We start from the raw sequence: 288,358 nt of genomic DNA on the forward strand, positions 1-288,358 counted from the left end.
TTAAACATTCAACGTTGAAGGCTGCAGACAGATACTCCTACTAGAGTCACAACTTCAGGAACTAGACGGACGTGCACGAGTCCTACTTCCTCGTCTTCTTAGGCGTGTTACGGTGTTGTTTTACCATCAATCCATAACCCCCAAAATATTGAATTATCAATGATATTAAATAGCAAAAAGCAGAAAATCCTAAGATTTGACAAGTTAAAAATGGCACCTGTGTCATACTTGTTAATTACGTAAACAGTTATTAATACTCATAATAATATAATTCATTCATTTTAGCACTAGAGCTTTTGGACAACATACCAAAAATGCTAATTCTACAGCCAACTGCGGATCCTTGGTCAGCAGCATAAACACACGTACTGTGTGTATCTTGATCTCTTTGGACTTCAAAGCTCTGGTAATCAGATGTGTGTTTACTGGCCGTCCCTCATATACATCACAGCAAGTTATTTTCAAAGCTGCTGTCTTCTAATCCAGTGTGTTTGTTTGTGTATGTGTGCGCTATAGTCAGCCAGTCATAACCTCACCAACGCTAATTGAGTGAGTCCAGAAAGTAGAAGCGTGCACAGGTCCTCAGGGGTAAACAGTCAAAGCCTACATCCCACACACACACACACACACACATGCCTGCACACAAACTCAATCTAACGTAATTGATTTTCTAAACACTTCCCAACTTTATGGTCACTGCCAAATGAAAACTCACTCGAATAGGTTGGAGGCGAATGTCAAATGAGGTAAAATGACGTCTGTCTGCATCTGCTGCCGTGCACAACCTTTTAAAGTCCACGTTACAGCTGGAAAAGTTTTCCTCAGTTAGTCTTTTCGAGTGATGGCCCTTAAGATTCTTCTGTCATTGCTTTGTTGTAAATTCTACTTTCAATCTTTGATTTTCTTCATTCTTTTCTTCAGAGATTTGTAGAGTGAAATCTACCTACCGAGCCTGGCAGACGGAGCCATGCTCGCTCCCATAGAAGCTGCTTTATTATTCCACTGCTCTTTTTTTTTTGTGGTGACAGAATCCATCATTCATTGTCATTGCTGTAAATGCGTCCCAGTCATTTCACAGACATTGTATAATGAAAAGTCTGACATTGGTGATGGAAAAAAACAATAATCAAATAATAATCTGGAGCGAATGTTTTCATACATTTTATTTGTATTAAATATTAACAATAAGGAGACAGTGGACAAAAATCCTCTGGAATTGCATGTGAACAACAACTGTGAGCGTGACAAAAAAAAAAATGGAGTTGGTGAAACTGAAGAGGAATACGTTGGGTAAACACACACTGCAAGGTTCTTTTGACCATAGATAAGCCCATCAAACAATTTCAAACCTGTTTAGAAGGACCATGGAAAGTGAGAACGGACTCTCTGAAGAAGGATTTTTCTATTTTCCTCCACGTATGGGCGGATTATCCCGAATGAATATATGGGCACACTGGTCCGGGGCTCACAGTGCGAGTCTACCCAACAGTTTTATATACCTAGACACAGACTTCATCCTAAACAGAAAAAAAAGCAGCTTTAATAGATCAACCGTCCACTTTTCTGAAACAGTTAGGCAAAAGTTTGCAAAGTCATGTCTTTCAAAGTAATCTCTCAAGCAGGAATAGTCTTAGTGCAAAGGCTGGATTTCACCTATGAGTGAGTCAAAACTAGCATCCGGTCTAACTGTAACATGGAGTTCATTAAGTTTGTCAGACCTGTTTTCTGATGCGTTACAATAGCCTGAACAACTTTGGTAATAGCTCAGACCTCTGACTGCATTTATCATTCATCAAATAAACAAACTTTATTGTTGTGTTTTCATCCGTTACGGCTGACAAACAATGTAAGTGAACCCATATTCTTTAAATGTCATTTACATGAGCACGAAACATTTGGGATCATGAACAGTGAACATCAACAGTTAAGTAATCTATGTACAGCTTAATTTCATTATCACATTAATTTGTAAAGAAAAGCAAAACATAATTACAGTAAGCATATTAAAAAGCTAGGACAGTGTAATCTCTGTGATTCATTAAAGTTATAATAAAAACATCATGATTATTACAGTGGTCTTTTCATGACCACTGTAATAATTTGTTAGTGCCAAGAAGCTTTTAGGAAACAGATTTTATGGCAATAAATAAGGCAAAAAAACAATAAATAACTTCACAACAAATGAAAGTCTCTTAAATGCACGGCATGTTGCTCAGTAGAATGAAGAATTGAGGTGTGTGACGTGTGCCCACTTCATGATTGCAGACCGTCGTTTCCCAGCAGCGAAATTCAACATCAGTTCATTCTTCCAATTACACGGGGAAGATGTTTTTCTAAGAGCTCAGTTTCCACATTTGAACTGCCATCTCAGATGTGGCTTTTTCCTTTCTTGATATGTCTCATAATCAGCAACCCACCTTTGTGGTTTCTCAGTTTGAAACACTGCGAGGGGGGAATGGATAGATATCCGAGAGGGCAGTGCAAACACAGCCAAATCCTCCCTCATGACATTTCACTTAGTGCCATTATGATGCATGCGTTGACGAGGGATGCAGATAGCTTCTTCTTAACAGGTCAGCCAGCGACACCGCATTGTGTCAGGGAAGGCTCGGTTCACATTGCAGCTGTGGTTCTCAGTCCCCCGGAGCCAGATTACTGCTGGCCGTCTACACTACCAGGTCGCTTAATTGCATTCAGCAGGTGTAAAATGATTCCCTGATTAGACAGCTGGAATGAAAATCAGGCCCCCAATGCTCAGGACTGAGAGCCACTGCAGTAGCGTCTGTTATAGATACACTGTGTGACAATACATGCTCTGGGTAAGTACGCTAAGCAGGGTAGAGACATGGAGGGAAGGAGAGACCCGGGACATGATAGTGGGGGAAGGAAGATAACCGATTGAAGAGGAGCACAGGAACAAAAGGAGCTACTTAGTTTGCATGCAGTGGAGAGGGATGCTGGGGGATAGAGGGAGGGGCATGTATAGGGAGAGATTAAGGGGGAGTAAAGAGTGGATGGATGGAAAAAAACAGAAAATAGGGTAGAGAAAGAAATAAGGACAGCAAGTGAAAAAGAATGGGGAGAAAAAGAGAGGAAATAATGTGCAGGTGAAGCAGAACAGAGGGAAAACTGTAGTTTCCACCAGTGGGAGCTGAGCTGTATCCCTTCAGGCTTTTCCTCACCTCTACCAGGTCCTTGCCTCATGAGGTGTACATTACAACAAACACAATCTGTACAACCTCCCAACAGCCGGGTGCCGTCTAGAGGCAGACAAGGTCAACAACTTCCCCAAAATCTAACATTCTCTGTAGATGCCGGGAGCGGTGAACTCCTGGCCTGTGCTTAGCAGCAGCGCAGGCTACCACCTCCCGGCCGACATTATAATATTTGTTTACCTGAAATCCTGTTTGACGCTTCAACAGAGCAAATACAAATATATTCAACAGTGGCAGATTGAAGAGGTTGTCATGCAGTCAAGTTGCTCACAGATTTTTAAAAGATGGGTTTTCAAACTTATCAAATCCAGGTCATGGCAGTGATGATATATGTAAATCTCTATCAAAAGCTATGAGTCCTAATGTCCCAACGACAGCATAGCCTCACAGTACCAAATGCCATCACGTTGGATCCCTTTTATAAAAGATGCCCAACACATCTGAGATCAGGAAGATAAAAGAAGGCGATCGTAAAAGGACTGGGTACCATCGAAAAACTCAAATGGAAAAGTTCGGTAAAACATGTTTTCTATTTCTTCCTTTTTCATGATCAGGTAAACAACTCTCTGTGCAGTATTATGTCACTTGGACAAGATCGGACTCAATTGATTGATTTTCCTTTTGAATCCAAAAGATGGATTTTGATTTTGTCATTTAGCAAAGCACCAGTAGGTCTCCCTGATCAATCCCCAGCCCTAAAGACGATGTGCAGAGGTTCATTCCAACACCTGATACTTTCACCCTCATTTAGGAAAAGAAATACAGAATGCAGGTTGTGCCAAATCCTAAAACCTGTTCTGTTGGTCTCATTTTCTGATGTGTTTTGATAAAGTTAGCTAAGGGTTCATTCAGTAACGCTTTAGTGTACAACTTGTCATTTTGCCATTATACATGTTGAATTATTGAAATGGCAGATATCGTATTTTAGAATGAAACTCTTCATGTCTGTACTGTACTAATCTAACATCGCAGGTACACATTGATTCTTGTATTTCTAAGCTAAAAGTTCTTGTAACGTCTTATCCATGTAGACTCAAAAACACTCAACAAGCTCGTGTCTTCGAGGTTTTGGCATGTTTGATTCCCTTCAAAATCAGCTTTATGAAACACTGAGATGAGGGTTGATACTGAAAAGTTATTTAAAGACTTTTAAAGTCACCCAGATCTCTATTCTGTTGCAGTACGAAATGCTCACCTCTAGTCTCCTGAATTTCTAAAAAGCATGCAGTAAAAGGTTCATGGATGTGGACTATCATCTCAACATTTGTCTTTTCATCTGGACGGTGGACATCAAGGAATGAGGAGTTGATCTGATGTAGGATTTGGCAATGTGAGTCAAATGATGGTCATTTCCATCGTTCATCAAGCAGCACATGTTTGAACTTTTAAAGATGATCAAATAAATGGATAAAAACAAAAACACAATGCAAACCTCATCTCTGCGTTAGCGAACTCTTATTTGTGCAGATTGTGAGGCAGCTATATCACAGAAGACGTCTCTGTGAGAGAGTGTGCGTCAAAGTGTGTGTGACTAGATCTGTGAACGTGTGCATGGATATGAGGCTGTGAGTCCTCTGTGCACGTTGTGGGTCTGTGGGCGTAAGCACATCTAAACTGTCAGCATGACACACACCGTGGGAGTTCTGATAGACGGGTGAGTGCAAACTCAAAGCCAGATATGTGTGTGTGTGTGCGTGTGTGTGCGTGTGTGTGTAACCTGGCATATGAGTGTGTTAAAAGGAGCAAAACGAAGAAGGAAATGTCAGCAAAAGGTTGGTCTGGATTGTAAAGAGCGACAAGCATGATTGTAAGCGCGTGTGGTTGGTGATTCAGGTGGAATTGGGACAGCGGAACACAAGCAACTTGTACCGAAGGAGCAGCAGTTATTTCTAGAAAGTCACACATTTTGTCGCTCAAGTCAATATGGATGGCGTAAATGTTTGTGTGCCCTCAACTGTCTCTCTGCGTCAGCGCTTGCAGTTCGGCAGTCTGTAGGGAATGTTGGAGGAAGACATTTTTACGACTGTAGCTATGCAGAGACAGAGGGCCTCGAGGTGGTTGCCCTAAGCGACCCGTAAACGTGGAGGAAGAGGAGGAGGAGGAGGAGGAGGAGGCTGGGGAAGGAGTAGGAGGTGGAGGGGAGGCTCGGATGGGCGATGAGATGCTTGGGGAGGGGCTCCCTCTGCTTGCAAGACTGTGGAGGCTCGACGAGGCGCTGGCCCCGACTGCACGAGGGATATGGCTAGGGGGGTGGTGCTCTCCTCCTCCTCCTCTCCTTGCCCCACCTGACAGACTCACTCCCCCTCCCCCTCCTCCCGGAGTCAAGGACTCAGAAGAGGAGGACACCCCCTCCGGCTGCCTGGAGGACAGAGACGGAATTGCGTGGTGTTTAGCAGCCGCTGAACCGGAGCCGGGGCATTGATTTGGACTATGGCCCAGGTGTGAAACTTGAAGCGGGGCTGGAGTAGTAAGTGAGGCTTGGGCTGACGCTGCAGAAGTGGCACACGACAAGTTGGAGGAGCCTGGAGCTAGATTGGGAGCAGGGTTACGGGCTGTGGAGTGTGCCAAGATGCCCTGGCAGTGGCGCTCCTCCCTGGCAGTGTGTCGCTCAGAGACGGGCGGGCGGCCATGCAGAGGAGGATAGTAGTGGGGGAGGTGCTGGTTACAGAGGTCCCCTCCGAGTGCTGCCCCCACTCCCCGCACTGCCCTTCGTTCCCTTGAAGCCAGGCTGCTGCTGCTGCTGCCTAGTCCTGACCACCGGCCTGGATGACTGGTCTGAGAGAGAAGAAGAGAGACAGAAACAGGGGAAAACACATGTTAGAGAGACTGTACCATTTACTCTGCTTTCTGTCTGTGTGATGTGGACTGAACGAGAGAGAGAGAGAGAGAGAGAGAGAGAGAGAGAGAGAGAGAGAGAGAGAGAGAGAGAGAGAGAGAGAGAGAGAGAGAGAGAGAGAGAGAGAGAGAGAGAGAGAGAGAGAGAGAGAGAGAGAGAGAGAGAGAGTGTGAGAGACAAGAGACAAACAGAGAGACAGACGGCATGAGAGAGAGCCCTGTTGAGTGTTCACTATAGATTGTTAATTTGGTTGACATTTGGAGAACGATCTCTCTGGGCTCCTGCAGCTTGTTCTAATTGTTTCTAAACCAACCGGAACCCTGCTCACTAAAGAACAGACACGCACATGCAGAAACAAACACACAGAAACAGGACAACGTGACATACGCATGTATTGAGATGTGCGCTCAAGGTACGCACAAAGCCCCACGCACAAAGCAGTGGGATCTCACTCTCTCCCTCAAGCACACAAGCACAGACACGCACACACACACACACACACACACACACACACACACACGCACACGCACGTATGCAAGCACACACACATGATGGGGAAGATGCCACATAAAGCTGGATGGCAGAAACAGGAGCCACCTGTTCTCTTTCACACTCCACTGCACCCCCTTATGCAACATATCTCAACACTGTCCCCCTTCTCTCTCTCTCTCTCACCCACACACACACACACACACACACACACACACACACACACACACGCACACACACACACACACACACACATGCACCCAAACCCAATATCACAACGGGACCAAGTGTGCAATGTTCAATAAAGTAGCACAATCTCATCCGACACTGAAGCTCATGGGAGAGTAAGCGGAGTTGACGTTTGCCGTCACGATGGCTGTGTGTGTGTGTGTGTGTGTGTGTTTTGTTTTTTTGTATGTACTGCGCTTATGTATGAGCATGTATCGGTGTAATTGTATGTCTGCACATACTGCATGCAACATGGGTGTCAATATGCATGTCTGTGTACATATATTTAGATGCCCAAGTGCTTTCATGGGTATGAATGTGATCATGTTTCTGTGCATGAAAATGTATATTACGTTCGTTTTTAAATGTAATTACTGTGTCAAGGCTGTCAACAGAAATTTGGTGTGAAAGGTAGAAGTGTAATTAGCCAGACTACAGCTAACTGAATACGTACAGTATAACAGTAGCAATGCTAATTCAATGAAACGTTTTCTATTCATAAGAATTTCAACCAGAAATCACATTAAAGCAGCGAAGGGAGAGAGAAAGTGGAACACCTTTATGTGTTTTGTAGTACACACTGAGCATCATGAATTGTGTCGTACTGATGATTTGGCTCAGTGCTTTCTATGCGCTGGATTTAAAAGGACAAATTAAGGTATCGGCTTTAATTTAAGTACAAGAAATACACACCTTCAATGAGTAATTGGACAGACGGATTATATTGAATAATGTAGTATATCTCACGCAGAGTGTAACACTAATTATATCATGTGGTTAGAGAATTCTGTTGGTGCAACGGCTTGTGAAAGTTTCCAGCCCCTGAACACCGCCAGACTTTTAATATCTATCTGCTATTTCTAGCTTTTTTTTTTTTGCATTTCAAAGTATGAAAGGATTCTATGAGGATTTAGCTGTGACTGTGCTGGGCTCTAATTTAGTCTGAGGCGGTATTGAGTACAGGTTGGGGTAAACAGGGTAAACCTTGCTTTGAACCTTTCTGTACTTGATATCAATAATCATGATTAGGAAATAGAGACAAATATATTTATTGTCTTACTTTAAAGATACAGTAGAGGGAATGTCTTGTAGTTGGTATATTTCTTATATTATTATTTATTTATTTTTATCTCTAATGGCATACACTATGTGTAGGCCAGTTCAAATGATGACTACAAAAGACTGCTACATTTGTTGATTAAAATCTGTCCATGCTGCGTGTCTCTGATGCTTGTGTTCCCCCACATACAGTACACAGAACAAGTTCCTGACATGCTCATTTCATTGTTGGGATGGCTTTCAAAAAACCTGAATTACAGCCAAACAATCTGCACTTTAAAAGCTCGGTCTCTATGTCCTTTCATGTCCACAAAAAAAAAGAGAAAAAAAAAAGAACCACCATAGCGCTCCGCCAAAACATCAAACAGTATGTCGTTGTCTATGCAGCTTACTTAAAGAGCTCGGGGAGTGCGTCTCTGCTTTCTAATGGGCACTAATGGGTGCATAAACACTGCAAGACTTCTTGCAGATTGCTTGATCTAATTAAGAGGAGTGAGAATTTCCATTCCAGCCAAATTTCCAACATAGGGGCGCTGTGAAAAAACATAAGGGTATTGCCACGGTGTTGAATATCCACCGTGGTGGTGTAGGTTCATGTGGGACGGCTTAATTAGGGCTAAAGCTCTTCTGTAGTGTTTTTCCACCCTCAGACATTGGAGAAAACAACAGAAGGTAAGGCGAGAACAGTAAGATACAAATTGGCAGACAACTTTGAAAGAAATAATTACCAGGCACAGTATAAAGAGATGGTTGTAGAAACATATGCTCTGTATCAAAGGGGCACTGCTGATCCAAGTTTGGATGGAGGAAAGAAAAAACGTAAACAATTCATCAAATGAATCAAGCATAGGCGTAGGTTTCGGGGCGGGGGACACACACGGGGGAACCCCCCCCAACCCCCCCTCTACCTAATAAAAACTTGAAAGTAGCAGAGGACTTTTATTTTTGAATAACCGCTTGTACACGACTCGACTCACAGACGCAACAATGCCTCCGGCAAACATGGGGCAGTGTGTAATCTCAAAAGCAACGGTTGCAATCTTCCATAAAAAACGGAAACAAGAAGCACTGTTGAGCCTCCACTTTGACAGATAGTGCAGGCTGCTGCTGCAGGAGTCCTGTGGGAGGACTGGAGTAAACACAAGTTAACCAAAGAGCCGGGATTCTAGTCTGTCAACTATACCGCAATATAATATAATAATCGGTCATAATAGAATAGGTTGCTTTTTACCATCTCTGCGTCCCCCTCGCTCATAGACGCCTTTGCCTTTGTTAGGGACTGTTTCCTTACTGCAGGATGCTTTCCACTTAAAAGCATGGGGAAGTGGCTATAAACTGCACTTTATGGGAAGTGTGGTGAAGTGAACATTCGTGCGCACAATAAGTGGCACAATGGTGAGATTTATGCCTGATCAGAAGTGTTTTCTGTTGGTTTCGGTTTTCTACCTTTGATGAAGAGCAGCCCCAAGACGCTTCCCCGAACATTGTCTCATCCAGAGACCAGGGGCCCCATTACGAACACTTATAGGTCTAATATCCTATGACAGTTTGATAACTGCACTTAGGATCGGAGTTTAGCTATCACGGAACCATCCTAACTAAGGGAAAGTCCAAATTAGGAACCATAAATTAGGATGGCATACACCAAGTCCTAAATTCAAAATAACTGCAACACATGTCTCGCCTAACTGGCGCCTAATCCAAAAATGGGCAAAGAGGAGGATCGTCGGTGGAGCTGAGACGGGCCCGGGTGATGCAGCATAGCAGAAAGCTAGCAGCAAGCGAACTGCGACTGCACACACATGTCACTCAAAGCGGCCACGCCCTTAACTATGCCTGATTTAAAGATTTAATATAATTGAAAGAGTGAATTTTAATATAACTCAGCCCCCGTCCCGGTTGTCATGAACAGGGATATTAGCTATAAAGACCGAAACCATGTTTGCTGGTTTATGGGGATTGACTCGCTTTTGGATGAGCTGCAGTTTTTGGCACTTCTTCACTGCACCGGAGTGGACTGCCAAGACGATAAAAATAATAAATTAATAAACAGGTGACACGATTAGTGCCTCCGGTTTAAATTGAACGCCCATCTTTTTTTTGTCCATGATGACAAGTGAAAGCTGTTGATATAATTGCTCGTAGCCCCCTGGTACATCCTAAATATAGATACAGACATGACGGGACGAGTGCCGACTGAAGAATCTAATTTACAGGGATAGTTAGGATTTCTGAAGTTACGATATGATAGCAGGTCTGAGGTGGGATAGGACACAGCCATGAGTTTAGGAATTGCTTCTGCAATAGGAAGACATAATTGTTCCTAACTTTGAAACTTAAGGATTTTCTGTAATGAGGCTCCAGAGACCAAACGGGGTTCTGTGTCTGTCAGATGGTCTGGATGGGACACTACCTTACCAGCAGAGGAATAACGTAACACACAGCAAACTATAGGACAGGTAGGTTTTTGTCTTGAAATATTATGACTTTATCGTCATCAAATTATGACTTTTAATATAATTAAAAGTCAAAATATCCTGACTTCTTTTCTTCATTATGACTTATTAACCCCCCAGGGCCCCCCCCCCAAACATACACCTTTGAGTCAAATGCAAATAAAAGCTGGGGCGGCGTATGTGTGAGTGCACAAGAGGGGCAGACAGACAGAGAAAGAGAAAAGACAAAACACAATAAAAGAGAGGAGTAAACAAATTCAGAAAAAGGTGAGAAGACTGCGGAAAAAAGAATGAGAAGCTGATTAAAAACAAAGATAAAATAAAAAAACATTAGAACAGACCGCAAGGCGCAGAAAGAAAGAGAGCAGGTCTGATTTACAAACTCGGGTGTCCTTTCTCAAGTACACGCTCTGCGGCAAGCAGGCTGCCTCTTCTCCAGTCACAGAACTGCCTGTGTGTGTGTGTGTGTGTGTGCAAACACTCTCGAGTCTCACACACACAGTCCTAAACACACACACACACACACACACACATATAGACCTGGGTAAATCGGAGAGATTTAAGGGGGCCTCTCCTGCAAACTTAGTTTTTATTGGGCAGTGAAGAACATAGCAATGTGGTAATGGCCAAGTTTGCATAAAAGAGCTCCTTAAAACCCTAAAACATCCCTGTACAACGATTGCTGTTGCCTGTCAATGTCGTTTTTATACTGGCAGAAGATTTATTTCCTGATTTTTCCTCCCCTCAAACAAACTAAACCTAACTAATTATAGAGAATGGAACAAACTGCAGCAAGGTGTAAGACAGGCCCAAAAGTTTCTTCACAGTCAAATTAGGGGTAAAAGTTTGTAAATGTGAATTCTTTATCTTCTTTGACACCCACATACAATGTGAACAAAGTAATGCTGCGGTTCTTTAGAGTGTGAAATGCCGGGGTGTTCAGAGCGGATACAATAACAGTGCAGTACAGCCACACAGATGGTATTTAGACGTTTCCCAACCGTGAGCCCAAACCATCCGGTCTACCTTCATCTTAACAGACAGTCATTCATATGTGTATGCCCAGTGTGACAGAAAGGTATAGTTTGCAAGGTGCAAAAACCCAGGAGCCAGACTAAAACAGATCTTTTTAAGTGAAGAGGCAGCAGACTGTACATCAAGCTCATTTGGAGAAACTATAATTTCCTTAGCTCCTGCCTAGGAAGTATCATTGAATATTCAGAGACAGGTTTTGCATAGCAGAGTCTCCCACATCAGCTGAAGGCACTTTGCAGGAAACACCTGCAACAATCAAACAAGGGGTGAAACTGCAGCTTGAGTCTGGTGTCTCAAGGACAAAGCAAACCTTTACTTTGAACTGGGAGGTTTTCATCAATACACAACCCCCATAGGAAGTGAGTCTTTTGCACAGCCGGGAGCAGCATCCTCCCTCTCTCCATCTTGACTTTGTTGCAGTCTTCCATCTTTATGTCTCTTCTATTCCCTGCCTCTCCCCACTATTGCCCTATACGGCTCTCCCAATTTTCTGACTGCCGTCTCACTTATGAAGTGAAATTCAACTTATACGATATGGTACAGGGGAGCACATTAAAATTCAGGAAATACAGTAGCAGTAAATCTGCTACCGATCAGGATAGTAATTTCCCCAACGTAAGAACAGGAGAGGACAGGACAAAACAAGTAAATACAGTTAGGGGTCAGAATTAATGCTGTGAATTACTGGAGTAGGCAGGAAGTGCAGGAAAGGACACAAAAAGCAATGCTGAGACAAAAGAGCATTGCATATTGTTTGCTTATTGTAGTAATGGTCAACTACTTTGTAAGTAACATTGTCTCTTAGTTACATTTACATACGTGTTTGTGTACATTTGAGAGGTGTTTGACGATGTGTGCCAAGTCCTTGAAATCTAGCTTTTTTTTTTCTTCTTTTCAGTAAATATGAATAGGAAACTGCTTTTAACTGCGTGGGTATTTGAACTTTGGAGGTTGCCTATGTTAACAATAAGCAGGTTGATCTCTTTCAGCCTAATCAGGACCTTTGTCAAAAATAATGCTGAATATGTGGGTTCATGAAGTCCAGAAGGCATAAACATCGTCGGCTCCCCTTCCCCGTCTGTCTCCGTCTTCTGTCCTTTCCCTGTCTCACTCTCACTTTGACCTCCCTTCTACTCTCATCTCTCACCTTGTGCAACACTCTGCCCTCCCTTTGGTCCTTTCTTCCCTCTTTCTTCGTTATGTAACTTGGTGCTTAAGAACGCCAGCAGCAGGAAGGGCTGAATGGACCCTGACAGCTGTTGGATTGATGGTACGCTGCTGTGGTCTGGAGACCATATAGAGAGAAAGAGAACGAGGGGGAGGAAGGGAAGTTTTTTTTCTTATTATTTTTCCGGTGGTGACAGTTGGGGTGGGGTTGGAGCTGTACTGATGAAAAAAAAGACGGCGCGGACCAAAGTTGAGCTTACGTCACTCCAGTTGTCAATCCAGCCCACACTGCAGCAAACTGCCAACCAGCTGGCTGGATGTCACATCCTGGACGTCCCTGCTGGAGGCACACACTGAGAGGCAGGACACTAATGTGATGCACTGCACAACTAATGGGCTCACAAAGCTCCCAATCTTCCTGTCACTGCACGACTGCAAAATTATCGAACATTAGGCTGATGTTATATTGAATAACTGCAGTCAAACACAGTAACCTGCTGCAACCCACGAGTCTCAAACAGGGTTGTGCGCGTCTGTAACTCGATAAATATTTAGACTTACAATACCTCAGACAGGGCATCTAGCAATGTGGCTGAAGGCCTGAATATATAACAATGTCTGGGACTGAGTCATCTCTTGCCTATTTCACTACAAAGAAATTCGGAAAGAAAACAAACTTATTTACAGCAGTCGCCTGTGGGGAATTTTGCAAATATTATAACCATATACGCAGCACATAAACCATCACATGCACTCCCACATGTTTGAACACACACTTGGAAGAGGTGTGAATCTGGTGGAGGTCACTGTAAGATATTTAGGGGCATATTAACCATTGCTGCTAACTTGATGCCTCTGTGATATTTAAGATCTCCCCACAGCTTTGCTATCATAAGAACCGGATGTGTTGATGTTGGTGCGCACAAACTATTTTCTGTACCTGTCTGGTCCAAATAATTTAGATTCAAAGCACTTCATACACACAGCGCCGCCCCGTTCTCTGCTAAAGCACCTGGGGAGAGCAGGACCGGTGTGGCGAATACTGTATAATCATAATGCAAATGAGTCCACCTTGTCCTCTGGTGACTTTTATTGACTTTTGGAGCACCCGGTCATCATTGTCCCCTTTAAAACAACTAAACTCTGAAGTCACGCTTGAATGGACAAGAAGAATTGAACTACCTGGGGTCATGAGATCACTTTTAGCCAATGATGTACAACAATTTATGGAAAACTTAACTGTCAACAACAAAACAAAGGAGAAAAGCCAAGTAGCTCAAACTGGAGGTACTTGATACCATCACAGACAGCTTAATGGTACGCGGCTAATGAGGCGTTTGGAGCTCCAGCTACATTTTATATTTGTTTGTTGTATCTGTTTTCGATTGCCTGCATGTAGATGCCGTCGATAGTTACTGTGTGTATCTTGCAGGCACACAGCTCATTACACGTTGCCTAGCAACAGCGAGACTCGTGTCACTGATAAAACTCGTCAGTGCGACCCGGATCACAGCTGCAGGGGGTCGGGAGCATCGCAGTTCACCTTGGTTTTGAGGCATCCAATGGGATCGCTGCCTAAGACTGGAGTGGCTGAACTTGGGTCTGATCAGTGATTCTTAGTCACTACTTGTGATTGCCGATGTTGAGAAGTGTGTGGCCCCCGGACTTCCAATTGGCTGGCAAGTATCGTACCGTGTGCCATGCTGTGGCCAGGAAGTCTAATGAGGTTTCTTGAGCAGCTCTGATGGGCATAGATGCTGAGAGTCTGGCATTGCTCATCAACCACCATCCCTAACAGGTCTGAGTGTGCACGCACATACGCCTGTGTGTGCGTGTGTGTAATCACGGCGAAATTCATCGACCACCAGCCTGTGCCAATATGCTTGGTGAAACATTGCCCAGAACCACAAGCAGGAAAAGCGGGTGGAAAAAGGAAGGTGAGTGAACGAGTAAAGATGAGGGAAGGAAATCAGAGAGGATGGAGGGAGGGAGAGATGGGAGAGAGAGAGTGAAGTAGAGTAAAGGGGGGGGGGGGGACAAATAACATAACAAGGAGAAAAGAGTGGGTCAAAGAAATAAAAGAGAGGGGGTGACACATGGGTAATAGTGAGGTAAAACTAGAAAAGAAGAGAGGAGAGGACAGCAAAGGCATAGATAGTCGGGTGGGTGAGAGGAACAACGGGGGACAAAGTGAGAGTAAAAGGTGACAGCACAGACCCAACCTTACAGGAGATCAAAGAGAGAGCTAATTAGAAAGCTAGAGTCGGGGGTGAAGAGAAGTGAGAGAGGTAGCATCAATAAAGGGAAAGAAAGAGAAACTGTTGGAGTCCTTTTGATGGAAAGCTGCACGGTGCAGAGGGACATGAACTATTCAGGGTTGTAATAAATGTGTGTCAACAACATACACTTCAAGGGTCCCATTGGTATCCAAAGAAAGACTAGGCCTCATTTCCCGACAATAAAATCCTGTTAAAATAGCAGTCGCAACTAATATTTGATCCTGTCTGCTCTGTAAACATTGACCCTTCTAGAAAGTTCAGCATGTGTACGCCAACTTCTTTGTAGGTATAACACTGAAGGTTTTGTGTACCAACAGCGCGACTTCTATTTATAAGGATTGCTGAGAATTAAATGCCTGTCACGTGCTGCTGCTCATTTCGGCTCAACGGGATTGTCTGCCTGATTTAATGCCTAATTTAAGTAATAAAAACGTAATTATCCACGACTCAATTACCCATTAAGCTTCTAACATCTATGTATCCATGTCACCCTGAACATAAAAAACACCTATTGCAATCCAGTATTCGTCTTTGCTGTTGAATCCCCACGAATAGCATCCCCATATCCATGCTTGGATCTTTTATATATGTCTAGTTATACCATTTTTGCCTTTCTCCCCATTTCCTTGTTACATTAAATTGTATGCGTCATACAATAGTCCAACTGGCTACTATAACTGTCTCTACTGTCTTTTACGATAAAGGAGACGCTGGTTTGCAGGATTGTCACTTCTCTATTACTGTCATGCCAAATCTGTCTAATCTGCTTTCCTATCCAAAGACATGCAGGTCAGGTCAACTGGAAACTCTACGCGGCCTGTAGGTGTGAATGTGTTTGTCTGTCCATGTGCGTGAGTCCTGTGATACCATGTGAAACCTACCTCTAACCCCATGTGTGCAGGGAGACTGTCCCCACTCCTGCATCATTGAGTTTAGTGGTTTAATTGATGATTAGAGGCATGTTTTACCTGTTATACCGCAAACAGAAACTCCTCATGATTTTTAGCTCCACACAAGCACACTTGGCTAACTTCCCCTCCTTGTGCCCTTCAACTGTAACTGGATTGATTGCTGCACCTGGCTGCTCCCCCAGGTGTCGACATGGTCCCCACTGGTGCTGTCTAATTATTGCAGAACCTGTGATCTATGCTCAGCATTACTCTCCGCCTAATATGTTCCTGTAAGCTGTCACTACTGCTCACCATGTGCATACAACCAGTAGGCGATTTGTTCATTTTTAACAGAAGGGGACGGTTCACCCATTTCGCTATACTTCAGCAACACGGACAGCGCAGTAGATTTATAAATTCACAGAAAAGTGAGAGCCGCTTCTGAAATGTGCTGCGTCGCATCTGGTGGAAACACGAGCATCGTCTCGAGTGGCCGCCATCAGCACTGGCGGCCGCCTTGCTGCAACACGGCGCAGCTAGGCCTGGTGGAGGCTCCTGACCTCAGTCAGATAAATAATCAATGAGTGAGGTAGACTAGACTAACTTATTCAACTACACTCTCTCTGATAGTAGGGGATGGCATGTATGACAGGTTAACAAGGGGGCTGCATTTTGGTCATTTTGGCATCCACATTGCCACATTGCATGCAGTAGTCTAGCTTACACAATCTCTTCGCCTCTCACTGTCCGTCTTTCACACAATCACAGCGAGCACCGCGTCGCTCGGTCGCGCCAACTGTTTTTGAGGGGTGGGCAGTGCGGCTTTGCTCTCACAACGAGTCGGGTGGGTGTGGGTAATACACCCTAACCTGCTCCATCAGTGATCCCCCTTAACTCCCCTACCACATTTCCAAAATGTTACCAATGTGTATTAGTTACCTCAATATTAACATTGAGGTATTTGGTCAAAAACATTGTGATATTTGATTTCCTCCAGACCGTGTCCATATCCCTAGTTGACAGTATTGTTTACGAGGGTTGTCCTCATAATACGGAACCCTGGTCACACCCAGATCTGGACTCTTGTCAGTGTACATTCCCTTGGCTTTACATTCATGGTCTAGCTGAGACCTGGCAGTATACCTGGGATTATTCCACCGTAATCAGGCTACCACTGTTGGCTGGCTGCTCCTTCCACCAGCCTCACCCTCCAGGCTGCGGGGGTGGGAAAGCTGTTCTGTCCCACTCCATGCCCAAGGCTTCCACTCGAGCCCTAAGATTGCCTGCATGCATGCCCATTAATCACTGACTTCTGCACACCCAAACACTTTATTGCACTTCTCTGTAATGTCTCTTAACTTTTAAACTTTGGTTATTCCATGTCTCTCCATCTGTTTCAAAACTGTGGTCATAAGTCTTGTTTTTGCTCGCTGTCGAGCCATGACAGAAAAAAAACTAAACATGTTATTATATTTAGACTCACCGTGCAGTCTTTCCAGTTCCACATAAGAAACATCTCAGGGACTGCAAGTTTATACTCTCAAAATGTCTTCTGGCTGGAATACTGTAAGTATGACTTCTCGCAAAACTCACAAAGAAACGTCCAACTCGTCCAAAACTCTGGCTGAATCTTCACTTCTGTCATTTCCCCTGTACACAGCACCCATCCTCTCCCAGTTACACTCCCAAAACTTCTAGGATTCTAGGAGTTCTAGTATTCTGCTCCTCAAATACTCAATACTCAAATACCTCTGATGGATGAACTGCAGCGCTGTACTTCTGCTTTCCATGTCTACAACCCAGTCAGTGCCTCTCTGCCTCCTTTTCCACCCCTTCCACCGAAACCTACAACTCTGTGGTTGTGCCTTCTGCTCTGCAGCACCCAGGCACGCACATCCATCCTGCAACACAATGCGCTTAGCATCCACAACTATACCCATTAAATATGAATTGGATTGGAAGACTGTAATATCCACAATGCAGCTCAATTACATATACTATCAAACTATGAGTGTATAATAGTGTTCTGACTCAGAGGCTGCGAGTTGGTGGAGTCCTCTCAGTGTGTGTGAACATTTGCAAATGTTTACTCGGAGCTATAATATACCTGCCGTTTTTCATGTGATCAACAATGAAATATAGTAAAGGGGCTTGACAGCTAGAGTTTGATCGGATAGATTGACAGCCCGACAGTCAGGAAAACAATGAAGATCGTGGTTACGACAGTTCGGTAAGGAGTGTCAAGAGTGATACATCATGTGGGAGAGCTCAGGAAACATAGCAGTAGTGGTGCTCGAGTGTGACTGTAAACATCTTCACACAGACGCGTACATCTACATATACCGTGTGTGTGTGTGTGTGTGTGTGTGTGTGTGTGTGTGTGTGTGAGAGAGAGCAGTGGGGTTTGTAACACAATGGTGAGCACTGATGGAGCATGAAGCTGATGGGAGCCAAAAGTATTTTTCTCTGTCTGTCTGTATCAAAGCCTCCCCCAGACGCAGCAGCACACACGCATGCACCGGCTGATTACAAATACTCATACACACACCCATGCAATCATGTGCTCATACTGCAGCAAGTACACATACAAGTATGCACACACACACACACAGACAGAGGTATGCACCGAAACCTTAGCACCAATCCATACAGTCTCATTAACACACACGCACACAACTGCCCTCCTGTCAGTTGGCGCAGCTGATAAGCTGCTTTCACATTTTCTCATCTTGTTGTGTGTGACAGCACCAGGAGGGCTGAAACAATACAGGAAATCTGAGGGGCGGGGAGGGTGTGGGAGAAAGACAAAGATTGAAGGATGAAGGATGAAGAGGACAGAAGAAGAGAAGAGAATGAAATAAGTAGATTTCCCATTAGATATCTGGGATGCCTGATATTAATGTTGCAGCTGCCACCTGTGTCATCACACTGAAAACGACTGACTGCCCTGCTGCACCCACACTCCACTCAACAAGTCAGAGAGAAGACGAGAGAGACAGAGTTCTCCCATGATACATTTGATCCACCTGGTGACCAAGAGCACATGATGATATTGCTGAAAATGGGAAAATGGCTTTGCTTGTAGGGGAACCCAATATTTCCCTTTCTTCTCTCCTCTTTGGGCTGAATGGTGAAGGTATTTTGCTTTACATACTATATTCACCAATAAAAAGATTATAGCTATACAGTCACATTGGTCATTTCTTTACATCTTTGTTGCATATAAGTGAACAGGTTGTTTTTGGTGTCCATTTGCAAGCAGCTATACGTGGTGCTGAATGGTTGAATCACTACACAGGAAGGCTGTAAGTTACATTGAGTAGCCACAAAAGTTGTGGCCAAGTTGCACAATATATTAAATTGGAGCTTGATTTCAAACAGCAGCCTTAACGTAACACCAGGAGATACAATTGAACATTTTGAGCACAAGCTCCTGTTTTTTGTTCACACCTTAGTCAATGGCTTAAGAGCGAATGCCCTATTATTTTGCTTGTTCAGATAAAATGCACTCGACCTAGCACCCACTGTAACCTAGCACTAGCAAACTGGTTCTTTCTTTGGTGACCTTCTCAACAAAACATTGACCTGGATTCACCTCTCCATTATGCATCCGTCAGTGTACCGTGACAGGGAACACAGTGCTTTTAAAGACAATGAGATTAGCTGATTTGATTGGCTATGACTGTTGCCAACTCCTGACACACCTATAAGTAATTCTTCCCAATTCAACCCATTTCACATCTATGCCTCTGCTGCATCAGCACCTCGGGTCATGAAATTACCAAGTACCCGTTTGTCACAGCTAAGTGAGCACGTCCTGGGAGCTCACACTGTGGGCTGTGGACAGCATGAGCCCGCACCTTGATTCACAAAAACAAACAAAGCCCCGTTTGGTCCGTCCGCTCCAGACAAGTGACCATTTGCACAGGCAATAAATACAAGAGACAATGTCAACAGCTGTTATAGTGCAGAGACAATTGCTTTAGAAGAAAGTAGTTTCAATGAAAACTGTTCAAGGTGAAGTCTGTGGAGAGCAACACTTACAGGGGACATTCTGGTCAGGGATATGTTAAATATCATGTTTCCGTATAATAATGACAATGTGGCAGCAGAAACAGATGTCATGAAACCTTTCACAAAAAGAAACAAAGCATCTGCATCGATAACACGATAGGAAACGTGGATGGAAAAGTAAAGGTTAATCCAGTTCTGAATCGCTTAACGCATCTGAATCCTTTAGAATCCTTCATCAAATCTTTTTTAGGTAGTTTGTTTGGTGAGGAATTAAGATGTTTCTCAGCTACAAGAACATTTAATAAATCTGCTCTGTGACATTCATTAACCCTGTCCTGACTCATCTTCCTTTTGCTGCAAGGGAAGACAGTGTTGGCTCCTCACTGATGGGCTGCGCTACAGCTGCAGGAGCTAAAGTAAGAACACCACAGTGGAAACTATTTTAACTCTACTTTATCTTCTTTGATTAAGTACAAGAAGAAGGAGGCACTTCATACCTTACAAGAGACGCAAAGAACACGTGGGCTTTATTACTATGAACCTAACACAAACACCCATAGAGCTGTCCGTGGCTCTTCTGTTTAAGACAGATGCTACAGAGTGGCATACTGTGTCAGACTATCCAGAGCAGACAAACACTGGCACGCAACCAAAAATGTATTCACTAAAGGAAGAAGGAATGTTCCTGGTAGAATTCTGTGTCTATTAACACAAACTCTACCATGATAAGCTGGTGCAGAATTGCCCTTGCACAGCTTCTGGAAAGAATCCAGAAAGACATAATTTTTCCAAATGAGACATATTTTCCAAATGAGGTTGGACACGGAAAATGAGTTTGCAAAAGTTATTTTGTTCTAATTATGTTTTAATGAACTATTTTTTGCTCTGAATAATTGAATCTAAAAAGCCACAGAGATCATTAGCCTACATTCTACATTGGTATTGTCATTGTTTCTGCACTGTGTCCCATTTTCAGCCTTGTTATCGGCGGATACATTGTAGGAAATTTGGGTTTAGAACTGTTTTAAGAAATTATAATAGAAGTGTTTAATGATTCATAAATAAGAAATCATAATTAGAAGTGTCTTGGAATACATAATTAGAAGATTCATAATTGTAGAAGTGTTTTAGGATTTGTAGTTTTAGAATTTGTAGTTAGAAGTGTATCTTAGTAGCACCTTTATATTTGCTTGTGAAACTTGTGAAGGTTTTTGCCAAAAGTTGCAAATCTTTATCTTTATATAGAATGTTTACCATAGAAGTGTTAAGCCATAAAAGACAGTCATTGAATGTTTTAAACTGTAAAGAATAGTATGTTGGGAGTAAGGGACAGATAGATTTCTAGACAGGCAATTACAGGTCATACCCGTGCGAGGGTCCTGCGAGGAGGAGGAGCCAACTGGATTTAGCCAATAGGAACTACGGACATTATGGGATGTTTTTTGAACTATGTAAGGCGGGAGAGAAAGAAATTCCGGCCTCTTGCTCCTGTACCACTGGGTGGGTGGTAACGACTATTGGGGTGAGCAGGTCATATTCGGTGTAACTGTAAATAATGTACTCCACTATGCAATTGTTTTAGCATGAGAGGTATTAAATGCTTTGTTTATAATTGAAACCGGTTCTCTTTGTGTAAGAGGCTGGATTACATGCGGTTTCCACACAGTCTAGAGGTTCCATGAACCTAACAACATCAAGGCAGTATTTAAATCACCGCTTATTGCGTAGCAGTTAGGGTGGCCACAGACCACACAAGCTCACTGGGAAAATGATCTGTAAGAGAGCCACAGTCCAGCAGCTGCAAATACCAGTCAGAGCTAAACAAGAGCTGAATAATATCTCAACAGCTGGAAATCACAAATTGTGCTCTATTCATCCAAACGTGAGAAGAGAGAATAACATTTAAACTTGTTATCGGCTGTATCAAATAGAGTCAATCCAACCTGGTTCGGGAAGAGAACGCAACCTTATCCGAGCAGAAGTCAAGAAGTCAGAATATATTGTTTAACAAATCTGTGTGATACTAAAAAATCTGCTATTGGTGGAAAAATCTATTTATGACACATGTACAATAATTATACTGGATAACTCACAAATAAAATAGCGAAATCAAATCCCTGAGAGGGGCACGTAAACGTGCAAAAAAAGAGAATAGAGGAATGGCCCCTTGGGGGGGGGGATCTATCAACTGTCACTCCTGGTATGCATGGGGAATGTGCTGCATATGAAGCTTTGTGAGCATATGTCCATGTGTGCACACGTGGCTGTATTGTGTGTTATCAGTGAGTGCAGAAAGTGTCATGTCTCATATCTCTGAGTACCTGAGGGCCTTGAGACTCCAGCACTGTCTGTCTGTCTCTCTCTCTCCCTACTTACTAAACACTGACTAGGAGAACCAGCAGCAAAGAGAACATGGAATGAGGAAAGAGGCAAAGCAACAGCACAAAGAGCGGACGATAAAGGACATGCAAGAGAATTGGTTTATGTGCATGCAATAATATTGATGTGAGAGAAAGAATGAGAAAAGGACAGTAAGAAAACATTAATTCTATGATTAATTATTCTCATTGTATCCCTGAAAAGCGCTGAGGAAAGAATACTGTGTGAACTGGAGGAATACACAAAGACACTGACTGAAAGACACAATCAAAGCAGAGACACAAGGTTTATAAAGGGTTGTGTAGCAGCGTTCATGAAAGTTCATTAACTTCCCCTGAAGTTCTGACGACAGGGCCAGAATAACAGGAAAATAACAGACCTCGTCTCAGTTTATGAAGTCATTAAATATACACTATGTGTAAACACTTCTGTCTCAGTCTTGTTATCTTTCAAGAAAACAAACTAGAACCACATTTGATTTTTGATGAGACTGCCCTGTAGTATAAAAACAAAGTCTGGGATGTCAAGGCATAAATAGCCCAGAGCAAAGAAAAACCATTTCCCACACTCACAACCTCACACGATGCACACCAACACAGAAAACACACACACACACTTCTCTGACGGATGTTGTTAGTGGCCCTCTGCCTGATTATTTTTGTTTGCATTGATGGAAATTGTTTAATCCCGTAGGGTCATGTGTATACATGCACACAAATTGTAACAGAGGTGCTGGAAGGCAGGTACTGTTACCTTTGGAGATAGCCAGGCTAGCTGTTTCTGCCTTCGTGCTACGCCGCTGCTGGTGGCAGCTTCATGTTTACCATACCGACACGACAGTGCACTTCCCAAAGTATGAAACTATTCCTCAAACTCATTAAACAAGAATGAAAATGGAACAAAGCCATATAGTGTTTTCTGACTTTCCAACATACTGCAGTTCATCTTTAACCACCCACACATGTGCACACACAGGACATATTAGACTACTTGCATCAGCTGAGTAAGATACTGCATACAAACTGTTTCTCTTGTACACATGAAACCAACAGAAAGAAAGAAACACCTTTGAACCACAAAAGTGTGTTCGGGTGTCTGTGTGTTTAGGCAGTGCCTTGCTCAGAGGGGGAAAACATGAGACACCCAGGCAATTTCAGATTTCATGTTGTCACTCTATATTAATTTACAATATTTGTCAGAGAAATATTCCATCTTTGTGTTGTGTGTGTGTGTGTGTGCTACTAGCATTTTTGCCTCTAGGCCTTCCGGAATGTGCAGATTCCAGAAGAATAGCTCATCAATATTCATATGAGTTTATGCTTTCATTAATGTTGCAGCAAATTGTCTCAGATCAAACTCACAGCTCGTATCTGCGTCCACACTAGTGTATCTCACAGACGGAGAGAGAGAAAGTGGGAGAGATGGAGAGTTATCAGAGGAGGGATAGAGAAGGAGAGAACAAAGTGAGGGCTAGAGCTGCGACAGATGGCCCTATGTTTCTAGGAGATGAAAAGGAGACTTTGAAAAAGAAAGGGACAAGATCACAGATGAGGGGAGAAGGAGAGGAAAAGAAGGAGGAGGTCAAGAGAAGAAAAGAAAAGACAGGAAGAGAGACTGAGTGGGAAGGAGCAGGAAGAGAGGAGAAGAGAGTCAAGTTCTAAAGGTATCTGTCCTACTTATGGTTTGACTAATGAACCCAAAGTGTCCTGAATCTGTCCTGAATCACCGCAGGCCCAGATAGACCACCCTGCGCTCAGAGCGTGTCTGTGTTTCCTCTTGCGTGTGTGTGTGAGCGTGTGGGACATCTTGATGTGGGCTTGATTTAATATGCTCTCTACTGTATATTGAAGTTGTGTGTATGTGATCCCAAAGCCCTGCATGTGTTTAATGAGCCACTGTCCCTTCTAGTCATCTGGCTTCATACCAACATGTGCAAGTGACACACAGGCACGCGCACACACCCACACCCACACCCACACCCACACCCACACACACACACACACAGAAACCACGTATCATTTGACATAAATTTGCTGTATGATCTACACGGGTAAATTAATGCCTGAGGTGCCAAACACACATAAATTGCAACACAAATAGCAGGATGATCCAATGTCCAGGGAAAGAAGACACACTTACAAACACACAGCACGAGTAATGACTAAAGGTTCTTGTTGCATGATGGCGATAATACAACCACAGCTGCCAGCTTCCAAGTCAAATATCTCATATCAGCGTTTAAGTGCCTGCATATCCTTTAAATAAACAATCCCCAGCGCCTTGACATGTTATCTGCATGTATGTGTGTTCGCGCTTCCTAATCTCTATCCTCTTGGCACCCCATGCATGATTAACTATGTTCAAAGGAGACGACTATGAGTTAATGAGAGTCATGTATTGGTTTTCATGTGCTAGATGGGGATATGTAGCTCAGAGAAAGAATCGGCAGAAGAAACAAATGGCACTAGCCTGGTTTTCAAAGTGTATACAGTGAATAAAGTCTACAAAATAAATACACGTCATCTTTGACAAGACTTTTATATTTTAGTTTGACTATAGTCCTTGGTTATTTTAAAAGAAAATGGTCAATTCTGTGTATGATTTGAAGAAAATGGGTTTTTAAGTGTTGAAGAAAACAATACTTACAAAAGAATAATAATTGAAGAAAGTGTCTGCTCTGCGACATTCACTCTTTAAAAATGTATGTTTGCTTGTTGGTTAAATATCAAGATTGTACTTTGGGCGCTTAAGTGTAACAACAGAAAAGAAATGCAATCTCAATTATATGTTGCATGTTAACTGTAATTATCAGAGCGAGCAGCACTCAATACAAAAATAAACATCTATTTTCTTCTTCAATACAAAGCCTGGAGGAAAACTGTCTTTAGCCGCTTTAAGCAATAATGTGTCTTCTTCTGTGTCTGAGGGATGTCTTCTTCATGTGGATTAAATATATGTCTTGCGTTATGTTGTTCCCTCTGCTGTCATCCCACCAGTTCTTTCCACCAACTCAAGCACACCTGTTTTGATCATCTCTCTCTGCCTCTTTCTATACACACAGACATGACAAGCACGTTCTTATGCATTTGAATGCATGGAGCCTAGATGTTCTCCTCTCTCCTTTACATGCTCCATCATACTTCTCTTCCTATGCAAATATACTATAACTCCCATGGCTTCTTCTTTGATACTCAAAGATGAAGCTCAAGCTAATTGCTTTTTTTAAACATGCTTTATTTTGCGTGAGTGTATGGCCCCAAGTGTATTTGAGTGTATGGGTGTAAACATGTGTGCAGCTTTACAGCGATATCTTTAGTGTAATGTGTGCAAGACGCTGCTGGGGTAGAATGTTTTCTCATTTCGTGTTTTCCATCGACATGCTATTTAATGTTGCTCTAAAGCCTCATTGTGTTTGCTGGATTTATTTAGCTGCTTGCCACAGGAGTGAAGTGGGAAAATATAATTTTAATTTCCCACTTCTAATTTCTACAAAACTATTGAATGTAACTCCTGGGGATGCCGGTGTGGTAGAGTGGAATAAAGAGGGTAATAATATGAATTGTTTTTTTCTTCTTTTTTTTTTCCGATTTCTTACAACTCTTTAGGGCAATTTAAAATCTGTTCCTTGTCTTAATGGACCTGACTACAACAGAAACAGGAATAATGAGAAAACTCAAAACACTCAAACCTCAGCACAAACACGTCAGACTGAGGGATCAAAAAAATAGCATCATCGAAGGAAAAGAGAGACGGACGCAACGCGTTGCAACAACAATGAAACGCGGCATCACGTCTCTCTTAAAAAGGATGAAAACCATAAATAAAATAAAAGCAACTTTCATTTTTTTTAAATGACAAAAAAAGGATTGGGGTTTCAAGGAGTATGTAGAGCAGTGTGGAGCTCTTCAAAGGCAAATGGCCTTTCATCTCAGCCTGCAGAGTCTCACAAGCATGTAGTGCCTATAAAAAGCATTCATCCCCTTTGGACTTTCCTGTACGTTTATGTTTACAAAACAAAATCACAGACGATGTAATTAGGCTTATTTTTGACACTGATTTAAAAAGGAAATATTATTTCTTGTGGTGAAAACAAATCTATACAAATTCATCTAAAATAAGAACAAATAAAACACAAGATAACTCGACCTTCAAGTTGAGGATGGAGCAATACTGGGAACAAACGCGACAAACTCTTTGTACTGACAAGAATAATAAAGGTGTGATTTTCACACCCTAATAAGTGTAACAAAGATAGCGGGAGAGTGGGTGCGATGTCAATCAAGCACAATCCTGAGAGAACATCTAATTAGCTGAAATAATTGAAGGACCTTTATATATGCTGATAAAAATCTGAGTTACAGTCAAGAACTGTTGTTGAGGAAAGGTTTGGATAGGACAGCCTCCCTTCAACTGTTAGGCCAATAGCAGTCCGTTGGAAGCAGTAAACATGCAAAATATCGTAGTTGCTGAGGCCTGGTTGTGCTCACTCAAACTCTATTTATATATTTTACTATTTACAGATTCACGCATGCACAAAAGGTGACAGCAACCAATGAAAACGTGCCATTACTAACTCTGATACGGTTACTGATACAGATATTAAACATGGGAATCTCTACCTCAAAGCATTACTAAAAAACACTTAATATATGCTGCCTCAAACTTAATAACTTAAATCTCCACGTCACACAGGCGGATGGATTCAGGCAACATCCATTCTTGCTTATCCCTTCTTTGTCAGGACGGCACTCTCCAAGATGCTGATCGGTGGGATCTCTCTCTCTCTCTCTCTCTCTCTCTCTCTCTCTCTCTCACACATCCAACATGTGGAGATCACTCAAAAACAATAAAACACTCACACGGCCACATGGAAAGCACATCTTAGTACAATGGGAAGGAATCTACGTGTGTACAGAGTAAGTACCAGAGCCAACATTTTAAGTGATATAACTACATTCAATTAACACAGAATTATTCTGGAAACCGTGAAGTCCTGTGTATCAAGTATATTATGTAGCTTTTACCATTATCTGCATTGTTGTAAACCTTGCCTGGCTGGCTGGGGGAAGTATTTCTGAGGGCCTTCAGGTTATATGCCCTGGAGAATATTACAAGCAGTGTTTGCTTACGCTAACGGGACTCCAGCCTTTCTGTCGGTGCCCATGGCAACTCTGAGATTTTCTGTCTCTGTCCCAATTCTCCAGCTCCTTCTAAATATATGTGTCCTAATTCCCTTTTATCTTGACAAAGTGTGTGCCCTGAATTACCTACGCTTTTTATTTATTTACAACAAACGCTATTTTGCACTAATCTTTTTTTGTGTGGGAGTAAGTGAATATGCCTGACAGGTGTAATCTTTTTGCAGCCTCGTGTCTTTTTAATAAAATAAACGACTAAAACATGAAATGCATTGGAAAGTGTTCGGGCAAGGAAACATAACCAGTTGTCCACTTTACACATTATGACTTTTCTTTGATTTCCAAATTGCTGTAATTCTACCTACATCTATGCCTCGTTTTGGGGCAAAGTGGTTAGTTGTTATTAATTTAGGCGGACGATGTTGCCAGTTATCTGGCAGTCATGTTTTCTTTTTTTTACTAAGAATATCAGCGTTGATCTGACCTTTTGAATCATTTTTCATCCATTATCGAAGAATGAAAAACTCATTAAAGTTGTCGAGGCCCATTTAGTAGAGAGTTTAATTAGCTTGTCGGAGAGACCCACAGCAGCCAATGCAAACCAAAAAGGACTGCACTCATTGCATTGTGTATATTGCATCACTTAGAGTCACATGGAACAAAGCAAGGACACGTATATTTGAAGAGAGTCACACAGTAAGTGGGCAATCATCAATACTCCCCCATGCCAGAGATAATCTAAATGGATGCACAGTACTGAAACATCTTAAGTACTCCAGGGCGGTAATTTTCTTCTACTGGTGATCATTTTAGCAATTCGAATGGGAGGGCTTAAGGCTGCATTATACAAAATTCTTATTCAAAATATGCCCGTTATATGAAGCTCAGCCATTGACACAGAGGTGTCTCATCAACTCCACAGAAGAGGGTGTCAATTTACCACAATTTGCCCAAATAAGATTGAGTGTCGGGTACGGTCAGAGGCTGGAGATCTTCTCTGCACTACGGAAGGTGACAAATCACAAAAAAACATCAAAATACAAAAACTGTTCCCAAAAGGAGCACTCCTTTGAGGGAAGTTGCCGTCAGCAGATCCTAAATCTTCTGTCTCTTGTTTCTTTAGAAGTCTGAAACATCAAAGTCGTTGCATCAAAAGAACAAGGACACCCAGATTACTGAGGTTAGTCAGGGTCACACACACCAGAATGACTATGAGCAAACTAAGATTCGGGCAGATCAACAGGACTGTTGGCAAGCTAACAGAGGCTTCCAGATGCTTGGACAGGCCTGTAGTTGAACAACCGTGGAGAGATGAAGTAATAGGAAAAAACTGCGATTGTCCTGAGTTAATGATTACTCAAACATTCCTTTTTCCCCCAGCAATACTTACATTTACACCAACACTTGACAATGAGGAAAGAGAAGAAAGGGGTCCAATGGCATCCTGCTTTACAGTGTGTTACCAGAAGGAGTGCTGCATGGCTGCCTCGCTTATCTTTAACAGAGTTGCACCAATGCTACATGATTAAGCCAGCCATCCCCTGAAAGCCTCCCCTTCAAACTGACAGAGAGAGGAGTAAGACGGGGTTTCTACCAGACCTCATGTATGAGTGAGAGTGATGCAAAGCAACAAGGGGAAAAAAGAACAATAAACCATTAAAAGATCCATTGGATCCAAAGGCTTTCACGTCTTGAAAAATATACACAAGATAAAAGTCTATTTTATTAAATGTCGTACATACTCCTGTGTGAAAAATCTATCAATTGTCACTCCATCTCTCGGTCTTGCACTCTATTTCACAATTCTTTCTATTCCCCAACTTATCTTCCTCAGTGTGTGTGTCGCAGTCTTTCACTTACATGTCACAGTCTTTCATGGCCTTTGCCTCTAAGACATTTAATTACATATTTTCCAAAATAAAAGCGAGAGTGTGGGCGAATGTGTGGTTGAGTGGGTGAGAAGGTGGCCAATTAAGCTAACATATATTTAGCATGCTTGAATGCGGCAATGTAGTTGTCCTTAAATTAAAAACAAAAGGAGCAGGAGATAGGTCTCATACACTGTAAGCTTCAAAAGAATTGCAAACTCAATGTGTAAAAATGTGTCATTTATACAATATAGGAGGTACACATTAAATGATTTTGGAATAATTGTGTTCTTTGAATTGACTTCCTATACTTACTATATTAACAGATTGATTGCATGTTCAGAACTAAATCTGAAGAGTTCTGAATTCTGAGTGAAAGTTGACGTCTTCAAATATATAAAATATACAAATATTATTAACTAAACAAAAAAAAAGCAGGAACTCTTTGTATTGGAGAAGCTGGAATGAGAATATATACACAGAAATTAGTGCGTGTGTGTGTGTGTGTGTGCATAAGCTTGAACCAGAGCCAAAAAACCCACCTGGACGTGTAACAGCACAACAGACTCTTGGAGACCGTCAGATCAAAAGGTGTCTGACAGCTAACCTTTCTGTGTCTCATATCCACACCTCCATCCCTCCCCTCCCTGTGACCCCGCTCATGAATGACCGCTTGACTGTCTTTTTCTTTCTCCAACTCTCACACCGATCCATCCATCATTCCCCTTAGCCTTACCCTAATTAGTACCCTTTCCCTACCTGCTTCGCTCGCACTCTTCTCTCATCCATCCATCCATCACCCTTGCTGGCCTGCCCAGGTCATTACCCACTGTGATGACGGTTTTGTTGCTCTAATTAGCCTAATTATAGTTGTCAGTTATAACCTGGTCCTCTGCAGGGACCTTGTGATCCTACTGTGACTCCATCTGACCTTGGCCATTGAGTGTGCGCATGTGAGTGATACCTCTGTGCCCATCGCTGACCTCAGCACTGCACTGCACTCATATTGAATCTTTCTCAACTCCGGGACTATTTATTTCTTTGTCTTTCAGTTTATTTTTGTTTTGTCTTCTAGCCACCTTCATTTGTCCTACTTTCTACCGTACCTGTCACCTTGGCCTTAAATCACACAGGTGTGGTTAAAATAAAGTACCATCTAACAGTACCTTTTCTGCTTTGTTGTAAGTTGCTGCGGTTGTTTCACATTTGATATGCTCTCTAACCTGATCTGTTATATTCTTTCCATTCTTAGGACCATAGTGAATGTAAGTTGTGAATGTCAACTTCAGTTGCATTGCATTTTATTTAATAAGGGCTTTCAGTAAACGTAACACACCCACTGCAAGCTATAGCGGAGGCAATCAGCTCTTGAGCACCGATAGGTGTGAACAGCTGATTGCATTTTTACAAGCACAAATTGGCCGCCTCCACATAATTCAATGGGCGGTTAATTTCGGTGATTAAACTGTTCCGTACTTGTTCACATATCGTCTTTGGACACCTGCTAACGTATCAGCACATGTATGTGGCTACCTTCACTCGAGGCAACGTAACATCAATAAAATGAACCTAAAATCATTGCTCAGGAAGGAAAAAACAAGTGTGTTAAAGTATCGTGACATGTTGGCCTACGTGTTTGGTATTTTACAGTGAAAGGACAGGAGAGGAGTTTGTGAAAATAAGATGGCGTTGGTAATTGGGTGTACCTGGTCTGTTCTGTGCCGCAATTACATAATAATGCTGAATGAGAATAAATACCTTGATTAAAGCCTTTCAGTCTAATAGCCGTGTGACAGTAGCAGGCCACATGTGTGTTGCATAATGAAGCAATCCTACACATGATGAACCTTTGCGGTTACATTGGTTGAGAACATCAAACAGGTCGGTGTGCACCGGGCACTGCATCTACATGAACAAAAACAACAAGAACAGATATATATGCCTTCATTGTCCTTTTGCACGTGACCCAGAGGTTTGCACTGTTCTCCGTGGGTGTGCGCTCAAAACAGAGCCTCTAATTAACACTGTCATTCACTACATCCAATATCAGACTTTACTCAGTCCTGCAGGTCAGGCTGGTCTTCCATGACGGTCTATTCTATTCCAAGTGCTTTAAAAGTGGCTACCAGCTGGCAGTTGCTTCACTAATCCTTCACGCTACATGCCATAATTATGATTAATGAATTGCTTTACTACTTCCGACTGGCCGAGAGAAGTGTGTGTTTGCGAGGAAATTCATGTCCATATTAGCTTCTTTATGATGATATATGTGATGTGTTTATGTGATCCCTGCATGTAAACGTACGGGCGAGAGAGCAGGGCCCATGTCTACGCTCTATCAATCTTCATGACAAGATTCCTGTCTAAGTGTCTGGCATCTTTTTGCATTTCTGTTCTCTTTCATTTTGCCATTTATTTTAACCCCCGGCGACCACCCAGCATCTCTCTATGCCTGGCCCTCCCTCCTTCTCTTTAGACCCCCTCCATCCCTCTCTCTCCGAGGCATCTTGCTGCTCTCATGAAACAGATGTCCCTTCATTAATAAAGACCTGCTCTACCACAGTGACGAAGGAATGAGCAAGCGAGCACAAATGAAGAGGGGGAGAGGATGAGCACAGAAATATTATATTTCACATGTATGCGTGTGTTAAGCTACAAACCAGAACACATTGTACTACATCACTAACCCACTCCCATTTCTCTCCCTGTAAGCAAACAGACCAACATGCCGGTTACATCTTCATTATTCTTTATTCTTATTTAGTATTGAGCGCCTGGCTGCTAGTGAATGTTAGCAAAGCTTTTTCTAAACCCCTGTAAGCGAAACAAAACATAAACTGGGGAATTATTAGTCTAAAGTTGGAATATTGAGCTCAACGAGAATGTCCAGGCCTGGAATGAATAACCAAATAGAGCGCACACCTGAGGCTGAAGCACAGCGGGAATCCCTCATGCCCATGCAGGGAAGTGTACTGTAGCTAAAGGAAGTGCTTGGTTATTTCCAAGGAGAGTAGCTTCCTGTTGTGCTCTCCAGATAATCTCATGTCTTTTCCCCTTGAGACCCCCCCGCACACACACCAGCTGCTCTCGCGCACCAACACAAACTCTTCCCAAATATGGACACCAATACACATCTTCTCTCTGGCAAACGCACACATGTTTGATAATGAGTGCACACCTCTCAATAACTGCCCATGAAATGAAACTGCATGCGCTGTCTACAAATAGAGATGGAGCAATCGATACATTTTTAAGAAACACTCACAGATGTGTCTTCATATGACCGGAGCAAATCAATCAGCCTGTGAACTCAGAAGAGGGGTGGGTGATGATGGAGAGTCGGGGGAAAACTGAGGGCTTCAAGGCCCACCACACTCGCAACTTAATATTGTGTGCCCTCAGTTTTTATCTCCCTCTGATCCACTCTAATTCTAAAGGAGAAAATCAAAAGCCCCCGCTCGAATTTCAAAGAGCGACTTACTGGCTTTGTTGTTGTCTGAAAGCTGACTACCATTGTCTCTGCGTTTTGGTGCTTCACACTGTTCTGTTGTTTTCTCTACATTTGTCACATCGAGTCGGCAACAAATCTTTTATCTAATCATCAGCGGTGCGAAAACGTGTCACATCATTCGCAGAGGGCCGATAAAATGTTAACGTCCATCCTGCCAAAATGCGCTGGAGACAGAACTGAGTGACACGGCTTTGCTCTCAGTGGCGAAATACTTCCATCAGAGGCCGATTCACGCCGCTCCAAACCGATTACGCTAACAATCCTCCTTGCTTTCTTCATCAGATCATTCGCCCGGCATTGGGCTGTGTCTTGACTGGCCAATTTAAAAAAACGATATCAGAGTCACTCGGACAATTTCCTCCAATATAGGCTAATGTACAGATAGGACACTGTAATCCGCCTGAGCTCATTTGTCAAACACTGTCTGGTTCAGCTGATGGAAAACAATTGTAAGAAACGGCTCCAAAAACTCTACTAGATGACAACAAATATTATACTCAGGCTGCCATTTAGTGAGCTGACATTGTTGCTTTATACAAAAGGGACACAATGACCGTTTGCATTGTGCCTCTGTTCAGAGTGGGATCCTCTTTACAAACGCAGCGTCTTCAGCCGAAGCGTCATTAAATATACGGTACAATAGCTGAGTCTAAGTGGGAGGGGAAACAAAGATAGCGTGGAACAATACCACTGCAGTACATCAACTTCTCGAGCAACAAAGCATAATGCTTTTGATTAATCGATGTGTTCAGGTGCGTCGCATACACATATAATTGCGGCGTGATGTGAAAAGTGCAGTTCAACAACAAATTTTAGATTTAGATACAGTGACGCATTTGACTTGAGATGAGATATGACACCCAATATACTGATGAGATATGACACCCAATATACTGATGAGATATGACACCCAATATACTGCCAACAGGGCAATGCAATGACAGCAACGCAAATCACCTGCCATCACTCAAAACCATCAACCTGTGGCTCCACTCAGCATGAATTACCTGTCGACAGGTAGTTAGGGCATGCAAATCCCTGCTGAGTCACACTGATTCATGTCTATGAATCAAAAGAGAATCATGTATGACGGACAACAAATAATAAATGCTAATTAGGAATGAACAAGAAATGATGAATGAGGATTATTCTGGTTATTTTAAGTGCTTTAAACTCGACGTAATCGGATTATCAAAATATAATTTTCACATCTCATTATGAGAGACAGCCGATGAAGCTCGTGTCTGAGTCAATAAATCAATCTGTAACTCTTTTGAGCCATAAAAAGACCATTTTCGACTGACATTTATTAGTATGAAGCCTGTTAAAGACAAGAGTCAGACTAAAACATCAGCCTCTGAAATGCATTACATCTTTTATTCTGTTATAGTTTGAATCTACCCACTTAAATCATTGCTCAAGTGAATGAATTTTTTTTTTTTTTTAAAGTGTCTCAATCGTCTAAAGTGGCTGTCTCCATCACAGTCTTCTTTCTTTTTCTGTATTCTCACACATGTTGTTAGACTATATAGATGGAATTTGATTTCCATCTTTGAGAGTAGAGGAGTGGAGAGAGGAGACACTTGGCAGGCACGAGAGGGCCACTTGAGAGCACTGAGACCTACATAGAATTAGATTGCTTTGGAATACACCCATGAGATCACATTTACCATAACGAAGGTAAATCAAATGTTCAGCTGTCTTGATTGGAGAGAGAAACAGGCTAAGCAATGACTGGTTACATAAATGATGGATAGATGGCAGATGGCACATACAAACCTGGGCCAGTTGTGAGCTTATCCCCGCCTAGAGGGCGAATAGACCATTACAAAGTATATGGCCTGCCAGACTATCAATTACAATAAATAATGGAAAGCTAAAAAAAAAAAAGAGCAAGGTATTCATATGGATTTTCATACCTTGTTTCTGTGGAGGTGCCTTTCAAAAAACAAATAACAGTGGGGGAAAGCAATTTTCAGACCCAGGTTTGATGTTTGACCCAACATAGACACCTTTACCTGTTTCCTTCCTTCGTCATACCATGCTGGTTACTGCTTCCGGACAAATGGAGGGAGACGTATGGATGGAAAAACATAAGAGAAGACACAAGAGAGACGGCGCAGTGAGATGAGTAAGGTGGAACATGAGCATGGAGTACACACATGAGACTACAAGGACATGGATGAACACGGATGGGGATGCACACCAAGGAACAAGGAGACAATATCGCCAAATGTGGTCGCAAACATACGCACAACATTCAACAGCACAAGTCTGCAACTCAGTGGGTGACCTGTCAGGCGAATATACCAACAGTGATTTGAAGAGTAAAATAAGTGGGAGCTGGAAATGAGAAGGCATAACAAAATGTTTTTCTGCATTAATATTCATTTGAGTTTCAATATAGGGTGCTCTAAAGTATCTAATGAGGCACACAAAACACAGTTCAAAAACATAAAACCCACACGTTACACACACACATACAGACATACAGACAGACAGTAGAAGCAAGATTCATCACGTTGCTTCGAAAAGCGCAGTGACTCTCAAAACAGGGTTCAAGACAGTAAGTGTACTTGTAAGAGAGAGATCTGTGTGGTTGCCTGTTTGTGCTCGTGTGTGTGCTGCATGTGCATGTGGCATATATATACAAAAGAAACAGAGCAGCCAAAGAAAATAGCCTGTGTTGTAATTGTGTAAAGAGCAGTGAAGTCTGCCTCAGATAAGAGCAAATGTGTATCCTTACCCTCAAGCCTACCATAATCAAAAAATCCACTCGGAAAAACATGCACGCATAATGTATATTCATGCAACATAAAAAAAAATGCATTAGTAGTAATTTGCAAAAGGAGAAAGGACAAGCAAACGCTGTCAGGTAATGGTGAACTGAAAAGAGAAGTGGGGATAAAGAGTAAAGACAGAGCGAAAGAGAGAGTGCGAGAGAGGAGGAGAGAGGAGCTGTGAAAGGCAGCAGCACTTGGAGAGGACGCCAAGACAGTGGGAGGTCTGGAAAAGGGACAGAGAGCGGTGGCAGATGAGAGGAGGATCAAAGACCAGGACGGCAGGATAACGAGTGGCGACGCCAGATCAATTTAGGATTTTTGAAAACAGCCTCATACCCTATCTATAGGTGATGAGATATACTCTGTAATTTAATAGCAATAATTAGCAATAATGTTATGCTACTGGCGCACAAAATCACTACGATACAAATGAAACACTGACTAAAATAAACTGCCATTTATAATGTTCAAAACAGGTGAAACACTTCAAATGGCAAGCATGAAAGGATGTCTGCCTAAAGTTAATGGAGAATAAAAAAAATGAGTAAACAGCTAACGATCTTTGCAGCAAACGCTGTGAATTGATATTTTGTGTGGAGTTATTGCTGTGAAACTGGGTTGTGTTGGCATCAGTTGCAACTGCAGCTACCAGGATTGTTCGATGCTCAAAACACAGGTTTCCGTTGTTACATCTGGTGACATTTGAAGTTTGAGAGAAACTGTCATCGGGGACAACCTGTGTCTTATTTGTCGTTCTCTCTGCCTGTGTGTGAACTGTGCTTCCTTTCGTCCTTACACACCAATTGCAAATACAATTACTCTCTCTTTTTATCGGTTTAGCAAAATTGACAAGTAGTTAATGATTTCCTTTTTTGTCGTTGCACCTTGCTCTTGCTGAAAAACGTTATTAATAAAGAAAATAATCTTTCTGATTCGAAAGAATACTCACTACAAGTGAGGCTATTTCATTGTTGCCCTCGCTTTTTTTGATACGTTTAGAGCTGTAGAATACCCAATGAGGATGGGAGCCATTATGAATTAATCATTCAAGGTGAATGCAAGGAAGGTGACACAGAGGGCAGAATACTAAAGAGAACAAATTGCATACAATTAAGTTACGAGTTGGGGGGATATTATGAGCAAAATATGACTTGCTGTGACAAAATGAAACAAAACACAGAGTGGAAATGAGCAAGGAGCGAGGAAGTGAGAGAGGGATGCCTCTTGTCGCCCGAGTTAAAATGTTAATCTGGCCTTGACCTTTTGGAACATATCTAAAGGGGCTGAGAGCCAGGAGGAACACACACACACACACACACACACACACACACACACACACACACACACACACACACACACACACACACACACATACGTCAAACTCTAGGCTCCTAATTATGTTAACTCACTACTCAAATAAATAAATACGTGACCACAGATATGTTGTTTGGTACTAAAAGCGGGGGAGCCGGGAGGAGCATGAGGGAGAGAGAAAATGATGAAGAGGAGAATCGACAGAGGGAAAAGAGAAACAGGTGGCGGATAAACAAAAAAGAAAGAAAAAAAAGAAGGACAGAGGGGAAAGATTTTGAGGAGGAGAGGGAGTCGAGAGGCAGACAGAACCTCTCTTCATTCATTACTGATAAGAGCAGTTATAGGTCAGCAACAAGACACATACTTGTGCAGGAAGGCATGTGTGTTGCAGCGCAAGACGTCATGTTTTTATGTCTTGTTTATCATTTTAGACACGTTTCCCCAAAATGGCATATTTGGTATCTTTGGTTACTCGGAGGCACACTTGGCAAGACACACACACACACACACACACGCACACACACTGGATGTGTCGTCCTCTTTAAGACTTCACGACTTTGTCATTGAACAGAGTATTGCTTTCATTTGTCTTCCACCTCTCCTTTCTATGTACAGTATCTGACTTCCCTCCTTTCTCTTCCCCCCTCATCATTACCCTGTCTCCTCTCTTCATAAATCTATATCCTTCACCGTGTCTCGTTTTTGTCTGCACTTGAGTCCCTTCCCTCTGCTCTTTTTACCCTCTATTTCCTTTTCACACTTTTCTTTTGATTTTGTTAGCCATCGTAACCCTGCCCAATCCTTTCAACTCCCTTAAAGAGCTCCACACATAAAGCTATACGAGATCGTGCCTTTGAGGTTGGTCAGTAGCGTCTTCATTTTGGTACTCAAACCGCTACAGGACTTGTGGATCTGTGGACACTGAACTCTGTAAAATAGCCTAAAGATTCGCCTGCTTAGTCTTTGTTAAGTTTCAACATTCTCATATGGTGTCTGTAACGTCAACAGCTATTTATTGGAGCTCAAACACTATATTCTCATCCACAGTCCCCGTTATATTTTATACGTCCTTCGTTTCCTTTGTCCTTGACTTGACTGCTTCTCCAAGTTTTCTTTACTTCCTTTCTCTCCTCACCTCCCTCCCCTCCCTTCCCTCTCCCTTCCTCCCATCCTGTCCTGCTCCTCTACCCTCTCTGTCACTCTTTCTCCTGGCCTTCCCAAATCCTCTCCTCATCTTTTCCTCACGTCCTCTCTTCCACTCTCCTTCTGTCCCCCCTCCCGCCTACACCGGTGTACCCAGTGTCATTGTTCGGATAATTATTTATTAACGTGTTTATGTCGCCACCGTCCCTGTCTGTTGCTGCCATCTGTGCCCAGTTAGGTGCCCGCCTCCCTGTGCCGTTCTGCCCTGCCCGTGGGGGAGAGGAGCCATGCACGGGAGCACAGATCAGAGAATCCCACACAAACACATACTCGCTCTCTCTTCCTCTGCTCTTCTTTCAATGACACACAAACCACCGCACGCACACCTTCTGCTGACAGCCCCCTCTCTCCCCTGCACTGCCCCTGGGGCTAGGTGGGGTGAGCCGGGATGAGAGGCACGCAGCAGTAGCCACCACATCCCTTCTGTCCTGTTCAGTTCGGCTGGCTTTGTTCTGTTCTGTCAGCACTACCTATAGATGAAGGAGCGGTGTTACCTTGATAAAGTTACTTAGAGGACACAGGAAGAAGGCACATATAGACAACTAATTATGGATTGACTGGGAATGCTTCGTCAAGCGTCGCGGGCCATATAAGGCAACTTAAATGCACTGTATTTTATTTTGCTTCCTTTTTGTGCATTTGAAAATAGACTTTTTTCCCCCTCAATGCTCATGATAAAAGCACCGCTGTAAGAACAAGGTGTGCTGGGAAGCTGTAAATAGCTTGTTAAGGCTTGGGCTATCGATACGCATGAGAGGAAATGTTGCCTCCAACTAAACAAATCCAGATTTGGGCTTCTGCTTCCCTTTTGGGTGTTTTGCAAGACAATATTTTTATCGAAAGAACATATTGCTAGGTGATGTATAACACGCTAATGCCACCTGAGCCCTATCCTGAAGGATTTAAGCATCTGACTAAGTGCCATCTACACCGTGTTGTGATGTGACAGAGGGAGGAGGAAGAGGGGGGGGGGGGGTGGACAAAGAGAGAGGAAAGGAGGAAACAAGGAGAAGGAGAGAGACAGAGAGAAAGAGGGAGGCAGAGAAAAGATATGGGAATGTAGATCGTGCATCCTGGATCTCAATAAATAAACAGAACAAATATTCTCCTTCTCTGCTCTTCTTCCTGTACCCTGTTGTCCATTCTCCCATCATGATCTCTATCCGTTGACTTGTTGGCAGTCCATCTCTCTCATCTCCTCTGCTCCCCACGGCAGCTTTCTTTCATCCCCTCTTTCTTTTGCTCCACTTCTTGCCGCATTTCTTCAGCTCTCACACGTCTCATAGCGTCATGTTTTTTTGTTTTTTTTGTCTTTACATTCTTGCTTCTATCTAACTGAGCTCCCTCTCCGTCTCATCGTGTCCGTCTGCGCGTATGCACGAGTCTAACTTTCTCTCTCCGAGTAGAGGAATTGGAGGGAGGCTGGCAGAGGAGGTGGTCCTGGTTGCTTCTATCAAGGACAGGAGAGGAGTGTTGGTACTTCCTCGGGGATAGAGCCTCATTAGTGTGAATGGTACACGGGAGAGCATGTAGAGACTGTGTGTATATGTGTATGTTTGAATGCCTCTGTCTATAATTAGGAGTCACAGCGAGTAGCGCTGTGGATCAGAGTTAGATAAGTGCTCTGGCAGCTAGCCAGCACTGAAGCTAGCCTCATGTGCGCACACACAGACAAACAATCTCTCACACACAGATCCCACCTCTGAGGTTCTTGTATAGCAGTGCAGTGTGGTTGTTGGGAAGGATTTGGCTGCCGCTGCCTCCTCTCAAAAGTACCACCCGCAGATGGCAGGGGCCAGTTGGATGCATCCAGTTTTACCTTGACAACATCAGGCTCTAGCTGGAAACCACATCCACAGATGCGCACACACACACACACACACACACATACACACACCTATACCTTATCGTCTCCTGTCTGAGGCAGGCAACAAGGGAACCACAATGGGTACCCAAACCAGAGGATCAAAGACGCGATATGGCCTCACATGCATGCACACACACTGAAACGCTCAAAATAGGGAATCGCTTTTGCCCTCATTCAGCCCCAGAAGGGACAACTCACACACACACACACACACACACACACACACACACACACACACACACACACACACACACACACACACACACACACACACACACACACACACACACACACACACACACACACTTCCTCCGGCATGCGTCCTCCACCTGGGTAAAGGAATCTTTCATCTCGCCGTGACTGCCAATGGGCAGGCTTAGGTACCCACGCACACAGACACACAAACACTATTTCGCTCTCTCCACCTGCTACCCCTTCCCACTACGTCGATATAAGCAAACCACCACCACACCCAGAAAACGCATACACAAACACAAGCACTGACTGTGCTTGACAACCAATAACTGTAGATGCATGTTTACAAGTCACCGGGTCACAATCCAAATTAATTCATAAAAGTTCATAGAGCTCTGGTCCACTTAGAGCCTCCTTTATGTGGCACTGTAAAACACTTCAGCCAAATATAATAGTTTACTGCTTTAGTCAGCGTTTTAAGACTGTAGAATAGATGTGGTGTCTGTGTGGCTTACGATGCCTAGACTTTAGGTTTACCAAATTTAGTGGAGCCTGAGAGAGGCTCAGCTTTGGCGAACGAGCAGGAACCATCACACATTTTCTCTGTGCTTGAGAGGCAAATTGGGCCCCAAACATACGCCTCTTTAACCCTAATGACTCCTTGATGGAGCTTAATTAGCAAAATTACCACCAATACACACATAAAAATAAGTGCAACTAGCCATTGCTAGGGAGAAAAATACTGACTTTGTATTTCTAAAGAGAAGTCGGGAGTCTTTTCCAATAACTTACAGTACAAGCAGTCTGTGTCTTCTTGGGCACCAGCCTCTAGTGGACATCATAAGAACTGCATCATGAGGCTATTCTGGCTGCAGCACTCAACCAACACTCAGACATGGTGGTTGCCACTTGGTTTCACCTTGCTGAATAAATGGGGTTTGGCTCATTAATGTTGTTTGTCCTGCAACAGGTCCAGAAGTGACTAATAATTCAACAGCACAGCATTACCGTCAGTCCTTGAGGAGTTTAATGAGCAGAAGGAATAGCCAAGACGCATACACACACACATACACACACACGCACGCACGCACGCACGCACACAAAGACGATGAGGGACTTCTTGCAGCAAATCTGAATGTTTGTGTAAAAATAACTCAACTACACACAAACACACAGACACAGACAAACATACACAAGGATGGAAGTCTGTAGGTGCCCTTGCACAAATGAAGCTCTAATGCTCTTATTGTCACTTTTTGCATTGACCTTCAAACACAGCAGTTATATATCACTGAGCATATGTGAGTGCACACGCGCACACGCACACACACACACACACACACACACACAAATCAAATCAAATCCCCAGAAACAGATCCTTTGCACTTTATAGTTAACAACAGATGTGTCCTTATTGAGTGTGTGCATGTAGAGTCGGATTTCTGTGTGCATGCCTGTGTCTATGAATGTGTGTGGGTGTGTTTCGAATGTGTAATCAAGTGTGGTGGTGTGGAGGTTGGTCAAAGCCAATCTGGATAAGGTCACGGGTCAAACGGGTCGATAAAAGGTTCTATAGTGCTGTGACACGTGGGGCTACAGATCAAGTGCATTAGCAGACAGGGTAAAAGTTCACACATGAACAGGAAGAGGAAGGACTGGGAAACTGCATTCACACATCGGTGGTCTTAATCCTAAAGCATGCTCAACTTCAGTACAATCCAGCACAGTGCGGGTAGGTAGGCAGGAAGCAGGGAGTAGGCACGAGGGGAGAAGTACACTTTGTTTAGCTTTCCTCCCCGGAGGCATTTTCACTTTGGGAAATTCCTGAACTCCCCTGCAACATAATATTTTCTGTGCAGTGTTTCACACAACAGCATTGGAAATCCAAACCTGATATCGTGGGCTCTACTTTATGTTCACTGTACATTAGAATAAGCTAATGTCTGAATGCTGAATCTAAGCTGGAAGATGATGAATTTTTGAGAAAAAGTGAGAACATTTCCACAAATGGAGGAGAACAATAAAGTGCACCTTTAAAACCACGGTGACCGAACACTGTACTTTGCAAATCTCTGAGTCGGTTAGTCGTTAGGATACTATTAGCCGGTCTCATTTATAGAACAGGACAGTGCAAATAGCATCTTATAAACACAGGATGAATACACTTAGCTATTGGAGCAAAATACACATTTTGGTCCTTTCAAATGAGCTAGAATCGTTCAGGTATGCTTGACATGGCTTTTTAAGCACTTGAACGCCTTGAGACCGGAGTGTTCCTCACACTGTTCAATATCTGAAATGTCATTTGTCAAGATCATTGGCTTATAACAGAAATGATCTGCGCCATCGATTTGCAATAAAAGAGAAATTATCTGTACCACTGACTCATGCTTGAACATAGATTTCCCCCCCCCCCCCTCGCTGACTTACACCACAGAAAATATTACATTGATTTTACATTTCTGTTGCATTGACTTAAAACAGAAAAGAAATGATCTCGGTACCAAGATCCTTCAGGGTCACCATCACTTTGGTTAGGATTACTCAAGGTAGGTACAATAGGCAGCATTCTTGTCTACATTACATGACAAGGCAGTGCAGGTGGCATTCTTAACTCAGAGGGTCTCCTTACCAGCATTGATTAATACATAAATTGGCTCGCCTTAACCCATCCATGATCATTTTACTTCACATAACCAGCAGTGGATTATGTGACAGTATCTGTTTTAATATAAGCCCGTCAGGCTTGTCAGGGCATGACATATCTGTATCTTTTGTTGCCATAACCATAACCACTTACATTCCACTTATAGTCATTAATTCATATTGAACTCAAGTGTATTAAGTGTGTAGAAACACATTAGTGCTACACAGAGATAATTTGATTGTGGAAAACAAGTGGAACAGGCGCAGCACTAGCTGATTTGTGAAGTAAAACAATTGCAGATCAGAGTTCAATCAGCCTGTAGAGCCTTGAAGATTAATCACGCTTCAGTACCGAGACCCCCTGATCTCCCATCTAGTACGGTACATTAAGGTAGACCACCACAAGACAAGGTCACGTCCAGTCAGGTGATATCAGAACACAGACACTCACTCAGTGGTCTCCTTGACGACAAAGTGGCGCTCCCGTGCGCCTTGATGCCCTGGAAACAGAAGACATGTTGACACAAAGAGCAACCGATAATTTAAGAAGAAGAGGGGACGGAGACAAAGAGGGATTGTTGTTAGATCAGAGGAGAAAGCAATACTATATTTGGGTATATTTTTCACAGCAATCATAAAGCAAGCTCCAACACTGCCTGCCCCATAATGTGTATTTATCAGTGGCAGGTTGTCATTCCTCATTATGTGTAAATAACAGGTCTTTGCAAAGAGAACAAATATATATATATATAGTGACATTGGTGCAAAGCAGCTTACAATGTTGAGTGATGGTACAATTTCCATGTGACTCCCCCACATGCTTAGTTCATTCATTCATTCATTATTGCATTCACTCACTCACTCACAGCTACAGCACATAGTGTCTATTCAAAGACCTGGGTATGTGCACTGACACACTGAACAAGGAGTCACTTGCCTCCTTTCTGTAATATTTATGAATAACCGTAAGGTGTTTTTGCGTCACTGGCAACAGTTTTGATGAACAGAAGAAAAAATAGAGCTGGTGGGTGACGGCGCAGCAAAGTAGGGGTTTAAAAATACTGGTGGTTTGTTCTTCATGTTCCCACACAGGGTTGCTCTTCTTGTACCCACACTGCAATTTGCTTGCCAAAAACTACAAATGTTATACCGATTCCACAACAGTGTGCTTAGAAGCCATGAGACAAGGACACAAACATGTACGCACAATGCCCACATCACAGTATTCCATTGGTATTTTCCTCCACACAGTCGGCTGTGTTATCCATATTAATGTTTTCCCAGCAGGTAATGCTCTGTTCCTGTTGCTCATTATTTTGAATAACAAAAAGGTGAAACAAACTGCATGAAGAATTATGATTAGTAAACCTTGCATCATCTTCTATTAAACCAGAGAAAACACAGTTGGTCAATAAACTTGCATTTAAATAATAATTTGTTATCCTGCTAGTGTTATAGTAATTTATTTTGAGTCCAATGTGGCGTCCACATGTTGCTGGCTGCATATTAATGGTCCAGCAGTATTCGTCTTTTAGCCTCAATATGAAGGTCTGCTCAGGAGCTTAGCTTTAAGTGGATATCTAAGCACACTGGTGTTAATCATACTGCCCTAATGAGTGGATGCTTTGTTATGGTAATACAGTTGAATAATCTTGAATTAACAATACTTTGGACTGCTAACAGGGCAGGCCATAACGGAGCCAGCAATGTGTTAGACGTATAAGCTGATTTTAAATGTCAGTTTTATTACTTAAACAAAAAATATTCCCGAGCTAAAAATGTACAATAACACAGAAGAAGTACAATAAAGTGGTTGTGGTCGAATCATAGCAACACAAGTGTTGATGAAGACTATTTTTAAAAGTTAAAGGAATATTGCATCATTTTAGAAAACATGCAGATTGATGCCACTTTAATATCTGTACACTAACTATGTAGCTACAGCCAGTAGCCATTTAGATTAGCTTAGCACCAAGTTTGGAAACATGTGAAAACAGCTAGCTTTGCTCTGTCCCAAGCTAACAGAATCTGCCGACCAGCTCCTATAAAGCTCACTAGTTAACACGTTATATCATGTTTGTTTAGCCTGTTCAAAAAACAAAAAAAATGCAGTGAATTCAGTCAATGCCAGTGTGTTAATGTTTATTATTTACAGCGCAGTGTGTAAAGTATTTAGGATGGGGAATACAAAGAATGTGTTGGAAAGTACGTGCAGGCAAATACTGCATACACCAACACATAACATGCATAACTATTAAAGAGTTGTACAGCTATCCAGTACACCTTGCAACCTCAGATAACTGTTGATCCATAGAAACAACGTGATGCTCTCCAGCGTTCCCTTACCACACTGATTCTCTACCACTTACATTGTAACATTAAGTCGCACACATGCTCACACGGCTCTAATCCTAACAGGCAGATGGAAAGAGTTCTTGAACAGTAAAAGGCATCATAAAACCGCAATAAAATACTCTACTGTATCTATCCGTGTATCCGTCCATCCTTGTCCACAGGACCAGCAGTGTCTACAAACGACTCCAGGAATGCAGGTCAGCAACACTGCAGTGATGGAAACCAGCTCATCTCCGTGCCAACACCCTGCCACATTTGATCTTGAACCTCAGTTAACAGCCATCGCACTTTAATGACCATCACCTACACGTTTGCTATCACAACTCGCCTCTGGGAAGCACACACCCACAGAGACTAGCTGGATTCAACTTTTACCCCGACAGTAAACTTAAATATCAGCACAAGAACTGAAGCTGATCAGCAAATGAACAGCGTAAACACAACAGTTAATAACAGGAGAGGAGAGGGTTAACAAGAGTTGGAAAGAAAACTGTAATAGAGGATGAGCAATGACGGGGAGGGGCAAGGCAGGGGGAAAGATGAACGGTAATAAAGGAGAGGAATGAGAGGAGAGGGGGAAGGAACGTGAACAGAGAGATATACAGGTTAGAGGCCGACCATGAAGATGAGAATGTAGGAAGGCAGAGCGAGAGGATATCAAGGAACTAATGGATGAGAAACATGCGAAAGAGACAGATGATGGAAGGAAATAGAAGAATGATAGGAAAAGAAAGACAGCAAAGGTTTGAGATGAATGACATGCAGTCTAAAAGCCAGAAAAATAAGATGATGGAAAGGGTGGGGGTGGGGGGGGGGGGGGGGGGGGGGGGGTGCAATATGAAGATAGAGAGAGATCAGAGCAAAGAAAGTGTGCAGAGAGAAAGAAATGAAAATTAAGGGCATTTTTATGGAGGGAGGAAGAAAAGAAGGATTAGGGAAATCATAAATTTATAGAAGAAAGATGGAAGGACAAGAAGACTGACAGACATAAAAAGAATGTATAAAAACTAAGTAGGGCAGAAAACTGCCTCTCTAGTGCTCAGCCTCCATCTCCTCCTCTTTCTCTCTATCATTCTTTCTTATTTCTATCCTTAGCAGCAGCATTACTCAGGGCGGACTACCACCGTACAAAATGATCTAGTTTACAGGAATAGGAGTTGGAGACCTACATAGTCAAAATCAGCACTGGACCCTCCATCCTCCTGCTTAAATTGTCACAGACGTGGTGACGCAGGTTCCTGTGATCTCTGTCATCATACATACTGATTCAGGGTTCCCCAGCCCCAAGGACGATACGTAAAGACCAACCAACGGTGCTCATTAGGACAGCTCTCTCAGCAGGGGGGGTCTGCGAAACACGTTCCGTGTCAACACCGTACACAGCAACACTATTTGGACATCAGCAAAGGCAAGCGAGACCAAAGCCTTCTAACCCTCTGGATCAATATCACCGGACAAAGACATCCCGAGAACAAAGGCCAAGAAAAAGAATCGATGGCTGTCCTGCTTTAGTTTGTACAAGTGTTCATACAGCTGAAAGGTGGCACGAGTTAGCGCGAGACGGAAGCAGTTAAAGGTGGACTTTCGGGAGAAAGATTGTTAATATTTGAAGTCAAACACCCAAACAAATAACCCCCTTCAGATCTAGCGCCCCTCTCGCTCCCACTGACTTTTTCTCCATACACGCTGGTCTTTTCCCTTGTGCACGAGCATGAGCGCCCCCTGATGCTGATGAGCTGGAATAGTGTTGTCATGTGTCACAGTACCATCAAAGGGATATTTACTGACACATGTTTGATGAAGGTTGTGGATATATCGGTCACAATGATTTACAAATAGACTTTGCAGGTAAGTACTGGATAACATGATGTATAACACTTGTTACATCCCTTGCACAGTTTCAAGATAAAGGACCACAAGGATGAAGAACAGATAAAGTCTACTGGCCAGGTGAGGACAGACTGGAAAGATCCAAGAGCAAGAACAAATGTCCAAACATCCAAAGGACTCTCAGATGACAAATGAACAGCTGTTTTGTTTTAACCGATGTTAAGCACACAGTCCATTGTAAATTGTAAGAAAGCCGCAAAGTGTTTCTTTCCTTGATAATCTGTATTTTGTCCTGTAGAGGGATTCTGTATCAGCAGAGTAAACATGTCTTTAGCTTTTTATAAGGTCCCATATAAGGGACATAGCTGATTATCCGTTCACTGTTTTTATTGCCTGGTCTTGGCATTGGCTGTCAGTTACGTTTGGCTTTCTTACATATCTAATAAGTTATCTGTCTGCAGTCTTTAAAATCATGGAAAGTGATATATCTGCTACTTACAACAAGGAGTAGAATAGGCATAACTCATAAAATAATTAAGTTGGTCATACTTTATGTAACAATTGTATTAATATTTATTGAATTAATAAAAAGAAATTCTTAAAAATAGTAGCAGCAACAAAATATGTCAAATGTTCATCATATCGCTCTTCATCAACTATCTGATGTCCTGTGCCCAATTTGCTGATTCCTCTACACGTAAAAAAAAGTCGCTCCACACCTCAGTATCCTTCTTTTGAGATGGAGAGAGAAGAAAAGCGGAATGAGAGACAAAGAGGAAAGAATATGCATGATCTACTTAAATGTTTCTCCATTCAAATGTAATAGCCCATGAACAGACGATAAACGATCCTCAACTATCCCTCAGCTCCTCTCATTCTTTTCAGAAGCTACTGAAGAGAGAGAGGATGAAGTGACGGGTGGGTGTGAAGTCAGGACAAAAAGAGAGTAACAAGCTCAAATTCACTAAAGCTGTGATCTTGTATGCATATTTTTGACGGACCGACCGTATAACGGACAGAGCGAGCTAAGGAGCTGCTTGCTGCAGTTAAAAAAAGGAGGCAAAAAAGTAAAGTTGCACAAATCTAGGGAGAATAGAAAATGACAGAGAAGAGAGTGAAAAAGACAGAGCGAGAGTGAGCTAAACATCAAGAGCTTTTGATTCCCCCCATAAAATGTTCCTTTTAAGAATGCCCATGAAATTAACTTGCTGAAAGAAAGCAATCTCAATCGATTCAATCCCCTCTAAAACAAACTTTCAAACAGTCACAATACCTCCAGCTCTAAAGAGTCTCTGCGGGATATTAAAGAGATTCTCGCCTTTTCTCTCTCACCCCCCCCTCTTTTTTTCCCTCTCTCTGTCTTACTCTTTCTCAGTTTCCCTTAGCTTACCATCTTTACACTGGCACACTGACAGAAAGAGGAGGAATCTTTAATCTTTACAATGACAATGGATGCTGGTTCACACTTTTTAATTTGAGTTGGGCCCTCTTACTACACTGCACCTTGCCAGCTTCAGGTGGATAATGTGGATCTTCTTCAGTTAGCAGCGCTCTTCACAAGGTCCCAGAATATGATGTGGCTTTGCATATGTAGATGTTGTCCACATATCTAAAGACTGTTTTGGTATGTCTCTTACACAGGGTCAATGTGTACTATGTGGAAACCAGTAATGGCAATATAATGTATCTGCTGATGGATGCTTTATTTGTATCTGAGGATTAAACATAAAGAAGGTTGTAAATCACATTCCCAAAGCTTTATCATGCATTCACTTTTTTCAGAATTCTCACAAATTTACAAATTTAATTTGCCATCATATACCAAAAAAAATGAAAAGCAGGTTTGGCTTTATTTACAGCTGAATTAGATCACAATGATTGGACTGACATTTGGTAGATTGAGAGGCCCTTCAGTTTTTCTCTATACTGCATCTTAAATTGGTTTAACTAAGCAGAGATTGAGAAAACAAATCACTGTATGAGAAATGGACAAGTGGTGCAAAATGGTCCATTATTCATTATAGCTTTGAGAACACAGTGAATTACTGACTACAGTTGTGAGAGCTAACAAGATAAGCATCTCAGCTGTCATTTCTCTTTACTCAAATTCATGCAAACTCTCACTTGCAAGCACAATGTGACTTGTCAGTGAGGAGTGAGGCATGCACTCCTACCGTCGAAATAACTTTTCTGGACCCTCCTAGAACACAGCAACACACAAGGTATCCCGGTTAGAGTAGAGTGGAGCTGTCCTAGGACAGCGTGACCAGGGCAGGACAATCCCTGATGGATTCCTGGAGGCCCTAAAAACCTTGGTGAGGAGAGGAGAGGAACTTCTAAAAAGCTAACTTCTGCACTTTCGGGGATCAGCGAACAAACCACAAGTAGGAGAGAAAAGGAGGAGGACAACTGAGAAAAGTAGGAGAATGTTCTGGAAAAGAAGGCGAGTCTAGGTTAGAGGATGAGTGTGATGGTCGACCTCGTGACGTGGCAGACGCAGTAGAAATAGCTGCCCCACTTGTAGACACACTTTCTGTTGCTCGACGATTGTCCTCGATGCACTGGGGTAGCTAACCTAAATAGGCCTGCCGCACGCTGCGGCATCTCCCACACACTCACAAACACACATGAACACGCACTGTGTGTGTGTGTGTGTGTGTGTGTGTGTCCCTCTCTCTCTCACTCTCTCTCTGCCTAACACACACAGATATGCACACATGGGAGGGGAGGGGGGGGAGGCTAAAATCAGGCCACACATGCTGTAGCTACCGCTGAGTTAAGTCACCTGTGCTGCTAGCCTAGCTTGCTAGCGGGCAGCCAGCTGCTCCTCTAATTAAGAGCCCATCTACTCAAGGGGGCCTGAGCATATGGAGGACTCTATAGCTAGGAACTGGTTTTATAATAGATAGCGATGCCATACGCTTGAGTACCGGCCAGAATTCCTAAAGTTGGATGTACTGCATTAGGAAGATAAGGTTATTGTGGTCCTGACCAGACACTGTGCAGTAAAGGAGTTACTACGATACCTCCAGCATACGCTCTGAGACAGCGATGAGCTTGTTCAGTGGATATTTGCGTATTGCCCTCCTCCTTTTGAATGGATCAGTACCGTATATCGAGTATGTTGTATCGTGCTGTTTTCCACCTGCAGAGCAGATGAGACAGTTAGTGGCACTACTTGAATGTCAATGATTACCCGCCAATTAATCAAAGCACTTCACCTCAGAGAGGTGATATAATTGAGTGCATCTTCAAAGATTCAATCTCTCCTCATATACACTGTACTGTAAGGAGCAAAGACAGACATCAAGGTGTCTGAAATGAGTTTTAATTAAATTATTAATTAAATCAGAAATGACCAGAACTGGCAAAAACATAAAACAACATAAAAATACCTGTTATCTAGGTAAAACAAGGTACTTCAACTAAATGCGTTCTCTGTTAGTGGGATCCCCATACTGATCTACAAAATATGCCATGTCAACAAATAGAGGCATGACAACAAATAGAAACATACAAATGAGCAGAATATTGAATGAGTTATAACATTCGAGGTATAAATGCAATCTATTTGACTAAAGTTACTTTGGTACCTTCAACAGTATTGACTTTGCTGTCCAAGGCCAGGACTAATGGCTACTTCACAAAACAAGCACACACACACTGGCATGGGCAGACACACTGAATGACAAACACATGGGCAGGCATACAAATTTGCACACTTAACACACACTGCACACACACAAACCCACACCCTTGCTTGCTGTCGCCTCCAGTACTGACAAATATACAATTATTTGGGGCCATTTCAGGCTACATTATGAGAAATGCATTAGTCAGTGATGGCAAATGGAGCACGGCGCAGACATATCTAAAGATGTGTGTGTGGTAATGTGTGTGCATGTGTGAGAAAGTGAAAGAAAGACAATTAACATCTGGCTCTTACCAGCAACCTTCAACCACATCTGTAAAGGCCTCTCCATTCAGCTAATTAGTTGTCTTTACCGTCATCTGAGGGTGGCTGGTATGTGTTCCGTCTAACTTTAAGGAAAGACGAACCAAATTCACTGTGAATAACTTATATTGCAAAATAACCGAACTGAAGTCCACATATCAAACTAGTCTGTAGTTCAATATTCTGCAAAGGCTGCAAGATCATCGAGCAAAAAATCATGACAGGTTAAGAAGGCAAGAATATTGTCAAGATGAACTGGACAAAAGAAGTTCCCTTAGCTCTGTTAAAAACCAAAAGACAATAAAACCTCTTGTTTTCTGTTAGAAAACCCACTCTGGACCATTTCCTTGATTCCAATGGGGTCTGGCAAATGTAGCACCTGAAGCTTAGCAGGCTAATTTTAGTGGCAGTAGACCTGTGGCTGCAAAGAACAACACGATGTGTATTAACGGAATCATTACTGCGCATTTAACTGTTATAGTTACAGCGCGTGACTCTCCTCAGGATTCACTTACTCTACTGTGAAACTGCGAGTACTTCATAGTGGGAAGAGCAGTTCTTTAAATGTAATAAAAGGTGCCAATGTGATTTGCCATGATTGTAACACATCTTCTGATCATATGTGCAGTTATCAGTGGGAGAATCTCAGAGGTTACAAAGCTAGTGACATTATTTTGTCTAAATATCTGCATCCAAATACAAGAATATAAAGTAAGTGCTCAGTGAAGCCGGTAACTAAAGCACAGTAGTGTAAGAGTTGGTGATCGGCACCAGACGGAGAGGTTTATTTCTGTTATGTGCATTTATTTTGACACAGTCAAACATTATCTGTGTGCATGTGTGTAAGTCACTGTATGTTAGTGTGAGTATCGTGCACCCACTCGCTCACACAATGAAACAGCTTTCCCCCGTTAACAATGTTTCTTGCCAACTTTATACGCGGCAGGATTAAAGGTATAAAGAAACTTTGAGAGGAGATGAAAAAAGTGTTTTAAAACAAGGAGACGAGAAACAAAGAGACAGACCCCAAACTCTGTTCTTGTTTCCGTTACAGGCAGCCATTTTTAGACAGTCATCCATTAGGTCTGCTGCGTTCCCATACTGTCAGCCCCTAGTGAAGCCAAAGAGGCCATGTCAAGGGCCTAGGTAGGAAGCAGCACAGCACCCTCCCTCAGCACTGTGGGAATTGGAGGAAGGAGGGGAGGAGCAGGTAGTGGACTATAATATGAATGTCACTGCAGTACAACATCTTTAGAATGAGTAAGATGGATTATTGCTTAAGCTCAGTGTGAAAACGCTCTTAAAGAAATGGGAAAGGAAAGAGGGAAGAAAGGGTGGCGGCTGAGGCTCAGCATAAAATACATTGTCACAGATAGGATAACAAAGAAAGAGGACAGAGAAGGAAGAGGCTTGCAGTAAAGATTTCTGTTAGAATTGATTTTCATTTACTTATTTGTAATCTTATAGATTCAGGCGCTCTTACGTAAAGCCCATTCCCCACGCTTGAAACGCAGCGCAGAGTGCATTGTTTGCGTCTGTCAGAGCGAAAGAGACAGTGTGTGTGTGTGTGTGTGTGTGCAGTCTGTGTGTATCTCACCTCTGGCCCTATGTGCTCCGTCTGTGTTGCACGGTCAGTCATTTGGCAGTCTTTCATCTTCTGGGCAGCTTTGGCACTCTCCTGCGTACAAAACAAACACACACTCATCAGCCGTGTCCAAAATCTCACAAAAAAAAGATCTTTAAATATGAATAAATCAGAAAAAACCGAAACGCTCTCCCAGCAGACTCATGCCTCCACTCACAACACTTCCGTGCATAACTATAGCTATCAAGAGAAAAGAAACAAATCTGCACCTCTTAAGAACCTCAGAGCCAAATCATTTTCTCCCCTTCGGCTGCCTCTCCTGGAAATCCAAGAGGTCATAAAACTGGGTTGAATTGCAGGAGAACTTTTCTACAGCATTATTGGAGCAGGGACCTTCCTCAAAGTGCACCAGCAGAGAAGAATTCATAAAAAGTGACTGCTAGTACTGGCCAGCCTACTAGAAAGGTCCTTCTGGGACATAATTAATAGGTTTCCTCTGGCAGATTTACAGACGGCTGTGTAGAGAGGAAAGTGTTTGCCCTGTCCTTCAACATACAGCCCTGTTAACATGACCAGGAACCTGCCGACTCCTGTGTTACCTCTATGTGATCATTTTGAATGAGAAGGGCCCAGCACTATTTCCACCCGGAGGATTTTGTGATGACGTCGCTAATCGTTCTGTCACGCTCGCACCTACGCTGCTCATGGGCTGGGGAACAGAACGGGTTGAAAGTTGCACTGGATATGAAATATTGAGAAATTCATTAACCTTGACTTAAATTAATTACCAGAATTAAGACAAGGTGCAAGGATGGGTTAATGGTAAGGAGAATGAAATAAAAGTTAATTTACGGTATGGCTCTAAACCCAACTCGCCGTCCTGTTCAAATCCAGCAGAGGCTAGCTGACAAGATATGTTCAAAATCAGTTTTCATTGGTCATGCCCATGCCCACATTAAAAGCAAAAGGAGCTTTCCGCAGCTAAATGTTGCAGTTGGAGCACAGCCCTTCAACAAAATGCAGCGGCAGAGAGAGGAGAAAAGTCATAAATACAGTAGTGACAGCTCGTGATGGCCAGCCAGCTAGCAGGTCCTTCTAGGAGATAATTAATAGGTTTTCACTGGCAGATTTACAGACGGAGGCAGAGCAAAAAGAGCGTTGGCTGTGAGCTGCCCTTTCCTTCAAAATGCTGCACTTTAACTTGGCTGTGTCAGGAAAGGTATCCCTTTCCGACTCACGCCGAGACACATATAGACCCTCACAAATGTTCACAACATGGACCCTCAAGCGCACAACGTCCTGAATTTGAAACATTGACAGAATGAACTTTGTTCCAAGGAAGGACATATGGTGTGAATTCAAAATAAGGTTCGGCTTTGGCTGCAGTAAGGACACTGGCTGGATCTGACATATACACAAACAGATTTATGCACACTTTTGCTCGTAAAAAAAACACACACACACACACACACACACACACAGGCACACAGCATGTAGACAGACTTGGAGACTTCAATAACAAGGCATGTGATATTCTATATGTTTGTTCCTTCATAACCATGAACACTTCAAGTTTATTTTTGATTAAATCCCACATACTGCTGCTGTAAACAGTCCCTACAAAATGCACTTCTGTTTTATCAATGCTTGCTAAACAAATACAGTGCCTTGCTGTTTTAGGAAACTTCTCAACCTTGTTAAAAATGGTGACCTGTTTTTAAAAATGTACATCTTTAGTGGGAATGAATGCCGCAAATAGGCTGGGGAGCTCAGAAAGTATTGAAAGGCGGACTAATGAGCTGGTGGTTTCCACCAGACTTAATGAGAATAAGAAACATATGGAATATCACCAGCCTTATTCCCCTAAATTGGCTCAACTCCAAATGTTTGTGTTGCTCAGTTGTTTGACACCGTCATAGAGGAGTTACTTTAACTATAGGTTTATTATTGAGGCATTGATGTAGTTTGCAGTTAGGTGAAATGTATTCTGCTCAATAATCTCTTGACAACGTCACTATAATCTTTATCTCAACTATAATATAACATCTACTGAAGCAGCCTCCAGACAAATGAATCAGCCTGAGCTACAAAGGACTGCCACAGTACAAAAAAAAGATAACATTTCTTCTATAACTCCTAAACAGCTAAAGTAGTCCAATTCCATGTGAAATGGAATTATAAATAAATGTTAAATGCATTATAGGCTGCTGCATGTATTTCTTAAGAAAAGAAAACTACCTACAAGTAATTATTGACTGCAATTAAAAGGGTGCTTTAGTCTAGCCTGTCAAGGAGAGAAATGATGGTTACATGAACTGTTAAACAGTGTCAACAGTCTTAATACAGCTCCTTTCCGGAGTGGGAGTAGCTGGTAACTCCAGACACAGCTGTGTTCTGGGGAAACCGTACCCGTGCATGTAGCCGTCTGAGTGGCCATTTAAGTCAACTTTGGAGAAACTAGCAAGAGTAAGCTAGATCTTGAAAGTATCCTCCCTGGAGGCCTGAGTAGCGCATTGTTGTTGTGACGACCTCATGTCTCAATCGCGTGTAAAATGAAATAAAAAACACACAAGGCTATCGTTAGTTGTCACAGCTGTCAAGCTAGCACGTTAGCATTGGGAAGTTTTGTCTGCCCGGCCTTGTGGAGGACTCCCACGCAATGAGTGCAGTGGCAGAGTGCACAAGGGTATGTGAGGAGGGAGGTAGAAAGGATGGTTGGCCTTCTAATTGTTTCATAAAGGAAGAACAAAATCATTTTAGGGGCTTATTACAGGCCTGCGACAGCCACAGATACCTTATTTCTGTCTTTCTTTTTGTCAGAGCATTTGATTTACTGTTTTTCTGTTCGGATGTAATTTGAATTTCGACAAATATCACAAACAAATAAGTTACCTACGCTAGCTTTACCTCCACTTTAAGCGCACACAGTGCTAACACAGCCCATATAGAAAGAGGAGAGAGGTGCTGCTGAGGGAGAAAAATGAGATACGGCTGCCAGAAAGTCATCAAACAAACAGATGCCAGATGAGACTCAAGTCAGTGGGTTGGACTGGCATCTCTCACTATAGCGCCATTACGCTGGCACATCATCCTGCTAAGGCCTGGCATAATGTCTGCATTACATTGCTTTGATGGAACAGGTGACAAATTATGGATGAGCAGATGACAAATGATGAAAAACGTTGCCGTATGGGGAATTTCCGCAGATCATCCAACATCGAGCTTCCAAAATCCCCATTTTCATATGCTTTGGTATTATCAAATATCCAATGCTGGAAATGAATCCACGCTTCTCATCCTTGTCTACAGGGGCAGATTTGTGAAAACATTATACTTCTATATCTCTTGGCCGGACTGAAGTCCCAATCATAATTCTGCTATTACATTAATTTAAGTTGGTGGGAACAAGCAGTTTACATGAACAAAGATGGAAAAGACGGGCTTTATGGTGCCACACCATGTGACATCGATGCTGTGACTTCAAGCCAACTATAAAAACCCTTCCCACATTCATTTCCTCTCTCCTTCTGTGATCAGTCTTTCCTGTCACGCCGCCCTCTGCTGTATTGTCGTCTCACACAGCAGAACATCACAAGAAGAAGGAAAACTGACAAAGCTGTTTGGCAAATTGAAAAAGTAAAACTTTCCAGTTCTTTGAAATGTTTGAAAGGGAATGAAAAATGGTGCTTCAAAGGCAATTAGTCTTTAATTTATACCCGTAAAACAAATAATTCAAAAACATTCAAGCGACTTAAATTATTAATTCCGAAGTTTAGAAAAACAGGGACCCAGATAAAGAAACTGAGATAGAGATAAAATTAGATGAGCAAACGTTGCATACATCAATGTCTGAGACTATGAGTTGCTTTTCATATTAGTTACACGACTCTACCGTGTTATGAAGAAACATTTTGATTTATTGGATTCGTTAATATTTGTCATTACTGAACATCATGTGTACCTATCGCTGAACGACCGTCATCTGAACAATCTTCTGGCTGGCAGCTGCTATTGAATGAATACTATGTTTTTATGTGAGGAAGTCAAAATGGAGCTGTCGTTTATTTAGCTTTTGTTGAAATCTGGTTGAGTAAAAGCTTCATTTGTTATGACAGAACTATGAACTTCAAAACTATACTGACTATAAATGAAAAGCTTGACTTGCAGCCTTAGTTGTACTCCAAAATGAACACACAATCATTTTAACTTTCAACTTCTCTCATACTGATTACTCTTTATACCGACTATCACTAAAAGGCATTTTGAATATCAAAACACGATGGCAAAAAGTAGAATTGGTGGTGAGACCTCAAGAAAAATGCTGATAATGTTTCGTACTGCATTACCATTTAAACTCAAACCTTACCAGTTCCTTGTGGAGTCTGAGAATCAGTTCGTCTTTCTCTCTCAGCTGTTGCAGCAAGGCCTCCTCTCTGCCGGGGTCCTAAACACAAGCGACAAGACACCACATTACTTAGGACACTGCAGACAGCAATGATTTATCTCAGGGACCATATTCCCGCAAAAGCAATACATAGAGCCTAAGAGGATGACAACATACAAAAGGTGTGTCTGTGTGTGTGTCTGTGTGTGTGCGCACGTGTGAATTTCTGACTGTCTCCATAAAAGTTTACGTGTGTTTTCAAGTGTTTTATGTGCATTTATCAGCGTGTTTGTTGCAGGTCTCGCTAGTGTGCGTATGTGTGTCTGTGTGTGTACGTGTAATAAAGCTGTCATGCATGCAGCAGGCATTGTGATCTCCTCTTCTCTCTACGCGTCTGTGATAAACTTGGCGTGTCCTATGGCGGCACCCCAGAGCACATATAGCACTTTAATATGACCTTGTGTTGTCAGGGGACATTACTGTGGGGAAGATGGAGAGCAGCAACCGAGGCAGAAGACAGGAGAGTAATAATACTAATAATAATAACTTTATTCTTATGGCACCTTTCACAACAACAGTTACAAAGTGCTTCACAGCAAGAGATGGTTATAAATAATTCTAAAAATGGCATTATGTCACATTAAAATGTGTTTGATGTTCATGATGTATCACGTTTATGTGTGCCGCAATTGTTACTTGAGTCTCATTTATCCGGCTTAAATTAACTAACTTGAGTTACTGAAGGGGAAACAGCTACATTTAAAGTCTGCCAACCTGATTTCCTACAGCAGGGTTTTCTAAAGCTCAGTTATTTGGCTGTCAAACAGCCAAGACGGAGCTGCCAGAAGATCTCAGGCTACACAATGACTCATGGGGAGGTCCAAAATCGGGCTCCAGACCAAGCAGTTATGATTAAAATATTCTGAAACTGACAGGTAGCTAAGATGTGGACAGAGAGTGACGCAGTGAGAAGATCAGAGGGAATAAGAGGAAAGCAATAACAGAGCGAGAGAGAGAAGGAGCATATGACAGACAGACGATCATTACCTCTTCAAGGACATAAAAGCAGGAGACGAAAAGAGGGGCAAGATAACAGGAGGAAAATGAGGCGGAGACGGGAGGAAAGGGGGGCAGTGATAGAGAGACGGAGAGGACAGAGAGGGCCTGAGGCTGAGCATGATGGTCTGAGACCGTGGGGAGCCATCTAGCTAAAGGACAGACATAGAGTCAGAGGGAGACCACAGGGAACCATATAGCTGCAACAACATCCTCTAAATGACCTCTCTGATGCAAACACAGCCTGCTCGCCTGATGCTCAAGTCTCATCAATAATCAGAAATGGACAAATGTAACTTGTGATCGTTATGATGCCCCCTCAATGGATGAATGGATAAATAACTGTGTGAGAAAATAAAAAAAGGAGCTTGACAGAAAATACTTTTTTAACACATTTTAATACCACATAGCAATCGCAACTTAGCCAGCAGCATGTCAAAATAAGTTAAATTAATTTAATTATAAAGAAATGGACCCCGAAAAGCAGAAGAAATGGAACGATAGATTAACCAATTATAAATAATTAATTCGGTATATATGCAGGAATTGTCTTTAAAAAGAAAACGATGTAAAGATTTATACAAAGATATTCCCTCTCAATCATCACTTATGCATCCCTTAGAAGTCTGTGGCTGGGGCTCTATCTCTATCTTTTCCTCCTCTTCCTCACTTTTTGGGACGTTTCTGGGTGTCAGCAAAGGGCGTCTGGGCCGGTAAGCAGGGTGTGCCGCCTGTTCTCATTCCCACGTTGAATACCGCCACTGTGTGCTTTGATGTGCTTGAGTGTTTATCCCTGCTCTTTGTCCCTCTCGTCTGCTGTGTGCTGCTATCGGTGTGTCTGTTTGACTGAGCTGAGCCACACACACACACACACAAGACACACAGAGCAGACAGGCCGCAGCAGGATGAAGCGCGTGCTTCGGCCGCATTCATTCAAATTCCGGCAACGCGGCACCTTTGTGTTTGCTACAGGTCTGCAGGTTGCGTGGCCTCGTTAGAACTTTCTCTCTGTCATAATCGATTATTACCCGTCAGGCTACAGGCATGTTTAAAATGTATACACAGCACTGGCTCTGTATATGGGAAACAAACAAAGTGGATCGGACCCAGCCACCGGTACCACTCTGTGACCCGTAGTGGTCACAGACGCGCTCCAAGGCCTCCAGTCCGTCAAAATGGTGGACGGCCTTTAGATTTTTCATTCATTGTTACAAAGTCAATGATATATATACTGTATTACAGGTATTGTTAACAGGACTTCTGTGTTGCTGGTGACTGAAACTTCACACAAAAAAAAAAAGACTGAACAGCCTCCCGCAGGCACAAACCACTGTCACAACAAACCCCCTTTTAGGTTATAGTGGTATAATGTCTCCCTACAGCCCAGAATCTAATACAAAACATTTAAGAACCAACATAAATTTAAAACTTTTGAATACCTTGTAAGGCCTTAAAATTCAATGCTTTTTAATACTTTCATGTTTTATGTAACACACTTAGTATTCCCTCGCTGTTGAAAGGTACAAAACAGATAAACTTGCCTTGCCCTTTGGAGACCTGCACTACCCTATAAAACCCATCTTACTTTTGCACCTCTGCACACTTTGCCAAGAATTGGGCTTCTGACTCAGATTGTCTGTTTCAGAAAGTTAAAGAAACAGAAGTAGCACCAGTGTATCTGATTGTGATTTTGTGTGTGTGTGTGTGTGTGTGTGTGTGTGTGTGTGTGTGTGTGTGTGTGTGTGTGTGTGTGTGTGTGTGTGTGTGTGTGTGTTTGTGTTTGGGGACAAGTGTCTGAAAAAGTTTTGATGGGTATTGTTTTCTGGCTCCCTCATTTTACTAATTGATGTTGAGGCCTGTGTGGGGGCTTTACATAGACAAAAGATAACGGTCAAGAAGGACAAAGCTAAAAGCTTCGCTAAGTGCTTCCATGGTGATAAAACCTAAAAAAAAGAAAACCTTTCCCTCTCGGAAATAGAAAAACAATTAACAAAAACAAAACCCAGCGGTATTGAATCTGAATGGACTCTGTTCACCTGCCTTTACAGGAGAGATGTCGGTATTTATAGATAATAAGGATATGTTTTTTTGCTCCAGCCAGAGCAGAGTTTACTAACATGAGATTTGGATGGGACTGAAAAACCACGAACATGCTGTGACAATTACTACATTAGTCAGCATCCTAAATTAATCTCACCCGAATAGGACTGAAAGCTGTTCTGAATGAGCTGTCTGGCTACAACTGCACAGTGTGTGTGTGTGTGTGTGTGTGTGTGTGTGTGTGTGTGTGTGTGTGTGTGTGCATGACACTGCATGTATATCAGTAGTTGTGCCTCAAAAGTTCAGAACAGGCTTATGAATAAATCCATGTCGACTTAAATGACTTGCATGGTTTGTTCACAGGTCAGACGAGACCCTAAGAGTATAAACAGAAAGAGAGAGACGGAGATGGGTACAACCTGTGAGAGGAACACAGAAGGATCAAAAAGAGAGCGAGAGAGAGATAATGTACCTCAACGAGGCCACGCAGATTTAACTGCCAATGGACTGGACATGCTCATATGACCTCAATGTGATGACATACGATTAAAAAGAAAGGTGCAATGGCCTGACTTTGTTGTCACTCAAATACCCATTGCTGAGCAAACCTACCATGTCCTATCCTACAAAATGAATTGAAAAAAAGAAAGACATTAACAACCATAAAACAAAAATGAGAAACTTTAATCTGCTTTGCTAAAAGAAGCAACACAATGTGCATTTAGTCACCCATCAGGTGGCATTCCAACCAATTGTTCAAGGCTGAATTGAATGGAAAAGGCTGTGGAAGAAAAGCGGGGCATGCAAATTTATTTCTAATGTGATTGGAATAGCCTCAGTGGGGATAAATCTGATCAAAATCGCTGGAGTGCATCCACTTTATGCGATTTTGTGTAAAGGGTTGAGGCCACTCTATGCTTGCAATCAGCAGCAAGTTGAAGAGGGTATGGAGATGAATTACATTCCCGTTGTTGGCAGAAATTATTCAATTTGTTAACTTTTTTTTTTGAGAAAGACACATTTGAGAAAATGTGTTGTTTATTATTATAACACTCCTCGTTATCCAGTTTGTTTCACAAATTGCCTATTTCTTGAAATTGGGTAAAGAGGTGTGAGAAATAACAGCATGATCAAATGCATTCTCCTTGTTCTCTTTATACCGATTTACCAAACACCTCTCCATAACTTTCCACTTCATAACTCAAAAGACCTAAAAGAAAACCCATTCAACTAGTGCTACAGAGTCCAAGACAATCTCACACGAAGTGTAGGTATACAAAATAGTGCACTCCTAACATGAAGTATGAAATGGTGTACAAAATATCTTGTATGGAACTGGAGCACAACAACCGAGTACAGAAAGGGCCACAATGTAAAAATAAATTCATGCACTGACCTGTGCACACTGACCCTGCATTAAGTAGCCTTCCTCTGGTATGAAATACATGTCTATGTTTATCTTTCTTTATTTCTGTCTACTTGATGTCTGCGCTCATATCCTGCCTGCCTGGCAGCCTATAATTATGACTTTAGTAGCATACTATGCACGCTGACAGAACAGGGCATGAGAAGCAGCTGAAGTGTAAAAAAACAGAGGAGGTGATAAAAAATAAAGTGTCATTTGCACATACGGATACAGTTTCATGCCTTCAAGACTGTACAATTAAAAACTGTGACCTTTGTCAGCTGTCTTTATCAATTTACTCTGCTGTCAGTAGACTAGGAGAGGGCCGAACTACCGACGCTTCACGATGGATGCACTGGAACTGTTAGGACCGCGGAAATGGAAGAATTAGGAGGGAACGAGTGTTCAGAGATCAACTCATCCACAAGCACTTGGATTTGGGTCACATACGGGTAGATGGTACTTAGAGTAAACTGCGATGCTTTAACTCTCCTTCACAAACCGAGAGGCGTGTTGTGTCTGGTGAACAGCAGCAGTCATGTGGCGCTATAGGTTCTCTATCTGTCCCAAACACCTCGAGAGGCAGAACAGCTGACACCTCACACTGACACAGTTAGGCAACCTGTCAAACCAGTTATGTAAGAAGAGAGACGTCACCTGCTAAAATATAGCTGGAATTATCACTGAGACATATTAAATATAGGATAAATGTTATAAATAAAGCAGTGCCGTACTCTTTTTCTACTGTCTTACATGTTGGTGAGACAGGAACCCACAGATGCATCAATGATTAGCACAGAACCAGAAGCACAAAGACAGGCTTTAGCTGTGGCTTAGATCTAACAAAGAGTCACACTTCAGATATAATTCTTTAATGTTTTTACTGGGATTAATTGTCTATTTGTTCTGATTGAAAAGCACAGCCTTTTAAGCTGCTCCGCTCAACATAAGCCATTAAAACTGCCGTAAGGACGTTTTTTACAGTCTTATAAATCTCTTTCTGTAGTCGTTGCCTCTCCATACGTCTATTTTACCTCTTATCAGCAGGTTTCATGGATTGTTACTTTAGAAACACAGCTTCTTTAGTGTTGAGATAGCCACGGGTAAGGCAGTTAACCTGAAATCGTTTGGTCTTCCTTTTTAAGAAACTTTCGCAAAGTAGCAGTAGATCAGTGTAACTCGTCTTTGTGTGACCGGCCCCGGACTGAACGGACTTTTTAAGATGTTGGTGTAGTGACAGACCGTCCTAGCGAAAGAGTGGCCATAGTAATTATGACAGGAGCAAAGGCAGACGTCAGGTGACACAGAATAAAAAGCAACAAATTACATGTAAGAAAGGAGGTCAGGGTGACTGCATGGGTCAAACACAGGACTTTCACCCAGGAGACTGCTGTTCGTGTCCTGTGAGAAAATCAAAGTTGATTTATTTCAATTTACTTACGGAAGCTAACTTACATAATGTACTTAACCAAGTTAACTTAACACAGACGTAACTTATTTAACTTATGTCACAAAACACAAGTTATGTAGCCAAACATACTTATTTCAAACACAACCAAACCAGGTATTTTTGTTTCAGTTTCTATTAACAATGTTAACCACAAATGTAAATCTGTGACCGTTCCACAGCATGCACCTGTTGCCGTCACTCTCCAACAGTCATACGTGTCGTTTTGGCAAATTACCTATTTTGTCGTTCAGGTTGTGTTGCATAATTAACAACTTGAAATTTCACTGTTTAATATGGAGGATCATAAATTGAACAGAAAATAATGAAATTCAGGACAGTAAATCCCGAGGACTCTTTGTATTTCTTCCTGATCACCTCTCCCTCTCTTTCACACATTAATACAGTTTGTGGCAGTGTGTGTGAGAAACTCACCACCCTCACTGTTAGTGTGAAAGTCATACAGCATCATATTTAGTTTGTATATGCGTGTGAGGATGTGTGTTTATGTTTGTTTTGTGTGTAGTGTGTGTGTGCTCATGGAACGTGCATCTTCACAGGTTTTCCAGCACGCATGTATCCTTTGGCCTTGGTGCGGGGAATGATGTATAATTATACATTTGAAGTCATTATAATTATACATTATTCATTTCTAATTATGCAGCGTGTGACACAATGATAAATGTTTGACTAAAAAAAGAAGTTCCTCATGTCTGCTGACACAAAGGTGAATGTACACAAATGTCAATTCATTAAGGATTAAAACACACTGGTGCTCTGAATACACGCCTGACAACACTAGTGTGAGATTTTTACTTCAGTCTTCTAAAATACAGTTTGACACTGCAACTGGGACAAAATCTGGTGAAAATCATGTCATATGCGTTGGGTCTAAATTAAACTGGGGCGCACTGTGACACTGCAGCCTCTCAGGTGGCTACCGCAGATTATTTTTACACCCGCAGTCGCTTTCTGGAGTGCCAGGACAAATTCTCCTCTTCTCGCCCCTCCCTCAAACCCTCTTTTTTCTTCTCTCTCCCCCCCACCGTCCCTCTTTCTCTACCACCCTCCTACTCAGACTCTTCCCTCGTTTCTCCTCTCTCACCTCCATCTCTTGCACTCCCCGTATTCATTTTCTCCTATTTTACCGAGTTATGCAACTTAATGTCTTCGAACTGAATGCATTCCCTTTGTATGCACCTCACAGATAGCTCTTCCCCCAAAGCCGTTCTCCCTCATCCCCTCGCTCCTCAATCTATCTTATAGTCAAGTAGAACAATGTCCTATTGTCAGCATGGCAACCATTTCCTTATATTCTCCTCATGCAATATACATATACTGTATATACATGCAGTGTCATGCACACACACACACACACACACACACACACACACACACACACACACACACACACACACACACACACACACACACACACACACACACACACACACACACACACACACACACACACACACACACACACACACACACACACTCTCTACCCGTTTTTATACCCTGCCTAACCTCAATTCTTCCAGCTCTTGCTGTTTTCTCAATGCTTCTTATATAAATCTCCAGTCAACTCCCAGTTAGGTAAGAAGATGCTCAAGATATTTAGGATGATTAATCAGAAGAACAAAAAAAACAAAAAAACTGTTTATGACAAGTTTTTCTTGGATGCCAGCTGGTGCTTTTTCTTCAATAAAAGTTTGGCAAACAAATCATCTGGCGCATAACTTTCTTAATAATTAACAATGAAGTGAAGAATCTTCACATTGTTCTTCACCCCAACCAAGTTTCAATATCTTTTAAACCGTTGAAACATCATGTCCGTACAAGTTCCGGCCGAAAGGTTCAGATGAAGCTAGTTGAGTGAACCTTGCTCTTAGAATATCTTTATGACAGACACTATATTCTATGTTGTTCCGAACATCAACGACGCATCTTCATGCTCCTTTCAAACCAGTTTGTATGACTGCAATACGTTTAACACAAAGTCTGTCAACCTTCAACACCTACTGTAGATTTGTGATGGATCTGTACACAGCAGCTCTAAGCCTTATCCACAGACAGAGCGATACAAACCTATAGTTCTTGCTATTGATTTCGGATTGTAAGTCTTTACATTTGTGCTTTGGACTGTTCAATCAGACATTTGCCCTATTTCTTCCCAACCTCTCCTAAATAAACTATTCCAGTTGTCCACCTTCCCTGTCTGTCTGTCTGTCTGTCTGTCTGTCTGTCTGTCTGTCTGTCTGTCTGTCCATTCCTTCATGAGGGAGTTTGAACCAGAGCTGCTTGTCTTCATGCTGTGTCCCACCCTACATTTTTAATTTTTCCTTATCATCCAGCTGCCACTGATACTCCATGTAGGTCAATAAAGAGGGCATGCATTCACACAAACATCCACCCTCTCTCTCTCACACACACACACACACACACACACACACACACACACACACAGGCAAACACAAATAAATGCATACAGACTACAAACAAAAAAATACTCTATGTAGACCTATCTAAAAATGCACACTGGTACACAGATATAAGTGCACACACACACACACAAACACACTTAGCACAGCCATGCATAATATTGTTGGCACTGTGTCAGGTACTGAGGCCTTAGTTTGTGGTTGTGTGTTGCTCCACTACATTATAAGGGGCTTTTACTGTACCTCTCCATGTATGTGAAGGACGGGGGAGATTTTAAAAAGCAACACGGAGTTGAAAAGTCTCGTCTCTCCTTTAACGGTTTAACGAGAACTCTGCTGCCACCCAACTAAATCCCAGAGAAAAGCTTGACAAAGTCCTCCCTTGGTAAACCTAAACCTTGCGCGTGCACACAGACACACACACACACACACACTTGAGCACCCACGCTCCCAGTCCCTGCATTAATAAATCTTATCTGGGTGCACAGCTCTGATGGACTAGGTTGACAGAGGGTGTCTGGGGCCTATCAAGGCAAGCAAAGCACTTTACCCCTCTCTCGTTCAATTTATCCCCAACTCTCTTTTTGCTACTCTCCTCTTTATGTTTCCCTCTCCTTCTCCCTTCCTGCCTTGCTCCTCTTTCTGCCTATTTGATCGTTATGAGTTACTTGTTCTGAAACCTGAAGGAAACACATGAAACACATGAAGTGTGGGTGTTGCTTACACTCAAACTAGTTAACAGATGTCAATAATTATTGGTCAAAAGTTTGCTAAAGCCACTCACTGAACACTCAGCAAACATCTCTCCGTTTCTCTTAAACACAAACATACAAATCCAGTATTATTCATACGCATAAAGCAGCATGAAATGGTCTGCTTTAGGTTACCTTAAATGGAAGGGATTTTTCACTGCAGGGGCTGATGGGGAGAGACTGGAGGCTGCTGGCAGGACTCGTCTCTGTGCTCTGCAAAAGACAAGAATATGAAAACAACATCAAGATGAGGTGTGTGATTTACATTGTAAGTGCTGCTTGTGGTGTGCACAGAATGATATTTACAAGTTCAGTCTCGGTTAATAATCGTCTGTTTGTAACAAAATCCAGGCATCTGCAAGTATTTTTGCTTTTAATTCTTTTTATTTTAATTTATTGTTAAACAATATTGGCAAAAACATTACACATATAAGTCTGGCTACCAATTAGATACAATAGACTAATTCTATCCAGATAGATGCTTATTATTATATCCTAAAAGTTAGTGTCATTTTCTACAGAATATCTGCAGGACATCATTACATCTAGTCTGTGTATCTAGGGTTGAAGCACCTTTGGTTCATAAAAATGTAGGACACTTGCCTGGATAAATACAACTTCATGTTGTAACTTTTCACCAGTTTTTTTGTCTTATTATGTCTGTGTTTTCTAACACCAGCTGTGATCAGACACATTTTGTCTCTCCTCCTTAACACAGGTGTCTAGTGAGCAGAGAGCAAGGGCAGCTAGAGGGGGCTCCAAAACACACACACACACACCGTTCAGTGCATACATTCATGTGACAAAAGTGCGCGCGCACGCACACACACACGCACGCACGCACACGCACACGCACACGCACACACACACCCACACACCCCTTAAAGAGAGCAGGCACTGGCCTAAATGTCACCTGTGAGGGCTTATGATAGGACAGATGGTAAACCTGGAGAGGTTAAAGTCATGTCTCCAGGCAGCACTGCTGATGATGATGTAATGCTGCATGCAGTGTGAGATGACAAGATACATGACAAAGATGTGACAAGGAACACGGTAAGGTAAATTGAAGTATGAGTATGTTCCAAACAATTTATTTTCTGATAAGGTATCTTTCTTTCTTCTGCTCACTTGCAGATTCATGTGCATGTTCCCCTCTGTTGTTTGAGAGAGATGACAATACTTATAACCGTAAAAAAAAGGTGCTTTTTAGGCAAAAATCTTGATTTAGTTTGTGCATATTTTTGTCCTAGTTTCTGGATTTGAAGGTAACTCTGAGAAGCATCACAGCCTAAATCTTTGCACAGCATAAACTTCATGGTTTATTGCTTTGGCTGACCTTTTAAAGAAGCATACCTCCCTATCAGAATTATAGGTGCGTGAGGCCCTCAATGTGTCACCGGTGATCAATGCCTTTCCCCATGTGGAGAGACAGGCGCACACTCACTGACACCCAAACACTCTCTCTCTCTCTCTTTTCCTTCTAACACATACACATTATCTTTAAGGTCACCCCTATCCCACAGGCCTTAACACACAACTGTCCCCACAATTAGATGTGGTTCAGTAAAAAGCCTTTCAGATTTCAAAATGGGGAAAACTGCCTGGGAGCTCTGGATTTAATGACTTGCACTACCCAGAAGCTAAATGTCTAAAGATGATGAATGGACCAAGAAAGAAAAACAGGTTCTGTAGTTTCATACAAGTCTTTAATCACATTCCCACATCAGTTAAATCAAGAAATGAAAACCTTCAAATAACTCAAGGTGCATTCATGCCCACTCTCTCTCATTGACATTCAGCTTTTTATCGGAAGGCAGCCCCATTAACAACATACTGTCATAAAATGCAGTCAGTTCTTTGGAAAACACAGGGTGAATGCTTTAAATTGGAAATACCTACTCTGCTCGGGTATTGCAACGTTTTTAACCCCGGGCCTCAGGAGTTCTCGTGTAATCTGCGTCTCTTAAAAAGCTGGTGTAACGATAGTTGCAGAGATAAATGGCACTGCCTTAAATGACAATATAATGAACAACAGCACTTTCGACTATGCTTTATCATACTGACAGCGATCCTCGCAACAAAGACATGCTGTTGAAATGATTTGGTGGAGGCAGCAAGAATAGGCTGCTGCCACGGGGCAAGCAGCTGCCTCAGGGCTAAGAGTCACTGGGACGGACAGAGGGGCTTGCTGGGACACAAGCTAACAGGGCCTGGCGGTGCATGCGTGGATATCGCCAAACCAGGCCCACAAAGACTGCGAGTGTATGCTGTAAAACATAGGGCCGCCACAGATTTGCTAGAATCCATGGCTGACATTGACAAATGGGGATCATTGTGTTAGGCAACATTAATGCACACGTGGACAGTGGCATTTTAGAATTGTTCCTCCCGTGCAGCCAAAAGGATAAACTGCTGAGAGAGAAATAAATCCAAGATGGACGGAGTTCTCGGCAGCTGGCTTAAATATGCTAATCTGACTAATATGATGCACAACAAATGCAGGAAATGATAGGGTTTGATATATTATCTGGCCTGTCGGTCATGCGTGTCTTGTGTAACGATATGCATTCGTCAATGCTTTGTGTAGGACACTCACAGTTATGTCATAGAGGTTCCCCAGTCCAACTTTAACCGGGGACATTGAGGCTGGTTTGCATCTAAACCGCTTAGTTTCATAACCTTTTTGACAGCAACTGAGAAACTGGCAAGTTATGTTTCTTTTTATCATCTTATTCACTTTGTCCAGGTCTTCTTGCAGACAACTGTTGAGCAGCATTACACTTATTTTTCCATAACGCTGGCTAACGTAACTGAACTTAGCATAGGCATCGAAGCATTACAAATATTCTCCTGTTTGCCGTCTCAGGTGGCAACAAAACCTTACAACAAAATTTATCAAAAAGTATAATGCTCATTGTAGCTTAAGGCGTAATAAATGATCACGTAAATATCCACTTTAGTCAAAGCAATTTGTAATTTCTTATTGTATTGTTGTGAGATAATGATACAGTAGTGACTGGTATAGAGCAGAACAGAGAGAGAACATCGAGGAGATGATGAGATAAATATTGGACATTTGGACTTGAGCGCTGGTTTCATAAGCGTTAGATTACTCTGCATGATTCATTATTGTAATGTTTGCCTCTCTGTGAGCATCTCCGTGCCTTTTCAGTTGTTTGGAGGAGGACTGGAATGGAGCTGCACCGTGTTATGCGTGGACACACTGTATAAAGCCGAGCAGTGTTTCGGATGACATTAGAGAGAAGATAAATAACAGAAGATTGGGGCAAAGCAAACAAAATGCAAAGCATACAGACATGCAGAGTAAACCCTCCCCTTGCTGCAAAATGGATTACATCCGTTGATGGCGGGTAACAAAATGTGCAAGTTAACACACAACAACTCAGACACAACAGAGCAAGCAAAGAGGGCAAAGTATCCCCTCTTTCATATTCATGTTCTGCCCGCTGTGTACCCTCTCTCTCTCTCTCTTGCACTCCTTTTAGTCTCTCCATCACCACTCTAATTTATGTCTCTCTCCACTAATTATTATATTACCATTTCATGTCTCTTTCACAGTTGTCCTGGGAGGAAAAAACAGAGAGATGAAGAGTGAAGCGAAAGGGAGAAAGTCACACATATGCCTCTGTGGACTGTAATTCACAGAGAGGTCCTTACAGCTAGCTTTGATCTTAGTTCAGACGTGCTAATAGTGGGGTATTAGGGAAGGTCTGGTCACCCTTTTATATGTCTTTTTGTGTATTTGTATTATGTGTGTCTGTATAATATTGCTGTGTTTGGTAAGGGTGAGTCACCCATGTAGATTATAAGGAAACAGCAGCCAGACATTGCTAATGGATGTTCTGTCAGCTCAACTTCCAAAGCAGGAAGGGTATTACCAACACCCCCCTTTGGTGTGTAAATCTTTCATACACTTTCAAAATATATCAGTACGAATATGACCACTTTCATTCCAAAACATAACATACACAACACAACATATTAAGCACCGCCAAACATAAACTTCCAAACAACTAGCGCAACTGAAACTGTGCTCGCACGACTTTGAAAAACTTGTACGACTGTTTAGGCCTCAGACATTCTCCGAAAGAGTGTTGTTATCATTCTGTTCTGAACTCTAAATAAAACTGGATTTTAAAATCAGCGGTTGATTGTGTTCGTTGATTGTTTTATCGTTATGACTGAGGATCTGCCCCGAGTCAAGCTCTGCGCAAATTGCAATCACCCCAAAAATAAAACATGTGAATCAAGTTTAGGGCAGTTTTAATCTCAATAAATTATCAAATATACATCAGCTAGAATAGTATTGCGTTCCATTTACATCCTGGTGTAAAGTAGTGCCACAGTTAAAAAGATTACACGACTGCACAGGGCCATCAATATGGGTCTCTGACTTTTACAGTTAAACCTGGAGCAGCTATCGCATCGTGTCAGTGCTTTACTAAGTGACCATTACAGCTAATCACGTCTATAATGGTTTGGATGTAATTTTACTGGTTTCCCTGCTATCGCACAGTGCTGGCCTCATAGCCTGAGGTAGAACTTTTAGTTTTAAAGCAGGCTAAAGCATTTAAAGAGCAGCTCTGAAACAGGAGGATTAATGTGTGGAGCTTGAGTGTGTGTGTGTGCGTATGTGTGCAGATAAAGAATATGATGGCAAACGCTCAAATACGCCTCCCAGTTTCATCCACCAAATGTAGAATCTGATTAAATTAGCAAAACAAAGTGATTACAGAGACCTTTTAAAGGCAGAAAATCATCCACTTTGAGATGCTTTCATGGAGCTGAAATAGAGCCTATTAAAACAGGGAGTGAATAATTTGTCAGTGGAGCACTGCACTGTTTTGGTTCGAAAAGCCAATTGCTGCACATTATTTGCTAACCCCTTACCTTTTTTGGTTTAAAACGATTTAATGCATGTATAACTTGATCAAAGAAGGGTCTGTAAGTGTGATACAAGAGGAATAACAATGGCTTTTGGCTTCAGGTTGTGTTATTCTTTGTGCTTTGTGACAGATCTCTTAATCTGAGTACAAACCCACGTTAAGAAGATTCCGTAGGCTCGTGTCTGCATGTGTGCGTGTGCATATCCCACCTCCTGCAGTGTCCGTCTCAGTCGTAAAAGCAGGGTTTTGACAGCAGTGCAGTCCTGCTGCATCAGTCGGAGCGGAAGGGTCTCCAGCCCCGGAGGTAAGGGCTCATCTTCCCTCCCAAAAGCCAGCCCCGAGCTCCAGTCAGCAGGCAGCAGGCTGGTCGGGCGGCTGGGCTCCCTTGGAGGAAAGGGAAAGTGAAGGGAGAGAAATAAAGATCATTTGAACTTGATCATTGACCCGTCGTCACTGCTCTCCACTGGCAACCAGTGGAATCTCATACATGCTTTCGGTCGCTCCTGATGGTGTGCATCTCTGCTGCTTCTGTGTATCCCAATAGCATCATGAGTGGCCAACACATGCTCCTAACGTTCCACAGAGCAATTATAAAAATCTGTCTGCATCATATTGCAGAGAGTAAAAAGACAATAGAAATGAGCAATGAGAGATATTTCTACATAGGCCGGATAATAGAAGGTGTTACAGAGGTCAAATGGAGAGCGAGACCTGCAACACCTCAGCAGATGCTCCACATTTTAATGAGCACTGATTTCTATAATAAGTCTGTTTTACTGTAAGATGATTTCAATTGGAATGTCTGGTGATAACAACTCCCACACAAACAACATAAAAGCACATACAAATGCCTGCATGGGGAAGACACACGTTCACACTCATGCATTCAGAGATCAAAGGAGCCAAAGCACAAAAGTCCATCTGCGTCCAATCCTGCGTCTCACTGCCATTATCAACTCACAAAGATACTTCATTGTCAAGAGCTCGGATGCATTATGGCCCATCACAGCTGTGCGATCTTGTCTGTGCGTCCTCATATTCTTTTCAGGATCCTTAATGTGGTGTTTTGTATAATTTTGTGTCCACAATGACGCTTCTGCAGAAACAACCCTGTGTATGTGTTTGTGCACGTAGCTGAGTGTGTGACTGCGTGTGTGTGTGTGTGTGTGTGTGTGTGTGTAGGACATCTCTCAGTTGGAGAGCTGCATATCAAACACCTTTCTAATTAACTAATTATTGAGGTTAATCGCAGCAGACCTCCTGGCCGTTTGACAGATAGAGAAGGTAAAATCTCTCCAAAAAAGGACAAGTTCATGAGTTACTGTGGAAGGCCTGATTAGTAACAAGCCTCCAAACCGATGGAGCTCTCTATTCCTCTCCACACACTTTAGTGGTGGTGTGGGTTTGAACTCAGACACACATGAACACCTGCAACAGGGGGAGATCAAACACGGCTCTGTTTTAATTAACTGTCCCATTTGAGAACACAGTCCATTAAGCAGTAAACAGGCCTTCTGGAGCAGTATGTCTTTGGTCTCTGGTGCATGGCCTCTGTTCTTCTCACCTTCAACACCTGTTTAGTCCAGCAGAGGACAGGGAGGAACTTTCACCAGGAGTCAGAGTTGCTCAATGTCAGGGCATTTCCTCATCTTTCTTTGGCCTCCAGCCAACACTAAAACTCAATTGAAGCGCCACAACTAGAAACACTGACCTTATCTATAAAAGCTCTGTCTTCATAGTCATTCATCGCTCGGGGCCCACTTTACATGTTCTGTCAGTTTTAGAGTTGAAATTGAACCAGAAGCATATTTTTTTTTAACTGCTTACAATTTAAGTACTTTATATTGCACCAGACATGAAAAGAGACTCAAAGTAAAGATCAAGCTCTCGTTCTGTTCTGTTGTTTCAAAATAATTATGTGAGTAATGTTTAAATTCGGTCTGTTTGATCTTTGCCACTCAAATATACAAAATGCAGCTGCTTACTTTATGATCGTTTTTGAGTCATGATTGGAATTGCAAGTCTGTATGGCAGCTGTTGGTGTATCACTTTGATACTTACTACAATATTTGATAATGATGGGGTAGTAAAAGATACATTCTGAAAAGGCATTTTAATTTTCTACATTACCATTTGAGCATTAACATTTACCCTTGGTTAATAGTTCATGGATACATTTAGCACTCTTTTAACGCAGCAATAGTTCTATAAAAACAAGTCTAAGCTGTTGAATTATGCTTAACCTTTCAGAGTCTGGTACGGCTAAGCTCATGGGTACAAGTACTAAAGTAAGGAGACAAGCTACTTAACATGAACAGATGTGCGGTTAGCAAAGGATTCAAATGTAGAGAATCTAATGAAGACAGTGCTACGAGTACAAGAAATAATGAGCAAATAATCTATGGTATTTGACTTTAAAAGGATAGTTTTGTGTGGGTGTACGCTATATCTAGAGTATTGTCTCCACTTTATCTTCACTTTATTCTGCCCCTTTCCGACGGGGGAACTGAACTGAGTGTGAAACGTATCTACGCTCTCTTCAAAGCCACAGGACTCCGTTGATAAAAACAGTACAGTTCATTTCTACTTCCAGTTCAATTCCAGGTCGGAAAATATTCTATATATAGTGTACACCTGAACTGATTTACATTTTTTTAGATGTGTGTTTCTTTCAGATGTCTTAAATGTGTTTTTCTGCTGCCCACATCCGCAGCCGTACATGTGCTGGTGATCACGTCTGCTTCTCCAAACCGGGGGGGTCGTGCCGACCGCCATCTACAGAAGGTAATACACTGACTAATGGATAAGAACCTCACACAACCCCATTCATAACACCCAGACTATCCCTTTAGCTCCACATTAGGTTCTGGAAATAGTGAAAAGTTAAATTTTAAAAGCTGTCTGCGTCCTGTATCCATTGACAAGAGTTAAAAAGCAAATTGCAGTCAGGCTTTGCATCACTAACAAGGGGGAGATGACCCTTATTTGGCCCAAAGAGATTTTCCAAATGTCACGACTGATGTACCAAAAAGCCTGTTGAATGTTACACTTCAAGGCCGTTGCGCTCTGAGAGAGTAAAACTATAAACAACGAATAGACTGTAGTACAAACAGGCCTATTTGTGGAATTAACTAAACTACATAGAATGCTATGAATGCAATGGACAGTTTCATCATTTCAGGAAAGCTGCCATCAAGAAACTGAAAAGAAAAACACAAAAATGAACAAACAAATTAATCAAATGTGAGAATAAACTTCAGTCCTACATTTCTCTCCAAAGTTGTGATATCTTAACAGAAGTGCAGAAGGAAAGGGAGGCTGCGTTCTTCACCTCCTTTATGGCATTTTCAAAAGGTGAGCTGAGAAATAACAATCTGCCGTCCGAAACCCACACAGACAACCGGCGGGTTCAGTTCACCGTCTGCATATCAAGGAAAGGAGGACAGTCCCGTCAGTAAAGAGAGGCAGGCACAGGCGCAGAGACGAGGAGCTCTGTATCATCAAGAGGCCGTGTTCACTGTAGACTGATAGCTATTCAGAGGGGAGGCGAGAGGCCATTAGCTGCCTTTAGTCCCATTCTCCCAGAAAAATCACCAAGTCAACGGTGGCGTGGAGCATTAAGTCAGACGGCAAGCTCTCCAGGAAAAAATGTTCATTGAGCAAAACAAGATCATACCATTAAAATATCGATGAACATGTCCCAAGACTCCCAAGACTTGTCAGTGAAATCTGCCCTAATACTGTCTTCTTCACTGCCCCCCCCCCCCCCCCCCCCCCTTCACACTCTCTCTGTCTACCTCTCCTTCTGACTGTCTTTCTACTCAACGCTCTGTCCAAGCTCCCCTTTCTCTTACTTTCCTTTGTTCACCTGCCCTTCCCTTATCCCCCCCCATCACTCTGACAACCATTACACTAAACTGATGCAGTATCAAAGCCTAACGTGTCCCCTCTGGGGATTTTGCTTAGCACCTCAGACAAATGTCGATGAAGCCTGCTGTCTTTTGAAGACAGGTGAGCTCTGTCTGTCAGGAAGCCCCCCCCCCCCCCCAAACTGTATTCGCTGTAGCTTTTGTTCCTGCCTGGCATCTCTAGTGAGAGTGAACTTTCTCCATTTATGTCTCTGTTGCTCAAACCTGCTATCTAGGCTGGATAGATTGAGTGTAAATAAATGGCATATGATCAATCAAGCATTCTTCTCTATGACAGCTTGTGTCAGGAGGCGCAGTGCAGCGCCACAACAAAGTTGTTTTTTTGATTCTCTCAGAGTTGTTGTTCTACGTCTGTGTGTTTCTCTGAGCCTGACACTCTTGCCCTTTTTCGAACTCTCACCAGGGTTTCAGGTTTGGATTGTGCTTTTACCTCTGTGGTGTGAATCAAATCCGCAGAGTGACAGGAAAATGAGTGGGAGAAGGGTTCAAACAACACTCACCTCCCCCGAAACAATAATCATAGCAGTGCCCTTATGCAAGGCATTTAGGGTTTCAGGAGACAAGAAGTGGAATATTCCTGGTTGGACTGTAACTGTGTTTTACTCTTGGGATCTTTGTTCTTTTTCAAAATGGGAACACCACTAAATCTCACCTACACAATCATTTCTGGGTCCTTTGTCATGCGGCATGTCTGTTTGTGATTGATGATTTTATCTTGCTTCTAAAAAATAAGATCTCCTATATATAAAACCTCTTCATCCATCTTCAAGTAATTTGCAATAGATGTTTATTGAATGTTCTGGTAATATTTAGTGTGAAAGCAGAAGTAGCTCATGTAGTGCAAGGCAAAGTAAGGATCTGAAGATTAGCAAGATAGATGGGCACGCAACATCCTTGACTTTGACAAGCAGCGCTGTCACAACTTAAAACCCACCCAATTCAATAAAAAAACGCCCAAATCATTACTTTGCCAGAAACACGTGTAAACCCTTAAAACTGTAGCATGCTCAATAGAAAGCACATCATCAGCATACAAAGCTTCATATCTGCATCAAACAACCTAAGATAAAATGTCAGATAAATAGACTATCTCAACCCAAAACCATTGCAGTCCGATAACCAAACACTCACACTGCCTTGTGATGGCGATGACGTCAAGGCAAGAAGGTCCTCCTTTATCTCCCTTAATTCAGCAGAATAAATTGAGATGGATATCTGTTGAGCTAAAATGAAACCCAGGTTTCAGTGAGGATGGAACAAAACCGAGCGACTGTTTTAATGACGGCAGCATTTGCAAAGACTTCCAAGCTCCTCGTGTTGGCACAACAAGCGGATTGACGTGCGAGTCAGTCACACTAAGGCGAGTGCAAATGAAATGTTAGAGCTGGAAGACTCGCCTGTGGATCGAATATTAATATTTTCAAGGTATTGCATCGAAGTTAGAAATTACAGTATTATGACAACACAAAAACAAAGAAATCTCGTACTTATGTCAATGGAAATTACCAAGTGATGTCATGCATAATATTAAGGTGTCAGTATTTCACTTCCTGTAATGGTGATTCATTTGAATGTTGGAGACTATTAATTACTTTTAAAAATCTGATGTTCAATCTGATATTTTATCATTTATTTATTTATTTTTTACATCTGAATGTCATTCGGGTATCACTGAGAAGCCAATATCCAGGATTTAGCAGAAACATCAGTTTTATTGACCTGTCTGTGCGTCAGATTCTTCTTCTTCTTCTCAAATGTGTTCAAAATACTTAGTGTTGGTTATATTCTTGCAGACAACCTGTTTCTGCCCATCATGTACATTGTGAAGCGTCCGAGAGAGAGAGAGAGAGAGAGAGAGAGAGAGAGAGAGAGAGAGAGAGAGTATGACTACCCAACAGTAGAGCGAGAGAAGCTGCATCCTGAGTGCTCATATGTGCGACCTGGTGGTTGTTGGTGCTCACTGCAGCTACTCCCGAATAAACTATGTCACTGCCCTTCACTGCCAACGCGGCATTACCGTCGTGTTAGTTAAAACAAGTAACATCTGTTAGTGAACAGTGTCGTACAGAAGTGTTTGAATTGTTCCTTATTTTTAGGATGAAAATGCTTTACCAAATTGGGCAAAATGTCTACCCAGCATGAGGATTTAGTCTTGATACTTGGCACGACTGTCTGTGTAATATAAATGAAAAGAGACGTCTCCTTTTTCCCCCCGCTGTACTGAACTCGCACCAAATTATGACTTCTAAACCAGGGTATGAACCGAACCGTGTGTACCGTTACACCCCTAGCAGTTACAGAGCAGATACAGTCGTTTTCCAGCTAAGCACTAAGTCTCATTTGCAGGTAATTAACCCATACACATGTGGAAGAGCAAACACACACAACACACATATACACACACACACACACACACACACACACAAGGAAGTGCACGGCACAGTCGAAGACAAGTCTGTTCAGTGATGATAGATGTTATACAGGCAGGGAGGCCGTTCCTCTACTCAGGGTCATCTGTCTTTTCACTGTCATGAGCCGATAGCCCGACACGCTCACTCCATTTCTCTTTTTTTTACAACTCGCTCTCTCACACACACACACACACACACACAGACACACACACTGCACCTCTGAACAGGTTATATGTATGCGAGTGCAGGGAACAGGACTTTGTGATAGGAGTCAATTAGAAGATAACACAAATGGATGAAGTCCTAATTTGAATTTATATCGATGTAGTATTACACCAGCTGGTGGATGGAACTGGTACAGCATGGCCTGTCAGTGTGGAGCTACAGTAATTACAACTGAATACATGGATCAGAGTGCAATTAAATGTTTTGACAGAGATTTTTCTCTCTTAAGTCTTTAAGTCAGAGTAATTAAATAAAAAAAAAATTAAATAGGGAAGGATTGTGAAAAATGTCCCCTTCCTTGCCATTGTACTCTTAGTTTACTTTTGCTCCGTCAGTCCTCACGATGCATTATATCGTCTTGTGTCCTATGACATTTTCTTTTTCTCCTGTCCATCTCCTCTCTTTTCCTGTTCTTCGTCTCTTTTCAATGTGGAATTCCTCCTCTATTGTCCTCCTCTCCATCTTTCTGACTTACCCCTCTCCTCTCAGAAGCCATTTCTCAATGGCAGCGTGAGAAGTGATCCATTACACCAACCTGAAAAAGCCAATTATCTGCCTTTTTATGACTTTCATTATTTTACCACTCACACAGTGTTTTATTACTGGGCTGTTGGCTCCCAGCACTGACACATACCTGCGCATCCACACAAGCAATAAACAACACACACACACACACACACACACACACACATATACAGACAGAGGCAACAACGAAGAGACACACATTTCTACATGCAAACTTAGATGTACGTCTAGATTTACATACTGTTCAGTTAGCATGTGAAGTGACAAATTAATTCTGCTTGATTGAAGTGCATTATCTTTAGCAGCAGTGAAGAGGGCTGGGCTGCACCCTCGTCAATCAGCAATATGAAAACTGCATTGTCTCAGGATTAATGACGGAAGACAGTCAGAAGACGTGTAATGACATCTGTGTGTCACATGTGTGCACTTGTGTAGTATAACAGTTTACCGCAGCTACTGGAGAACGATCGCCCTCATTTGTCACTCCTTCCCATCTGACAGACAGAGCGTGCTCATCTGCATTCAGCACCTGGGGCTACGGATGTTTAATGCTGCCATTAAACTCATCTCCGTACATAAAGTGCATCTGTGACTAAAGAGTGAGCACAAGCTAAGCTCCAGGCAGTGAATCTAATGGAGAATTCAAGTCTTCAGACACAGAAAGGGGGAGAAGATAAAACAAATTTAATACGGCAGGGGTAACTTTTCTGATTAACCTAATTGTCCTTTCTGCTTTACCTAGCACTCTCAATCTTGTTTTGCAAAAAAAACTCTCTGCTGCCTGCCTCATTTAGTTAACCTTTACGCTACTCTTGCCTCTCACTCTATTCTTCCCTCTCTGATTTATATAACCTTCTGACACTGTCCTTAGCATCTTTGAGTGTAATATTGTTCATCCTCAGCAAAGAGGCTGAGAACCACCACGCTAGCTGTAGAGGAGCGACTTTGGGGAGTTATCAGAACACACTTGCACTAATTACTATCAAAACTTCTTGTTGCTTGGAGAGATATATTTCATATTGGTCCCATGTGCCACAGTTTCCTCTTTCAGAGAATATGGCCAAGCCACAATGCCCGACATGTTATCCTGTATTGAAGCCTTAAAGCAGCATTCCACTAAAGTAGAACATTCACACTTTTTAGCACAAAGCTCATGCTATGAGTTCACAAAGTCCACTACAAAGAGTGACTTCCCCAGGAAATCTAACGCGGTACTTTGTTCAGTTTATAGTGTTATGCGAGCATCATTTGTTTTACTCATTAATGAAGTTTATTCAAAAGTAATCCTGCCTGTTTGCAATCTCAATAATGAGAATTGACTATAAAAGCACGAATGCTAAAGGTGACAATAGATCACAAAAGCAACCACTGGTTGACTGAGGCTGATTATTTTTTTTTATATATTCTCAAATCAACAAATCCATGTTAAAAAATGCAAATTCTCCAACCAAAGGGAATTATTATTTCGAGGGCACATTAACTGTTCATCTATTCTATTCATTACTTAAGGACATGATAATTTTACGCTATTCACTCTAACGCTATGATAATAAAGGACCAGAATTTCAATAACCTTATAATGTGTTGTGACTGTGTCTATTCAAGTAACCTCAGCCTCATTATACTTCTCTGGGGGGGGGGGGGGGGGGGGGGGGGGACTGAGGTAGAGAGAGAGAGAGAGAGAGAGAGAGAGAGAGAGAGAGAGAGAGAGAGAGAAGAGAGAGAGAGATGGGCAGAGGAGCGTATCATAGTCAGCGTTAACCGTATCCATCGACCTCACTGACTGCACTGGCAGAGATCATACAGGTATGCGCGAAGGTACCATCCAATAATTTCATACATACCAAATGAAACGATTGGCAGGCTTATTACAGGCTTATTAAAGGCTTATTACAGGCTTATTACAGGCCTGCGACAGAGCATTCGATTCATCGATTGCAACAAATATGACAAAAATGCTTTAAAAGTAAATTGCCAACCCTAGCTTCAAATGAAATGGAAAGGTTCCAAGGCACCGGGAATAAACTCCTATAATCCAAACACAAACCAAAAAGTAAAAACGATACTTTGTTGTTTCATTTTGAGTTACGTACTTGAACTGTTTCTTAATAAAGGGAATCCACCTGGCACGTCTGTTACATCTGCAGCTATAGCATGGGATGTGGGATGTGGTCAGTGAGGTTTGATATGTTTTAGTTTTGTCCTCTGAACAGGCACACTGGTACCACATCTTGCGACATCACTGTGACGACAAGACTTTATAATTCTGTGCACAGTCACTGAATCTAGCTGTTGTTTGCCCAGAAATAGTTACAGCACGTTACTCCCCCTGAACCACAGATGATTGTTTTTTGTTCTGAGCCAGGGATGCCGTCTGTGCCGGGTTGACGTCTTTATCCTAAGCTAGGATAAACATCTCTCCACTTGGTGCACAGATATGAGATTGATATCGATCTTATCGTAGAACTCTTGTAAAGAAAGCACACAAAGTCTTCGAAAGTTGAAATGATCATTTCAACTTGACACTTACTTAAAAACTGAAAAAGGCAAAGTTCCGTGATGACTCCTCTACAGAAGAATAAGGGCAGTTATATCAGCAACAGATACTCATGGGACATATTCAGTATTTGCTAAGGATGCTTTTTTTTGTCAGCAATTGATTGTTTGAGAAAGCAACAAACAGGGTTGGATACATCGTAATGTTTCACTGCAGAATGCAAATGTTAGCATTTTACTGAACATTTTCTTAGAACCATGCTCTAATCTAAGCATGCTGTATCAAAAATATGTTCAAGATCAACCATCAGCATGCCGTGGTCCACAAAAGAAGAGACAAGTTAAAAAGACAAGAGGCAGGCCGCCAATTAAATAAGAGCCAAAAACAAAAGCGCACCCCTGGCTTTGTTATTCAAAAAAACCTCCATATGCGACAAAATGGCATTAAAGCTCAGGAAACCAACCCCCCCATGTCATGTCTAACAATCTGGTAACAAAAGACGTGATTCCTTTCATTCCTGGAACAGACCACTGAGTAATGGAAAGCAAAGGGATGACTTATTCATTGCCAATCTGATGTTTGTCTCTGCGATACAAATCAGAACAGCACGTCCCCACTCAAAACAGGAGGGAAAAAATGGAAGCCAACACTAATTAGTCTCCCAGTGTTGAACACTTAATAAACCCAATTGAGTGATAAAAATGAGCAGCTACACAACAGCAATGCATGACAACAGACGCAGACTACAGGATTTTTAACATGTTCGGTCTGAAAATTAAAAATGAGCATGAGAGCACATTGCCATATTTCCTCTAAGGCTTCGGAGGAGCATGATGCTTAACTAGTACACACAATCTGTGGGCACGGACTGTGAGAAAGATACAACCATCTCCTAATAAAAAGAATAGATCAGGAACATAGAAAAATAACCAACACACTGCCCCAGTTTGCAAGTTGGCCCCCACTTGAGATATCGGCTTCCAATTGTTGGTTGTCAGCAGTGGCAATGTTTAATTAGTGATATTTAAAAGTTGTTGTTACAGTCACAGAACCAGACAACGCCGCAAGTGAGAACGCTGCCCGTGCATTGGTGCTTGTACTCGCATGTGCAGAGACATCTGTTTTAGAGACAATGGTGAAGCAATTCAAGTAGTTTGACTGTTTGGCTGCAGAGTCCAACTAAACCTTCACCATCACAGACAAATGCGTTAATTGATTCAACTGAAAAAAAAAGGGGGGGGGGGATTTGTGAAGTCTTAGGAGGCGGAGCATCTCGGCATCTTTGAGCTGGATGGAAAATGATACTGCAAAGCATGTACAGCGCACATGACATGTACACATGTCACATTTGAATTATTAAGCGCACGTGTAACTGCATCGTATCTTAATCACTCAAAATACAAGGTGACTAAAAATGGCAACCCTATTTTCTGTTTTCGAGCCCTGGATATATAATGTCTAACAGTTCAAAACCCACAGATTATTACGAGATAAAAGACGGAGTTTTGTCACCCACTTGTTGGATTAATAAATTCTGCATCATTATATTGCAGCAAATTGAACCGAGAGGGAGGAGAATCTACTCTGTGCTGCCTCGTACTCCCTCTGTATGCTGCGTTCGTCTATGTGTCTGAAAATCATGCTGCAGTGCATTTTATCTGTCCCCAGCTCTTCTCCAAAGGCTCAGCTGGAGTCTGTATGCTTGTCTATTTTTATAAATGTGCATGTGAGGGGATGTTTGTAAGCGTGTGACTTGATGTGGGAGGGGACGTGCGTGGTATTTTTTGCTGACTATATTAAGTCAGGTGGGATTAGATCACAACTACAACTTGGCTGATGTACTTTATGAATCATATCAACATTATACAAATCTGTTCCCCTGTTTATGTGTATGTGAGCAGATTTCGTATGATCACGTATTTACATGTCTCGGTGGGAGACTATGCTCCATTTATCACTATGCACCATATCCACCCGAATGTGAGAGGAGGGTGTTTCTCTTTGCTGCTCAGCGCTGTTTAACTACCAACTGACTCGAGTATAACAAGTATGAGAGTATTATCTGTCTCCCTCTCTCTTGCCATCTAAGACCCAGCTGATTCTGTTTCAATTGCCCCCAACTAGAAAGTGGAAGTGACCTCGTACAGCTTGAGCCATGTGTCAGGGTGTTCATTGTATTTTGGTAGTACACTTTGAACGATCTGTGAAAAGAGATTCTCATTTCTGGGATTATTAACAGGAGAGACAACATATTAACTTGATTAAAGTCATCTTTAATTAGGTTTTCATCGGGTAAAATTGGGACCTGTCCATCCACAAATGTTTTTTGTTTTTTTTTCTAATAAGTGTTATTATGCCAAAGCATGAGCCTGCGAATGTTACAGCTGCAGATTAATCCTCAAATCAGAAGTGGAGATGTGGGAGTTGAGACTTTCATCAGTGTCCACTGCACATTGACAGAGAAGGACACCTCTGAGTGTTTGCATGTCCTCTCCATTGATTACCTGTCTACTGCGTAGTAATCACCATCAGTGAAAAAGGGAAAGAATAGAAAAGAGAAGAAAAGAGAAGAGAAGAAAAGAAAAGAAAAGAAAAGAGAAGAATGGAAGAGGAACACTCAACAGGCAGACTGGCGTTACCATAGAAACAGGCAAGCTGTACTGCAACTGTCAAAATTGTATTTCCTCTGTGTCTCTATAGGAGAGACGAGGGACGAGTCGATGTCTTAACACAAGCCATTAAGATACATCACGCATACCAATCTTCAGTATTCACCTTCTAATACGTCTTCCTCCCCCCCTCTCCCCCCACCTAAAAGGCACTGAGGCTCACTCAACATTGTCATGCAGTGAAGATGGGAACACTATCGAGAGGAAGTGCACTGACGAGGGCTTTGTGTAACAAAGCACATGAGCTGATGCCAAAAAAAAAAAGTATTTTTGGCCCACCTACATTCTGTCAATGTATAACCTATGACTGCATACGTTTAGTGTTGTAAGCAATTTCATATCAAATGCATGTATGGGGAAACACCAAAAAGAAGCTGCTGTGTTAAACGTTCATTAGAAAGCAACAGTGCAGTCCTACTCTCTGATCAAATGAATTCAACCTTTATCTGATTTATGCAAAAAACGTCTTCTACTATGAATCTACTGCAAAGTAGAAAGATCTAGAGCTGCAACGTTCAGTCAATTAATCAATTAGTCGAGTGATGGAAAATGTGACATTTCCCACTTGGACTCTAGGAAATCGTAAAAGGCATTTCTCTCTATTTCCACACATTTCATTGACAAAACCATTAATCTTGAAAATAATAAGCAGATTAATCAATAATGATACATTATTATCACCCGTTAGTTACAGCCCTAGAACGTGGTATCACTTAACATCAGACTCTACTCTTCCTATATTCTCACCCTTTTAGTTTTATCCCAAGCTGTCATTGATTACATGTTAAAAGACTATTGTAGAGTATACTGTGGCCCTGGTGACGGATCCCTGCTCACCAGCCACTGTGCAGCATGCACGAGGTGATGGGGGATATAGTGATTCCATATGTCTTTCTTATTCTCTTATATATACACAGGACAACGTATCATTATGTTTCCAGTTGTTTTTTTCCTCCCGAACTATCCTTCCATCTCCCCCCCTTTGTTTGTCTCTCCCTCTCCAAACTGACTATATGCACCCTCAAAGAAATGGAAACTAATATTTACCACATGGCGTTTACTGGCATAGCTTCGTTATTGAGGCATTACTGTTTACAAAGTAACACACACACAGACAGAATTAAATGCTTGCCATCAAAATCATCCAACTGTCGTACATCAAAGGGGAGGTGTGCGTGCAAGACTGTGTGTGTGTGTGTGTGTGTGTGTGTGTGTGTCTGTGTCTGTCTGTGTGTGTACAGCAGATGTTCTGTGCAGCATGTCAGACAGCCAGCAGTATCCTGCAGCTGATACTCTCTCTGGACAGGCTGACTGACTGACAGGTGTGTTGTGTGTGTGTGTGTGTGTGTGTTTGTGTGTGTGCGCGTGTGAATTTGTGTTGCTGTACACGTGTGTGTGTGTTTGTGTTTTCTTGTGTGTGAATAGTTGGGAGCTAGCTTTGCCTCCAGCAAATCAACATCCCCTTAAGGGAATGTGGAACCTGAGACAAAGAGCGAGGGAGACTGAGAAAGAAAGAGCAAGCCCAGGGCAAACACATTTTGCTCTCTTTCCCCTCTCCAATCTCAGCTTCTTCACTCACAGACTTTGCACATTCCCCAGTAAAATCTGTGTGAAATGTTCTGTAAGAAGAAATCAGTGCAGATGTTGATTTATCACAGTGGGGAATTAACCCATGCCAGCAGCCTTGTGTTGATCAGGGTAAGAAACTTGGGCTACGTACAGAATGCAGGCAAATCCGATTTGTTTGTCAAATCAGATCTTTGAGACAGACTGCCTGCACTGTTATTTGCAAGTGATCAGATTGAAGTTGTATGTCCAGACGGTAACAACGTTTGTTATGTCGCTACTGTATACTTCACTGTGCAGCAAGAAATGTGGTGCATATGTATATTTATGTATCAATGAGTGACGTAAAAGACACTTTGAAATCCGATTTGACATCCGGACTGAGACCCAAATGTAAAAATCCAATTGGAAAGGCATTCCAAATTAACCACCTCCAAATGTGTGTAATTTCCAGGCTTACAATACAATCTGGACATGCCAAGCAGTCTGAACACGACTGGCTCCATTATGCAACCTGTTGTTTCCAGAGTCCGAGTGTGTTTTACTGGCATGGATTCCCATGGTTATTTAAATAAACCATTAATAATGTGATTCGTAATGGAAGTATAGCCGCTCTTTCCATCCGGCCGTTTTTTAATGTTTTCTGAGGTTGCTCTGCTGCTCTGCACTTCAGCTACAAAAACTGCTCCCTTGCTGGTGAAGTTAACTGAACACACACTTCTCCCTAAGCCCACTATATCATATCACTGTCACACTGTCAGTAGCACACACGCTGTTAAAGTGTGTGATGTGTCTACAGTTTTGTAGGCTTGAGTCATTCGGGAGGTAAAGGTTCAAGACTTTAGTGCAGACTGTTGGGTTGTTAGAGGTGGCATATACAAGAGGAACTCATTAGGTCCTCACTCAGGCATACCATGATTTAAATGTGAATTTACTGCGTAGCTTTTTAGCTTAGCTCTGGGGATGGTAAGTTTGGACTGAAATACTATACCTCTATTGGCTAGAGTGCCCTGAACATTGGTACCCACATTCATGTCCCCTCAGGATGAATAAAAACTTAAGTGATGCACTGACATCTTATAACGCTTCATCATCGGGTTTGTCCAGTACTTTGGTTTTAGCCAGTATCTGCAAAAACAGATGACATTTCCAACAGACTCAGCTGTACTTGGGTAATTAGCAAATGTTAGCATGCTAACAAGCTAAACTAAGATTGGAAATATGGTAAATATCATACCATAAACATAATGCCTGCTACACATCAGCATGTTGGCATTGTTGTTAGCATTTAGCTAAAAGTACCACTGTGGCCAAGTACAGCCTCACAGAGCTGCTGGCACGGCTAGCACGGCTAGCACTAATAGTCAGTTTTGTTCAAAGCTATGTCTAAAACTGATTATTTGAAGCTACACAGCTAATGTAGGGACTCCAGGCCTATATTACCTCGTCCAATTATTCATTCATTCATTTATCTCCTTGCCCTGCTAATGGGATACAATCATAATACACTATCTCTGATTGGATGGAAAGGGACGGACCCATCTCCTCATATTATGGTTTTTCTAGCCTGAACCACGATGCTGAAGTCCAGGCAAACTCAATCAAACGGAAGAAAACTGGCTTCAGATGAATGACATTTTAGCCTTCACCTTGTATACAGAGAGGATTAATGCAAATATTGGCGTGTGTGTGTGTGTGTGTGTGTGTGTGTGTGTCTGGACATGACTGCTCCTCCGGCACTTTCAAAGACATTTGGGACTTCAGTATAAACGAAACAACCAATGAACTGTCTGACAAAAACCTTGGATGGGTTGAAAAGGTTGATTCCCAACTTGCGTGATTCACTGACACTGTCTAGACAGAGAAAATGTATCTCTTTTCAGTGCAATATTCAAAGAGTGTTAGAAGCTCAGAAAAAAAGAAGCCGAGGCTAAGTCCTATGTCTCAATGGTGTAGTGTAAATCCTTCAAACTCTACTTCAAAACCACTCACATAAGTTGACCTGCACTTTCTCTGCAAACAAAGAAGCTCATACTCCAATTAGGGCAAAACATAGATAGACAGACACATATGGGTGCAAGCAGAAATAAAATAAAGAGACAGGAGCAATGAGAGTATAATCATCTTCCTTCTCGTCAGACATATCGGACAATACCACTGGTGATACAACCCTTTTATTACACACTGGCTTCATAAAACCCAATAAGCTGCACTGTGGGCGTGTCTGTGTATACGTGTGTATGTGTGCATCTGCAAATGGATGGGCGTGCATGCATTTCTCTGTGTGCCCAGCAAGACCTATCCTGCTTCCTGGCTAAATCAAATCAGATATGGAGCCGCCCATGCCAGTGGTACTCACAAAAACAAAGAGAAACTCTAAAGTGTTCTCTTTCAGCCACCAGCTACTGGGAGAAAGAGGAGAACAGAAAGACAGCTTGCATATTCATTTGAAGATTATTTATTTATTTATTTATCCTCTGTCTTTCTGTGCTAGAGTCCCATCTCATCTCCAATGGAGGGAAAGACATAAAACATGTCAAGATCAGCAATTCCTAGAATAGGCAGTAACCCTCTCTCTGTCTCTCAAGTGGCTTTGGAGTGTGTGGTGAGGGGGAGAAAAAAGCTATATTGTGGCTACAATGTATTGAAGATATACTGTTCAGAGGATAAATGCTTCTGTGGACAAGTGGGCATGAAAGCAGGTTATTGAGCCTTCCATAATACTCCAATTGTATGAGATTGATTTCTGTTTTAGGCTGGCCAGTACCAGACCATTTTGTCCTGTGTGTGTATATATATATATATATATATATATACACACAAAATACAAACTTTTACTATTTGTCTTCATTTGCCTTCTTAGATTAGAAGACAATAACACTGAAAGCCCTTTTGCATTTTGTGCCAATTCTCCCTAAAGCTGTGTAGGAGGACCACACAACACAGTATATTGATACAAATATGAATATTTACCTCTGATTGTTTTCTCTCCCTGGGATGCGATCTCCTGATGGGTCCATGGGGGAGGGGAGCAGGTTGAGACAGGAGGCCAGGGACTGGCTTGAGTCTTCTCTGGACACTGTGCACACACCCCCAAACACACGTACGGTCATTATATGACATCGACTTTCTAATCTCAGTTGACAGCTAAAACGTGCCAAAGTACCTAACCGGACCACAACATAGGTTACCCATCAAAAATAACTGTCTACTTACATCTCCCCCCCCAAATTAAATTAGAGCTATAAAACGCCACCAATGTCACAATGTAGCTTATTAAAATTCAGTAGTGATGAGGTTTGTTTAATGACAATACTATTCGTTGTTTTAAAGAATCATAAGTCTACTTTAAATGGCACATTTGACAGAGCAGTGTGAAAGAGTCTGGAATAAAAACTGGTGATGAAGCCAAGATTTGGCATTTCTTCATGTCTTTGAAAAGGTCTCGTCGTCTCTCTCTTTCTGTCCTCGTCTGATTCCACAGGGCATGAGTCACAGTCGGATTAGAAACACAGAGCCCTGCAGCTGAACACTGTTGGCCATAAATTGCTGTGAAACTGCTTCTTTTTAATAAAGGCTTCAACAAGCCACCTGGGAGAAGTAAAAACAAGGAGTACCAATGAGAGTGTGTGGGATGGGTGTGTGTCTAGTCGTATGTGTCCGTGTATATCTTCATATGTATGTGTGCATGTATCTGGTCTGTCTGCTGGTTGTGTATACTGCCTGAATAAGTGTGTTCAGGTGTGTGGGAGTACATAAATCAGTCCCTTTATATCTGGGTGTGTGAAGAACCTTCCTCTCCCATCGCCAGCACAAAGTCGTAGTCCCTTGACTTTATGAGAACAATTCATCAAACCTTTAATTTCATGCTACAGTCTGCAAACCACGAGGTCTACTGACTGAGCATGCACACTTGTGTGTGTTAGTGTGTGTAATAATGATGGTGCCTCTTCTTGCTCTGCACCAGCCAGTGCCTTAAGAGGTGTTTTAAATCAGTGTGTGTGGTTGTGCGAGTGCAAACCCACCCTCCCTACCAAAAACGCTCCAACCTCCATAAGCACAGGAAATTCAGTTCATTAGGGCTGGAGCTTCTGTTCTCATCTTTACTCCACAGTGCTGCCGAGCCTTTTACTTTATTTGATTGCAACTGTCATATTCTGCAAGTCCACCTGGGACTTGTAGCCTAGAGTAGGTGAATATAACCTCACATTTATATATAGTTTGACTGTGTGATCTGTTAGATAAGAGTCAAAGCTATAGACGTGCTCACGCACACACGATGAGAGTCAAAGCGTGCGCATTTACAAGAGAGTAACTGTATCCCGTCTCCATATTTACTGTCAAACATGTGGTCCCTGTATCTGAGAAGCACAGAAATTAAATCACATTTCAAGCTCATGAGTCATTATATTCATACTCAGCTAAACACCAACTCTTCAAGTCGATACAGTTTGTTGTGTCTATTCTGAAGAAAACCTTTGAAATCTGAAATGTAATCAATACTAACAGTATTTGCAAGAGCTTGTAATTGTGCTAAATTACCATAATGCTCCTGCAAGGAATGATTAAATAAGAATAGTGCTTGCAAACGCAATCAATCACTTCCCATCACTACGTCTCCTCACAACAGTGAAATAGTAAATTCCCTCTTAAGAATTTGCACATGAATGTGTTGGGAAGAAGTCCCTCTTCACACATTCACTTGCGTTGTGGTTACTGCCACACTCCGTGCTGCACTGTGGCAGAACACAAGCAACAATCCTCCTCTGACAGTCACTTTTCAACCGTGAGGAATGTCAGGAGGAGTGTGACTGAAATGCCAAAACAACAAAAGGAGATAAATCGCCGTAAATGAGGCAGCTACATCAAAGTCGTGGCACATGTTGGAGGAACCAGGGAGAGTGCTGGTTTCATGTTTTAAAAGGTGATGGAGCAGAGGTGGCTTCTTGGGGGAAAAGACAAAGAGAGAGAAAAAGGGAGCAAGGGAGAGAGAAGAAAGCAAAGCGGGGGTGAAGAAAGGAAAAGTGAATGAGAGGGGGGGGGGGGATTGGTAGATAAAAGATTTTTATGTGACAGATTTCCTCCCTTGATTTGAATGGTTTCTTTCCAAGAACCAGAGGAACAGCTACACAATGATTTACAGACCCCGCATGTGACCCAGCTGTGGATAGTGTTGAATTATGCATTTGACTTTAACTTTACACCTTAGAGTATTATTGTCATTTTAAAGTAAGTACCAATACATAAATATGTAAACAGATGGTTGCTTGATACAGTTTAGTGTGGAAAGAGTGAGCGGCGGGTGTATCATCTGTAACTTCTCAGGTACGCTTCACACAGTTGCCACGAAAGTCTTCCGTGTAAAGCCGCAGATCTTATAGTGGAAAAATTCAAATTACCATGTCGATGTCGCTGATCGTCAGAGAAGTCCAGGTCTAACATGAGATCATCTTCATCCAGCTCTGATGAGCCCAGGTTGTTTAAAACATCCTGCAGAGAAAAAGATCAACACCAAAGCTCAAAATAAACAATTTAGAAATCAATCCAAACATCTGACAAAATGATAAGCAGTGATAATTATATCCATATTACGATGATCATGATGGTGAGTTGCTGTATTCCTAATCGAGATCAAATACTTTGAAATTGTTGGTCTACACAAGTCGTTATGATGAATATGTTTAATTAAAAACAAATTAAAAATAGGGCTGTGATATGACAACATTAGATAGAATCATTAAAGTGTTTTCTTCAAAGTATTCCACGTGGCTCAATTCAGAAAAAGATTCCCCAACCAGGAAAACACTACATTTGATCAACATTAGCAATAATAGCGATGCTATTTTTTATTAAGGAATGGGAAGGAAAGGGGACGACATGCAGCACCCGTTACTGTGTGTGTGTGTGTGTGTGCGTGTGTGTGAGTGTATGGACTGTGCCTTTTCTCTAATAAAATCAAACAGAGGTTTAAATAAATTCAGACGTCAGTAGCAATGATCTCAGAGATCCAGCAATATTAAGTCAAGAACACTATAAAAACCCACGTTTTACAAACTTCCCTCCAGCCTGGGTGGCCCTGAATTATTAACAGTATCCCGATTCACATTATAGTTCTGTTATAACGCTCCCATGTTCTTGGTATTAATATGAGGTTATAATGATGCCTGATGCTTCATTTGGTTCAGTTGTATTTCAAAAGTCAATGCTGCCATCTGATGGTCATGAAAAGAAAACCCACTGCAGATTACATCTCCCTCTCTCTCTCTCTCTCATATACAGTATATACTATATATATATATATATATATATATATATATAAATTATCCAATTACTCAGGACCTAAGAGTTCCATGACAATACCATGTAAAACCAGACAAATATTGGTAATAAAATGAGCACCACGTTTTATTTTTCTTAATCTCATGCAGTAAATGGAATTGACCTGAATCAGCAAATCTCAGCAGCCGGACAACCTCACAAGGCCAAAACAACTAATTATTTACTTTGAGTAGTTCTTTCAGCTGGTTTGAATATATTTTATAACCTGAAACAACCTTTGAGAGAATTATATTTTTCAGAAATGAAGTCGGGGAGGCTTACTAAAGGCTTTCAGAGCACTTAATATTGGTTAAAAGACCCCGTCTGAACTTTTTGTGCAAAAATGAAAGCAAATACCAGGAGCCAAAAAACGATTATGCGACAGTCTCATGGAGTATCAGCAGATGCAGATGCATCTGAAAATCCAATAACCAACTCTGTTCAGCTCTCATCACTGTTGTTTGGACATAAACAACCTCAGAGCCACACTCCGTATTGATCTCCTCCCGTCTGAGAACGAGAGTCTCGATGCTTCGTGACATGCCTAACTCTAGAAAAACGAATTTCCAAACAACAAAATCAATGTTCTTCAAGGCCACACCTATATGAAGCCATTGTGGTCTTTGTACTGTGTGAATGTGTAACACAATATCACTGTTTTTTTCACCCAGATGATTGGCGCAGTTACCATCGGAAAAAGACCAGGATGCTTTTCAGTGTCATGCGATTGAACAGAAGAAGTCATTTCAGACATAAAAGCTAATAGCTAAAGGTATTGGAAAAGAAATGAAGACCCATACCGTGTGATACTATTGCACACAGACTTCATTTGAAGCTAAATTACCCATTTTAATGTGCCCCTCTAACCATAGAAATGTATTAATATGATTTTACAACCCAGAGATGTCACCGTTTTACCTCGCTTATGTGATTTGAGTGAGCGTTCTCCTCGAGTTAATAGAGACAATATCAGATTCAGGTCTCGTTAACAGATGGCTCCATCTCTTAACTGCCTCGCAGAACGACATCCAAAACAGGGATAAGAGGAAGCAAGAGGTTCTTTTCCGTCCATTAAAATCCACTGGTTTCTGTTCACACTGCCGATCCGGGGCTCCGAGGTGATAATTTCATTCAGATTCATGATAAGAGAGATTTTGCTTCGCAGCCAGGTAGCATGGCTTCTAGCAATGGAAAATATACGGACTAACAAACGACTTTGATTCTGTTGAGCAGACGCTTCACTCCGAGGTGTGTTTACAACGCGCCAAAGGGAGCAAAAGGATTGAATGTCCTGTGAAATTGAAAATCTGTTGTTGAATGAAAAGAGAAACGGATTTTTACCCCCCCGACTGTCTCCCTTCCATCACCTGCATTTTACTCTAACTATCTCCTCCCATCAATAAGCACTCATCCCAGAGCAAAACAAACTCACTCAACAGGCAATGCCATTTTACAATCCCAGTGCTTATACTGTTCACTTTGTTAGCAACAGAATCCATAATTCCACTATGGCTGTACATTTCAAGATTTCTATCACATTTGCATAGTCTAAACCTTTATGAGAATATGCTGTGACTGAGGCTGTTGAGGCAGAAAATATGACTTCAGTCATGAATTAGAGTGAGATATCTACATTTCCTACTTCTGCAATATGTAGTCTGGTCATGAAAAGGATTTCTAGAAGATGAAGTACTTAATAAGGACATATTGGAAGTCTTCTGCATGTTTATGGACCTTTTTATGACATTTTGACACACAGCAGGTGTAATTAATAACATGAAATAACGGCATACTATTCGGGTGCTCCAGTTTCCCGGCCGTGGGCATTGTGCCTGCTAGAGGAATGGCTTTTAAGCAGACCTGATTTTGCTCCCAATTTATTTCTATGCAGAACAGCACAAGACGTGTTTGCCTCTTTTGCTTCACGTGGCGTTAAATTTGATTAGACTTTGACCTGCGAAATCGTCAGGCTCTACAACCAGTTAGAGAGAGGGCGTGGGATTGACTTCTCATTTTGGAAATGTTGTTTATTCATATTCTTGTTTTATAACTGCAAAGCGGAATGGTGCTGCTTGGCTGTAGTGAGTGCAGGACAGGACAGACAGAAATGAAAGTGAAGTGTTTTGATAAGAAACTGCATAATTTATAACTGTGTGGAGTGCTGTTTGTTTGCCCACTAGCCATACTCCCTCATTAATGCTTAACCCTACGCATGCCATTTCCTGAACTGCCTGCTTTTTACCACATCCTGGGTGAACTGTGGGACACACCATCATTTGTTATTTGTTACACCTGTGCTTTATCTGCAATGACTGGTCAAAATATCTTCCATGGAAATGGTCTATTGTTGTCTAGGAGGGTCACAAAAGATGGTGCGTGAAACCTGAAGCTGACGAATCTTGAGCACGAGAAGTATATTTAACTAAATAAGAGCCTTAAATCTGGAAGTCGTAAAAAAGTGAACACCAGAACAAGGTATTGGATTAAGTTATGACTGCACATTACCATCTTACAATTAAATTGAATACCCGGAACACCCGAGTGCTCCAACATAACCAAAAAGCCATTAAAAGGATTGTCTCTGAGCTCTTTAGCCACATTGCTTTGGAGGATCAGAAGTTTCAGTGAATTAAAAGAAACATTGGTTTCCACAGCAGAGGTAGTCACTTCCAATCCTCGAGGGGACGGAGTCCTGCAGACTCTTGTTCCTCTCCGATAGCTAATGAGCCCCTAATTGACTATCAGCTCCATTCTTTCCAGGCACACTTACCATTTTATTAGCCTCTACGCTGTTCAATGATTTAAAAATGAACACATTTAGGACATGACCACGGACTTACCTTGACATAATCACCATGATTTATGAAACATAACCAGTTATATAATGAGAGCGCTTACCATTGGATGCAATATTAAAAGCTATTCGTCAGTGTACGGGAGCATGCTGGTATTCCCATAGCAGAAGTGGTGTTAATATGAAGTCCATATCTTACAATAAGGGTTTTCTTTTTTTAAACTCATTTCCTGGCAGCATGATGATTATTCTTGATAAGCAATTTACTTAATTCCCATAAAATTCATTCATGATTTATACATATGATAATGATAGTGTTTTTTTACACTACAAATGGTTATGTATTAGTCTGAGATACATCTTTGGAGCTCTACTGTGTGACCAGAAACCTAACATTAGAGAAAAAGATTTGAAAATGAATTTGATTAGTTGTGTGTATAATATGTGTGGCTGCCATGATGTCTTTGGGCAAAGAGAGCATTCAACACCACTAGTATATAAACATCCTTGATTATTTTTCATTTCAAAACCCAACAGATTTGTTGTGCTCATCACACATTCTGTCTGGGAGAGGACGTGAATCGTTATCTGTTCTATGATTAATACAAGTGTCATTTATGATGTCTAGCCTTTTACAAGGCAGCAGTCAGACTGGAGGATATGAAAAACAAGAGGCAGCCTCCACTACAACGCTGTGTAGCAAGCAAGCTGCCAAAGCAACTGTTGATGAGCACGAGTAGCAGTCAAAGGAAAGTGCATTACAGTTTGAACTATTTCACCGTATCTGTCGATCAAACTACAAATAAAAGTGCGTGTTCGCAGTTCAGCTTCTGCCTGAGCTAAGGAAGAATTTCTCCAGAACTTGTAAAGTTGTTCTTTTTGTTGAAATTGGATGTAATCACCGTCAGCCTGCCAAAATATTATCACAGCTGCCGCTCACAAACTTACGAGCGACTAACAACGTATCTATGCTGGTAAAATAAATATCTTGCAGTGTCCCAAAGGGATATCCAAATAACAATAACAAGTAAACACTGGCTTTTTTTTTTTTTAGCTTCACAGATGTTATATCCGTGAATTCAACAAACTAGTTATTTGTTTTTGCAAACCGAATCTTTATTTGCTTTATTAGATTTTGTCTGGGCTGTAATGAAACAGCAACAATAAAGCATACTGTTAATATGTATCTGGCTCTGGACTGATCCACAGGCCTCAGCCACGTCGTATATATGTTACCAACTATGACCCGCGTCTTCTATCCCTGTTATTCATACCCTCACTGGTCCAAGTTGTTTATTTACTTATAATCAAGGCTGAAGACATTTTTTTTTACTGCACTGTAACTTTTATTCATGTATTTGCGACCCCTCTTATAACTTGTTTTTATTTTCTATCCTCTTGGAATTGAATGACTGCTTTAATTGCATTTTAATGTCCTTTTACGATGTGTTTCTTTTGCACTTCGGCTCAATGCTTTTGATGTTTTATGTAAATCATTTAGATTGCCCTGTTGCTGAAATGTGCTATATAAATAAACTTGCCTTGCCTTTTAAAGGAGTCTCAGGTGTGTCGGTCAAGCCTTTTGCATAAGCTCCGTAAGGGCCCTCCGCTAACCAACTAAATTGTATCAAGCTAAAAGAAAGAGGAGAAGTTGTGGTACATAATTTGAAATGCGCTTTCTGCACCACTTCGGCCCCCCCGAAGGGCCCTTCATAGGACAGAGGAAGGAAAGGAAGTGATTACTCCACATTTAGGGAAGTGTGAGCCGAGAAGAGGGTGCAGTCTGTAAAGTACGTAGCAAAGTGCTTTGTATATCCCGGCCCTTTTAATCTCTTTCTTGACACCTATAGTCCCTGGCAAAATAAATGGGATTGACTTCAACTAGCTTTCCTCTGACAGAGCTTCCTTGTGTGTGTGTTGGAAGAAAACCAACCAATACACAACAGTAGCTGTAGCCTTTCCCCAGAAACAAATGTGGATTTGCAGCATGCATCAACAAAGACGGGTGCAATGTCTGTTTGACAGCCAATGCTAAAAAAAACAAAAAAAACACAAGGCACACTGCTTAAATCCTACAGATGACTGAAGAAGTTTCTTAAAGTACTTTATCCCGACACAGTCACACTGAACTTGAGTTCAGGGCTTTTTCCTTCAATAGCTTTCAATGTTTATTGTGTGTTTTTCACATTCATGTGAAGACACATACAGTATAACTTATTTACAGATTCTTATGCTTAACTTGAGCTGTTGAATACTGTACTTGTACTGAGTGACACATTTAGACTCGAGCTGCCAGCTGGTTATGGTTTGGTCAATACAGCACTGTAGCTCCTCATTACGCGTGTGACACTTCTCACTGCGCTGCATTTAAAGAACGTCTCAAAAGGAGTTTAAGAGAAGTCAAAGGGAGTGAAAATGAAAAGCATTGTTTTTGTGGATCAAAGCTGCAAAGTACGGCCCAGTGCACTGAGCCTGGCTTTGCCCAGGGCCTGCCGGAACACTTTTGGTGCCAGAGGCATGGGCCCTGGATGAGATTAGACACGATCTCCTATCATACAGTATATTATCCGGGAGTGTGTTAGCAGCTGGTTACAATTGTGGTCAATTACAGTCGCTCTTTTCATCCCCAGGGCTCTTCCTGTAATGATGCACTGGCGGTTTTGGTAATCCAGTGCGGAAGTCACGGTTCCTGGATATGCAGAGTTTTAAGTGTGACTACAACAGCAGCCTAAATAAACTGCGAAGATGGTGGTGAAGTTGGATTTAAGTTTGTGGACATATGAAATATCTGTGTGTGTGATTTTACACAATTCCCACATCTACAGATACTCTATATAACTACCACTCTGCAGTCAGTGCATTGTTTCTGCTCCACAGCTCACCTCGCAGCACACACTATTCAGTGCCATGTGTGTAAACTGTGTAACCTCAACACCTTCACCAGGATGTAAGCTGTTACATAAACACACACACACACACACACTATACTGTATGTTTCATAACACACACCGTTGATGCTGAAGGGTGATGTAATGATAACAGAGCATGACCTGACATCTGTTATGTAAACTACAGTTATATGATGAACTTCACAGGCTCTCACAGGAGTATATTCTCGGGGCTTTCAACGAATTTATAAAATCACACACACACACACACACACACACGGCTCAAGACCTACCAGACTTCCCAGTTTGGAAGACGAGGAGTTGTTTCTGCGTTTGAGCAGACCACATCCCTCCATGCCCGGGGCATCTTTGTGGTTTCCATGGATACGAGGCCCACCGGCCCCCTCAGACGAGGAGCGAAGACGTCTTTCCATCCGCATCACCTCGTGATAGGGGCTGACGCTGCTACACAGAGAGGCTGGAGGAAAGGGATGAGTAACGAGAGGAGGCGAGTCAAACAGACAAAAGAGTCAAGGTGAAACTGTTCCAACAGTGATTCCACAAACTGAGACGTCGTCATATTTTTATTATATTTCCAACTGGTGGGAAAAAGGTTTCTTCATGAAAATGTAATGACGAAACAGCTCTTACTTATAGGGCATTTTAAATTGAGTCAAGTCTTCCCTTTCTGAAGCTCTTCGGCCATATTGCTTTTGGTAAAATGCTATTTATGCATGTTTTGTAATAAAAAAAAGTTTTGTACACCAAGCTTGATACAACTAGAGAATGAATGTGAGAGTTCAAGTGCAATACTGTTCAGTCAGACAAACAGAAGATTGCTATATTGCTCTATTCTGATCAGAGATAGATGTGAAAACAGACAGACAACGCCACGTCATCTATTTCAGCAAAAGGATCTATGACATTTGTTAAAAACAGCACTTCATGCCAACCTTTTTCTCTCTTCCTCTTTCACTCTCACACACACACACACACACACACACTGACACATGCACGCAACCACGTGTCCCCTATGTTTATGTGTTTGTCTCCTTGTCTTTGTTCTTGTGAACTCACTCTGAACAAAAATAATGGTTGTTTGCACTTTTTTGGGCTTCGCACTGAGCAAAACAAAACATTGAGAAAGCCTAATGGTCACCATGTCTCCTTGTGTGTTCAACCATTTTACTCGAGGCTGAGACAAGAAAGGAAATACAGACACGGGGGCCCACATACCAGAGGCCCGTGATGCTGTTTGCTAAAATGAATACAGTCAAATTCTGTTTTTGTGGAGTCCAACCGACAAGCTCACCCTGTTTAAAAACTGCTAATAATACTTTTATTCATATAGCGCTTTTAAAGCTTTAGCAAAAAGTTATTTCCAGATTAAAAGATTTACAGAATAATACAAAATAAACAACGCGGGTCATGAGAGCAGTTAAGTCAAGCAGCACTGAGCCCATACATAAACAGATGGAGGTGCAAATTTAAGTAAAGGAAATAACCTGTAAATAATAAATAAGATGCAAATATGAAGAGGTGATCTCGTAAAAAACAACTAATGAGCTCATTTAAAGCAGATATAAAAAGCAGGAAAAAAACAGATAAAGTGCCAAATATATGGTAAGTACAAAAATGACGAAACTAATCAAGCGCAAGCACAATTTTAATATTTAATGACAATGAAGTTGAAATAAATCATCTGGTTTTAGTGGCCTGGCTGGGCTGTGAGGGGTTAAAACGTATTTAATATAATCTGGAGCCAGACAGCGGATGGCCTTGTGGGCAGTTAACAAAATCTTAAAATGTATTAAACATAATGAGCAGCCAGCTCAGTGATGCTAAGATTGGAATGATATGATGGGACCTCCAAGATTTACTTAATAATCTGGCGGCTGAGTTCTGGATAAATTGCAACTGTGTGACCGAGTGGGAGTTTAAACGGGTAAAAATAGAGTTACAGTACTCCAGGCGTGATGATATGAAAACATGTATGATTGGTTTATGTATCTTATCTTGGAGATCTTTCTTTACGGATAAAAACAGTTCCTGTAACTTCTGGTATGCTGCTCAAAGGATAACTGGCTATCAGAAGGGTCTTTGCTCCGGACTTAACATTGTAAGGAAGGTAGTACCAAGGAAGAACTGCATCTGTACTTTATGATGTTCTGAATCCAACATCAACATTTAATTGTAGGAAGTAGGCTGGAGCAGAAATTCAGGAATGTTTAGACTGTTCAGGTAGTTTAAATGGTGTCAAAGGGATAACATGTGCAGTGAGAACAGAATAGATCACTGGGGCAGTCCACAGGGGATGCTAGCTGCTGATGGTTTAAAATCCTGGATGGAGACAAAACAATTCCTGTTTTCCAGGTAAGAGGAGCTCTTAAGTGGAAATGTTCAAGGTTTTCCAGAGCAACTCCAGTGATTCCTACCCACAGTCCAGCAGCACTACGATGGAACAATGTCCAGAATCTGCAGCAATAAGTCATTTGTCGCAAGAAAGAAAGTGTAGCTTTAAAAAAATAAAAAATAAACTTTTATCGTGTCCTTGTTCCTCCTAAAATTGCATCAAAACGACCCTCTCTGATATTTTGAAATAAATGACAACTTAGAAATTGTGTGTAAGTTTTGCATGCTGTGGGCCCTTTCAGAAGTGGCAGAAAGCCATCTTAAAGAGGTCAGGCACACATTCAGCGGAAAGGGAACTTTCTAGCAGCTGAGGTGTGATGGCGTCTATTATTTTTTTTATATTTTTGCTTAATCGCTGTATTCTGTCTGTAGATCCTGCTAACTGGAAGATAAATATTCACCAATATATCATATATAATATTCAGCTATTGTCCTGCAAGAAAGAATTGCAATATACTGCATGCGTGTCAGTGGAGGCATTTGGCAAAAAAAAAAAAAAAAGAAATCCTCAGCAATGTGTTACAGCAGCTGAAGAAGAAAGATGGAGGATTGTAACAAATCATCTTCGGTTCAGCAATAAACTGTCAGTATGACACACACACTGTTGCACTACTGTCACCCCACAACTGCCATTGATTTGTTGGACTGAAGGCATCTTTTTCAGATTGACTGTCTGAGCTATAGCTAGAAGTGAAAGATACAAGAGTTTTAAATACATTTTTCAAGCTTTATTTATTTTTCTTGTAATATTTGTAATGTTTGGAAACATCCTCAACTTTTATCAGAATTTTGATTTCACAAAGAATTTGGAAATTGGAAAAACAAGCTGAGTAAGACAAGGGTATAAGAATACTTTGATTATGATTAGCCCAGTTTGCACCACCTCCATTTACCAGTTTCCTGTGGGAATCTCCTTGAGAGGCGCAGGAATGAACTATTGGATATGCTGTTCACACGTGTTCACGTGTTCACGTGTTCAGTCATGCATAAGGAGGTAATAAAACCCATCAACAGGGAAGGAGCTGTCACTTCAACTGACTTTTTACCATTAAACTCATTTTGATAGAGATTATTATTATCTATGTTTTTGATGAAAACATAGATAATAGTGACATATTTATGAATGAACATTACCAAAACTTTAACTGGTAAACTAAATTCTGGTAAATGTAATTCAAATATTAGCAAGCAGCACGCTTGTCAAACAAGTACGGAGGCCAAGTTTGTGTGTCAAAGTTATCATGTGGGGTCATAAGTCCTTTTACTTTGTTATTGTCATATATAGTGTTCATTAACATAAAAACACGCAATTCAAATGATTAGGAAATAAATTCTTCTATTATAATAGCGAAATAAGCCGCTTAGAGCTAGAGTCAGGAAGTTAGGAAGTTAAAGATGCATAACACCAGATTAGGAGCATCTCTCAACGACACCGAATTATGGTTATTATTTTTCTTGCCCCTGTTGTTCTGCCTGTCTGTGGCTCTGCATGTAAATCTGTGACTCATCTAAGTGTTTGTGTGAGTTTCATACCTGCATGTGGTTTCCTCAAATGAGAGGACCTTGGTTCGTGGCAGCCGCAGAAACTTCCTCTCTCTTGAATAGAGCGCACGTTTCTCGCCCGTCTTTCCGATTGCTCTGGATTAGAGTGACAACCCTCGCTGCGTACCGCACCACACGCCTCGCTCTCACTCGCGGTCTCTTTGCGGACACTGGCCTTCCTCTCCTCCACCAGCTCAATCCTCTCCTCTGCTGACACCTCATCCATGGCTTCCTTTCTCTCTTCCTCTCTTTCCTTCCTCTCTTCCAGCGATTGTTCCCGCAGAGGTAGGCAGGGCACAGCTGTCTCAGGCTCTGAGAGGGAAATGGCAGTCTCATAGTCCGTGTTGTTTGCTGTGCTGGCGTCGGGGAGTAAAGGTTTCTCAGCGCTGGACTGGGCTGGAGTGAAGAAAACCTGAACAGAGGACATTTTGTTGAGAATGTGTAAAAACGGAACATGCGTCAATGGCAAATACAAGAACATTTGTGATCTCCAATGAGGCAAAACGTTGACAGAGGGAAGAACCCACTTGAGCACGCATTTAGTCGGTGGATATTTGTGTGTATATACTTATTAATGGCCTCCGAAGTGCAGAGCTGTGTCTTTGCAGTTGTTCGACGACATAAATGGTTTCTTTTCTGGAGTTCCCTCCTCTTTATCTTCTATGATCAGAACTAGACAATATTGTTTCTTCATTGAGCAAAGACCAATAACAGCACTGAAGGCTTTTCTCTGAAAACACTGGGGGGGTTTGGTTCCCCTCCTCTACCAGAACATGAAATAGAATAGTCTGTGAAGGAGCAAAAGTTGTGAGCACAAAGGTGTGAAATGTGGAGGGCAGTTCATACATGCGTGGCTTTTCTTTCTCATGCCTTAGCTCTTTCAATAAAAGGACTTTTCATGCCCCGGTGCTCAATTGTTATGCCACATTTCACACATTTCACACAGTGGTCATAAATATTCCTCCTTTATGTTTGTTTCTTTTTGTTCTTGACATTCCAAGGCCACCTGTGGTTGAATTGCCTATTCCTGAAGCACTGATGAAAAAATATTTATGAATAAATTCCTGTTTGTATGTTTACAAGCAGGAAGATGTTATTGTTCAGATCATTTAGCATTTACTTTGTCAAAATGTAAGCACACTTACCTGTGAGGTAGAGACAGCCAAGCTGAAGGTCTCTGCAGCAGGCGGGGCTTCAGGTGGAGCTGTGTCAATAGCCGGCCCAGGCCCAGAGGCAGATCCTGGGGCTAAACCACACCCGGGGCTGGGAGCTGGCAGGGCATCCGCCTCGGATGCAGAATCCTCCGTGATGGGGATGAACTCTGAAGGGGTGATGGCTGTGGTTCGGTCTTCTGATATCATAGGGGACTGCAGTGAGCTTTCACCTCCGGCACCAAGCAACTCTCCTGACCACGACCCTGGGGTGAGTCCCCCCGCCGCCGGGGCGATATTGGTGGCGCTCGGGGGTTCCAGGTTCACTTCTGGAGGTCTGTGGTGATCAGAGTTCCGGGAGAAGCGGTGGTGAGCTGAGAAAGATTTGGGCAGCAGCTGTTTCTTCCGTGACGACTGTTTAGTGTTGCTACTCCCCCCGCCGCTGTAGTCATCGAGGAACCCGGAGTCGTCACCCTCGTTGGCCCCCGAGCCGCTGATGCAGTTTATAAATACATTTCGATTATTTGTGGAGGAGGAAGAGGACACTTTCTCAAAATCCTCGGTCTGAGAGCGCGTGATCTTCTTCTGCTTGTGGCTGCCAAACCCAAATGAGTGGCGCGACTTGGGCCGTCCGCCACCTTCACTGAATCCCGCTGACGACGACGCCGCCGTTATCGTCTGCTGGTTATTCCCATTGGCATCGGTGCCCTGTGTCAGCGGGGGGGTGAGGTTTAGGTTGATGGGCTGGACACGCGGCTCGCTGTTCCGTTTAGCCGAGAAACTGAGGGACGGGGCTCGGAAAAGGCTCCGGCGTTTCCCGGTACTGCCAGAACTGGAGTTGGTGCTGGAGGGCGAAGAGGTGTGGACGCCATTGCCCTGTCCGCCCGAAGACGGAGAGGAGGGGAGAGACTCCTGCCTCTTGCTGCTGCTGCGGCGGAAGATCGGCAGGCGGGACACCAGTGTGGAACGGCGTGACCCCGACTCACCCATTTAGGAGCTGAGGCGGCAGGGTACTCTGAGGGAACACACACACAAGAAACATTTGGAACTCAAGTTTCAACATGAGATATGTTCTCTAATGCGGCAGGCAAGAAAGCTCAAATTCACTGACCTATAAAATGATTTTCCAAAATATAAATAAAAGGAGCATCAGCGTACAGACTGTTTAGCGTGAGAAGTCTCACACTAACAGATCACATTCCCCACGCTGAATGAGTCAGAACAAGTTGTTGCTGCAGATGCTTCTGTTGCAGCTCATGGTGTCATATGTGAAGGATTTTTGGGATATTTCATGTGTAAACAAAAACAGTGCTGTTTACCCTGCTGCTCCTAGACTCTCCCTGTGAAGTGTGTGTGATGAAAGCACTTTAACTGCCTGAAACTTTAAAAAGGCAAAAAAATGAAAAATCATTTCAAATTTTTTTGGCTTAGATATAAACGTGTTTATCAACTCTGAAAGCACAGAGCATATTAAAGATTCCGTGCGATGGTGGAGTTCTGAGTTCTGGTATATCCGTATTTTTAACTCTAACCCTCCCTGCCATCTGACATATTCCACTAAACAAAAGAGGCAACACAGTTATTCATATTTGTGATGAGGTAAAACAACATGCATCTGTAGCAAAGCTCAGAGCTTATGCCCCAAAGACGGTGTATTCTAGTTCAGTCTGAGGATAAAAAGAAAGTCTGTACGTGCATGTGATGACTGCAGGTGTGAGAGCTGGAGGGCTGACTTCTCTTTGACATGCCATATATCACAATTAACATGTATCTGACAGCTAAATCATGAAGAGACAGGACTGACCCAGAGGGAGAGCGAGAGACACAGAGAGAGGGGGGGAAATCAAAAGGCAGTACTTATTACAAGTATTCCTATGGAGGTGCTCATAACTCAGATACAAAAAAGTGCTGATTCTGATACATTCCTACTACTCTGTGCTCCCAAGCATGTTGTGTATGTACTGCTTAAATCAGTTACTGACTGGTTTGAAAGCAAAACATGTAAAAGAAAAAAAAAAGCAAAGTGAGAGTCCGATTTAAAGATTATCATCTCAAACAAAAGCGCCGCGATAGAGACTGAGAAACGTTACGACGAGCCTTCATTTCCTGGCCTGTGGTTCAGAGACGTTCACCATATTAACAACCAACTTGCATCAACTGTCTCTGAGAGTGAAACCTGAGCTTGTAAGGCTACAACACTCACTGCGCCTCATGTAATCTCCATTTACAAAAGTCTGTGTACATTTTACAATCAGCAAGCTCTTCAAAACTAATGAAATTAGAGCTCATATTGTCTCTCTGCTTCTCAGCGTTAACGTCACAGATTAACAGAGAGACATTCCTTTAGGTAAATACTCACGTATTCATTATTTTCTGCGATGAGTTAGCCAAACAGTGACTACGCAGTCCTTGTACCGGTGAAGAAGCTGCCTCTGCGAGAGCTTGCTGAAGCACTTTGTTTTCCATCACTGTGTAACAAGATTACATTAACACCCTTTGCTGAAGTGGCTTATGAGTGTGTCGCCTCCTTGAAAGTAAATTTGATCAAGTTCTGAATAAACAGTGATGCGGTTTCTATTTTCATACAAAGGTACGTCCCAGCGTAACGCATAAAAAGAGTCAATGAATACTGCCAGAGGCAGAGGAAGCCATAAAACATTTACAGTAATGACACAGTGAACAACAGACACACACATAACAGAATGCAGTTATACTTTGTTCTGTCCGTCCTGGATCACTTACAGCTGTGTGTGCAGGTCAAAACACACCGCAGGTTACAAGCCTTTAGAAACACATTGGAGACTTCCTGTTTTTCGGATGAGCCAGCAGTTCAGTCGCGCTTCAGCTTAGCTGCTTATTCCGCCACACAGACATTATGACCAGGCCATGGCCATGACCCGGCTCATGAAGACAAGGTAAACATCCTCCAAGTCATGAGCTGGAGATTAAAATAGATTGAGAACACCGCCAACCAATCGCGTAATAATAACAAAACTCTGGTAAGTGATGGCTTACAGGCGTCAGTCCTGGTGAACCAGCACAATACAAAATCACTGTGTGATAAAGGGGCGGGCTAACTCACTATGAAGCCTGTCCACGTTTAAAGCTGACAGAAAGAGGAGCTAGAGAGGAAGTCCTGCACTGAAGCAGGAGCTTACTTCCTCACTGGTCTGCCGCTGCACAAGAAGCGAGTCGACCTGTGATGGAGAAGCAATAAAAGTCTTATCTCAGTTCCTCTTCCCTTTGCTTTATACTGCAGACAGTGATAGTGTTGAATAACAAAGCGCAGAGCACCATTATACTCGATTGTAACGCCATCTTTCCATTTCAAACACAGAGTGTTGCGATGTAATTTGAACAAACAATACACAAACTATGTTGGTAATGCATTGTGTTTTGAAATGAACGGCTCTAGGAGTTCAGGGGAGCCCCCCCGCCATGCTCCTAATGATCACAGCGTGCGCCAAATATCCATCTTAGCTCGACGTCGTCTATTCCTGCAGCGCTGTGTAGTTGGTATCGTCTCAGCACACTGAGCTTACACCAGTTATACGATAAATCAGGAGGCTAATGTATGGGTCCAAATTCCTATTTCATGATTCATGATTATCTGTTGGTTTGACAGAGTAAAAGGTGTGTATGGGGTGTAACTGGGTGTTCCCTATAAAACAGGTTCTCACTCGGGAGTTTTTCACAACAACTACACATTATAAACAAACCACAATCTTGTAATGCATGTAATGGAAGAGTACATATTAGGCACCACTGTACTGCTGCTCTTACTCCTGGCTGAATACAGACAATAATATGCTTTAGGGAGTTAGCTGGCTTCAATGATGGGATGGGTGACATCATCAAATCTAAATATCCCAATATTTCTGTCCACTGTCCATTAAACTCAGGTACAACAATAAAATACCAGGAAACACAAATATAAGATACATTTAAGTCATCATACAATAAACAGCTTATCAGAATATGACAAATCTATTGTCCCTTAATCTATGTTACATTAACATATTACTTCTGCGACCTATGTGAGGCATTGCATAACAGAACTGCTGACCTTATCTTTGCAAGCCATGATATGTGGTGAAAACAACAAGCTATCTTGAGGACTCCTTTTAAAGCAGGGACTCAAACGTCGATTGTGTTCTCTCACCTTTGGCCCAACAGAAACACGGCTTCTCTGAACATATCACAACCATCTGGTTTGGGCTCACTGAAGAAACAAGAAACTACAATTTGTCACTTGTTTGTTTACCAAAAAGCTGAGAAAAAAAACCCCGACAACTGCAGACTACAAAACCTCTGCTAATTCAGACTACACATCCCAAGACATCTTGATACAGCACGTGTTAACAATGAAAGGCGGAGGAACACACTGCAACTTAAGGGAAACGCATGCGAAAAGCATAATCAAGGGCTTCGTAAAGTAAATAGAATTTAGAGAACATGATGCAAATAAATAAAGAACCCATGCAAAGTGACTGAGTAAAACATTCACCAACAACATACTGCAACACTGCAAACACAGAAAACAAAAATATACAGAAGTGCTAAAGAAGATAATGCTGGGATGGAAATTTAAAAGGATAAAATAATGTACAATGTAGTATATTTTTTATTGATATAAACATAGATGTGTGTCTTGGATATGTAAGAGATGGTGAACACACTCCCTTCCTTATAATGTTGACAAGTCATAGTATTGAACTCATGTATATGAGACTATGATATGATGATATTGCATTAAACAGTGGCATGGCACACGCTAGAATGATGACTTATCCATGTGCAGTATGTTTCTTGTACTTACAGTACAATGATTAGTGATTATGGGTTAGTATAAAGCATCAGAAGTCAATGAATGGGCCTTAGCATGTTGTTACTGTGTGCTTACACTACAGTTTCTACAACTGTCCAACGGGCCCGCTTGCTATAGCCAGTTATCATATTGTACAGTTTGCATGAGATCAGATGCAGGAACGTAAACGCATGTCACCAGCAGCAGCCCAGCTGCACTCCAGCGGCTGTCAAAGCGAAACGTCAACAACGCGTACAGAAGCCCGTCGACCTGAAATCCACACTAGCTAGCTGGGTCAATTCACCGACACTCAGCCGTCGCGAGTAAGCTGTGGCGCTAATGGCCCCTGTAGATAATACATCAACACAACGCCGTGCATCGCTTTCTTCAGGCTGTAAAGGTCACCGGTGCTCAGAGGAAATACTGTAGCAGGCACCGTCCCGGCGGTTCAGCCCCGGACTGGCTAGCAGGCAGCGGACAAAACAGACTCAGCCGTCCGTTAAGGTACGTTACCTTCAGCGGATTCCTCTACCGACGCCGCGCTGTGCAGAAACAGCGGAGTATATCTTCCCTTTGCGGTCATACGAGTTATTATAACCCAGGCGAGGATATCTTGAAGTGTACAATGGGACTGGAATCGCACTGACGCCGATATTACACCTCAGTGACGTGGAGTCTCTTTTCCTCCTTCGTCGCTTCCGCGTTGCAACGACAGGGCGCGAGCGTGCACGGCGTGACGTCCTCGTCCTCCTCCTCCTCCTCCTCCCACAGCTCAGCATCCTGCAGCAGGTGGATGGATGGACAAGTCAATGTTTCTGTGGCGAATACCATCAATAAACCCATCCGTAATCGATTCCCCTCATACATAGCTCATGGAATAGAATATATAAATATGGATTCAGCTGCAACCTTATAGTGAATGGATTTGACGTTCACTTAAAATCTTGTTCTTACGTCATATGCTACGTTTGTATCAACTAAGATGAGGCATACTTCACCCGATGCATGGAAATTGATCATTGCAGAGATATAGTAAATAGAATACAAAAATACAGGTACAAAATGAAGCCTGAAAAGCAAGAATAGAAGGGATGTTAAATGGCACCAAGTTATGTTTTTGGGTTGTGACTTCTGCCAGGCACTGCCTTAACATCTTCACATGCTACAGCAGTTAGATTAATCAAAGTGAAACTACAAAACAGTGCAAATATGTGATTAAAGAGACAAAACAAGATTTAAAAACACTAGTTTTATTTAATGAAATACTCACACAGCAAATTATAAAGTGTAGCATTTTCCAGGAATCATAGCAAAGAACATTTCCACATCTTTACATACAGAAAGCCACCACGTACACACCACATCCAAATGCTCTGGAGAAAACAAAGGGACAAATGTCACTAATTTAGAATTCAGAACAATTTTAGTTTACAAGTCAAGTAGTGTTTAAAGTTTGTATCAAGGAAAAGCCCATTTAAAACCACAAAGTAAACTAATTAGAGTGCAAATCGTCTTGATAGGCTTATTTCTGTCTAAACATTTCTACAGCCTGTTTAATAACATTAATATTGCACACACACACACGCATTATACACACCTGCAGAGCCAAACGACTGCCGACATGCTACAGATTTTGTAAAGTGCAAGCTTGGAAATAGATTGAGAGCCAGCCTGCTAAATATTTGGTTGTACATTAATGAAAAAAAGGCCAGGATGCATTATAATTTTAGATGAGATGTCGCAATTATCAGATTTCTAGAACTACAACCTTAAATTGTAGTTGAGTCACAACTAATTGTAATTGAGTCAGAGTGGAACAAACCAACATTCACCCGTTTGTTCCGTCATCAACAGGAATACATTCTGTGATGGAAATAAAACCCTGAACCTGCAAATTTATAGACTTGTTTTAAAGATGTTGACAGTCCATTTTAAAATACGGGAATCAAGGTTCAGGTCCGTGAGAGTAATTCACAGAAACACCTGCAAGATCAAATGCAGTCACAGAAATCCTATAAATACTTTTTTTTAAACTGGAGAATGTTTGTCCAGCTGTAAAAGCATGAATTTATGAAATGTTTTAACCCCAAAACCCACAATGTGCTCTACATTATACAGCCAAAACATTTCAACCGAGTTATCAAACCAACACCACAAAAAAGCAGAAGAAGAAACGGTTAGTACCATTTGAAAAGCACTCCCTTGACAAAGGCAGTTGAACAGGAGAACATCTGATTACAATACCTTCCACTAATAGTGATACACACACACACACACACCTTTCAAGTCCACAAGCAAACACCAACTAATAAAACATTTAAGATTTACTTTATTTCACTGAAAACAATAAACTCTGGATTAACATGTACATGGAAGTTAAATCAAACATTTAGAAAAATCACTTTATAATCTGACAACGAGAAGGCGGAGATATTGAAGTGACTGTTACGGACAAAGCTGAAAATCAAACCCAACTTGTTTCTGTGAGGAAAGGTACAGCAGTTAAGGTTTCCCAGGCCTGATGGACAGAGGTAGGTAGCATTAGGCCCCAATCGGGGCCAGAAACCTGAGAAAACACACAGCGATTACCCTAATCCTCCAGAAATCAAAATATACATGAATGTACAAACAAACCCATGTGCAGGCAGAGATGCAGTATACGCTCGTACAAAAACTAAGTGTGGTTGCCCAGCAAACGGTCCGTCTAGCGTGCCCTCTTAGCCTTGAATATCTGCGCTGATTTAAAGCAAAGCCAATCAACTACTCATGTGATCTGTCCGACAGCCCATCTCACCAGTGACGCAGTAATATGCTACAGTTTATGCATCTGCACTGAAAGTCAACGGTGGTTTTGATAGTTAAAAAAATAAAATAAAAAAAAAGTACTGAACCGTGTGTTTTGTGATAGCACTTATTGTAAGAACCTGAAGAACTGCATTTGTGTGTTTTAAAACAGTTAAAGGCTGCTAGGCCACAGAGTGGTGAGTCAGCACCTCGACTTCCTACGCACTTTGGCTATTAGTGACTTTGCAGCTGTGTAGCCGACGTTGACTACGAGTACAGTGTTCTGGTACCTGGCTGATTTTATAGTGCGTGAGTCACATTCAGTGCTGCGCAAACAGTGAGAGGCTTTAAAATCCAAGGAGCTACTCCAGGATTTACATTGATGTAGTAAAAGGTGAACCGCTTTTGAGAGTGTGACAGTCACTGTGAGACATTAATGTGCCGATTATGTCTGCGACGCTTAAAAGTGAAGAAGCTAACTAGGTAGTGATCAAAACGTGACGATTGTTAAAATTATCATATGTGAGGCTTCATTCATAATATTGTGCAAAAACAGCTGAACACAACTGTGACGAGGAGGAACGGTAGTGTTTTCTGTGATCAAGTCAAGAGGAAAAAGGGAAGTATAGAGAATACCATTAACATTTATAACTTTGACACCCTGTCTGTGATGAAACTACCCACAATAAAAACCCACATAAAGCATTTATGATAAGTATCTCCATAATGCTTGTGCAATGACACCAACATCTGCTTGCTAGAGCAAACTAAGGGACCCATTTCCTTAAAAAAAAAAAAAGGAAAAAGGCACAAAGGCGCTAGCTGTATAGTAGCTACAAGGCTCTTAGGTCCACCATGATTACATCTAAACCTATGCTGCTACTTTTAGACAAATAGTTAAAGAGCCCAACAAAATAATAATCACCCAATAATTACTACTCACAAATGAATCTATCAACATATACCTGGCAAAAGAGGAAGTGGAACTGTAAGCTCAAAGGCGTTTCATGTTAAAAACAAAGATTCAAAGTAGCTGCAGACTAATTGCAGCTAATTCCACTAGATTAACAGCTGATCAATTAAAACCAGGTCAAATACAGAGACTTTGGTATGTAGAGAAGATCTGTCACATACCAACCTCTGAAGACCTTTGTGTGTGGACACTTGTGTACGGATCATACATTATACATGCCAACTGTAAATAGGTCAGTCTCTGGCAGAGAGCCCATTTTCACATTTAGGACTGAAGGCCCTGCTCACATCCGACTTCATCAAAAACTATTTGGATTGTACTCCATCACCCTGTCATTAAAATCTGCTCTTCCCAGAACATGCAGCTCCCAATGCATCCACATGCTCCATCCCGCCTCAGAAGGTCAGCCTCTTAGCGGTGGTGAACTCTTCCAGTTGAACCTTGCCGCTGCCCATGAGCCCGAAAGCTGGATACATTGTTCCCGAACAATCCACCTGCCTCTCATAAAGGCACCTCATGGTGTCGGCGTCGTAGAAGAACACCCGGCACGCATCGTAATCTAGGCAGACACCCAAGCGCTGTGGCATGGGGAGCACGCGGTTGCCGAGGTCTCCAGGCGTTGCGTTTGCTGTGGAGGATGAGGAAGTCTTGGGGATGAAGAGTTTGCCCATCCCAATGGTGAGGAGGGTGAAGGGCTGGGAGAGCTCATAGCATGTGTCTTCACTGCCGCTGTCATGCCCACTATCATGGTCACACCTGGTGAATGGAAGAGGAAGACGAGGAAGAAGAGGGGATAGATGGACAGAGATGAGGTTGTTAGTTTGTATAAAATGTTTTGTAACCTACGTCAAAGCCAGAATCATAATCCTGTGTAAAATAGAGAGCAGAGTAATGATCTGCCCAAATTAAAGCTAAAACTATTACTTTCATTATCAATTGATGCCGGGTATTTTTTAAAGTCTTAATTTGCATTAGTATTCTGCATTTGCAGAGTCATGTTAGCTTTATTACACAAAAAAGACTGCTATTATTTATACTTAACCATTCCTTTAAAAGAGGGTGAATAAAATATAAACATACTCCACCTCATACGACTAGTTGAATGCTGCCCAGTGTTTATCACCTTGCATGCATTATGTCATTTCCATAGAATTTAAATGTTTTTGCATAAATAAATGTGGTTCTTTACATGCTTTTACATGAGCTGATCCAGCGAGAAAGGCAGCTTTGTCTGAGACTAAGCTCTTTACGAGTTTATACTGGTTCTCTTACATCACTGGATTAGGTATGACTCAAACACTCATCTCTGTGCTGCGATTGTTTGCGTGTGGTGTGGGTGTACTGCAGGTATGTCGAGGTAAAGATGAATAGAATATGCAAAACTTGGTTTCAGTGTCACCACATGGACAGATAGATGATAGACATCATGTGCGGGCTCTTACCTCGGGCTGCTGGTGTCTCTGGGATTGTGAAACCATTCAAGCAGCTTTGAGTCAGAGGCCACCCCAACTTTAACCATGTAGCAGTACGGCTCCACCTTGAAGGCCCAATAGTGTCTGCAAAACAAAACAATCACGGTTATTACTGCAGGACTGGACAATGTGACGACCTGTTGAATACAGTTTATATTCGTCCTCTGGTGGATATTGATAAACACGGTTAACAGATGACGGTTTAATAATCCCACCACCTTGTGCTCAAAAATAAAGTTTTATCTCTGCTTTGTGTCTCTCAAATATTTCATATCTAGACAGCATGACATATTGTCAGTCTAATGAGCAAGATGCCAGAGGGCTTCCACGTCGTGTGCTACACTTCCTGTGTTTTGTAGTTTTTGCCTCAATTTAGCTCCAACTGGCTAATGTTTGTGCAGCTCTGTCCATTCGACAAAATGACTCCCTTCGTAACAGCAACGTTGCAAATTAACCATACTGCTGGACACAACTTCTTTGTACAAAGCCTCTGTTGTCAGTTTTTGGCATACCTTCCCTGAGAGATGCCCGTGTCCCCAATTATGTAGTCCAGGCCAATGTAGCTGCCCGTCTGCACACGCTCTGCTGCAAGGAGGAAGGCCATGCTTGCTACGCTCTCCACAGTGTCCCGTCGCTTGTTGAGAATGAGGCGATCCGTACTGAAGCCACACTTGTCGCTGAACAGGAAACCAAAAGCTGCATGTGAAGAGGTAGGGAGTGAATGAGCCAGAGGACAGACGAATGGAAGAGAAGACAAGACAGAAAAGGTGGACAAAACACAGGAAGAGGTTGACGAGAGAGAAGAAACCAGAAAGGGTAAAATTAGTACGTTGTCAAGAAAAATATTAAAATAATCTTGTGAGGGCATACAATTTGTACAAAAGGCAGTGGTTTCTTCTCTCTGTTGAGGAATAAACAGGTTTAGAGCTGTGTAGGTGACAAGAGCTGCCACATGAGGGCGATATAGCACAATGTTAAAGAGCTAAGCAAAGACCTACTTGCCATCATCATCACACCATTTAGAACAGCCATGACATCCAGTCCTCATTTCTTATGTGCAGCTGCCATTTATATTCATCATCTGGGTTCAATTAAATGCATTCTATAAATAGTTAATTGGCCAAAGGCCACAATAACTCACAATATATGAAGGCTGACATGATTATGCCTGTTCACTCAACCATCCAACGCAATCTCAAGTCTACACTGGGGAGGAACCAGCTCATTTGCATGTGTCTGGGGTCCTTCTAGGCCATGATGAGGATAATAGTAGTATAACCGACAGACAACAATGCTGCAGCTTTATGCTACGTTAGTTGGGATACCGACGGTTATCTTGCGGTCTCATGTCAGAGACATAAGCCAAAGGGTGCATAAAACCCTTCATTGTCCAATTATTAAAGTCTTGTCTTTGAGTTTCATTTTTTTATTTGCAACAGTGATAGCAACATCCATGTTGCAAAATAACCTGTGACATCTGCTTGCTACTGTAACTTATTATTTAATAAATAATAAAAGAAAAATTGGGGCAAACGTAATTAAGCATGAAATTAGTCCCAAAGCAGAAATATTATAATTTGGCATCCAGTTAAGAAGTAGACCTTGATATTTATAGAGTGGATTTCTTTTCTTTTTTTTTTTACAGCGAGTTAATGACTTGGCAGCACATGGGACATACTGCGTCTCTCTCAACCTCAACCAGGCCTTGAAATCTGTGAGTTCAGCAGCAAAGTGCTTCTTCCACAAACTCCATGTCAGCTGTTCAACATACTCACTCAAAGCTGGGCTTTGAGGCACTGAAAGATATCCTGCTCACCAAGTGAATCATTACCGAGACGTCAACGCTGACAATAAAATGTAAGCACTTAGATCTTTGCTTAAAGTCCTCACAATATAAAAATTTGTAATTATATGGCTGAATAAAAAATAAATAAAGAAACATTTGTGGTCTGTAACTGTGCTTTGTCATGAGTAGTGTTGTGTATGCGATCCATTGTTTGTTTTGTCCTCTGCCTCTCACCCTGGCCTGAAATTTCACCTCATTACTGACGCACAGTGAATCCATCCACTCAGTCTTACACGAACCAGAGAGCACAGGAATGTGGAAGCTCCAATCCCATCACAAATGACAAGGCTTGTGCAGGACACATATCAAAGCACAGCCATATCAGAGCAGGAAGTGACGCGTCATGTGTGCAACAGACTCATTTTGGTGCAGCCTCCTGCCATAGGAGGGGAAAATGTGCAGTCTGAAGTGCGTCAAAACCAAGTGACAACACAGAAAACACCTCTGCAAATCCCAGAGTATGAATATTCAGTGCAAGCTTTCCAAAGGGAGGACAATGAAATGATTGCCCAGCAGAATATAAATCAAAGTGACAGTCCCTTGTTGGGAGGAAATTATTTGAATTTAAGTTCGGCAGATGGTTGAGGATGATTGTGTTTAATGAATGCCACCTTGCGCCTGTCAGCCAAGCCTAAAATACTTGTAACAGATACAACTACAGGTTTCTTTCCCGAGCTGTTGCTCTGTACAACGTCCTCCACGCCCACACAAAGAAGCTATATCGGTTTCAGCAATAGCAAACACAAAAGCCATTACCATGGTGATAAATTAAAACACCATTGTGCTTCATTACCGCCATCGTGAATGCTGCACGAGAATTCAAAATCTAAAACCAATAAAGCATCCGTCACTCAAGTGAAAAGTAGCTCAGCTGCTGCGGCCAAAAGAGGCCCAATAACGTGCTGTTGTCCTGTACGTAAATACTGTTTGTCAATGAATGTATAAATGCACTTAGGCTTGATTAATTCAATCTGTGGTTGAAGCCAAGAAAATTATTATGCAATTTTTTAAGATCATTAACACTTTGTCTTCAAGAACCTAACAGACACGTTCATGTTGCCTCAACACCTCCTTTCTTCTGTTCCCTTTAGGTCCAACTCAAGACTCAAAGGAAAGACCGAGAACACATACACCCATCATGGGGGGGAAAAAGGTACCAGACATAGAAAAGATCATTTCTGGAATACTTCACCCCGCCTCTCGTGCTTACCAGGTGCAGGTGGTGTGTGGAAGGTGACTTCGGGGCTGTGGGGGCTGAACATGGAGTTCCTGCAGCTTCGGACCCTGAAGGAGTACAGGCTGTCAGGGTCCAGGTCACCCACCACAGTGCTAGCACCGTACACCTTGTCTGTAGCCCTCCAGACCCCACTGTCCTCACTGTCCTCCTGGGACGGGGACTTGCTCGGGCCCCCGAGTCTGGAGAAAAAAGGAGTTTACAGTAAATATCAAGTAGTTTGGATTTGACCTCAAGCATGTAGCTCGTCAGTGGCTCTCCACGATCCTCCACTCTTCTCTTGCAGTTATTTCTTTGCATGCGCGCACCAACCTGCGGTATTCAAGCATGTGGTGATCTGTAGGCAGGTGGTCATCGGACAGCCTCCAGCAGATCGAGGCCTCGTTATAGACTCTGCTGTTGGACAAGTCAATCAGAGGAGGGTCTGGAACTGGAGAGGAGTAGGAAAGAAACACAAAATAACCAGTTAGTCTTGCTGCCGTGTCGGGTTTACATTTTACCAACATAACATGGGTCATCCTCATGAAGTAGGAGGTGTATTAAGTAAAACAAGTACGATCTAAACTACTGGAATGCAGCCAACAAAAGGAGGTTAATGCTGAGAAATTTGTTTCTGTTGATGAGAAAGATGTGACTGATCTTGTGCATAAATGGGGGGGGCAGGGGGACTACAGTACTACTTAACTTACACAGAAGGAAATTCCAGTAAAAGCTCCCATGTCTTAATCGTGCTTAGTATAGCGCTTCAGCTCAATATCTTAAGTTTAAGCAAATGCCGCAGTGTTGGTGTGGCAAAGATTGGATTTGTCGGGATCAGGACTATCCACTCAGGACAATGGACAAGACTGCCTTTCATAATGGAGCCCGTTAAGAGGTTTTCAAATAGCCTCACTGCCAGGAAACGCACTTTGTAAAACCCCACCACCAACAGCACCTCTCTCACTTTCACCTTCAATTTCCCTCCTTTCATCTCTTTACCATGGCCGCTTCTGACCACTTTCATCTTTCACGCTCCCTCCATCCCATTTGTCTTTTTCCTCTCCTCTTGGTGGTTGTAAAGACTCCCTGTGAAGCATCAAACTTCAGACTAAACTCTACAACCCACTTCACATCCATCCTCTAATTTATGTCAACAAATACCCCTTTTCATTTCCTGTTCTCTATACCCAAACACAATGTCTTCTCCAGGACCAGAATTACATTATTGTAACCATGTAGGTCACCGTCTTTTCTCTAAGAGTCATTTTTCAGAACTCATTCATTCTCCCTGTGAGAACTCTCCTCCTCATCTCCTTTGTAATAAATCTCTCCCTCTACTTCATCTTTTGACATTTTGAGGGAGAAGGGATGAAAAATAGTCTTGATTTCTCCTATTTTTTATTATCTGGTCACATAATGGGGATTCTTTATTCAAAACTAACCAGCCGCTAACTATGAATAATAAGATTTGATGTTTACACCCATTTCCAACAGATGGACCAACAGGCAAAACAACTCAAACCGGGCCGTCAGCCATCCAACACAGCAGGCAGAAGTTATAAAGTTCAGTTACTCAGAGACAGAAAAAAAAGCACCATTGATGATCACATACAGTATCGGCTGCTGCCAGACAGACAGCAGCCAGCCCAAATTACACAGCAGGGAATTACTTTCTCCTGTCTCCATTTTAATTCCACTGTCCCTCTACAAATGTGAGAGGACAGGACTCTCAACTCATCACGTTTAAGAGGATATTTATTAAACTAAAACTTTGACTGAAAGTGGAAATAGTTAAGAGAAGCAACGCTTTCAGCCTGACATTCTGAGGAAACGCTAATTTGAAAGAGACCACAAACTGGCATTTACGCTTGACAACAGTCTTTCACGGCCTCTCAAGAGAGAGCATGGGGTCAAAATCTGCAGCTGGTATAACATGAGAGCACAAACACGCCGTTATCCAAGAGGGGAAGATATGACGAGAACACATGGGACAAGCTAGCAAGGGAGCAAAATCCAACATACAGCTTTACACACCAACAAGACGGCTGCCAATCATATTCAAAACTTGACAATAGCATATTAAGTTGCCTTTTTCTTTGACTGCTACGAGGACGCAATATACTCATAGTTTACAAAACACAATAGCAAGGTCTTTGCAGTCAGTTCTGACATTTTTAAAATCAGCCTCAGCTTTTTCCATAAACCGATGCGTTTCAGTTTCCTGTATTAAAAGGATGTATAAGAGGGGCACTATCCAGCGATACAATAGTGTTTTTTTCCCGCTGCATCATCTGCCAACACTTCAATTAAATTACTGCAGTGTATTAATGCCCCTACAGCTTCTTTTCGCTCTCTGAGCTCCGACTAAGAGCATCAGTAACTCCACAGGATACTTAGATCAAAGACAAACATCGATGTAAGTGTTAGTGCCACCAAACTGCTGCATGCAGCAGTGATTAGTTCAGGGTACACGCTTATATGAAAACCCCGTTTTCTCCAGTGTTTGCATTATAGGAAAGTCTAAAGAGGCAAACAGCTGAACATTCAGTCCTGTTAAAACAAGCCTAAGAGGACTGAATAACGGTATTTGGAATCGTTTGGCCAAAAAGAAAAACGGCAGAATAGAAAAAGCGTGTGTAACATAATTTGGGGATTGGCACAAGTAGATTTGTATCCACTCTGAACCTTTACTTAGTGAGGGTGTTTGGTCTGCACTTAAATACTGTAGATGAGAAGTAATGTAGATGTTTCAAACTACCATTGAGACAAAAAATATGACAACAGCAATAAAGATTTTATATTTTTCCTGGTTAAAAGTTTGCAGATTAGATTGTTGCCAATTCTGTTTAAAATGTTAATGAAAGTATTTAAATATGAAAACATAACAAATTTCATCACAGATGGTTAAATCGCATGTTCTTCCACAGCTTTCAAAATGGTTGCCCAATCTTGTGTATTGTCATCTGGTGACGCAATCGGTTGCTGCATTTTGTGCAACGTCACCAATTTCCCCTCTTTTTTATCCTACTTTCTTTAAGTCTCATGAATGAGCTGCTGCTTCAACGACTTAACATCCTTCTGGGCAACTTCAAAGACTAATGTAGAATTATTTCTGTAAAACTAGACTTTTCACATCATTTCTCTTCAAGTGTGAGTTTGCAACAAAAAACATATTTTATCCAGAGACAACTGTCAGTTGTTCGGCTGCATCCACTTGAGGGCTAATGGCTCAACGCTAAAGGGACCTCAGCATTTGTCTGGAAGCACAGCCGCCACTCAAATCTAAACCGTTTACTTTGTATTGAGACGGACCGTCTTATCATTTACACGGGGCTCTTTCTTCAGGATGCCCCCCAAACACCAGTCATCATCTGCAGCAATGATATTCAATACTGCCCTCTCTCCCCCAGTCACTGACATGCATAATGTTGTCAGGTTAGACAGGAAACACGCAGCCAGAAACCATCACTCAGTCGTAACGAGTACGTCTCAATCCCCAATCCTGTCATTATGCAATCAAGGAATGAATGCGACTCAGGTGGATCAAATATAAACACCATACTATGCTTATGTTAATGCGATAATGTTCAGTTTGAGGATGCATAATAATACACGGTAGTGTAATATGTATAATTCTCCAGTTTCAGTATGTGAATAGGATTTTAGCCGTGATGACAAACAGCTTAATCTGACTGATTATCAAAGTTTTGACGCACACTTACATCAGTCCAGCTGCTTCAGGATTAATGTCAAAGACTCACCTCGTCAGGCACTGACGACTGATCTTTCAGTGACTACTGTGATTAACTTCCTTATTTAGACTTTTTTTTTTGCAACCTGCTCAATTATCTGCAGACCTTTGATCTTGGAAACTTTTATGATCAATAAAGGTTTGCCGTTACGCATGACAACATTTTGTTTTACCTACCAAGCTGCTCAGTCCTTTATAGCTCTGAGATTCAACAGAAAGAGTTGTCCATACTCTGACCAGCTGTTTCTCAGAAAATCGTAGGAAGGTACGGCTCTTAACTTTGTATTGGAAAAATTATTTCACCCGAGTGCTATGCTGCAATATTATCTGCATATTCCTGTTGGCCGAGCGTCAAGTGTCCATTACTTGTTTCTTTTATCTTTCTCATAACACCTTATACCTAAGATGGTGTGTAATAATCCCTCTAATACACTCTTTAAAAAAGAAAGTATGCCAGTTCAATGAAAGTAGTATGTATCCTTTCTTTCCTGGGAAACTTCAACCCAATTAGTCTTTTATAGAACAAGCCTTTGTAAATCAGCAGACCAGAAACAAGCTTCACGGAGCAGTAAAACCCACTATGAGTGCATCCAGGGTTGTACCCGTCATCCTACTGATGACCTCTGACCTCTTAGCACAGCTCACAGGGCAGTGCATGTGACGGACAGGTGATGACAATCAGCTCATTCTGACCATATGCCTGCTTTTCGTTAAACTAACTTCTTTAAGTGGCAAAACTCAGCGTTACAAAGCCAGTTTCCCCATGGTGTCTAGAGGACACATGAAGAAGAATGTCTTCATATTTAGAGCTGAATAGAAGCAGCAATTGTTCCCATATTTTCGTGACATGAACTAATGATCACTTTTTCCAGCCACTTATGGTCAAGCTCTCATTGCAGTTTTGTCCTTTAGCGAAACGTTTCTGTGAGACATCATGTGTGCAAACACTACAGTGGAGCAGTGTACTGAATGAGAAGACAGGGGGGGGGGGGGGGGGTCACAAAACAGCCTGAAAACATGTAAACACTTCCCGATTCAAACTGGGACAGGACTTTCAGGTTTAAAGTATTTGTGAAGAAAACAAGTTCTAAAATTGAATTTGCGTGTTTTAAATTAACACAGTCAGAGTGTCACAGTAAATATTGTATCTTGCGCTCTGAAATAAATTGGTTGTACCTCCACCAAAGCACATCTCTTTGAGCAGAGTTTCCTCTCTGGACGTGTCCAGCACAAACTCATCAAAGCAGGGGTCAGACGCAGGGTGGAAGGTCCTCAGAGACTCTGTGGCCCTCTGGATCCTGAAAACACACAAGGTCGACGTATACAATTAAAAAAATAAAAAATAAAAATATTCATTGATGGAGGCTCATCTTGACTAGCATGGAATTCCTATTGTAATACATCAGGTGTGCTCCACCACATCTTTAAATCAAGCTTGTACTCTGGTGTCATTTAGGTAGTTGTGTCTATATTATATTGGCTTTCATAACTGAAAAAGGGGAATAAAAAAAAGGTCCTTGTTGACAGGAGAAACAGTACAGGCCCCCAGTATCATGCTCTTGAGTGAAAATGTTTCCCCGATTATGCAAAGCTGCTAATGGAGATCAATTACTCAGCTTGGAGCAGAAGACACAGCGCTGACGGACACTGCAGCATAAGTCTTTCATTTACTGCCCTTGAGTTTTGTAACCTCTGTGTACGTGGCTTTGTGTGTTCCCGACACACTCCAGTCATCAGAACACATAATCCGATAGATGCTCTCAACACTAACATCAACAGACCAAATCCCACCAGTGAAATCCACTGGGAAACTTTAAGGTATCGCTACCGATAGGAGAGGACGCGTACAACACAAAAATAAGTCCTATCGCACTCAAGATTGTGGAGTTTGTTAAACAATCAAGTTTAGCAAAATTATATCCGATAATCATTACTAAGCTGCTTAATTATAAATTTGACATTTTACTGCAGTTCAAAGTGGAAGCTGTGAATAGCCATCAGGCCTGGCTCAGCTTCCCGTTGTTGGCTTGGAGGAAAACGAGACACTAGAGTGATGCTTCAGCACGCACGTTAGTTGTTGACTTCTTTCTACTTTGATTCCAATCACAACTGATAAATACTTTGAAGTGGTGTTTTACAGAAGTAGTACAATCTGCATATATTCTGGTATGTTATAAGTCTGCCAACAATAACGAATAAACTCGATCACATGAACTTAAGCAGGTTGACATTCATGCATCATTAACACAGTACCAGAGATGCCTACTCAGTGTAGGCATCGTTGATTACGCACTATTGGATATCAGAACTCTTTTGGGATTAGGCGGAGTTTAGTCGTGAAGGGATTTTAGTCCGTGTGATTGCGTATGACCCTATCGCTACATAACAGGATGTGATTTTAACAGCTTGGCCTCGAGTCCGTATTACTAAATATAAACATGCAAATATCAAATGCAAATTGAATTCAGTATCAGCCAGATCTACCTGGTGTGCAGCTGCTTTGCAGTCTGTACAAAGCACGACTGATCCGTCTCTTTCAGCACCTCCTGAGCGTAGCCCACTAGACCACTGTTCTCCAGCATGCCCTGGTACTCCTCCACCTGGGACATTTTCAAAAAGTCAGGGCATTTAGAAATAGTTTAAAATAAGTGGCATCCTCAGAAAAACAAATCTCATAAAATAAGGCTGTGTTTCACAGACATGAAGTCGGTTACTAAAGCATGATTTATTTTTCTGCAGTTGAGAATATGATGAGTAAAGGAAGCGTGCAGGAATGAAGAGGATCCACTATAGAAATGGAACTCAGTCCTGGTATTTCGTACCTGAAGCTTGAGTTGGTCCAGGCGTCGGGTTCTTGACTGTTCGATCGACTTCAGCATCTCTGACTTCCTCTCCTGCAGAGTCTCAAACAGGCGCTCAAAGTGCTCATTGGCGTGACGCTCTGCTAGCTGTCCATTTTCCTTTAAGATGATCATTTTGTTATCAATTTGTACAAAGCAAATAAAGTGTTATTCTCACATGTCCCTCTCAAAACACACATGCTCTATAAGCATTTCTTCAGAGGGAGCAGAGTATTGAGTCAGCCTGTAGCTCTGCGATCGTTCTCCAACCATTACTAAAGTAAGGAGGCAACAGTGGCAGTACAGTTAAAAGGTATTAAACGTTGATCAATCGACATCATGGTTGTTTTAATGAATTAAAACTGCTTTGACTGAAGGTAGTTATAACCACAGTTAAGAGTTTAGGAATATACTGTCACCGCCCATTCTTAGGCAATATTCAAGGAAAGAGAAGCTTAAAAGTTCACATTACACAACTTAAGTATATAGAGAGAAGGATTAATGGACCAAAAAAAGTGCTTAAACTAAGAGAGCATCCCAAACATACTCCTACAAAACACCCAAAGCGTAGGCGCATTGAACACTACCCATTTAGGACCAGCATCAAAGAAAAAAGGGAAGGACACATCAGAGGGAAACTAGTAGGCAAATCTTTCCTTTCCTTGTTTGTGTGGTTTGCATACTGTTTGTTGAGTACCTTCCTTATTCGTACACAGAAAATGTGCAATTGTTCCTCAACTTAGCGGACTGGTTTTGTAAAAGCTATACAAACATTTGTATTGTTTAAGAAAAGACAACACTTGTATGTTCACTCTGCTTTCTAGAGCTACCAACTGAACTAGCTATGAGGGAGGTATAAGACGTGATTTTGTGAGGGGAGTGGGGGGGGGGGGGGGGGGGGAAAGAGAGGACTTCTAGCAGCATGAGTCAGCGATCTTACCTCGGTCTGACTGACGAGCAGCTCAAGATCAGTAATCTGAGTCCGGACCTGGTCCTCTTTGCTGATGAGGTAATGGATACTCTTGGCCAGCTTCTCCTGGTGAAACAAGAGATCAGCAGCATATAAAGTAAGTTTCATAAGGTCTTGAAAATCTGAAGCACACACAGAGACAAGGCACTAAGATGTCAAATGACAAGATATCGTTAATGTGCCATTTTAATGAATAGGGTGGGATTTATCAATTTATACTTGGTGCTCACATTCCCAGGCTCTGACAGGGTCACATGTTCCCCTCATCTTATATCATATTCACAGCTGCAGCTGTTCTGGTCATGTGCAGTGTCCCGTAAGACCATGTATGCGAGAGCCTGTTTCACTGGGTGCTGCGTGCCAAACAACATTCACTATCACAATGACATGACTGAGTGTGTCGCTGTTAAATGCAAAATGTAACTCAAAACTACTTCCTGGCTGACGAAGGATTCCAGGACATCCGATACATCTTCCAACAATTTGTAGAGACAATGCACACAAAGTCATGGGAAAGAAACGGTGTCATTAAATATTAAGCAGCATTGCGTTTGTGTCAACACACACACAAGCAGATTGAATTTCACACAGATTCTGCCTTGACCTGTTGAGGTTGCTCCTGGCAGTTGTATCGCCACACAGGATAAACCAAACACTCAAACTGATTGAAATTGTTTCTACTGTGTGGCACAAATCTGACGGCCACACGTGAGACCAATTAGTTTTAACCCAGTTAGCCAGCCTGGGTTTCAGTTTCCAAAAGGAGAGAGACTGATATCCAAGATCTGGTGCCAGCACAGGTCAGACATTAATATTACAGCGGGAGACGAGAGATTCAGGGATCAGTCAGTGGGCGGCACAGAACAACAAAGATCCATCTGTACTAAATATCATCACAAAATAGTGGTTGTTGGCAACTTCTATGTAAAAACAAAAGATTCCAAGTTGTAGGGCTGCTTTGCTTGGCCACCACTCCATTAAAAGCCTTCAACAGTGGCATTGTGATATAGCACAGTGTTATCCTTTCCATCATAAGACAGTATCGTGTTACACTCCAAATGACTCATTACGTATCACGGAGAGCAACAAAACAAAATTCCAGTATATTGAATTAACGCTCACAAGCAGCCGACTCTTCTCTCACAGAGCTAAAGTGTGTGAATGTGGTACCTTGAGGATCTTATAGGCACTGCTCATGGAGGTGACTTTGTGGTTGGCGTGGGATCCTCCCAGCTTGCAGAGGTGACAGACGGGTCGTCTGCAGACCTCACAGTACATGTTCACCTTCTCCATCTCGTGCTCTGGGCACATGAGCACCTGAGATATTTAACAGAACGACAAAGACTTAAAATTCCAGACAAAATCTGTATGTACAGTGTCTGCATTTTACTTCTACAGTGATCAAAAACTAGCTGAAGTGAAACAGGAACATGGCCTAAACGTTAGAAGCATCTAGACGGCTCTCTGTGAGCCATTTCCTGAAGTGTCTTAAAATAGAATTTAAAATCAGCACTTTTTTTTACTGCCAAGATCCCCATTACAAGTTCTCATAGACCGCATTTAGCCGTTTGATTAACAAAGGGATTGGACAGAGCAATGCAATATATTGACAAAACCAGTAACTCAAGCTTCCAACAAGGCTTCAAATATTCTAAGATCAATGATTCAGATTGTTTTGGATTTCCAATCAATTCGGCAGTCACAGGGGAAGATGTGGAGAAAAACCTAACACATAATGAATAAAATATTCAAATAATCTGATTAGAAATATTCACACAAATGTTCCCATTTCTACATAATCTATTTTATAATTTAAGTCCTGATCAAGAGGGAAAACCATCAATTTATGATCAGGAAAACCACAAGGTGACAGATTTTCAGCTGAATTCTTCTCAATAACCAAATAAATGTATACATGCTAAAGTCTACTTTGGACTCATGTGACAATTTAGCTCCTGAGAGATGTTCACAGTCCAACTGAGTTAAAATCATGTTTGTTCGTCTTAGGAAATAACCGATAAACAGAGAAAAAAAACAAAGCCTTCACAGGGCAGTGACGGACGGTACTTGCCTTGGGCCTAAAATTCGTGGTGGGACCAACATACTCATGCTGAGCTTTGGGTGTGCCCCAGGGGTGGTGCAGCTTGAAGCACTCGTTGCAGAAGCTAGCCTTGCAGTCCATGCAGCTCTTTGTAGCCTCCTGCAGCTGTGGAGGCTTACAGATGTTACACATGATGGCGATGGCTGCGCGGGCGGCCTGGCGGTAGCGCTCGACGATGTTCTCCAGGGTAAAGTTGCGGAACAACATGCTGATGCCGCGCTCGCCGAGGTCGATGTCGTGCTGGCATCCCGGGCATGGGATGGAGGTGACCCGCGGAGTCACAGAACCTCGGCGCCACCCCGGGGACGAGATGGAGCCTGGAGGAGAGCGAAGACTGACAAGTGAGAAAAGATCATGCGTAATGTGGATTCGTGGCTTTGGGTCATCCAGCTTCAACTCTTGTCTGAGGCCCTATTTTGACATGTGAACAACAATGTCCTTTGACTTCAAATTCCACTGAAGGCATAGTTTAAGAGTCAAATGGGGGCTTTGAAAGATGTGAACACCCATTTGTGTTCAACACACTCTGGGCTGAGATTCACAAAAGCAGCATTACATCATCTGCATGACTTGCCAAGTATGATCGTAAGGAAAAAAATGCCTTTGATAACATATAAGCCTTCACAAATAGGGCCTCAGTGTGTCTCCCTTCGAGCTGTATTTCCACAATGACCACTACGCCATAAGGAGATGGATGTATGCTGCAAAACATCAGTACAGGCAATTCTCTGGCGAGTTGTCATTACAGGGAAATGAGTCCAGGAAGAGAGACTTTCCAAGAGTGCTGGGGCAGAGTGAAGACATACAGGACAGTTAATGGGAGGACGGCATCCTTGGAGCTTCTAAAGAATACACTGTATGAGTAATCAATTTCACACTGCAAGTCATTTAACATTATCACAGGAATGAGGAGTACGTAAGTGCACACAATGAGCTGGACAATGGAAATAATTATATTCTCCTGAAATGAGTGATCAAGAAAAAAAATAAAAAAATGACAAAATAAAGTTGTTGTTTTTTTAAATCAAGCAACGTAAATGAATTGCACTGTGTGAAGTGGAACTAAAGATGTCCTGTTGGTGAACTTCCATATAACATGTCCAGGTCAATGCAGCAACACTTATTTTCACATGACAGCAACACTCTGAAAGCAACACTGCTTTCAAGAGTTTATCACAACATTGTGCTTGTTACCGATGCAGCAGCATCGCAACAAAGCAGCAACATGAGGAGGAAACAAAGGAACAAGGTCACATTACAGAAGCAAGCATTGGGGAATGCAAAACTCAAAGCCAGCAAACTGAAGTCACTACACGGCAAAATAAATTACAAAAAAAAAAAAAGTATCGTGTCACGTTTCTGGGGGACAGGGGAAGCGAGGAGTGCTGGATTTATCTCAGTATGGAAGACAGTATTTCCACTTCCTTTCCGAGGACCTGAAAATTAAATCAAACACTCCTCAGGTAAGCCACATACAGGAAGACTTCCAAATAACACTTCTGCAAAAAAACAAAGGTGCAGCTGAGGGAAAAGCAGTGGCAGAACAGCAAACACATAAACTATGTGATATGTGTAGCCATGTGCATGAAGTGTGAGCGAGTGATGTGAGCAGAGGAGAGGACTGTGGGACAGTTTGCTACCTAGAGGCAAAGCCTGCCTGTGATCCAACAAACTGAACTACTGAGCTTTGATTGATTACCCTTCCGACCTGAATGCATATGACAAAAGGTGAACTTTACATTCTGGAGTGGCGTTACGATGAAAGATTTAGTCCGATGATGAAGGTGACATGGTCTTGTTGGGTGAAATCATTGGATGAGAGGAGAAGTCTGTGAGAAGTCCTTCATACTTAAACCAAAGAATGGGGATGGTGAGTGCACGAATGTATGCATGTCTATATTCATGTGTGTGTCGTGTTGGGAAACTGCACACCGACTCAGGTTCTGTGTAGAGGACAGCAGGTGTGAGGGAACAGGAAGCAAACGACATGCCTGCAGCAAAGTGTGTGTGTGGGTGTTGATTTGTGGCTCTGCAGAGGGACGCAGAGTCGGAGGTAGAAACTGCAGAGTCATGGCCGAGGCAAAGGGTCTCTGTCCCCTGCAGACACAGTTGCTTGGACTGATGCAGCATTTTTACGTTTCATAAAACGATACTGTAAACGCGATCATGTCTGCACATTTTAAAACTACTTAATATGGTCACACAGTTCTTGTGTAATATCCAGGCACAGTAATCCTTTAAGTTTTCATTTCTAATGCAAATATAAACAGTTTAATTAGGCTTGTTGAATATGCTTTTGCTATCCAAACATATGTATCGGCATTATGTTCATTCAGTGGCTGCCTGAGAGTGATTTTAAGACCGTAATCTGTATAAAGATTAATTTGTTATTGTTCATTGTTTGCTGCTCTTTTATTATATTTTGAGGTAGCTCACATTACCGGCCATTCTTTGCAGGGGATTAGTATAGACAGGCTGTTTCTTAAGAGAAAAACAACTCTTAAAAACACCCACTGAGCATGTCAAATAGTTGCATCAGCTGGCCTAATCTGACAAAGAAAACTAGTATTCAGTCTTGTTTTACTTGGCCTGCAATCTGACACTCAATTCATCATCCCCAAAATGATCAGAGGTAGGCTGAAACACGTCTGCATTCTTATAAACGTTTCTCAAGCACTAATGATTGTCAAGTGAAGCATAGACGGTATCCTAAAGGCACACAGACAGTCAGTAAGTGTTACGAATCTTAGCAAGCCCAAACATATTGTAGGTGTTCTGTGTGTATAACTCAGAAACAAGAGACTCAACAGTTCTCCATCTCAAATCAAGCAGCTTTACTTGTAGACATGTTTTACGAAATGAATACTAAGCTTAGCTAGTGTACAGAAACGCGCACACACACAAATTCCTGTCCCACTTAAACATCCTCACCCCGCTCTCACTCATTTTAGTCTCGGCTCCTTTCAATTCCTTTTTGTCACTTGCCAAAGACTCTACCTCCCTCCTGCTTTACTCCACACTGCTCTTCTTGCTCAGTGGACATTTTTAAAAGAGGTACATGGTTTTAGATTTGAACCATTATTACCTGGCTTTAAGCGTCTAACAAAGAATGAACAACACACTTGACAACATTAAATGCAGCAACTAAAGAGACTCCTGAAAAAAATCTGTTTCATACCCAACCGGTGGTTGCATGGAGTTTGTATGGTCGTGTTGACAGGGCTGAAGTAGACTAGTGGAGAAAAGGTAGAACCAAACTAGGGTTTCTAGTAACACTGTACTCACTACTACAGCTACTCAAAACACGGAGGCCCCGTCTACCTCGACTTCCAAGCGACCTTCGCACTGTGGCTGCAAGCAATGAACAGAGAAGTGAGGTGAGACCAACAAGAAACAAAGAAACAATGCATAATGTGAAGTGAGAAACCAGTTTGTTTTAAACATCATGACATTCGAGAAACAAAGACAACTTAAAAGTAAACTGAAAGAAAAGTCAGAGAGGTCAGCGTGAAATACAGAACATGGCGTTTAAAATATACATACATGTGAACAGTTAAAGTACAGTTAACTCTTGATCTGTGCTCTCATTTACAGTCTAGATTTGATCACAAATCCATGCAATCAAACAACTTTTAAGGACGAGATAACTGTTGTGATCACAACTGTACTCGTCAGACAATTCTTTTGTCAATTTATTTAAAAGGAATAGTTTGGTATTTCAGAAAATATGCTTATTTGTTGTCTTGCTGAATATGAAGCTAGACCCAGGAGACAGCTAGCATAGCTCAATTAGCATTAAGATTGAAAACACAGGGAAACAGCTAGCTTACCAAAACAGGTAAAAACATCCCATCAGCACTACTACTAGACTCCCCACCTGTTACACTTCAGTCTCTGAATAGATTAAACCAGCTACAACGTGTTGACTGTTCACTAAACCCTCCCATTTGGCATGCAGCTTTATCCTCGCTCTTTAATCACGACATCTTGGCTATGAAACACCCTTTTACAGTGTTTGGTTTAAAAAAAAGACTCATCCGTTTTACTAGCTACTGATAGATTTGATCAGCTATGGCAAGCAAACAAATTAAGCCATCAGTGAAAGTTAAAAATAGATGTTAGTCAGTTAGAAATGAGAAGACTGCTTTCATCTACAAACAACTCATTTTAAGTGGTAAATCTTTCACCGTTCTCACTCTAAACTGCATTATGTCATTATGTGCCGTGTGAGAACAGAAAGTGTGACAAGCAAAGCAACAGTAAAGGGGGGGGGGACTCCCAGTCTGTATGCTAAGCTAACCTTGTCCAGGATGTAGCTTCATATTTAGCATCACATACTGGTATCAATCAATATATATAAGCATATCTCCAACGCATCCAATTATTCCTGTAAGAGCACTGGTCCAGAGTTGGCTGTTGAACATGAATGCATCGTGCTCTGTGTTGAGCCCTGGCAACATAAAGTAAGATGAAGTTGAGAAACAATGCAGATGAAGTTTTAGTGAGCGCATTCCCTCCGTCTGTGCACAGCAGGGCTTGTCCGAGCTGCAGTGATAAATATAGCCTTAAGTCCTTTCTTTCTCTCCCTTCACCTAATCCCTCATTCATTCCTTACAGGCAGGTTGAGTCACCATGGCAGCGTTGGTTGTTCTGCGTGGGAGTAAATGTGCTCATAAAGTACTCCGAGGTTTCCTAAATAATCTTAACAGAGTATTTGTGTTTTGTAATCTGCTGATTAAATTAATGCAACACGGGAACAACCTCCCGTTGACTAAATGGACTTAGTTTCTTGATGAGATGTTGGTAAATGAACTATACATTAAATATATATTATTTAGAAAGGGACCTCAATTGAGCGCAGGAATTCTAAATAAGAACGAGAGTATAGAAATGACAGACTTGCGCACGAAGATTTGTTTACCCAAAAAGCAGGATTTGGTTATTACAGTCCTGCCAGTGAAGAATGAGCTCATTCAAGTTGAAGGGGCGAGTCTGAATGAGACAGGCTGTGTTTAAGAGTCCGCTCTCTGTGGTTTTGAACCATGAATGGCTGAATAGCTCCCAAAAAAAAAAAATAAATAAATAAAATAAAAAAAAGCAGTTCACCTCGCTGTACTCTGGGGATCTCTTCAGCTCTATACCCCAGTGTGGCTCTGAGGCAGCTTAGTTAAATGGATACCAGGTTACACCAACAGTCCTTCAGTTAGTGGAATATAGTATGGGCCATTGATTAGACATATTTGATTTCAACCATTCTGACTTCAATCCCTTTACATGTCCCAAACCCACACAGTGTGTGAACTATATGCTAGTGTGTATTACACTGCTTTGTTCAGTGAAATCATTTTCACCAATAAGAAAGGACACAATACTTGCACCATCGAACTGCAGCTTGAATACTACGGACAACTAAACTTCACAAAGACGTATTTTGCTTTCTGTGGTGTTTCTGGAGCCGTTTCACCGACGTACACAATTAGTTGAAGATTTTTTTTCTCAGCTGTGAGAGCAGCTGCTCCATTTTCTTCCAATGTCATTGTAGACTTTTAGTATGCAGACTCACTGTTTTTAAGTATACGTTATTATGTCATTTTCTCAGTATGAACACACTTCATACTCAAAACCTGCTTAAAATGAGTGGATTTGGGACTCTATGATTTTAAATGCATTGAACCCAAAAATGCATTTAAAATCATAGTCTAGTCTGCATACTGACCATTCGACTACACTTAATTTTGTCTCTTCCAGTATGGACACACCACACTACCCTGGTTTGGTCAAGAAGAGTGGACAAGAGTACAAATGAGACGACGACATTATTATCGAAATGGCGTGCAGCCCGGAGCTCTCAGAGGGAGCAGAGGCAGCCTTGTGTCCCACCACGCTGTTTCCAAGGCTTAGACATTGACCCGCTCAAGCTCGGCTGCAGCAGCGCTTGTGTTCAGCAGAGAACTTACAAAATGTTGTGACAAGTTAATTCAGCTACCTGCCACCCCCCCAACCACAGCTTTCCCCCTCCCTCCAGCTCAGCTTGGTTTTAAGAGTTTAAAATATCTTAAAGGAGCTTACAGATGTGCTTTGTTCACACAAGACACACACACACCTGTATATCCGATTAAAAGTTGGGAGTGAAACCTCCGTTCCTAAAACATTTTCAAATGAATGCATGAGCCCTTGCATGATTGAAGGGGATGTTTGATGCCCCTGGGCCATTAGAGGCAGACACTGGAGACAATTGGGGCTTGTCAACATTTCTGTTCTCGTGGTAGACAAACCAACAGCTTGTCGGGTTCCCCTGCTGTCCGTTTAATGAAGCAGACAGGATTAGAGGAAGCGGTGATGACAGACAACATTACGGCTGAGTGGTAACATTATCAAATCATTTTTATGTGTGTTCTTGTTTATCTAGGACAAGAGAGGGAGGAGGGCAGTGTCTGTGCCACACTAAAACCAGATATCATACAATAATGCTTGGCCCATTTTTTTGCCTTGCTCATTGTTTCCATCAGCTTATTTACTCTCAACCTTTAATCTGCATTTATAAATACTTGCTCTTCACAGTGGAACTACCCTATTTGATGGTCAGGTAACTAAATATGCCCTTCCTTTTCCATTTGTAATCACATATTTCCTTATTTGAGAAATATGTTTCAACCTTTTGTTCTTTTCTCTAGGGGGTGGCTCCAGCCATAGGAACCTGTTGAATGCAGTCTCTGAGGGGACCAGCAGGACTAAAACCTGAATCTAAGGGAATTGTTTGCATGACTGATGCAAAACTTTTATTGTCTTACTTGGAAGGGATCACAAATGGCCTGAGGTGCAATTCAATACTTGTACTTCCTGTTCAACGCTCATTAGCTTCCATCAGCTCACATAATCAGCCTGCCCAACAACATAGCATGAACACGGCGCCTATAAAGCCCCGACATCCTTTTAACCTCGGAGTAATGCGAGATCCACTTCCCCGCACTAATTGACGTAATAACATCCTTCCTGTAAAGAACGCGTTTATTCAATCTGAAAAGAAAAACAGATATCTTTGACTCCTTACCCCGAGACCCACCTGATCTCACAAGCCTGTCGAGTCTCTCCATGGACGGGGAGGGCACCCTGGACCTGGGGCTGCCCGGCAGGGAGCACTCGGAGCCGGCATCAAAAGAGTCCTCGTGGTTCAGCATCAGCAGCTCCCTGACGCACTTGTGGCAGACGCTGTGCTGGCATGGCAGGATCAACGGGTGGGTGAAGAGCTCCTTACAGATCGGGCAGATCAGCTCCCTCTCAATGTTTTTGATCGGGACCTGGTGATGGGAGACATGATCACTGAAAACTGCCATAAAAAGGCACTTGGGGGGGGGGGGTTTAGCATTAGGCTGCCGTCATCTTTAAAAAGATGCTCTCATGAGAGACCGAGAAGAAGGAGGGCATCACAGATCAGTCTGAAATAAGCTTCGCAACTTCACCAGGAGGAAAGGATACAGCGGCCTTTTATTATTGGAACAATAACCTATTATTAGGACATTTTAGATGCAGCTCAAATAGGCCCATTGTCTGCGCTTTTAGCAGGGAACACTGCATTCTGCTGTGTTGGTGAAGTGGGAAAATGTCTTTAAAAAGGTGGGTAGAAGTGAGATGTAACCATTTATCCCACCCGAGCATACCTTCAACTTTACTTTGAAAAATCACTGATGCAGTCAAAACAACAGCCAGTGTGTCAACATGTTTGATACATTACATAAGAGAGGATTAAGCCCAGCTCGCTAAATATAGACAAACAGTTAAACACACGATTCCAGCAGCTCACGTTTTCACACTGAAACACGATTGAAGAAGGTTTCTGGGAGAGTCCTCCCGCATTCACCGACTGATTAGTTAATGTATTACAGGTGGTGTGATAGAAACATCTCAATAAAGTCTACTAAACATTAATTTAGGAAAAACGCCTCCGCACGTGCTAAAGGACAATACCCAGAAGGATAGAGGAAGTTTAATCGGAAAAAAAAAAAAAATACAGAGTCTGTCCCCAATCCTGCTCACAGCGAATTGTTTCATTTAAAACAACAAACAATGGCTCGAATCAGTAATGAATGAACACACGCCGGTGGCAGTTTACGGCTCTACAAAAAAAAAAAAGTGGTCAACTTTTTTACAAAGCCCGGTCACTTTGCATGCACAGCAGAGACGCTACGGGCTGTTCAACAATGACGGGACGAATGAAAAACGCTTCTTTTCAATCATAAACTCTCTCTTCTCACACTTACCCGAGTTGTGCTGCTGCGCGGCTTCTCTGCAGACATGGTGAGGAAGATAAAATCTAACAAGCCCGTGTGAGTAAAACAACACCTTATCCGGAGGGGTTTGTTTTGTTTGGTTCGGGCTAAACACAAACTTCTCGGACGCCAGCAGAAGATGCCGACAGCGACGGTCTGAGTGAATTTAAATAGAGTGACGCTGCTGCGAGAGGCGGCGCTGCGGTGAATCAGCAGCCAATTCACTGCAGCAGTGCACGCGGGCGGGCCGACACAGTGGGGGGGGGGGCGGAGAGAGACGAGGGGGCTGGATCTCCATCGGAACGAATGGTGCCTTCAAGTGCTGCTCGTAAATTTGATCAATTAATCAATCCGACTTGTCCCTAGTCGGTACTATTTTGCATGTTTACTTTGCATTATCGTCCTCGTTTCAATCAGAGTGGATGAGATGAGACAGGTAATGTTACAGTGTGATTTGAGTTCAAAGATGCTCATTATGGCAACGCTAACACGCAGATGTTTAATTTACACTAAACAGAAAACACAACTGAGGCGTCTTAGGTTTTGCAGGTTATGAACCAAAGTATTGATCAAATACACATTTGACCTGATGATGGCGCTCGTAGGAACACGAAGGGAAGTTATTACATGTCATTCTGAGGCCAACAATAACATCTGTACCAACTTGTGTCTCGATGTTAAGTGTAAACCATGACCTAATTGTGGCACAAGATGAAAAGTCAGGGGATCAGCAAAGTCAATCAGCAAAGTCAGCAAGATTCATCCTCTGGAGAACATGAATGTCCGTGCGAAATTTCATGGCAATACATCAAATAGTTGTTGAGATATTTCAGTCTGGACCAAAGTGATGTACTGACCAGTATTGCTCCGCATAAACTTAAATAGACCGGCTATATCTGTCATATACAAAACGAACCACGAACTGAAACAAAAATACTCGCAAATGTAAAAAGACAAGGACAGAAATTGACATGAGGGAATGGAATTGGGTGGTGGGGAAAGTGTCTCGTGTCTGCAGACGTCAGCAGCACGAAATATCATTATTGCGCTGGTAGCAGTGAAAACAGTGTGTGTTTTACACAGAGGTGCTGGAGGTTTGCGGTGGGATTGGCTTTTACCCCATTAGCTTAGTCTATACATCAGTCCGTATATCAGTATACTTAATGAAAACAAAAGCTCTCAAGTGCCACACAACATCTTGCTTAGTGTTTTTATAAAAGGTATGGGTTTCAGAGTCTCCGGTCTGCAGTGGCTATTGATGAGGTCTGCAGTTCATTATATTGTACATAAGGGCCCCATAGCAGGTCAGCAGGGTTTTGGTTCAAGAACAAAATGGACATGTAACATGTAAAACGTTTTTTGGGAGGGAGCTGCGATGTCTTTAGGGAGAAATAGACAACGCTGTGCAGCAGCACAGAATGATGTGGATGAAATGTTTGAATTAATACGAGCCAAAGTATGCACAGTCACTGAAGGCACTGCAGGGATCTTTAGGACTGTTGAGTCATTCACTTTTCAAACAGCGTTTGTTGGCAGCAAACCATACAGACAGCAGCTCCACAGTATCGGAATCACTGGAGGTATAACAGAGGTTCATCCATGTCTACAGCAGTGTTTAACCCTGAATGTTCTGTGTGCAGCATGTAGGGACCTATAGGACCCATGGGAGTCAAAACACAAGGGAGAGAGAGGATGCTATAACCTCCTAATGGCTCTATGAAATTCTGCATCATTTTCAAAGTATGTTATTTATTTTCATTCTCAGGCCAAAAGATTCAATTGTGAAAACTTTATGTACATGTACTCCACAGACTATGTATCTCTGGCTCAAATCCACCGAATATATATTAATGTTTCACACGGCTATTATGTCACTGATTTATCAGCAAATAGGTGGAACTAAAAAGGATCTTTAAGGGAATATAATGTCAGTGGACAGTCTCTTGTGCTGTTGTATATTTTGTTACTGTGGCCTAAAAGAGACCCAATAACGTTTCTTTCACCACCACTATTATACAGTATATTGTGTTTATATTTGCTCATCATCTACATTTTTGCTTATTAGCTCTGATTATTTGGCACCACAGAGATAATAGTAAACCTTGTTGTCCATTGTGCAAGACAAGCCTGATTCCATTTTAAACTGAATTCAGTAACTGTATCATGGCCATTCAATTGCATGCAGTCTGCTCTTTGTTTCTTCATTTAACACATGAAACACAGCTCATGCATGGATGAATGGCACAGATTGTGTGAGCAGGAGAGATGCATTTCAACACATTGTGTCAGTCTGAAATGGGTAAAGACCCCCCTCCCTGTGCACATACACACCTCAGTAACCCAGTGCCCCGTCTCACCACACAGCTGCTGCCAAGTGTCCCACATATTGACAGGAGCCCGTGATCTGCCTGCAGCAGCTAACTACCAACACACTCAGCGACTGAAGCCTCTAATTAAGCTCTTTACGTTCACGTTTTCCCCCCTCTAAGAATAGAAGCCTATGCCTTCAAGCCACCAGGCCTTGACATATATAATAGAATAGAATAGAGGTGTAGGTCTATCTATAGCCTATGAAATTCTTTAACAGAAAAGGGTCAGATCTTCTTTCAATGTGAGAATAGAGTTATGGGGGTTTATCGCAGCTTAATAGTGTATTACAAAACAGTTAAACAGGGCAGGCTAAAATATACAATTATATAAAGACTTTTGAACTGCATAGTGTTGCCATTAATATAGGTTTGCACACAGCTGACATATTTCACAGGGATACAATATAGAATGCAGTATACAGAAGAGGATAGATAGATATAGATAGATAGTCAGTCAGACAGATAGATAGATAAGACTACATTCACAGACTATGTAATTAACAGAACAGATTATAGACTAGTAATACTCATTACAATAGGAACATAGTAGAATACAACTATTGGGGTATTACATTATTTAATATTATTATATTAACATATCTTAATATGACTATATTACTATAATGTAATTGAACTAAATAGGTATTAGTATTAGTAAAGAGGCACACACGTGAAATCGTGTTACACAGACATAGAATAGAATAGGTGTGGGTAGGCTATTCAATCAATAAAAAACATAGCATTAATACCTCATATAATGTTACAATATCTGCACTGAGTAAAATATATAGTGTGTTATCAATGACTATAGTGTTGGAACTGATAAGATAAAAAAAACGAATAGAATAGAACATAATAGAATAGAATAGGCAGTAGTCTGTTTTTTCTTTTCTTTTTACATCCCTCTCCATCCCCTGACAGCTCCGCAGGCCGGCCCGGCGCCGCTGATGTCGGAAGCATGATGACAGACATACTGGTGGTGTCAGAAGGACCGTAAATCATCCGGAGGACACTCACCTCGCCCCGCTCGATCCGCTCCACGATGCTGGCGAACTCCGTCATGTCCTCAGAGTCCGACATGGCTACAGATGGTGGTGGATGTTACAGCGCACAGACCGGTCAGCAAACAGGGACGTCTTGAAAATGTAGAAAAACCACACACACACGCACACACAGAGCAGCTGCGGCTTAAACAAACACGATCAGAAGCCCCACAGCTTCACAGGGAAGGTGAGACAACGCCAAGATAGAAGAGCCGCTCCTCAGACCGCAACATCATCACCACCATCCTCTCTCCGCCCTCCCTCGCTGTCTGTCCGTAGAGTCTACAGTAGCCTGTACATGCGCCGGCTGCAAGAAGCCAATTTTATTTTTAGTTAGCCTCATCTTGGAGGGAAAACCCCGCCCCCGTCTCCTCGGTATAGGCTCCACTGTACCGTCTCCCTCCTTCTCTCTCTACATCATCCCTCAGCGCCGATGTCCCCGCTCACAGAGCTCTTTGTGATCCTCGCGCTCTGTCATACATCAATCCGTTTTTATCACTTGTAAATAATCATGATAATCTCAGATTGAAGATTAAAAGGGCGGGGGGGGGGGGGGGGTCTCAAATCGGTCAGTGCCGCATTCCGTCAAGTTGGGCATTTACGCATGGCTGGCAGCGCGCTCAAGTGTGCATATCTTGCTTTATATGGGCTGATTTCTGCTCATTGCGACCCAAATATGTGACTGCAGCTCGTGAGTCTCATAGCAGTATTTGGGCGGATTGATTATATCGTGAAAGACTCCAATAGAGCTGTATTTCACCTATATTTCACGCACGAGCCGGAATGTGAGGCGACTGTTGTGCGAGGCCGGATTAAGTTTTTTTTTCAATTTTGTTTTTTTCAGGCAATGCCACTTGTTCCGCGTCACCAGATGGCCGCATGGCTTCATGCAGACATATTCCACCCCATTGAGCATGTGCGGGGGGGACAAACGGGCAGACTGCACTGACGGAGCAAACGGTGCATGACAAAACTAATAACTCATCTACTAACTGACCAAAAGCACTGATGTAATCACGGTTTACTGCAGTGGAGCAATTTGGTTTCATTTTGGAAAAAGCCGTCATCCATATGGTGAGATGGGAAATCTTAAAACGACCGTTATTACATCTAAGGGATCTCATCCTGCATGTGTAAATATGTTATAAATGGTTGCATATGGATTTCATGCTTTATACATCAGTTATAAGTCATCAATAAGAACCAGTCTTGGGTTGCCAGGTTGTGTCTGCATGCTAGCAGCTCTGTGAGGCTCTACTTTTAACATGCTGATGTTTCCCATGAGATCCTCATGGCGGCACTATAGGGGAAAGGTCAGGAGATTACCAAAGTGATTAGGATTCATCATCTGGGAACCATGAATGTTGTTACCAAATTCCATGAACAAGCCTGTCCCTGAAAACAACTCAACCCTGTCTAAAGGCTGCCTCACTAAAAACACATCAGTTGGCTCACAGGTCAAGTGCAGCATCTACAGTGGTGGTATGCATGTCTTTTATGGCCTCTTCAGTTGACTCTTGGGGCAAAGATAAGAGCAGTGCTCACGTGTGTGTGGAGATGACACTTGACTGCCCCATTAAAAAAGCCACATAACTGACCCACAGTGCCCTCCACGGAAATGATTAATCAATCAAATGTATTGATTGGTGTGTTTCACGAAGCAGAATTGATTCAAGTTAAATAACTACAGAGCAAGCACGCTGTTGCGTAAGCACATACGTCCACCCAGGGGCGTGTGGATCATTGAAAATGAGTCATTCCTGTCACATGATGCAAACGGTAAACAGCGTGTTTGTATATACAGCTCCACTCAAGTCAATCATGATAGCATCAGTTTTCTCTGCAGTGAACGGCAGAACATCGGAGTCATCAATGTTTACTAAACCAGATTTTAAACTTGAGCTTTCTTCAGCCTTACCTACTTGGGGGCAATATAAGGCTGCATGTCTCGTAGGGAAGTCTGGTGCCACCCAGGTGTATAACCACAGCTGTGGCTGGCTGTCATGGGAGCATCTCCTGAGAGTTGTAATCTGGGTTGGGCTGTATTCATTGTGGAAGAAAAAGACATTTCAAACCTTATTCCTCTGTTTTTTTTTTATTTTTTTAATTGGTTCCTAAACTTTAAAAAACATAAAATGTGTGATTAACTACCGTTTAAATGTTCATCAACCTTTACATTCAGATTAGATACAAGTACCACTAGGCCACATTTGCTTGTATCTGATTACCTCATCAGTGCCAACAGTGAAGTCTGTGACTGTGCTATGCTTCTCCCAAGTGGGACTCTGTGTGTGTTTGCATGTGTATCCTGTATCCAGCAGAACTCCCCTTCCTCCCCCCAATGCTTTTAATTAGGTCTTAGTCACTGACCTAGCAAAGAAATGAACATTTTTTTAAATCAGACTGTGCTGCTCTTATACTCATCCACGTAGGAAGAAAAATTAAAGGCCATTGTGGCAAATTAGGAAAAAACGCTGGCCAGTTGTCATCTTTGAAGTTAAAAATAGAGCAACAGTTTTGAGTCATCCAGCCACAGAGTCTACTGTGGAAGGAAATACAGACCATGTCTTTTCTACATAAACTAAAGTGTTGTAGGTAATCATACAACACCCTTATTTTGTTTTTCCTGAAGGACAGAAAAAGTCCACCTCAGCGTATACTTGCATCGTGAAGGTACATAGGAAAGGAAAACCCATCCTAAGCCTGAAAGAAATGCTACGTTAGAGATGGATGGAATATCAGACTTCTGACCAATAGAGGTAACAATGTCGGCCTCTGATTTTAATCCCAGCTTTCATCAGAACGTAAAACCCCTTTCTCCAAATAGTCATAATGAATGACTTAGCAGATGTTCTAAAAGGACACATAGGGGGCCAAACGGTCAAGATCTTATGGCTCAACTGAATATTGGGGATATTCACACTCGTGATTTCCAGAGGCAAACCCTCTCTTAGGCCCCCCCCCCCCCTTCAGGACAAAATGTCACCTATGCACATGACATCACAAACTAGTGAATTACTGTGAAATCTTTGGTGGCACGTTCATGCTCTCGAAGGCTTCAAGTCTCGATACTGAACGCAATCCTGAGATCTCGCACTGAAACCAGAACAATTGTAAAAGTTAGTAGGTGTTTTTATTCATCATAAATACAGTATGCACCGCCAAGCTAGATCCAAGTCATCGTCTTCAAATTCAAAGCTGAAGTAGTAGAACGCATCACATATCAACATTTGCATATCCGACTCCTCTCACCGTCCCACTGACGTAGCTGTAAACATTGGTTGCAAAATAGAAGTCATATATTTATAGACATTTACATATTTATCTACACCCAATCTCTCTACAAAGCATAGAAAAAATAAATTCCATTACATTTATCGTTACATTATTCATTATTACATTATGTATATTAGTGGATAGAGCAAGGATTCACGGTTGACTACGTGTGGCCATTTTGGCTGCGTCTCAAAAGTCTTTCACAATCCTCCGAACGCAGCTTCCACTGCAGCCATTTTAAAAGAGAGAAGCCTCGCCCCCCCCTCTCTCTTTACATGCTGCGGGGCCGAGAGCAGCGGATGCACTGTGATGGAGCAAAAAGGAGACACAATACAACAACTGCTGAGACGCAGTAAGTGGCAAATCATCCATCCTCTTTTAAGGTCGGGGTAAGCATTTCCGGGTCTCAATGAAGTCCTCCCTCCTTCTGGAAAGACACCATCGATCAGACACGAAGGGACAAAGTCAGATTCTGGAGAAACGACCTCCGCCACTCAGCTTATGTCTGACTGGATGAGTGAACTCTACAAAAGATGGGAGGAGGAAAAAACTGTTTACAGAGTACGTGCTCCATTCCCTAGGGTTTTAGAAACACCTTTCCTCCATCCCCTCCAGCAGAGACTTGTTAATTCAGCGCCCGTCTTGGTAATAAACAGCCGAGCTAAGCCCGATTTAAGCATGCTGTGCATGTAGCGAAATCTGAAAAAGGGAAGAAGAGAGCATTCAGAAAGCGGTGACCCAAAACAATGCTACATGAGGCACATTTCAGAGTCGGGTTCGAGATAGTGGTGGAGCCATGTGACTGAACCCAGCAGCCGAAGGAGGAAGTAGAGCAGTGAAAGCTGAGACATGGCCGCTCCCTTTCAGTGCAGTTTGTGTTTCAGGACCCAACAGATTTAGGACACATCATAACTAAGTTACACAAAAAGATTGATACCAGAATATTATACGGTGAATAATTCAGAAGCTATTTTTATTGAGCTTGTTTTTTAACATTGTGTATCTGAGGCTCAATTCATTAGGTGCAATGAAAGACATAGCTCGCCTTTCCCAAAAGTGAAAATATCTTATGTTAACTAACAAAATGTTTCTAAAAAAAACAAAACAAATGGCAAGAGTAACTGCAGCAAAGCTCATCGACTTTGGCCAAACAGCAACATCAAACAATACAGCAACATCAAGCAATAGAGTGTGCACCAAAATAAGGCTGTACAACACTGGGGGGGGGGGGTTCAGAGAGTAGATTCCAGCCTCCGACAGTTCACTGTTAATAATAGATGGGTCAGATTATTTATTTATTCACCTCTCCTCCTATCTCCTTTCCCCCGTCTGCCTGCTCCGTTTCTAAGTCTAGGAAAAAAAAAAAAAAAGGCAACGTGTCGAGGAAGGAGACGAGGCCAAGTAGCACAACTTCATTTTAGACGGTGGAAGGAAAAACCAAAGAGGCGATGTATATTTTAGGTATCCAGTCAGAACTGGTGCTGAACACAGCAGACTCCCGCAGTAGACATGTTGCAGACGAGCCGCTGTATTTCTGACCTGCTGTGACATTGTCCCCTCCTCACCCATCATGGTCTCAGGGAGCAGGTGCTGGTCTTATAATGGACGGGGTGTGGCTTCAGCAGGGGGGGGCTGGAGGAACCTGTGAAGCTGGAAATGTCGCTTTGTGGGAATCAGAGCAGTCATGTGATGGAGAAGGCAAGAGGAGCAGCTGAACCCAGAATCTGTCACCATTTTAGGATCTTTTTAGGATTTAAAAATGATACATTTCTGGAAGCAAGAAGGCTGGAAGGTCCATCGCGAGATGCAGGTGGCAATTTAGGACTCGAAGGAATGCGTGGTGTTGGTGAACAGTTGCTTCTGTAACCGGAGTCTCTGAGGCACATTCTGCTCATGTGCACTGTTCTTTGTTTTTGCCCTGCGTCCTTTTCTGTTCTGAAAATAAGATGTCAATTCCCAGCGCTGTTCAAAAGAATACATCTCCCCCCCAAGTCCCGATGCCACCGTCTCATCTTTCTCCCATTGATTTCAGGCTGGCTAGTGCCTTACAGGGAGCATGGAGGCTGGTGAAGCAGGGTAGCCCGGATCAGTTCAGGGTTCAGGAGTCGGGGGATGCTGAAATTGAAAGCTACTACCTTGTAGGAAAGACGGGATTATGCCCTTTCTTTAGGCCCAATCGGTTTTTCTATAAGCCTCTTGAAAATTGCCGAATGTTATTTCTTTAAATCTTTTTTCTACCAGTTTTTTGATTTCTTTCTTTCATCATCGATTTGCCTGTTGGGGCGGTTGTTGGCTGCCCAAGCAGATCTATGATCATTTACATCTCTTGGGATCACTAAACAGAGCCTGTGGTGGTGGAACTGCAGGGACCTGAAGTGAGCTTTCCCTGCCAGGCTGCTCATCACCTTTGGGACCGGAGAGCTCGAGGCTTTGAAGAGGTTCAAGAGCAACGTGAGGATGGAGATGTTCGAGGAGCAGAGAGGCAAAAAAAATACTGTATCAGGAGAACAGGGCCTTGGGGTGTTTCTTCGTCTGAGGATGTAGGGTTGGTAAATCTAAAAGAAAGCCTCCATCGGGCTCATACTGGTTTGTAAACAAAAATGAGGAACTCATTCACGACATCTTTGCAATACACATGGACACTATACAGCGATGGCAAACGCGTATCTACTCGATTCACAAAACAATTGCACCAGCCCACTCAAAACCTTTCAGCTACCGAAGCCACCAGTTACTGCAGAACCATTTAAAGACACAGCCCTCCTCGGGGTCTCAGTGACTAACATTTACTCCGTGGATGTGTCATATGTCCGTGGGAAGCAGTCAGTTCATCCTTGGCTGGGAAGGTTTACAGCAGATTGGGTTGGTTTACTATGAGGAGGAGCAGGAAGGCTCCCAAACTGCATTTTTTTTTTAAAAGTACGCGAAATTGAGGCATCTGAGGCATCTTCAGTGACTCAAATTTGACATTCTGGCACATAATTTCATCACCACAAACCACAATGTTGTTTACTACAGTCTAATCATAAAAGGCAGCAAAAAAATAATAAAAAAAAGTGTGTGGCATATATTGCTTAACACAAAAGTCACTGTAGATGGACTTAAAATGAGCTCCCCTAAGTTACTACTGTGTAACTGGGGACTTAACAACCTTCCTGTTTGCTGTAATTAAGAGGTCTCTTAGATGGGTGGCCAAACGTCTTCAAGACACAGCAAAAGTCCAATTGCCTTTGACCGACTCGGGTTAGATGTTCCTGATTACTGAACCTGTTCAGAAACAGAGCGGTGGATCTTCCTGCTGTCAGTGCTGTCTGCTACAGCTGCCGGCGCTGTCCCTCCATGTCAGCTGCAGCTGCTGGACGTGCTGAAAGGCTCTCTGGGTGATGTTAAGAGCTGGGTGGACCTTCCTCAAACCGGGCTCCCCGATCAGAGACAAACCACACAGCCCTAAGTAGGCATGTAGAGGGTCTGGTGGAAAGGAAACGGAGAAAGGGGGGGGGGGGGGGGGAAATGGGGAGCATAGTGAGGGGTGGAAGAGTGAGAGAAAGGAGGGAAACTAGGTCAGAGATGGTAACGTGCATCACAGCAGAAGCACCTGCATGTGACAGGGCCTGAGACGTGATCGGAGCCAAGAAGACGGCAGTGTTTGTCACCTCACTCCTCGTGACCGATGCTGAATCAATAAACAATAACCTCATTTCACATGAAAGATGACATTGTGCAGAAGCATTGTTTTTGGCTGTACTGCTCAGAAGACGTAAATAATGCATATAGGTCGGCCCCGTGGCCCTTTACCTCCTCTGGGACCAGAGTAAAAGCTGCACGGGCCAGTTAATGGACCAGTAATTGAATTATAATTAAGTGACAGATGATTGGACACAGACATCAGAATCAATCAAAGCAACATTAGCAGCATCAACCAGGACTCAAACTCAAGGTTGTATGGAAGAGGGACAACGTCGGCATTAGTCCAAGGTTTAAAGAATAAGGACATCTTTCAATTTAGATTTATATAAATTCACAAATTGCGATAAAGGGCAACTGTATAAAAAAAACGACATGTAATAATGTACAGCTTGTACAAAGTAAGTAAATTAGACAACTGAAGTTTGCAGAACATTAAGGTAAGACCACGATATCAGTACACAGAGTCGGGGAACGCTATAATTGAATCATTTCCCAGCTGTACTTCAGAGTAATGGCCACGAGAATATCAAGCTTTAAAAACATGCACAACTTCATAGTTGGATTAACAGAGTCAACCAGTACAGCGGAGGAGGCTGTCTGATAACAGTAATGGGATAGTGCCCCTTTGTCCCTTTTTTTTAGCCAGCAGGCAGCGGGAAACAACTTGCAAACACAATGTTGACAGATCACCATCACCTTTTAAGTCGATATGGTGAACTTGTTAGCTTATTTTCACATCCAACAATTAAAATGTTCACTCGTTTGGAGTTGGCTTTGTTTAAGTGCTCCTCTATGTTCATCAACTGGCCACAAACTGAGTCTGTCTGCGGTGTGGTGATGAGCAGCTGAGGTAAAGTCGGTCTTTAGAGCATATTTTCCCTGTAAACAGCTGCATTTTGATCAAGATAACTCTTTCCTCCATGAGTTTCGTCAAACGATGCTGTTCTTTTCAGAGGGCAGGGATCGCTTCAACAGAACAGGAGCAAGCTGTGCATGCTGCATCATCTAATACTGTTGATCACATTGGCCAATCAGATAATGGATTTTCCACATCGAAGCCTTTTCAAACAAATTCACTTCATGACTCTTTCAAGAGCAATGGCAGCAGCAAATTATTACAATATTTGGATCTGTGCTCCGCCTCTTGTGCAATGAAAAGAGCTGTGGATCCGTTTCTCAGGTTCATGACAACAGATGCTTTCACTGGGACTCAATTCAATCAATTTGGGGTGAAATTATTTTTAATTGTTATTAATAACCACTGTGTCGCTACAGAATACCGACTGTTCCTAACATGAGACATCAGGCTGATGATGATGACGACCTGATGTCTTCTTGAGGAGCACCTGTGCACTGAACCAAGTAGTCTGAAATGTTTGCTATATTTGGTCCGGTCCTGCTTAAACACACAGAACCCTCCTTTGTTCTCCGTTATTGTTACATTCCAGTCTTCCCAGACCAGATCCTGCACTGTTCAAGTACATGCAAGTCCAATGCTATCTGTACCCATGCTGCTCCCTTTTATTTCCTAATCTTCTCTTTTGTTCAGTAACATTTACGAGGCTTTGTCAATACAGCCCGTGTCTCGCCTCATTGTTTCTTCCAGCCTGTTTCCTGTAATGTGATCTCTTGATCTCTTACGTCCTCGAGCTACTTATGAACAATCGCCTCATCAATTACACATTACAAGGGCGAGTAAGAACACACACACAAGCATGTGCACCATTGACGTTTAGAGCTTTTCCATTGATCTCAAGTGAAACTGCCGACCACAACTCCACCCTGACCTCTCTGCACCTGTGGAGGGCCGGGTACAAACTGTTCAGCCCAAAGAGACAACAAGAAAAGAAACTGCTTGGGGCCATTATCATATTGTCCCCGACGAGAGATCTTTGAAGCTACTGAGAAATAAAACAGCAACACCATGTTGGACAGCAACCCCTTTATAGTCTCCATTTGTGTTTCCACCACATTAAATCCCTCCAGTCTACTCCTCCAGGTTTATTCTATCTGTTGACGGCTAGATGTCACTGTAATAGCAACCTGTGCAAGTCAGAGCATCTACCTGGATGGCTGTCAGGCCACTTGGCGAATCCTCCCACCAACCGGTCCTGTGTGGACAGGATGAAGCTCCTGTTCTTGTCAAAGTTTGTATACTGGAACACGTCTAAGAGCTGGGAGAGCAGGGAGGGGGGGGGGGAGAGAGATGAAGAAGGGAAGTTTTACAAAAAGAATAACTAGTCAAATAAATCCAATAAAATTCTGAGATTTGTTGGGTATTTTCAACCGGCTGTTTCTGGTAGTTAAAATACATTTTGTATTTGTAGAGTGAGATCATGCTCGTATCATTGCATTTGATTTAAATTAGGTGGATTACTGCAATCTCCATCTACAGACACTAGTGAAGAAAACATCAGGCCTTAATGTTGATCATACAGCACTTTTGCCAAATATATTGTTTGAGCATTTGTTCCCTCTGGCACAGTTTTGACCCAGAAATTCACAGCTTTCCTGCAACGTGTTTGCTTATGTGTGTGTGTTTGCTTATGTGTGTGTGTGTGTGCGTGTGGTTGTATGCCTGGCTTACTCATAGCTAGCTGCAGTTAGGCTCACAGTTTTCTTGACCATGTACCTCTGGCAAAGTTATGACCCAAATGCTGACCGGTTTGCACACAAGTTCTTTTTGGGGTGTGTGTGTGTGTGTGTGTGTGAGATTAACCCAGTTGTTTTGACAGTGCGAGTATATACTGTGCTTTTTTAAAAAAGGCCTCATGTCTCTTCTCTCTCATGAGAAAATGGTGAAAGAGGTCTGAGGTGAAATACTTAAATACACTGAACATGTTAATGCCTGCAGGAGTGTGTACGTGCGTCCGATACACCGGTCCGTACCTCTAGCGTAGCTCCCACCCAAAAGGAGTAGCATGTGTCTACAGGTTTGTTGGGGCGACCGTGGAAGCCGCTCTGCTGCCTCATGACACACCAGCGCCGGATCCTGTCCAGCTCCCGCTGACTCAGCGCCTCTTCCAGCCGACCCATTAGACACAGAGAGGCTATGGCGCAGTACGTCCAGCCACCTGGACACACAGACAGTGGATTAAGAAGATTCAGTACACAAATGAATCCCATTAATTGGACATGTTTTGATGACAGACAACTAGGTGGTTACAGGGCACTGCAGTAAAAACAGAGGGCGTGTCTGTGTGTGGGCTATTGTACTGTAAATGGCTGCTATGGCTGCCTATTTATACATTATCTGCACAATAATGGAAAACTTGCAACTGATAAATGAATGCAGTCATTACAGCTCGAGTCATACAAGCATGAGTGTGTTCATCGATTGATGACGATGGCTATCCATCCCTTTCTACAACCCAACTGTCAGCTGCTTTCATGATTGTCAAGCCTTTAACTCGTCACCACCATCCCAGGCTGCTTATCTGCGTTTGTTTGTGTGCTCATGTGTGATGGGAGAGCAACACGGGGAAGGCGGGTCGAAGTGTTTTGAGTCAGGGGTGTAGATCTGCCGACGTGTAACACTCGCCTCTCATCAAAACGCGTCTCGCTCACTATCTGCTGGAGGCGCAGGAAGATGGTTCGGAGGGCATGAATCTGAATCAAACTGTGAGGAATCCAGAACTATTCATTCTAACAGTAGGTTTTGAGACGACCGGAACGTGAATATTTTCCTTCAGACAACAAGAGAGCATAGCCTAAAGATGAAGAAAACGATGGGAACAGAGAGGAAGCAGTGAGATAAAAGCCAACCACACTGAACACGTGGAGGAAGTTATTTTATTACCGTGGCACATAGTTCCTGTTATACCACGTTTCACAGTAGCCTAAAACATAATCATCTACAGAAGAGTCTGTGGAAACAGTGCGGGAGGTCTTGGCGCTGAACAAACGCACACTTCAAGGATGGATGGGTAATGGGCATCTGCTGTCTATCTGTACTGATGTGTAATCAGCCCTCAGACAGAGAGCTGGCTCAGCAGAGTCTCAATGAAGACTGTAATCACACAAGTTGAATTCATCACAAGGAGGGAAATTACCCAGATGCACGAGGATCAGCGACCTCAAACTGTTTGATTTAGATGCAGATTGAATTTATGAAATGTGTCTATGAAGGTGACGATGGATATGCTCCAAGCAGTGCTCTTAAGTGTGTGTGTGTGTGTGTGTGTGTGTGTGTGTGTGTAGGATGAAGGCTTTTGTGTCAGAATAATAAGCTTTAATTTGAGTGTGGGGGGGTGGGGGGAGGGGGGATTAATGAGGACAATGTATTCTACAGAGATAGATTTTAATGGCTAATCCTTTAAACCAGTTACTCCCATCAGCCACTTTCATGCCCTCTACTCCTACACCGCCAACGCACCCACAAACCGTTTGATCCGACATGAACCCTGATGATTATTGTTTAAATCGGGGGGCTGCCAAATACACGCGTACCCTCCTTTCTGACTCACTAGATCACCCACGGATGTGCGTTCAGCTTTCAAACTGACATTGTTTTGACATCCGTGATTAAGTATAGGTCATTACACGATGACCGTACTCACCATGTGACTCCCGCCCAGCTCCCTGGCCAAACCCACTGTCGTATGACTGTGGAGAGGAAAATGAAGAGCCATTCAATTACAAGCAATATTTCATCAGTCACGAAAGGCTAATGTGAGCCTGGCAGAAGACGCTGAGCTGCTTAGATTTATTCCATGTGTTCGTTCACACTCAACCGATCTTTTAAAAGCATTAAATAGTGAGGCATTGATTTAAAGGTGTCACCACGAAAAACAAAAGCCAACATGCCTTCCCGGCTGCTTGAACCGGCTTTGTAGACTGCTGAGCGGCTCAAATGTGATGAGTCATTCTCAAAATGAGAATTACTCACACGTATTTCTTCAGTCTTTCATTTGACTCAAAATGTTTAAAAGGCTGCGCAAGAAGTGGTAATAGTCTTAGATGGGTTTTACTTGTATTTCAGTCTAAACTGACTTTTTTTCATGCAACAAAGCGGCTAGAAATGAGCACGCTCCATGAACTAGTTTTGGGACTCCACGCGAGGACCTGGTTATTATTAAGGAATAAGGTCTCATCCACCTGCAAAAGTTCAACACTTTAAAACAACATTATTTTCTCTGAAACTGTGTTTCAAAGCAATGTTTCTGAGAAACAACTGCCGATCATAAGCAGTGTTTCTAACATACACAAGTTCAACAACAAGATGGTCACACTTGGGAAACTAACAAGGTTGAGTCCGTGTCCGTCTGGTCCGATCAGATGAACCATAACAATAAGGTCGGTAAACGGACACCTGGCGCCATCCAAATATCGTCCGTGTGGCTGGTAAACTTATCTGGTGTTTAAGGGATTTTCAACGCAAAACCAGCGATTATCTGCTGGCTTCTGTATACTTACAGTCACCAACAACTAACTTGCATTGCCACAGACATTTGGGAATTTACCCACCAGCCAGTGGATAAATATACCTCTTCAGACATGAATCACAGCTATCTGTTAACTAATTAACAGAGCATTCCCTCCCTCCCTCTCTTCCTCTCGTCTGTGTGAGAAAGATATAAAAGTCATACACACCCTGCCAACAATAAAGACACACTCTTGTGTTAAATGTCTTAAACTGAAACCAAGCTGAAGTTTGGAGGTGAATGGGAACATCTCAGTCGTACAAGAGACTGAGATGACGGGCATGAACACAAGACCTCACACAGACCGCATTGATGTGTCGAACCCACGTCTGATACTAACGCCGAGGCTAAAGAAAGGGTTGAGTTACACATCAGTCAATCTGACAAGGACATCACACAGGAGACACATAAAATTGAAACATGTTGCTCCCTGTGAGGTGAAAGAAACCCTCTGGTACAGCTTTTAAACCGTGATTATCCCCATTAGAGTGTAGAGACACTGCTTTGAATGCTGCAGAACAGAGGTTGCACTTCCTTATTCTCCCCACAGTCTAATGCCTCGTTCCATGTTTTTAACCATCTACTCACCAAACTTCCTCTGATGTACTCAATGGCCTTTTGGATGTCCATGCCTGACCAGTCATCCAGGATGTAACAGATACTGGCGGCACAGTAGATAAACCGTATGTCATTTTCACTTCCCTCTGGCACTGCGTAGAAACTGGAAGCAAGAAGACACAGAGAGAGAGCGACACAAACGGTCGAAAATGAGCTGAATGTCTATGTTCCGAATTTGCAGCATTTAAGTCCTGTCTTGTTATAAAAAGACCTGTCAGCTGAAACTGCTAAAGGGTTAACTCAGATATACTTATGTGGGAAGATAGTGTTATCTGCCAGACAAGTTATACACGATGTGTGTGTGTGTGTGTGTGTGTGTGTGTGTGTGTGTGTGTGTGTGTGAACAAAGCAACTACTGTTGTAGGACCAAACGTGAGTTGATGTCAGTCCACATTAAGACTGCTAGTGTTCACATGACCTCAGGCATATTGGAGTCAGAGTGAAAGTGCCAGCGTAGATCACGGTGGAAAAATATGCAAATGTGTGCGTTTGTAAGTGAGTTAGTGAGTGTGTGTGTCTACACCGACCTGCCGTCCTCCAGCTGCAGAGCTCTGAGACCAGCCAGACAGGCCTGTTTGTTCACCCGGCTCAGGTCGTCTCCGAGTATTAGCAGCGAGCACAGCCCAGTGTAGGTCATGGCTACATGGCCACTGTCATATGGATGGAGCACACCTGGACCCTTAAGAGAAAATATATCAAAATTAGATATTATTCATACAACGGAGAAAGAAAACAAATCAAGAGATTATAGTAGGAGAAAAAGAAGCAGTTCAAAAACAATGAAAAGACTATTTTTGCTATCTACAGACAGCTCAAATGGACCTTTTTGGGGAAATGACTCAGGCTGGCAATGCCATTACATCCATTACTATGTCTCCATGGGGATAGATAAGTGAGGCTAAATGTGACAAACACATCCAACACTATGACTGGTAATAATACAGCTGCTGAGATGATGCGAACACAACTGGAAATGGCCCAGAGCCCCTGATGTAAAACAACAGATTGGTACAATAACGACTACAATACCCAAGATTTTTAGTTTTTTTCTCTTATTCAAAAAAAGACATGTTCCTACTTAAGTTGTTGACATGAATAATGACAATAAACATTCCATTAATATCCCCGTTTACATGCAGCCCTCAAAATGACATTCTTACAAAGTTTTACACCAGTGGTGGACTTGTTTGACCATGTGAACTCAGCCTTCCTCTTCCATTCCTTTAACCACCATCTTTAAAAGGGTTGGTGTTGGTGCTCCTAAAACCTGAACGTATCAGCACTTAATACACGTCTTAATGGGAAAATGCTTCATTTGGAATAAGGCCGTTTACATAAAACTGTATCAAATTCAGAACACCGCCATATGTGGAATATTAGCATGTACATAAACACAGTCAATGATTGAAATGGGCTAAATATTTTGAGAAGGTTTGATGCAAATGAAAAAATAGACAAAAAGGTGTGATCTTTAGACTATTACATTACATTTTACATACAAGATACAATGTCTGGTGAAACTTGGGATGAGGTGTAAAAACAGTGTGGGGCAAGGCAGTACCTTAGTGCTATAAGGAATTCCAATATGAGACGATCCGCGAAAACCACAACGACTAAGGTTAGCTTCTGGAAGAGAACAACAGGAGAAGAGAAGGAGATGTAAGAAATGATGATGTGCTGGTAAACAACAGAAGCTGGAACACAGACGCCTTTTACTCTGTTTCACTGTCTCACAAAGCAGGTCTCAATCTGTCCATATTGACCCTCCAGAAGGTGCTGCAAAGGTGCTCCGCCAGCTAAAAATAAAGTGTACTGCTGCCATCTACAGGCCATGGGAGGAACATTGAATACAGCAAAACCTAATTAACAAAATGTCATCAGGAAAGTAAACTAAATGCATCAACATATGTCAACCCAAGAACTCTGAGAACAATATTTTAAAATGTGTCACACATCATAATGACTATTTCTGACTGAAATGGTTAACAATACATGGATCATGTTGCACTACATGATCGGAAGTGCCACGATCACTTATTCTTAAATGTGTATTAAAGCCAGAACATCTCGACAATATGTTTGTATTTTCAGCAGACTAATGTTGGAAACTGCTAACCACATTCTGGAAAATAGTTCCTACAACAGCATCAGGGACAGAAATGACACATTAGGAAATCTCAAGTGCCCCCCCGAGCTGTATTTTCAGCTAATGACAGAAAAACAGCCAGACACCAAACATATGGCGGCAGCAAAAATTAGACCAATCAAACACGGCTATCCAGACATGCTTCCTGTTGAATAATGAACTAACTGGGCATCAAAACAGATGGCACAGAGATGCTTGTTAGAGATGGAAAAAAAAAATCATTAAATATTTAAAGACCAACTTTCCCTGATGAACAGAGGTATGGTTGGAACAGGTGAGGGGAGGAAGACCTGTGAAGGCAAACTCCCAAAAATATGAAATATTTGACAGAATCAGAAGTTTGAGTACTCTGAAGTTGTCTTCCCTCCATAACAGAACCATAGACCCACAGACACACACATTCCATGACATTATTGAATAATTTACTTCAAATATTTTTAGAAAATGCATGAGGTGAACCTGTTTACGGTTGTGTTTTTCTTGATGTGCACAGTCACACACCACATCCCACCAACAGCGTCCGCTCACCGATGGAGAGCATTGGTCCTGTGCCTTTACTAAGCCAGCTCTGTACCACTAGTATCCATTCCTCAAGGAAGTTTCTGCTAGAATGCCTCTATTTTATGTCTTTCTCAAAAGCTGAATCAATACGGGAACGCACTGTCAATAGTGTCAGAAAAATCCCAAATCATTAATTTGTCCAATAAGGCTCTCATGAAGTGCTGTGTGTCGGAGGTGATAACGCTCCATTCAACTCATTAATGATTTAGTTAAAGACCTTTTGATTTACTGCTCCGTGTGAACCATTGTTACATTGTTCGTATTGGCAGTGAATACTTGTCGTGCAAACCTTTTTTTTTTTATAATTCACTTTTTTAACTCATCTTATTTACAGTCAGGTGTGAACACGTGAGAAGATGCGAGACTTACGGTCCTCTGTGGGCATAACCTGTAGCGAGTAGATCCACTCGATCATGGTATTCCTATCGATCACATCCAGAGCGTCCATCACATCGAGACCCGACAGGGCAAAAAATATGATCGTTAACCTGGAAAGAAAGCAGATAGCAATCTAATTCAAAAGCTACAAATAAATAGCCTAATAGCCCAACAATCAACGTTAGCTGTTGGTTTAGATCAGCTTTTATTGGAGCCATTTGTTAAGCTTAGAGATGAAGAACCTGCTCATCTTACACATTAACGTTACATTTTGCTTGACGTTCACTTTCAAATGAGCTTTATTCCTACGAGAATAACCTTCTAACGTTTTCTAATTCGCTTCACAGGGTGTCGTGCAGTTAGTTTCATGTTTTACTGACGTTACAGCCCATCTGTCATAACTTCACTGCCATTGCTGATGTCAGCGAGCCCGCTAAGCTAACTGGCACTAGCCTTCATTCAAAACGGTTGAACCACAGCTAGCTTGAATGCTAGTCAAGTTCTTCAGCAAAACACATGAACTAAAGCGACGTTTTTCACTCCAGTAAATGTACCTGGTTGTCTCCAGCGAGGCGTATCTCTCAGGTAACACCTGAAGTGTTCTCTGGAAGAATCGTACATGTCTATCTCTTAAAAAGTCTATTTGCTCAAATTCTTCAAACTGGCTCTCCTCTTCCGCCATCTTTGCATCCGCACCTATGAGGAATCTTTTCCGGCACGTTTGTTTTTCAGAATAAAAGCTTATACTACAAAGCAGTGTACAGAAAGGGCAGTTCAGAAGTTTTATCTCTATTGAAGACACAACAAGTACACATTATAAAGATTGACTGTTTGGAGATTATTTTTGCAAAAATAATAACATTGTTACCAGTGAACCATTTCAATAGAGGAAAAATAGACCACCAGAGATAAGACATTGTGAAGTTTAAAGAAAAGATTTTATTTAAAATACCAGTTTTGTCAAATGTAAGTTAATATAATTCATAGCAGCACATAGTAGATTCAAAGAAAGGCAGAATCTGGTTTTGTGGTCTCATTGCGTACATTTTCATTTTATCACATTTCTATAAAAACAGAAAACTGAATTCTCAATGCATTTTAGGACTGCTTGGTTGACTTTCATTGTTGCTCATCACAGGTCTTGTCTCCAAGTTGGAACAGCTCTGCAACAAAATGACAGAACATTTGAGTGATTTAACAATCACCTATTATTACCCAAAACACCACACAAAAGTTGGGGCAATCAGACCTGTGAAACATCTGCAGCACAGGCCCTCCTCCTGAAGATCCAATGTGTTTCAATCGCTCCTCCCATCCCTTAGTGGGACGGGTGAGCCTGGAGGGGTCTCTGCTGACGTTACCATCCACCTGAATGATGAACAAATATTAACCGTTATTTAAATCCACAACTCTGTTTATTTAAGATTTTAAATTGTTCACTGCATAACCCTTACCTTCTCCTTTAACTTAGCAGTGATCCTCCTCTGTCTCTCCTCTTCTTCTTTTACCCTCAGCTGTTTCTCCTGAAGCTTTGCCTCCACCTTGTGAAGATCCTGCAGAAAGGCACGTTTTGCATTTTACACCATGCAGTCATTTATCTTCTAACACTAGCCTTGGTATTTATTCCCACATTTGAAAAACTGGAAAAATAGCTTTCATCTCTTAAATACTTTACAGCCTCACAAAACAAGACCTGTGCTCCAGTGAGAAAGTCTGGCCCTTCGAAGTGGTGACACCGAGTAAAAACAGACAAACGACTGGTGCTTCTTGGTGTCTCTGCAATTCTCAGACTTCATACCCTTTCATTAAAGCGTTTGATGACCTTTGCTGCCTCCCTTCTCCTCTCGTCCATCTCCCTCTGCTCCTCCTCTTTCCCCCTCCTCTCCTTTTCTTCCTCCTCCTCTCTCCTCAGTCGTAGCTGCTCCTCAACTGTCAGCTTCACTTCCAGCTGCCGGCGCCGCTCTTCCTGAAAAACAGAACATTTTCTGATAAAGCTAAAAAGGGCACCAAGCATATTTATATCAATGTATGTATGTGTATCGTTTTTCAATGCTAAATGAATTCAGAGACGCACAGATAAGTACATATAAATACATAGTCACTATCTTTGATGAACCACAACCACAGTAAAATGACTTTTCACACACACACACACACAAAGCACCATTGCCCGCCTCCTTTTTTGTATCTCCTCAGCCAGCCTCTGCTCCTCCTCCTGTTCCTTATTCCTTCTCTTCTCTTCCTTCCATTCCTCCAGTCGTCGCACTGCCTCCCTCCTCTCCTCCTCAGTCCTTGAACAGAAGAGGATAAAACACAATGAAACAGATGTGACACCAAAGTGACAAAAAAAAGTGCAAATAAAGTCCCCAAATTCACTTTTATTAAAAGTGGCCATTGAAAGACTTTGGGTGCTCATCAGGTCTGGCGGGATCGTTTGACTTTGGGGTGCATTTCACAGCTTCAGCCAGGAAATCAAAATCTGCTCCACCTCATCTTCATGTTTTTGTTTTTTTATTCTATTCTGCTCCACTGCTGACTCACCTGTGTTGGTGGGCCTGGCTCTTGGCCTCCTTCGCCCTCCTTCCTGCCTCCTCCTTCTCCTCCTGACTCTGTATTCTGGTCTGGCGGTCCCGATGCTTGCTGGCTTTCCACCGTTGAATAGCCTGGGTACGGTACGAATACAAGTACAACATATTTAAAAGACTCTTTCTCTTTATACAGAATAAAGTCAGTTCTAATTTAAGTTAATGGAATACAAGTGTACAAGCACTGTAGCCATACTATCAAACCAATCAATTATAGCAAAGGTTGTACTTTATTCTACACACAACCTGGTGGAGTAAACAACAGAATTTTAAAGATGTTAAAATGTTATCCCAAAAAATGAATGACTGATGAACAGAAATAAACAAGAGACTCAACAAATGGATAAAATAATATTGAAAACTGATTGTGGCTAAACACCTACGGCGATTCAAATTTATTATTATTTTTTATTTATGTAGAGAACACCTAACAGAACTTTATCACAAACCTACATTTATTTTGTAGAATGACAAAAAAAAAGCACTCCAAGAGACATCGGTAGTTAAGTCTGGGCCGAGACAGTCACTGGACACTGGGGGAAAAAAGTTCATTTCCAGCCCTGTTGTATACCTCTCTCTTTTTGTCCTGCAGGTAGATCAGCTCCTGACGCCAGTCCTCGTGTTGATCTATCTCCTCCAGTGTTTTACCAGGCAAGTACAGCTTGGCCTCTTTCCTGTAGGCTGCTTGCCCACTGTGCTTTGTCCAAACCTGTAAATCAAAGAGATCAGAGCCGGACAGGCGGGGATCTTGAGGTGATCAACCTTTGGCTTAGCATCCGCTGCAGCAAAACATTGAACACTGTTGTGGTGTTAAGTGTCTGCAATGATCCTGAACTAGGAAGGTGGCAGAGGAAAGGAGACTTTTCATTAACTTATTGCAAGTTATCAAGACAGAAAAACAGTAATGTCTTACTTTTAGGAAGGCTTGGTGGTCATATTGGTCCCAGCCACCACAAGCGCCTCCTGTCTTCAGCAGGAAAGACTCCAGTGCTCTGACCTCTGCAGGGAGGTCTCTGTCTGGGGGTTTGGTCTAGTAGGAAGAAAATCATGAATGAAATGCTGAATAAGTCAGAATTATGGATGCATTTAAAAAAAAAAAAAAAGACACTTCGAATGTAATAAACATTATCTGTCAACTCGTAACACACCGTTTAATGATTTCAAACATGTTCTCCGTCTCAAGAGCTCAAGATATTTTCATCACATCCTTTAGATTCAACACTCAAACACAAACTTGGCTGCCCCTCTTCTTTTCATTGCATGAATGATGACAACAGAGGAAATACAGGAAACGGAGGAGAAGGGAGATGAGAGGCCGACCTTCACGGTGGGAGCTGTGTGTAGTCTGGGGTCTGATTTGACAGAAACGTTCACGTTTTCAATCTTCTTCTCATAAGCAGCAATCTCCTGTCTGCATGTCCTCTCCTCCTTCAGAAGTTCCTCAAAGCTGAGAGGAGCCGAGAAACACAGAAGACAATTATTCATGTTTTCATTAGCGTACACATATTCACTCCCACTGTGGAGCAAACACTGATCAGCACCTGTTTTATTTGCCTGCCTAATTGGGTGTACATAACCTTGTAAAGTTGTATTTATCTATATATTTAAATATTTTATTCATGGGATTAAATGTGTATTAGATTGCATTGTATGAAATAGTGTGTGTTTTCTAATATTAATATGTATGTAACTGAACATTAAGTTAAAAGTGGTATTTCCTAATAAAGGAAGTTACATTGTATTGTGGTTTGTACTTTTCTGGTCAAAATAGGTGTGAAGTTGTTCAGTGCATCCTGTTACCATGAGCGCTCTTCCTCTTTTAGGGAGTTAATTGAGATTTCCACCTCTGACATTATTTCCTTCAGTCTTTCAATCACTGAAAACACAAGTAGAAAAGCAGAAACATTCATACAAATCAGCTTTTCACTGTACATGATTATGACACTACAATCCCCGTGCTTTTACTGAGCAGTGCACTACTTTACGATGGCATCTTTTCTATGGATGTAGCAGAATGGCACAAATATTAAAGATTGTTTATAAGGCACTATAAAACAAACACTGCTGGGTATTAAACTTACACTCGGGAGTTGGCTTCACATCTACTAGCTGTCTCTGAAACTTCCTCACACCATTATGAATCTTCACTAGCTGCCTTTGAAGATTCATCTCTAAGGGAAAAGAAATGCAAAGAACATGAATAGCAGTTTTTATCAAAGTGGTAAAGTGTCGAGGGTGGATGTCTCCGTTAACATTGGTTTACTGCTCTGACTCGACTTCCGGGAAGTAGGCAGAGAAAAGGACATGGATATCAATCTTCACAATGGAGTATTTTATACCACATGGTGTTAAGGCTGTCTCAGAGGTATATGCACCATGCCACATTAGACAAACTGGGGGGAATGTTAGGATACTGTAATGCAAAGAAAGACCCACTCTCAGCATTTCTTTCTTCTTCCAGCACTTTTTCGTACACTTCCAGTTCTCCAGTCACATCTGTCCAGCCGTTCTTTCTGCACTGAACACTCAACGTCCTCTCTTTCTCCAACTTTTCAATCCTGAGAGGTGAGAGTACATTACATCATTGACCAGTGACGACGCATCAATAGTAAGGTTTAAACTCTTCACAGAGTCCCTGATGTCAAAGTCCCCACGTGATTTGACGTGTTACAGTGGTTTAGTGATTGGTTATATAAGTACGGCACACGTGCTTTTTTATTTACAGTGGTGACTCAGCAACACCAAATCAGTTCTTGCTATTGTCGAGTTTGTATGAAAAGTGTTATTTTAATTTCCATACAAAACATGTGTGTGAAGTATTTGAGGGAAACACACACCATGCACTGTTACACGATCCAATACATTATCCCTGCAGTAAATGCCATTTTGAAGCTTATACATGAGGCACATTGTGTTTGTTGAGGCCAGAGATGTATCTGATGTAGTCTGTGGTAATGTTGGATTTCATTTGTTGTTGGTCTCCCTCATCAATTTGTCCACCAATGGATCTGTACAGTGGAGGTGAAGCGGTTGAGGCTTCAGAATGAAATGTTAAACAAACACTGAGCAGCTTCACTCACTGCCTCCGGTTTTTCTCGGCTTCCCTGAGAAAGTGAGCAGCTCTCTGCGTGACGAGCCTCTGATCCACGCTGTCACTGCCGACAGGAGAAGATGAGCAGAGCTGCTGGACACGGATGGGGTCTCCCTCTCCCTGCTCACGTTCATTCAGGGAAAGCAAGACACAACAGCTGATCGCAGTGCACTGCATGGCAGCGACTGCAGGTGCAAATTCAATGCATTCTGGATCAACGCAGCGTCCGATAATGGAAGCTCGTACATCAGGGCACCGCACCACGAGGAGCGGGCAACAAAGTCACACACAATGCTAGTTTTACTACCAGGGGCAAAATGTGCTCTTACAAAATACCACACAAACAGTACACAGTAAAGACACGACAAGCTCACATCGGACTACGTTAGATAGATCTCCTGTAGCTAGCTAACGTTAGCTAGCATTTGTTAACGTTACGCCATATCTCCTGCTGTCCTTGAACACGTTAAACATCTGAGATGAGTGAAATGTTGTCGACTACATGTCAATTTGAGACCAAATGCATTGGATATCTCTGTGATAGCTACCGAGCCATGTTTATCAGCGCATCGTGTGGTTGCTAGGGCGGCCATGTTTAAGTGAATCTGTAAACAAAACAAACATTATTAAAAACGTGCTCCTGTAGTTACTGGCTCCTACCAGCAGAGGGCGCTGCTCATCATGAGTCCGTTGGACGTGAAAGACTGGACTGGACTTGAATATAGCTGGTGCTGTTTAGTTCAGTTTAGTTTAGTTTATTTATTTTGCACAGTTCAAACAATAAAATCAAAATAAACCAACATAATTAGATAAATGAATAGCACGGTGCAGGAAGAGGTAAAAAGCCAACTGGGCTTATTTGAAGCCTTCACCTAACGTTATATAATATTACAATTTTAAAAAATTACAGAGAACATACAGTGAATATGCATAAGATATGACTACGTAAAATATTATTGGCAAGATGTTTTAGAAGATATGAAATATGATAATAATATAAATACATTACAAACAAAAAAATAAAATAAAAATAATTGTAATAGTCATAGTAATTGTGTCGAGTGTGTGCGAGCATGTGTGTGCATGTGAGAGTAAGCATGGGCTTGTGTTTGTTCAGGGGATGTTGGTTTAAACACCTGCAGTAACTCCGAAACAATAGTAATGCTACAAGTCCCTAAGAGTGAAACAACTATAACTGTAATAGAACAGCTAAAACAAGAAAGACATGAACAATAATACATAAAAAAGCAATTACTAAACAGCAATTCGATTTTCTGCTGTAAAAGCTCAGATGATCAGGCTACATGATGGGAGACAAACCTCGTGTAACCAGGAGACTGTAACCATGACGACTTGTTCTTCTATGAGAGATGGATGAATGGGTCTAGAAATACTGCAGCCGATACAAATAACTGATATGTGAAAACTGTTGAGTGTAAACTCCCTCCCAGGTTGCTAATCTCCCGAATTGCCTCTAAAAATACGTAGGACATGAACTCAGTGTCGTCAATGGTGGCTGAAAATCCTCTTTTGAATAGTTTAGATGATGGGCTACTACAATTACTATGGTTAAAAAGAAGAAGCACTGTAACACTGTAAGACTTTCTTGAAATGAACATGTAATATACTTTTCGTGGCCCACTTCCTAAGGTACAGAAACATCTATCTGTACTCTATCTGTACATCTATCTGTACTCAACGAGCTGGTTAGAGTTACCTGCACGTCACACTCTCTCAAATAACAGCCAATGTCTTCTACCGAGGCCGAGGTTTATTTCTGTAACAGGCTTCTTATGATGGCCGACCGCTATAATTATTACGTGAGGTGGCCCCGAGTGACAATCAGAGAATAAAGAGGAGAGAGAAAAAAGAGTGAGAGGGAGTATAAATAGAAACCTGAACCCATTATTGAGCGCAGATATTGGGGATGGTCTCTCCCATGAGTTGTCATCGCAACATAAATAGCAACCGCTCTCCTAAATGAAGAGCGTTGCAATTTACTGTCTTCGTCCTCGGCCAAGGGACTCACTTCATTTGATAAATGAGACAGGCAGATATGAACCTTCACATGGTTGGTATAACAAATCAAAGAAAACATGCTGGTACAATGCAGGGGGTTTCCAAACAGGGATTTGGTAACACAAATGTAACTGTCAAAGACGGGTACAGTGTAGGTCAGCTCCAGAAATAAACTGAGGGAAACACTTTGACTTCCTTCTTTTTTTCTTGATAACATCTTGTGAGAAAGAGTGTCAAAGTGAAACAAATTAAAACTCAGTTGGACAAAAATAGGCTATCTCATACAAAGAACCCTTGTATGAAACTATTTTGCTCTGTGAAAGAGACATTTTCTAAGTTATTGTTGCATACATGTCCTGCATGGGAATATATATATATTTTATTGCCTCGATATGATACATAAATATTTATAGCTTGAGTCTACTAGATTTTTTTCCCGACCTTTGAACTGCACACTCACTGTCTTCCTCACCAGATAGTGTTTTTTTTCAGTTGTCATGATGACCTGATTTAACAGGTGGTTGTAAGACAGTGTGGTGGAAGAAGTACTCGGCTCTTTTACTCAAATAAAAATACCACAGTATAGAAAGTAAAGACCGGCATCCAAACTTTTACTTCAGTAAAAGCAGATTCAAATATACTTAACGTATCCAAAGTAGCATAGTCATTATACTGAATGGCCAATTTCAGAATAATATCTATTATATTATTGGATTATTTGATGCTTTTATGTAATGTCATTAATGTTGTTTTACTTCTTCATGTACTGTTGGGTAGCTGAATATATAATAATACATCATTATGTAGTTGTTGATTATGTTTTGTATTAATAATAAGAACCTATGATGCAACTAAAGCTTTCAAATACGTGAAGCAATGTAGAACTATGAAGTGGCAAAAAATAGAAATACTCAAGTAAAGTACAAGTACCTCAAAATTGTTGTTCAACCACTGCACAAAAATGTAGGTCGCAAGATGTCAAGTGAGCAAACTCAATTCGCAGAAGCAGATCTCGTGATAAAGAGCTGGGAGGAACTAATGACGGCAACTTTGGATGAATATACTTTTTATTATCAAACTAATAATTCATTTGGTTCTTTTCGACAATTTCTTTCACAAGAGTCAAAGTGCTTCCCCCTCACGGAGGACAACAAAAGAAGGGAAAGTGAGACAGAAAGAAAGACATGACCTTTGACCTCTTCTGAGGAGCTTAATAGACTGTTTGGAAACGTTATGAGACCCGATCTCTGTAAACTGAGAGGTCAGCTTTGCATTCATGGACGGTGGAACTCTGAACTTCCCTCCTGTCGCTTCTTTGAATTAGGCTTATTTATGACATCTGCCTCTCTGTTGATTGGTAGATATATGTGTGAGTGTGTGTGTGTGTGTGTGTGTGTGTGTGTTTGTGTTGCGTCTGTTTTTCTGACACCACAGGTGAATGTGTTTACGTGTGTAAACCTTCCTGTTACTGAATGGGAGTGTTTTCAGTCAACATGCCTGTTTTAATAAGGGTTAACTATGTGGACAAACACTACACACGTAAACAACATGCATCGACAAAATTGCATACCTGCATGGGGACACACACACACACACACACACACACACACACACACACGCGTATTTGTTCTGACACCTGACGAGTGCTGTAAATGCATATGGTGTTAAAAAGAAACATGACCTGCTACGTCTTGCACACGTTGGGCATGTTAGACTCAGAATACAACTGCGAATGCATTTGTGTGTGCGTGTGTGTGTGTGTGTGTGTGTGTGTGTACATATCAGTATATGTGTGTGGTAAGGAGCTTGGGAAGGCAGGGGGAAAGCGATCAGTCTAATTGCTTTTCCTGCTGTGCTTCTCTTTCTGGTTCTCTCTAGTGACATCAACATTTCTCCAGATGTACCTTTGGGCCTCTCGAACATGTCTCTTGTAACTAATCATTTCTTAACGTGTGTGCATATTTAAGGGCCTTACATGCTAACATATGAATACACCCTGTATGTGTGGCAGTCAGTTTCTTCCTATATCTGACATGTATCCTTTACATCTAGGCTTCGTATGAGCTATTATTATATTACATTTCAAAGAATGATTTGGGGCAGAGATGAGACTTTGGACTAGAGCAGAGGTGCCTTACCTGAGGGTCGGTATCGGGAAATCTGAGGGGACACAAGACAATTAACAGAATCGAAAGAAGACGAAAATAAATATATATATGACAACTTTACCTCTCAAGACCTCTTAAAATAATGAACATGTAAAAATTCTTAAAATGACTCTCACGACTCTGGTATATAGTGTGTGACAAAGGGGTCTCAAATGCAACTTTGTGTCTTTTTTTAAGTTGTTGTAGGGCAAAACAAAAAGGTTGGCGATGACAAAGTTTAGACAGATTGCCATGAACCTTTGGCAGAGAGACCCTCATGGTGCCCAGAGCCTCAGTGATCATCTGACCTTTCATCTAACACCACCAGCAGGTCAACGTTTCCACTTGTTCAGCACTTCAGCTCAGGATAGCTTGAAATGAGTTGTATTAATGAGCATTTATGACACATTTCTGAATTTCTTTTCTTAAAATGTCGATTTTGTAGCATTTGCATTTTATGTAAGTTGCAGCCATAAACTCATGACATTGAGTTTGGTTGATTGGATCTAAAAAGTCTACAAAAATGCATCGTGTTTATTGTAGAAGACCTTATGGATCTGCCACCACCTGGTAGCTCAGCAGCTCTCTTTTGGTCGTTTTTACTTATATCATCAGCCGCTGAGGAGATGCCCTTGTCCAGAGTGGCTCTCACACAGTCACTGCAGTCCTGTCCTTACCCACACACTCCACATGGTGCTGTACAGTTTCCCCGATGTCCTCATACGACCTGCTGAGAGACATGTTCTTAATCTACCGCTTTAAATGTGGCGAGGTGCCTTGCTCACATAATAGAAATATAACACTGGAACATTTTGCAGTTCAAAGTTACCTTGGAAACAGCTGGTTAGATGCACCAAAAGGCCCATTTATCAAATGTCTATCGAATGGACCTGGAGATTGTTTCTGTAAAAGTGTTGCCCAATGAGAGATGTTAACTTTGTGCATCACATCGGAGCTCACGTGGTTTGAATTTGGTAATGCTGGGATGATGCTCGTTTGTATAGCCTACATCTAATTTAATAAGATAAAGACCAGAATAAAGTCGTTGCAAGTGGGTCAGCCCTCGTGTCAGAGATGATCATTATTACTGTCACGGGATACACACAGTCAGAGTTCGGGCTGACAAATATACGTCATATTCTGTTGGAGCATTAAATCATTTTAGATTGCAATGCCTCGACTAACAAACTGGTTTGCTGAGGTTGCAAGCAGACAAAAGCAAATCTGTTTTCAGCTTTCTGAATATGTTCTTACTGAAACTAAAGGAATAATTCAACATCTTAGGAAAAAATGCTTATTTACTTTCTTTTTTTTTTTCAACAGAGTGCCTGTACTATAGATATGAGGCTACAGCCAGGAGATAGCTTAGCTTAGCATAATGCCTGGAAACACGGGGACACAGCAAGAAATGCTCTGAGAAGAACAGTTGAGGAATTCTATAACCTAGTGGTGAATCAAACTCCTTTCCTTACAGTATGTCAACAATAGTTCACTCTGAACATATTCACACCGTGAAGTGATTTTGTGAAAGTAAAGCAAAATATCCAGTTCAGTGCATCGACTTCATTGACTTGTGGTTAGTAAATCCCATAACTGTAAAACGTCACAGCATCTGTTAAATAAGGAGCAGCAGCTGTGGCCTGCAAGGCCCCTCTTCTCTTCAAGTTGATTAAGCATTCGAATAAGGGAATGAAGGCTCACGTGGAGCCTGACGGTAGTTACTGGGGGTTTTACCACGCAGCTCTGTCACTTACCGCCGCTAACTTTACACCCTTATTCGTGTTTCTGTGTGTGTATGTGTGTGTGTGTGTGTGTGTGTAAGAGAGAGAGAATTACAGTTACAGAGATGACCTGTGGGGGCTAAGAGAGGAGTTGATTACAGACGTGCCACTCAGGGTTCACAGAGTGTAATGCCAGTGTGTGAGTGTGTGTGTGTGTGTGTGTGGTTTAATGAGCAGGCAGTCCATGGTGCTGCTGGTGTCACCCTACCCATGTGTTAATAGGAGGGATAAAGCTCCAGTCAGAGCGAAAGCCTCTGCCACAGAGAGGTTAGCCTCTTACAGATGATTGTACACAGGAAAAGGAAAGAAGGAGACTAACATGGGTTTTGAAAGTTTAATCATCCTCAGTATTGAACTCTGGCAGAAGTTTGGACCCGACTCCACTGATTTTGAGAAGCCTTTGGAAGTTTCTTCCTTTTCATGCCTAAAAGAGTGTCATGCCTTGAGGACTTCTGAGAACCTACACATCAGCCACAGGGAGAAAAGCTTCAATAGGAAAAATTAAACGGAGCATTGTCAAGTGCTCCGACTGACTGTGCTTTGATGGGCAAAGTGGAATTTCTTTTAATCTGGTTTACGGGCAGATCAGCTCTTATTTATTCCCCTCCCTTTGCCACACCCATGACTGTGTGTGACTCTCTGTGCCCCACAAGCTGTTTTAAGTCCCTTCGTTATTACAAAAAACAAATACCCCATTGATTCAGCATTGCACTCCTATAACACTGTCCGATACACGAAAGACATGCGAGACATGATACAATGCAGTAGTATCATCAGTTTTTATTCCACACATTCCCCTTCCTTGTCAAAATCTGGCGCCCACATTAACCATCATGCAACTTGACTGGCCGGCAGTTCAGTGGGAGAATCAGGTGTGTTACGCTAGGTGTGACTAACGTGGCCTCAATCCGCTAGCCTCAAGCTGAGATGAGGAGCGGGCTGCAGAGGTCCGGAAGCTTACTTCTTTCTAACTCTACATCAGGCTTTTTCTTCACATAGTAATACCTCCCAAGACCTGTGAACAATCTGTGATGCATAAAATCAATGGAGTAAGGGTCTCCCCTTAAAGCACAATATTAGTCTATCTGTGTGTGCATGCAGATAAAGATATGGAGGTAAGGGAGAGGGAGCTAAATTTAGAGACGAGAGAGAACGAAGGGAGTGTATCAGTGTGATCGTGAGTAACGGACACCAGCAGGTTGGATCATCTAGTTTATCATCTGGACACTGGATCTGTCCCTTGCAGCTCAAGACCAGAGCAAACACTCTTTGTGTGAATTATCAACTGCTGAACTGCTGGGACAGAAAGAAAGAGAGAGAGAGAGAGAGAGAGAGAGAGAGAGAGAGAGAGAGAGAGAGAGAGAGAGACTGTGTGTGCATTTTCACACATGCAAGGCTTGACATACTTGTTAAACAGGCAAACTAGACAATACTACACAAGATTAGAACATAATATAATATAATAAAACAGAACAGAACAGAATCTGTGTTTGATTGCAGAGCCACAGTGAGATGCTGGGGAAGGTACAGTGCATGCGGCGATTCGACAGGAAAAGCAGGCACCTTGTGGAAATGGTGGATTCTGAAAAGAGCGTGGGCAGGCCTCATGAGTCAGTGTGGCAGATGGTTTGGCATTGGCAACCGATGTGGGCACAGCCAAGTATTTAGACTGATCAAGAGGAATTGTTGTGCAGGGTGAACGCTAAATGAGCTGAAAGCGTTTTTATCTTGGTCTCGTATGAAAAGAAGGAATTAACGGAGACAAAGAAATACTCCACATGAAAAGATTTCTTTTTTTTTTTAACTCAACCTGCGTCCTATTGTTTGGAGATAAATCCAAATATGAACTTGTTTGGTGACAGAATGTGGAAATGTATCTTTTCATGCTACCTGCCTTTTACCTTGCATGTACAGTAAATGGTAATACAACTTGCCTCTTGTATTTGAAGTATCACAACTTCATATTAGGTACTTTATTACTGTATTTCTGCAGCCCTGACCTGTGTCTACAGGTACTAAGCTGGAGTTAGTTTACTGAGGACGCTAACTCATTGCAATGACAATCTGTGTGAAAGAACATGCACAGGTGACGTAAAAATAAAACTCATGTTACATTTATTGTGATAAAAGTCCAACAAAAGCTAAATCACGAGTGGCCATTATTCATTAAAAGTTTTGTTTTGATGGCTTAACCATAACTTCCAAGTTCCCACGACCCACCTTAAATTAGAATAAGGGTAGAAACGAGGGCCTTTTCTGCTCACCCAATGATCTGCATCTCTGCTGGACTCTATTCAGATGATTGTTGGCAGAGTGGTAATCCTCTAGAGATCAGTGGTCTAATATTATCTGTTTTATGGATCACATAAAACCCCATCTTTCACAGCCATGATAGATATTAGCATACCGTATGAGTGAATGTAAAAATAATGTTACAAAGCCAGACACACCGGAGATACGGGTGATAAAGTAAGTGTGTGGTTTCCATGAACGTTGGGTCTCGATATCAAATGAACCTTGCCTGGTTTCTGGATTGCGAAATAACAAATTCCTGGTTAATCTGTGAGTAAAACGACCGCTGGGTTTGTCAGTGTCGCTGCTGCCAACTGTCCCTGACTTGAGTTTCAGGACGCCTACTCCTGTGTGTGTGTTCTTGTCTGAACAGAATCCAACAGCAGCTGTCCAGGTTACCCCAAATGCCCCGTGTACAGTAACTATGAGCATGAAACCCAAAATTCATATCTGTATTTATTGTCTCCTGAGCTGACTGGAGCATCTTTAGCAGAGAAGCGTCGACGGGCAGAAGATCAAATGAGGAAACAGAGGTGTCATCAGTTTTCTCAAACAGCTTATTGCTGATGAAATCACTTTTACATTTCCCTTTTTGCAATACAAAATAATGCCAACATGTATATACATGTATTGTTAATAGTTTGTTATTGATACAAGAAAGAAAATTGGGGAAATATCTATATAATATCTATCTATCTATAATGTATAATATTTGAGTGCAGGTGTGTCCTTTCTTCAAATGATTCCTCAGGTGTCTTTTCAACATTGTACATTTATTAGCGTGAGTGACTGTCTCACCCAAAGTCAGAAGACAATCCGTGTGTTGAATTTGTGTATTTGTTGTTATAATCATTACCATGCCAGCTAATTCTCCCTCTATTTATACAAGCCTTGTTTTAACAGCTGACTCAAAGTGGAAAGTCTCTGTGCCAGAGTGCTTGAAGAGCAACACTCTATCTCTCTCTATCTCACACACACACACTGACGAACACAATTAGCCCGGTCCAATCAGGGAGGATATGTGAGTGTTAGCGAGACAGAAAGAGAAAGAGCGAGGCAGAGACCGTGGTGTCCAGTCCAGACCAGTATCAGATTCAGACCACAGTGATCCCCATGTTAATACCTTGCTATATCTATTTTAGCTGCAGGGGGCTCTTATGCAATCGGTTACGTTTTCCCAACAACACTGTCTCAGTCACCAGCTTCTTATTTTGCATTCAGCAGGTGCTCCTCTCATCCACAGCGATGCAAAGTAAACAGGAAAACAAAGTGGTACTCAGTGGTGAATCAGTGCCGATCCATCTCCATTTCAACGCTGTTTAAGAAGGAGAGCGCTGATAGATTAACTGTCCCAGGGCCGCAGGGCTCAAAGGAATAAAAACAAAAGCACGAGCTGCGAGTTCACCATTGGCTCACACACCAAGGAAATGTATTTGAACCCTGGAGTGTAGAGTTCATGTGGGCAGGTGAACGCGCTCAAATTGGTTCGGCAATAAAAAGCTGCACTGGGGTGCCTCGACATTTGGGACTGGGTCCTCTCTCAAGTCAAAGGGAAGTGGCCACGTGGTTTGTGAGGAATAGGAATGCAATCGGATGTATACAGAACAGTAAACAGCACAGAAAGATTTGGTTTTAAGGATGTAAGGAGGCAGATGTTCCCCACAGTAATCCTGAACGATTCATCACAGATAGAAAAGTAATCTGATGAAGTAGATTTACACTAGATGTATGTGTGCTAAACTGAATCTAAGCAATTTACTCCAACCAAAGATTTAACATCCAAAGGGAATTAAGATAAACACAAATCAAATGTGTGGTACTAAAGGCCTAAATGTTGCTGTATGTCAGTGCTGGAGGATATACTCTCTGACCTGCAGGATTCACAAAGACACTTGGTGAATGTACCTTGTATGTAAGCTCACATACATCTCTACGTTTCCGATAGAAAATTGTCTCTCCACTTTATCATGTCCTTATGTCAAAAGGTCACGTTGACAGATGAAATGGTTCTGTCGATCATTGTAAAAATCAAGTTGGGAGTTAACTGTATGTTGAGTTGTGATCCAATAAATTCATCCATAAAAAAAAAAGCAAAAATGTCAAAGTCAGAGCAGACAACAGTCTCTCCTGCTGCCGTGGTGACCAAGGACAGAGAGAAAGAGAAAAGATAGAAAGTGATAGAAAGTGATAGAAAGTGAGGAGGTGGGCGACAGAGAGCCAGACAATCATACACAGATAAGGTAGAGAAGGGGAACGGAGCAATAAAACGTTAAAAATACTTTCTTATTCATGATTGTCTACTTTGTTACTGTGCTCTAGCAGTATTCTGCTGGTCTGTCATGTCAGTAAAACCTAAAGTGATCTTAAATGGATTCATGGTAAAAAAAACATTAACTTATATCATTATTAAATAAACTCTTGTTATATTTTCAGCTCAGTGTCATTAAATATGTTTTTCAGTTTCAGGTTCATCACTTTTAGAACATATAAATATGTTCAGGCTTGTAACTGAAGAATGAGTGGACAAAATGTCCAATTGATCATTTACTTAACTCAAAAAATCATACTATTTAGAAAGCATGATACCTCCCAGCATGCATTGAAAACGCATTTCTGCTACTCCCTTCTGTGGGCCATGTGAAAATGAATACAAATATAGGATATCTCTTATGAAATATCAAACTTAGTGTGATCAAAAGTAATGCCACGGGCAATTACAAACAGTATAAACTGAAGCAAAATATCTAAGTTGGATAAACTCAAAGCCAGACATTAAATAAATAAATCAAACTCAAAAGTTTGTTGCCCTGAAATTTTGACTTTTCTCAACTCTTCCCTCCTTACAGTGCTGGTGGCACGTGGAGACAGATGGAGGAAAAGGTGTCTGGTGACTGAGGCGAGTTCACCTGCAGGTACTCCGAGATGGAGGAGCACGCTTAATGTAGGACAGCTTTCCAACAGGGCATTCTTCAGCCCTAAATATAGACGGGACAGAAGTAGGCTGAGCAGAGCGCGCTGCCAAAAGGCCACGAAAAAATAAGCCAGAATGTGAAACGCGTATACGGTGAGTGAGGACTGGGTGTCGTGCGCGTCTACATTTAACAAACACATTTTATTAACTTGAATTTGCTCTTTATTAAGGGGTTAAAACTAAACGTGGTAAGCCTTTCCTTTGACACAAACCGAGTGTGCACATGAAGATGAAGGTGACAAAACTCACACAAAAATGTAACAATGTGCCGCAGCATCGAGTCTCTGAGAAATACTGCAATATTTTCTGTAGCAGACTTCTGGAACAGGACATCGGTTCATAATCCTGACTAACTTGTCATTGAAATAAGAGTAGGTTTTAACTTAAAACACATCTTAAAAGGATAGGTGGACATTTTTTTTGAAGTATTTCTTAAAACAAATACTTACATGCTGATAAGAACATGTTGTTGGTCGCTGTAAATGTTGCTCCTGTACTGGCTTGCAAAGAGATCTCCTGCTAAAACTATTCCACTGTAACAGAGGGGGGGGGGGACAAAAGCTAATATGGAGCTTCATTCATTACTCAGCCAACTGTTTTATTTACAGTAGACGTGCGTTACAATGTGTAATGCTAGAGTAGTGTAGTAAGTAGCGTGACGGTGTTTCTGCGTTGCCATCATGTAACCAGATGGGTCCACAGTGCAGTGCAAAAGCTAATCCTAATAAACAAACAAACAGCTGCGACAGGATGGTAGTTAAAGGAGAGAATTTGGCACAAAAAAAAGATTGTAAATTTGGAAAATATCCACTTGATCAGACTTACTCAAGACTGTTGAAGCCTCATATTTATATTCAGGACTGTAGATTTAGTCTCCCATCACTTTGAGAGGGGATCTCTTAAAGTAATTTATTTTACAGTATGATTAACGTACATATGGGTACGTCAGTCTTGTCTGCAAGACAGACTTGAAACATCTAAACCTGTCCTTTAAGTGTGGTTCTTGGGGTTGTTATATAGAGGACTCCAAACAGAACTTTATTAAAGCGTTTATCTTTGTGTTTGCACCACATGGAGTTCATACTTCCAACCTCTGTATTATATCCACTCTGTATCCTGTCCACCCTACCACACACTAACAGAGAATTACTCTCCTTACGGAGCTGGTGTGGAGTCTGTATCTTGCTAAAAGACGGTACAGCGAGGTAGACTCTTTAATCCTTCCCACGGTACGGCCACGTCCAGCTACACACAGTGTCGGTATAAGTGGGGCCGGGCACATGTTTTACACTGTGCCGTGACAAGCCTCGACTTATCCCAGGCAGCGAGACCCAGAAACACATACACCGTCAATGAGAGACGTTAACATTCCTGCTGGAGGAAATCAAGGTGAACTGAGAGAAAGAAGAGTTCTAGAGATGAGGGCGAAGTCAGATTCATTTAGTTCCCAGTAATACGGTACTCCCCACACTTGGTAAAAATAAATAACCATGCGTCCTCTCTCACCTCATAGTAGTAGTGCTCTATTCTTAGCAGGTAATCCTGGGTGTGGTCATGATAGTTTGAAACAGCATAGTTCAATGACACCCTGCCAGTAAAGCACATCAAAAGGTATCCTGGTTACATTGTTGTCTCATTCCAGTTGGTTTTCGCAGGTCAGCGAAGCTCTCTGTAGTCCCATTTCTTTTATGTAAGATCAACAGTATGGTTTCAAGCTGCTGTGAGATGTATGTTAGAGTGCTGGTTTGAAAGAAGTCCCCTGAGTCAGCAAAATCCATGTTTGCGGATCACTAAATGGGCTTTTGTTCTGCTATGGCCCACGCATACTGTAAAAAAATACCTACCCAAACCTGCTCTGTTCTACCTCAGCCGCCCCAACACACACACACACACACCCCGACAGTCATCGTGACTCATCAAGAAATTCCCACTCTCCACTTCGGTGGAGATCTTAGCAGTGACTCATCAGAGCAAAGGTGTGACATTCAGGGACCGCCTGCTGCTGCGTTACATGTGGAAACAAGTGGAAGGGGTGGGGACAAAGTCATCTTTGCATTTGAATTTTGGCGTTTTATATGATGTAATAAATCTCCAATCACCAAGTTGTTAGATGACGGCTCTCTTATCGTCACACTTTCAAACGAAAAAATATCAACTAGAATCACCTTAAAGCCTGGAGAATAAACCACAAATGTTTTTTTAACGGAGAATACTGGCATTAAACAAATCCAATTAAAAGACAAGACGACCAAAAGTCTACAGCTGTGCAAGTGGCCGACCTTAAGCACAGCTGTTCATCATAAACCAGATATCAATCATAAAAGTATGGACACAAGATTAAGACAGTTATTGTTATGCCTGAGATGGGAACTTTTCCAGAAGCAAACATATTTGCTTGGTTCCTACGACCGAGTGGGCAAAGGGTTAGAAAACAAATGTTGGTTATTAAACATATTAAAGTTCTCTGCAGAGCACCCAGTCAGCCGCTGTTCTTTTATGGCTTCAAGCAACGAGTACTTAAACAAGCCATAACTCAGCATGTTCTTATTTGGGACAGTTTTTTGGAAGCAACTGGATGCACAACATGAGCAACCCCTCCATCAATGTCAAGGGTTTCTCTGGACACATTCCCAGTCCAGTGGGGTCTACTGTACACCAGCTCAAGTATCTGGAATGAGCCCACCGCTCGGTGAGCAAGTAGTGAAAGAAGCAGGAGCGTGGACTCAGTCACTGTGGAAATAATAGACACAGAAGCAGCAAAACCAACTGGTTGAAAGGGAACCTTGTGGCGATGCATTGTTTTTTGCCCAAAGCTGTGACATGAGTTTGTAACTCATAAAATGATCTCTCAGGAATAGTTCCCGCCCCCCTTTATATTAATTTCAGTCAGGAATAAAAGCCGCCCTTTTCTTCATAAAATACCATCTTCCTGATGGGAAGGATACGTGTACGTGAAACCGACATTACAGCAAAAGGCCCACAAATAGACAGAATAAGGAAATGAAGACATTTGGACAAGGACACAAGTGCAACATGAGTTTATTGTCAAACTGGTTATTAAGACATGAACTTGATTAATGCCGTATCAAATCTTAAACTCCGCTGTAATAAAGTGCAGATTCAAATCAAGTTGCCCTGGGAGTCCTCGTACATTTTTCCATGTCTGGTTTTGAACTGTCAGGTTAAATAGACTGCAAGATGAAATCCTATGAATTACGAAAAGCCCTTTTTTTTTTTTTCAACCCACACATCTAAAGCTAATGTGCAAACGAGATAATTCACAAAGCTTTACTGTCCTGTACGTCGAGGCGTCCTCCCACTCACTCCGGTCTTCGGTTCTCATACAGTTGTACGACATGAGTAGAACGGTCCTAGCTGTAGTCTAGTTTTGGAGTCTAGGAGTTCTCATGAAAGGTTTTCCGCAGTGATTGGTTGGTTGATATGCTGCTGCACATGCACAGTGAGCCAATGTTGGTAACCCATCTAGATTTGTTTTGTCCTTTTTGATCATGATTATTAAAAAGAACAGGATTTAAATGTCGGCCATGTATGAACGTTAAGAGGTCACTTCTGTGTACAAGCCTGCACACGCTCCAGCGGTTGTAGACAGAGTTTGCCCGCTGTGGCTTCTAGTGGCAGTCATGTGCATTGTGGAATCTCCATGGGTGCCACTCCGACAAAACTCGCGCCCTCAATAATTTGTGTAAGCTCAAAAAAAACAAAAACACTCTGCATACAAGAAAACACACTGCGTGGCACTCGCACATACACACACACACACACACACACAGTCAGTCAGATTCATTCACTCTTCTTACAACAATCGATACAATGTTTTTTGCGCCCCCCCCCCCCACACACACACACACTTACTTCTCTGGGTGAAGTAAGGGGATACTGAAGGAAACGGCAGCAATGAGGTAAACACAAAAACTCATGAGATATTGCACAGACAAGTGCCGGCACAGAATACAACAGTCTCTCTTTCCAACAGCCTAGCCTGTGCATAGGAAGAATAAAGCACTTATGGTGTTCGCAGACATTAACCCCCTCTCGTAAAGCTTTGTTATACACTAAAGTGGGAACCACAAAGGAGTCTGGAATCCACACCACTTGGCAGATATCCAGAGTTGCATGACGATGACTGAATATTTTGTAAAAAGTACAAAAACAAAACAAAAACAAAACCCTAATGAGTGAGGAAGGGTCCATGACTGTTGGCAACAGTGATGGGACAAACAAAAAAAAACAACCTGAAGTCCCAGCATATGTAGAAACGCCTCAACCCTTGCTTTGAGAAGAGAGAAGCAGGCAAAGTTGAAGCTGTGTCGGAGCCAGCATGGAGATAAATCTCTCAAGTTTCATTCAATAAATAGCATAGTGGAATATGCAAAAAAAAATTAAAAAAATTCTAAAGCAAAAATACGTAAACCCCTTGCTCAGTTCATCCAGAGACACAATTGTATTTGTCCACGTTGCATCGGAAATGTTTCCCCACAGGTCAGGTCAGAGCTGTGGCTCCATGAAGGAGCAAATGGGAAGAGAATGGAAACTCACTCCTCCGTTCACGCCCATCATTTTTCAGTTTCATCTCGTTGAATGAGGACATTTTTGTTCACACGAATCTTCAAGTTCTTACAATCCAAATAGTTTGAGTTCACAAACCTAACCCAGAAAAATAGTGTCTTTCAGCTCAAAACACCTTGAACTATATTGCTCCTCGGGTCTGTCCAGTCCACTCGATGTGATCACGCCCCCCCCCCCCTTCCTCCTCTTTTCATCTATTCCCCTCTACTCCACCACAATCATTATCTGTGGAGCAAGACGAAGGCCTCTAGTTTCTCGGGGATGTTTCCCCGGTAGACGAGGCTGTGCTTGACGATGGCCCTGGCGGCCAGGCACTGCAGCGTGGTGTGGTTTATGGGCTGGATGATGTTTCTGGACAGCTCCTTCTCGTCCAGGAGGTCGCAGGCCGTTTGTTGGAAGGCGTTGGTGCTGTCAAAGTGAGTCCCGCACGATATCAGCAGGTTCATGATGTCAGGGTGACCATTGGACGCGGCTATGTGAAGGGGGCTGGTGGGGTTGGGAGAGATAACAGATCCGCTATGTGATTATACTACAAAACATGTCATCGTCGGTGTGGTCGGACATGTTCATGTTACTGGTTTAACTGGTGGCCGTCACAATGGTGCAGCTGAGAAGCTTTTGAGGCATTTTTCATTTAGCTTCTCGGTTTACAGACAAAAGAAATAAAATGATTGTTCTGACCTTTTTCCTACCATGTTGTTTCTTATGAACAGAAATATAACCAGTATAGAGAAAGAACAATTATGGGAGCTGAAACTAGAGTGGAAGAAAAATAAATACAGAAACAGACCTGTTGTCATCTTCATCGCGGCTGTTCATATCTGCCCCACACTCAAGAAGGATGGAGGTGACGGTGAGGGAGGGGAACTTGCAGACGGGGTAGCGGCCCACACAGGTGGTGTTGCGGTCGACTGCCAGGTGTAGTGGACTGTAGCCGTTCTTACCACACGGCTGGAGCTTCAGGAATCTGTGAAGATTTGGAAAAGACTTTTCAGGCAAGGGACAGCAAAGAGGTGACGATGAACTAATGAACTACAACCTTCATGGTAACCGCACGAAGCAAGGGCCACAGTGTCCCAACCGACAATGAGGTTTGAATGAATTAGTGGCACCAATTAGACATCTTGATGCACGTGATGCATTGACACAAATTTACAAAAGGCCCGTGGCAGAAGTGGAATGCATCGTTTAGCTCTTATTTGGTTAAAAAGGGGCGGAGTATGAAAGTGCTGCGACTTGTGCAAGTTCACACTACCAAAGCAAATACAAGGCAGAGCATGAAAGAGACATTTTTAGTAACAAGGTCAAAGAAAAGCACCGCTACAAAAAAATTCAGTGGGTGACCTCGCTCTACAAGACTATCAGGGCTGTTTTCCTCACAGAAGACAAATTGTTGCCAATAAAAGTAATCTACGCAGAGACTCACTTATAGATGGTTTCCTTTTTGAAGTGGTCCTGCTCTGCGGTGCAGGGCACCTTCTCTAAAAGACAGATGAGGTGCAGGATGATTGACAGGGCCTTGCTGAGCTGGGCAGGGTCGGGAGGCATGGGTCCATTTTGTGTAACCGCCCGCTCAATCTCCAACACGCTCTTGGAAAGGATCCCCATCAAGTCCTCAAATGACACCGATGTCCCCAGGAGCCCTTTGGCTCGGTCCTGCAGCATGAAGGAGAAGAGCTCAGCGAACGACAGCAGGCTGGAGGCCGTCATGGGGCTGAGCGGGTCCAGGTTGCTTTGCTGCATGTCCAACGCATACTTCCACAAATTGATACAGCGCTCAAAGTTCCCGGAGTCGGCGTAGACGGCACCTCGGTACCGGATGTAATACGACGTGTCTGGGTGTTGCGGGCCGAGGATTCTTTCGCGGATGAGCAGCGCCTGCATGCGCATCTCATCTGGGTCAGATATCAGCCCGTCCAGCTCTTCTCCGTTTGTTACCTAGGAGGAGGATTACAACGTCAAGACAATGGCAGGGTGGACATATTTTGGCAGTTTAGGGGTTAACTGTCAGGTTTTCTTTGTTCCATTTCTTCACAGCAAACAGAAACAAATGCAGCCGGTGTCTGCAAATACAAAAAAAGACTAGCAGCTTTTTTTTGTGCACGGTGACTTTAAAAGCAGTCATCCTGCTAAACTCTGTGCCGTCGTCACCAAATTATGACCACGTCAGCAATAATAAAAACCTATAATTAGAGCATCAAATGCAATGCGGAATCACTCTGGGGTTGGCGCTTGTTGGAAAAAAACAGGCTCAAACGAATACTCACCTCCCTGGCGTAGTCGTATGCCATGATCAGCTGCTTGGCTTCCGCTTTATGGACGATGGTGTTACTGTCCATGTACCTGAGGTCCATGGCTCTCTTCCAGTATTTCAACGCTCCGAGCAGATCTCTCTTCTTGTCAACAAACGTGGCTCCCAGGAGCTCCAGGGCATCGATGCGCTCCGTGGGGCTCGTCTGCAGAGAAAAGAACAGCATGTTATTCAACAGATTAAACACCAGAACCCCTCGCCTCACATGAACCCATGCAGACAAACTCTCCATTTGTAAGAGACGGAGCCTCTGACCTGCTGGTGCATCGTGAGGTCGTCTACGATGTTAGTGTGGCCTGTGACGCTGGCAGACAGCAGGGGCGTCATGCCGTAGCCGTCCTGCTCCATGGACGCGCCAAACTGCAGTAACATCCGCATGATCTCAAGGCTGCCCGACTCAGCACAGTCATGAAGCGCCGTGTTGCCTGCATACATCAAGCAAACAGTCTTATTATTTCCACATTGAGACCTAGAAAGTTACAGCAAAGCCAGGAGTGCAGTCGTTTACCCTGGACACTGTCCTTTCTCTGGGAATATACTGTATTTAAAATGGCTGCAGATCAGCTGGTAAAAGGATTTTTGTGGAAGCTGCCATCAAGTCATTTATCTGTTAAAATTCTGTTCATTCTGTACACATGGCATCTATTGCACTTCTGCCCATCATGGGAGAGGGATCCCTCCTCTGTTGCTCTCCCACAGGTCTCTCCCTCTTTTCTCCCCGTTAAAGGGTTTTTTTGGGGGAGTTTTTCCTGTTCCTATGTGATGGTTCCGGGACAAAGGATGTCACATGTGTACAGATTGTAAAGCCATCTGAGGCAAATTTGTAATTTTGGGCTATACAAAAATAAATTGAATTGAATCGCTGTCCTGCAAACTAGGTCACTAAACCCTTGGATATCAGGGTCAATCATCAACAAAAACATTGTTTTAAAAAAATTCAACATTTGGTTCTTTAAGTAAATCAAGTCAACCCACCTAATAAAAAACACTTTATTATGTCCATCCTTACCAGCCTATCATGTCAATGTAACACTTGTGTAATGCTGCTTTCGCCTAGCCGCTCTAAACCAAGGTACACTAAGGTTAATCCAGATTCAAGCAGACCAGACCGGGTTAGCCAGGGATTAACCATTATTTATACTCCGTTTTCCTCTAGTTTGGATGGTTAAATGCCTTCAAATAGACTGTTTGCTTCAAATGAATGCTATACCAATTTATCACCGTGTTGCCATACATTTGCCACAATGCCTCTCGGACCTTCCTCAAAACCAGGTGCGACCAGAGCAGACACCTTTTCTGGGGGGGAATATCTTCCACATCAATAGTTTTACATGGTGAAGGACGCATGTTGAGCTCTGCTCTTCTGGATGATAAATTCACTTCCACTAACGAAAACAAGTTAATCCCGAAACTAAGGAAATTCTTCACAGAGCCAGCGATTAGTCTGAATACTCATTATGCGCTTCCAAGCTGAATTTAGGCTACCTTAAGCTGGAGTGAGGAGGGCACCTCACTAACAGGTGTTGTACTGAAGGAATAAACTACGTGTTGGTTGGTCTGGGGAGGAAGAGAGCAGCAGACCAAAGCCTTTGAGGCAGTTCAAATCAGCTGGGAATGTAGTTTCCGTTGTTTTTGGAAACTTGCCACTTCGTATCTTGCACATCTACTCCATGTTGGTTCAGCTATTATGGAAGATCTGAAGATCTGATGATCTGATTAGTAAGAGAGCTTTCCACCTTAATCACCACACAGGATACTGAAAAGCTTGCTTGTTAGCAAACGCTTTGGTTTGTGCACAATAGAGCACCTGCTGCTTTTTCTCCTACCAGTCAGGTGAACTGTCTTGACTTTGGTGTTTGGGCTTCATTAAGCAAGTAAAGGATGAGCTACAACAGCGCCGTTTTGACACTCAAATGTGCAAAAAAAATAATACTGCTTGCAGGTTTAACAGATACTTGCATGGCAATCCACACATATACCACATAAGTAGTAGGTATACATTTGTGAGGGTATGATCATTTTAAAGACACGGAGCATGTGGTCAGAGGAGAAGTGGATTATAGTTGATGGTACGTCTTCAGGGCAAATTGATAATTTCTCCAACCATGAAAACTGGTCAATTTTGAATTCCAGCCTTCCTCCACATCTACAGTGGTCCACTGATTGATAAACACATTTATGCAGGATATCACTTTAATGCTTTTCTCTTCAAGCAATCCTGTGGGCGGTCATCATGTAAAATTTAAATATAAAAAAAACAACTAAAAAACACAAATAGACACTGGTTTTAATGTATTCATAGAATAACATTCAAGGAGAGCTTATGACACACCCACTGAATCAGTCCAAGCTGACATACTCGTCATCACCACAGCTTTCCATTGTGAAACCAGAAGTTCATGTTATTCTGTCGAGTCATTTCACATGGAATATGCAGACACTAATTACCATCTCATATTGTTGACTCCTTAATGCAATGTGTGCATTTAGAACTCCGTGTGTATGGAGGGCATTTCACCTGTTTGCAACATATTTTTTCAAAAAGCACTTGCTACTAGACTGTGAAATACTTCTATTGCTCTCTCATTTTCCTGGCAACACTACTGTGACATAAGGAATACAAACCATATGAAACTCTGGATTGTAGTGTGTCGTTTGATGCCGATAGCTGTGAGTGCGCTATCCACTGACCTTTTACACTTTTCCTGTTGACATCTGCGCCTCTCTCCAGCAGGTACTGCGCTATCTCCTTGTGTCCTTTGTAGCAGGAGATCATGAGACACGTGTGGCCGTGTCTGTTGGCCACCTCCAGGTCAGCTTTGTGCTCCACCAGGTACTTCACAATGTCCAGGTGACCGTCAAAGCAGGCCGCCCTCAGGGGGGTCGAGTTGGTGAGGGTCGTGCTGTTCACAGAAGCTCCGTGGCCCAGCAGGGACTGGACCACCTTCAGGTGACCAGCCGCCGAGGCTGCCCACAGAGGGGGCGCCCCCTCGATGGTCTCCCCGTCAAAGTTCACCGACCCACCGACCTCCACAGGAGCGCTGCAGCACTCCAGCAGGTACTCCACCAGGTCCAGGTGGCCGTATCGGGAGGCCATGAGGAGCGGCGTGGCCCCGTTCGTCTTCTCGCCCATCAACTTGGTCACCTCGTGTCCATCTTTGTTCTCCAACAGCTTCTGAAGCAGCCGGAGCTTACCGTCCCTGGCTGCGTTAAATACTGCAGTCTTTAAATCCATGTCTGGGTGTTAGTTTCACCGTTTTAAGAAAAAGGCAACAATGTCCGTGAAACAAAAAGGTGAACGGTATCTCGAGGTGTAGCGTAGCTGGACAGGTGGAGCTCGGGACCCTTTGTTTACAAGAAGCTCCACTCACGAGCTAACGGGAAACACACTCACGTTAGCGAGCGCTTTGGTTAAAACCCACGGCAATGTTTGACTTTCTAAACTTCAGCTTTAAAAATAGCCATCACCAGCCTGCTCTGTGACTCTTTGAATAAAGTAAATTAACTCCGATTTTTGAGACGACCCTTGGTCCAGTAATACATTTGTTAGCAAGGTGGCTAGTCAACTTCCTTGATCTCTTTAGCTGAACCAACTAGCTTCTCTGAGCTGAACTAACGTTACACCTCTTTATTGATCGTCCAACCGATACTCAACCACCGACACGTCTTCTCCTCGACTCCATTATATCTGCTTCCTGCGCCTGTCATTGTCCCACAACACACTCCCGAGACGGTATTTATATTCGCTTCCCGAGGGCCGAGATACTGACATCCACCCCCACCCGTCACGTCGTGCTGCTGTTAGCTTAGCCTGGTGAGCGACGGTTGCCTTCTTGTTCGTCTAAACACTCGGAGGATGTCCCCAGAGTGTCAGAGACGTTTGTCTTTCACACACGTCCAAAAGCACGCGACGTTACCAGACGCGACCCCCTAAATACCAGTCGTCCACGTAGCCACTCAGCAAGCTGGCACGACAACAGTCTGAGCGAAGGTAAACAGGGAAGAAAATCCACCCACGGCTCGACCGGATGATCACGACTCAGTTTCTGTCAAATCGCAAATCCAGCGCAGTCTTTTTTCTCGAGTAACGCAAATGATTGACGGTGTGAACAGCCAATCACAGCGCTAGCAGACTGTGACGTGGTCGATAAGAAACAACAAAAGGAGATTGCTGCTTTTCAGGGAACCTTGGATTTTATAAATAAGAAATAATTACCATGTAAAGAGGAACCAGCGTCAGAAGATTTCTTAAAATACGTCCTATGTATCTTCCGGATTAAAAAATATTGTCTGGGTGCAAATATGACTGCGATGGCCTTGATTATATCTCTCCCTGCAGGATAAAATAAGCATGACCAGAAGATATATCCAAATACCCTGAAAAGCAAGTGTTTATTAATGATGAATCAATAAAACAATACTGAATACATGTATTCAGCTGTCTCAATTAAACAGTTCCCAGAATGCATCAGAGCTGAATTTGTTTTTAAAATAGTGCTGCAAATGATTACATCGTTTAATCGGTTGATTGTTTTCTGGATTATTCAGTTGTTTAGTCTATAAAATGTCAGAAAATTGATCAGTGTTTACCAAAGATGACGTCCTCAAATGCCTTGTTTCTTTCCACAACTCAAAGATATTAAATTTACTGTCATAGAGTGAAGAAACCAGACAAATATTCAAATATAATTAATATTCCTTATTTCAGTTTTTTTTTTTTACTTTTTTTCTGAAACAATTAATCAAACCAATCGATCCACTATCAAAATAGTTGTCGATTAATTTAATAGTCAACAACTAATCGATAAACCATTGCAGCTCTAGTCCAAAAATGACCTGTCAGCGCATACAGCTAAAGCTGAAAAGCCAACCCTGCACCTCCTACCAAGACTGTCAAACATTATGTTATTATAGTTATTTTCCAATGCCTCTAGAATCAGTAATGACAGTTAAACAAGACCAAACTATAAGAGCATAGTTTTTGGTTTTGTTCAGTGGGTTACGTGTTAAAGTCTGTCTTTGTCTGGAATATAATATTTATCTCACATTACAACTGTGTTCTGCTCATTCAGGTTGTGTACTGTAAAAACTCTACAGGTGAACTTCAAAAGTTATTTCATGTTTCGTGTCTAAGAGCAAAATCTTCCGTTAGATTTTGTTTACAAATCAAAACAGTGACAGAAAGAATGACCCACTGACTTTTACGTGATTCCTGTCTGGAGCAACACTACCAGCTTAAAGTAAGCCTGTAACTGCACTCTCAACTGTTTAGAAGCAGTCATATAATATAGAGCCACAGTAGATTTAAGCCGTCTAAATCTTCCTTCCTGTTCCTTTGGAAAATCAATTGAGTAGGCAGTCAGGGATAAAAAAAAAAAAAAAAAAAAATTCAAATCACATTTACAACTCAAAGGTACTGGAATTAACTTATAATCAAGCAATTTTACAACAGTGCTGTATAAAACCAAAAGAGCAACATCAGCCCACAAGATAAATAGGTTGTTACACTTCAAACAGCAAAGGCGGGACTAGCTATAACATTGCAAGGGAGCCAGTGAAAGACATGGTGCACTTAAAATTGCTGGCTAAACACACAAAATGTGTCATTTTCAAACAAAAGAATAATATCCGTTATTTCTTTTTTTTTTTGTCTTCCACACTGAGTCGCATAGATAATAACATTTTATGAGATAGTTCGCCTAATAACTCATCTAAAATGACAAAGATCATAAAAACACAACACAATATCTACTCTCTCACTTAACACAGCGAGGTTTAATAGAGAAAAAAAACCAGCGTATTTTTCATAACCAAATGCAACCTTAGTGGGGTAAAACTCTGCTTAGCTAGTGTGGTTTTAGAGACCCGATGCTCTGCCCGTAAAGAAATAAACAAAACCATAAACCTTGCAGGCTGAGTACATCTAGTCACAAATTACACTCTGTCATTTCAGTGCACAGTTTGGGCTGAAAAATGGAATAGATCAGGGAAAGAGCATTTGAAATGACGGGGGTAGAAAAGAACATAAATACAATCAGAACACATTCTGAAATTACTTCAAATATTTTAAGTATTTAATGTCTGCTTTAACTATCTGACCGTAATCGGCCTCCAATACAGATAGTTACAAGTAACAAAAGAAAGCCTTTCTTTACGTTCTCTTTTATCCCGCAAAAACATTTTAAACGTACATAACTTTTCAGCTCAAGACTAATTTGCATAAAGTTAGTAAGAAAATCAGCGCTGAGTACGGATGACGTGTCAGATTGTACGACCTGGCAGTTTGATATGATCCAATTTCAGATCAGCACTGATATTCTAACCTACTCTGTGCACAGGTCCAGGTACGGATAAAGAAAGTGGTGAATCAGATCCCGGGGCTCAGAGACTGTTACGATCCGACGCGTGTTGTAGTGGTCTTCCTGTCAGAGAAGAAGCTTCTCAGCAAGACCACCTGACTGATGCTGACCACCAGAAGTATCATGGCCTCGCCGATGGACCAGAATGCAACACGGGTGTTGAGGTCCTCTGCCCGACTGCGTCCCTGTGCCTCACGAAGGCGGAAGTGGGTCTGGTAGTCGATGATCGACTTCAGGGCCTCGTGGATCGACACGCAAGCTGACTCCATCTGGAAATGGTGAAAAAAAAATTTAAAAAAGGAAGCGAAGACATAAGATATTTTGACTGTCTTTGACAAATTTATGTTAATCACACTTTTTGACCCTACAACCATCCACTTTAGATTTGGAACCAAGTGTTTGACTAGTTTATAACTATAAAAGACTAAGTCTACTAGCTGAAGTAGTTCCTTGTCCACTGCATTCCTCAAAAATATGTTTTCATCTAACCACAAAAATATCAAACCACAACTGGGTGTAGTGGTGACTGCAGAATCATGATCAAGGGTTAAGTTTGGTTCGTTCACTACCACTTTTTCTGACTACATGTTCATCTTGTAGTACACACTATGCAAGAATAATATTTTCTCTTTTTAACGTTTAATCTGTAATGACTGACAGGTGTGCCAGTCATTACAGCAGTTTAAACCTCTTTTCAGGTATTGGGTGGAGCTTTGCTGGGAATTCCCGAAGGACACAAAACTATTTCCAGGAACCACAAAGGCGTTAAACTTGTTAAACACGCTGTTTATTGCAGTATTCTCCGAAATGCCAGAGGAAGGACAAACAATGTACTGTGAAGAAGCAAAACAACTGATACCAGCTAAACGCCATAAACCAACTTTGTCAATGCCAAGGAGGAATTGTAATTAACTGTAAACTCATATCTCATATTTATGGACTACTTTATTGCCTTAATATAAGCGGTTGACAAAGAAGTAATTTATTAAATGTATTATAATGAAACGAAGGTTGAATATCCTGAAAACAATTTGATTTCAATTGAAGAAAAAAAGAATAAAAGAATCAGGTTTAAGTCAGAATTACACAAAGAAAAAAGCATGCATGTAATTGTTCAACATATACTCTTAAAATGTATAGAAACCTAAAGAAACATGCAGTCCCTCACACGCAAACATGTAAAAGCATGTGCATCCTCGCAGACACAGCTTACCTGAGTGAGAGCAGTGACTCTGTTCTCATTTGGGAAGAGTGGAGGGTCGTCGCCAACCTGGAAGTCAAAGTACACCGTCTTGTGTGTAAAGGTGGAGAATTCGTTACTGAAGCAGAACTTGAAGGTGCCATTCTTGGCCGCTGTGAAGGTAAAGCTGTCATATTGCTTCTTCATCTCTTTGTAGAGTGTAGTGCCTTCTGGGTCCTCCAAACGACAGTCCACATCATAATGGCCACCGGTCACCACCTGGGAAAACATAAAGACGAGAGGACACGATATTTAATTTTCTTTTTTAAAGCCACCATGCATTGTGACAAGTAGTACGGAGGATATGGACAAAACTCATGTCACGATTGTAACATCCAAATCAGTCAAATGTGGTATTTTACTAAAACACAATTCAATAATTTCCTAAAATATGTTTTCAATTATCTAATGTCACAAGTTGTGCAGATTTTAGTCATATTTAGGCATAAAAGACTGGCGTGAAGAGATAATACAATCGATGATCCTCGGCTCCTCCATTCCACATGTCGAAGTGTCCTTAGACAAGATACTGATCCCCACATTGCTCCCTAAGGCTGGGCCATCAGTCAGTGTGTGTGTGCGTGTGTGTGAACAGGTGACATGTAGTGTCCAGCGCTTTGAGTGGTCAGAAGACTAGAAAGGCGCTATATAAATACAAGTCCCTTTACCATTTATTATAAATATAATGAATAATCACTCATCCCTAGGAAAGAGGCAACACAGTGGCCTAATCTAATGGAAGCTAAAGGCCAAATATAGCTCTCGCTAAGATCTTTAAGATGTAGGCAATATGTTTATCAGGAGGACTGGACTGGTTTTAATATTTACTTTTTAAATGAATTATTTAGGCAAATAATTATAACTTTAGCTAGTAACAGGAAACCCACAGATGTATATGAAAATATATATAAATCATATCGTTTATATTGTACTAAAATTACCAAATAAGTCTGCATACTAGTGCAACATTCAGAGTTATGTTGTTGTATATGATGGTACCCATAGAGATAGACATTTTGTTTATGTAGACAAAATCCAGCTGTTAGAGCAACGCTTATGCATCAATAAATACAATGAGAAGACAGGAAAAGGTCCCGTGTGTTTAAAAGAACATTTTAGACGTTTGTTGTTTGTATTTTAGAAAGTCTACCATGAATTCATCAGTCAAGATAACCAGTCTGGACTCAGATCTACAGCTTAAACATGACAACTTCCCATTAGGACGATTATTACGGTGGAGGGCTGAGGTTTTGTCCTAAAGACGACCCACGCACCTGAAACTCCAGCGTGCACTTGGTGCCGATGATGATGTCTTCGTAGAAACACTGCTTGGCGTTGTCTGGTAGCTCAAACGTTAGCTCGGAGCCCAGCACCAACACGCAGAGCAGCTGGGCCGATAGCACCTGCAGCAGCAGCCGAAAGAATCCGTACATCCTGCAGACCGAGAGCCAAGCTTCACAGTGAAAACCCGAGCGGACCTGCCGACATAAACGGTAGCAGACACCAAACTTAGTTCAACAGCGTTGGAGGCAAAACAGACAAAAACGGTGACGAAGCAAACCCGGACATTGATATCAGCGACAAGCTGTTAGCTTAAAGCTAACTGGCCTGCTGGCGAGCCTTTATATTTAGAGACACAACGTCACGAGGGATTTGTAACATGTTCTTATGCCTAACGTTAGTATATTAGTGTATTATGGCCACTAAAGTAAAAGCAAATCATAACATTAACATTTCTTAATTCATTATTTTGTCCAAGTCAGCATTAGCTACTCACCTCAAAATGCTCAACCGGATGCGCCTAACGCTAAGTAACGTATTACAAACGTAACACGGCATTGGCTGTCTTCTGTAAGACCCGCCTCCTGCTCTCCCTCATTGGTCAACAGATAAGAGGAGGAGGGCTTATGATGTCACGTGGGCCACGTCCTCATACTAGAGATGCGTATCCTCCTTTTGTCAATACACACGAATGAGGCTGCTATTGAATAGATACATTTTAGATACATTTCTGCATCTGAAAATTATGTTTTGTATAGCAGTGGACACGATACCGTAAACGTACTTAAAAGGCTGGTAGATTGAATACAAATATTTGACAACAAAAATCCACAAATACAAAACCTGACTGATTGTAGCAAACGTCCAGAATAATAATCATCATCATGTAAGGACCACTGTTTTATAGGACTCATGACATGTAAAGGCATGTGCTTGTAAGAACTGATTATATCAGATTCTATGCTACCGTTTTCATCAGATTGATGAGATGTTTGTGATCATGAGACAACGGGTTGTGTCTTATATATTCTAATAAAAATCTATGTGAGAACAATCCCCCCCCCCCCAGAAATAGAGACTAGACCTGCAACAGAGGACCTCTGAGGGTTTCATATAGGGGGTGGAATTTTTTGTCCAGGAAAATCATTTTCTGTCTCATTTTCTCTATTGAGTCAACCATACACCCCAGGATAGCGTATTTCTGTTTGAATCTGAGATGCCACTGGTCCAGCAGACCACTGCATAGAGGATGGTTGTTGCCACCACAGAGTCATTGAATGTTTGATGAGCCACAGACTCCAAAGTCCTCTTCAGCTCCTTCCTGTGGAGGGCATCTGTGCTATCAGACTTCTCCAGCTCGTTGCTCTGCTGGACAACCAGTTATTTGAAAGACTGTACAACCGCTAAACAAACTCCCTGTAAGCTCACTGTTGTTTGCAAGGTTGCTTTGTCCTTAAAAGCTAGTTGGAGGAATGTTGTGGTCCTACTCAGTTTTCATCAAATCAGCATCTTCTTGAAATTAAAGAAACAGCACCTTTGGCCTGAGCATACATCCATGGTAGCTCCTAGCTGGCCATACATTGGTCTATTGGCTGTTTCTGCACTAGCTAATTCACTGCACTTGACCCCAATCTACACCTTGTAATACAACTTTACTTATTTCTGTTGTTTTCTCTTGATCCCTCCAAGTACAGCTCTGTGTAGAGAGCCACAATGGTTGTCTCTGAAGCCTCACTGAATTATTTACCCAATGCGTTAGGGTGTGTAACCCACCGGCAGATGGGCACCAATAGATGTATTAATATATTATAATAACTCATACCACACCACTGCGCGCTGAGTGCGTCTTCCTGACAGTTGTGAATACACGTCTGACACCAAAAGTCTCGCGTGAACCAGCAACACGAGATTACAGTGTAGGGAGGGCTGCATGGAGAGCTGGAAGACAAAACAAAAGCCACACATTTCATCTCAACAGGCGCTGGTCGCTTTTTATTTTTTTGTAAACCCAAAACTAATTTGATTCATTTTTCTTATCGATTCCCGTTTGTCATCATGCCGAGCAGCACGTCTTTACTGGAGGCCGACGAGGGAGAGTCCGAGGTCCCGCCGCCGCTAGTGCACGCTTTCGCCGGTATGGGCCTCGAGGAGCACCACCAGAGCCAGACCTCCGAACAAGTAGACGAGAGCCTCCCTTATCATCACCACCTCCACCAGCTCCCCACGGTTTCTCACTTCAACCTCCTCGGTACTGTCCTCGACTTGAAGCCCCTGCATCGGCCGCCCTCTGGAGATGAAGTAAACAACATGACCGAGGACGAAGAGCCTGAAGTTATAACCGACTCCTCGTTTCTAGCGCAGGCCCACCGCCACCAACACCTCCAACCGGGGCCGTGTAGCTCCGGGATGGAGCCGCCGCCGCACATCGAGACGGTCTTGTTGTACAACGGAGACGAGCGGGACGATACCGGGCTACCACCGGCTGGTAGCATGGCGATGCTACCGCCCGGTGTGTACGGGGAGCCGGGCTACGAGGCCGAGGCGTCGCTGTTGGCTCGGAGAAAGAGCGTCAACACGACGGAGTGTGTGGCGGTGCCGAGCTCCGAGCACGTCGCAGAGATCGTGGGCAGACAGGGTGAGTCGTTGTCGTTTATAATTATATTATTAGGGTTTCAGTTCGACCCATTGGCTAACTCCCGGTTAAGTTGCTAAGAGGAGTTTGGAAGATAGTTCAGTCAGCTGTAAAGTAAAGTTAAATACGATACACACAATAACTAAAACAGGCCATGAAATACAACAAACGGATTCAATGATTACGACGAAATATTTGAATATACGACACTGGTAACTATTCAATACGTGCTAGCCAACTGTTAGCTAGTAACGTGAACTTATTGTTGGCACTAAAGCGCTATTTTACATTACACAGCTTAGCTAACATCTTTACAAGTGACATTGTTTCATGTGGAACATTTGACTAGTTATACATAGTTCAACCATTAACGAAATGACCTCCAGTCAACGTTAAAACTCACTTCGGTTCTTCAGACCGCGGTTAGCCGGAGACTAAGCTAGCTTAGCTCTCTTCTTAAGTGGGTCAACTCGCCACAACACCCTCAACAAAAGTTCGCATCACACGTTTGACGAACCAGCAGATCCATCTGCGTCTTCTCGCTTTGACAGCTCGTCTGTATTATTGATGGCGGAGTCTGTGCTTCGCGGAAAGTGGACCTGTCCCAAGCCGTGCCGTGCTAAACCAGGCTCGGCTTTGTCTCGGAGGAGAACATGAGGAGCAGTGTGTGTTGGTCACCATTGCTTTGCCACATCAGCTGCAGGTTATAGTTATAGCTCAACTCAAGACTCAACAGTTCAACCAAACACGACAGTCCTTTCTCAGATACCCGGCGCCTTTATCTTTGGTCTGTTCCACACACTTTACATAATTCAGTGACAGGGTTGGGAGAATGTTATTATGTCGTCTTTGAGACCAGAGAGGGGGGAGGGGGGAGGGGGGGGGGTGCACAGACTGCAGTGTTGACAACAACAGGAAATGGCTCTGGTAACGATGCTGGACTCTCAACCACAGCTGAAAGGAATATTTAATGTATAAGACATGCAACTTTTAAAGGGCACGGGTTACTGGAAGCTGAGATTGCGTATGCCATAATCGTTTATCAGTTTAACATCAAAGTTTATTACCGTGCGCGTGTGTAATGTAATGTAATGTATTTTAAAAGTGAAATGTCTTTCCTCGTCTTTTTCCTCTGACAGGCTGTAAGATTAAGGCACTTCGAGCCAAGACCAACACCTACATCAAGACACCAGTGAGGGGGGAGCAGCCCGTCTTTGTTGTGACGGGGCGCAAGGAAGAAGTGGCCATGGCGAAGAGGGAGATCCTGTCTGCAGCCGAGCACTTCTCCCTCATCAGAGCCTCTCGAAACAAGGCGGGCCCGCTGGCTGCTGCCACCAGTCCAGGGACCCCCTCTCTACCCGGACAGACGACCATTCAGGTCAGCTACTAACGTGATTATGAGTCATGAGTAGACGGACATTCTTCTAGTACACTGGTTCCTTAAAGGAGGCTCTCTGTGTTTTCTGTTTTTGTGTCTGCCGTTTAAAGTGTGTGTAGTAACCATGTGTTATTTCAACCCTATAGGTGCGGGTACCATATCGTGTTGTAGGGCTGGTCGTGGGTCCCAAGGGTGGGTATTTTTAATTCATGCTGTGTTCAGATAGGTTGTGTGTTCCAGTTGCTGGACTTCATGTTGTAAAGAGACTCTTCATTAGTTTTGACAGCGATTTTTAGCATCAATGGAAAAACAACAAGCTTGTAAAACGCTAGCAAACGCATATGGACAGGTGTGCTTCAATATTATATTAAGGTTTGTGCTTTGATTTTACAAATGTAAGGAACAGCTTGAGTGTTTACAATAAGGCACTATATTTTAATTTTTTCATGATTTTCAAACTATGAAATTGAGGCTTTGGGTGACGAGGGGAAAAGTTAACTCCCAACAGGTGGATTTGTTCATTTTAGATTTTTGAAAGTAATGCTCTGCTTGTGTTCAGACTCATAAATGAGCCACATTTCTGTAGTAGCCTATAAATATCCTCTTTTTGTCTTTCTGAGCATTTAAAGAAAAGTGTGAGTTGTCTAATCAAGAGTCTTAAGTTGCGTCTTGAGTTTGAACATGCTCGGCTTTACTTCAGAGGGTTACAATTTGTTCTCGCCGAGTCTTTAACCCGCTCGCCCTGTTTACATTACCACCTCAGTGTCAGCAAGTCCTGGGGTTGGTCTTTAAGTTGAAGTGCAGTGGTTCTCAACCATGTGCCATGAGGTAACAAGTCAAAATGACAATACATTTGGAAATTGTGAGAAGACTCAACTATATATATATATATATATCTATATCTATATCTATATCTCCCAGCCCACCCAATGCTACGCGGAGGGTTTTCCTGATCAGCCATCAAAGTAAATGGATTCAAATCACATGGAAATTGTGAGGAAACTCAAGACTCAACTATATATATATATATATATATATATATATATATATATATATATATATATATATATATATATTAGTAATGACATTTGAAAAGACTCAGGGCTGATCCCCATGGTGTTGTGGTTAGGTGGTATGCACTTTAGTCAGCTGAGTCACAGACAGCCTGCAGTTCAGTGCTATAATTATTGCACAGCTGTGTTTCTTCGAATTTCAATTTCAGAAAAACAAGTGTCTTTCCTGAAAATATTGAATGCTATGAATGTGTCTGTGCAGTATTACTCTGCTTTGACACACGCAGGTCAAGCTGCAGCTCAGAAGTACAAAGAGATCTGTTCTCCAGCTACATTCAGCACTATTAATACTTCACCATTCATCTTGAATCTTAACTCTTTTCTCTTCTTTAATGGGCCATTGTTATGCTCAGATGTATGTTTCTGAGGAATGATCATGCATATCATGCGTCAAACGAAATGTAATGGTGAACTCCTGACACTCCAGTAGCCATGTGACCAGAGCAGTTATTTAGACTCTGTGTTCAGCTTACAAGTGTTTAAGTACAAGGGTCTTGGTCTGGTCATATCTTTCAGGAGCAACCATCAAACGTATCCAGCAACAGACCCACACCTACATTGTGACGCCGAGTCGGGACAAAGAGCCGGTGTTCGAGGTCACCGGGATGCCGGAGAACGTGGACCGGGCGAGGGATGAGATAGAGGCGCACATCGCCCTCCGCACGGGAACCTGCGGCGGCATCGAGGCTCCTGGTGTCGACAACAATGACTTTCAGTTCAACGGGACAGACGTCAGCTTTGAAAATGCTGCAGCACAGGCTGGGTTGGGGGACGCCGCGTGGCTTCATGCAGGGGCATCATCCCCCAGTGGTGGTGGTGGTGGTGGTGGTGGTGGCGGTGGCTTGCTGCCAATGGGCATCAACGGTACTCAGCGAATAAATAGCAATATTAACAGTGGTGTCAGGATGTCTTCCACCTACCGCAACGACAGCTCCAGCTCCCTGGGCAGCGGCTCCAGCTCGGCTGATTCCGTCTACGGCAGCGGTAATGCTAACCGGGTTGCAGATTTAAGCCCAACCTGTCAGTTTAATGCAAATGCCAACAACAACAACAACAACAGCAATGGCGCCAGTACAAGTTTCTGGTTTGGCGAGAGCCTTCTCCCTGTGGGGCCCGATGAGCTGGTCAACCTGGCAGGTGGAGGCTCGTCCTCAGGATTTGACCCGTTAACCATCTCCACTGCCCAAGCCTCGCACCCTGCTGCACAGCCACAGATCTGGAGCCCCTATGTGGACCACCAGCCCCCCCAGACCTTTGATGTGCGTCAATCTCAGGTAGGTGAAACTCAACAGGTGCATACAGTTTATGGCCTCCTGTTATGACCAGGTTAGTTTAGGCTTTTGCCTTTTATTGTGGACAATAAACAAGGACAAAATCAGTGCAGTGACACTGACTGCCCAGAAATTGATTAATAATCCCTTATGTTGATTCATACATTTCAAAATGCTATGTTCATGTTATCTAATGACTGTTTTTAATTGTCTCCAGACCAGCCAGCCTGGGACACCCCGGCTCTCTCCGACCTTCTCTGGGACAGAAGCCCTGGAGCACCCTCAGGCCCAGCGGGTTCACCGAGGGCCTTTCGGCTCAGCCGGAGCCCTCGATGCCCACAGGTTCCCCTCTTACAGCTCGGCCTTCTCCTCTTCCAGTGAAAGCACCGCCTCCTCTTCGTCCCCTCCTGAATCCTCTCTCCTCTATCGACCGGGGCTCGGATCGGCGGCGAGAGGACAGGAGATATGCATCCACTGTATGGATAACCAGGTGATCGCTGCCTTGGTTCCCTGCGGCCATAATCTCTTCTGTCTAGATTGTGCCACCCATATTTGCCGGGGTCCAGATGCCGTTTGCCCCGTGTGCCTGTCCCCGGTCACACAGGCCATTCAGCTCCGCAACATGTGATTTGAATCCATTTACTTTGATGGCTGATTTGGGTTCAGCCTCCCCACACTTCCAATTCATAACATCTGTGGGGAAATTACAAAACTGACCCTGAATCGGTGTCTAGGTGTGTCCTCACCCTTGTGTAAGGTGAGGAATGATGGGTGAATTAGGAATGATCTGTATTTAGGGCATGGGTTCGGGGGGGTGGGGGGGGGGGGGGTCAGCCCGCTCAGGAAAACCCTCCGCGTAGCATTGGGTGGGCTGGGATATATATATATATATATATATATATATATATATATATATATATATATATATATATATATATATATATATATATATATATATATATATATATATATATATATATATATATATTTTGACCATCATGTTTTTTACATCTTCTTCTCTTTTTACATCTTCTTCTCCCTTCAGTATCTAATAATCGGTTTCTGACTACCTATATTTTATCAAACATTTAAAATGTACTTTAAATTCTATTAGATACATAATGTTCGCTTTCGGGTCAAAGTTATTTTAGGTCTACATCTCAAAAGTTCTGTTCAATAGAAGAAAAAAATGCTGCTACGGTTGATTTTAAGTGCTGCAATATGGCCCCGCCCATTTGCCTCTCAATTATTGTGCTTATAGCGAACTTTAAGGAAAAAGAGCCGATGAGCATGTTTACAAATAGCGAGTCCCTCACATGAATACTAATTGTATTCTGGTTAACAAAGATTTTAAATGCCTACCACAGTAAACTGGATATAATGTACATATGCTGCGTTATTCTGGCAGGTGCTACTCTGTCCCACATCATTTGCATAAATATTATCGGGCTATTTAGTGTATCTGTGCTACTTTAAACGGGATACGATGTTTACATGCTCCGGATCATGAATCAGATTTTTTTTGTTTTTGTGGATCGCTGATATTAACAGGGTTTTTAAACCAAGTGGGTCAAACCTGCCACGGCACAGATGTCACACTCCCAATGGCAACCTTCTTGTTTCTTTCCCAGACTAGAACCAACAGGTGGGTAGCTGCTTTTTGTAGAGTACCATCACAGGATGTCACGCCACTTCAGTATTGCCACGTGTTGCTTTCCATTTCTACCTTTAGAATCATTGTTTACGGTAAACTTGTGCCTAATTCCGTTCCGAGTGAAGAAAAATAACTGCTTCAGCGGGCGCACAGTGTTGCTCTGTCTTAAAACAAACTTGTGGCCTTTTTTTGGAAAGCCTGTAATTAACTGACAACACTATCTACAAAATCTTTGCTCAAAAGAACACAAGCTGACAGACTGAGGTCTTAATGTATTCGTCGAAGTTCGATCTCTTAAATGCATCTCGGTTGAACAAAAGTTATATCACAGGGATGTTTTCTTTTGCTTCCTATTTCTGTTGAGCCTTTCTCCATTATTTGCCACCTATTGCTTTATCTTTTGAAACACCAAACAATCCCATTTTATTTCTGCTTCCATGGTTTTTACCTCTTTTTGTTCGTTTTTTCTTGTTTTGGGAAACCAGGTGCTTGTTTCCAGCCAGAAAGATATGCACAGCTCGTCCCTTTGGACACATTCCTCCCCCCCCCCCCCCCTGTATTACAGCCGCATCTTTAGTGAGTATGGCTAGTTAGTAGTAACAATTGAACTGGGGGCCAAAAGACCTGACATTCTACCAAATATTCTGGAGACGTCTGTAATCTGGAACAAATCCCCGACAGACGTTTCAGCCGCCTCTTTAGTGTCCTCTCCGCTGAACTGCTCCACCCTGTGGCTGTCTCGTCACAGCCATTTTATATCCTCGCAGTCAGCAAAATAATTCCAATGGATGCAGGACTGAGGCGTTGCCCCCCACCCCCCCACGTCTCGTCTACCAGGCCTATGCAAAAATCGTCTCGGTATGTCGACTACCCGAGGAAGCACGCGATAAATTAAGCTCCTCCGGTTTTAATTACCGAGCTCAAACTATCTTTGGCTTAACGTGTCGGCCGAAACATCCCTTCTGTTTTTTTTTTTTTTTACTACATTTCAGTCGGTGTTAAACCTCGTTACCTGCTCTAATGCGGTGATGAGATGTTTTCAATGGCACACACTTTGCTTCTCATGCTATTGTCCTGTGCTCCACTAAGCACATCCATCCTCATATCTTATCACACTATTGACAAGTTTGGATTCCAATAACAGTCAGGCTTTTGTTCCCCCCCCCCCCCCGCCTTCAATGTGTGCATCTGTCCGTTCCTCCGCCTGAAAAGTGAAGAAATGGTGGAAATCATCTCAAAAGCTCAGCTTTAAACATCACTGTCTCAAGACCTTGTTTTACAGGAGCGGATGAGTCGACGGACATTTGGGGGAGGGGCAGCAGCTGGAATGATTTCATCCTGGACTCTGTGCCGACACTACATAAGGTCAATAATGTTGCTTTACTTTGTGGACATTGGACCGTCTAGCATTCCAGCTGTCAACAGTATTTTTGAGTTACTCTAAAGCTTGGCTCTGTATCTTAACTATCGTCTTTTGTGGATGATTGAGCTTTCTCGAGGAAAATGGAACCGAATGAATCCCAAAAGTGCAAAAAAAAAACATTTTCTTCTGCCCCCTCGGGTTTTTAGCCGTCCTTTTTTATTTGACTTCTCTCAGCTCTGCAAAGATACAAAGCTCTCTCTCTCTCTCTCTCTCTCTCTCTCTCTCTCTCTCTCTCTCTCTCTGGGGGAATGCAATACAGTTTAGTGACATGAATCCATTGACATGTTTGTTTGTATTATATGATATTACTTTTAATGACTGATAAATATACAGATGTTATTTTTATTTTGTTACATTTCATATATATACATAAATATATCTCTATTAAAATGTTTACAATAAGATTTTTACTTTTTCTCTGAGTGATTAAGTGAATGAAGAGTTGGAAACCCAGAAATGTTGCAGGAGGAGAGTGCGGATGCTATCTGCTTGTAGTCTAGTAATTAGTTTACAGTATTGGTGATGATAATAGTATTGATAGCTGTGGAAAATGGAATGTGCATCACAAGCATGTCTTCATAATGTACCGCCAATGTAAAACGTCACACTGCAACTGTAAAAAGGCCACGGATTCAAGCTGCCTGTCCTGTCTGTACACCACCAAATTCAGAACGGTATACTGTAAAATGTATCTTAGATTATCTATATATATATATATATATATATATATATATATATATATATATATATATATATATATATACATATATTGTTAAGATGTACCAACAGTTCAAAGTATTTGCTAATTTTACTACAATTTTGTTATGTATATGTAGGGGGAGTCTTATGGCATATAAATTCTTCAAATTGAGTCAGGAGTTTAAAAGCAGACTATTTTATAACGGCCTTTTAAGTTATTGCGGCCAAAGCACTGATATTATATATTTGCTGTAAAGAGAATTTAAGAGTTTTATTTTTCTGATATTAAAGTTACTTAATAAAGACGGTTTCATTTTAAAATGTGTCTTGACTGGTGTGTTTCATTCATTATGTAAAACGCTGTTTTAATGTGTTTGAGCTTGCACTCATCTCCCCGGGGTCATTTCACCAAATGTACAAGATTTTCCTCACCCTAATTTTGACACGTTTTACTGGTTACAAACCACGGAGGAGGCACAAACTCCATAAGCTGAATGGAAGTCAGCCACCATCAATATTATTTTACCTGTACTTTAACTACTGAGACATATCTTCTGATACAGATGTAGTCTCACATAACGGGTGCAATAAAGCCAACAGGAGAGTGAGGGGAAATGTCAGACCCATGCACTATAATTGAATAATAGTTTAAATACTTAAATGTGAGAGCGTTAAGAGTTGATGGGTTGCTCCGATGCGTTATGGTTTAACTTGACTAAACCGTCTGAACCTCACACAAATGGCCTCACACCTGTCTTCACCCGTTTGAATCTCGTACAGCGAAACCCATTTGGACAAAGACTCTGATAGGCAGGTGCTACACACACCTAGCCACACAGGTGATTTCCATTTGTGCTGATTAGACCTCTTCTCAGGCCCGTGTGGACGTGCGTACACTCTCCTGCTGTATTCGTTAAGGATGAGGATTCGTATACAGGTGCATCTCAATGAATTAGAATATCATCGAAAAGTTAATTTATTTCAGTAATTCAATTCAAAAAGTCAAACTCATATATTATATAGATTCATTACACACAGGGTGATATATTTCAAGCGTTTATTTCTTTTAGTTTTGATGATTATGGCTTACAGCTAATGAAAGCCCAAAATTCAGTATCTCAGAAAATTAGAATATTACATAAGACCGATTAAAAAAAGATTTTTAATACAGAAATGTTGGCCTACTGAAAACCATGTCCATGTACAGTATGCAGTATGCACTCAACACTTGGTCGGGGCTCTTTTTGCATGAATTACTGCATCAATGCGGCGTGGCACGGAGGTGATGAGCCTGTGGCCCTGCTGAGGTGTTATGGAAGCCCAGGTTGCTCTGATAGCGGCCTTCAGCTCGTCTGCATTGTTGGGTCTGATGTCTCATCTTCCTCTTGACAATACCCCATAGACTCTCTCTGGGGTATTGTTGAGAGAATTTTCAGTAGGCCAACATTTCTGTATTAAAAATCCTTTTTTTTTTAAATCGGTATGTAATATTCTAATTTTCTGAGATACTGAATTTGGGGTTTTCATTAGCTGTAAGCCATAATCATCAAAACTAAAAGATAAACACTTGAAATATATCACCCTGTGTGTAATGAATCTATATAATATATGAGTTGAATTACTGAAATAAATTTGATGATATTGTAATTCATTGAGATGCACCTGTATAGACCTTTTTCAGAGCAGACATTTTGACACGTCATAGCAGAAAATCCCAGGACCTTCCCTTAGTGCGATGCAGCCATCACTCATGTTAAGTTAAAGCCCAGCTTTTTCTGCTGTGAGGCGTCAAATTGTCCTCTGTGGAAAAAAAGGTCTGTTGGTACGTTGACCCACGTAATTCCCAGTATAGCTTCATACCCGAGCTGAAATGTTTTTAAAATAAATACAAAACATTTAAATTGTACCAATTCCGTCGTTGTAGACATGTTACCTTGTTGAGAAAAGATACAGGTCACCACTTAGAGAATATCAGGCCATGTTTAATTAAAGACTCTCGCATAAGAAATACAGGTAAAATGCATATCTGCAATCTGTCACAGTAGTCCACAGCAACTCATGTGAGCCGTGTCTTCATAGGCTCCTATAATAACTGCAAGTATTATAAAGACATCTGACCACCCTAAAGCACGACAGATTATTTCTCTGGACAGAATTCAGCATCAGTTCATTCAGTTACATAATCATAAAATATCCTGTTTCCTACCATTCACTCTTAACTGTGACTCTTAATACCTGATGTAGGACAAACCTTTTAAACAATGCTTTTCAAATTATAGTGAAATAATGAAAGATGGGACAGAGAGGAGAGAGAGCAACCCGCTGCTGCTTAGTTTGGCTCCATCAGTTGGAGAGCAAAGTGGACAAACAAACAAATTTCAACTAAACCTCGAAGAAACCAATTTGTCTTTTTCATCTGCAAGACAGCATTATTAAAAAAATAAAAAAACACACCCGTTTAGGGACATAAACACGTCTTGTCATATGCAGATGATCAGATATATAATGTATGAACAGAAGAGTCTCAACATGTGTAAATGAAATGTGCTTAATCTGTAACAATGCCGTAAAACCAGTAACAGAATGAGTCACATGCAGCGCAGCGACGAGGGGACTCGTGTTGAAATAACTATTTCTGTGTCAATATGATAATACGCTTGAACTCATTTTACTATCAAAGAGAGGCTGCACACATAACTGATGGTGTTATTGTATGAAAATGAGCTCTCAGGAGACAAGTTGCCTTCTTTAGGAGCCTGGCTGCAAAAAAACCATTAACTTTATATAATTGAATTATATAATTTCCATCAGTAATGATTATGTAGCTTCCCACGGTTTGCTTTTAATGTTGTTCTCATACACCAACACCACACACACACACAGCTCTCCTCACATAATCCAGTTTGTGAAGTACTGCATTTAAAAAAAAAAAGGGGGGGGGGGGTAATGGGGTCTAATTGTCATTCAAATTCATGCGAATATTGACGTGCATTTCAAAAACAACATTATTTACATGGATTTAAAAGGAAAGAAAACAAAAGAAACCCTACCAGTGTGTGTCAATGCCTATATAGAGACTAAGATGTCTTAGTGTTACAAATGTTTTCAGTACAAATGCCTCTGCTCACACTCCTACAAAATATATATAAATCAGTCTGTTCTCTTCCTTTCCCTTGCAGGACAGCCACCTCTAAATTAGGGTTATTGCATTAAAAACAAGGGGAAAAAATAATAAAGTGCTACAAATATAATACAAATCAATTAATAAAAGTAACAAAAATAAAACCAAGAAAATATTTCAATATTGCTGGGACACCGTCTTCAATTCACGCATCTTTATCAGTAAACTACACACAAGAGACCTGGATCAAGTAGCATATACGTGGGCTGCAAGTCATACGATATTTCAGTACAATGATTCTCAACAAGTGTGAAGAGTCGGGTATGCTTGGAGATAAAAATCAAAACTAAAGAAATACAAATAATCACATTTAAAGTTAAAGAAACCTCCAAATGAACGTGATTGGGTCCAGCAGCTGACCTGAACTCTCACGATCACACGAGACTTACAGTATATTACTGAGTCAAAAGTACTTTGTCTTGCCAAACCAGTTATAAGGTCCAAACCCATACTTTGACAATACCTGACCTAGAAGAGTCCATTGACTTGACCGTGTTTCAGTTCGGAGGGTTAGAGGCGGCTTTAGGCGCGGTGCTTGTCCTTTCGCTCACTGTGATATTCCCGTGGGCGTCTAGTACGACCTGATCCAAGCCGGGTGGTCCTCTCAACCCTGTCCAGCATCTGAGAGGCAGCTACCGACGTGATGCCGAGCGCCGATCGCATCGAGTGTCGCTGCTTTTCTATTCCGGCCCGACAGTCGGCTGAACTTGCTCGTCATCCCAGGTGTGAAGCGGTCTGTAGCGGCTCGAGTGGAAACCGACGCGATAGAAAACCAGCAGCACGCTGGTGCTCCATCACTGGATGTGAGAGCCGTCTCATTGCACAGCGGTACAGCACTGAATCTAATGTCTGTCAGTAGTCGCTGTACATTCCAGTTTCATGGGATCTGCAGGTCATGTATGTGCATGTCGTGGTGCTTTGTAACTATAGTTATCTGTGAAGTCTTTTTCTAGTCCTACAGTTGATCATATTCCAGTTATTAAAAATCAAAGCCATCTATCAAAAATAAAGATATCTTTGATGTATGGCTTTGGCTCATTTTAGTGTCACTCTTGCTTAAAAAAATAATAATAAAAAAGCAAAAGTAGGAGCCACAGTGCACAAAGGTGCCTCAAACACACCTGAAGGTTTGTCTTCTTTTGTTTCACGTGAGACAGCTTCAGTGTCACAACAGTTCACCGAGGAAGACTTTCCATTGCCACTGTATGGCTGCAGTGCGATGCTCAGTCCAGAGGTTGCGGGTCTGCTATAGGCATGGTGTGCAGAACCTCGTCCAGTAGCTGTAGAGCTCTGTGCAGGTGGATCTCGATCCAGCAGGGGGTCTCCTTGATGCTCTGGCGGGGGTAGTCGGGCCCCCAGCCCTTCACGAAACTCATCCTGAGAATACACAGCCTGCGGAGGTCGTCTACCCCGATACCGGCTGCTGCTGACAGACCTGAGAGAACCAGAGGAGAGGGAGACATGAACAGGTCAGTTTGTGACTAACAATTCACACTTGAAGGAATATCGAATTGAATTATAGAAACCCAAGAATAAAACATCCATTTAAGTGTGATTTAGTACTATTAACTTGAGCTGAGACAATTAATAGATCTATGGAAAATGATTGCCAACTGACAATGTTTTTGTCATTGCAAAGTTTCACAGGTTGTAGCTTCTAAAAGGTACATACTGGCTGGTTTTCTCAGACTTTAATGACAGTAAACTGTAAATCTTTGGACCGAAGCAATCTGGATATGTGAAATAGGCACTATTTTAAGAAATAAAACTAATCATTAAGCTTTCAATCAAGAAAATGAGTGGCAGATTAATTTGATAATGAAAATAGTTGTCGTCCTTCTATTAACCACTTGTCTCTAATAAACAATAGTTGATGTGAAAGTAACAACAGCAGAACTTTCAGCTTCAGTTTTTGGAGCGATGAAGCCAACATAAGCAAATATTCATCATCCAATAGGAACCAATAGAACCGTGTACTTCTGTAACATTACATTAGTTTTACCAGAGCATATTCATTGGAGTTTTTATCTAAATGAACATCAGGTTAAACATCTGTCTGAGCATTCCTCCATTCTTTACATATGCAAGTACGTCGCTCACACTCACTCCTCGCTGGCAGTAACATGCACATCAGACCACACCGCCTTTACTTCCCACTGTCTCTGTGTGTGTGAATGTGCATCTGTGTATGTGCAGGCAACAGTATCTTACTAATAGCTGGAGCTATTCCTCCAACTGATCCAGGGCCAGGTATATTCCCGGCCACAGCGGCTGCTTGTGCTGCAGCTGCTGCCTGAGCTGTAGCAGCCTGCTGTTGCATCTGTCTGTGGCACTGCCGGAGGTCAAACACCTGGCAGCAGAGAAGAGACCATCAAGACTGTACATTCAGCAGAAATCAGGAACGTAAATACTGAATTATATTTGTCAATGGAGGACTAAATCAGAGATATTTTTTTCAGACACGCAAGCAGTTGAAACGTCAACCTTGAGACATGTCCTCGTTTTACATTCCACACCTTGATGTAAGCGCTGGGGTAGATTTTGTGAACGGCGTCTCCGGGGGCTCGGCCTGCCTCTCGGTCCAGGTAGTAACTCTGAACAAACACTGCGTGGTCACTGAGGCATCGCACCCACACATCTCCCTCGCCCTTACACTCCAGCTGAACCCCTTTACCGATGTGAAGCCTGGGAGAGAGCCGGGGAATAAAGACAACAGGGAAAGAATGAAATAAACAGGAAGGAGTATAAGGAACCACATGAAAAGAAGATGTGGTAAAAAATAATTTTAGAAAGTACATTAGCAGCCAGGTTTTAACGGTGTTGCTCTAAATACTGAGGGTGATAAGGTCGTCCCCTACCTTGCTCTCTCAATCGCCTCAGTGCGATGCACGTTGCTGAGCTGGCCCAAGCAGAAGCGGTCTCCTCCTGAGGGGTCGACGTAGCCATCCACAGTCACGGTGGGGCAAGAGGAGGGCACCTTAAACGTCTCCCCGACCTGAACGTCCATCTCAAAATAGGCAATGGAGCACCAGTAGTCAGGAGCTGAAGCAGAGGAGGGATGTCAATGGGTTTGTGTCATGAATGGAAAATGGTCAAAGTTAACATGAAACTATTGTGACTTTTGTTTTCATAGTCATAGATATGAAATGATGACAAACAAGCAACATTTAAATTAATGACTGAAACCATTATTTAACAACTATTTTCACCTCATGCTGTAACATAAACTTGCCTAAGTTGATCTAAGTTTGGGACTAAAATGTGGAAATAAAGATACACTGTTCAAACAGTTTTCTAATATATCAGGACTAAACATTCTGTCCAGGGTTTATGTACGTGTGGATTGTGTGTTCTCACCTGGATGACTGGATATCGGAGGCTGAAAGGCCAGCTCATTATGTACTGGCCCTGAGAGAGAGGGCAGAGATCACCCACTTTGCCTTAACATCCCAGTATGCAATAAAGTCTGTGGAGTGAGTTACAGCTGTAGTGACAGTGTGTACTTACAGTAGTGTGTCGGATGTGGCATAGGAGGGTGGTGCTGTAGATGGCCGTTGGTGTGGTGGGGTATGTTGGATGTGAAGCTGCTGTTCCTAGACCAGTTTGAGCTGGCACCTAGGAGAATAAGAGACCCACAGATAGTTCCAATAAAAAGTACAAACTCACAAATCTACTGCCAAAAATTTCACACACACACACACACACACACACACACACACACACACACACACACACACACACACACACACACACACACACACACACACACACACACACACACACACACACACACACACACACACACACACACACACACACACACAACAACTGTATCTTACTGCCTGCTCCAGCAGCAATGGCGGGGAAGGACGATGTTGAGGCAGAGGTGGAGGCCTCAGCCGGTGGGAGCAGGTTCGGGGTCGCAAATGGTTCAGAGGGGGCCGGGCAGCCGGCGGATGGAGGGTGCTGGATGGTCTGGATGGAGTGCCCTCCCTCGATTGAGGGCAGACTCTGCGGCCCATCAAAATCATACTCGTCCTTAACCATCAGTGCAGAGCTGGGACCAGAGCTGGTCAGTGTCAGTCCGGATAAGTCTGTGGATCGAGGAGGAAGAGGTGGGGACAGGTTACTGACAATGCCAATCTACAACAAAGGAAATAACTAAACAGACACATGCCACTAAGACTTCAATGAACGTCGCATTAGTTTAATTATTTTAAGCAAATTACAGGACCACACAAGTAACTCTGCATGTTTTAGCACACAAGCTAACAAATGTCTTCAGTGCAGTATAAAAGAGAAAACTGAATCTTTGAGGTTGAATTTCTTACAGCTCTGTTTATTCATGCGTGTTCTATTGAGCCCTATACACATTTAAACAAATGTCAAAACACCCAAAAAGTGAACTCACTGAATATCTCTCCATGCTCACCTATGCCAGGAGACACCACCCTCTCATAGTGATAGGGGTTGACACACACATTGTCACACTTGAGGTCGAAGGCAAACTGGCAGTATTTGACATGCTTCAGTTCATTCTTATGCAGGTCAGGCCACCGCCACAGCCGGGCGTAGATTACATGAGGGAACCCTTTACGTCCGGCCACCTGGGGGAACAAACAACAACAAGAGAGAGAGAGAGAGAAAGAAAACAGGAAAAGAGTTAATGAATTTGTAAATTCACAGCTGAGGTCAAACGACGTGTCAGTTATTGGAATACAGCTCGTCTTTGACTGTTGCGGTGAAAAGCGAGTTCCGACTACACAAATGGTAAAAAATATTGGCTCCAGCACAACTTTGGTCTAAGGCACTAAATGCAGAGAGATTTCCTGAATCATCTCACATTCTGTTAGCTTAATCATTTCCCAGATCTTAAATCGTTTTCCTGACAATTGCATTTTAAAACCACAGCTTGCAACGTTTTATTTTGGCAGGTTTCTCATCTCACATGTTGGATGTTGTTCACCAGTGTACTATTTACCTGAGCTTGTCAACACCAATGTGTAGAAAATAAATGATAATCCTATTAAATGAATGATCCAGATAACTGTATCGTCCTACCTGAAGTCGCCCATCCAGGGTCCTCTGAATGGTCACACACTTGCTGGGATGGGCCCCATTGGTGGTGATAGCTGTGATGAGGGAGTCGAGCTCGTCTTTTTTCTCCTTCAACTTTTTCACCAGGCTCTCGATGGCCCGCTTGGCAAACGTCTCACTTTCGCCCCCCTGCCTGTGACACATCAGGCTGTGCACGATGCTCAGGCAGGCATCGTTGCTGGTAGGTGTGTTGGTGATGGACATCTTGACTTCTGTGTCTGATTATATATGATGTTGACAGTTTCACTCTGTCAGGAGGCCAGAGGAGAGACAATCTTCACAGTAATTCAGCTGTAGATGAAGCAGATGCGTCACCACAAGCCTCTCAGCATCAGGAGGAACGGTGTCAAGATCTGAAAAGAGGACAATGTGCGAGTTTAGATCAAACTGTTTGAGAGAAGTGTTGATTCAACTGTAGATACATTTAGGAGGCTCCAGCTCGTGGTGCTGATAAGTTGTACAGCATTAAACAGAAAGGTCCCAGTAGTTTTTTTATTCACCTCAAATAGTACAAATATTACACAATACTTCTGTTTGGATGTGGATATGCAGGAGACTTGAACCATAACAGTGAAGTTGTTGGCAGTATAGAGATAATGGTAGCTCATCAACGACTTAATGACAAAGTATCAGCAGTTATTGGATTTACGTTTGAGGGCAGAAAAACCCGGAATTGTTTATTCTAGGATAAAAAATAAAGGTGACGTTGATGTCCTCGCGTGCCTCTTGTAGCGAGCTAGCGGCGCCAGCGGCGCCAGCGGCTGTCGTTGGTCAGAGGATGTTACTGCATAAGAACAGAAGGTAGCCGGAAATAAACACTTCTTGTTTTCAAAATAAAGGTGAAATATTTTAAATGCTAAAAGTAAGACCCTTATTAAGTGTATTATGACTATTCAATTAACTATTATTGCTCACAATGCATTTAAAGCACATCTTTCTGCCAGTAATATTGATTGTAATATGCATTTAACTGCTCCAATGGGTGTTGTGGGCTGCTACTGTATATATTACTGTTAAAGTATGGTTTTACTCTGAAGAGCCTAACCGGAAACACCATTTCCACTCAAATAACTTGACATCGGATTGGCTAGCTACCTGCTAATAAAAACATCTAACGCCGATGATAGCAAACTGGCTAACGTAGCATGCTACTACGAGGTTAGCAGGCGTGTTTGTTTATTATGCGGCAGCCCACGCATTTGCTGACCCCTTAGTTCGACAGTACGATAAGTATGCAACTGTAAAAACACACTAGTTGGCGAGTAAACACTATACAGTTTATAACTGAAAACGAATGAAAGCAATGTAAATAGGTAGCGTTAGCATGGTATGCTACCTGGAGTTAGCTTGTGTGGCAGCTAGCAGGAGAGCCCTGCCTCTGTCCAAAGTTACCGTGCCGACGGGGCCAGCAGTGGGGCGTGCAGATCCAGTATGTCGCCTGGATTATCTTCATGAATTCACCAGCTGTTTATAAAAACATGGCGAGTAAAATTCATTGTCCGCAAGTTGTAGTTTTACATCCTCAAAACTAGAGCGAGGATCAAGTTAAATCTCAGATTCCGTGTCCAGTCCCGATCGACTTCACGCACTTCTTTCACTGTTTCCTTCGATGGCGCGTTGCGCATGCGTGATAAGAGTTTTTTTTTTTTTTTCTATAACCACTGCTACTGAGTATATTGCTTCTGCTGTATCTATCTTACAGTCTATGGTATCTACCTTTATTTCCATCACTGCTACTTTAGTTATAGCAACAACACCTTTTGATGGCGATAATCTGTTTTATTATTCTGTTGTAAGAATGACGGGAAAAGCAAAACAATCACAAAGAAAGGATGACCTGTGTAAAAAAACAAAGATACTATGTCGACACGAGAGTACTCTGTCACATACACAAAGTAACAGGCTATTATATCACGATGTCCTTATAACCACACACCTAGCCCACATATTATCTGTCCACATTAACATCAGTATATTGTAGATATGTGTCCTATCAAAAAGCAGGCTATAGATAGACGTTTCTTGTTCTGGTAGTATCAAAGTTTGAGAAGATTACAATACAAATATACAGTTACTGTAGGACAAAAAATATGTTCTAATAGCATATAAACAACTGTAAACATGTGACCAGCAGCAGAGGGAAATGTTTCCTGATTCAGTTTAATAGAAGTATAATTTACATAGTATAAAATTACAGTTTTATTTGACCTGTAACCCCACAGCTGCTCATTTGTTCAGTTTATTTTCTCCTCTGTGGTTAACTGGTGCTAATTTGTGAAGTGAAATCAGCTGCTGTGATTAGTTGGACTCAAAGGTAGACGCTGTTTGTCCTCAATGTGCTCTCCTCTATAAATTAATGAGAATATAAAACACACATGCACACACACACTTTAAACGCCTCACTGCTTACCAATTTGTCCCAATTACAAATGTGAATATTACCCGCTGACAAGGCGCACAATGATGATAAATGATCAGCTTTGGTAGCTAATGTTCTTGGCATGCTCCCATAATTTGACTTTAATTGTCTATCATCTCTCTTTCTCTTTGTTTTCCTTTCTTGTCTCTCCCTCGTTTAGCTCTCTTCTGCTACCGCTCTTTAAAAAAAATAACTGCCACTGAGGATGTTGAGAAGGCAATCATTTTCTATTAATACTCTGTCTTGTTTTCCTTTTAATTTGTCAACAGTTCTGCATTACCATTTAACTTGTGACAGAGCAGCACAAAGAGATGCATAAGAAAGAGGCAGAGTTAACAATATTGGGGGGGACCACATGAGGGGGGGGTTACAATAAGAGGAATGAGAATTTATCATTGTCACATTTTGGGTGGGGCACTTACATTGTGGAATACCTACCCAGTTGCCTGCCATCCACTTGCAGTAGAATTCCCTTTACTGACCAGCAGAGCGCAGTAAGCACCAGCATATGATCTCTGCTCTGCACCTGGTGTCCTCTGAGCAGGGCTGATGGAGATAAGAAATGTTCAGTTGTGATCATTTTGTGATGAGTTTTATGCTTAACTTGATGAGAACATTTTTGGAATTAATGTTCATCAAATTCAAAACTTCAGTTGTTACAGACGTGAATGAACGCTTGCAAAATGTAACGTACTGAATGAGTGAGAGGCAAGGGAGGACAAAAGGAAAGCGAGCAAACGCAAGGTACATGAGTGTATCCGTGCTGTGGATGACAAAACACATGATATAGATGATAAACATACACCATATGAGCTAAATGAATCACCATATATGTAAACATGTGCTGTAATCTACATTTATCGGTCATATTAATACAGGCTGGGATGTCCAGTCGACTCTTTCAGGCAAAGCTTCTCTTGAAAATGGACAGAAAAATGTATAGTGCGTTTTGCTCTCAATCAGTATCAATATGTTGCTTACATTGCTTTAAACTAAGTTAGCTTCATGACTCAAACGTCCTTAAAGTAAACCAATCAAAACAATAAGGCTTTCAAAACACACTATATACTCTTGAAAGACTTTTTGAGATACTATGACTCTCACTCAGCATTTATGGAATGTTAATGTTTCCTGGTGTTTTGCAGACATCCCCCCCCCCCCCCCCCCCAGATAAAGTTGTTGCAGATCCATATCGTATTCAGCGAATGTTTTAACCTTGAGGTAGTTTTAAATCCTTGTAAAACTGCAATGAATGGCTCTACTCTCATGGTAATAGCCTTATAAATTACATTTCACTCATTGAAGCTCCCAGCATGCTGAAAGTATCAGAGTCAGAGGAGGTCGCTGCAAAAAATGATTTAGCTTGAACTGATCATGAAGCGAAATGCATCTGTTGTCCTCATGACTGCCATTTAGTCTGCATTAGATGCAGTGGATGTCATTTTTGCAGATGTTTGTCAGGCAGTAACCATCGCTTTCATTAGCACCATCTGAGAATCACGTGAAAAAGCAGGAAAATTACGCTTTGAAGTTCGCAAGTTCGAATGTGAAGTTCGTCTCATTTTTCACATGGCTGACAGAAAATGACAAGTATTATTATAAGTAAATATGCACCATTGCCAGGTAGTACTGACACTTTAAAAGCAGTTTATGGTTGTAGTGAAGTTTAATTATTGTGGAGCAGCAGGCAGATATTTAGAAACACACAGGGCACAGATTTTAACAGCATAACAGCACAGAGGGAGATGCTGTGTTTGGTTGAAGCTGGTTTTCTTCAGGGTCTCCACAGTGATGAAGCTGAGGTTGATCAGACCATTATATATCACCTTGACAACCATCCCTCAGAGGCAAGACTCATGGCTGCTCTGTGTGTGTGTGTGTGTGTGTGTGTGTGTGTGTGTGTGTGTGTGTGTGTGTGTGTGTGGGCCTTACACTGTACATCCATCAACAGTCACAAACGTAAATATAAATGGACAAGCAAGAGGGAGAGCCGAAGGGATGTGATGTGACTGTCCCTCACAGGATAAAGTGACTGCAGCTCTTCAACTTAACACACAAGTTGCTTATAACCTCCTCACCGCTCCTTCTCCTCTGCCTTTTTCTCTTCCTCTAAATTCTCAAGTCTTCCCACCCTTCTTTTCCCTCCTCTATCTCCTTCTCTCCATCCGTTACCTCCTTTTCGCTTTACTTTTCGTCTGTTCTTCCCGTCTGTCCTCGTAATCTCAAAATGAATAGTTTGTATTCAGTGCTAATTGGCAAATATTAGCATGCTAACACACTAACCTAAGAAGTGCTAGCATTTAGCTCAAAGCACTGCTGTGTTGAAGTACAACCCCTCAGAGCAGCAGAATCAGTATAGTCTTGTTAAACAGTATGTCTCACCTTTTACATTATCAGAGTAAAGGCTTTTTAGGATTAACACCAACCAACATGTTTGATTAGCGTACGGCTACCTCAGGTATGATGTTTCCATCCAGCTACTCAGCCAAAGGCTTTCCGCACACCTTCTGCTCCTTCTTTCCTCTCCTCCTTTCAACCCCTTCCTCTGATGCCTGAGCACATCATGGGTGGGGGATGTATTAAATCTGAAAACTTTCCACTTCAGTGGGATTCAGGAAATTGTCTTCCCCGCGGGGAAGTAAATGCAGATTGAGGGATATGGAAGCACGGAGAGATGGATAGAGGGGTGAAATGGATGGAAGGATGGATTTAGGGAAGAGAGGAAGAGTTAGATTGAGAGAGGGGAGGTTTTTGTAGGATGGATGGATCGGTGGTGAGCATCAGAGAGCCAGAGAGTGGGGGGAAGGAGGGATGTAAAAAGGAGGAGAGAGACGGAGGTGTTGGAGAGGAGATGGCTGAGCTGTCTGTTTGAAGATGAATCAGAGAGGCAGTGTAGTGAGGAGGCCTAGACACACACACACACACACACACACACACAGAAAACAGATGTGTGTGCGGACTCATGTACATGCAAACACACACAAACCCAAATACACTCACTTACTCAGCTTGAGCACACTCTGCCCCACGGTGAGGTGGTAAAAGGCCACGGCTGATTGGGTGCTGCAGGCTGATTTCGCCCCGAGTGGCAGAGCAGTGCATGTTGGGATGTTTGGATACAAATGCATTCATCCATGAAGGCATGAGGTAGGTCACCCCTCTTCTCTCTGTCTCTCGCATCCATTCATCTTCTTCTGACTCTTTCCTTCCATACATCATCATTCTCTCATTTATCCTCCTTCATTGTTGTCTCTTCTTCCCCGGCCTGGCTCTCTACCTTCCACACATTTCCCCACAGGGTTTTCCCACTAATACACCTCTAAATCTGCCCTTCTCTCTGTTCCAATCAATCCATCTTTCATACAGACACAGTATTCTCTCTGGGTATTAACAGTAGCTTCTCCCTCTCTTGCTCTCTTTTGTCTGGCTCGATTCACTTCCATCTGTCTCCCATCTCTCTTTATCTTTTTTCTAGCTTTACTCTCCCTCCATATTTTTTTGTCACACACACACACACACACACACACACACACACACACACACACACACACACACACACACACACACACACACACACACAGACTGCACACACTTACACATCCCCGCAGTGTGGTGTGCAGAATAATTAGTCGTGCTTGATGTCTCTGACAGTTCTAATCCTTCTAAATGGCCACCACATGCCTCCCCTCATCAGCCCAGGGCTAGGCACACACACACGCACACACCCACGCACACACACACACACACACACACACACACACACACACACACTTGCGCAGCTTGCAAATAGACATCGTTACAAATGAGATACTTCCATCTGTGTTCAAAGTAGTTTAGAGATGTTTGCATATTAAATATTTTAAGCCCCAAACATTAAGACTAGTAGGAGTTGTAAATATGGCTAATTTGCAGGTGAAACCTTCTTACACTAAGTGGCTCTTAGTGGTCTTTGGAATAATAAAGTGTCTTGGTGTTGAAAAATAACACATGCTGCGAACAAAGCACTATGCAAGTACAGGTCATCTTCATTTCTCAATAACAGCACAGAAATGTGTTATTATTTGGAGATATTTTATACTTGTTTGGTGTTTGGTGTCTGCGTTCTTCCTGAACATCCTCAGAAATGAACGCTGCTCGAGATGCAATTAAGCTCAAGACCAGCGGAGGCCGTATGTCATATATCAGAATATGAACGAAGGTCATGCAGCAGCCAAGTCAGCAAACATCAACAGCAGCAGAAAGAACTGAAAAGAAGCTCATCTACGATAGCACTACTGCTGCTTTGTCGGCCGTGATATCAACAGACCTTAACTATAAATAAGAATTTGGCATAATAACATAAACTTTCTACACAGAGTGACTTTAAATATCAGAAGATTAACTAAAAAGCACAAAAATCAAAGTGTCAATTCATGTCTTATACTTTCCTTGAGAGAGCATCCTCACTGAGAGTGTACATTCAACTCTGTGAGGAGGTTATGGATTACATGCGCGTGGTTCAAAGCCTACTGGATCTCAGTCAGGAAAGTAACAGTCTCTGAGAGCTTTGTGGCTGAACAAAGATTTGTGTGTGTGTGTGTGTGTGTGTGTGTTTGTTTGGTATCCAACTTCCCATATCTGTTATTGTCTGTGAGTATATGTTTTAATATCTCTATATGTGTTTTTTACTCTGTGTAAGCCTGAATAAATGTGTGTGTGTGATTGTTTGTGAGTAAGCTCATTTCTTTACAGTGGAACATGACAAGGTTCATTACAGTGTTGTTCAGAGTCAACGTGGAATAAATACAAACAGATAGATGTGTTCCCTCTGTTTCGCTCTATTACACACACACACACACACACACACACACACACACACACACACACACACACACACACACACACACAAACAAGCTGCTGTGATGTAAGCCTCTGATACAATGAGTGTATGTGTGTTGTGTGTGTCTTTGTGTTATAGAGAGTTAGCATGATCGTGTGTGTGTGTGTGTGTGTGTGTGTGTGTGTGTGTGCTCTCTTTGAATCCTGTAAGGACACGGTAGGAAACAGAGACAGAGTCACAGGGGTTTACAGCTTTGTGCTGCTCTTCTGTGAGATTTCCCCCGAGAAATGACTATCAGCACAAGAGAACCACTGTTGAGAAACGGACAGAAAACATGAGAAGGAGTAGAAAGAGAAAGAGAGACAGAGAGTGAGCGATATCTCAGGAGAGAAAGAAGACAAGAAAAGCTGCAAGAAGAGGCATGTCAGGTAGATTGTAAAGAAGAGGAAAAGAAAAAGGAGTGAGGAGTGAGTCGAATGAGGGTGGATTTTGTTCTCTGTACCAACTCGATGGTACCAAACCTGGCACCCTTAACTATGATGACAAGACTAAAGGAGGCTGTGCACAGTCACTGCATACAGCTAAATAGCAACAACACAATTCAATTTCAAGTTGCTGTTTTTGCATTTCTATGATTGCACAGATTTAACAAAGGCAATATATGTTTTTGCTTTATCACGTTGGACAGAACCGGGCTTGCTGTTATCGATCCTCTCATCTCACTCTCAGAGAGAAAGCAAATGGTAAATAATTTCCCAAAATGTTAAACTGAGTGTGAGGACAGTCAGTATTAGCAATGGGTGCGTTCCTAATTGTGGCAACACTCAAAACAAACAGAAGAAAAGATTAGGTCGAGGACATGGTTCACGTTCTCACGGCTAAACACACACAAACAGCCATCTTCAATTACACGTGTTTCCTTTAGGACACACAAAGACAGTCACATGTTTCTTGTCTGAGTTTGTGGCCCGCTGCGTAACACCATAATAACAAATAATAATAATAACACCAAAATAACCCTGTTCAGACTCAGTTGTTTAATTAAAAAAATAAAAAACACTTGTGACGGAAACATAATCTTATGTCACTTAACAAAGTACACAGGAGTATTTGAAGGGTTAGTGGTTACTAATGATGAAGAGACATTTTTGGAATCATTATTTTTTTATTATTATTATGTTTTACTGTAAAAACTATTAGAACTAAACAGATGGTAACATAATAAACTATTACTATATCAATTGATGTTCCTTCTGTCAGTGTTGGTGGTGTGAATTTATAGGTTTATATGATAAGACTTTAACATATAGCAAAGTAGACAAATACAAATGTGTTTTTTTGAAAAATTCCATGCTTGGTTATTGTTAATGTGGTTATGGAGTGTCTTCTGGATTTTATTTTGCAACATTAAGCCTCATAAATACTTTTTTTACAACCAGATCTCAAATGTTGAAGAGCACTTCAATGCATCAAACAGATCGATCTGTGTTTTTAGTACATTGTCCTGCCATGATAATGCAAACTATACACCTTTTCATTGGGCTAAAATATCCAAAAACAACAGAATGATACCTTGAGTTAATCACGATTACTTTTCTCAAGTCTGCTTCTTCACTTGCATTGCTCTGTCTTTGTGTGTCTGTGTGTGTGTGTGTGTGTGTCTGTGTGTGTGTGTGAGACCATTAACCCATCACATGTGTAAAGTGAACGTGTGACCACACACACCGTGAGCCTCGCTGTGACTCAGACAGCTTGCGGAGATCAAACACTGGTGCCGTCATATGGTTTGAATTAGGGTCAGTCTTCATGTTTCATCATAAAACTTCAATAAAGTAAGACTCATACGACACACACACACTCACACACACGCATGTGCACACAGGGTGTTTGGTTTATGTGAGCAATGTTTGTTATGATGTGTGTCACTCGATCAGGGTGTTTTTTCAGTGTGTGTGTGTGTTTGTATATATAGTTTGGCACGATGGCGTGGTTATGTGTGTTGTGGTTAGTCAGTATGAGTGTGTGTCTGTGTGTGTGTGTGTGTGTGTGTGTGTGTGTGTGTGTGTGTGTGTATGTGGTTGTGGTTCGGAACATTTTTTCCTAAACCACTGACCCATAAGCTATGAGAGGTTGTGGGCTAATGGGCCCACCCACAATCGGGAAGCATACACACACACACACACACACACACACACACACACATATACACACAGACTCACACCTGCATGAAGATATCTGATGAGGATAACAAGGAGACATTATTTAGTTCCTTTTACTCAAGCGAATATTTCTCAGTGAGAATCATCTCCCTCATTTTTGCTTCTTTGTAACTTCTTTGCTTCAGTGTTTAATAAGACACATTTGGGTTTCTGCAATAAGAAAAAGACACGGAGGAGGATTAACAAAACGATTGTGTTATTAATTAGAAATGATCATGTTCTGTCTAATGTTTTCAACAAAACTGTGTCATCCCCATATCATAAAATATGTTTTTCGTTCTGTTTTCTGTCTCCTCCGTTGACACAGAAATACCTTCCCTGAGAACTGCCTATTTTGCACAACATAAACATAAACCAAACATGGCAACACTCAAAGGTCCAATGTGTAGGATTTAGTGGCATCTAGTGGTGAGGTAGGTGACCACTCACCCTTTCCAAGTGCGTCGGAGAACTACGGTGGCCCTCTCTGGAGCCAGTGTTTGGTTGGTCGGTTCTGGGCTACTGTAGAAACATGGCGGTGCAACTTGGCGGATTCCGTGAAGAGTATCTGCTCCCAATGTAGCTATGAAGAGCTCATTCTAATCGAACAGAAACATGATTCTTAGATTCACGTGATTATACACTAATGGAAACATAGTTATAAATATCATATTCCATTTCCTAAATCCTACACATTGGACATTTAAGATTGTTGCTATATTGTTTATGTTAAGAAAAGGAAGAAAAGGAAGCAGCGGCAACAAGCTCCATTCGTTTTCTTCACTACTTTTCTGCCATAGTCATCTGTACAGAGGTTGCTGCTAACCTTACTTTACATCCTAACACCATGCACCACCATGGGCGTAGTTGCATCTTGCAGACACACAGCGTTGATTTCTGAAGATGTGCACACAAAGCTCCAAGAGAACCAAGGACATGTGCAGCAGGTATATCTACAGCTACACAATCACACTTCAGCAGATTTTTACACAACAGGTGCAAGTTTTCAAGACAAATCTTAAATGGCATCAGTGAAAAACGTGACATTATAATCTGCATACTAAGGCGAAGACGTCACTCTGCCTGAACCCACAGTCCACACCGAAGCCTGGCATCGCTACACAGCTAGCATACGATTCCAGGCATTATTGTAATCCTCTCAAGATATGTAGAGTCACAACGTTTTTATGAAAGTTCAAATATAAGGAAATTGTCCAAATGTCCTTTGATGTGACTTTGGCGTAACAGTTATGTACACTCAACTTTCTTCGTACTCTTTGGCTGTGAAAGGCATCGGTACTGTACGTGTATGAATAGACATGCATCAAAATCCAAAAGGCGGCTGGCTGGACTCCAATAAGTAAGCCTCTGTCTGACACCGTACTTAGGCACAGATAGATGAACTGTGCACTATAGCAATTTTCATTGGAAGTACAGGTGGTGCCTTGTTGACCTATAAAAATAGATTTCACTACATAAAAGTTTTGCCAGCTGGGATGTAAAAGTTCTCAATGCTCCACAGAAACATCTCAAACATTATAATTCTTAGCTCACGATCTGTCAGTGTTAGGATAGTGATTTCTGTCACGCTTGGACATTCAGTTTTCCGAGCAACAACCTTCTTCTTGGAACACTTTTGGTTGTGGAAAAGCAATTTCATTGATGTGGGGTTTATACTCAGCAACGCTGGTGTCACATGCATCATTGCTAACCACTCGACCATCCAACCCCTCCAAAGTGCTTTCAGCTATCAGATTGTGGGCTGAGAATTGTGAGTTTCACCCCTCACAATTTTACCGGGGGTCTTTCAAAACAAGATCTGCTTCTTATTTCTTTTATGTGCAGTGCATGTGTTCATGTCAGCTCAGGATAAAGTTTGAAAAAATCTGCCTTTTAAGGGCTACAAAAGTCATTAGCATGTTGTCACGCCACCTCACAGTCTGCCTGGGACTTTAGTCTGTCTGCCTTTCATTAGGCCCTAATTCCCCCAGGAGGGCTTAAACACACACACACACACACACACACACACACACACACACACACACACACACACACACACACACACACACACATACACACACTACATAACTCACACACATACACACACAGCCCGAATAAATGCGTCAGCAGTGTTTGCTGCCGTTCTCTCAGCCACTGTACTGCTTTGTTCTCAACATGGAAAATCTCCTTTCTAACTACCGCAAGTGCAATGGTCTCTCTCTCTCTCACACACACACACACACACATACACACACACACACACACACACACACACACACACACACACACACACACACACACACACACACACACACACACACACACAAAGAACACACTGTACAGCTACTGCTCCAGCTGCTGCTTCAGAGGATGGTTAGGCAGCAGCAGGGCACAAATACGATATAATATGCACATACGCTGCCTGCATGCATGTTAGCACAAATGCAATCTATTTAGCCCCTGATACACTCCCAAGCGGCCAAATCAAACCAAATCAAGCCAAATCAAACTGTTTTGACACACCACTCAACAGCAGTACTTCGCCTTCAGCTGCTGAGAACAATGGTGCTGTTTGTTGGTGGTAGCATCTGATGCTTTTCTACCGCCACGGCCTTGGAAACGAGTGTTCACACTTTTACTGGCTGCAGAAAATACCATCAGTTACTGATCTCTAGCAGCAGACCATACTGAGACACTTTGTGTCATTGTCATGTCATGTTGATAACACAGTCTGAGTAATCACCGTTAGGCATTAATAATCATCTTTTTCCACTTTTTACGAGTCTCTTTCCTCATCAAGTCGAGTATATAAACAGAGGTTGTTTATTTGCTTGTGTAGTTTGATGAAGCCGTGCATATTGGCAGCTGATTATTATTTCATAAGTTATCGAAATATTGTTTCAAGATATCTGATAGGTCTAATGATAAAAAAATGATATATTTAAGGAATTCAAAGTTATCTGGTTTACTTTACTTACCTCCCAGGCTTCAGGGACTATAACTGAATTTCTGTCAGTCTCTTCTATGTACCCCTTGAAGCTTGGTCACACTTAATGATTCTTTACACAGAATGTTAGCCCGATTTGACCATTTCAGCCTGTCAATTGAATTATGTAGTGTGAAAGAGCTCAACATTTGACAAATCGACCCTTGATGACTTCACGCCTCCTGGAGTTTGGAGTTCAACATTAGATTACTTTCTTTTGGCAGATGTTTTTTTCATAGGGAGCGCACAAGGAGGGACGAGCACTCGTCACAGCTTTGTGCACGGGGAGCAGAAATGCTCCCTCACGAGGACGCTTCTCCACTCGCCTGGTTTCTATGCACATGGGTTGTGAGACTAACTAAATGCCAACGTTGGCATGCGAACATGCTCACAATGATAATTCTAATTCATTGTCTTATGTGTTTGCATGCTAAAATATGCCAATTAACACTAAGGTGCAGGTATTAGCTCTAAACCAAAGTATTGGACAAAGTGAAATATTGACCTCCATACCATCGAGTTCTTAAAAATCATCCTGAGGGGGACACAAATGTGGGTACCAAATGTCATGGCAATCCATCCAATAGTGAAACATTTAACTCAAAACTACAGATATGCTGCTAATTCAGAAAAGCTTTGGTTATCTGCTTTCAAGTCTCACAGCTCGATCAATATCCTGTTTGAGCGGGAGGAAGGTCAGGAAAGGAGTGAGTTCAGGGAAGTGTGTGTGAGCGAAAAGACAAATCAGTTCTCAATCACTGGTCTGAACTTGTTTTTTCTTTCATACAAGTGTGGGTTCCTGTGTGTGCCACCTATGACCTAAATGTCATGTTGATCGTCCATTCAGCTTGACTCCTTTTGACCTGCAATAAATGCAAGGTATTACCAGAGTTATTAGAGTTCATCCTGAGGGGGGCATGCATGTTATGGCAGTCCATCAGGTCATCGTTGAAAATTCTTGTTTATGTTGAGGAAAAGTCGGGATCACCAAAGAGATTTGGATACATCCTCTGGGAACCATGAATGTCTGGTCAAAGTTAGATGCCAATCAACGTAGAAGGTGTGGAAATATTTCACTGGGGTCACCAAAGTCATTCGTCTGTCCAGAATTTCACAGCACAGGCCTTAATGGTAATGACACTCAACGTTCTTGTTTTTCAGGCTCTGTGACCACCTTCATTTGATGGACTTGGATTAACTCATCAAACTCTCCCAGGATGTGTATGGGATGTGTCGACATGTAAGAAACCCTCTTTTTCCTTTCCAAAGTCTCCCTGTGGCTGTTACTGTAAATACAAATATGCTGTCAGTTAACAGCTCTGGTTGAAAAATGTGGCTTTTCCATTCAAAACCACAAAGCTGCTGAATTCTCTTTTCTTGCCCTCTCGTCTCTTCTTCCCCGTCCATCTCTCGTCGCTCCACATTAAAGACATGCTGCTAATTCAGAAAAGATTTGTCGTCTTCTTTTAAGTCTTACGGCTCGTTGGCTTAATATCCTGTTTCAGCAAGAAGAAGGCCAGGAAATGGAGTAAGTTCAGGGAAGTGTGTGTGAGCGAAAAGACAATTCAGTTCTCAATCACTGGTTTGATCTTGTCTTTGAATGTGTGTTTTCTTACAGCTGCGTGTTCCTGAGTGTGTCACCTTTAACCTACATATCATGTTTATCGTTCTGTCAGTTTCCCTCCTGCATTTGCCATGTGACCTTCTCAAAGCCTCTTAATTGGCCCACATGCACTAACCTCGTTAAAGCTGCCTCGGTTTTATAATGGCCTTTAGCACCGGCCCTGACGGGTCTAATGCCAATAGTGGCATTAGCACCAGTCTGTATTTACACCTGAGATCCCACTAGATACAGGGCTAGCCATTACACACTGCCTTAACGCTAATATGTTCTATTCGATTTAGCATTGATCTGTGAGGCTGTAAAGTGGTACAAGGTTCTTAGAAGGCTAAAGAAAAAAGCTGCCACAATGACTTGCTTGTTAGCTTTAGTTAGGCCATTGTGTTACTGCTATACGTGACCTCATCTTAGACATATGCTTTGTGGATACCCGTGGCATAATGTGCTTTCAGACTGAAACATTCCGCTGTGAGTTTTTCCTCATTTTCTGTATTCTCTCTGGTGTTATGTCACTTACTTTGTAGTCTTGTGTTGTGGTGCTGAATGGGAAACTTAAGTGAATTATCACGTATCTTTCCATTTGCTGCAGCTGTCACCAAAGTGTTTTCAGTGTCTCATTACTGAAGACAGACCAAAGTTGTCTCTTCTCTCTTTTTGTCTCGTGTTTCAACTTGGCTATAGTCTCACCCTCTCTCTGCGTTCAATAAAGCATTGCCACACACTTTATGCACTCAATTTGAACACATATAAATGTTTAAATACAAATTGCAATTTTTAGAATTACTGGACAAAGACATTTATAAATGTACAAATTTGTCTGTTTAATGCCAAAAGAAGAGTCACGTGTCATTAGCAAACATGCCTTAAAGTCAATAGAGAAAATATAAAATTACACATATACATAGATGCAGTAAAACATTCAAATTCCCATCAAAATTCTTAAAAATGTAGCCATTATGTCATATAATCACTTTCAGATATAGGACTATGCAGCATCGTTGGCTTCATCCATCTGTTAAAATAATGACTTTTTGTCATTCAGACATAGTTTTCCATCATGTAGATGTTCATTAGGTCTTCAAAAGAAGAACCACCATGCTGGTGCCACATGTGGCACCTGATGCACGAGAGAACAACAGTATGTGTAAAATAATATGAAGTTGGCATATAGCTGGTATTCTAGTTATGTCTAAGTCAAAAACCTTATAATTGTGTTACTGTGTGTGTTTTTAAGTGTGTGTGTGCGAGTGTGTATAACTCCCCCTATCCTAGACTCCTAAAATTATATCCAGGGGCCAGTTCTGTTCAGTCTGATTCCCACTGATCCTATTGGCAGTTATGCAAAAGCCAGTCCTCAACTCTCTCACACACACACACACACACACACACACACACACACACACACACACACACACACACACACACACACACACAACACAGGTGACAGACAGGCAGGCAAGTATGTGTATGCTTATGGAATCATAATCCTCTTTAACATCAGTGTTGAATAACTCAGTTACAGTAAATCTTCTTATAATCTTTCTCACCCACAGCCTCCATCTCTCTTCATCAGTTACTCTTCTCCTTACTCACTCCCTCCATCCCTCCTTCATCTCGACAACGGCCCTATTTCACCCCATCTTTGTCCCCCCCCCCCCCCCCCATAGTTAGCCTATTTTTCCATACCTGTCACTCCTTTACCTGAACACACAGACTCAAATGAACTTGCACTTACATACAGAGACACATATGTGCACACAGTCACCTCACAAGTAATCACTTTAACAACACAACCACCAGAGACACTGCCCTTTTGTGCTTAGAAAGACTTCAAGGTGGAGCAAAGAAATCACCCTGTTGGATTCTGTATTGGAGTGAATTTTGTTCAAGATGATATTCACTTGGTATGAAACCACTGAAATGAATTCATTACCTGCTCCCTGTGCTCAAGCTAGTGTGGAGGTATTCGCATTAGCATAATATCTGTTAATTTACATTTAATGATAATAATAAAGGGAATTGACGAGCCTTCTGAATATTTTTTTTTCATTATGTGCTAATTGCTCAATGACTCATAAGAAGGGTGGATGGCTGTGTGATGAGGCATTGAATATGAGGCTCTTTGTTCTTACTGCACCACCTGATGATGGCCTTTGACGCTGAAGTCCTTAAAGTGCACATGTTCAAAACCAACACCACCACAACTGAGAGACGTGGTTTGCTAAATACGTAAGAGGTTGATTAGAGCTTCATACAGTACACAATGCGCATGTGTGTGTGAGTGTGAGTGAGGGAGTGTGCACACACTGAAGCTTCTTCTATCTTTATCTTCTCTCTCAATGTGTGTAAGAGCTCAGTTGTGGTTTAACAGTATTAGTGCTTCCTTAAAGGGTTGCAAGAGTCTCAGTGTCTAAGCCTGTCTCTTGGATTAGCACAGCAGCTAAGGACAGCACACACACACACACACACACACACACACTCTCTATGTCTTTTATTTGCATCAAGAAGTGTGTGTGCCTACACACACACACACACACACACACACACACACACACACACACACACATACACACACACACACACTTCTATTTGCATTCACATGACCATAACAAGCCTTTGATTATCACTCGTGGTGGGTATTTCCCCCAAGCCTGTTTGCATGGCTGTTAAACAAACTGGGTGTTAGTGTATCTAGAGAGGCATCTTTGTTCCTTTTTCACACAAAGGACCAGCCATGAATAGTTCACGTCAACACATAAATTGTCTAAGAGCACTCGGTAGGAAAAAAACACACACACACAAACCTGATGACCCTAAATACACTCCTGACACCTCCTTCCTGACACACACCTTCAAGCATGCAGCCTTGCACAAACCAAACTCATAAATGTGAAGGACGCACTCAACAGCTATACAAAGATAATGAAGTGTGCATCGTGTGCATGCACAGGGCCACGCAGCACAAGCTCAGCACACAACAACAAAGAGAATGCTTTAAACAGGCAATATTGTCTCAAATGCAGAGGCTGCAGAAGTAGATCATACTTTATCTTTCATTCCGTGCTTGACATAAAAGACTTCATGTTCTCGTGGCTGAGCGACTTGGCAGCTACCATTCTGCTTTCTGTTTTATCCGTGTTAAAGTGAGGAGGAAAACTGGAGGAGAGCGCTTCAAAAAGAATAGACAGATCAAACACGCAGATCAAAAAGACAGATCGAAATACCCCAGTGGTGTAAAGTTTGACTCCGCTTTAGACTTTGAACAGTCAGATGCCGTAAAAATGATGAGATACTATGTGGAATAACAGAAATGTGTAAGACTCTACAAAGCAGAACATTTCAAGGCAAATGGAGATCCTCGGCCTTTAATCTCACATGCTCTCAAAATCTTACACAACAGAGGGCAACTGCTGGAGGATTTAATGTTAAGCACTTAACACGACAATGAATGCACAAATGTTATGTTAGTCATGAGCTGTTCCAGTAGTAGTTCCAGATTTAAAGCCTCAACAACGTTCAGACTGAGCTACACGGGAGCAAGCTCTGGCTGCAGTTCTGCAGTACAGTTGCTCACACTCACGAGACAAGTTATTTGGAAATTCAGCAGCAATGGAGCATGTTAGGAGAAGAGTATAACAAAGTATTACTGATTGATATGTATTCTTTTCATTTTCTATACCTGTAACATTTTCAGTAGTGTGTTCATCAAAAAAAGGACTTAAAATCTAGGTGAACATTCGGTTGTAAACCAACCTGCTCACAATTCACTCTGTTATTAAACCACTATTTTGACATTTGATAGAGCTTGAAACTCTTGAATCTGATGCCATACCGGCCTTCATACTGTGTAGATGGCATTTTATAGTCCCGCAAAACAACGCTCCCCTACCGACGCGGCCCGTCCTCGGCTGCTGTGCTCCCCCACCCACGCAGCCTCACCAGTTGTTTTACTCAGCGCTGTTTTTGGTCTGAATGACTGTCGTGCAACATTTAAGGTGATGAGCGGACATGTAGCGGGTTGGTAAAGGTCAGCTCCCAAAGCAAGCACACATCGTTTCATTCATTAGCTCTTTTTACTGATGAACAAGAAGCCTCTTTTACATGTTTGTTGACTTATAACTGCAAAAATAAAAAAATTGACCCATTTTAGATATACCTTTTGGATAAATTGTGTTTCATCTGAGAAAAATCTCTGATTCCTTACTTCAGCACAACTATGTCACCATTACAAATTGAGAGCATATTTGTCCATTTCACTGACATGCATTCAAACAGTGTTTCATGCTAATGGTAACCCATTCTTTCCTTGGAATCAAGCACTATGAATGTGATGTGGCTTGTGCTAATCGCTGTATGATGGCTACAGAGTTACATGATGTCTTCATTAGAATCATTTTTTTTAGCGTTCAGCATCAAGTGATCTGTTATGTTTTATCCACTGTGATATATGCCATAAGCCATGCTCTGCCCACACAACTCTTTGAACTTGTGCTTATGTGTGTGTGTGTGTGTGTCTTGATTAGCCAGCCTTTTGCTCAACCATCTGCTGTAGATCATGGCTCTGACTGCCACTACACACGTTAGGACACGCAGATTAACCGCCAAACCGCTTTGAAAACATCCACATGACCCACACCCTTTTCTTGTTGTCTTTATGATCAGAGACGCAGACGGACGTCCTGGTGGCTCTTAGCCAAGGTTCACAAAAACGCGTTGTGGTTTGCAACCTGCTTATCGCTTTTGTTGCACGTCACCTCTGCTGTTCCTGTTTGACTTCACCAAAACAGGAAAGCTATAAGATAAAACAAAGGAACAGAGCAGAAGAGAAAAGATCAGTGGCTAACGTAACAAAGCAGGGTGAGCAGAGCCGAGGCAAGCAGGTCTGTCTGACAGACTGAAACCCATCTGGACCTGATCTTCTCTGCAGCACCACAGCTCCACTCCACATGTTGCCTTTGATACAACTCCACTCACAGCTGGACTTGATAAAACTGGAGGTTTTGTGGTACTTAGGTTCATGTGTATGTGTCTGTGTGTGTGTGCATGCGTGCTTGTCTGTGTGTGTGCGGTTATGTATGTTTTCAAGTTTTTATGTGTGCGTTTTCGCCTCACACTGTGTCACTTCCACATCGTCTAGTTGCACCCCCCACCTCCTACCCCAAACACACACACACACACACACACACACACACACACACACACACACACAGTTGCACATGTTTTCCATTTAGGTTTTAATTTCCCTCCTTCTCCCCTTTTCCTTTCGTCTGTTTAAACAGCCGGCAAGCTGCCTGTAAAAGCCCTGATCTGTTTACATGATGGGCTGCCTGGTGCTAGGCTGTTTAATGCACAGTCATAAATTATACAAGAACTCTGCAAACTGGGAATGAGCACCATACTGCGGCTTCAACAAATGCCAAAAACCTGTTTCACATAGCTTGGATCCGGGACACCCTCGAACTATAGAATAAATGGTTTCAAGGCTATTTTTCCCACAGATAAGACGAAAACCCCTACAGTCACAATAAAGTAAAAAAAGCTGATATACAGATTTAGATTAGCCATATATAACATATAATATTATGTAATTATAATCTAAAGCACATTCCTTTTACTCCATGGAAGGTAAGATCTTGTTTGTGCACACGTCACTGTGCTCTAGTCACTGTACATCAAATACTACCATTGCAGATTATATGTTAATCAATGAATCACATTCTATATTTGTAACAGACCAGCAGCATTAGAGTCTGTTTTACATAGAAATACAGTGAATTATAGATATGACCCGGAATCTAAATGCTGACTCCTCCAGACTTTATCTTGACCCTTTAGCAAAGGTATCACTTCAGGGATCAAGAGAGTAAACTGAGGCTGAATTAGCCTGGGGTCAAATTAGAACCTATAGTGCAAAGATCAAGCACGGCTTATAATGAGGAAAAAGCGGTTTCTGTGAATGAAGTAAAGCGCAGTAAAAGAATGACGGTGATCACTAACAGTGGTCATTTGTTCATATTTTGACCTATGTGAAACCTAAAAGATGTCAATAAAATATTCAATATTTAACAGAAGCAGTTCCTATCTGCTTTAATACAATTTGCATTCCAAGTTACATGTGAAAACATATATATATGTATATAGTGCTGGCATGAATAAACTGATAACCTTGATGGGGAAAATCTAGCCGTAAACCATGTTCACATGTGTTATCTCCATCATCTGTGATGCTGTTTTGCTCAGTGATCACAACATCACTCTCTAAAGGCTTGAAACCAGAGACTGTGAGGATGATGTCATCAGTGGACCAACACTGAGCATGTGGAGACTCTGTGGACATATGACAGCAGTGATTTACTGAAGGTACGGGAGGAGATTTAGTGGAAAAGGGTCCATACCTGTAGTAGGCAGTGCAGTAAAATCCGACAAGGTTGCAGTGAGTTCACAGCCACTGAAAGCACTTCATGAACACTTTCACGAGGTGAACAGATTATTGTACATCAAAAAAAATCCCAATGGCTACATAGATGTGACAATACTAGAGGGGAAGTTGAACAAATGCTGGCTGTGATGCACATGAGCTCAGTGAACATTAGCGGCAAACTTTGAATGACGTGTTCTGATAAGCCTCGAGTGGCAAAAAAAAGCAATATAAGCTTAACTGTCATATTCAAATAACTTAGAAAGATCATTAGCTCCCAAAAGAAGGATTAAATGCTGCTTTGGATAGCTATTTGTGTCTGATATGTTTCTTTTCGCCTAAAAAAAAGTACAATTTTTCTTTTAAATATTGTTCATTGGGAAAGTTTAACTTCCTGACACTAAACGTCTCATTCTCAGTATATGTGGAGGTTTCGAGTTCTCACATCACAGTTATGTAAGTTGCTTAGTGAAATTGGCTTCCAAACTATTTGTGATGACACAAAATATGCTTTTACATTCAAGTCTTAGACTTGGATTTAAGGTGAGTAACTTTGCATTAACCCCATTCTGCACGGTGAAGCTCAAACATCAAAATTAAGTATCAATGCGCAAAACACATTTTTTAGTTGCAAGGGACAAAGTAAACACACTTGGTCTGTTTTACTTACATTGGTCCTCATTGGCAACAGTTGGTGGTGACACTGTAGATTAGTGCTTTTGCCCTGCTACATGGTTTTGATCTTTGGGTGATCCCACTAAATATTGAAGTGTGAAGTGCACTCCTTCATGAACATGTAACATATTCAGACTACGTCTGCCCAAGGGCAGCGGCCCCATATACCTAAAAATAAATGATATCCCTTGCTCCTCTTCTCACGCAGAACCTCAGTCCAAATGGGGCACAAGAAAACTGCATTTGGCACAAAGGGACTCGAATTCTCCCAAAGAGGAAACCAACTAGCACCCCCAAATCCCTCAACCAAAATACAGAGAAAGTGGCAGACTGCCGGGTTGATGGTATTCAAATGATGTCCTTGGTTGTCAATTAAAAACACAAGAGTCAAAACAGAACAAAGGGGCTCCATGGGACGGCTTGGCCAGAACCCTCACGCAAATCATCTGCTGTTGGCACACACACCACCTCATGACTATGAATACACTCTTTAACACCATCTCCTGACACACACACACACACACACACACACACACACACACACACACACACACACACACACACACACACACACACACACACGTAAAACCACTCACACTAACCAAACTAACCAAATGTGCATATACACACATTCAAATAGCACACAGCCCAACAAAACACGTGTTTGCATATAAGCTCATACACACACAAATACACACACACACACACACACACACACAAAGACACACGCACACACACACATTATACCAACGCTCTTCTTGTGGTAAGTGGGACAAGAGAGTGGGATCACTCCATTTGTCGTCCCACACAAAGCTGCTTGTTCAGTCATTATCTGCGAGAGCCTCTTCTCTCCTCTACAGGCAAGATGACCGGGTCACAGCTAAAATAGCCACTTCTCCCTCGTGTCACTCCTCTCTCTCCCTATCTCCAGCGCTCTCTTTCCCTCCTCTTTTATAAACAAAGCTCAGTCATTTGTTTTAACCACTAAAATCTGAAAGAAATGGGACATTTGCAAACCAAATGAGACGTATATGGCAGGTTCTTGTACCCCATCCAAAGCAGAGGCTAATTGTGTGCTTCTCCACTCTAAACAAATGACTCTGGGAGAGGGAGAGACCTCTGAAGTGAATGAGGGGACGGGCTATTTGTTAAGGAAATCAGGAGGCCAGTGAGCTCATGCGCAATTACCTATTTGCCTGGTGATTGTTGCTGTCTGATCACTAAAGCAGAACAGAAAGTATCACTGCGAACGTGTGGACGTTACAGGTTGTATCTCTCTGATCAGATCTGAGACATGTGTTGCCAAACAGTGTGGAAACACACATGTTATATACCAAGACCATGAGCCTATATTTTGTAAGCCATTAATAGTTACCTTGAAGTGTTAATCCTGTTAATCTTAATCGTATTGTACTCGCTGCACAGGCTATAGTCTGAATTAACAAAATGTGCTGCCAACCTGACCTGAAAGGGCCAAGGTGTAGCATTTCAGGGATCTATTGGCACAACTGGAATATAGTAATAATAACAATAACAACAATTTCTTTATTGTATAATCTCCTGGAAATAAGACTGGTTGGGTTTTAGTTTAGCCAAGTCTGAGACGTTTACATCTACATAGGTCCTCTTCATGGAGTCCATTATGTTGCACCGCCATACGGTAGCCCACAAGGGACAAACCAAACACTGGCTCTAGATTTACATGCTTGGCACATGAGAGAAGTTCCAGTTGGTTGCCAACTGCACCCTCATCATTAGATGCCACCAAATCCTACACACCGGCCCTTGAAGTGAAGTCTTTTACGGCGTTCTGAGCATTGTAATGCTATTCATTGAATTGCAGGTCCTTTGTACAGCATGCTGTTGGTGTATAAGAGATAATAAAGTTTGCAATGTGTTACATCTATAAGCTTCAAAAGTAAGCCTTTAAACTCTTTATGAGCAGAGCATCTTTGGGATTTCTGTAATTACATTGAAATGATAATACAGCTTTTAACCTGGGAAGCTGTATATGAATCAGTCCATATACTTGAAATACATTTTTAAACAAATCATTGGAATGCAGAAAGAGCACTGGCAGGAAACCCTGTTCTTTTGCTTTGGTCATAAAATGTAGTTTACATATTTTGCTGTTCTTTGGCGCAAGGAAGTGTGATCTTACACTGTGCTTTTAAGTGATGTGTGGTTGGTCCTCAGCTAATTTACTGCACCCCGATGTGTGACAGACGGCGTGGTATCAAAAGATCTGGGTTTTTAGGGGAAGTTTTGTGGTGAGTTGAGAACGTACTATGTGTTACCAGATGGATGGCGATGATGTGTAGTAAATATAAGGAGAGGCGACAGTCTGTGTCAGTCTAGATTACAACATTATTTCTGTTGCAAATTTTGTCTTTGTTTAAAAAAAGATGTATATTTAAAAACAGTATTCTGAGCATCATTGAAATGACAAAAAGAGGTGAACATACAATGACATACTGCTTAGATAACTAATTATTATTATTTTCATATTCTCTGGACCATAAAACTCTAAATAACAGAACAGGATTTCTGTTTTTGTCCAGTTTAGGCTGTGAATGCAGCAAATATCGCTAACATTTTGATTGTTTAATATTGCAAGATAATCTGATTGGTTCAGATTAGGATGAAGGGTAACAGAGGGGGGACGTCAAGACAAGTGTCAACAGACACAGAGAAAGACAAAATGGGATCAAACACACACACCTGCACACATGGGTGTAGTTGTATGTGCACGCCACAGAGATATTTGATTAACAGCGCCACCCACTGAATAGCTGAATGTGTCTGTGAGAGCTGGGAAAAAGGTCACGGCTGGTCACAGTCAGGAGTCTCTCATATGGACTGGATCAGCCGTTGCAGAGGTCAGAGGTCAGAGGTCAGATGTCAGGGGGTCAGGGGTTGAGCTCTCTAAGCCAATCACAGGTCAGCGTGGGACTGAGGGGCTTTGAATGTGAAGTGAGCGGTGCTTAGAAGGGATAAGAGGAGCACAGAAAGCCCTGAGACTGCTTTACGACCCAGTTTAAACCACCTCACTAATCATGATGTGGTCACTTTATCACATCTGTCGTTAGTCAGTCACTTAGGCTACATCCACACTACTAGGTTTCCATTTTAAAACGCGTATCTTTTGCTACGTTTACACCGAGCGTCCACACTACTCCGGCGTTTTAGAGCACCAAAAATGAAGGAGTTTAGAAATGCTACCGAAAGATGGGTACGTTTGAAAAATCCAGGGTTACCTCCTAGTGTGGACAGGCGGAACCGCATTTTTAAAACAATGTAGTAGACACCCACGTTCGGTGCTTGATTGGTTCTTAGCAGTCACGACGTGTCCTTCCCTGATTCGTCACGCACCTATCACGTGACCCTTACCCGGAAGAAAACAAACAACAACAACAGCCTTGATTATCGATCGACTACCAGGTTAATTCAACATGGACAACTGATTACAGGCGTTGCTGACCTTGTTGTCTATACTAGCAGCTGTTAAAGTCTGCATTTTATAATTATACTAGTGCCGACATGCGGATGAAGCAGCTGTTATTGGAGCGATTAGCGAGCAGTGTTTCTAAAGGCGTTATCAGCCCTAAGGAGCGAACGTCTGAAGTCACGGTTTGCGGCTTCGAGGAGGGTGATGGACACAAAACGGAAGACTTGCCTTTCCTTATTAATGCTTATTTTGTTCGGCACAACTATTGTGAAGTCCACACAGAAACTGTAAAAGAACAAAAGCATAAATGCTCTCCAGTGCGACAGAGACTTCAGCCACCGGCAGAGCTACGAGTGTGAGAACAGACAACAATGAAACCGAAGAAACGAGTGAGAGACGTGTGTTGACCAAATGTATTGACCCATAATCGAGAAAGGTTTTATTTGAAAGTGTTAATTTTAAACTAAATTTTAAGTGCGAGAGAGAGGGAGAGCAAGACCTGCAGCATTGTAACTAAGTCTGAAAAATAAAACTTCTAAAACTTTCCACGAAATCTATCTGTTTGAGTTCATAGAGGAACTTAAGTATCAAGCACTACCTTTTATTATTTAAGACTACTATAATACTCACAACCAATCTACTTCCTGTTTACACCGTCACCGCCATGCCCAGTGTACGTGAATAGTCACGTGATGGTCGTTTTCAGGCGTGTTAGTGTGGATTGAAATCATTTCGCAAATGACGTTGAAACGCTCATGTGGAGGGAGATTGTTTTGTTTTGTTACTGTTGTAAAACCCCATTTTTAAACAAAAATGGTATTAGTGTGGATGTAGCCTCAGTAGCCTATTTCACAAAGTAAACAGCTGCTCAGGTTTTTCAGACGTAAATACTGCTGGTTACACACAATTAAAACATGAGTCCAGGACGAGCAGTGCAAGTCACTCATTTGTCATTATTCTGACTGTAGCTGTGACTCGCACATGCAAGTTTGCCTTCAGGTAAAGGTTTTCTGCGAGAAAGCCCTTTCTGCCAATAATCTCCTTTGGTTTATGCAACAAATACTTGAGGTTTAAAAGATCGTGTTTATAGTATAATTACCAATATTGTTGTGTATTGTCATCTTTTTGGCTAAGATGTAATTATAATGTTACTTATTTCTTATTTCTAGAGATATGTAATAATATGCATCTTGACGCTGCCTGAGGAAGAGCTCCCAGCTTAAAACGTCTTGCAATCCAAAGTAGCGGCTAGTCCAAGCCTATATGTTCCTTTTGCCTTTTAGTGTCAGTATATGTGCACAAACGTAGCATATCAAAATTATTTTTTCACTTCTGTGCACCTTACAACTCCTCTCCTTTTTTCGATGTGCACCTCTGACCATGGGCGGCTGTGGCTCAGTGGTAGAGCGGGTCATCTTTAACTCAAGGTTGGCGGTTTGATCCCTGTGTCGAAGTGTCCTTGAGCAAGGCGCTGAACCCCAAGTTGCTCCCCGGGCGCATTACAGCAGGTCACTGCTCCTAAAAATGCTAAGGATGGGTCAGAAGCAGAGGTCAAATTTTCATTTATGAACCTGTTTTATGTGATGCTTGTAGTTAAGTTTGGGAAACCTTTGTTTCACTGTCCTGTCTAGTATGCTTAGATGATAATGTACCATTCTGTGAATTTTATAACTATAAATAAGGATTTCCCCTGGGAACTTTCCTTTCTGTGCGTGGAAATTGTATTCACACTAAGAAAAATGTAATTTTTTTGAGTGACTAATAACTGGTACCAGGACCTCACAATATTATATTAAAGTTGGGGTTTTTGGTTTATCCCTGCATCCCCTGTAAGCTATCGCCATGGACTAAATGTTGATGAAAATGAACTGCTTGAACACGTAGCCAGCAACAGATGAGCAGCATAATTAAATTTGTTTTCTTTTAAGAGAAGTGGAACAAAAAGTGAGCCCTACTAAATTAATTTGCACACTTTATATTGCACAGACGTAGAAGAGACGGAAGGAGATCTGAGTTGATTTGCCATGACACTAGTTAGGAAGGTTCACAGCAGCTACAGAAAGAAAGTATTTGTGTTTCTGTGTGTATGTGTGAGGGATGATTCCTTTGTGTATCAGCATGCATGTGCACGCGCACATCTTAAACCCCGCTCCGACTGAGCCCACGTTACTTTGATTGACAGGTGGGACTTGCCTTCACACACCACACTGCCCGCCCAGCGCGCCTCCGGAATGGCAGCTTCTTGCTACGCCCTGATTGCCCAGAATCCGCGTAGCTCAACCAGGTCAACAGACTCGGGGCAGTTTACAGAGCGGCTATTGGTCAGCTGTATGAACGACATCACTATCCCCACGTGGAGCGGCGGCTCTGATTGGTCCAGAGCCGTTTTGTGGGCCGGCTTACAGTTTCGGTTAGCTGAGGAGCGTGAAACCGCGTGAGAAAGTTGCCATTGAGGTAAAGCTGAGCTAGACGGAGGACTACTGCCGCCGCTTCAGGGAGCTGTTTTTATTAAAACTAACAACGTAGTTCCTATTTTTTTTCGTGTAATCTATTTTGGACGCATTCAAACTCTGCGGGGAAGTAAACATTTCTGTTTTTGTTGCCCGTTCAACCGCCAACGAGCGACCGCGGCGAGTCAAGTGGGAACTCTTCACTGCAATTAACTTGTGTGGATTTGTTTCCGTCGCTCGGACTGAGAGCCCACAGTCTGTCGAGGGTCCACTGGCTCCACTTTCTACTTGTTTGTCTGCAACGTGACTCGGAATACATCTCGGATCGGACGCATAACAAACGCCGGAGCGGCTCAGGTGGCTCCTGCCTTTCATTTCTCACCTGGTCCGTCCCCTCCTCCCCCCTCTAGCAGCCTCCGGCTAATGAGCGGTTTCCCGTGTTTTTCCGGTTGATTTACGGCCGCGCCGCCGGTGGAGCGGAGGAGAGACAACGACCGAAGAGAGACAGCGAGGAGCATTAAACGGCCCGTGAACTCGGGACGGAGCGGCGTCGCGGTCGATTTTGTTTCAAATTAACGACAGTCGGTCCTTACAACAACGGCCGATGGGTTCGTGCACGTGATCTGGAGCACCCACGTCCCCACTGTGCCCTAATCGGATCCCTTGAAGCGGGGTTTCAAAGAAGGAAGCGGTCGCATCCTCCCGGAGACAACAATGTTTCCCCAGGGGCGACACCCGGTAAGGCTCTTCTCTTCCTGCTCTAACAGTTGTTCCCCTCGCTGTGTTTGAGTGTTCACAGCCAGGGAGATGTCGTTACCCCTTTGTTTGACCTGCGCCTCTTGTTGCCTTACTTTTAACCGCACGTGTTTAAATTGGGCTCTTTCTTCTTGTTAATTGGGCTCTGCATCTGCCCTGAGAAGCAGGATGTGATTGATAATGTTGTTTGTTTAATAACTGCTAATAATTAAAAGTTGTTGACATTATGAGAGCCTGGAGCGGATCAGATGCAAATTGTAGGCCACATAATGAGGCACTATGATGTTAACAATCCTGTGTGTGTGTGTGTGTGTGTGTGTGTGTGTGTGTGTGTGTGTGTGTGTGTGTGTGTGTGTGTGTGTGTGTCAGACGCCTCACCAGGCTCCAGGCCAGCCCTTCAAGTTCACCATCCCAGAGTCACTGGACCGCATCAAGGAGGAGTTCCAGTTTCTTCAGGCACAGTACCACAGGTGGATAATACAAACACACACAGACACACACACACATTCACTCTGTCTTTGTGGGCGGCATGATGGCCAATTTTTTTCATTGTCATCCACCCTATAACACTAAACCTCACCCTAACCACAGTCATCCCCCTTAACGTAACGAACAAAACCCCAGCTCTGGCCTCATACTAACCCATAAACCTGGATTACACAAAAGTGCACACACATGCAGCAGACCCAGGCATCAGTGTTGGCGCTCACACTGCGGTAGGTCTGAGTCTTGGTGATGGTTAAGAACCGGAGGGTGGTGTGTGTGGGCTCAGGGTTTCATAAATCACTCCTTATTTTCCCCTCTGTGTGTGTGTGTGTGCGCGCTTGTATGTGTGTTAAGAAAAGACTGCTTGACTATGTGTGCAGTTTTTCTTTACTTATACTTTTACTTATTTGTGTAGTTAGGGAGGTTTGGCTGCAACAGGTGAATGCTACTGACCTACACATCCTGATTCACACACACAAAGAGCAGAGTTATAACATCCTACAGCCAGAGGAGGCTGGCTATCACAACTCAACAGGAAGAACCATCTGCTGCATTTCACTTTCTGCACTGTGCCCGTCACTGTTTAGGTTTATCTTTGCTTTTGTAAGTGCTTTAATCAGCGAGCGAAGGAAAAGAGGGGTGAGATGACACGATGTAAATTGTCTACAAAGTTGTATGTTTGTTAACATTAATGCTCTATTGTAGGAAAATAGCTAGAAGATCAACATCATCACTGTTTGTTCTCCGTTTAAATGTTTCAGACAAAAGAGACTCACACATTTATGTGCTTATAATCATGAATCGGCAATAAAACTAGTTTGTACTGTAACATTCTGTTTCTCTTGAAGTAAATGTTGTATTGTTGTGTTTTTCAGCCTCAAGATGGAGTGTGAGAAGCTGGCCAGTGAAAAGACAGAGATGCAGAGACACTATGTCATGGTGAGGTCCACGTGACACTCAATTCATTTTGCATCACACATGACATCATGACACGACAGACATTTACCCTGCTGACGTGTCCTTGAGGAGAATACCGTGTTCCATGTGTTCTGGAGCTGAACTTTCATCTTTACTGTATATTACTGTATTACCGTATTTTCCGCACTATAAAGCGCACCGGATTATAAGGCGCACCTTCAATGAATGGCCTATTTTAGAACTGTTTTTATATATAGGGTGCACCGGATTATAAGGCGCATAGAATAGAATAGCGTCGTAAGCGTGTCTCTTGAAAGGTGCCATTTTGGGGTCTTTATACACACAAGTGGTGTTGGACTAGGAGTAAGCACAGTACCGGTGTTTACCGCGGTGCGGCATTGTAGTTTACCAGTCGTACTGAAACATTTTGACAGAGCGCCGTGTACAACCAGTATGGATCAACCAATTAACCAATTGATCCATATATAAGGCGCTCCGGATTACAAGGCGCACTGTCGTTTTTCGAGAAAATTAAAGGCTTTTAAGTGCGCCTTATAGTGCGGAAAATACGGTACTATCCGAACGAAGGGAAGAGGCATGATAAGATTCAATGCACAGCGAAAGCTACTTTAGACCGAGAGTTTCCACTCAGGCACGCTAATGAACATGATCCGAGTGTCCGATTAGACTGCTACAATTTTTGCAAATTTGGCAGATTTGGCAGATTTTTCATTTTGATTAAACTGAGCTCCAGTGTTTAAGCAAATCCAACATTTCACTAGGTTTAATGATTTAATTCAAAACAAAGTGAGGTGAAATCAAGCTTAGGGTTTTTAAAGCCTTTAGTCTGACACCGGAACAAACAAAAAGTACGAACATATGTATCTACTTCGCCTCTCTGGTGACACTCCTGTACAGGTAAAAAGCTTTTAATTTGGATGTCGGATCTATTAAAATCTGTTTGGTTGCTCTGTGAGAATGACCTGGTGCGACACAAGAACTGCATGCCTGGTTATTACAATAACACACATGTAACGTCACGCACACTCTCTAAGTTGCTTTAAGTTTCCGAATTCCTTTTACTAATATGACCCTCTGTCCTCCTCAGTACTATGAGATGTCTTATGGCCTCAACATCGAAATGCACAAACAGGTATGGTTATGCTTATCTGTCTGCCTCTTGTCTACACTCTGTGTGTTCCTGTTTGTCTCTCTCTCTCTCTTACTCTCCCTCTCTCTCATGGCAGGGTTTTGATGTATTTGGTGTGTGTGCCTGTTGACGTGTCCTTGTGCGTGCACAAATGCATTTGTGCGTTCATTTGTGTGTGTGTGTGTGTGTGTGCTATACAGTATGCCTGCGTGTGTGTGTTTATTCGTGATCGATGGGGCTCTGTCTCCATTTCCCCAGTTAGGGCCGGCCGGCTGAGCCCAGAGGCAGGATGAATGGCTCTGTAGATTGATTGGTGCTGTCTAGGGGAGCGGCCTGCTTTATTACATTAGAGGGGCTGGGCTGAGGAGGGCAGAGGAATCGATCATGGTGGGGCCGGCAAAGGAGAGACAGTGGAGCCCCCCCCCCCCCCCCCCACCCCCACACACACACACACACACACACACTTTTAGAAGCAGGGAGGCAAAAACACACCAGCACACACTTTAGTAGGGCAGACGCACATGTGTGCAAACACAAAATACCGAAAGGACACTTGCCTGTTGTAATGTAAGGCAAGGGCATTTGTGTATAGCCATAAATAATGTATGCAAACATTTGAGGATGGGGTGCGATTGAACACATACACAGTAATGTACACACAAACAGAGAACGTCAAACATGTTTATGCGTGAGTACACATATGCATTGCAAGGCAAACGTGTCTCATGGTTAAGTATGTAGACTCGTGGATGAGGCGGGAAAACTCTTTTCCCCTCAGGACTGGTGCAGGGCACAGAGCGTTTATCAGTAATTACCTCAACTATCGACCAGTCAGACCAAAGGAAATTGGAGGTGGATTGGCCTGGTTGCTTCACGGTGGAGCGGGGATGCTTCTCTGACTTTCTCACACTCCCTGCGATTAGTTTTGTTCCTCAAGTGCTCCTTCTCCTCCAGTGTTATTCTCCCATTTTTATAACCCAAGTTGTCCCCCTTCCTTTCTGCCTTCCTCACTGGATCTCTTCTTCCTTGTGCTACACCCCGATCCTCGTTTTCTTGGCTCCTTTTTTGGTTTTATGTCCATGTGAAGCTACTGTTCTTTCATTGTGAGGGAGATGCATCTCCTATTGTCCACGCACACATAAACACACACACACACACTAAAGCTCCAGGGGAGGTCATTAGCTTGGGGCTGCAGTTGTCAGAGCAACAAGCTTCTGTGGGGGGGGGGGGGGGTACAGGGTACAGGGGATACACAACAACTCACCTCCTGCTGAGGTGTGTGTGTGTGTGTGTGTGGTGCCAATTATATGTGTAATGGGAAGCCTGTTCTCTGTTAGCACATGGTGTGTGTATACTTGTATCTTCTCTCTGTATCCTCAACTGAACCCCTCTCTCAATTATATGATTATCATAGTGAGGATGGCGCACCATAGCAATTTTCCAAACGATGTTGTTATTCAGGAGCTGATGTGTTGTGTCAGTACACGAGCTGTGAGTTTTTGTTACCTTTTTTATTATTCTTCCTCCAAATGTTCTTGAGTCATTTTTTGTAATGATGCCTCACGTGGGGATTGCAGCTCTGGGTATTTGAGATGTTGTTTTTGTTTAATCCTCGTTAGTTGTGTGCATTATCTAAGTTAGATTAGCTGAGCTGACCTGATAGTAGTTGGTCAGACGACCTAATCACCGAGCTATTATACAAGGCTAATTATAGGCTTACAACTTAGGATTCTGAGAATGGATGTGCAGATATAGTCTGCCTGAAATAGCTCTTAAGTTAGAGCTTTATAGGCATGGAGTAAGTTGGACATTATGAGATTGAGTGACTGTGTGCGGAAGTCAGCAACTCGTGGGCTGGTCAGGGTGCAGGTTTCTACTGGGTCTGAACGTATGTCGTTATGGTCACTCATTCTAATTGATTGTAGAGAGGCTTTAATAACGGGTGCAAAGATCAGACTGGCCTTCACCTACAGCCTGTTGTGTGGCTTGATATACAAACGTAGCTCTCAATGATGAGCACTGTAAAAGAGATGTGCAATTGTCCATAGATAGCTCTTCACATTGTGCAGATAGTATAGACCCCAATGTACCCAGATGTGTTTAAGCTTGTCACATGATCAAACCCTTATTGGACGCGTTGTATTTCATGGCATGTAAACTCATGACACGTGAAGCTGCATGCGCTCTGAAGGCTGATCATTCCTTTTGATTCCATATTCTCTTTGATTCTGGATAAAGAGTGAATTATGTACAGTGTTTACTGTTCACAGGGTGATGCACATTTACTTACCTATGTTTGTTTCTTCTATCTTAACTTAGTTTTACTCGATTCCTCTGGATAGTGTGAGTTGCAATAATTATTTTGTTGTTTCAGTTTTACTCCAAGTTACATTGTGGGTGAAGCATTGACTTATTTAGTTCAAGACTCATTCTGAATAGGTTAGTACTTTATAAAGCTCGTCCAAGTATATAATTGGCTGAACTTTGTTGGGGTCAGTTGTTTGGTGAGCTGATAGGTGTACGTGTGTGTGTGTGTGTGTGTGTGTGTGTGTGTGCCCCCACAATGTCAGCTATCCAGCTTTTCTATAAGATTTCTATAAAATGCATAGTGCTAGCAGCATGGCGTTCAGCATGGCAATGTCTGTTGATCCCTCACTTTGGTCCAGCAAATCATGGTCACCAGAAGATGAACCATGAAGATTTGTAGTTTTGAGTGAAATATCTCAACAACTATTGGGTGGATTGCCATGAAATTTGGGACAGACATTAATGTCCCCCTCAAGATGAATTGTAATAACTTTAATCCCATGACTTTTGACCTATCTTCATTATCAGGTCAACATTTTAATTTGTCCAATACTTTGGACCAAATACCCACATTCCCATCATGCTCAGTGACCGGTAATTGATGTGTAGTACTTGGCAAGGGACTTGCCTTAGTAACCAGTTATTTCTACACCAGGTGATGTAATTGTTGGGACAGTTAAACCCCCACAGATGTTTGTTTAATAATGTGGGATATCAAATGTCTTTGAAGATTGATGACTGTGTTTTCCCTGAGTTTTGAAATGTTTTCATAAGCGTATCATGTTTTGAGTCACGGATCAGATCAGGAAAAAAAAGAGCAAATATAACTTTCCCTTTTTTTGCAGCCGTTACGGATTGCTGATCATCGATGAGTCATATGGTCCGATAAAGATCCTATTTGTTGTTTAGTTTTGTTATAGCAGCTAGTAAACAAGACTCCAAACTACTTTTTTTCACCAACGTCCCAAAAAATCATTTCAACCGCTCTTGTCAAAAATTCTAACGTTATTCTTATCATTTGTTTTAGTCTTCTGTGTAATTGCATAAAACATATTCAAATGACAAGGACATTCATTATTCTATTTTTATTGATCAAAAAATATTTTGGCATTAGTAGTTTTTAATGATGTATTATTCATTATCTAATTATTATAAATGATGTGCTGCCTAGAACTAGTGTTAAACTGGTCATAATTCCCGCTCCAGTATCTATCTATATTGCTGTGAAAGCCTCTCCTCCAAACAACTACATTCCTTCAAGTTTCTCGCTGAAAACATAATTGTACAAGTTTATACTTGTACACATCATGATAACGTTATAACTTACCGTCGCCTAATACTGACTTTTACTAAATAGAGCCTGAATGTATCATAATGTAACTGAACCTCTGTACGTTAGCTGTTAGCTCCGGTGCTGCCAAATCGTACAGACTGCGGATCAACCACAGTCTGTTGCACCGCTACTTTTAACACGTTCTAATGAAAATGATCCAACTTCTCATAAGTTTTCACACAACAACAACAACACATAGCTGTTGGAAGCTTTCTCATCTAGCGTGTGTGTAAGTGTATCTTCTCATGTGAGTACGTGTGTGTGTCCGATGGGCCGTTACTACGTTTCATGGCTCCTCTCAGTCCCTCTTCACCTTGGCCCCCTTCGTATCAATTTGATTGGATGATATATGTAATACGAGTCCCCTTATCTGATTTGATGCCACTGTGGGGGTATCTGGTTTCAGCCAATTGTTGCCACCTCCGGGGGTTTGGGGGGGGGGGGGGGGCTGGCGGATGTGTTGGCATGGATACTGGGGGAGAGCAAATGAAGTTAGTCGCTGATGAGATTATGTTGAAGTGCTGATGGGAAGAGGAACAAGAGCACAGAGGATACAAGGGGAGCAAAAGAAATACGACGGGCCAGAGAGAAACTTGAGGTGTGTGTGTGTGTGTGTGTGTGTGTGTGTGTGTGTGTGTGTGTGTGTGTGTGTGTGTGTGTGTGTGTGTGTGTGTGTGTGTGTGTGTGTGTGTGTGTGTGTGTGTGTGTGTGTGTGTGTGTGTGTGTGTGTGTGTGTGTGTGTGTGTGTTGAAAATGGCATACACTAGATTTGTGTGTAGAGGTCAGGGAAGTAGATGGGTGTCGTTATTATATCATAAACTTGTGTGCGTGTTGGCTTGCTGTGTTTTCCGGTGTGTGTGTGCTTGTATTACTCTATTGGTGTTACTGAACAGCTGTCTTTTCCAAATTAATGTAATTATGTTATTAACAATTATGTCTCTTTTGATCTCTGTGCGTCTCTTCCTCCATCAGACTGAGATTGCCAAGAGACTAAACACCATCTGTGCACAAGTCATTCCCTTCCTCTCACAGGAGGTAAGTGTGTGTGTGTGACTTTGAGCTAAACACTCAAGTGTCTCTGCCAGCTTTAAGGATAAATCAACCCGTTACTCTCGGTCTTCAGCAACATTGTGTTTGTTTTATGCAGCATCAACAGCAAGTGGTCCAAGCTGTGGAGCGAGCCAAACAGGTGACCATGGCAGAGCTAAACGCCGTCATCGGAGTGCGTGGACTGCCAGGCCTCCCACCTACAGTGTGTATTCCTTTTACTTACTCTTGATTTAAATCATATGTCTCAACATGTCTTTGTGTGCTCTTTATCTTTTCAACTATTTGATTCTTTTCCAAAATAAATGGAAAACCGTTCCTATTTTGATCTGTGAATAGTGTAATTCCTGTTATTTCATAATTAATTTGCATACTAATAATTACATTGCAGAAACAAAAACAAAACTCAACACTTAACATGCAGGCATGTAGGCAGATGGATGACTTTTAAAGACAATGTGATTCTTTCAATTCCTTAATCACTAAAGTAATCCCACGGTCACATGCACATATGTAGGACATGTGAAGGAGTTGGTAGGAAAATTAAATAAACAAAAAAAGGAGATAAAATGAAACTTACGGATTCAGATATAGTTTCTCTTTTTTATGCACTATGACTGGAAGTAAAACAGATCGATAGATATCACTGATCTTTTTCAACTGTGAACAAGTAGAGAATGGTGGACGTGTCGGTGGGGGAAGTGTGATGAGAGGTGTTTGTTGAAAAGATGTCGTCAGCATATGATGAGTGATGGGGCATGACCAGCTATTCAGCCTTGAGCAGTAAAGGGATTGGCACGGTGAGTGTGAAAAGAAGTTACAAAGACCAACTTTTTGCTCGCAGTTGGGCTGTGGCATGTAGGTTGAAAGAGAGACAGAGTAGATGTGTTGATGGTGGGGACTGTTTGGGTGGGATGGGAGGTAGTTGAGAATACTCTGCTTTATAGGAGCCGTGGGGGCTTGACTGGCGGGAGGTGAGGCCATGGGGGTTGAGTTGAGGGGGAATGTGGGAAAAGGCGGGGTGTGTGTGTGTGTGTGTGTGTGTGTGTGTGTGTGTGTGTGTGTGTGGTGGATTTGGCAGTTGCTGTTTGAGTCTTAATTGCAGGATTTCAGTGTTTGTAAAAGGGGGGTCACAGCGTTGCCCTTACACTCCCCCTCCTCACCCACTCCTCCCCTCTCCCACGCCAGCCTGTCATTCACCCCGTTTGTGAGTTAAATGAGTGTAATGAAGCATGTTGCCCCTAACTCCACACACACATACCAGCTCAGACTAACATCCCATGACAAACCCGGGCTCCCCTTGCCTCCACCAATACTTCCCCTCCATTTACTCCCATCAGGGGTCCTGTTTGTGTATCCATGTGTGTGTGTTTTTGCATCTGTTTGTGTGTGCGTCTGGGTGTAGCAGAGCGTGCATTTCTGTTATCCCCAGAAAACAACAGGCAGGGGTAAGATGGTTGAGCGAGGGTGTATGTGGCAGCCTTGTTTATCTAGATTCTGTGTCTGCATGTTAGTGTGGTCAAGTGTGACATGTGGGTGTGTTTATGTTTAATTGTTTGGCATGCGAGCCAACTCTGGAAAGTGTGAGTGTGGAGGCAGGCATGGTTGAGGCTAAAAGACTGTTTCGTTGTTTTGCTTTCATTCGTTGGGGCAGGACGCAGAGAGTGATGGATGGATAGAGTGGAAAAGAGGAGGCGGGGGCTCAGCAGAGGGGGAGTGGGTTAGTCAATTAGGTGAGATAAAAGTCGGTTTGACCTTCAGCACTCCTTTTTCCCCTGCCGAGTCGCCTCCTGTGCCCCCCTTCTCCCCCCCCCCCCCCCTTCCTCCACCCCTCCCCGTGGCGAATCAGTGAGCTTGGATTCCCGCAGCTACTGTCTGAGGAGGCAATAATGATGTTTTGGAACACAAAGGCATTTCACGCTCAGACGAGCGCCTGATTTGGTGTGAAAGAGAGAGCAGGGCTGCCAGCCAAATTCTCTCTCTGACCCTCTTCTCTCCTTCTCTCCTCCCCTCTCTCCTCAGCCGCCTCCCCCCCTCACAAGACCTGACAGTGCAGGCAGCAGCTGTGGCTCCAGGCTCTCTCCCCTGCCCCTCCACTTCTCCGTCATTCCCTCTTTTTCCTCCCCGTCTCCCTCCCCCTTGCTTCTCCCACCACATCCTTGGGCTCTGGGCTGTGATCCCAGCTGTCAGTATTGTTCAGTGTTTGACCCCAGAGGGAGGAGGGTGTGTGTGTGTGTGTGTCGGTGTGTGTGTGCGTGTAGGGGGAGAGGATGTGTTCACCGCCTTGTAGACGGCAGCAGCTCGTTGAAGCGGTGTAAACCCAGACACTGAAGAAACTGTCCCATCTGTTGAAGGATTCAATAGGGCCAGAAATCTCTATTGATTAGGTTACAGAGTGCCATTGATTTTTTACATATTGATGGCTCAGTTTTGTTCACTGAGACGTTTTGCACTGGCTCCGACCAGTGAGTTCAACATCTCATCTTTTTAGTCCTTACTCAAAAATGCAGTGCTTTTTTTTTGTGACAAATGTTGTTGGTTTGGGATGTATTGCCAGCTTTAAGCTTACAACACCTTAAAAAGGCTCAACTGTGTGTTGTAGCATCCCGTAAGCGTTTCTCTCCACTCACCACCACTTTCTTTCTTGTCTTTCCTCCCCGTCTCTAAGCAGCAGCACATGTCCCATAACCACGGTGGTGCCCCCGTGCCCCTCACCCCTCACCCTGCCGGCCTCCATCCCTCTCAGCTGGGTGGTTCAGCGGGTCTCCTGGCTCTATCAGGAGGACTTGGTGCTCTTCCTCCCCACATGTTGGGAAAAGATGGTGGTGATAAAAAGCCCCACATGTCCGGGCCAGACTCGCACTCATCCGGACCCGAGCACCTGAGAGGTGAAAGAACACACAACAGAAACACCACTTGAAAAAGAAAAATGGCCGACCTGGAAGAATTCACTTTAAAGCCAACATCCATATCATTCAAATTGCAGTTTTAAACAATATTTTTCAAAGATACTGATCTTTATTTTGGCTATTTTCGTCATTATTCTAAATGGTGACTAAATTAATTGGGTCTGCTTCCGAGTCAGTTTTTCTGTGTGAACTTAAAGGTCGACTTCACATTTCTAACTCATTCTACTTCCTTTCTTATTTTTGTCATTTTCTGCTCTGTTGAACATCCAACCCCATGACCTGGACCACATGTACGCATTTCCAACGGAAATAGAACGAGAGCCCGGCACAGTAAGTACTTCCTCTTTCTGCAGCAATGTCTACTTTGTTTATTTCTTGACTCTCTCAAAGTGATAGTTTGCTTTTGGGGGATTTAATTTTGTTCTTAGATGCAGTTTGCATTCAGTTTGACTTTGACAGCTCAATAGTTAGATTAGTCTGTTTTAGCTCTGTGTATAGAAGTGTGTTGTGATCGTAAAGCTCTTATCAAACTGATGGTAAAATAAATTTAAACTGTCTGCCCTAAGTAAACTACATTTAGTTTACATATCGGTGCCAAGTAATGATCTAATGGCTATGTAAGAAAAACAGAAAAACATACTGTCCCTTTAATCCCTGCTGTGACATACACATGGTCATCTTGGTCCAACCATTCAAATATCTCACATGTAAAAGTATTTTATTTAAAAAAAAAAAACAGTAAATTTCAGAGTCACAGCACATATATCAACATGAAAAATAAGACTTGTAATTTAAGATTATATCCCAGGTACACTGCACCTGTTGCTCTTTTTGTCATTCTAATGGGATTACTTTTATTGCTGCTGCACTGACCCAATCTTCCCTCAGGGATCAATAAAATTCATCTTAACATGTCATTATGCATAAAAAAAAAAAAACCTTGCTGTTTTTTGTTTTTTTTACCTCTGTTTTACACCAAATAGCTTTCATCCTCAAGTTGTATATTTTTGACTGTTAGTTTAAAAGTGTGTGTGTTTAGGGATCTCTCGGGTAGAGCTTTGGCTTGCCTGTTTTTTTAGTTCTGCCCTAGATCTGCTCTGAACTGTTAGGTTTCTTTTCTTCTCCAAATGATCTTTTTAGCATGGTCACACACACACACACACACACACACACACACTCTCTCACACACACTCCCTCCAGCCTAGCCTGCATTGTTGTGCCTATTTAACACCTCACTGAGCAGATTACCCCCTTCTCCTCCCCCTCCCACCGCCCCTGATCCCGCGCTTAAAGACTCTCATTGTGTTTAATATCACCACCACTGAGAAGGGAGGACTTGGGAAAGGGAGGGGGGAAGGGGGTGGGGCAGCAGTCATATGACACTGAGCTTGTGTGTGTGAGAGGGAGAGAGAGAGAGAGGGGGAGAGAGAGAGAGAGACACGAACAGGGTAAAGACGGAGGGGGGGAATTGCTTATGTTTTGCGGGTCAGTGCTCCTGTGCTCGGCTCACTAAAACCTTTCAATAAAGGGGGGAGGGAGGAAGAGGGGAGGGCGTGAAGGAAGGGGCCTTTGGCAGAATACAGATTTTCACCCCCCTCTCTCTTTCCCTCCCCCGTCCCTTGTCACCCTTTCTTCTCCACACTCTCACACCCTCCCTCCATCCTCTCTGTCCTCTAATCTCATCCCCTCCCTTTCCCCCTTTTTCTCACCCTCCTCCTCCTCCTCTCTTAGCAATTCCTCCTTCATTTACCCTTTCCCCGGTCAAAGCCCAAGCGCTCGCTCGCTAGATGTGTGCACGCGCATGCGTGTTTGTGTATGTTGGATGCACATTTCATTGACAGGCTGAGACTATAATGGACTCAACATGAAGCTCTAATCCATTAACAATAGGATCCGTTGGTCAGGAGGCCAGAGGGGGGCAGCTTTGTGGGTGTGTGGGGAGGAGGGGGGGGGGGGGTTTGGGACACCGAGGGATGCAAGAGTGTTATGCAAGTGATACGCACGCATACATGCAGCTTGTCACAAGCCAGAAGAGGGAGCACTGATAGATTTTGAGAGCCACTTAATGTAATCATCAACTTCAGAGGCGTGCGTTAGTGTGTGGCTGTGACTGGCTTTGGTCAAGTGAGAAAAGAGGTTGCTGTTAAAGTGTTAGTGCTGCTTAATTCATGCTTCTGTGAACTATTAACCTGTTTGCAAGTAAGAGTCTGTTTTTCTAACCTGCTCTGCACATGGCTGAATAGCTGTTGTAATTAGTGGTAGATGGCTCAGACGGTTTAGTGAGCTCAAGCAGAATGCACACAGCTTAGCACCAACTAAACCCTAAATGGCAAAATTGTCTCACCTTTGCAAATCATTTATTTATTATTTTCTTCTTCTTTATCCTCCAAACTCTCCTGACTGTTTTTTTTAATCTCTGCTTTTCTTCTACTCTCTTTCATCTGCAGAGTAACTCATTGCTGCCAGAAAGTCTCAGGAATTCAGATAAGCGACGCAACGGACCGGAGTTTTCAAACGACACCAAGAAACGCAAAGTTGACGACAAGGACTCCAGCCACTATGTAAGAAATGGTTCTGCTGACTATGTGCGTGTTTGTTTGTGCAAACGTTAAAGTGAGAGAAATTCATTTATAAATTGTACGTGTTCATTTGCACATGCAGTTTTTAGTGTTTGATGTCACACATCAAATGTTAAGAGGGATGAATGATGCAGTTTGGTATCTACTCCATTTGAATATTCACTTGCAAGTTCCTTCTAACAGCCTGTTTCAGTGAATCAAAGAAAAGGATCTTCTGTTTAAGAAAATTACCAGCGGGAAGTGTATAATATGTAATTGTGTTCTAATTGATTGCAGGACAGCGACGGGGACAAAAGTGATGATAATTTAGTGGTGGATGTTTCAAATGAGGTCAGTATTTTTTTTCATTGTTTGTTAATAGTTGTCGTCTGTGGGTTATGATTCCTCTTTAATTTAACCACACTATATTCACAGTTGTCCATGGGACTCAAATCTTTAATTCAGGAAAAATGCCAACATCACCTTTTGTGCAGTGTTTTGTTTTCAGCTGGTTAACTGAATCCTTGTCCTTTCACCAGGATCCCTCCTCCCCCCGTGGCACGCCTCTCCCCTCCCCGAGAGAAAATGGCCTGGATAAAGCACGTCTTCTCAAGAAAGACCCCTGTAGTCCGGCCTCTACTGCATCATCAGCCAGCTCCTCCTCACTCAAGTCCAAAGAGATGGCAATGGTAGGGATGGACCAGACACAAATGTTCTGGTTCTTTCAGAATATAGTTTGAGTGTTGATAGTTGAATACATGTCAGTAGTTCCATTTCTTAAATCGCTCTCTCGCTCTCTGTCTCTCTCTGGCGCAGCGAGACAAGGCAGGAACACCTGGACTAAAGTCGAGCACACCCACACCTAGAGGGGACTCCACCCCTGGTCCAAGCTCCACTCCTGGAATCCGGCCCAGTCTATCAAAACCCCCATCCATGGAGATACCACATCCACCCAGTAAGTCCAGTACAAACATCTGTAAATGTATTATATGATGGGTTGTTTCATTTTGCCAGAGGGCAATAAATTGTGTTTGCTAAGTTGCCTGCAGAAATATTGAACTTACTTTTTTTGACTGCTTTCAAAAGAACTGTTGTAGTGACTCTTAAGCACTAACGTTTAACGGCACACCTTTACTTTGGAGAAACCTCATGCATGTGCGGAGCTCCCAGAGTCTGCTTGATATGACGGAGAAATCTAATCCACAGAAATATTACATCGGTTAAAAATCTCTGTTTGCTTCACAGCCGTAGAAAGAATTCTAATCAAGTGCTATTTGAAATGTGCTGATTGTGTACTAATAATGAATCTGTCTGATAAAGGCTTGTACTCTTAAATATTCAGGGGATGTTGATTTTGAATGCTCTCTTAGCTGTTACCAGCCTTTTATGCGTCGTACTCTTCCCTCCCCTCTCCTCCTCAGCTGCAGGTTTGCGGACCCCGCTGGCTGTACCCGGCCCGTACCCGGGTGCATTTGGTATGTTGCCCCATGCAGCCGGGATGAACGGGGAGCTGGCGAGTGCAGCCGGAGCTGCGGCCTATGCTGCTGGATTGCACAACATGTCGCCTCAAATGAGTGTCGCTGCTGCGGCTGCTGTGGCTGCGTACGGCCGCTCACCTATGGTGAGTGGAAACGCACGACTGTGTTTTGGTAAAATAATGAAATACTAACGCATGAAAAATAAACCCTCTGCAAAGTATCAAATCAACGGAGGCAGTTGGCTGTATGCGAGATGCTTTTTAATTTAAAAAAAATCTATATTTAAAATAGTTGACATACAATGTGCATAAAACATTGTAACCAGTCTTTGTCGTTTTCATATTTAGTGTTACAATATTTATTCACAGTGGATGTAATTACGATTTATTTTGCCGACGATCAACAGAAATATCAAAGTGAAATCAAATTAGGTGCAATTATGAAACACAAAATGATTCAATACATGAATATTTAGTAGAGCCTCCGGGTATCAGGTTGGCAGTTCTGGACACTCTGTTCTCTGTAAAGCTTCTCGTGCTCTGTGACGGTGAATGTGAGTGAACAGAACAGAGGGGATTTTCAAGTCGTGCTTCTGCTGCTTTCATACGAGTGTTTTTAACAGTGGCCTCCTATTTGCTGTACAGGTTTCTTTATTAAGTTTAGTATTTCCAGCTTTACTACAGCATATTCTTTTCATGATTGAGCCCTAGTTACTCAGTGTGCTGGAGATGTTCTTGTATCCTACTAACCCTGATTCATACTCTTCAGTAACTGTACAGCAGATTGAATGATCTTTTGCTTTCATAATGTAGCTTTTGCCGAAAAATTGATGGTTGCTTCAGTTCCAACAGTTGCATATTCCAGACATTTAAATGAAAATCACTCGTCACCCCTTCAAGTTCACCTGTTTTACACACAGGTGATCTTGACCCAACTTTGACCATTCTCCTCCTTTTGTTGAAATATCAAAGTTACATCTACTTTAATCTAATGTTCAAAAAGAATAAAAAAATCAGGAAGTTAATGGGCGTGGCTACTTTTCTTAAGCACTGTAGATTTTATACTGCAACGTGTCAATAGTTGCACAGCTGTATTTCTCTCGTCTGTGTGATGGTATAGTGGGTATGCTGGTGTGCGTTACGTTCAATCACCTCATCACTCTTTGCTGTATTTGCATCGTGTTAATTACACTGTTTAAATAGGTTTAGTAGACACGCAGCTGTGTCTGGGCAACACTTGATATATACTCCGGTTGTGTACTCACCAGCTGCGTGTGCGTGTGTGCGCGTGTGTGTGTGTGTGTGTGTTGGATAGTGGGGGAGCACAAGTACTTACAGCTCTGCCTCTGTGTGTTTGCTGACTCTTAAACTTGTCATTCAGATTTGGAGGGTGTGTGTGTGTGTGTGTGTGCTCCAGACTGTCTGTTTGCTTTGTTCTCATGAGTGTTTGTGTTCTGTTCCACATGTTAGTATTGACCTTTGTGTATTTTGCCAATGCCCATGGGTGTGTGTTTGCACTGTGCTCATAAAATGTCCGTCTTCTCTTATCAAGGTTGGTTTTGATCCTCATCCTCACATGCGAGTTCCTGGAATGCCTCCCAGTCTGACAGGAATCCCCGGCGGCAAACCGTAAGTGTGTTTGCGGCTGCTTGTTTGTTTTTACGTTCTTTCTTTATTCTGTCCTCCCTCTTTCATCTTAGCTGTCATGTTTAACCTCCTCTGCCTTCTTCTTTCTATCTTCAGTGCTTATTCTTTTCACGTGGCGGCCGACGGACAGATGCAGCCGGTACCGTTCCCTCCGGATGCTTTGGTGGGCCCAGGGATTCCTCGCCACGCCCGTCAGATCAACACACTGAACCATGGGGAGGTGGTGTGCGCCGTCACCATCAGTAACCCGACCCGACACGTTTACACAGGAGGCAAGGGTTGTGTCAAGGTCTGGGACATTAGTCACCCAGGAAACAAGAGCCCAGTGTCGCAGCTTGACTGTCTGGTGAGTGAGCTTGAAGGCTGGGTTTACAGTACAAGATGTTTTGTTTGAGTGAGAGCGGCGTTTGCTGTTTTTCCTTTTTCTCCTTTTTCGATGCGAGGGTCCAAGGACGGAGGATGTCGTAGAATGTACAGATTGTAAAGCCCTGATTTTGAGCTATACAAATACATTCAATTGAATTGTATTAACCGTTTATCAAAACTTGTGTGATATTAGTCACATAGAAATATTGTATGTATGCAAGAGATTAAACGTATTCATTGTGTCTTCCACATCAGAACCGAGACAACTATATCCGCTCCTGTCGTCTCCTCCCTGATGGTCGGACACTGATTGTGGGAGGTGAGGCGAGCACGCTGTCAATCTGGGATTTGGCCACGCCCACTCCCAGGATTAAGGCAGAGTTAACATCGTCAGCACCGGCATGTTACGCTCTGGCCATTAGCCCGGACTCCAAGGTCTGCTTCTCCTGCTGCAGCGATGGAAACATCGCCGTCTGGGATTTACACAATCAGACACTAGTTAGGTAAGAGGAGAGGCCTTGATGCATGGACACTTTGATTTTACACCGAGGAGACATGCTTATTGTCTTTCTTCTCCAACCACCTTTCAACCACAAAGTTGACCTTCCTTAGTCAGCAGAATCTCAGCCTTGGCTGATTTATCCCCAAGAGGCAGAATATTTAGCAATAGTACTACAAGAGTGGCTGCTGATGAGAAATATTGTCAGAGCTTCACATTTTGCTAGTGTGTGTGATATACACACACCAACTGCCCGGGCAACCTCTGATGCTTTTGTTTATGTCTGAATGTATGTGTGTATCCTGCAGGCAGTTCCAGGGCCACACAGATGGAGCCAGCTGTATTGACATCTCCAATGACGGCACCAAGCTGTGGACCGGAGGCCTCGATAACACCGTCCGCTCCTGGGATCTGAGAGAGGGACGGCAGCTGCAGCAGCATGACTTTACATCACAGGTACACACTTATATCAACAAGCGGTGTTTGATCGACTTCCCTTTGTATTAAAGGTAGTATCCCCAGTGGAACTAAGTTAGATTTTAGCTGCTGGTCCAAATGTAATATTGTCTCTTCTGTCCAGATCTTCTCTCTTGGCTACTGCCCGACAGGAGAGTGGCTCGCTGTTGGAATGGAGAGCAGCAACGTTGAGGTCCTTCACGTCACCAAGCCTGACAAATACCAGCTTCACCTGCATGAGAGCTGTGTACTCTCCCTGCAGTTTGCGTACTGTGGTAAGCGACACGGTCGATTTACTGATGTAGTCCTCCTTGCACTTGTTTTGTAGTCTACCTTAATACCGTCCCCCTTACAATTTGTGCTTTAATTGGTTGCTAAGTTCTACCTTTCTTACCTTTTTACGTTCTTTTTCTTCATTAAACATGACGGTATAGAGGCAGGGAATTGTGTTTGTCTATTTTATTCTGTTCTATAGAATGTTTTGTCTTTTTTCACTGTAATCACATCTTGACCGTCGTTGTCTAACGTTCGTGTGTCTCTCTCTACCCAGGTAAATGGTTTGTGAGCACAGGAAAGGATAACTTACTGAATGCATGGAGAACACCCTATGGAGCCAGCATATTCCAGGTCGGGACAACAGATCACTACATTTATTTTATAATATCTTAACATAGACAATAAGCATTTCCACCAGCACAGCATTGCATCAATGCAATAAATGACTGTATGCGGTGACATATTGCTTTTAGTGTGGAAACGCATCCTGTCTCATTGGCGGCATCAGCATGTTATGATGGCCACTGTATAATATCGATCATTCAGCAATATTAATTGGAATGAGAGCACCGTACAGTTATATTTTCCAACTTTTAAGTACTGTAGCACACACACAGAAGCAGTGACGTATTATTTTTCTTTATTTGTGACTAACTTTTCCCCCGTTCTGTATCTCTTTCTTCCTCTTCAGTCTAAAGAATCGTCTTCGGTGTTAAGCTGTGACATATCCGTGGACGACAAATACATCGTCACTGGTTCAGGGGACAAGAAGGCCACTGTTTACGAGGTCATCTACTAACACTATGGAATGAAAGCAAGGACGTTCCTTCCTTCCCAAACAGCAGATGGCTTTCTAGACATTTTCAAGTGGAGCCAGAAATCGCAAACACGAGTGACCTTGGTGGCACTTATATCTGCCGAGGTGACACAGAAAGGAGACTAACAGTTTACATGCACACATCTGTTGCGGTTGTGTACGTGACTCCATATCAGCTGGGAATTAACTGGAGCAGCTGGATGTTTTAATGGAAGAGACAGATTATTTGGATGTTGTTGTCTCTACTGCCGTCTGCTACGGACTGCAAGGGAATCAGTTACAGGGACCAAACAATGGCTGAAACACGGCATTGTTTTGACTGGGACCAGCTCATCTGGAGAACACTGCACCGAACATTAGATTTTAAAACACACTTGATTCAGTGTCATGTCCGGGGGGCAGAGACCCTAGAAGGGAACACTCAACCAGTTTGGTCGACTGTGTAAACCAATGTCAGACGGAAAGAGGAGACTGGGGACAGAACCTGACACAATTCTGGAGACGTGGAGGAGGACAGTAGTTTATTAACATGCTGGTTTGACTGTTGTTGCAGACAGACAATGTTCACTGCCTGTTGATCTCTCCGCTCTGACCTTAGAACCTCAGCTTGCTGTTCTGATGCGCCTACACTGAAAAGTACCTTTCTGTCTTGACAGTAAGTCTTATCCTCAATGAACTGCACTGCAATGGCAGCTGTCCACCGACACACTTAGTACAAAGACAAAATGTAATGAACATACTTGAAGGCCGTGTTGACTTGTCGAGCGTCATGCTATTGTGGAATTCTCTGATGGGTTAGTTTGATCGTCACGAGACAAAGTATGTTTTCATAATTCCTACTGGATTCAGATGCCAACAAAAAGTGTTCATGTACTTCAGGAGAAAAATTAGCCCAAAAGAGAATTTACTGTAAATGTTGCTACAGAGAGCTTAACTCCCAGAAGTTTCTTTTTTGGTCTCCATTTCTTATGATCCTGCTTGAAAGAACAATTATTGGAAACCTGAAGTGGAAAAAAAACTTTCAGAGATTATAATAATCCTCAATTCTATTGATCATTGTTTTCTAGTGTTCCTGTTTCTACAGGTTTATTGTCCACAAGCAACACAAGCCTTCATAATGTCATTCTTTAAGTCAACTTTCCATCCCTCCCCCTCTATACTTGAGCCACAGTGTGCGTGTGTGACCAGCTGCGTATGTTGACAGAGTCCCGCCTTCACTTGCGCTTTAACTGAATTGACCTGAAAACATTTCAGAGACTCGGTATTGATCATTGGTCGGCTGGATATAGCTTCAGATTTACAAGCAGCCGCTTTGATGCGGTCTAGTTGAAGTCGAGACATCGCCCTGCTGTTTTAATGCAGTTCTTTTGCCGACGCCCTCTTTTACAATGAGTTTATAGGTTGAGGTCAGAATGATCAGAAATAATAGTCTCAAAGTATTTTCCCCCTTCATTTAAGTTAAATAACATTTTCTACCATATTCACTAAACAAACCTCTTAAAAACAGAATATTGTCACTTCTTTCTGCTGATATTGTTGAATGCGGGACATTTGTGAAATTGCCTTGAGAAGTACAACTGTGTCATGTTGTCTTTTCACTTTGCAAAGAAGATTCAAGACCGTAAGCAAGATTCAATCATTAGTCAATAGTCCTCCAGAGAACGGTGCAGTTTGTCTTTCAGTTTCAGGAAGGAGTCGGTCAGTTCCAGCCATTCATTTCATGACTTTGTGCTTATTTTTGTCTGTTGAATGTTTGTAAAAATGTAAATATTTTTTTTTTCATACAGGACATGCTTTAGAAATAACAAACTGTTTTTGTACGTCTTTTACATGGAAAGAAATGTCTAATCAGGAGAAATACTAAATGGTCTTAATGCTAGCTAATCTAAAATGATTGAAATATCTAGATAATAAATGTTTTTTTTGTAACTGGAGTGGTCTTTGACTTTCTGGGAAGGTACAAGAACACATTACTGATCAAATAGTTTGGCTCCATTATATATAACTGCTGTGGAGTCTCAGAGTTCAGAGAATCAGCATTGTAGACAGAAGCTAGTTTGGATTCCAGACTTAGATAAAACTTCGATGGTGAAAGTTTAACTTGGATCGGTAACATTGGAGAAACAGGCATGAGTACGCTACATTTGAAAAAATCCTACTGAAAAACCCAGCCCAGTGTTAACAACTCTTTTCCAATAAAAGCAGCACGAGCTGTCGCCAAATCTAGCGAGAAAGTCGCAGAGTCTGCAACACTGACAGCCCGTCCCTTCAGGCCTCCCTTCAAAGCCTCCAATAAAGACGGTGATTAAGGGCTGACATGTAGCTGAATGGGATGAAGCCCTTTCTAGGTATTAATGTGAGTGTGACTCCACTTGACACATCAAGCAACTCGACTGAAGGATTTTTGTTCGAGTGTGAGCAGCTTGAAAGGCGCAAGTGAAGCGGTTTGCTGCTACTGTAACATTGTTTTAATGAAATGACTCGGCTAGACTGCTCGTGCTACATGCCCAATATTATTGTATCTGTAATCTACTTTTATCCCAAACCCTCATTGAGGACGAGATAGAACTCTGATGACCACACAAGGTCATGTTTTCTCAGCATTCAAAGCTTGTTTATTTTCCACAAATTGTCTGACTTCCTGAGGATGCCGTGTGTTTTCACTCATCATGATTGTTACATACATGACGGCAAAAAAGGTTTCACATACATTACAATCGGGTAGTCAGTGTTTCACCTAACGATCACAATCTTAGCAACTATTGATATAGCTGGTGACTATATGATATTACTCCAACAAAGTTATTCCCACTCGTGATCTTCATGTCCCTATTGATATGTGCACACACACCTACACACACACAAACATGAACGAGCTCAGCTGAAGGTATAATCAGAAGATTACATTACAGCAGAAATCAAACTATTTCAGCTTTTTAAATTCCACAGACTGAAAAAGGAAGCCTGGTTTCACATCGGCACAGAATGTTCTTGAACCAGCCTACTGCTCATTCCATCAAGTCATGCAGTAAGACTGTTTATCCTGTGGTACCACATGACCTGTCTACATTGTTTTCCTGCTTTTAGCTTCAGCTCCAGCCTTTGTGGTTCTGAATAGCATTAAGTGGGTACGGTGAAGAATGAAGAAGCTGGGTGGCCCACTCAGCCAACTGGGGATGTTTCAGTTTGCAGGAAAGAGAAGTTACCGGTAAGCTTTTGTGGATTCTTTTCTTTTTTGTTAGCCTGTGTGGTATTGATATGGAGATATGGATAGTAGCAGAACAGAGCAGCTGTTCAAATCAACTGTGTTAAATAACCAAGTCCAATCCTCTGCTTAATACTAACACCCACAACAAACAGACTAGCTCTCCCATGATGTAAATCTGATTAATTACTGTGAATGTATAATTCTCAGTATATCCCCGGCTCTCGTACACACACACACACACACACACACACTGTTGTACAGTATGAGGTGATTATGTGGCAATTACAGCCGTCACAGTGACAAAATGAGAGCTGATCCTTGGAGAAAAAAAATGGAGAAAATGTCACTCCAAGTTTTCAGTCTATCCAGAGATTTCTGAGCTTTGAATCACAGCGTTCTCTTTTGATCATCACCGCTGCTGCCTCTCTCCGATACACAGACGGATTATTCCCCCTAAATCTCCCAAATCCCTAATCCTATTTATCTCAACGCCACACAAAACAAGGTGCTCTCTTCCCACTGCTCAGCTTATGTGTACAGTACGGATGAGAGTATACGACATTTAAGAGGACCAGTTCAGGACAACATTTAGTGACATTTCAGGCTGCGCTCACTTTGAAATGCTCTGTTTTAGGATTTAAGGCCTTAATTTGACTGCTTCTAGTTATTAAATATTGGGGATCCATACACATACAGAAAACAAATGATTGTGTGATGAAGTGTGTATGTGTGTATTGTGTATTGTTAGCGGCTTCATTATTTGTATAAGTTGTAGGGAGCCTGAGTCCCTAAATATTAAACACTAACATAAATAAGACGGTGTGAAACCGCCTTCACTTAAGTGGAAAATATGAATGCATGTTCAGGTGAATGAGATAAAAGCTCATTTCCACAGCTCATCGCAAAATAACTAATAAAAATACACTCAACATTAAGGGCCGTTGAATATTACGTTTTTTTCAATCAGAATGAATTCATCTTTTAGCGTAACGAGCTGTAAACACATATTATACCTTATGATATATTACACCTCATGAAGTTATAGCCAACATGTTAACGAACAGTTATCTGTTTACACATTCAGCAGACACAGGACAACAATAGCATTCATTCCAATAATCAAGCTTTATTAACTCTTAACTGTTTTTGGTCTCCAATACATCTTGACAGAAATATGTGGCTCTTTAGCTGCTAAATACTCCACTGTGTTCATCAGCTAGTCGCTAACTTTATCTGTGTTTGGTGCTGATCAGGTAGTGTACAGTGGGTTTTATCAGAGCTTTTTTGTTGAAAACCGCTGCCTGCTGCATCGGAAAAGAGCGATAAGAGCGGTGAGAGTGAACCAAAACAGTAACGTGGGAAACCAAAACTACCTAAAGCTGCTGAAAAACTCTATGAAGCTGAGAGAAACTAGAGTCAGATTGATCACTACGAGCAAACCCTTTCACATTACTCTGTGAATTTGATAGATTGTTAACTTAAACATATTGAATAGTGCATCTGAAGTTGATAAAGGCCCCGTATAAGATGGTGTTATATTGGCACATGGAACGTAACGTTGCATGTTGGACATGCAATGCAACCCATCTCTTTCTAATTATTGATCCCTCATCTTATATAAATCAATGGATTTTTGCTATTTTTCCCCCAGCTGAATTTAACCTTGAGATGTGTAATGCTATTTAAATCTTCCTCACTGAATTCATATAGAACAGTATGAAGACACGCTCCAATGCACCCAGATTAAACTGAATTCACATAAATACGAGCAGGGGGATAATGAGAGTGCAGCTGCTGTCATTGTGAATAAAACCAGTTCTTTAAAACCATTACATCCTGTTATGCTGTCTTCAAGCCTCCTCTTCCTCTTTTCCTTTCTCCTCCTTTCTCTACTCCTCCCCTCACTCTCATTTATGTTTCCCTCCTCCCTCTGTTCTCCCAAAGCCTTTGTCCACCCAGATCTTCCTTATTTATTTTCTATTTGTCCCTCTAGGCCCCTCACTCCCTCCTTCCCTCACATTTTTTTTTGTTTTCCTAAAGTACTTTATAAACCGATTTTCTCTCCCTTCGTTTCATAAAAAAATACACCCCTAATTCTCTTCCCCTGAGTTTATTGGCTTTTTTCCTCTTTTCCTCCCATTTTTTGCCAAAGCCTCGCCAGGTAGCCCTCTGTGCTTTGCACTTGTGTGTGTGCTAATGAGCTTAGAGCTGTCTCCCTCCCAAGGTGAGGTGCCATGCTGAGGTGATCGGCACTGCTGGAGCTGCAGGTATCAGCCACAAACACCTGCCTGGTTGAGCACGACCACACACACACATGAAGATAATTCCCTCTCTTCTCTCTCACACTACACATAAATGCAGAATAAATCTTTACTTTCTTTCACATACAGACAGTATACAAACACACACATCAAATACAGTATGTTCATATGCACATATGCACACACACACACTCACACACTCAACTGACTGCTGCACAAGGGCGATAGCACAACTCTGTCCTGTCAACATACAGGATAATCAGCTGCTGGGGATTGTGGGTAAGCTGTAATAATCCCTCGCATGGAATATGGAAAGCATCAGAGAGTTATTCAATAGGACAGAGATAAAGGTGTGTGCATGTTATATGTAAGTGTGTGCGTGTGTGTGTGTGAGAGCGTGAGTGTGAGTGAGGCGTTTCAATCTATGCATCTCCACCTGAAGCTGACACACACGCACATACATCAGTCTACACCAGCAGCTAAACATTAGCCCATCCCCCTTCCAGAGAAGCTGCAGCTGCTGAAATGGTCGCTGCCAGAAAGAGCCACTACGTCTTAATTAAGAACTACATCCAGAACAAGCCTCATTTAGTCAGAGAAGCACCAGGGAATACATCATATTTATCTGTCAAGAGGCAAAGTCTTTACAGAACAGAGCCTCTAACTCACATCTTCATCAGCACAGTGAGTCACAGTGACTCTCCCTGCTGTGTGTGGATGGATGTGGATCCTTTTTCTACCTGTTACCCAAAAGTGACGACAGTGTGCAGTTTGTCCACTTTTGATCTGTCAAAACGGCAAATAAGATTTATGTTAAGTTAATATTTGAAACATATTCCTGCTTGCACAAATTTCCTGTGCTCCAGCTTCAACCCTTCTGCTCACACTCGGGCTGTTTCTGTGTGCTTGTGAAAGTGGATTTCTCCTTCGATCTTGGATTTTTTTGTTGATTCGTTACGGATGCTTTTGTGCTAGTTGGTAAAAAAAGTCATAGAAAAGCATCTAAAATTGTAGTGCAGTATCTCCATAAAAAAGTCATAGTTTAATGTCCTAAAAAAACGATAGTGTAGCATGTCGAAAAAAGTCCTAAAAAGTCAGAATAGCACGTCGAAAAAGTAAAAAAAAAGTCTGTTTAGTATGTCGAAAAAAGTCATGAAATAAGTTATTTCATGACTAAATATGTCGAAAAAAGTCTTGTTATAGTATGTCTTTAAAACATAAAAAGTCATAGTATATCATAAAAGTATAGTATGTTCATAAAAAAAGCCAAGGTACAATATGTTGGAAAAAATTATAGAAAAGTCATGAAAAAGTCATAGAATAGCAAGTTTGAAAAAAGTCCTAGTATAGTATGTCGAAAAAGTAAAAAACAACATAGCTTAGCATGTTGAATAAAAAAATCATAAAGAAGTCATATTTTAGCATGTCGAAATAAGTTTAAAAAAATAGTATATCAAGTTCGAAAAAAGTCATGGTATACTATGTTGAAAAAGTCATAAACAATTATAGTATAGTGTATTGAAATAAGTCATAAAAAGGTTATAGTATAGCAAGTAAAAAAAAGTTATAGTACAGTAAGTGAAAAAGCCATAGTATAGTATATAAAAAATCATCATAAAGTCATATTTCAGCATGTCGAAATAAGTCATAGAAAAGTATAGCAGGTCGAAAAAGTCATGAAACAAGTAACTCTAAATAGGTCAAAAAGTGATAGTCTAGTATGCTGAAAAAATTAAAAAGTCACAAAAAACGTCAAAAAAAGTCATAATATAGTATGTCGAAAAAGTACAAAGAAAGCCATAGTACAATATGTCATAAAAAAGTCAGAGTAGTATCTCGAAAAAGTCATAAAAAGTTATAGTATAATATGTCGAAAAAAGTTATAAAAAACGTATAGTATAGGCTATTGGAAAAAGTTATTGTATAGTATGTCGAAATAAGTACTAAAAAAGTCCTAGTATATTATGTCGAAAAAAGTCATGAAGCTTAAGAGGAAGTTCCGTCAGGAAGACTATAATCACACTCCTTTTCATTCATAATTTCTCAGTCTGTTTCTCTCCCTGTGATTACTCCCTTCGGCTGATTGTGGGTGTTCACTTTAAATTAACCAACCAGATTCTGCACAGTTTCCTTAAGCCAATCACATCGTTGCTGTCAAACTTTTAAAATGTTCTCCTCTCCGCTGCTGTCAGTTGTCATTTCAGCTCAAATCAGATGCGACCCTCCTCCACCCCAGTCACCTCCAGTCAGCATCACAGTCCTGCTCCTCATTCATCATCGGACTGCAGCAACTCCCTTCATCACCACCACCACCAGTGTCTGGACTCCAGGAGGATTCTGCCTTATCTGACCTCAGCATCACGACCCCTCTTTTATCCTACTTCAAGATGGAGTCCAACCGCCAAAGACTTTGCACTATTTAAATTTTATGCATGTATAATAAATCTTTGTTAAATTCTAATGAAGTCTCTCCTGATTGAAATAGTATAGTATGTTGAAAAAAGTCATCAAAAATTCATATTACAGTATGTTAAAATAGTCATAGTGTAACATGGAAAGAAAATCATAAAAAAGTCATAGTATAGCATGTCGTAAAATGAATAAACAAAGTCATAATATAGTATGTCAAACAATTCATAAGAAAGTCACAGTATACTACATTGAAACATTTATAAAAAAGTAATAGTGTAGCATGTCGAACAAGTCATAAAATAGTCACAGTATAATATGTCAAAACAAGTAAACATTCAAAAAACATTTTGTGTGGCCTCTGAATGTGGCATTTTCTGCATTGTATTTTTATTTCAGAAAACCCTTTAATTTATAAATTGTTTTTGTGTGCTTGGCAATCTCTCACCCAGTTATGGTGGAATTGATAAAAAAAAAATCCAGTTCTCATAAACTGTTTGTCTATCTTTTTTTTTTTTTTTTTTTACTTTCTCACTTTTTCCATCAACAATAGAATGAAAAAAAGGAATAAGAAACTTTTCCATGCTTCATTAGGATACAAAATAAATGATGACTCCTTTGTCCCCCTCTGGGTCATGCTAATCCCCTATCTCTTATTCTTTAAGCCACGGCTCTGTGACTACACACGCACACACAAACACACACACTTGGAGGGCAACACGCAAACATTTTCCATAATTATGCCGGAGGAAACAGCTAACATCGGACGTAGATCCTAAACAGTTTGGGTCCTCCCCAGAGTCCGGATTGTCAAGGGTTTTAATCAGTTAAATATGCGCGTGGCTACGTGGCTAATCTGATGGTTAATCTCACTAACACTTTTTATGGGATTGCTTGCTGCGGCAAGGATTACCGCACCACAGATCACAACCTGATTTCCATAATCCTCTTCTTCTGATAAAACTCTGTCTGTCCCCCATCTCCCTTTTTTTGTCAGACTGTGAAACATCAGCCATTTATTTCGTAGATTCTTTTGGTGTTGCTATAGGCTGATTTCTTTAACCTAACTCAGTGTCTTGCTCCCACAATCAAATGGGAGAAATACAAAAGAACTGTAGACAAAATGGCAATAGATACATACATGTAGAAGTGTTTTTTATGGCAGTCATTCTTTACCACATCACAATTATTGTCATAACAGAATATCAAGGCCAAAGTTACATCAGTATAAATCTGCAGAAAGGAAAACGTTGCATCATGAAGTGAAGGAAATGTGTTTCAGGTTTTTATTAAATCATAAATCAAAGTTATTGAACAAAGAAAACATGAGCCGGATCTAACAGGAAGTCTTGATTATATGAAAAAAGAAATCGGTCGGTTGGATCAAGAATGCAGAATGTTTGTGTGAAAAATATCTGAACAAAAGTTAAGTGAAGATATAAACGGGTGTTAAACCAATTTCACATTTAGTATCGTCATCGTCAAGCATATCCTCACAGAGCCATTAGCATGGCTGTAGACGTTTAATCTTGTTTACTTTTGTACGTTTTTTTTCTCATCAATCTAATCTTGCTGAAGGTGACACTTGTTTTCCAAAATCACAACAATTAGGAGTTGGAAGTGATGTCCATGTGGGATGTGTTAAAGGCACATTTGTCAGAGTTGAAACTTGTGTTGAGCTGTGTGTGCGTTGAACAAAAGTTCAACAAAAGGCCTGAAATAGTGGCTTTCTTTATAGTAGAAAATCATGCATTGAACTGTTGATTTTTTATTGACTATATTATAAGCAGCATGTTGCAAACTCACTGTAGGAGTATCATCTACTGACTAGAAGGGTGGTTATGAAGGTGATAGGAATCAAAACAATAAACACGTGTAAATATTTCAGTTTGTCTTCTTCAAAACAACATTTTGTTTGTATGTCTGTGTGCAGAAGTGTGTCCGTGCAACATATTTGCTCATGTGATTTATTTTTTTTTGTATCTCTTGCTGTCTCTCTCCACTATCCTCCATTTTCTGCTCCGAGGGTCCGGAGAATCCCCACATGAGGGGAGAAGCTATGATAAAGTAAGCAGAGGGGAAGTGGGGGAGGCAGAGAGGGAGGGAAAAGAGGAGGAGGAGGGGCAGAGAGAAAATGAAAACGAGGAGAACGAGGGGCGGTAAGAACACCGGAGACAGAAGACTGAGAATTAAGCTGGGAGTTGAATATGTTCAGGGGAGGAGAGACAGAAGAAAGGCCATCAGAGGGGGGACAACAAGGGGAGGGAGGAGGGGGGAGCGGAGCACAGAGGTTCAGTGGTGATGGCGATGGAAATGAGGCTTTAACTGTATTATACTCTGGCAGCTCCATCTCCATCACTTTGTGGAAGAGTGTGTAAGCTCATTCGTTTACTTGAAGACCCTGTGTGTGTGTGTGTGTGTGTGTGTGTGTGTGTGTGAGAGTGTGTTAATGTCGCACCCATGGGGCCGTTACTCTGTCAGTGCTCAGCCATAATCAGCCTCTATCTCTCTCCTGATCCATCTCCACCTCTATGTCTCCCTTGCTACTATCCTCCACCTCCCCCCCAACTCACTCTTCTATTTTTCACTCTCCCTCGCACACCCACTTCACACAAACACACGAGCACACACTCAGATAGTGTAGATAAATGTGTGTGTGCGTGTGTGTGAATTGATTCAGCATTTGCCCTTTCTAAGCATTCTACAAGCTCCATTGACCTCGCACTCTCCACTGAGCAGCATCTGTTTCACACTCCACTACTGCTGTATGCCATATCACTCCATCTCTCTCTCTCTCTCTCTCTCTCTGGATTCACGTGTCCTCTCTGTCCTCGGCCGTCCTCTCTCTTTTGTCTTTCAATGCTCCCCTTAGTTTCACACTCTGTTTTGCAAATCTGATTTCTTTCGAGCCTCTTTTACCCACGGTTTCTTTCTGTCTCTCTCTCTCTCCAACCCCCACATGCTCCGTATTGATTAAGGCTCAGTTAGACCGAGTGAAAAATCTTAAGAGTTTACAGTCTGTCGATGAAAGGGTCTTATCTGTAGGTTTTGATAGCTTCCTGGTGAGATCCAGGATTTAAAAAGCCTAATTGGTCACTGGCTTATGGTCCTATAGACCAGATGGGGAAGATTTTGTTTTCCATTAAATGTTAATACACTAGACATGTCATGTTACCACCTATATACTGTATATATACACACATATGCAGTATATACATACATATCATGAAACACAAAACAGAAGGCCTCTGTTTTGTCATCACGGTGCTGTCAGGTAGCGCTGACTCTGAATAAAGGCAGTTAGTGTGCATCTCTAATTTCCCCTGGAGAGAGTGCAAGACGGGCTGTGACTCACAGCTCAGAGAGGAGATAATTACTGTTTTCTCCTCACCTCTTTTCCTCTCCACCCCCTCCATCTCTCCATCCCTCCATTCTTCCCTCGACTTTCTCTTTTTTTCCGCTGCTCTTCCTCTTCAGCTGAGTGATTACCCCTCATTAAAAATCAGAATAAAACATTGTTAGCGCACATCGTTAGGGCGCTGTCTCCCGCCTCTCTCTCACCCACTACTCCGTCGTTAGCACTCAGCGCCGGCGCTAAACGAGCGGCCTTTGAGGAATGTTATTCTAATTCCAATTAGCTCTTCAGCCTTGGAGGGAAGCCAAGTCCCCGAGAAAAACACCAAAGCCACGGGCACGCGCGCACCCATGAAAAGCAAAGAAGGGCATACACACAGAAGAGCAAGCACACATGCTTGAAACAAAGCACACACACACACATTCATGCATAACTACACTGAAGCTACGTGCACGCTCATTTTCAAGAGACCAAACACACACTCAACTGACACACACTGAATACTCTGAGAATAGCAGCGGCTAATGGCTTTGGCAGCACTCTCATAGGGACCTGAAGAGCAATTAGGCTCCAAACTACACATTGTAAATCCCCTCTGATTAGAGAGTGTGTGTGTGTCTGTGTGTGTGTGTTAAGCGCTGTTTATCTGCCACCAATTACATCGCCCTGCCACAAGAGACGCACACTGGATAAATGGAATCTATAAACACACACACACACACACACACACACACACATGCACAGGCAGAGTCACACACACTCTTGCATGCACTCAGGTAATTGTGCACAGTCATATATGCAAGCACACACACATACACACGCATGCACACACGCGCACACACACACACACACACACACACACACACACACACACACACACAGAGTAGCTGTCTTATCAGTTTATGTTGGTGTGACTGCAGGATTTAGTCACATGACCTGCAAGACAGGAGCAGCCAGGCGCCAAAACTAATTTCCACCTTCAAAGACTCCCTTATCTCCTCAGACGCTGTGTGTGTATATACTGTATGTGTGCTGGTGTGTGTGTTCATGTGTGTGCCTGCAAATGTGTTCGCCTGCATGAGTGTGTGTGTGTGTGTGTGTGTGTGTGTGTGTGTGGTTGATGATCTGATGTCCTCTGACAGAAAGACTCGCAGCAAATCATGTATCACTGTCTCATCTGCATCACACACACACACACACACACACACACACACACACACACACACACACACACAGCAGTACAGGGGGAGGTGGAGACAATAAGAGCGAGGGAATAGCAGATAGTGGAAGATGTGAAGAGTGGACAGAGATGGAGGGAGAGATGGATTTAAAGAGGACGGGAGACACAAAGAAGAGCGACATCTGATTCACTGTCATATATACAACAGATAAAAAACCTTCGGTCCTGACAAAGCTCAAAGTTCAGGAGATATAGAGACCAAACAGATAACAAACTGTTTTCCAACAGCTCATGTTTCACAGGAACTCTCATCCGACCTGTGAGGGAAAATATCAAAGGTGAGCACAAGCTGAAAAACACCACACCTTGAGGTACGAGGTTTTCAAGCAACAGCAGCAGCGGTGATGGTGTGTTGTATATTTCATGGTGCTCTTTTGAAGTTGTCCCTACATTTTCCACCGGCTCTTCAAAGGTCGAGACTGCAACAGCGTTTCATCATCCTCACACCCCCCCCCCCCCCCTGTACACCATGACTTTCTCCACATCCTCACCACTCGCGTTGATGTTTCGCTCATGTTGTATTCTCTCTCTTCTTTTCGGGCTCTTTCTCTGCCAGCAGTGATTTATCTCAAATCAAATGAAAGTCAAAATGAAATGCAATCATACCTAATGCTTGGTGAGCGATCTGTGATGCTCAGAAGAGGCACAAAGAGAGCAGACACAGGGAGTCAAGAGAAGAAGAGCATGTGCCTTCCTGACCTACATGATAAACCAAAAATCAAAAGAGAGACCAAAGGAGGATAATGTCGGTGTTAATGTGCGTAAAGACGGAAAAAAAGTTGCATACTACTTGCTTGACATATGCATGTGTTTGTGTGTAAATGCTCATGTTTAAGTGGAAATTTGTGCTTCCTGGATTCATTGCTTCCAGTCTAATTGTCTACCAGGAACCATTTGCGTGTAAATAGCTGTATGATGAAAATAATTGATTTTCAGGTGAGTGAGAGTGATGACTCTATCATTAGCTGTAATTGCTCTGCTAATGATAGACACAAAGTCAGACGGGAGTGATTGTGTGTAAAAGTGTTTGCAGGATTATTCTGTGTGTGACCCATTTGTTCATGTTTCTGTGTCTTCATTGCTGTGTGCGATTTGTTGTCCACATCATAACCATTAGCATCCTCCTGACCTGGAGCTGTTCCAGCCAATCAGATTTTAGTGTGCTGTCAGCAGGTGTTGTCAGCCCGCTGTGAGATTTATCAAAGTGACGGAGCGCACCGCACAGCACGACAGCAGCATTTATCTCTCTCTCTCTCTCTCGCTTGCTATTCTCTCTCACCACGCACACACACACACACACACACACACACACACACACACACACACACACACACACACACACACACACACACACACACACACACACACACACACACACACACAGAGCCACATGAGAATCACATCAGCATCACTTTATTTACTGCAGGAGCAAAGGATGCGCATGCTGAAGAAGAGAAATACTGACAAGTCAGGTCATAGTACTGGGAACATACAGACTTGCAATGTGAGGCCAACAAGATGATGATAATTATAATTATAATAACAACAACAACAACAAAAACTGTAATAATAATACTAATAAAAAGAAGAAGAATGACTTTAGCTCAGATGGCTTTACAATAGTAAGAAACAAAGAAAAGCATGAAAAACAGACACAAGACAAGGGTTGACCAAATAACTAACTAACATTAGCGTTTTGCTCCATTTTACAGCACAAAAACAAATGAACAAATACAGAGTAACATCAGTAATGGTTATAAACTAAATGTTGAAAGGAGCAGACACGAGTAAGTGACTCAATGGGTACTTCAGTAAATTACAACTCGTATCTTTCATAGGTTTGCTCATCATTCTTATCTGTATTAATAACATCAGCTCCACCCAAAGACTCCATATAAGAAGTGGACATAGTCACTGTGATGCTACCCATTGGTTTGTGGACAAATATTTTTAAGCCTTGAGTTCCGTATTTCAGCCATCGCCATCTGGTTTATTGAAACCAGACGTGATAAGAGAGGGTGGAGCTAAGAACAACTGATTGCTGGATAAGACATTTTTAGGTGACCAAAACGATTATAATTCACTTTCAGGAACTGAAAACACACTGTGAAAGAGTAAACATTGTCAGACCATAACACAGATGACTTCCGGACCAGACAAGGCCGTGGTAGCGACCTGACAATCACACCGTAGCCATCAACGAAATCCGTTTTTAAGTTATCAGTTAAAAGTGCTCACTGGAGTTGCCTCACTGGTATCTTGGGGAATGGTTTTCCACATTTTAGATAATAGTCGAGAAAAGCTTCAACCTGAAATGTCGTATATCTGTGGTTCTGAACTTTTATATAGTATAATACAGAGTGCTATTTCTATGAACTTAAAAAGACTTAAACAACTGTGTTATTTCAGAGTGTGTAACAAGTAGTCAACAACTCTGATTAATAAAACCCTCATAATTCCAAACTCACAATATAAATGCATTGATGCATTAATGACATGGATGCCTTCTACCGCTCTATTCTGCTCAATTTAATGCATCAACTTGTCTAAATACAATCTCAGACGTATCTTTGACATGTAAATGGCCTCAAACTGCTTTTTTGTTGGGGTTGATTGCACACAAAATGTTTTCACGTTCTAAGAATTTCCCCTCAGGACAGATACACACAGACAAACACCATGCCGCCCGTGACCTTTCACCTTTCACTGTGCCATGACCCCATCATCATGATGTACAGCAACCTCATCGTTTCTATGGTAACATGAACTAGAAGCACATAGCTGTGCCACAGGGGAGTGTGTGCACGTGACACACACACACACACACACGCACAAATGCAGGCAGGGACTCTAATGGGGCTCTCCATCTGTCTATGTAAATCAATCCTGACCTTTGCTGAACTCTGGCTGTGCAGTTTGACAGTTAATCACTTGATAAGTGTGTTGTGAGTGTGTGCGTGTCTGTGTGTGTGTGTCTGTGTTCTGTGTGTGTGTGTGTGTGTGTGTGTGTAAGCTATTGTCTCTTGTTTAGTGTAATTGAGTACAGAAAAACAGCAGGCCACCAAACCATCAGGCAAAATGAAAGAAGTACAGTTTGTACGTGTCTGTATGTGTGTCTGTGTGATAGAGAGAGAGAGAGACAGAGAGAGACAGACAGACAGAGGGAGAGACACAAAGACAGAGAGAGAGAGAGAGAGAGACAGACAGACAGAGAGAGAGACAGACAGAGGGAGAGACACAAAGACAGAGAGAGAGAGACAGACACAGAGAGAGACAGACAGAGGGAGAGACACAAAGACAGAGAGAGAGAGACAGACAGAGAGAGGGCCAGAGAGAGCAAAAGAGTTGATGGTGAGACGTTGATGTTTTCAGATCTTGTTGGTGATCAGACAAACAAGTGAACAATGCACTCGGTATGTTTGATGTTTGTTGTGAAACATAAACATATACAGTAATGTGTTCACTGTAAATACATACATTAGGGATACAGTTAAATTCATTTTGCTGCATGTCCATCTATTGGGAACCATGTGTTTGTTGTTTAGTTTACTTCTGGTATGGCAGGCATGTCCAAAGTCCGGCCCGCGGGCCAATCACGGCCCGAGGTCAGATTCTATATGGCCCGCCCCTTCTGTCTTAAAATGCATTATTTATGGCCCGCCAGCACAGTCAAAACGGAATGAATAAATCATACAAATTCAACATGCAATTCCTCTTTTTACCTCATGGTGGCAGCACCACTCTGTAACTGTCTGGCTGTTTGAAATTGGCTCTGACCCTTGAACTGTCATGTTACGGCAAGTAAAAAAAGGAAAGTCGATAATGAGGGCCGCCGCTTCCAGGAGAGGTGGAGATCGCAATATTTTTTTCACCGAAAACCGAAACAACTGTGTCTGCCTAATTAGTCATGAGACTGTTGCCTTGTTTAAGGAATATAATGTAAAGAGACACTACGAGACCAAACATGCTAATGCTACAACAAGCTATCAGAGCGACCGAGCTAGAAAAGTGAAGCAACTCCAAGATAACGTGGCCACACAGCAGCGGTCCTTTTCACATGAAAACATCATCAAAGTAAGCTACCAAGTGGCCATGGTAATTGCTAAACATGACAAAGTTGATCAAAGACCGTGTTATGAAAATAGCAGAAAACATTTGCCCCGAGAAGAAGACCGAGTTTGCTAATGTTTGCCTGGCTCGTAACACTGAAGAGCTATCATCAGATACTAAGAGACAACTTGATTTGTTTCGTTAGCCTGTTTCATGTGTGTTGAACTTAAATGTGAGACAACTTTTCATTACCCTCACTAAGTCATATTTAAGATTGTCTTGAGGTGAGAATATTGATCGGTTTCTATGTAATTAGCTTTTAGATGGCTTGTTCTTTGTGTTATCTGACTTTCAAGATGTGAACGAAAGGCAGAATAGTTGTTGAGATGTGTTCACACATGAATGCTTATATTTGGTTACATTGCTATTTGCTGTCATTGAAAATAAAATGATGAAATAACAATGTATGTATAGGCTACTTGTATTGTTTAAAATAATGTCAGCAGGGACTGTTGACCCTTGGGCATTTTCACATTATCAAATCTGGCCCTCTTTGAAAGAAGTTTGGACACCCCTGTGGTAAAATAACAATGTCAGGAACTAAAGACATTTTTTTATCAACCTGACAAAATTACGTTCTTGTGGGAAGAAAAGAAAAGAAAAGGCAACAATGTAACTTCTTTACATTCTAATAGAATGTAAAGAAGCTACATTGTATCAGAATGATTCTATTGAAGTTATTCCTTTTTAAAATGTTTTAGACGAGTCACTAATCACTTTAAAATAGTGATTATAGCTGATTTAACTTACAGACATGAGATTGATCTTCTCATGTCACTCTCTTTATACAATGATATAAATTCATCCCCGTTTTATCTACAAGGCTACTTGTATTGTTTAAAATAATGTCAGACTTTTGGCCCTTGGGCATTTTCACATGATCAAATCTGGCCCTCTTTGAAAAATGTTTGGACACCCCTGTGGTATGGCATCAACCAAAGAGAGTATAAAGTCAAACAAGACTAAATTAGTGTAGTGACCCTATTTAAGTTGAACGATACACGTTTGTAAGACGTCTGCTTTTTCTTGCAGCAAAGTAAAATGGTAATGTAGTCTATGCTGATCTCTGTTCAAATATAATAGATATATTATATTTCTAATACACTGACCAGTGCAGAAAATGTGTATTATTACATGGCTGGAAATAATCCTGAACAAATAAACCATTCAATTACAGTTTAATTAGAGTTTTGCTGAAAACTATGGTTTACAGAAAAATCTACAATACATCTCTTAAGTATACTACATATTCACTATATGCAATACAATATTCACGTTTTCAGTCGGGAATGGGCTTGTGTTTGAGTGCCAGAAACAAGAAAGAGAAGTCGGAAAGTATTGAAATAGAGGATTAACTCAATGTTGGTTTGGGCCTTGTCATGGTATTTCTAAGCAACAACAAAAAAAAAATATATAATACAGCTACAGTGTCACCTCTACTCATGTTTACCTCAGAGAGTAATAGTATTTTTGATAAACTAGATGGCAGCTGCTCTAAACTTAATCTATTCCTGTGCAAACAACATGTCAATATCGGCTCCCCTTGTGTGTGACAGGTTTGGTCAATATGTCAATACAGTTTCTAGACGAGATCATCATCTCTATATATTGTTGTGAGGGCTTGGAGGGTCATTATGTCAGTGGGTGTCTGCTTTGTGTGCAGACACACGCACACAAAGAGATGGCAATTGTCTGCTGGTGGATTTCCGAGATGAATGTGAATGCACAACCCTTTGACTCAGATAACCACACTAAATCTGATTTTTTTTTGTCATTTTCAAATTCCAGTGGGGATATGGCCACAGGCAGGAATACTGATGCGAAGGTGTATTTAGTTTATAGACAGGGACTCTGTGGACATCGACTGCAGCTGGAGTTTATTGACAAGACATCAACAAAACACTGTTTAGACACTGTGAAGAATAGAGCCTGGCATGCCGTCAAATACTGTCACATCAACTTTAAATCTTACCAGACATTTAGTTATCAGTTGCAACACACACACACACACACACACACACACAGATATACACTCACACTGAAACTCACACACACAAAATAGAAACCTAATCAAGGTAATCTGTCAGATTAAGACCCATCATGAAACGGCCTGTAATCCACGCCCGTCCTTCCACAGAGTTAACAGAGCGGTCGTTGAGATAAACAGAACTGAAGTCTGTTCCCTGTCATTACACTGAATTGCACGTTACACAAACAAAAATGTTTCTTATAACTGCTGTACTGTTTTATAACGGTTCTAGAGGTGCTGAGCATGGTGTGGCTCGTCTGTCTCTTAGACTGGATATCTACCATTGTACTTGTACTGCAATTCTATACACCGTGTCACATTTCTGGCTTTCTACTAAATAAGAAAGTAAAATTAAAATCAAACTGACATGCCGTGCTGGTATTTTAACAAACAAACGTATAAGGAACATTATTTTCATAATTGTATGTATGCTAATAATGAGAGCCCGTCAGTATATGTGTGTGAGCATTAAATATTAATGCTACAGGACTACAGTACAAGAAGGCAGTCTTGTATTACAGGAGGCTGCTGCCCTCTTGCCTGCTGAAGTGTAATAGCACACAGTGTCGTTAACCATCAGCTGGATTTACATGAACTCAGAAAAACAGATGTTTACATCATTTTGGGGAGGTTAGGACTATTTACAGTAAGCTTTACATTAAGACAGAAAAATGACTTTAAAACAATATCAAGTGAAACACTACCCAATAAGGTGCCTCCCCAACACACACACACACACACACACACAGTATGAGCCAGACTGCCAGATATTGCTGAAAGGGTTTATGTCTTTGAGGACTTTGTCAAAACCAGACATGACAAACGATAGGACAGATATCCATCGGGTGCACCAGACGTGTGTTTGTGTGTATTAGGGGTGGATGTGTGGGTGCACTTGTGTGTGTCTGACGTGGAAGTCGATTTGGACAGACAGTGTGTCGTCACAGATGTCATCAGAGTGACCAGTGGTCCCGTTTTCTGACCTCTGACCTTTCCAGATGGTGACACCCCACTCCCTCCATCAGTCTGTGTGTGTGTGTTTGTGTGTGTGTGTGTTTGCGTGTGTGTGTGTGTGTAAAGGTTTGACAGATGTGCTTCAAAGGTTTGAATTCATTTAAGCTCTAAAAATTGTTATTTATCAATAGTTTGGAGAATCGTGGAACGAATGCAAGATGACATGTTTGTTATAATTCCACCGGACTCAGGATACAGCTCTTTTTCACTCCAACAACCCAAAAACATTGAACGTAAAATATATAGCTTGAAAATGATGCTTGAGTTCATATGGAGCTCCATTTTCAAATCAAAACAGAACCTGCTCTCTCTCCTGTACACTGATATATTCATTACTGTCATTAACCTTTCTGCTACACAGTCCCCTTATCTAATTATCCCCCTGTTACTGCTGAACACACACAAAAAACACACACACACACACACACACCATTCTCAGCTGCTACTCCCCACACACCCCATCCCCACCTCCACTACCCCACATGTTGTTTGACAAATGAGTGGTCTCGCCTCATCAAGCACACCACAATGTAAACAGATGGGAGGTGGAGACAAGGACCCGTGCCAGCTCTAAGCACACACGCACACACACACACACACACCTACACGCGTACACACACACAGTGCAAAATCCCTAACATATGTTGCATTTATTCAAACAGCCATGCTCAGAAACACTTGCAGACGCTCAGGGAGTATGGCTAACAGGGGGGGTCTTTCAGAGAAGCAACCAAGAAGAAATTACGTGATTCATTGATTTGTCTCCTCCTTTGTGCCGTTATAATGGTGGTGCAGATTGATCGACAGATAGATAGACAGACAGACAGACTCTAAGGAGTCAGTTGTTCGTTTTTCCCGGTATCAAACTAGTGATCAGGGAAACTGCAGCCCGATCAGTGTCAAGTTTGAGGTCATTACAGCACAAATAACCTCCGATAGCCTATAATGTCCTATGGTTTCCTTGTGGCTATTTAGCAAATGTTATGTGGCTGGTAACGGGTCAACATAACATGCGTAAACATAAACTTAAACTTTATTTTAATCATCACATACATCACATACATGAAATTAAAACTCAGCATTTAACCCATCCTAAGCATCTAGGAGCAGTAGGCTGCTGTAAAGCGCCGGGGAGCAACTCGGGGTTCAGTTTCTAGTTCAAGGACACTTGGACTTGCAGACAGGCTCTACCCGCCCCATAATAATCCCACAATACCAATTTTACTTCATACCTAAAGTGCATTTTGATAATGATAAGAAACGTAATTTGAGTATCAAGAAAGACTTTACATTGTTTATTTGCCATATTTTAGGTCAACACTGAAGCCTAGAAATTGTTCCACTTAGTTCTACGTCAACCGATCCTCACTCATGGGCTGAGAGTAATGTTTCTATCAAATGTCCTGATTGAATCTCCAAATAAAGATCTGATGTTTGTGATAACTTGTACAAATTGAGATCAAGATATCGACTTTGTTACAGTCTCTCCTGAACAACACTTGTACGTACAGCATGAGTGCCAGAAGTAATTATGTGAATACTGAAAAAAGGTAAAACACTGTTTTCTTTCTCACCTCTGCGCCAATCGCTGTGTGAAGTCGGTGTGGTTGTCAGATTGTCAGCCACACAAAGTGTTGGCGGCTTATTTAACTCATTTGAATAGTTTCATTGGTAGGCGTCTTTTGTTTCTGTTTGTCTCTGCCATTCTTTTACCTCTTTTCCTTTCTTGTATCTGTTCTATTCACAATCTGAATTGAAGCTTGAAATGACAATTTGTCTGGAAATTTAATAAATTAAGTTTTAAAAACGCAGGAACCCAATTCCAACTAAAGAAATGTTTGGGGGGTGAGAAGTTTCAGATGCTGTTTGAGCATCTGATTTGAAGCATGATGACACTTTTATACACTGCTCTTTAGCAGCATGATCATTTTAGATTATTTCACGTTATTATTAAGAAATAACAATAATACATTTTATAACATTGGTAATGGCAAATTGCCAGGACAGCATTTACACATTTAAAAGGAATAACAGTCATGTACTGTATATGAGAGATACAAATAAGGGCTCTGCTTCCTGCCACATCACTTTTATGCTTACCTAATTTGAGTTAATTAATCATACCAGACAATAAAATGACAGAAGTTATCTAAAACATTTGTGAAAATTGGGAATGATCTGCTATATGTTCAGCTCCAGTCATATAACTTGTATAACAGACAGTCATCCCCAGTGGGAAGTAAAATGAAAAAAAAAGTAACACTGTCGGGTAATATAACAAAGATGGTGGATTGAGACGTTAGCAGGAAGTCTTTTACCGTACAATAACACATTGCACCCGGGTGCATTGTATATGAACAAAGATACGGCTCTTACTTTAAGTTTTCCCAAAATTCTTAGTGTCTCTATGTCGGCCATCGATGCAGTTCACTTGCAATATAGTTTGACATTCCGGGTGGCGTGAACAACAAACGCCTGCTTTCTTTTAGGGCACAAACAGGCTGCAGATCATTTCAAACCAGCACTGATGATAACAGAGCTCTGGCATAATCAGAGCTATTAACCACAGTTAATAGCATGACCAGATAAGAATCTCTTCTTCTTCGTCTTGTTTTCTCACCATCACAACATGCTAGAATCTGTCCTCACATGCTGGTATTTGTCAGTGTCACATACTTATGTCACTTTATAAACACGCTCATATACCTGGCTTCACTTTCAAATCCTTCTCACACATAGTCTTTCTCTTTTCATGATTTGCTTGGAGTATCTTCACGAGTGCCAGCAAACTGTGCAAATCATATGTTGAAGGAATTTATGCAAATATGTGTAATAGCATAATAAAAAATGAAGATAACTTTCACATGGCAAGACATTTGCACTGACTTAAACATTCATAGATTAACTCACAGTTCGACCCTGTAATACAGCTCAATATATCATGTATAAATAACCTTCAATGACAAGTTGTGATGTGAGAAGTTGCGAGTATTCTGCTGGGATCCCATGATCGTTGGCTAACTTAATCCACATGTTTACTTGTTTTGGTTGTTCACGACGATGATTTGTTCCTGTTGCTATACTGCTGCAGAGATTATGTCTCGTTTCTGTTTTGGAAGTCTTTTTGCATTTGTAGTCCTTTAATCACCTGTGATGAGATCCAGCTCTGAGGAATTTGATCAGGTGCAGCAGGAGAAGTTCGGTTTCTTCCTTGGAGCGTCTAAGTTGGGCAGCGACTCACTTTTCTCATCAAATGCAGCCTGTTTGGTTACCTGCCTATGGGATGGAAAGAAAAGAGGAACAGGTGGAACAAGACATTTACGGAGGACAATCTCACACTAAAACATTACAGTATTTTACATTTACAGTAACTGAGAACTTTCTGTTGTTTTGAGTGTTATGTCATGTCAGTCCAAATAGAGAACTTGCTAATTCCATTCTAACGTGTGTATTTTGAGACCGATATAAAGGTTCCTTTTCAAGGTTTGGACCTCTAGTAGCTCTATGAGGCTGTATAACTATGAGTGGGTCCCTGTTTCGTATATCAAGGTGGTAGCAATATGCCAAGATAATATGCTGCAATGCTCCAACCAATGCAGGGAAGAAGAATACTACTAGGAGGTTAACATGGATGGCAACAATGCAGAATTTAGATTAAAAAATTCGTTTTTGGAAATGTTTTATTAGAAAACATATTTGTTTGACCTCAAGGATACACAAAATGTGGTTTGGTGGGTAACACTGAATGTAAACATAACTTTTTGTTTATTTACAAGAAAACTCCACCGTGCACCTTTAACTCCCATGTTTGTTTTCCTTTGCAGCAATAATTCTGGTCTTATTTTTACACACTAGAGGGCAGCAAATGTCACAAGTAGGAGCTTGGCATAAAGAGCATTTGCTGTTCATAACTGCATTTAAGGTGGTCCTGATTCCTTTTTTGGAATTTACCGGTAAAACAAAAGATTAGATGATGGTCAGAGATGGTGTACCTTCGTTTTTTTGGGGACTGGTGATTAATCTTTCTCTTGGCAGACATTTTAACTTAACATCAGCAATGTTCGATTTTAATGTCCCACTAAGCCAATTAGCCTGCACATACAACACAAGTGCCCTGGCCAGAACTAAATGGAAGACAATACGTATTTATCAATTGCACCTGTTTCTAACAACTAAAATGTCTGAATGAATCAGTTGTATCTCACCTGGCCAGATGCAGCACAGCCTCCAGGATGTTGGAGCCATCTTTGGCACTAGTTTCACAGAACAGAGTGTTGTATGTCTGTTGGGTGAATAAAGGAAATTATTCATTTTTAATCACATATTTATTTTGAGTGCCAGTCATCAACCTACAGCGAGCAAAAAATTGAGAGTTATGACTTTGATTGACATTTGGATTAAACTAGGATAACAGATGAGTTTGTAAGGCAGTGCACCAAATGTATTGTAAAATAAATTGAAGGTGTATGTTTGTCAGTACCATGGCCAGTTTTTCTCCATAGCTGGTAGGAACACAGTTTGCTCGATCTTGTCTAAGATCACACTTATTACCCACAAGCATGATGGGAATATCCTCCTGGGACACATCCTGCTATGCAAACAAAAAGAAAAAAGATGGTAAAAACAGGAATAACTGAAAAGGAAAACAAAATATTGCAGAGTACCTAAATATTGTAAACTGCTGTATTGTTGTACATGTTTTGCAGCATGTTGATAACAGAATTTATGTACTGAAGGAATTTGAAAAAAACAGAAACAATTGGTTTGACGTTAAGCACCACAGAGAGCACATTATATCAGAAAACACATGACATACACGTAAAGCATGCATATATCAAAAGTCACATAAATGTCAGCATGCCCAGAGTATAACAGCAGAGCACGGTTCAAACAATGTACATCCAACACTTACATATCTGTTGCATGTAAAAAGAGAGACAAAAAAGCAAGATCACTTAGTTTGATATTCAAATGAGCATGTGACACACTTTTACTTTTTTTACCATATGATAGCACGAACGCTGCCAATACAAATTGTAATTACAGAACAGTGGCTGGATTTCACCGTCACTATATTCTGCTGAGGTCTGGAACTTCTTTGCTAAATACAAACAATGTCAGTCAGCAACTTTTGAGAAGAGTGCTGAATTACCTCGATCGTGTCCACCCACTCTCGAACATTAAGAAAGGTCTTCTCACAGGTGACGTCGTACAGCAGCAACACACCATCCGCACGGCGGAAATACGACTTTGCAATGCTGCGAAACCTGAGAGGAAGGGGAGAACATGATCGAAGATACAGACAAAATATATGACCCTTATTATACTTATTGGTTGTGATAGGATAAATACAGTATGTCCTTATGCACTGTTGTGTGTGTAGTTTAGTTTAACGTTCACACCAACACACACCTCTCTTGTCCTGCAGTGTCCCATAGTTGTAGTAAAACAGTCTCTCCATCCACAACTAGAGTCTTCATCTGGAAATCCACTCCTGAACACACAAAGGAGACACAAGCAACATGACACCCTACTAAGCTGGTAAAAAAAGAGAGAAAAGACACATCTTACTCAGTAGTCTCAGCCTTGCTCAGGGACGGTGCCTGATCAGATTAACTATATATTTAATGAAGCTATGACTTCATGCCTCATATGCAGAAATGTATTATTAGTCAGTCTTGGTGAACAGTTGTTGCCTTCATTTGACAGGTAAAGGAAGAGAGAACAAGACAATAAAGCTTGTTGAACCAACATAAGATCGGCAAACAGTTGGCTTTGGTTCTTTCAACTAACCCAGTGTAGCGCTGGAGTTTAATTTGAATTCGTTCTTGCAGAGGCGAAGCAGGAAACTGGACTTTCCCACAGCAGCATCTCCAGCCAACACAATCCTGTAGGCCTTATCTGATGTCATGTAGCCCAGGTCCTTGCTGTCCTTGTCCTCCTTCTGGAGAGGGGACAGAGAGGCAGAGTGAGGCATGCAACACTGTGGTAACTTGACTGCATTTGTATTCTGCACATTTTCTTCACGTTAAATATATTTTGTCCTCTATTTTGCAATTGTTGCTTTTCTTATTTGTATCTCTGTCCATCATCAGCTCTCTTCAGGGACAGAGAAGATACATTTATGGCTCATACATACACACAACAAACTCTTAAGCCCCACTAGCAACAACTAGAGATTGCAATGTACACAATGTTAAAGTGTTTTGTTAAGAAAAGGACACACTGATGAGTTTGATGAACTTGTTGCCATATAAGTGGTGGAGCTAAAACTGTAAAGTTTGTCCTGAAACAAAACACATTTTCAACAATCCTATGAGCTTTCTTCCTCCTTCTGTCTGCCTCAGGTTGTGGTGGCAGAACACATCCCTCCTTCCTATCTTCTACAGGATAACCTCCCTCTCTTTCTTATCTCCTGTCTCTCTTACCTGAACACTGATGGCACTCAGGGCTTTTCGTGTAGTTGGGGCTGGGGTTTTGGTCACACTAATGGATTCAGATGGCTTCCAGTCCAAAACTGAGCTGCTGTCTGACCAAAATGATGACTCACTGTCCTGAGTCTCTGCTGGCTGTGATGTAGGCACACAATAGCAGTCATTAATACAACAATGTACTCACACGCATAATTCACATGTTATTACTAACTTCTTTACAACATTACAACCTGTACAGCTGTAAACATGAGAAAGTTGCTGAAAGTCATGTTTTCAATTTGTTAAATACTTTAGTTTATGACCAAATACCTGCAAATTAGCCTCAGCTGTAATTTGTGTTAGTGCTACTTAGTAGAACTACAAAGATGAATCGATGAATTGTCAACTATTAAATTCATCTGCAACTACTTTGATAATCAATGAGTAGTTGTTTTTTTAAGTGAAATTTCTTTCAACTTTTAAAATGTGAATATTTTCTGGTTTATGTACTCCTCTGTGACAGTAAACAAAAACATCTTTGAGTTGTAGACAAAACAAGACGTTTCAAGATGTCCTCTTGGGCTTTGGGAAACACTGAACATCATTCCTGACATTTAATAGACCAAACAATTTATCGACAAATAGAGAAAATAATCGACAGATTAATTGACAGTGAAAATAAGCATTAGTTGCAGCCCTACTACTTAGCAAACGTTAGCATGCTCAAACAGTAAGACGGTGTTGTGGTAAACATTACACCTGCATCAGCATGTCAGTGTTGGCATGTCATTGTAAGCATGTTGCTATGATGATGATGATTGTAGACTCTTAGACTTGTTCAAACAAATATTGCATTGCTGCAGTATCGATGGGCATGTACACTTGTGTCACTTATTGTCTCACCTCAGTATCAGAGTTCTCTCCCGTCACGCTATCCTTGTTGTCATTCTCCCCTTTCTTCTTCTCCCTCTCTTCCTCTTCCTCTTCTTCTTGACCTTTGGCCTCCTGCTCTGAATCGTAGCCTCCGTGGGAACCTCTGAGTGTCGACAGGCCGCTGTCCATGTAGACCTCAGGTAGGCTGTCCTCCTCGCACTCACTGCTGTTTCTGCGCTTCAGGCCTGGGTCACACATGGCCAAGGCCAGACTGTCACAGCTGGGTCGGCGGCTGTACATAGGCTGGGAGAACCTGAGGAGGAGGTCAGGAAAGAATTTGTGACACAAAACACAAGGTTTAGCAAAATTACAAAGAGACCTATCCCTAGTGGTATCCAGCCACTCAGATAGTTTCGTTTTCATTTTCCTCTGCCTAAGTTTTGCGATATCTGTCTGAGAGTTCTGCCGTGGTCCCAGCATAATGGTGGTTAACAGTTTGGACACATTGGTCCACAGCCATACAACATTTTTACTATTTCTTCAGTATAAAGTGGTCAACCACGTATTACCTCCATGGATTTGTTGTGGGAGCAGAAATCTGAGAGACGATTGTGTTCAAATTTGGCCAAAAACACAACTACCCGCTATCATGGTGACCTTTTGCCAAAGATGAATACCACATAACCACAACGTCCCAAGTTCAAACCCAGCCAGGGATCTTTGCTGTACACCTCTGACCCCTCACTGTATGCGGATGAATAAAGACTAAAATAAAGACTAAATGGTATTCAGGAGATAACCCTGCTAACTCAGTGGCTAACCATGCTACAGGGCTGGGCCAGCAAGCCCTGGGATACAAGTCGGGGTTTGCCCACTTTGAAATGTGCCCCAACTGTGCCAGCGTGAAAGCTGTGTAAGCCCAGGTCTAAGCCTAAGGGCAGTGTGGGTAGCCTATACAATGTTTGTAAATTGCATCATGTAACACCTTTACTGCTAATGCTAAAATACTTAATTGCAGTTGCAGTTCCACCTCTTATTAAGATGTCATTATTCATATGCAATTCATATCATCCTCCCTTACCACATTGAGACAAAACTTAACCCCTCAACACCACAGAATCATGTGGTTCAGCTTCTTTAACAACACCTTAAAAAATATTTCTCAGCACATTCAACATTTACTTTATTACTATGTAAAAAGCTGCTAATTATTTATTTATCTTAAATCCTAACATTGAACTTCTGTCCTCCATGAAACTGAAAATGATGAACTGTAAGTGCTCAAAAATCCAGTTTCTCAAAGGATTCATTTAAATGCTTTAGGACTAATAATATAATAACATATATAGTGTACTGTATACACACTAAGAGTAAGAGTAGCACTCACCCGAGGTGCAGAAGGAGTGCTGATATTAAAACACATATAAAGTTAGACTAGACTTCTAAACAATTCTTAACCATCTGCATTGTTTGCAGGTCTTACCGATCCATTAGTGCATAAGGTGATGTGTAGCAGATGCTTTTATTTCTGCTTCTGTCCCTGATGTCTCCTGGCGATCCACCGTTACTAGACTGTAACACAACAACAATTAAACATTAGGTTGCCATCATTTCATGGCTGCCTGAAATTGACAAATAGTGTTAATACTGTGATCGTTTTGCTGAACAATGTAACACACAAACTCTGTTACTGTTCTCTCTTTCTTACTGCGAAAAATTTAAAATGCATCACCAGACATACAATCAGCAGAGAGAGCTGGAGTAAAACCTGATTAATCCATTTTGATGATGAGCTCTATTAGACTGCAATTCAACTTGTATGTCTTTCAGATCGTAAAAAAGATTGAAGCTCAACTCAAAGCAACAAAAGCCACAAATAAATCCTGTCAAATGACCCAAAAGTAAACTGACTATTTATATAAAGAAGCGTCAGAATCCCAAGTTTATATGGAGTCTACCGATGAAATAACTTCAGTCACTTTCAAACTGAACTAGTTTTGAGTTTTGGTTATTCTTGTATTAACTGTGCAGCTTTACCCTGTTGGTCCTCTCCAAGGCAGTCCTCAGACCATCGTTGCTGTCGTGCAGCTTCCTGTTGGCTGTCCTATCCACACAGAAGGAGAGATCATCAGTATTTTTCTTCCTTGAATCCAAGTTATTTCTGAGTACAGCAAGATCTCGTCCCGTCTCTAGTAGAAGACCTCTCATACATACAAACATTAGTTGTCTGACTTACTGCAGAATCTCGATCTGGCTCTCCAGGATGTCTCGCTCATCAGAGAAGTGTGTCATGAGCTCCTCGTCGCTGCAGCAAAACACCAACAATTGTTAATTGTTATGAATACAAGCCACAAGAGCAATCACAGTTATTACAACCTGACTTAGTGCCAGTGGAAATCTCTTTTTAGTGACACAAGGGACATCCTAAACACAACATGGCCACTACACAATTTTCACATCAGATCTACTGATTAAGTCAAAGACATTACACCTAATTTATGATTGATATGAGACACCTCAAAGGAGGAGGAGGCGGAGTATCGTCCTGGTGGTGGCCCTGTTGCTTCTGTTGCTAAGTAACGCTTATGAAGAAGTCATTGTGTGTGTGTGTGTGTGCAGTCACTCCAGGATATCCTGTTTCAGCTGTGACAAAATGAATACACCCCCCCAGGAACGAATGCACCTTCAGAGGAATGGTGGTCATTCTCTGTTGCTAAACAGTGGGGCTTTCTACGTGTGAGGGAGAACAATATTTGTTACTCTCGGGTTTACAAAAACCTTCAAGAGACGTGAGAAAAAGGAGAGAAAACCTGTTCTGCAGCCCAGTAATCGTAGGTTTAGACTTTCAGAGTTTACACTGGAAGCAAAGAGTGTGTATGCATGTAGACAGAGGTAGTCTTATTAAACTTCTCACGGTGAGAAATAAAAAATGCATCCTAATGTATGATCAGCAGAGACAGAGATGCCAAGGCCTGTTCAGCTGTGCTTCACCTTCAACGTCTCGCAAAAGACTGCAAAAAGGACTGAAACTCAACTCAACATGAGTCAAGATAAATCCAGTCGAATGACGCAAACTGAAAGTTAAAGAAATGAAACATATACACCTGAACACACAGCATACATAAGGGAACAGCAGATCAAACCCTAATAAGATCACCGTTCAGAGTTGATGCTTTGATCGGTCAGCTCCGTCTTCAGCGAGTCCATCTCACTGCGCAGACAGGCAACTTTAGTCTGAGACTTCATCAGCTCCTGTTTTAACTTCTGGTTCTCCTGCAGAAAGAAAGAGTCTGAGTGGGTTGTAAAGTAGGAACTGAGAGAAAAAGTAAGAACCCTGCCAGATACAAACTTCCCTGACATTTATCAATGAGTGGAGAAACATTCAGTCTCACCAGTAGTAGCTCATTGATCTTCTTCCTCAACGCTGGACTCTCGTCTTTCACGGTGATGTTCTTGTACTTCTCTTCTATCTGATGAACGAGTTCACATATTTAAGATTAAGGTTATTTGACGTGAGTCCGGCTGACATTTGTGTTTTCATGAGTGAAAGAGTAAATCAGTCTTGGTTCAGCTTCTTGTGAATGCAGTCAGTGTGACTCTATTTCCCACTAAACAGAAGTGTGTCTTTCTCAAACATGCACATTACACTTAACTTTTAAGATGCGTTTATTTGTTTGCATCCAAATCTGTGAAATGCGAGCTTCTCTGCAGCAGTGCAGTCCATATGAAGCCTGAGCCCTCATGACCGGATAGTACAACACTGCAGCACTGTATTTTTTGACACGCTTGTTCATTAAGACTTTCCTCTGACGTTAGTAATGTGTAGCTTAAAGTTTTGCAGACATATCTCTTATCTGACATTTTATTCTGATAGTTAAACTAAGTAAGATAGTAAATCATTTGTTTAAACAGTTGATACCACGCACTCATTGCTTATTATCGTCATGCGATACGTAACAATGAGCAGAATCTCGTATGAGGGCTCTGACCTACAGCGTTGAAGGTGTTTTGTAGTGAAAATGAAGTGCAGTCAAAGAGGTGAAACATTTACCATCTGCATGGTCTGGATCTTACACTGCAGCTCACACACTTCAGTTTCATAACTTCTCCGTAACTCACTCAATGCGGCCTCTGTTTTCCTTTTCTCCTTCAAGGACACAAACGAACGCAAAAAACAAACAAACATAGATCAAATAATTAGCTGCATTAAGATAGCAGTTAATGAAAGTTTGCATCTGTGACACATTAATCTGTGACTATTTTAGGGGCAGGTTTTGAACCAATGACGGAGGCCGCTGGGGAATCGATATCAGCAGCTGTGTATCTACAGATTCTAAAAATAACGACCTCTCTTAAAGGAGTCGGAACATGACTGCATGCACAAAACACAAAACAAACAGCAGCTCCCAAGTCGGTGAAAAGTACACTTACATAAGTTTATGCACAAAGCGATAAAACAGCACTTATGGTCCCGCACAAGCTTTAAAGAAACGTCAGGGCCAAAGATAAGATTAAATGAATACAAGTTAAATAAAGCACACGGTCTGATGCCTGACCCAGCAAGTGATCTGTACTGTTCTGTCGCCAAGTCAGCCGTTTTCACTTTTCATCTGATGTCATGGAAAGCTAAATATTGTTATCGAATCTTTATTATTTCACCCACCACACTGTTTCACCAGATTCCAGCTTTCATAAATCTCTCAATCCAGTAGTTTAGAATCCGTGAAAAAGATTGAAAACAAAGGCTAACAAGACAGAACGACTTTAATTAAAGAATTAAAAAGCTCCTGTTCCAGTAATATATGCCTGCCTCATTATTGACAGTTGTCAGCAGCACACAATGACAGACGTTCATCATTTTCATCCACACATCACCAAACCCATGTCATCACAAATAACCCTAGACACATCACATTAAACGCTGGAGGCTAAAGCATAATCCAGCACCTCCATCTTTCTACTGTTTCATATCTGGGATCCACAGTGTTGTGAAATCCAGCTGATCAGCAGGCGTGTCTGTGTTTGGATGAGTAATCTGATATTCAACCGCCTACGTTTGTTTGATATGAGGGAAGAGCTGAACAAACGCATCCTGCTTATCGCTTTTGTCCACACAAAGTCCAGAGAAACAAACACATGAGGCAGGACTATTAAAACATGCTCAGAGAGTGATGGTTTGGGGTTTTAGGGGGTTTTATGTCTGAGTTTTGTCCCACCTGCTCTCGTGTTTTTTTCTCAGCAACATGAATGCGCTGGTCCATATCATCTTCCATTTCACTGAGCTGCATAGATGCCTGGTCCTGCGCTCTGCAAAACAATAACAGGATAACTTCACCATCCATCCATTAAATATAATTAAACAATCCCTAATTAATACGTCATCTACTGGTAGCTCATCAGATTACTGAAAGCTGCAGCCCCAACAAGAAGCCCCGATATTTGATTTTATAAAGATCAGATCACTGATGATGATATCGTGGATTTTTATGAAACTATCTTAAACCAAATGTTTTTTTTTTATCATTAAATGTTTGCTCGGGCTACTCAACAAAGTGGGGGTGTTGTCTTAATCTATACATAGACTCAAAATCAGAACGGTTTATTGCCATGTCGGTCACACATACAAGGAATTTGACCCTGAAAATTGTGCATAACAATAAACAATGAACACAGTGCAATAATCAAGACATCATTCTAAAATATGGTAAACAAACAAACAGATAACAGTACGTGAAAACAAGTATATTATAAAAGTGGCATGTGTATTTTAATCAATTTAACCTGGTTGCCACGTCATTTCCTGCTGCTATAAATTATGATAATAATGAGATGCTGGTCACTATTCCTGCTCGACATCAAGAATCTTGGTGTTGCATTTGATCCTATAGTTAATCAACGCATTAAAAAAATCACCAAGACCGTGGAGTTGATTTAATGGAGAAATACGTTTTCTGCAAGACACTGGCGATGCACAAAGATCAACAGGCAGATGAGCCTGCAGCATGCAGTTATACAGTGTTAGCATTGTTATTCCATAACAGTAGACATAAGGAAGTTATCATTTTTAGACATTCTCATTTTTTTGCAGTCCCATTGTCAACAAGAGGTAATTCTCTTATAGATCCATACCTCATCAAATGTGATTACAGTTACTTAAATAGCAGCTTGTCCTTTACCAAACAGTTTTAAACTGATAAAGAGAAGGAAATCAGAAATGAGACTCCACAATTCAGTTTCACAATGTCATATAAAAATCTTCATTTCACTCAATTTGAAGCATGCAAGTGAGTGTTTGTATATATGTGTGTGTGTGTGTGTGTGTGTGTGTGTGTGTGTGTGTGTGTGTGTTCCCCACCGTTTGATGGCGAGGGCCAGGCTCTCCATCTCTGAGTTCTGCTGTTTGATCTCTTTAGTGAAGTTTATGATGACCTTCTCAAACTGATTTATCAGTCTGGGCTCAGTCAGACTGATGTTCTGGTACAACATAGCTGCTTGTTCATTCCTGGAAGACATTTAGGATTGAACATCAGACACAGTAATGTTTCCCCCAACAATATTTTAGGATTTTAAAGAGTTTAACAATCCTGGTTGTTAAACCTGAACATCAGTGAATGGCGATTAAAAAAAAAAAATGTTGTTTGACAATGCTTTGTCAGATTTAAAATTTTAGCTTAGCTTGGCACAAAGACTGGAAACGGGGAAACAGCTAGCCTTCCTCTGTCCGGAGGTAACAGAATCCCCCTACCAGCACCTCTAAAGCTCACTAATTACTAATTGACCCGTTTATATCTTGTTTGTTTAATAGGTTTGACTATTTATTGGCTGGGACTAGTTGACAGGCAACCATTGGAGACTCTAGGAAGTAACCAGTCCCAGTCAACAAATAGTCCCGTTTTTGAATTGTTGTTTGCCTTGTTACTCATTACCATGTGTTAACTTGTTGATATGTTGTTGTATCAGATTTGCTGTTTCAGTAATTGTTGTGCAGTTGATAGAACAGTGTGATAGACTTTTCTTTGAAACTTTAATTTGTCAACATACTAATAATCTTAGTTACTGGTATTACCTGGAGACGCGTGTTTAGCATGTTACTTGTAAAGCTGTAAGTGAGATTATTGCAATACTTGAGCAATTATATTTATTTCCTGTTATTTCCAGACCCATCTGAAATGTAACCCAGTGTGATATCAGGAATAAAATCATTTCCCTCACTCTTTGACTAGAGCCATTTCTAAATGTCGCCGACCCAGACCCAGAGTTCCCCGAGGTCTCCCTCCTCAACAAGCTATTTCCCAAAATGATAAAGTGAAACCTTTTAAAAATGACAACCTTAAAGCAAATGGGTGTTCCTTGGTATCGTGCATATTTAGTTTGGTCGATTGAGTTTCTTGAAAGCCCAAGAAGATCTAACTTTTATGTTGAGTCTACAACCATGTCCTCATCGTCCAATACATAAAAGATGCAGAGCTAAAAATAGACCAAACTAATAACTTCATAGCTATTTCTGATAAACACTTCAATTAATTATTCACCAGAGTTCCCCAGACAATACCATACAGACACCATAAGGATGTGTCCAGGTAAAGCCTAATCACACACTTAACTCTATGCTTATAATCCGAACTGAAATAATTGTATCGATACAGCGATGAAGCGTCCTGCGTCACAGCACAGTAGTAAATGTGCATTACATAAGTCTACAGTGTGTTTGCCTTCTGACAGGGCGGACTGGTTGTTATGCTAAAGCATATAGACACTGCTGCCTGTCTGTAAATTACTCAGACACACAGTGCGCTGCAACATCATAGTGTTAAACACAAAGTGATCGTAACAGAAACACACACAAACAAGCACGGAAAGTTGAACATAGAAACTGTTGTTAGGTTGTAGTTGATTTGATCATTTGTTGAGGATTGTTGTTTAAGTCGTATAAACAGCTCTACATCCGAGAAAATCGTGACCATAATGTTATGCACACAGAAAGTGCAAGTGTTTTGTTTGGGTTATTCGTTACAGGATTAGAATCACAGACATTCAAAGAAATTGGACAGAAATAAGTCAAGTGACTCAAATATTGCAATTAAACTCACTGTGCAAAATCCTGACTTGTTTTTCTATGTTTCCTATTTGCATTTACTTCAAGAATCTCTCCTGAATTCAACAAAAACGTAACTACTTGTTCCTCTTTGGGTTTGGGAGGTGCCTATTATCATAAAGCCAGAATACAGAAATACATAAAATGGATTTTAGCGATTCTTTAACACACTCAAAAGCCTGAATCCTAATTCAGACTCTGAAACGGCTGCGTGATTTGGTGCTTATGACCTAACAACATTATGTCCATGCTTACAAAACATGCTGTAATCGGATTGGTAAGGGGATTTCTCAAAAGGAATATTTCTGGAGCATTTAAAATAGAGGACATCTTGTCCACAGGAGCCGTTTTATTGTGCACAGCTGAATAAAAGTCCCTGCCTCAATCAGCTGAGAGATTCTTACATCAGGATTTTTTCCTCTTTCCAATCTCATAGTCACGCAAAATGTTCTTTTCATTTCCAAAATGAAAAACAGAGACATTTGTCTGAAGTGAGCTGTTTTCCAACGGGGCATTGCTCAGCTGACTGCTGTAACAGTGATTGCAACAGCTTGAAGATAAAAGAGTGTATTTAGCAGACAACACCACTGTGACAATCAATGTCCCAATGCCACAGCAGCACAGCAGCACGAGGGCGAGTCAATGCAAGGCCTGAAGGACTGACTGAATTAGACTTTAATTGCATCATGAATTAGATGTTAGATTAGATTCATTAGAAATTACTTTAATATTCATCAGTCAGTCACATAGACACCAAACCTTATATCTGAGTCACAACTGATTCTGAACATGTTCATCCTTTTCCATTCATACAAAGATTCAGGAGTCCTGATTGGAGAAAAGGTCTCAACAGAGAAAACGTGTAAAGGGTTAAAGCGTACCAGCGGTTCTTTATTGTACTAAGCAGTACTTCATTGCAAATAGAATCATATTGTGATTAAAGCATTAGTTTGTGTTTAAATGAATGACCCTGAGCAAACTACAGTTAAAAAACTACATTATTGTTATTATTATTATTATTATTGTTATGTTTTTGTTTGGCATGATAACATCTTTAATAGTAGAATACAGCTCATCAATGTTGGTTGTTTAATAACTTAATAACTTAATATAATAATTATGTCCTTACATTGACTTCAGCTATATCACTCAGCTCTAATACTTAGACTTTGTGGTACCATCCAAAATATATTGTAAACAGTAAAACAAATTCCTATATTAGTTTTAGTGGAAAAAGTCTCACAAGGATTGCTGTTCAGAAATGAAGTTCATCATGAGAGACTTCTTTACTGACTTCTGAGAGGAAAACTGTGTTGTAATATGTTACAACAACAAAATGTCACTTAGCTGGGCCAATTGTGATGATAATATAATTCAGTGAGCATTAGTTATTGTGAGCAAGAGCACAGTTTCACAATTATATAGGTTTTTATCGCATCCTCCTGAAGGACTCGGACTATTAAATTAACAGATGTATAACCATTTACCAATAAAGATATTGTTTATAACATGCATTTCATTATTCTCATTATAGATACTACTATTGTAAATTAATTGTTTGATCTACAAAATGTCATAAAATGGTGGAAAATGTCCATCATAGTTTCCAATCCTCTCAGCTATTGGGTAGAATAATGTTTGGCATATTTGCCTGAAAAAGATCTCAAACATTTATTATCAAAATAGTTGCCAATTATTTTTTTTTCTAATGACTAATCATTTAACACGTTTCAACTATTGATCACCTGCAGGTTTCACTCTCCACACATCCACTTGTTTGTTGGAAGCTGAGTAACAGATCTCATCCTAATTGGAACAGATATGAGAACTTATTTATTTACCTTTCGGCTATAATGAGATGCCTCCAGTAAAACAGACTCTTAAGATCAACATATACAACACAGTCACTGTTTTCTGAGCCAGAACATGTTATTCAAATAGCATGGCTGCAGGTGTTAGACAAGTGGTTTGACCAGTTTTAATATTTGGATTTCTCTTTAATATTTAATTTGTGAATTTCCCTGTAGCGATCATGATGTCTCACCGTCACCTTTACTTAATAACCTACAGTGCGCTCACTGTTGAGCACATTCATATCATCTAAATAATTTCCATATTTTAAAGACATCCACCGACTCCCTGACCGGCCAGCGGACAGGTGTGCGCTCTCACCGGGGGATGAACTTGGCCTGCTCTCCCAGTCTCATCTCGAAGTTCTCCCAGGCGGCGGACACCTCTCCTCCGTCCGACTCCATGTCCTCTCCGTAGCGTTCGTGGAAGCCGCTGATGAACTCTAGCAGGGTGACGGTCCCGTCGTTGTCGACGTCTAGTCGGTCAAATATCCGGTCCGCCTCGGCCGCGGACACCTGCAGCTCCGCACAGATGGTGAGAAACTCGTTTCTCTCGATCCGCCCCGAGTTGTCCGCGTCGTAGGCGTTGAAGAGGGTGCGCAGCCGGTGCTGCTCCTCTGCGCTCATACCCTCGATGGAGGGAAGTGGCTCGCTGGAAAAAAAAGAAGGCGTTTCAGTGAAATAATGAGACCTGGACGAGCAAACCCAGAAACCTTACAGAACCGCCGACGTTTTATTCCAATAACTCCAAACTTCGAGACTTCTTCGCGCTTATCCAAACATCGCGACAGCTGTTACGCATTGACAAATTGTCTGATTGAGGTTAATCCATTTTAAACCATTCATACCGCTCACACATGGATGCGTCGGCTGCTATATTGTCTTCACCAAATAATTCCCCGGTTTGTTTCAGTAGTCAGCTGGAGGGACAGAAAAGCCGCTGTGTCTGACTCAGGTAACGCGCCAGCCATCAGTCCCTTTGTGCAGTGTGTGTGAATGTGTGTGTACGTGTGTGTGTGTGTGTGTTCACTCCTCTCTTACCTCAACAATAGAGGAGGTCTGGGCTTCAGGCCAAATGAGAGAGCTTTCATTGTGGAGAAAGGCTGTAATGTAAGTCTGTATATAGTCTGTAATAGTCTGTAATGTTGTTGAATAAACTTTAGAAATGATCGAATCAGAGATTATTCAATTTGTAGGATATGATATCCAAAACACACAAGATAAATACATAACAAAATACACCTGAGATGGATAAACATTGACACACAATATGCTGTAGGCTACTCCATGTCATTTTATTTGTAAAACTTATTCTAATCAATATCATTACTTTAGTTTTTGTTTTAATGAATGATTTACTTAAAAAAATAATAATTAGATTACATAACATGGAGCTCAAAAGTCAGACAAATAAAAACAAAGACAAACTTACAACATGGATGCATGTATACATTTCAACAGGTGTTCTATCACTTGACTGTCTGTTATTACTTAATGTGTATATCACGTTAATGAATAATATTAAGAAAAACTTCAGGGCCGGATTAACCCTGGAGGTCAAAAGTGAGCTGTGGGCCCCCGTTCAGCCACCCTCAAGAGCAGCTAAAAAATGTCACCATAAGCTCTTTCCCTCTCAGTGAATGAGGTGGAGGGCATCTGTTTATCTGTGCTTTAGAACGTAGCTGCCGTGAAACAATTGGAAAATGATGTTTCATTCTTGTGATTCACGGCTTTGTTCTCACTAACAACGGTACCTCTCTTCATCCTCTGTTGCTCGCTTTACCAGTGCTGCGCTCCTCTCCTTCCCTCTCGCTCGCTCGTTGACCCTCAGAGGAGAGGAGGGGCGAATTTTGAATGCATGTCTTTACAAAACAGCAACCCACAGTGTGACTATATGTTAATTCTTTAAATTCCATGAAAAGAAAGGCCTGTACATTTTTGCACACTACATTTTCGACACGTTTTTTAAAACATATATTTGACTGTGAAATCTCACCTGGATATGACATGTTCCTTGTTGTTTGAAAACTCATTTCCTGATGCATTCTCTTCCTCTGGTTCGCTGTCATCTTCTTCTACCTGCTTCCGATCTTTGAAGCCACTGATGAACTCCTCTAAAGTCACCGTGCCGTCGTGGTCGACGTCCAGGCGGTTGAATATGCCGTCTGCTTCTCGGGACGGGACATGGAGCTCCAGACAAATAGTAGAGAAC

General features: G+C 42.0%; 10 protein-coding genes across 19 annotated transcripts; 2 read left to right on the forward strand and 8 right to left on the reverse strand.

Moving 5' to 3' along the window:
- Window positions 1-1,148: 1,148 nt before the first annotated feature.
- ccser1 (coiled-coil serine-rich protein 1) lies at window positions 1,149-107,152 on the reverse strand. Its single transcript, XM_076099240.1, has 12 exons — window positions 106,977-107,152; window positions 104,016-104,124; window positions 101,651-102,671; window positions 100,497-100,917; window positions 96,845-97,029; window positions 89,951-90,041; window positions 87,525-87,630; window positions 70,939-71,113; window positions 65,958-66,035; window positions 56,664-56,741; window positions 52,310-52,390; window positions 1,149-5,990 (listed from the first exon to the last, which is right to left on the reverse strand). The coding sequence occupies exons 3-12, from the start codon at window positions 102,644-102,646 to the stop codon at window positions 5,166-5,168; spliced, it is 3,036 nt and encodes a 1,011-aa protein (XP_075955355.1). The 5' UTR covers window positions 102,647-102,671; window positions 104,016-104,124; window positions 106,977-107,152; the 3' UTR covers window positions 1,149-5,165.
- A 3,126-nt stretch (window positions 107,153-110,278) lies between these two features.
- trim36 (tripartite motif containing 36) lies at window positions 110,279-136,129 on the reverse strand. Of its 3 annotated transcripts, XM_076099590.1 has the most exons (14): window positions 136,067-136,129; window positions 131,477-131,711; window positions 127,735-127,764; window positions 124,384-124,730; window positions 123,483-123,629; window positions 122,283-122,378; window positions 121,325-121,462; window positions 120,987-121,102; window positions 119,679-119,800; window positions 115,079-115,202; window positions 114,749-114,939; window positions 112,205-112,388; window positions 111,663-111,776; window positions 110,279-110,976 (listed from the first exon to the last, which is right to left on the reverse strand). In XM_076099590.1, the coding sequence occupies exons 1-14, from the start codon at window positions 136,127-136,129 to the stop codon at window positions 110,616-110,618; spliced, it is 2,268 nt and encodes a 755-aa protein (XP_075955705.1). In that variant the 3' UTR covers window positions 110,279-110,615. The 3 variants fall into 3 exon arrangements, with proteins under 3 accessions (XP_075955705.1, XP_075955707.1, XP_075955706.1); XM_076099592.1 differs by lacking the exon at window positions 127,735-127,764 and having other exon boundaries at window positions 114,749-114,920; window positions 115,081-115,196; XM_076099591.1 differs by lacking the exon at window positions 127,735-127,764.
- A 3,074-nt stretch (window positions 136,130-139,203) lies between these two features.
- On the reverse strand, window positions 139,204-152,865 carry pggt1b (protein geranylgeranyltransferase type I, beta subunit). Its single transcript, XM_076099441.1, has 9 exons — window positions 152,736-152,865; window positions 152,173-152,291; window positions 150,658-150,722; window positions 149,624-149,775; window positions 149,067-149,199; window positions 147,615-147,660; window positions 145,945-146,129; window positions 145,121-145,229; window positions 139,204-142,836 (listed from the first exon to the last, which is right to left on the reverse strand). Exons 1-9 carry the CDS (start codon window positions 152,861-152,863, stop codon window positions 142,670-142,672), a joined length of 1,104 nt encoding a protein of 367 aa, XP_075955556.1. The 5' UTR covers window positions 152,864-152,865; the 3' UTR covers window positions 139,204-142,669.
- Window positions 152,866-153,110: 245 nt separating this feature from the next.
- Window positions 153,111-158,527, reverse strand: ccdc112 (coiled-coil domain containing 112). Of its 2 annotated transcripts, XM_076099362.1 has the most exons (14): window positions 158,406-158,527; window positions 157,847-157,980; window positions 157,203-157,324; window positions 156,848-156,937; window positions 156,567-156,642; window positions 156,087-156,213; window positions 155,680-155,796; window positions 155,338-155,475; window positions 154,723-154,844; window positions 154,346-154,472; window positions 153,980-154,147; window positions 153,636-153,734; window positions 153,431-153,549; window positions 153,111-153,344 (listed from the first exon to the last, which is right to left on the reverse strand). In XM_076099362.1, exons 1-14 carry the CDS (start codon window positions 158,448-158,450, stop codon window positions 153,314-153,316), a joined length of 1,515 nt encoding a protein of 504 aa, XP_075955477.1. In that variant the 5' UTR covers window positions 158,451-158,527; the 3' UTR covers window positions 153,111-153,313. The 2 variants fall into 2 exon arrangements, with proteins under 2 accessions (XP_075955477.1, XP_075955476.1); XM_076099361.1 differs by lacking the exon at window positions 158,406-158,527 and having other exon boundaries at window positions 157,847-158,404.
- A 13,563-nt stretch (window positions 158,528-172,090) lies between these two features.
- On the reverse strand, window positions 172,091-180,027 carry fem1c (fem-1 homolog c). The gene is made up of 6 exons (XM_076099304.1): window positions 178,657-180,027; window positions 176,221-176,390; window positions 175,922-176,110; window positions 175,081-175,592; window positions 174,445-174,621; window positions 172,091-174,140 (listed from the first exon to the last, which is right to left on the reverse strand). Exons 1-6 carry the CDS (start codon window positions 179,198-179,200, stop codon window positions 173,876-173,878), a joined length of 1,857 nt encoding a protein of 618 aa, XP_075955419.1. The 5' UTR covers window positions 179,201-180,027; the 3' UTR covers window positions 172,091-173,875.
- A 311-nt stretch (window positions 180,028-180,338) lies between these two features.
- tmed7 (transmembrane p24 trafficking protein 7) lies at window positions 180,339-185,450 on the reverse strand. Of its 2 annotated transcripts, XM_076099312.1 has the most exons (4): window positions 185,342-185,450; window positions 184,839-185,042; window positions 183,538-183,783; window positions 180,339-182,593 (listed from the first exon to the last, which is right to left on the reverse strand). In XM_076099312.1, the coding sequence occupies exons 2-4, from the start codon at window positions 184,995-184,997 to the stop codon at window positions 182,357-182,359; spliced, it is 642 nt and encodes a 213-aa protein (XP_075955427.1). In that variant the 5' UTR covers window positions 184,998-185,042; window positions 185,342-185,450; the 3' UTR covers window positions 180,339-182,356. The 2 variants fall into 2 exon arrangements, with proteins under 2 accessions (XP_075955427.1, XP_075955426.1); XM_076099311.1 differs by lacking the exon at window positions 185,342-185,450 and having other exon boundaries at window positions 184,839-185,315.
- A 1,293-nt stretch (window positions 185,451-186,743) lies between these two features.
- Window positions 186,744-192,025, forward strand: LOC142957456 (RNA-binding protein MEX3B-like). Its single transcript, XM_076099303.1, has 5 exons — window positions 186,744-187,480; window positions 188,617-188,855; window positions 189,002-189,047; window positions 190,445-191,202; window positions 191,417-192,025. Exons 1-5 carry the CDS (start codon window positions 186,901-186,903, stop codon window positions 191,825-191,827), a joined length of 2,034 nt encoding a protein of 677 aa, XP_075955418.1. The 5' UTR covers window positions 186,744-186,900; the 3' UTR covers window positions 191,828-192,025.
- A 4,911-nt stretch (window positions 192,026-196,936) lies between these two features.
- On the reverse strand, window positions 196,937-204,863 carry LOC142957459 (mothers against decapentaplegic homolog 4-like). 5 transcript variants are annotated; one of them, XM_076099306.1, is made up of 10 exons: window positions 204,646-204,863; window positions 203,218-203,606; window positions 202,568-202,763; window positions 201,996-202,250; window positions 201,664-201,771; window positions 201,514-201,564; window positions 201,015-201,198; window positions 200,673-200,841; window positions 200,368-200,506; window positions 196,937-199,591 (listed from the first exon to the last, which is right to left on the reverse strand). In XM_076099306.1, exons 2-10 carry the CDS (start codon window positions 203,455-203,457, stop codon window positions 199,380-199,382), a joined length of 1,554 nt encoding a protein of 517 aa, XP_075955421.1. In that variant the 5' UTR covers window positions 203,458-203,606; window positions 204,646-204,863; the 3' UTR covers window positions 196,937-199,379. The 5 variants fall into 5 exon arrangements, with proteins under 5 accessions (XP_075955421.1, XP_075955425.1, XP_075955420.1 ...); XM_076099310.1 differs by having other exon boundaries at window positions 202,589-202,763; window positions 204,590-204,863; XM_076099305.1 differs by having other exon boundaries at window positions 204,590-204,863.
- Window positions 204,864-230,274: 25,411 nt separating this feature from the next.
- On the forward strand, window positions 230,275-251,214 carry LOC142957282 (transducin-like enhancer protein 1). 2 transcript variants are annotated; one of them, XM_076098981.1, is made up of 20 exons: window positions 230,275-231,025; window positions 231,413-231,513; window positions 232,405-232,468; window positions 233,556-233,600; window positions 238,210-238,272; window positions 238,385-238,489; window positions 240,953-241,172; window positions 241,507-241,523; window positions 243,641-243,754; window positions 244,049-244,102; window positions 244,291-244,440; window positions 244,568-244,706; window positions 245,173-245,372; window positions 246,781-246,857; window positions 246,972-247,221; window positions 247,497-247,744; window positions 248,049-248,196; window positions 248,321-248,471; window positions 248,747-248,823; window positions 249,164-251,214. In XM_076098981.1, exons 1-20 carry the CDS (start codon window positions 231,002-231,004, stop codon window positions 249,269-249,271), a joined length of 2,355 nt encoding a protein of 784 aa, XP_075955096.1. In that variant the 5' UTR covers window positions 230,275-231,001; the 3' UTR covers window positions 249,272-251,214. The 2 variants fall into 2 exon arrangements, with proteins under 2 accessions (XP_075955096.1, XP_075955097.1); XM_076098982.1 differs by having other exon boundaries at window positions 240,956-241,172.
- A 20,880-nt stretch (window positions 251,215-272,094) lies between these two features.
- On the reverse strand, window positions 272,095-286,773 carry rasef (RAS and EF-hand domain containing). The gene is made up of 17 exons (XM_076099668.1): window positions 286,469-286,773; window positions 282,557-282,703; window positions 281,418-281,508; window positions 280,253-280,348; window positions 279,594-279,671; window positions 279,359-279,474; window positions 278,438-278,506; window positions 278,239-278,305; window positions 277,685-277,773; window positions 276,232-276,514; window positions 275,344-275,484; window positions 274,709-274,853; window positions 274,328-274,409; window positions 274,068-274,182; window positions 273,396-273,506; window positions 273,121-273,197; window positions 272,095-272,191 (listed from the first exon to the last, which is right to left on the reverse strand). Exons 1-17 carry the CDS (start codon window positions 286,771-286,773, stop codon window positions 272,095-272,097), a joined length of 2,109 nt encoding a protein of 702 aa, XP_075955783.1.
- Between the last annotated feature and the right edge of the window lie 1,585 nt (window positions 286,774-288,358).

The sequence above is a fragment of the Anarhichas minor genome, unplaced genomic scaffold (genome assembly GCF_050575085.1).
Source record: "Anarhichas minor isolate MPS153535 unplaced genomic scaffold, ASM5057508v1 ptg000025l, whole genome shotgun sequence".
Lineage (NCBI taxonomy): Eukaryota > Metazoa > Chordata > Actinopteri > Perciformes > Anarhichadidae > Anarhichas > Anarhichas minor.

Excerpts from the sequence above, each read along its gene's own strand:
- fem1c (XM_076099304.1), bottom strand. The coding sequence starts at position 179,200 with ATGGATTTAAAGACTGCAGTATTTAACGCAGCCAGGGACGGTAAGCTC. Across the intron at positions 176,391-178,656 it reads CAACAGGAAAAGTGTAAAAG|GCAACACGGCGCTTCATGAC; the intron begins GTCAGTGGATAG and ends TGATGTATGCAG. Across the intron at positions 176,111-176,220 it reads ACCTCACGATGCACCAGCAG|ACGAGCCCCACGGAGCGCAT; the intron begins GTCAGAGGCTCC and ends TTTTCTCTGCAG.
- LOC142957456 (XM_076099303.1), top strand. The coding sequence starts at position 186,901 with ATGCCGAGCAGCACGTCTTTACTGGAGGCCGACGAGGGAGAGTCCGAG. Across the intron at positions 187,481-188,616 it reads AGAGATCGTGGGCAGACAGG|GCTGTAAGATTAAGGCACTT; the intron begins GTGAGTCGTTGT and ends TTCCTCTGACAG. Across the intron at positions 189,048-190,444 it reads GCTGGTCGTGGGTCCCAAGG|GAGCAACCATCAAACGTATC; the intron begins GTGGGTATTTTT and ends CATATCTTTCAG.
- rasef (XM_076099668.1), bottom strand. The coding sequence starts at position 286,773 with ATGAGCGCAGAGGAGCAGCACCGGCTGCGCACCCTCTTCAACGCCTAC. Across the intron at positions 281,509-282,556 it reads CTGGCCCTCGCCATCAAACG|AGCGCAGGACCAGGCATCTA; the intron begins GTGGGGAACACA and ends ATTGTTTTGCAG. Across the intron at positions 279,672-280,252 it reads AGATCCAGACCATGCAGATG|ATAGAAGAGAAGTACAAGAA; the intron begins GTAAATGTTTCA and ends CTCGTTCATCAG.
- ccdc112 (XM_076099361.1), bottom strand. The coding sequence starts at position 158,034 with ATGCAGTGCACTGCGATCAGCTGTTGTGTCTTGCTTTCCCTGAATGAA. Across the intron at positions 154,473-154,722 it reads AGCCAGGCCCACCAACACAG|GACTGAGGAGGAGAGGAGGG; the intron begins GTGAGTCAGCAG and ends CTTCTGTTCAAG. Across the intron at positions 154,148-154,345 it reads AAAAAAGGAGGCGGGCAATG|GAAGAGCGGCGCCGGCAGCT; the intron begins GTGCTTTGTGTG and ends TCTGTTTTTCAG.
- pggt1b (XM_076099441.1), bottom strand. The coding sequence starts at position 152,863 with ATGGCGGAAGAGGAGAGCCAGTTTGAAGAATTTGAGCAAATAGACTTT. Across the intron at positions 150,723-152,172 it reads GGTTATGCCCACAGAGGACC|AAGCTAACCTTAGTCGTTGT; the intron begins GTAAGTCTCGCA and ends GTTCTCTTCCAG. Across the intron at positions 149,776-150,657 it reads GAATTCCTTATAGCACTAAG|GGTCCAGGTGTGCTCCATCC; the intron begins GTACTGCCTTGC and ends TTTTCTCTTAAG.
- tmed7 (XM_076099312.1), bottom strand. The coding sequence starts at position 184,997 with ATGTACGGATTCTTTCGGCTGCTGCTGCAGGTGCTATCGGCCCAGCTG. Across the intron at positions 183,784-184,838 it reads AGTGCACGCTGGAGTTTCAG|GTGGTGACCGGTGGCCATTA; the intron begins GTGCGTGGGTCG and ends ATGTTTTCCCAG. Across the intron at positions 182,594-183,537 it reads GAGTCACTGCTCTCACTCAG|ATGGAGTCAGCTTGCGTGTC; the intron begins GTAAGCTGTGTC and ends CACCATTTCCAG.
- LOC142957459 (XM_076099306.1), bottom strand. The coding sequence starts at position 203,457 with ATGTCCATCACCAACACACCTACCAGCAACGATGCCTGCCTGAGCATC. Across the intron at positions 201,199-201,513 it reads TCCGATATCCAGTCATCCAG|CTCCTGACTACTGGTGCTCC; the intron begins GTGAGAACACAC and ends CCTCTGCTTCAG. Across the intron at positions 200,507-200,672 it reads ACCCCAGCGCTTACATCAAG|GTGTTTGACCTCCGGCAGTG; the intron begins GTGTGGAATGTA and ends CTCTGCTGCCAG.
- LOC142957282 (XM_076098981.1), top strand. The coding sequence starts at position 231,002 with ATGTTTCCCCAGGGGCGACACCCG. Across the intron at positions 247,222-247,496 it reads TGTCGCAGCTTGACTGTCTG|AACCGAGACAACTATATCCG; the intron begins GTGAGTGAGCTT and ends CTTCCACATCAG. Across the intron at positions 248,824-249,163 it reads ATGGAGCCAGCATATTCCAG|TCTAAAGAATCGTCTTCGGT; the intron begins GTCGGGACAACA and ends CTTCCTCTTCAG.
- ccser1 (XM_076099240.1), bottom strand. The coding sequence starts at position 102,646 with ATGGGTGAGTCGGGGTCACGCCGTTCCACACTGGTGTCCCGCCTGCCG. Across the intron at positions 97,030-100,496 it reads TTTGAGGAAACCACATGCAG|CCTCTCTGTGTAGCAGCGTC; the intron begins GTATGAAACTCA and ends CCTTTCCTCCAG. Across the intron at positions 52,391-56,663 it reads TCAGACTCCACAAGGAACTG|GAGAGTGCCAAAGCTGCCCA; the intron begins GTAAGGTTTGAG and ends TTTTGTACGCAG.
- trim36 (XM_076099590.1), bottom strand. The coding sequence starts at position 136,129 with ATGTCGGACTCTGAGGACATGACGGAGTTCGCCAGCATCGTGGAGCGG. Across the intron at positions 119,801-120,986 it reads GCAAAGCAGCTGCACACCAG|GATCCAGAGGGCCACAGAGT; the intron begins GTAGATCTGGCT and ends GTGTGTTTTCAG. Across the intron at positions 114,940-115,078 it reads CTTGAATACCGCAGGTTGGT|CAAGTCCCCGTCCCAGGAGG; the intron begins GCGCGCATGCAA and ends CGGGGGCCCGAG.